Raw genomic sequence first — 243,793 nt, forward strand, 5'->3', positions numbered from 1 at the left:
GGGCTGAACAAACAGTTGGACTGAGTGCTCTAATGCCTGGTGAGGAATGAATTACAGAGACCCATTTGGAGCTTCAGACACTCAATCTAGGCTTTTTGATGTCTTCTACATAAATCTGTAAACATTAAAAGAGAGAAGGGCCAGGAAGAACGAACAGAATAGGTGACCTCAGAAGAAACAAAGACAATCCACAAAAGAGAACTGTTTGAAAGAGAATTGTTTAAAGAACTGTACATATTATACAATTGTACTGAGAATTGTTTAAAAACTCTCATGATAACAGCAGGGATGTGACAGAATATTATATCCATAACAAATAAAAGTAGAAGCTTCTGTGATAGGAAGTATCAGAAATCAAGAAAATGTTCCTCAAAATTAAAAATATTAGTATCAAAATTAAAATTGTGATATGAATTTGGGAAGAAAAATTTGACTAAATTTCCCAAGAGGTAGAATAAAAAGGCACAAATAGAGTATATGATAAACAGCAGTTACGAGATAAAGATAATTCACAAGGTCTGACATCCAGTTAGTTCACTCAAACTGCATTCAGATGCTCAAAGCAGCTGCTTTATTTCTTATAGATAGGCAATTTCATGAACCCTATGCATTCCCCGCCTGGTCAGTTACAGAAACCTATATTTTAGTCCACACCAGTAAATTCAACCCAATGCAATAATTTTTAAGCTTTTTTAGTAAAACTTCACCCTTTTGATTTTCATCCCTTTCCTCTGCTCCTTCAAGATGACAAGCAGTTAGGGGAAAGGAAATTGTGTCATCTGTACTTTAAGGCAATGTGACTGAAGGCAAAATAGAGGCCTTAGATCTGCCAACATTCTCCTCTTGTGCATCTCAACTACTGAGTACCAGCCAGCCCTGCTGATGCTCCCTGGCTAGCATGCCATCAACTCGGTCCTGAAAAGGCCATGAGGAACTCTCTGAGCATCTTCTTTGTGCCCCACCTGGATCTCAGCCATCATAGCTTCTGAACACTGTGGCTTCTCCTGCCAGGGCACCTTACCCCTTGCCACAAAAGGCCAGAGACCACTGACTATCAGCTTAACCAGCTTCTGTTTCTTTTCTGGGAACTCAGGAGTGCTCAGAAAATACACTCTGACTCCTTCCACCTAGCTAGATTGGGCCACTGAATTTACCTTCGTGTTGTAAACCCCCAGACTGGTTCATGAGGCTTGTGGAATACCTTCCTATACTGCCCAAACCAAGGAACAAACATTCCTCTCAATCAATTGAGCACAATGTCTGCACTGCAGTGAAAAGCCCAGGGAGTATAGATCTGGTCACATTTCCCCCTTCAGTCTCCTGTATTCAGCAACCACCCCGTAGGAACAAGAGGAGCAGGTCTGGAATATGTACTCTCTCCGGTCCTCCTTTGCCCTACTTAAGGCATATTATTTTCTATGGTCTTACCCACCAAGTCTGCCCCTTTCGATGTGTTAGAGGGGTAGGTAAAGGAATTTAGGGAGCTTCTGTCTCTCTTAGATATTGCAAGACTTCAAGTCTATCACTTTGCTTTGACCTCAAGTATCTCTTGTAAGTGTCAAAAGCTGAGTATAGACTCTTTGCAATGCTACTCTAAAAATTCTAACCCTATTCTTTAAGGCAAAGTTATGCTTCAAGTTAACCATAGAAAAGTCCATGTACAAAGAATGGCAAAAAAAAAAAAAAAAAGAGAGAATATTAATATATTGTAATATACGCTCTTCTGTTAACATACTGAATTGAGAATTTAACATATCTTCTTGAGCTTTAATGGCTACTTCTGGGAGTATGGCTGTGGCAGTAGGAAGTAACGGGGACAATATAGTTGGAGTTTTTCCTTTGTCTCATAACATGCATCATTTTAGTATTTTAATTAACACTTGTGAACCATGGGGAATTAGAACAATACTCTTGCCCATACTTTGGGTAAGGAATAATATCTCCTTGCCCAACAGCATCACCTCTTTCATACCAGAAAGATATTGATAGCAGTAGAGACTGACAAACAACCTCTGTGCTTAGTGGAATAGTGGTTTCTCAACAGATATCAGGGGAGGCAATGTGATAGCATGTTGAGCAGGCTAACCCCACAAAGCCTCTTTCTGAGCTCACAGAATGTAATATTCTGGCCTCATAAATAGCTAAAGGACAAAGCTCAGATAAGTATTCTCACATTCAAGCTGATCAATACTAGTGCTTCTGTAGTTTCACTTACATCCCACTCTTCCTTCTATACTACTCTTAAAGCCCTGTACTTCCCCTCTCCTCTTCTCTGCCCTTATATCCAAGCTTTTATCATTCCTTACCTTAATCAATGGGCTTTTGCCATTTCATACCTTGTCCTCTAGTCATGTATGGATGTGAGAGTTGGACTATAAGGAAAGCTGAGCGCCGAAGAACTGATGCTTTTGAACTGTGGTGTTGGAGTAGACTCTTGAGAGTCCCTTGGACTGCAAGGAGATCCAACCAGTCCATCTTAAAGGAGATCAGTCCTGAGTGTTCATGGAAGGACTGATGTTGAAGTTGAAACTCCAATACTTTGGCCACCTGATGTGAAGAACTGACTCATTTGAAAAGACCCTGATGCTGGGAAAGATTGAAGGTGGGAGGAGAAGGGGACAACAGATGATGAGATGGTTGGATGGCATGACCAACTCAATGGACATGAGACTGAGTAAACTCTGGGAGTTGGTGATGGACAGGGAGGCCTGGCATGCTGTAATCCATGGGGTCGCAGAGAGTTGGACACGACTCAGCGACTGAACTGAACCTTGTCCTCGGCTCTATACCTGCTACCTTCAATAAATATTTATGACAGTGAATGAATAAATGGATGAATACCTGATTTTGAGTCACTGAAATCTAGTTGGCATCCTCCATGCTCTTTATTATAGATTATTCAATAACTCATAGTTTCATTGAGTTAGACAAGGCTATGGTCCACATGATTAGATTGGTTAGTTTTCTGTAATTGTGGTTTTCAGTCTGTCTGCCCTCTGATGGCACAGAAGGCAATGGCACCCCACTCCAGTACTCTTGCCTGGAAAATCCCATGGACAGAGGACCCTGATGGGCTGCAGTCCATAGGGTCGCTAAGAGTCGGACACAACTGAGTGACTTCACTTTCACTTTTCACTTTCCTGCACTGGAGAAGGAAATGGCAACCCAATCCAGTGTTCTTGCCTGGAGAATCCCAGGGACAGGGGAGCCTGGTGGGCTGCCGTCTATGGAGTCGCACAGAGTCAGACATGACTGAAGCAACTTAGCAGCAGCAGCAGTTATTCAATAAAGAAAAATAATTTAAAATCATTTCTTTGGTACTCTAAATGTTTCCCTATTACAAAGGGAAATTCTACTTGATTCATAAAGTAGCATATTTTAAATCATGTTAGTATATTTTTGAGCCATACACATGGCATTAAAATATTTCCTTAAGTCAGCCAGTCAGTTCAGTCACTCGGTCGTGTCCGACTCTTTGCAAACCCATGGACTGCAGGACACCAGGCTTCCCTGTCCCTCACCAACTCCCAGAGCTTACTCAAACTTATGTCCTTTGAGTCAGTGATGCCATCCAACCATCTCATCCTCTGTTGTCCTCTTCTCCTCCTGCCTTCAATCTTCCCAGCATCAGTGTCTTTTCTAGTGAGTCAGTTCTTCGCATCAGGAGGAGCTTTAGCATCAGTCCTTCCAATGAATATTCAGGACTGTTTTCTTTTAGGATGGACCGGTTGGATCTCCTTGCAGTCCAAGGGACTCTCAAGAGTCTTCTCCAACACCACAGTCCAAAAGCATCAATTTTTCAGCACTCAGCTTTCCTTGTAGTCCAACTCTCACATCCATACATGACTATTGGAAAAACCATAGCTTTGACTAAATGGACCTTTGTGGGCAAAGTAATGTCTCTGTTTTTTAATATTATGTCTAAAAGTGAAAGTGAAGTCACTCAGTCATGTCCGACTCTGTGCGACCCCATGGACTGCCGCCTACCAGGCTCCTCCATCCACAGGATTTTCCAGGCAAGAGTACTGGAGTGGGGTTCCATTGCCTTCTCCAAATATTATGTCTAGGTTGGTCATAACTTTTCTTCCAAGGAGCAAGCATCTTTTGATTTCATGGCCTCACCATCTGCAGTGATTTTGGAGCCCAAAAAAATAAAGTCTGTCACTGTTTCCATTGTTTCCCCATTAAGGACCTAGATGTTTCTGCAAGTTTTTCCTAATTATTTGCTCCCCCAAATATTTCATTTGACCAATTAATATACAATTTGAATAAAGCACAAAAAATAGTGATCTGATTATTTAAATGTTGAGATAAAAAAGCTGTTCATGAAGAATTGTAGGTAGTTTATATAGGCTTTTGGGCTTCCCTGGTAGCTCAGCAGGTAAAGAATCCACCTTTTATGCAGGAACTGCTGCTGCTGCTGCTAAGTCACTTCAGTCATGTTCGACTCTGTGCAACCCCATAGACGTCAGCCCACCAGGCTCCCCCATCCCTGGGATTCTCCAGACAAGAACATTGGAGTGGGTTGCCATCTCCTTCTCCAATGCATGAAAGTGAAAAGTGAAAGTGAATTCACTCAGTCATGTCCGACTCTTCACGACGCCATGGACTGCAGCACACCAGGCTACTCCCAGTTCAATTCATGGGTCAGGAAGTTCCCCTGGAGAAGGGATAGGGTACCTACTCCAGCATTCTTGGGCTTTCTGATGGTTCAGATAGTAAAGAATTTGCCTGCAGTGAGACCTGGGATTGATCCCTGACTTGGGAAGATTCCCCTGGAGGAGGACGTGGCAACTTACTCCAGTATTCTTGCCTGAAGAATCCCCATGGACAGAGGAGCCTGGTGGGCTACAGTCCATGGGGTTGCAAAGTGTTGGACTTGACTGAGCGACTAAGCGCAGCACAGCACATTAGGTTGCTATCTTTTTTTTTTTTTTAAACTTTACATAATTGTATTAGTTTTGCCAAATATCAAAATGAATCCATCACAGGTATACATGTGCTCCCCAGCTATCTTATTTTGAAATAAAAGTGTTCTGAAGTCCTTGCTAAATAATGATGCTTTATAAGAATAGAAAGGAAATAGTTTAAAAGAGAACTAGAAATAACTCAGTAAACTTCTGAATAAAAATACACTTTGAAGGTGGGTTAGAAATTATTCAGCTATCTCTTACCCCTCCCCACAGACACATGATCACACAAGGAATCTCTCTATCTCTCTCACTTTTGTTCTTTCTGTAATTTTTTGAGGTTCATAATTAGAAACTTGAAATTTCTCTGTGACCTTAAAAAGGAATTCTTCCCTAACCAGGAGAAGGGTGGGTTTGGGGAGTTGAGATTATTAGTAATATTAATGAATGAAACATATAGAGATGCTTTCAAAGCTTAATCAGGCTCTAAAATTAGCCCCTAGACTTGCTGGCAAATTACCAAATCACTAAAGTCCTGATTCCAGGACAGAAATATGACCTTATTCTATCATTATTTACAGAAAAGAACATTTCATGCTTTGAAATGCACTGGTGGAACATTTTTCCATACTCTATTTAGTCTCAAAACAATACTTGGCCAAGTGATTTTTTTTTAATCTGCTAGTATGATAGTTCTTATTTTTACAGGCCACTCTAATCATCTTTTTTGCCAGCCTGGGGATTAATGACTGTGTGTGATGTTTAACAGCTATCCCAAACAATCAGGATAGCTGGCAATAACTTCACAGTAATTTAGATGCCTTGAAATCTCTGACTTATGAAACCATCAGCTCATCCAACCCTGACATCATTAAGTAGGACCATTCTTTTTATCTGTAAATTCACTTGGTTCTTTCCAAGCTCTGCCCTTCCAAGTTCTGCATACAACATTGTTTAAAATGTATGAATTATTACATTTACATGGGATATTATGATCAAATAATTAAAAGAACAAGCAGTCTCTTATATCCTACCATTCCCATGACTTACCCATTTTTGAATTAAGTATTGAATCTTTTCACCTTCATTGATTAGGTTTATATGGAACAGTCTCTTCATCAGAGAGGAAAATCTAGTTCAGACAATGACATTTGCTCATCAATATGTGGGTTAAAAAAAATAAGAAAGAAACAATTTGAGCCTTAAAATATAACTAAATAAGCTGAAGCCTAAAATGGTATCACCTAAAAAGTCAGAATACTAATTCTTATTAAAATCCACTATGTTTAAAATTTGAGTTAAATCAGGTACACTCTTGTAATTTCCTGAGCATTTGTCTCAAACACTAATTAGAAAATCTGGAGATAGTACTTGATATTCCTAACATGTCCCAGAAGCCTTTGTGTTCATTCTTTCTATTCCAACCTCTCATTTGGAAGCAATCCAGAATCTCACAATCAGACAAACTTGACCCACCAAGATTCACTTTCTCAGTGTGTATCACTCAGGGAGACCATGGGAACAATTACTTAGTGTATGAGTGAGAGATAGAAAGTAAGAAAAGGTCTTCTATTACAATGACATATAAAACAGTTTTCCATCAAGAGTATATTCAGCTCTTTATAAAACAAAGGTGTTGTTTCTTTGCTTTTGTACACAGATATATCTTTAAACATGCAAGAGAAACCACACAGAATAAGTAACTGGAAATCAATCATGTCAGCATTATGCTCTGCTTATTTCTAAACCATAGGCTGGAATTGAGCTGACCTAAACTTTGATCAATGTCAATATAACCACTGGCAACATGATTTAAAAAAAAAAAAAAAAAGGACTCCAAGAGTAATGAAAATGAAAATATAACCTATGACACTGATTTAAGTTTTGACAGACATTTTTGGTCAGCATAACATATGAGCTCAGAAACGAAGTTCTAGCCATGTACCTTTCAGAAAAGACTTCCTCTGTAAATAAAGTTGTTATAGGAAATGACTAGCAGCATCATACCCTAAGCATCTTGGCCAATAATAAATTGAACATTAATGGAAACTGACTATTCCTTACATGTCCCAATGAGCTAATAGACTAAACATCCAAGGCATCTGGAATTACTTGCCCTGTTATGGGCTGTCAGTTTATCATCTCAGGACCTATTTGATGTGGCTGGTGCTCTTAAAAGCCTCAGTAATTCTGCTGTGGAACTAAAATTCCACCTTGAGTAGCCGCAGGATTTGTTGATCATCAGGACAGGTGGAAAGAGAAGGAGCTTGATGAGGAGGGCTTATCAACCTCCAATAACATGTACACAAAGAAGGGGACCAATGCATTATTTTTAAATTGTGTCTGGCTGGCATGTCAGGATTGATTGAAGAATCCAGCAAGAATGAAAGAGAGTCATGTCTGCATTCAGACATGAAGAGGCAGTTACCCACTCTATTTCTTGTCAAGGCTTAGATCAGTCTCTCATTTTTAGGACAAATAATAATAAAAACCATATAGAAAATGTCAATTCCACCCTGCCACAAACTTTAAAATATAAAATTTATTTTAGCTAATAGCCTTCCTCCCTTGCCTCCTGTACAAAGCCAATCTGATGTGAAAATGTTCTCTCCTAAGTGATGGAATGCGCAGTCATGCACCAGCAAACTCGGTGCAGAATATCAACGTGCCTGTTCTGGAAGAAACCGCTAAGGGGTTAGAGGGAGCACACTGTTGGCAAGAGAGGCACTTTCATGCAGGAGGGCAGGTCCCGCATCTATTTCAGAAGATGGAGGTTTATCTTCCAATGGAGGGCTTTGATGCTATTCATATGCTAACAATATCACCATTTCCTCACAGCACTCAATACACAGGGAATAAAAGACATCATTTGCTGACATGGGGTGCAACACTTTCTGTTCAGCATACTGATCAAAAATCTGCATTCAGCTTCCATGGCGAAGCCACCACATAACCTTTAAATCGTTCTTTGAACACTTTAAGATTCTGGTCAAAATAATTTCCCATTTTAGAGAATAAAATGATGAAACAAAGAACTCTAACTGTATTTTCCCTCCACTCTGAACGTGTAGCTTTAGTGCCCCGAGGGCTCTTTTCATCTTGTCTAAGTGCTGGCATATGATGTGATTGTTAACAGAGCTGGCCACCAGATGAAGTGAATTATCTCAACTGCCAAAGTTCCCACTTTCTTTCCAATTTAAACATCGGTTTAACACAGAAACTGAAGGGTATTATGAAAGCTTTAATATGAACAAATTCAGACATGAGAAAAACAATACTGCAAGGCTTTTGCAAACAGCCAAACAAATACGTAATTTTTTGAACCTGAAGATGAGTCAGAAAAATGAGTGGTGCAGCAGAGCAGACAGAGTATGTGCTTTAGCTGGCAGCAAGGGAGAAGGACCTCTTTGTCTTAAATAAACATGTTTTATAGAACAGGGCATGCTTTTACTTAAGAGAGTGAAATCGTGAGGTCATTAACAAAATACAGCGATCAACAACAAAGACTTCTGATTTAAAATATTTCAAAATGCATATAATCAACCTGGACGATCTGAAATGTTTTCAATAGGCTCCTCTGGATTATTAGGGTCCTTTTCATTAGACAATTTGCCTTTCTCATGGAAATTTTTTCTCCATTTGGATCACTAGCTGGTAACAGAATGTGCCAGCATATGTCCTGAATGGCTCCTTGAAAATGAGACTTCATAGCTAATTTATAACCATAAAATTTGATGCTTTCTCACACAAAATAAAGCTTTTCCTAGTATATGCTTTAAAAATTAAAATATACACACTGAAGTCAAAAAAATATGAATTATCACTAATCTTTAATCTTCTTAAGCTTTCATAATAAAATAGTATTAATATGCAGATTGTATAAATAATTGTATTCACAATTAGGGAAATTTACCCTTATCAAGATATGAGCTTTGAAGAATTGAAATAAGATTTGAAAAGTCATATTTAACTAAGATTTAATAATATACAAGTTAAATACATATGATTTTGCTACTCAAAAATATTCCTAAAAAGTTAATAACATTATTACAGATTTTTCCCTGAAAAATACTACTCCTTAGGGTCAGTTATCTACATAAGTAAATAAAGTTATCCCTTTTACTATACAGAACTGTTCTAATCATCATTTCCATCTTAAAAGTATAACTTGGGAAGGTACAAGACTAGGAAATACATGTGCATTGATTGTACAAAACATTAATTACACTCTATTAAAAGTGCAAAAGGGTATCACCATATAAGGATTGCATGGCTGTTCAATATGGAATGCACATTGAACATTATTGACAAATTCAGAACAACCATATGCAATGTTCAATGGCATTTCCAAATATAAAATACAAATACAGTATGTAATACACAAGAGCATGTTGCATACCAAATGATCAAGCAATTTACTGAAGATTAGCCTTTAAGAAACAAATAACACTACAAATACCATATGTACCTGATAGTGATTTATTTTTTACATTGGCGACATTCATCTGATTGATCTTAAGTTAAAAAGAAGTTTTCACAGAATTCTCTGGCTGAGCACTCTTTGTAATAAATTAAAGGAAAATTATAGAACCAGTTTGCCAAAAAGGACCTTACTACTACTACTACTACTACTACTACTATTACTACTACTATGTCGTTTCAGTCGTGTCTGACTCTGTGTGACCACATAGACGGCAGTCCACCAGGCTCCCCCGTCCCTGGGATTCTCCAGGCTAGAACACTGGAGTGGGTTGCCATTTCCTTCTCCAATGCATGAAAGTGAAAGTGAAGTCGCTCAGTCGTGTCCGACTGTTCGTGACCCCATGGACTGCAGCCCACCAGGCTCCTCCACCCATGGGATTTTTAAGCAAGAGCACTGGAGTGGGGTGCATTGCCTTCTCCCTTAGAGATTATGTAATCTTATTTTTAAATGGAAAAATGGAAACCTCAAAACATCAAGCTGCTTACCCAAAATTACAAAGCCCATTAATGGCAGAGTTCCAGGTCTCCTGGTTCTCAGGCCAGGCCCCAAATGAAAGCTATCCTAATTCATTCATATTTACTCAAAACACGCATATACTTACTTGTAAACCTCTGTAAGCTCACCATGTTGTCCAGTGTATTATATACAGGAACACCCAACTCTGAGTTGTGACAGGGCAACATCATCTATTCCCCGTGTGATTTTCATTGACAATGACTCATTCTTCCCTTGGATTCACTGGGGAGCAGGAGATGATGACCTCAATAGGAAAACAGACATGGCTCCAAGAAAGTCATAACAAAGCCTCAAACTGTTTAATCCTGAAATGGGTTCTGCAGAGAATGCTTTCAAGAGGATGTTCTGTTCTTCCTCCAGAGTGCTTTAGGAAACACCAAACGTGTGCCAAACCTCCCCCCTCACAGCCATCAGTCAGAGCTGTTAGGCAGAGAAAAAGCCTGAAAATTAAAGAAGAATATGTGGCTCCCAACTGCACACTTCAGCAACATGTACTTTCCACCCCACCTCCCTCGACAGCCTAGCTCCTCCAGGCATAGCAGAGAAGAACCTCCCCCAGAGCCCACCACCCATGAAAAGTGTTCAGTCAAATCACTCAAGCGAATTTTCAGATATATACCTCGATATAAACTACCAGCTGTAAGGAGATGTGGTCAGTCACTCAGCATCCACTTTTTTCCCCAACAGAACCCTGGGAACTGTCTTAACACTGAAATGTCAAATACCCAGACAGATTCTTAGTAACAGGGGAAAAAAACAAAAAACAGTGCAACAACTATTTCTTCCTGAACATCATCTTTTCCATTTCCAGGTGAACAACTCCAGCCTACACCATTCCCTCAAAACCAGGATTATAATAGGAATTTGGTGTGATGCAATGGAACACCCTTGAACACTCATGCCAGAAAGCCAACAGTCTAGAAATGGTGAGGAGGAGGGGGAGGGTCAGTGACTGGGGGAAAGTTAATTTTCAAAACATTACCAAAACAGACCATTTTTATGTCAACCACCAAGTATTTCACCTTTTGTGGGCTGCAGAAATTGGAGTCCCCTTATAAGATCTACAACAATACGTGAACAGTGAAATTCCATATGTTCAATCTGGTTTTAGAAAAGGCAGAGGAACCAGAGATCAGATTGCCAACATCCGCTAGATCATCGAAAAAGCAAGAGAGTTCCAGAAAAACATCTATTTCTGCTTTATTGACTATGCCAAAGCCTTTGACTATGTGAATCACAATAAACTGTGGAAAATTCTGAAAGAGATGGGAATACCAGACAACCTGACCTGCCTCTTGAGAAACCTATATGCAGGTCAGGAAGTAACAGTTAGAACTGGACATGGAACAACAGACTGGTTCCAAATAGGAAAAGGAGTATGTCAAGGCTGTGTATTGTCACCCTGCTTATTTAAATTTTATGCAGAGTACATCATGAGAAATGCTGGACTGGAAGAAGCACAAGCTGGAATCAAGATTGTCGGGAGAAATATCAATAACCTCAGATATGCAGATGACACCACCCTTATGGCAGAAAGTGGACAGGAACTAAAAAGCCTCTAGATGAAAGTGAAAGAGGAGAGTGAGAAAGTTGGCTTAAAGCTCAACATTCAGAAAACAAAGATCATGGCATCTGGTCCCATAACTTCATGGGAAATAGATGGGGAAACAGTGGAAACAGGGTCAGACTTTATTTTGGGGGGCTCCAAAATCACTGCAGATGGTGATTGCAGCCATGAAATTAAAAGACGCTTACTCCTTGGGAAGGAAAGTTATGACCAACCTAGATAGCATATTCAAAAGCAGAGACATTACTTTGCCAACAAAGTTCTCTCTAGTCAAGGCTATGGTTTTTCCAGTGGTCATGTATGGATGTGAGAGTTGGACTGTGAAGAAGGCTGAGTGCCAAAGAATTGATGCTTTTGAACTGTGGTGTTGGAGAAGACTCTTGAGAGTCCCTTGGACTGTAAGGAGTTCCAACCAGTCCATCCTAAAGGAGATCAGTCCTGGATGTTCATTGGAAGGACTGATGCTAAAGCTGAAATTGAAATACTTTGGCCACTTCATGCAAAGAGTTGACTCATTGGAAAAGACTCTGATGCTGGGAGGGATTGGGGGAAGGAGAAGGGGACAACAGAGGATGAGATGGCTATATGGCATCACTGACTCGATGGACATGAATTTGAGTGAAGTCCGGGAGTTGGTGATAGACAGGGAGGCCTGGTTGTGCTGTGATTCATGGGGTCACAAAGAGTCAGACACGACTGAGCGACTGAACTGAACTATAAGATTTAAGGGGATTCCCAGGTGGTACTAGTGGTAAAGAATCTGCCTGCCAATGCAGGAGAAGTAAGAGACATGAGTCCAATCCCTGGGTTGGGAAAACCCTCTGAAAGAGGCTACAGCAACCCACTTCAATATTCTTGCCTGGATAATCCCCATGGACAGAGGAGCCTGGCGGGCTACAGTCCATAGGGTCACAAAGAGATGGACATGACTAAAGTGATTTGGTAAAGCATCTGCCTGCAATGCAGGAGACTTGGGTTCGATCCCTAGGTCAGGAAGATCCCCTGGAGAAGGAAATGGCAACCCACTCCAGTTCTCTTGCCTGGAAAATTCCATGGACCGAGGAGCCTTGTAGGCTACAGTCCATGGGGTCGCAAAGAGTCGGACACGACTGAACGACTTCACTCACTCACTCAAAGTGATTTAGCAGGCACACATAAGACTTAGGAGGACTTGTTACTGAGTTTTAAAGTCATTCTACAACCATCAAATTTAATAATTCAATATCTAGCATTGTTCATAAAATTCTGAGCATTGCCACTAACCAGACAGATAAATCTTCGCCCATATTCATCACTCTACTTCCTTTTCAGACTCAGTAAACCCCAACTCTTGTATTGATCCAATTATAGTGGGAATTACTCTGTGTTATTTTAACTTTCAGTAAGACTTATTTTTAAATAGAGTCTATGTAGTACATAGAAATGTCTTTATGAACCAAACTATTTACTATCCATGTTGTCTTTTATTGTCAGTTTCCTTAAAAAAAAAAAATCAATCAATAAAGCTGGGGGTGTAGAGATTATACAACTAAAATATGTACTCACCTTACTCACTACTACAGTGCAATAGCTTCATAAACCAAATTTAATATTACTCATCAGTAATGGCACCCCACTCCGGTACTCTTACCTGGAAAATCCCATGGATGGAGGAGCCTGGTAGGCTGCAGTCCATGGGGTCGCTAAGAGTCGGGCACGACTGAGTGACTTCACTTTCACTTTTCACTTTCATGCATTGGAAAAGGAAACGGCAACCCACTCCAGTATTCTTGCCTGGAGAATCCCAGGGACGGGGGAGCCTGGTGGCCTGCCGTCTATGGGGTCGCACAGAGTCGGACATGACTGAAGCAACTTAGCAGCAGCAGTATCAGTAATGAGACGTGGATCAGCTTAAACAACAATGGCACTATTGAAAGGCATTGCAGTCTAGGCCCAGAGGTTTCACTGACTACTGATAGTTGTTATGTCTCTTTTTGATATTGTATATGGTTAGTCATATTGTGACTTCTTCAAAGTCCATCAGGTAACAGTGAGATTAAAGGTTTGCATTTCACCACTCTGAATACAGCTGGTCAAGCAGTGATAGATGACACCATCCCTGATAGAGTTACTATGTGGAGATAAACATCTGGGTAAAGAGAGGGAATCATACTTTCATTAAAGTGTAGCCACAAATATCTTCATAGTGCATTCTATAGATTAATTTTGATGCCCCTTCAGATTAATGATACTAAGGATTTTCTTGAAGAAATACTGACCTATGATTACTGCACTGGCATGGAGAATTGGCAGTTTAGAAAACTCTGAAATAAGATCCAAGAAGAGAACTGCTGTAGACGAACAATGTCTCCCACCCATCATGTTTATCATCAATCTGTACTATGGTTTGATTGACATCATATTGCCTCGAGATAATTCATTCTGCATATTGTTATAATAATTGAACTTTTATTTCTATAGACTATCATGGGATATAGAGAAGAGAAATCTTAAAATTCAACAAATTTCTTAGCAAAAGAGAAAAACACTAGCTAACCTGGGTGCATTCATGCTAAGTCACTTCAGTCATGTCTGACTCTTTGTGACCCCATGGACAGCAGCCCACCAGGCTCCTCTGTCCATGGGATTCTCCAGGCAAGAATACTGGAGTGGGTTGCCATGTCTTCCTCCAGGGAACCTGGTTGGGCTGTATCTAATTGCCTAGTTCTTTGTTACATGAAGTATGTGTTCAGGGATCAGCACTATGGTCTCCACTGGGAACATGCTAGAAATGCAGAACCTCAGATGTCACGGGGCCTCTTAGAGCAGCAACCATATTTTAACAAGATCCCTGCGGGGGGTGGTTAGATGGACATTAATTTTTGAGAAGCACTACTATAGTTATGTTTATGATGATAGAACCATAGAGAGAATGAAACCCAGTGTATTCCCTGTATATCTTTCCTGTAGCCCACAGAAAATGTCAACTTGCATTTGATATACATTGTATAAAGTCTCAGGGCTAAACAACTAAAGGCCAATGAATCTCCTTGACACAACTTGGAAAACATGTTTTCTCAAATCTTTGAATCATCAAATATTTTGAAACAAAAATTAGAAGGATAAGAATCAACACATCCAATTTCTAGCTCTTTCTTGCCTTCATTTGTGTCCTTGGGTAAATGAGTTTTCATCTCTGTATTCATTCTGTGCTCCACACTGTGGTGGGTTGTTGGGATTTAACACTGGACAAAACAGACATGGTTCCCTTAACTTCAGTTTCCTATGGATAAATGGAAGGGCATTTTAGTCAAAAAAGTCGCAGAGATATATAAAATTTCACGGTGATTTGAAAGAACAGTGAAAGTGAGCAGTTTGCTCAGTGTAGGCCAGGATATATGGTGAATACACTGGGAAGAGAACGTGACATGAGTATGCTTTCTTTAGGGTTTGGTTTCATGCAAAGGTTAGTCATCACAAATGTTGGGAATGGGAATGACATGAGCCCTGATTTTAGAACTACTTCCCTGGCCTCGACTGGAAGAATGGATTTAAGAAAAAAGAGGCTGAATACAGGAATTCTGTTAAAAGGTCATTGAAGTCATCCAGTGATGAGATGATAAGAAACTGAAGTGCTAGGAAAGGCACAGACAGAACAGGCACAATCTCTAAACCAAGAAAAATGAGTGTGTGCCCCAGTGGTGGGGAGGCAGAATGGAGAAATATAGACAAAGCTGCAACTAATTCCAAAGTGTCTAGTTCAGTTCAGTTCAGTTCAGTCGCTCAGTCGTGTCATCCGACTCTTTGCGACCCCATGGACTGCAGCACACCAGGCCTCCCTGTCCATCGCCAACTCCCAGAGTTTACTCAAACCCATGTCCATTGAGTGAGTGATGCCATCCAACCATCACGTCCTCTATTTTCCCCTTCTCCTCCCGCTTTCAACCTTTCCCAGCATCAGGGTCTTCACAAATGAGTCAGTTCTTCGCATCAGGTGGCCAAAGTATTGAAGTTTCAGCTTCAGCATCACTCCTTCCAATGAATATTCAGGACTGATTTCCTTTAGGATGGACTGCTTGGATCTCCTTGCAGTCCAAGGGATTCTCAAGAGTCTTCTCCAACACAACAGTTCAAAAGCATCAGTTCTTCGGCACTCAGCTTTCTTTATAGTCCAACTCTCACATCTATACATGACCACAGGAAAAACCATAGCTTTGACTAGATGGACCTTTGATGGTAAACTAATGTCTCTGCTTTTGAATATGCTATCTAGGTTGGTCATAACTTTTCCTCCAAGGAGCAAGAGTCTTTTAATTTCATGGCTGCAGTCACCATCTGCAGTGATTTTGGAGCCCCCCAAAATAAACTCTCTCACTGTTTCCACTGTTTTCCCATCTATTTGCCATGAAGTGATAGAACTGGATGCCATGATCTTATTTTCTGAATGTTGAGCTTTAAGTCAACTTTTTCACTCTCCTCTTTCACTTTCATCAAGAGGCTTTTTAGTTCTTCTTCGTTTTCTGCCATAAGGGTTCTATCATCTCCATATCTGAGGTTATTGATATTTCTCCCAGCAATCTTGATTCCAGCTTGTGCTTCATTCAGCCCAGCTTTTCTCAGGATATACTCTTCATATAAGTTAAATTAGCAGGGTGAAAATATACAGCCTTGACATACTACTTTTCTGGTTTGGAACCAGTCTGTTGTTCCATGTCCAGTGTTAACTGTTGCTTCCTGATCTGCATACAGATTTCTCAAGAGGCAGGTCAGGTGATCTGATATTCTCATCTCTTTCAGAATTTTCCAGCTTGTTGTGGTCCACGCAGTCAAAGGCTTGGCATAGTCAATAAAGCAGAAGCAGACGTTTTTCTGAAACTCTCTTGCTTTTTTAATGATCCAACAGATGTTGGCAATTTGGTCTGGTTCCTCTGCCTTTTCTAAATCCAGCTTGAACATCTGGAAGTTCTCAGTTTATTCTTGAAGCCTGGCTTGGAGAATTTTGAGCATTACTTTACTAGCGTGTGAGATGAGTGCAATTGTGCAGTAGTTGGAGCATTCTTTGGCATTGCCTTTCTTTGGGATTGGAATGAAAACTGAGCTTTTCCAGTCCTGTGGCCACTGCTGAGTTTTCCAAATTTGCAGGCATATTGAGTACAGCATTTCACAGCATCATCTTTTGGGATTTGAAATAGCTCAACTGGAATTCCATCACCTCCACTAGCTTAGTTCACAGTGATGCTTCCTAAGGCCCCCTTGACTTTGCATTCCAGGATGTCTGGCTCTAGGTGAGTTATCACACCACTGTGATTATCTGGGTCATGAAGATCTTTTTAATATAGTTTTTCTGTGTATTCTTGCCACCTCTCTTAATATCTTCTGCTTCTGTTAGGTCTATACTATTTCTGTCTTTTATTGTGCCCATCTTTACATGAAATATTCCATTGGTATCCCTAATTTTCTTGAAGAGGTCTCTAGTTTTCCCCATTCTATTGTTTTCCTCTATCTCTTTGCATTGATCACTGAGGAAGGCTTTCTTATCTCTCCTTGCTATTCTTTGGAGCTCTGCATTCAAATGGGTATATCTTTCCTTTTCTATTCACAGCTATTTGTAAGACCTTCTCAGACAACCATTTTGCCTTTTTGCATTTCTTTTCCTTGGGGATGGTCTTGATCCCTGCCTCCACTACAATATACAAAGTGTTTAGTAGGGCAGTTGTAAAAAGTGATGAAGCTGTTAACTGGGAATGATACCATAGTGGGAGGAGTGAGTTTGGAACAAGGAAAGAAAAGAGATGATGAGTTTTACTGAGTATGTTTGGTTTAGAGATCTGAGGATATTTAAGTGGAGACCCTGACAGGAAGGAATGAGGATCTGTTCTTTGGACAAGATGACAGATTAAGGGCAAACTAGTCCTCTAGTATCAAAATGGATTTTGCTAACATTTTGAAGGACATAGACATCCAGGAAAAGACTTTTGATGATAGTGTATGTGCACAAACACTTCGGAAATAACATTTAGAAATGCAGTTAGCATGGATTATTTTAATTCTAAAATATCTTTAATCTTTAAAGCAGAGGAGACAGAGGAGAAAAGTCAGAAGTAGAGAGACAGTTTTGACAGCAGTAAGTTACTACTCCACAAACTCCAAAAGAAAAAAATATATATGTTTCATGGACAAAAAGAGGGGTTTATGGAAGGTTTTTGTATATATATAATCAGCTTGACAGAAATCTGTGTTTTTGTAATTTCTACATTTAAGGGGTAATAACTGCAATATGTCTCACCCTTCAAACTTTTTATTAGTGATTAAATATGTTTAGAATGCCCCAAACTCTCATTCCCCAATCAAGTGTCCTATCCGTTAGCTCTCCCTATATTGACTGACATTTGTCTCTATGAATACTAAACATGCATGCACTTCAGTGCATATCAATAACTAAAGGAGAAATGGGAGAGTACTGCAAAGTGAGACTGGACTCTCTTCCCTCTCTGGTCCAGACGTGCACTTCTGCCTCACCGTGTAGCCACAATAGGAGAGCCAAATATTAGAATCTTTTACCTATTTGATGTGGAAATTCAAAGGTAAACCCACTTTAGATAACCTGATGATCTTTCCAGCTGCTCACTGCCTCCTTAGTCACAATCTTCTAATGGACAATTAAAGGTATGGCAAAGACTAGAGCTGTACATTTTTATTTAAAATAAGCACTATAATCAGTAATAGAGAGTGTGCTTGCCTTTGTAAATCAGCTATCTAAATGTGCTTGCCTCTGGTTGAAGCAGCCCTGGACTCCCCACTCTTTAGAGAGTGTAATGCGCTCTCCTAGGACAACAAATCCTGACTTCAAAGACTCGGCAGGAATAAATGACTTAAACGGACTTTGAGAAACATGCCATGTTTTATCTCTTGCTTACCATCATTCGGGGTCTGCTTGGACTCTCAAGTAAGAAATGGGTATGTTGTCACTCACCACAAAGCGTTGAGGGTATTTCTGATGGGTAAACTACAGAGAAGACAGTGCAGTGCAATCTGTCTTTCCCTTTCTCTCTCTCCTTCTCCTCTTTCTCTCTCACTCACTTTCTCTCTCTCTCTCTCTCTCTCTCTCACACACACACACAAACACACAGTAAAGAGGGAAACCACAGGAAATGATGAGTGTACAATGTAAGTCAGAGTTAGCTGCTTTAACCTGCTATTCCTGAGAAGGAGCAGACACAGCGAGGGGAGAGAGAAGACAAGAAGACTGAAAGGGTAACAAACAAGTGTGGTGAAAGCAACTGGGAGCAAAGGAGGAGCACAGCAATACCAGGACCCTGAATTCGGGCCTAGTTCAGAAGCAGGGTCATCGTGGCTTAGTGTAGAAGAAAGGGGCTAGAACCCATTGAGATAAACACTGACAAAATGTGAAATCAAAGTCAGCAATGAAACGTGGAAATCAATTCAGCAGAGTATTTTTCAGTCTGACACAAAGCTAAGCAAAGGAGCCTCCCTCCTCACTCTGCCTGCCTTTGTCTTCCAGTAAACCCTGCAGGCTGATATGATTTCAACAGAGCCCTGGAGAGAGAGGGTGGGGTGAGAATGGACAGTGGAAGGAGGGCGGGCACGCAGAGCTGGTTCCTAACTAGCATTCGGCATTAGTTCCTTACTAATTGCCATACCCCGGGGGGAACCAGCTCAGCCCTCAGCCTCATTTCCTCACTTGTAAAATGGAGATGATTACGGTACATTCATCGTGGATTCATTGTGATATTTTCACAAGATAATGCAAATGATATTCAGTCCATTTTAACTACTCAATCAACAGTAGATATTATTAAATATTGTTAATTATTATTAAAACCATGGAAGTCAGAATCCAAAATAGCTTACATTTAATCTGTGAAAAGGATAGATCCTTAGAATGACCAACTCATTTGATCCTTAGACTGACCTTTCCACAGATGAGAAAGCTGAAGCACAGAGTGGGAAAGCATAATAACAGCTCTAAGAACTTGAGCCTCAAGAAGTTAGATTGAGAATCTTTGCTCTTAAAATTATGCTATATTACCAAAGTGTCCTTGGAAAAAATCTGTTCAACTGTTGCATTTTATAGATGAGAAAACTGAGTCTCACAAAGGTCATATCATTTGTTTTATGCTACACAGCCAGTCAGCCAATCAGCCCATTATAGAATTCTGAGAGCCTATTTCCATTGGAAACAGTCTTCAACCCCAAATGTATAATCCAGAGCCTGCCCTGGAGGTTGAAATGCTTGTTACGTTTCATTCAGTTACTTTCCTCTATAAAAAATGCAATGAATAACATTATTTATTCATATCAGATTCATAGTGGGGAAGGCATCTTTGTAACAAAACTTGATAAATTTGTAACTGTTGATATTTGTTTGTGTGATGAATGTAAAAAAATAGGAAGAGAAGAACAGAATCAACTTGTATTAAGTAATCACTATGCTTGGCACACCACACACCATGAAAACTGACAAGCAACATCTGATCCCACAGATATGCAACAGGTCCTGTGGCCAGAAGGGTCTAATAAGAGTAAGAATATGATTCTTATTTTAGAAGCTATAAATAAAACAAGCATTTGTACTGATGTTGAAGTAGAAATCTGACTATCAGAGCCTTTGGAATTCACTCAATTTGTTGGTATTTGTTGATTTGGTAGGTGATGAAGAACAAGCTTCCTTGGTACCTGGGCAAGTTTCTTCATATGGAACACGCAACCTCAAGCCACAGGAACTCTACCTCAAACTAGCATCCCCTTCCTGGGGTGTTCTCAATGTCAGCAGGAGAACTTGCTGCAGGTCACAACGTAGGCAAAAGGTCAGAGAAAGGAAACAGATTGATAGAAAGAGCTGTATGTCCTAAAACTACCTTTGGACAAACAACACCAAATAAAAGATTGTTCTCTGCTTTAAGTCTCTCCTTCTACTACTACTACTACTAAGTCGCTTCAGTCGTGTCCAACTCTGTGCGACCCCATAGACAGAAGCCCACCAGGCTCCCCTGTCCCTGGGATTCTCCAGGCAAGAACACTGGAGTGGGTTGCCATTTCCTTCTCCAATGCATGAAAGTGAAAAGTGAAAAGTGAAAGGGAAGTCACTCAGTCGTGTCCAACTCTTAGCGACCCCATGGACTGCAACCTACCAAGCTCCTCTGCCCATGTGATTTTCCTTTTTCTATGTCCTTATAAATCAATACCCAGAAGAGCAGTGCTGAACCCTCTAAGATGAAAATAGGATTCCCCAAGACAGAGGCACCAAACTTTAATTTCAGATAGTCAAGCGATACTTCTAAGATGAAGATTCCATGCTCTCTGAACAAGTCTTTGCTGGTGTCTTCATACTCAATAGCCCAATCTCACCATTCATCTGGGTCATAAAAGTATCACAATGTTGTAATACCATTCTTCTTCTTCTTTTTTTTTTTTTTTCATTAAAAAAAAACTTTTTTGAGGTATAGTTAACTTACAACATTGTATTAGTTTCTGGTATATAGCAAAGTGATTCAGATATATATATATTTTTTTCATATTCTTTTCCATCATAAGAAATTGAAAACAGTTCCCATGCAGTAGGTCCTTCTTGTTTATCAATTTTATATATAGTAGTCTGTGTTTGCTAATCCTCAGTTCCTAATGTATCCCTCCCCCTCCCCTTTCCCCTTTGGTAATCATAAATTTTTTTCTACGTCTGAGTCTGTTTCTATTTTGTATATAAGCTCCTTGTATCATATTTTAGATTTCACATATAAGTAATGTTGCTCTGTCTTTTCCATTCACCTGAAGTGGACATTTTCCCTCCACTGAGCTAACCATTAAAGCTTCTAGATTTCAGCTTATAGGTAACAGCAGGGGTAAGGTGGAAGCAAGATTATAGGTATATGATTCACCAGTACGCTAGGTCTCTACCAATACAGAAGCAACCAATAGGGACTTCAGCAAGGATGCCCTGTAAAAAGAACAGGACAGCTCAATGGTATATGTCTTCTGCGCTCTCACACTCTTACACCCTGTGTCTCCTACCATGGATGGCTGTCTGTAGGGTTTCTAAGTGCTGACTCTGCTGAAGCTGGAGACCTCAGCGGGACAAGTGTTATGGAGAGTGATTGATTGAAATTCAGAGCACTTTGCAGAATGATTTGTTTGACATTCCCAGTAGGAAACTCTTGTTTGTTGAACTTATTATTCATTCATGTATTCATGAAAAAAATACAATAAATGCATAATCTCTGCATAGTGCCTCAATGATCACATTGAAATGAGCCCAGAGCTTTGCAGTGCTAAGCAAGGTCTTTAGTTTGCAACAGAAGAGTTTTACATGGCAATATCATTAACTGTGTCTAGAGTTTACATTATGCTTATAAATCAGCCAGGGAAATTTAACCTGCATTGTAATTTAAGGTTATACAGAGAATCAGACATTAAAAATGCATATGCATAATAATAACTCCTTGTATGACTTTTTTTTTTTGGTTTTCTTCCTACTGAGTGATTTAACAATTACCATGTTGAGATGCAACTGAGTCTGTTCAGCTAGTGTTTGTGTTTTGACTTTTTGACAACTAGAATATAGGCCAGGGGAAATGCAGAAAGTATTTCCAACATCCCTGGGTAACTTGGGAAAATGGCTCTTTAAATAAGCTATTAGAGTAAGGGAAAACATGCTACATTATTTGGAAAACAACTCCTGTTAAATGCTGTGCTTTAAAACAACAGCTATTACTAGACTTAAAACAGTGAGGTCAGAGTACTGTAATGGCACATTGTCGGTCTGGACCTTAATGTTGTATTTACCATTGCTACCGTGACTGTCTCTGGCCTTTCCATTGAAAGCAGGGTAGGGAATACAAGAAAGGACCATCAGAGCACAGGGCCGTCCCTTCAGAACTGAGTGTTTCTGCTGATTATCAGAAAACAAAAAGGAATTCAAAAACTATATCATTATTCTCTTGCCCCTAAGTTCCCTGATAAAGATACTTTAATTTTCAAATACCCCTAAGTGAACCATATTAATCTCCCAGCACATTAAAATTTTTTTAATTTACCTGACCTTTCTCCCACTCACATGGTATGAGTCTCCTGGAAACATCGGGACTCATTCTAATTTCAGAATTGAAAGGAGCCAAGACAGCTATCAATCACATAAAAGTGCTTCCAGAAGCTTAGGGTAGCCAGACCCCTGAGGTCATTGGTGACCTTGATAATGGTCCAATATTTTATCCATGACTCTAGAATGTCCGTAGAACTTCTACACTTAAATATCTCACACTAACTACGCATCCAGAGTTGACTCCATCTAGATCCTCACATCCTCCATTAGGCATCTTCACCCAATTCTTTATCATTATTAATTATACCACTCTCCAGTTCTCAAAATCTTTTCCACTTTGTGGTGTTCTCCTTTTTAAAATTTCTCTCCCCCACCACTGAAACCACACACATATATTCTCACATGCATGGTTGTTCAGTCATATGGTCCTCAATAATCATTTGGGGTTTATTATTCCATTTTCAAAATAACTCATCTAAATCAACCTGTGTTATCACCTGACCTTCTGCAACAACACCCCAAGAAGATATTTCTGTCTTCAATATCTGTACATGTCAATATACCCAAAGCTGCTGAAAATAATTTCTTCAGTATATGGTTATACTACATGTCTCTGAAGCTTATAAACATTGTAATGGTTTTCACCTTCTACTGTTTCAACTCAGAAGTTTCTTGCCTAATTTTTAGGATGTTTGTCAAAACTCTTCACTTCTTCCCCTTCTATCTCATTATCCCACATAACCTTCCATTCTTGCCAACATGTTTTGCATGTGACGTCTCTCTCTGCACATAATGCTGTCTTCTTTCCTCAGCCCTTTTATTTTCCTAACCTTCACTAAAAATTTCCACCTACTTTAAAAATAATAAAATGTATTATTTGAAAGAAAAAATAGGCAAAAATTTGGCAAATACACCCAAAAATGTTAAACAAATTTTAAAACATTAGAAGTGAGAAAGGATCATAAATAAGTGGGGAAATTTTCCAAGCAACAAAAGAATTACAGATATAAATATATGAGTACATTTTAAAACCTAGATGAAATGAAAAATATTTAGTAAAATGAAAACTTAAAAAGAAAAGCTAAAAAATTCAAATATATCAGTCCATATGTGTATATATATATATATATATATACACACACACAGAATCAATTTGTTCCATACAGAAACCAATACAACACTGTATATAAACTAAACTTCAGTTAAAAAAAATTTTTAAGATAGTCCATGATATCAAACCCCCTCCACCCCCTAAAAAAAGCGTTTGATACAGATATCTTTTGGTAAACCTAAGACACAATGTATAAATTCAAAGTTTAAAAAATTTTTCAATAACATGTAAAAAAAATTTTAATGTCCTAAATAAATTTGCAAATTACCAGAACTGATATTAAGTCAAAGAAAAAAAGGATTAAAACATTATATGCAAACCTCACTTATGTATGCAAATATAAAACTCCTAATTAAAATATTAGTGGTATTATCCCAAAATGTATTAAATGAATAATATAAAGCAGGATTTTAAATATCAATGTCACTATTAGTAATGAAATTCACTACATCAACGGAATTAAAAACTAGAAAGAGAATTTCCGCTTCTGCAATGAAGGAGTAAACGGTAGCAGACTTGCTGCCCCACTATAAGTAAATAGAAAACGGGATAATTTACAAGAAGCAGCTGTTTTCAGACATTGGGTACCAGGCAGCACATGACTGTGATCCCCAAAGAGAAGGAAATTACTGAGGCAAGTCTTACAGTCATACTGTCTTTCTGGCTGCAGACCTTTAAAAAACAAAAAATCATAGTTCACAGAGCGGGAATCCAAGCAAATCACACTGAGTGGCCCGGCAGTAAAGAATCTGCCTACAATGCAGGACACGTGCGTTCAACTCCTGGGTTGGCAAGATCCCCAGAGGAGGAAATGGCAACTCACTCCAACACTCTTGCCAGGAGAATCCCATGGACAGAGAAGCCTCCAGGCTACAGTTCATGGGGTTGCAAAGAACTGGATATGACTGCACACAGGCACACATGTTACAAAGCCAGGAAGCAAAGAATTATAGGGAATTTTTAATCTAAGCAATCTCCAAGTTCACACAGAGCTGAGAGATATGTATGTTCTGCTAAGTCATAATGAAGAGACCTCACTGATAGCCCAGCGTATTAAGGAAAGATCTCCAAAGGGTTGTTTGAATAGCAGAGTCAAATCAGCTAAATAAAAAGAAAAACATCAGGAAACTTGAAAACATAGAGTTGCTAATTATCCAAACTGAAACACAGATGAAAATTCAGAACTAATTATACACTATTAAAAAAACCCAAAAAACTATGACTTTAAATAAAGTTATAGAATGATTGAAGATGAAACAATGGAAATAAATAAGTCAAAATTTAATCTAAAATAATGCTAGAGTAGTAATATCAGAGAAGGCAGTGGCACCCCAATCCAGTACTCTTGCCTGGAAAATCCCATGGACGGAGGAGCCTGGTAGGCTGCAGTCCATGGGGTCGCTGAGTCGGACAAGACTGAGCGACTTCACTTTGACTTTTCACTTTCTTACATTGGAGAAGGAAATGGCAACCCACTCCAGTGTTCTTGCCTGGAGAATCCCAGGGACGGTGGAGCCTGATGGGCTGCCGTCTATGGGGTTGCACAGAGTCGGACACAACTGAAGCAACTTAGCAGACTTAGCAGTAATATCAGACAAAATAAATTTCCAAGCAAAGGATATTACCAGGAATAAAAAAGATTATTTCAAAAGATAAAGTTGAGGAATCGAGAGGATAACAATCCTAAATTTTATGTCCCCAATAGCAGAGATTAAAAATACATGAAGCAAGCATACATAGAAATGGAAAAAGAAATAGAAAAATCCACAACTATAGACAGAGATCTCAACACCTTTTTCTTAGTAAGTAGATAGAAAAGAGTAAGTAGATAGAAAATCAGTAACGATATAGGATACCTGAAGACTACTATCAATAAACTCAAGCTAACTGATATTTAAGGAAGATACCCCTAATAACAGCAGAATATACACTGTATCCAATTTCACACAGAATACTTATTAAGATAGATCATAATCTAGACTACAAAATGAGTCAATACATTGAAAAGAATTCAAGTCGTACAAATTATGTTTTCTGGCAAGACAGAATTATATTAGAAACTGACAAGAAGAAATCCCCCAATATTTGGAAATGTAATAGCCACATTGCTAAATAATCCATGTGTCAAAGAAGAAATTACACGGGAAACTGAAAAGTACTGATACCTTGAACTGAATGAAAATACAACATATCAAAATGTATATACTGCAACTAAAGCAGTGCTTAAAAAGTAATTGATAGACATAAACTTTTATTAGAAATAAAGTAAGCTAAGTTTCTACTTTAAGAAAATAAAAAAGAATAAATCAAACTCAATATAATCAGGAGAAGGAAATTACAAAGATAAAAGCAAAAATCAATGAATTAGAAAACAGAAAAACTAATAGAGAAAAATGAATGAAACAAAGCACTTTTTCTTTGAGAAAATCAATGAAATTAATAAAACTTTAGCCAGGCTGGTCAGGAAAAAAAAAAAAAAAAACAGCTACCTATAGCAGGGAGAAAGAAGGGACATATCTACTAACATTAGAAAAGTAATAAAGGAATATTATAGATAATTTTAAGTCACTAAATTTGACAACCTAGATAAAAGTGAACAAATTAACTGAAAAACAAAAACTATGAGAGCTTACTCAAAAAGGATAAATAAGTCAAACAGTCCTTTATGTATTTTTTAAATGAATTTGTAGTTAAACATCTCACAAAGAAAATCTCAGGCTCTGGGTGGCTTCACTGATGCAATCTATCAAACTTTTAATGAAGAAATAATATAAATTGCTTGCAAGCTCTTAGAAAATTAAGAGGAGGTAACATTTTCCAACTTGCTCTATGAGTCCAGAAATACACTATTAATAAACCAGATGACAATATTAAAAAAAAAGGACAATCACTGAACAATACCCCTCAATTATATAGAAACAAATTATTAAAAGCTTAATAAGTTGAATTCAGCAATATACAAAAATAATAAGAAAGTATAACCAAGTGAAATGTATCATGGGAACATAGAGTTGCTTTAAGAAAATTTAATTAATCAGTATAGCTCACCATATCAACAAATTAAAAGAGAACAATCATATGATAATCTAAATGCACATAAAGCATTTGACAGAATTCAAAATTCACTCATGATAAAAAAAACTGTATGGAAATTAGGAAGAGAAGGAAACTTCTTTAACTTGATGAAGAGCACCATTTGAAAATATAGAGTTGAATTCACACATAATGGTGAAACAGAGCAATTTGCCCCTAAAAATAAAGGTGTACGTATTTATTAGAGGTCTCAACAAGATAATAAGGCCATAAAATACTATGCATGAATATAATCTGTATTACAAGTAATATACAACAATATAAAATATTTTAATATTCTTACGTTAGAAAAAGCTTTGCTAAGAAAGACATACAGAGAAGGCAATGGCAACCCACTCCAGTACTCTGGCCTGGAAAATCTCATGGACGGAGGAGCCTGGTAGGCTGCAGGCCATGGGGAATCCCAGGGAATGGGGAGCCTGGTGGGCTGCCGTCTATGGGGTGACACAGAGTCAGACATGACTGAAGCGACTTAGGAGCAGCAGCAGCAGCAACAGGCAAGACATAAAGTCTAGAAAATTTAAAAGAAAGATAGATAGCTTTCCCTACTTAATTTTTTTTGTTTATATAATAAAGGGTGTGATCAAATGGACATTTCCATAGACCCTGAGTGAAGATACAAATTGGTACTGTTTAAAGAGTTGTTTGGAGAATTGTCCAAGCCAGGCTTCAGCAATACATGAACCGTGAAATTCCAGATGACCAAGCTGGTTTTAGAAAACGCAGAGGAACCAGAGATCAAATTGCCAACATCTGCTGAATCATCGAAAAAGCAAGAGTTCCAGAAAAACATTTCTTTCTGCTTTATTGACAATGCCAAGGCCTTTGACTGTGTTGATTACAATAAATTGTGGAAAATTCTGAAAGAGATGGGAATACCAGATCACCTGACCTGCCTCTTGAGAAACCTGTATGCAGGTCAAGAAGCAACAGTTAGAACTGGACATGGAACAACAGACCGGTTCCAAATAGGAAAAGAAGTACGTCAAGGCTGTATATTGTCACCCTGCTTAACTTATATGCAGAGTACATCAGGAGAAACTGTGGGCTGGATGAAGCACAAGCTGGAATCAAGATTGCTGGGAGAAATAACAATAACCTCAGATATGCAGATGACACCACCCTTATGGCAGAAAGTGAAGAGGAACTAAAGAGCCTCTTGGTGCAAGTGAAAGAGGAGAGTGAAAAAGTTGGCTCAAAGCTCAACATTCAGAAAATGAAGATCATGGCATCTAGTCCCATCACTTCATGGGAAATAGATGGGGAAACAGTGGAAACAGTGTCAGACTTTATTTTGGGGGGCTCCAAAATCACTGCAGATGGTGACTGCAGCCATGAAATTAAAAGACGCTTACTCCTTGAAAGGAAAGCTATGACCAACCTAGATAGCTTATTAAAAAGCAGAGATATCACTTTATCAACAAAGGTCCATCTAGTCAAGGCTATGGTTTTTCCAGTGTTCATGTATAGATGTGAGAGTTGGACTATAAAGAAAGCTGAGTGCCGAAGAATTGATGCTTTTGAACTGTGGTGTTGGAAAAGACTCTTGAGAGTCCCTTGGACTGCAAGGAGATCCAACCAGTCCATCCTAAAGAAGATTAGTCCTGGGTGTTCATTGGAGGGACTGATGCTGAAGCTGAAACTCCAATACTTTGGCCACCTGATGAGAAGAGCTGACTCATTTGAAAAGACCCTGATGCTAGGAAAGATTGAGGGCAGGAGAAGGGGACGACAGAGGATGTGATGGTTGGATGGCATCACCGACTTAATGGACATGGGTTTGGGTGGACTCTGGGAGTTTGTGATGGACAGGGAGGCTTGGCATGCTGCGGTTCATGGGGTCACAAAGAATAGGACACGACTGAGTGACTGAACTGAAAGAGTTGTTTGGTAGTGTCTACCAACATTTTAAAATGTGTATGCATTTTGACCCAACTACTATACTTCCAGATATCAAAATATAGAAATAGTCTAACATGTACACAATAAGAATTATTGAGGTCAAGTATACCCAAGGATCTACAGTATGAAAACTTTAGATTCAAATCCTACTTCCAACTCTATTAACTCTTGGACTCCGAGTATGATGCCAAATCTCTGAACCTCACTTTCCTCATCTATTAAACAGAGGTAATAACAGGACCTATTTTACAAGTTCATCAAAAATAAAGAATCAAATATTTCATGTGAAAGGTTTAACACATGGTATGGCACAACATAGCTTTCAATTAAAAATTTTGTCTTTGCTCTCTGCTGTATTTCCCAGAAATTAAAACAGGTCCATCGTATCACAGCAGCTTCATAAATACTTGTTGAATGAATTTCACATTAGTACTTCACCAGCAGGCCTCAATTCCTCTGGGAAAGCTCTCTGATGGACCCTGTCATCTCTCTGATGGCCTCTCAGCCCCCCACCCTCCAAGAATGAAACACTTATTACTAACGCGTTGGGAGTGCAGCCAGCAGTCCACTGTGAACCCTTTCAGGAACTGCCTTAAATGAAGAGAGCCAACTGGTCCGGGGACACACCGCGTTCCAGGGCAGTCCACATCAAGTGACGTGTTGACATGAGGACTGAAAAGCCCAGACGCACCATCCTAACTTAGTAGGGCTTTGAGAAGTCATCCTATCTTCAGAGGATCACCTGAGGTGTCCACTGACACAGCATTGCGAATGCTGCCAAATCTTGTCCTGCTAAATCCCACTTCCCTTCCTTCCCTCTCAGGAGTTCATCCCAAGAACATGCCTTAATAAATGCCCTATATGCTAATCTTTGAAATGGCTCTTCAAGGAACCTAATCTGTGACAGTCTCTGAAACCTAAATATAATTTAGCACAAAATCCTCTTTTTTACTGTCCTAGTGTTTTTTTTAATCACAATCTGTGAATAATATTAATAAAAATAAAATAGCAATTTTGTGATTATTTAATATCTCCTTAGTGCAAGCTAAGCACAGAATCTGCTTTTGTTCAAAATGTCATATTTTATTATAGAGTTTTAAAATTTTATTTTTAAAGTATATTAAAATATTATTTATCTTGATTGCATGAATGCTCAGGCACTCAGTCATGTCCAACTCTTTGTGACCCCATGGACTGTAGCCCACCAGGATTCTCTATCCAAGGGATTTTTCAGGCAAGAATACTGGAGTGAGTTGCCATTTCCCCTTCCAGGAGATCTTTCCAATTCAGGGATCGAACCCATCTCTCATGTGTCTCCTCCATTGGCAGGTAGATTCTTACCACTGAGACACCTGGAAAGTTCCTTGTCTTGATTCAGTTCAGTTGCTCAGTCCTGTCCAACTCTTTGTGACCCTATGAACTGCAGCACGCCAGGCCTCCCTGTCATCACCAACTCCCAGAGTTCACTCAGACTCACGTCCATTGAGTCAGTGATGCCATCCAGCCATCTCATCCTCTATTGTCCCCTTCTCTTCCTGCCCCCAATCCCTCCCAGCATCAGAGTCTTTTCCAATGAGTCAAGTCTTCGCACGAGGTGGCCAAAGTATTACAGTTTCAGCTTTAGCATCATTCCTTCCAAAGAAATCCCAGGGCTGATCTCCTTCAGAATGGACTGGTTGGATCTCCTTGCAGTCCATGGGACTCTCAAGAGTCTTCTCCAACACCACAGTTCAAAAGCATCAATTCTCCCGCGCTCAGCTTTCTTCACAGTCCAACTCTCACATCCATACATGACCACTGGAAAAACCATAGCCTTGACTAGATGAACCTTTGTTGGCAAAGTAATGTCTCTGCTTTTGAATATGCTATCTAGGTTGGTCATAACTTTCCTTCCAAGGAGTAAGCATCTTTTAATTTCATGGCTGCAGTCACCATCTGCAGTGATTTTAGAGCCCAAAAAAATAGTCTCTCACTGTTTCCACTGTTTCCCCATCTATTTCCCATGAAGTTATGGGACCAGATGCTATGATCTTCATTTTCTGAATGTTGAGTTTTAAGCCAACATTTTCACTCTCCTCTTTCACTTGCACCAAGAGGCTTTTTAGTTCCTCTTCACTTTCTGCCATAAGGGTGGTGTCATCTGCATATCTGAGGTTCTTGATATTTCTCCCGGCAATCTTGATTCCAGCTTGTGCTTCTTCCAGCCCAGTGTTTCTCATGATGTACTCTGCATATAAGTTGAATAAGCAGGGTGACAATATACAGCCTTGACTTACTCCTTTTCCTATTTGGAACCAGTCTGTTGTTCCATGTCCAGTTCTAACTGTTGCTTCCTGACCTGTATATAGGTTTCTCAAGAGGCAGGTCAGGTGGTCTGGTATTCCCATCTCTTTCAGAATTTTCCACAGTTTATTGTGATCCACACAGTTAAAGGCTTTGGCATAGTCAATAAAGCAGAAATAGATGTTTTTCTTGAACTCTCTTGCTTTTTCGATGATCCAGCAGATGTTGTCCTGATTACTGAGCTTAAATTTTGGGCCTAAGACAAATGGCTCACTCACCTCAGCCTGGTTCCAAATCTGGCAGGAACCATATATTTTTATTATTGTTTATTTTGTGTTTTGTGTTCCTTTTTTCCATACCTAAGATGCTATCTGACATGTAATAATCCAAAAAATATTAGATAAATAAATTAATGAATTAACTGCAAGGATTTTCATCATAGTGCTGGTTGTGATAGAAAAGTATATCAGTAAATGAAAGTTTTGATTATGATACATTCATGCTATGTAAAATTTTTCAAAAGGATAAAACACATGTATACATATGCTAACATGAGAAAATTTCTCTAATACATGTTGACAAGTTAAAAGTCATATTCAGAATAATGTATATGGTATATCATAAAACATAGATGATAGATAAAGAGATGTCTGAATAGACAAATAGTGCATTACATAGTAAATGCTAACAGAAGTTATCTTTGGATAAGTGGAATAGTAAGTTGGAGGAAAGTTATGAGAGAAAATTTATACCCCATACTGTATGTAATTCTGAATTATTTGAACTTTCAGATCACTTGTAATGATAAATTATTTTTTTAAGCTTTTTAGAAAAAAATTTCAAAAAAGTTTACCACCTCCTGAAGCCCTCTTTGATAGAATACTGTTGAATACCACCTCACTGTGAGCCTCCTTAGCCTGGTGCACTGGGCCTCCACTTATCTGCAGGGTGAATTGTAAAGTTCAAGAAACTCACATCTATATATATTCTATCTCACCCACCAGATTGAAAACTCCTTTGAGGATGAAGCTGATACTTCTGTTTCTGATGCCTTTCCAATAAAATATCTCAACAGTATTCTATCCAGAATTGTATCTGACTACCTCAAAAATGTGAGGCCATGTGGGTCTTGTTCACTGTATTTGTATATGGCACACACATTGATGACTATGGGATTTCCCTTTATATACATGCATGAAACTAGAGTGTGTAGGCAGATGAACCAAAATCATAAAAACATTTAGGAGCCATACTTAGACATTCTGCAGGCTACCTTCCCATAGCAGTTTCTAAGCACCAATATTACTTATGCTAAAAGTAATACCATATCATAGGACATAACTTAATGCCAAACTTTAAGAGGAATGCCTCTGACACAACATTCAATCTAACATGTTGTCAAGCAATTTCTATTACCTGTAAAATGTTCCTGAAAGTACTGAATCAGATTAAAGAGATAATAACTAACAACAGATTTCAAAGTGAGGTGTCTGGTACAAAGATTTAATCTTTCTTCATCTAATTCCTGACTCTAGAGATAATTGAACACGTCCCTTGGGATCCTGGAATTCCAATGGGGAGTGGGTAAGTGATGCCAATAGGCATGACTGTGAAGATCTGGAGGAGATAAAGTTCTCAAATGAACTCCGAAGAACCGGGTCCATGGAGGTTCACCATTATGTTTCTCTTTATAAATTTCCTGCAGCTTCTATCTATACTGGATTACATTATAACATATTCAAAGTTGATTTGTGTTTGTGCACAGCCTGAAGTGAATGTACTCCATCATGAGTTTAAATCTCTGGATGTAGAACAATTCAATATGTCAGCCTCACTATAGTATTATCTGCTGACACAGCACTGAATGCAGTGATCAACTGCACTTAGAATTTCACTGTTCTCATGCTTGCATTCAGATTTAGAATCTAGTTTTCTCATCTACAGATTGCAAAACTATTTGGATTCTAAGATCTGGTTAGTAGGATGGGGAGGAGGACAAGTGCATTTAGAAAAAGTAAGTGGATATGGGGGAGGTTTGGGAATCTGACATCTGAAACTGATATATTTTAAAAGCTCTTCTTAACTTCCAGCTAAAACTAATCATCTTCATTTAATGCTCCTATTAAAAATGAATGTGATGTAACTGCAAACTTGTTAAGATTAACCGATACCTAGGAAACAAAACAGAGAAGGCAATGGCACCCCACTCCAGTATTCTTGCCTGGAAAATCCCATGGATGGAGAAGCCTGGTAGGCTGCAGTCCATGGAGTCGCGAAGAGTCGGACACGACTGAGCGACTTGACTTTCACTTTTCACTTTCATGCTTTGGAGAAGGAAATGGCAACCTACTCCAGTGTTCTTGCCTGGAGAATCCCAGGGATGGGGGAGCCTGGTTGGCTGCCGTCTATGGGGTCGCAAAGAGTCGGACACGACTGAAGTGACTTAGCAGCAGCAGCAGGAAACAAAAAGGAGCTTCCCAGGTAGCACTAGTGGTAAAGAACCCACCTGCCAGTGCAGGAGACATAAAAGACACAGGTTCAGTCCCTGGGTTGGGAAGACCCCCTGGAGGAGGGTATAGCAACCCACTCCAGTATTCTTACCTGGAGAAGCCCATGGACAGAGAAGCCTCATGGGCTACAGTCCATAGGGTCGCAGGGTCAGACACGACTAAAGTGACTTAGCACACATGCACACAGGAGATAAGAAACATAGTCACAGTTTTCTGGTTTACAATGAAATAGGAATGCTTCAAATTATTCTTTTTTAAAAGAAAAATTATCACTTGGCACTTACCATTTGTTCATTATCCATCTGTCAATACTTCAGTTGTGCTGTGCTGTGCTTAGTCACTCAGTTGTGTGCAACTCTTTACAACCCCATGGATGTAGCCTATAAGGCTCCTCTGTCCATGGGGATTCTCCAGGCAAGGATACGGGAGTGGGTTGCCATGCCCTGCTCGAGGGGATCTTCCCAACCCAGGGATCGAGCCCAGGTCTCCCACATCGTAGCCAGATTCTTTACTGTCTGAGCCACCAGGGAAGTTACTGAGTAACCTGAGTTACTATTTCTCAAATAACCAGAATTTCTTTGTATATTTTATATTTTTTCCCTGAAGGTCATTGAAAATGCATATGATAAGTCAATACACACATAAAAAGCACAAAGAGATCAAATAACATCTAACATACTATTTAATAACCAACACTGCTTGGGACATTTTAGACCTGATGTCAGCTCAGAGAAATACTGATTCATTTTAATAAGATTCAGTGCACAATCAGGCTGGAAAGACACATGAATCATACCAAAAATAAGCACAATATTAATTAACAAACTGGAGACATTCATATCATCAAACGCAAAGGCTGAAAGGACACATTTTGGATGAATCTGTTTTACAGGAGAATAGTCAGTTACTTAAGGCTAGCGGTCCTAGTTTAAGACTGAGGGCTGTTTCAAGTGTCTTTTCCCCTAGAAAACTTAAAATAACAACTGAGATGTTGAAGGTTTCCACCCACTGGGAAGATAATAAGGTCAATAAACAGACACATAAATAATAATACAGGTGAGAAAATATTTCTGAAAACTTCTTCCTCCCTTCCTTCCTACAGAACCCTTAACTTAAATCCAAGAGAGTAAGGAATGACTTCATCATATCATCAGAAGTGAATTCTAAGTGCAGAGTAGTATGTTTCTTGAATGGCAGTTCTCCCCCTCCACTTACCAAAATCATTCTGGAAGCATGATGAGAATAAGTAAGGGCTTTGGCATCAGAAAAACATATTTCTTTTCTTTTCATCTTCCTATTTTTCAGCCAGTTATTCACTTTTGTTGAGCCTCAGTTTCCTCATCTGTAAAATGGGGACAGTAACACTTTACTTACATTTGAGGATCAAATGAGATGTCTATACAGCAAAGCACATAATATGTTGACCCTGTACATGAGGTTGCTCAGAAGGCTTACTTCTTCCTATTGTTTTCATTTTATATGATTGTGTCTTTTCACAGTGGGGCATACTTTATTCATAACAAGGACACCAGTTCTCTACCATACTGGGAAATCTTCACAGGTACGAAGGGGCATCTCATATTACTACATTAACGAATTATAACTCTGAATTACCAAAGAGATGAACAAAATCATTCACTTAGTGACGATTCAAGTCTCTGAAACCATATTAATATTTATCTCTTCTATTATTAAATAAGTAACTAATTGGGTAGATTGGGTAAAATGTTGAAAGAAAAGAAACTGCTATTAAAGACATATCATTTTGATCAAATGAACTGAGCTTTCATGATTTTTACTTTATTATGATGTATACGAAATACACGTCAGTGATTCAGTGTGAGGTTCCTTAATGTTCTATTTTGGAGAGTATTTTTTTTTTTTTTCAAGTGTCCCTTCCTTACAAAACTCTGACTGATTTAAGCTTGTTGCTTAGAACAAAATACCAGAATGACAGTTAAAATACTGAAACTCTTCATATATTAGGAAGACAATAAATACCAGCAACAAATGTATAAATAATACAACCCAGAAAATATTTCTGAAAATTTCTTACTCTTCCCATTCCCACCGAACCATCAGCTTACTTCCCTGAGGCATTTGAAAGAGTGACCAGGGTATTAAAAGTGAAAGTGTAGCAAGGTAAGCAAAAAAGAGACAGCTGATTCCTCTGGAAGAAAAAAAAAAAGGTGTCAGCACTTAACCAAAATATGTATCCCTACGTATGCACACAAAAGCAAACTTTTACAGGGTTGTTGGCTTTATAAATACTAAAAGAAAGGGGAGAAAGCGTGTAATAACTACAGCCCTCTCATTAAAAACGGTTTGGCAGAGAAAAGATGAGTCTCTGCTAAAATAGCAAATAAGACCTTTTGGGGCCCAACATCCAAAGCCTATCTGACCCGAAGGGTGACAGTATGCCACTTAAAGCGATGTGCTTCCTGCGTAGGAAATGATACGGATGGCAGTACCTGACTGAGTGTAACACTAGTGTAATGGCAGGCTCTGAAGGCTGCTTTATTTGGTAATTGTTTGGGAATAGGTCTCTATACTAGCTACATAATTTCTCACAGGGATGCTATATCATCTGAGGGCTTCAAGTTCTATTCACCTGGAAAATGTAATCTACAATGAGGGGGAAAAGTGTACAACAGCACGACTATGATGTCTCTACAAGGCGAGAATGCCTGCAGTAAAGAACAGCACGCTGATTTAACTGCTGCTGTCAACACTGGCTTCCCGTAGGCCCCAAGGACTAATACACTCTTGCAGGGAAGCAAATTTGGGTCTTACAGACGGGCAAAGCTCCTAGAACTGATTATTCAGTCAAGTCCCCAGGAACTCTTAACACATTTCATATTTTTCAATTTGAAAGAATGGTACTACTTATCTAGAAACCTCCTTTCTCCCAGAAATATAATCCATCAACAAATATATGACATCAGCAAAAAAAAAAAAAAAAAAGGAGAATTAGATGTCTTCTTATTTACTGTTTCCTTTTCAGCATCCCATACACAGATATATGTCTAATAGCCAGCAGCCTGTCTAAAAAAACCTGATTACTTGGCCAGACTATTCTTGCCTGACCCAGTGAACACCTCAGTAAAATGTTGCTCAGTTGAGGTCTCAAACCCTATCAGTTCTGATGACAAGCTTCACTACAGAGTTCATCCCCAGGCATTCTGATTTTAGAAAACTGATTAAAAAAAAAAAAATGTACTAAGAGAGATGGATATAAAAATTCAAGTTATTCAGATGGGATTTAGCTCTGGTTAAAAGTTCTGATGTACTGGTAAATTTACAATTTTCACCATGATATTATCACGTGTGATTTAACACATGTTTTAATGCTATAAATTGTCCTGAAACTCTTAGCCAATGATTCCAACTAGGCCAGAACTAGAAGGAGCCTTAAACAAATTATCACTCTTTGAAACTGATATATATACCTAACTCTACCCATTTCTATAAAAATTTCAAAATTCTGAAGCAGATAAACAAAACTCAAAGATTACACACACCAAGCGAAGTAAATCAGACAGACAAAAACAAATATCATATGGTATCACTTATACATGGAATCTAAAAAAGGATATAAATGAAATTATTCACAAAACAGAAGTAGACTAATAAACATAGAAAATAAACTTATGGGTATCTAGGGGGAAAGGGGGAGAGAGATAAATTAGAAGTTTGAGATTAATAGTTACACACTAGTATATATAAAATAGATGAACAAGGACTATCACAGGAAACTATATTCAATATCTTGCAATAACCTAAAATGGAAAAGAATATGAAACTATATATATATGTATTTGTGAATCATTTTGTTTTTCACATGTAACTAATACAACATTGTAAATCAACTACACTTCAATAAAAAATGAAACATAAAATACTTACACATACAAACTGAAGTGAGAGGAAGTTGATTAATCATAGAACACTAGCCTGGGTCATGGGAAAGCTAGTGTAGCCCAGCTAATTTAGGCAAGCTTCTATCTCATTTTACCTCACACACTCTGCTTCCTTGAAGCTCCAGACACTGTGCCAGGCCCACAGCTACAAGAGTGAATAACACCAACTCCTTGCTCTCAAAGACCTCTCTGTTAGTAACTTTCAATTAAATAGAGATAAAACACAAACCTTTACATAACTCATAAGAAGGGTACTAAGTGAGGAGTATATGAGTAGTAGGGGATGGAGAGACACAGGAAACTGACTCTCCCCCCAGATGACCTTGGACTGGTATAAAGATTTAAAGACATCTCAAGCACAGAGGAATTCACGCATCTCATGTCATGTGATAAGTGAAGGTTCTGGCCCCGGAAAATTGATAAGGGGATCAAGTGATGTCATTTGTTGCAACAGATAAATAGATCACTCATTGATTTAAAACTTGTGAACATTTTAACCCATAACATGATCAGATTTCCTGAGAACAGGATGTGTGTGTATATGTGTGTGTGTGTATGTGTGTGTGTGTAGGTGCTCAGTTGTGTCCAACCGTGTGAACAGGATAATCTATCCCAATCCATCCTCTATACTCGTGTGTGTGTGCTTGCTAAGTTGTTCCAGTCATGTCCAACTCTTTGCAACCCTGTGGACTGTAGCCCACCAGGCTCCTCTATCCGTGGAATTCTCTGGGCAAGAATACAGAATGGATTGCCAGGTCCTTCCCCAAAGGATCTTTGCAACCTAGGGATCGAACCCAAGTATCCTGCGGCTCCTGCACTGCAGGTGGATTCTTTACCACTGAGCCACTGGAGAAGCCCCCTCAACACTATGCGGCCTGTCAAACAGGTGCATTGTCACCATACGTGGTTAAAGCACACTGAGGTGACTCCCTGTATGCCACAGTGGACACGGAGGGTGTACATTTATGTGCACTCAGGGAAATAGAGTGATTCCATTAGCCAACGCCAAAGGCCACCAAGACTGCAACGCTGCAGGCAGTAGACTCTTCATGAGATGCTGATTTCTCAAACATCATGGCAGTAATCTTATAGGGTAGAGACATTCAATGAAAGCAACTCTTTCCAACTGAAGTTGTTGTTCAAGGTATTTATGCCCAAACTTTCTTTTTGACTCTCCTAGATAAATGGTATTATCTGAACTCGTCAGTGCTTTTTGTTTCTCCCCATGATTTTACACCCAAGAGCCATTATCAAATCACAAGAAGCAGAGTGGAAATTCAAAAAACCCTTCAATTCTAGACCTGAATGAAATCCTGAAGGACAATGTCCATGAGAGTTTCCTAAGGATTGTGACTGCTACCATAGAGCACACCCATCGCCCTAAACTTCCCTCCCTACATGCCGATCACTCCCTTCCAAGACAACCCCTATAGCATTATGATTATATTTCTTAAAAAAAAAAAGAAACAGAAAGTAGGAGTAAAAGTCACTTAATACCCAATCAAACAAATTTTATCCTTTCTTTCTCCTCTCCCATTCATACTTAAATGTTACCACATAATATCTATATTTAAAAGTTTATGTAATGGTTCCTCTGGTATCTATTACTGAAGTGAAACAATTTTTTCTTTTAACTAGAAAAGATTCAATTCATGTAGTTATTGTTCTCAAATGAGGTATTATAAAGTCTCTCTGACTCTTCAGAGACATGGGCTACCTCTCAGAAAGAAGACAGGAAAACACTAAAACAGCTTTAAAGCCCCCAGTTAAAGTCCCTTTATTGAGAAATCATGTTTGCTTATGTTCTACACCAGAAATGCCTTTTGAATATTCATTCATTTACCTATAAATTTAAATAGCTACTATGTGCTATTCTACATGCACTGTCCTAGATGTTTAGCATACATCCGTGAACAAAAAAGACCAAGGTCTTTGGCATCATAGATCATACACTCTAGGGACTTCCCTGGTGATCCAGTGGTTAAGACTCTGCACTCCCAATGCAGGGGGCATGGGTTCCATTCCTGGTCAAAGAACTAAGATCCCGCATGCCACACGACATGACCAAAGGAAAAGAAAAATCTAACGTTCTTACAGAATGATACCGGGTTTAGGATAAGAGTGATATTACAAAGAGATAAAAGGACAGACCTGTCAGTAGCGTTTGGGGCCACTGTTCGTCCATTTGCAATAAAATAAAATTAGATCTCTACCTCACACCAGACATAAAAATCAGTAATAGGTAGAAATTTTTTAGAATAAAAGACAGAAGAACATCTGTAGGAACTTAGAAAAGAATTTCATAAAAAGGACATAGAGTAAAATCTACATGGTTATATTTGATTATATAAGTAAAAGCTTTGGCAAACAACAACAACAAAAATGGAGCCACAGTTTGGGAGAAGGCATACAATCAAGAAGCAATTTGTACCCAGGATTCACAGAGCGTTCCAACAAATTGATGGAAAGCAAAGACTGAAAAGTCTAGTTTTAAAAATGGGTAAAGACTATGAGCAGCAATTCATAGAAGAGAAAATCCGGATAGCCAATTAATGGAAAGGTGTTCAGCCCCCAAAGTTACAAGGAAAATGCTCATTAAAATACTGAGATACAATTTTATGCCCATTAAAGTAGCAAATATTAATATTTTAAAGTCAGACAATATCAGGGGTTGATGAAGTAGTGTAGCACTAGGACTTCTCATTCACTGCTGAGGAGAGAGGAGCTTGGTACTCATGCATTATAGAGCAGCTTGGTAATATCTAGGAAACCTAGATTACATGTGTACACAAGGAGACTTGTATGAGAATGACCCTCATATTACTGTGTGCAAAAGGAAAAGCTCAGAAACAAATTCAATGCTCCGTTACAGGGGACTAGAGAGACTGTAGCATATTCAACAATGGAAAACTGCAGCTGTTAAAATGAATACATGGGATTTACATATAATTAGCATGGAGAGTTCTCAGAAACAATGTTGAAAAAAAAAGTTGCAGAAGGAAACACACAAAATAACACAGTTTTAAAATCCACAAATATTTGTTAAACAGTCATGGAGGTTTTGGAGTAGGAAATGGCAACCCACTCCAGTATTCTTGCCTAGAGAATCCTATTGACAGAGGAGCCTGGTGGGCTACAGTCCATGAGATCGCAGAGTCAGACACAACTGAGCGACTGAACATGCACACATACACACACGGAGGTTTAGATTTGTACAAAAATATTTTAAAAACCATCAACATGAAAGACATTAAATTCATGATAGTAGTTATTTCTGGAATGGGGCAAGAGAATAGAGTTAGGGAGTATTCTTAACTCTAATTTTTTTTTAGTATCTTCAGTAAAGATGGCAAAAATCTTATAATTTAATAAACATGAATCTAAGTGTTCACACTAAACTCTATAATTATCTACAAATGTAAAGTATTTTATAATAGTATTATTGATTTTTAAAGCAGAGAAAAAAATAAAATTAGATGAAATTTGTTCCTTTATACCTAATATAAGACAAAAAGAATTTGAGATGGTGGCCTCACATTATTGTCTCTGAAAAAAGAATTTAAAGAATGGAGCCACACTCTTGCCATTTTCCACTTCCCCCCACCCCCACTCCCAAGGTGACACACTCACCTGGTTGTCCCTGCAGTGGTTAACTGCTGGCTGTTAATTACATGCAAAATCCCTTTGCTATTGCCCGCACCACCTAGGATTGTTTGAAACCATGGAGAAGCCCACCTTCAGGAAGAGTCTGGAAGCAGGACAGAAAATACTCAGTATTGCAATCAATAGGGAATAAACTAATAAAATTCACTGATCATTTTCCATCTTTTGATATCTTTTTAGTTTCCACCTCGTAATTAAAAAAAAAAAAAAAGAATCAAAGTGTGGTTTTGTCCAGAGAGAATAGATATCAAATTGTGTTGCTGTTGTTTAGTCATTAAGTCATATCCAACTCTTTGTGACTCCATGGATGGTAGCCCACCAGTCTCCTCTGTCCATAGGAAATTTCCAGGCAAGAATATTGGAGTGGGTTGCCATTTCCTTCTGTAGGGTGTCTTCCCAACCCAGGAATCGAACCCATGTCTCCTGCATTGGCAGGAAGATTCTTTACCACTGAGCCACCATAGACTAGAAATACATAGTAATAATATTAAATCATTATTCCCCCAACTTTTTCCTCACAGCAATGTTCTTAACCCTATCTAAAAGGTTTTTTAAAAACAATGGTCTAATTTATTCAACTGTAATTTCTGTAGTTAATTGCCAGGAGCCAGCGTGAAGAGCTCCGCCCGTGGCAAAGGTCATGAGGAAGGAGGCTTGGCATACGCAAAGGCGGGATCGAGCCTCAGGAGTCCCCCTGGAAATTTTCGAGCATCTACCCCCAAAACCAGAGTCTGCCTACTTTTTGCTTTGTGTTCTCACCTACACCTCTGACTTTACGGGAGGCTGTCCCCCACTACCTCGCTCTAAAAAAAGAGTTAATTTACAGCTCCAGTTAATAATTCCTGGGTGTGACAGTGTTTCAACCTACAAACTCCTTTGGAAGTCCTCTAGCCTGCCTGAATAGGTTTTTCCAGCCACATGTGATTGTTCAGAGCCTCCCAACTGTGAGAGGCACGAGATGTTCTAAACTGTCTAAATACAGATTTCTTTGAGCAGTTAAAAGATTGATTAAAAATTGTATTGGTGAAGGGTTTTTCACTTGTTGGGCCAATGTTTGCTGCTAAGTCTCCATATCTCTTACCTACTGTGTCCCTGGCAGTGTATTGATTGATGTAATTGGTGTATAGAAATGTAAGTAGTAGCTTTAATGTTTGTAATCTTGGACACTTGAGTTAATTCTTTTCTTGATTTAGCCCACCACATCTTTGCCCTATAGGAATGCAACTTTATCTAATGCTTTTGGAGGCTGGCGACTGACTTTAGAATAATCACCTTTAGAAAAAAATAAGTTTCTTAAAATGTTAACAGGCCTCCTGGCCAGAAGATGATGTAAATCACCTAAACTTTTACATATGATAAGTTTGAAAGCCTGACTTCGATTAGGATCAAGGACTGCTGTCCTTGCATGACTCTACCCCTTCCATTATCCTCTATGCACAACTGAAGGTATAAAACTACTTTGGAAAATAAAGTATGCCCTTTTGTTCACCGAAATTTGGTCTCCCCATGTCATTCTTTCTCTCACCTTCTGGCTAAATTTTCCTCTGGGGCGGGGAAGCTCGTCAAGCCTACTAATTTTGCCTGGGCTTCTAAGATCTGACCGGGGAGGCCTTAGTGTCTCCTCTCCTTCGGGAGAACGGGAGGATGCCTGCGGCCTATGTAGGTGATGTAAATTCCTTGCTCTGGAATTTTATTCAGCCTCTTTTCTTCACTGAATTTCTTTGCTGAGCTATCCTTATTTCACCACTCTTTATATCCTTAATTAACGTTTAATTAAGCAGTTGTTTCCTGATCCTCGCCGACGCCGTCCCCGCTTCGAACTCCCTGGATCCACCGACCCCTGCAGTTAATACATTCATGTGTCATCTTGTTTTAGGCACTTCACACTACTTCCTTTGTGAAACGACACCATCCTCACGACAGTGAAAAAGATGGTGACAAGAGGAAATGACATCATCTTTACCTTTAAAGAATTTAGTACAATCTTATTTCCCACATTATACTGATCTCGGCCAATATAATCTAAGGTTTTAAACATAAATTGTTTTATTACACTTTTACATTACAGATCATATCTTTCAAAGATGATTTGTAATGCTCAAGGATTATCTAGACATCTCTATATGTTTAAATTGTATTAATGGATAATATAGTCTTTTTATAGTCAGGCTTCCTCTTTCTTTACTTCTTATTTTTGACTTTTGATCAGTAAGAGCCAAGCTTTCCAAACTTTAATATGCATATCAATCACCTAGGGATCTTGTTAGAATGCAGGTTCTAATTTCCAGAGGTCTGGGGAGGGGCTTGTGATCCTGCATTACTAACAAGCTCCCAGGTGATACGGATGCACTGCCTTTGATCAGCAAGGAGCCCAAGTAAATTTTTCAATGATGTATGGGTAGTATGTTTTCTGTGTCTTAGCATATTTGAGAACGTTTTCCTATTGTCTATACATATGAATAACATTTTCACTAGGAAGAGAATACTTGAAGCACAGACTTTTATCACAAACCTCTTTGATAGATGCTCTATTATCTTCCAGCACTTTGCGCTTCAGGGAGTTCTGAGGCTTACCTTATTTGAGCCCCTTGAAATACAGCAGCAGTTTTTTCCTGCTAGGAAGCTTGCAAGAGATTTTCAATATCATGCAAGTTCAAATTTTCACCACGAAAAAAAAAAAAAAAACTAGATGAATTTGTATTTACATTTAATTTGGTTTAAAAAAAGTGAGCACTTTTAATTAAAACGTAAGTTTTTTAAGCTTATGAAAAAAATTTTCATTTCCGTATGACATTTGCCATATATTTTTATATTTATTTATTGAGAATTCTTATTTTCCTTATGTTGAATCATCACCTTTATTCTTTGTACCTATTTATTTCATCAATTATAGTCAGAGATTTTAAAACCCCACTTTCAATACTGATAGAAAGATAGTAAGGATATAATGATTTGAATACTGTTAACCAACTTTATGTAATTGACATTTATACAATGGAATGTTATGCATTCTTGCTATTAAAAACATTTGAACAATGAAAATAAAAGAACTGTGGCTACACTTGTCAATAACTCTTAGAAATAAGGTTGAGGGAAGGGGAAGGCATTTTATAAACAAATACCTTCACTATAATATTGTTTTTGTAAAAACAAGCAAAACTAAACAATATGTTGCTTAAGGGATATGTATATATGTATATATATTTATATATAGTCAGATCATGAAAAGCAAACAAAAGAGAAATACAACAAAATTCATTATACTGTTTACTTTTTGGAGAAATGAATACACATACATTTAAAGTTCTTGAATGTTCTACTTTTTAAAATAAATAGATCTATTATTTTTATTTCATTATTATCATAATCATAATCAAATATTTACAATTCCAGTCACAGAACCAGATCCTACAGAGGCTCAAAAACAGGTGGAGTTCCCTGTATCCAGGTATCAAGTGAAAACCTCTATAAATCTACTTCTACATAATAGCAGCGAAAACCTAACAAAATTTACTTGAATTCAATAATTTAAAACAATAATAAATTCAGAACTCTAAAATTTAACCCAAGGTTTCAACAATCTTGGAAACCTCTATTAAAGAAATAATGCAAAATCTCAGTAAAAGCAGAGGACTTTGGGCATTTTAACTTGACCTACTCCCCCAACCTCCTTCCCAAGCTCCATCAGAGTGTGCATGCATGCTCAGTGTTGTCTGACTCTTTGTGATCCTGTGGACTGTAGCCTGCCAGACTCTTCTGTCCAGGGAATTTTCCAGGCAAGAATAATGGAGTGGGTTGCCATTTCCTACTCCAGGGGATCTTCCCAACCCAAGTATCGAATTCATGTCTTTTGTGTCTCCTGCACTGGCAGGCAGATTCTTTACCACCACACCACCTGGGGAGCCCCCCTAGCTCCATGGGAGCCTTGAAAACCAGCAATCTTTCAATTAACATCCAACAATAGCCTTACAGAAACAAAAGAAAGCACATTAGGTTTGAAGAGCCTCAAAAAGCCACATCCCCAGAGCATTGACACTATTTGACCTCACAGCAAATTTAAAAAGTGCCAATTTGCTGTGTGTTTTTATTATTTGACCTAATTAGTAGCTCATTCCAAAGGAAAAGACCTATCCTTATAGTGTTTGTCAAAAACAATCAGTGATAACTATTTACCATTACAACTTCCTGAGGCCGTGATACCCCTTTGAGCAAACAAGAACCTGGCCAAAATTTTAAAAAGATCTTAGGAATGAGATGTCTGGTGGTGGGGGGAGGCAGGCACAACAAACTTTGACATATTTCTGAGGATTTAGAAAACCAGAGTAATGTGCAGGACTATGCACATGCCCAGAAAAGACCTATTCATGCACCTATCTCTTACCTCTGGCTGACCTTGAGACCCTCTGCAGGAAATGAAGGCTAAGGTGAGAAATGTGGTTGAATAAGGGTTGATGGTGTGGGCCAACACACACACAACTCCTCAACAAAGAGTGGAAGACTTATTGCTCCAAGTCATTTAAGGAAATCTCTAAGCAGTCATTAACTGACCACTAAGTTAACCAAGCAAAGACTTCAGCAGTTGCATAAAACAGGGAATACATACCTTACAGAATTAGTTTAAGAAAGTTGCAGAACAAACATATAAGCAACAACAACAAAAATACAGAAAGAAAAACCCTTGGGTGGCAGGAGGTGGGGATGGAGATGTGATTTCCAGAGTTATAACATTACGTTATCTAAAATATCCAGGTTTTAACAACAAAAACAAAAATAGCAAGACATGCAGAGAGGCAGGAAAGTATGGCCCATACACAGGAAAAATAGCAGTCATTGGAAACTGATCTGAAGAGGACCAAATGCTGGACTTACTTTATGAAACTTTTCATTTTTATCATCATTAATCATTATAAGTATGTTTAAAACACGGTAATCCCTGTATAAAGAAATGTCAAGAGAATAAGAATATAAACCGAAGACTACTAGGAGAAAATAGTCACAAAAAACATATATGATAAAGGAATATATCTAAAATATACAAAGAACATTTAAAATTCAACAATAAGAAAATGAATATTCCAACTGAGATTAACAGTTGATTTCCACCAGAAAGACCTCAAGTCAGTGGGTTGACATAAATAACATGCTAACAAAAGGATTTAACCAAGAATTCTGTATTCAGAAAAATTATCCTTCAAAAATGAAGGAGAAATTAAGATATTCCCAAATAAACAAAAATTGAAATAATTCATCAACATCAGATATGCCCTACAAGTTAAGTTAAAAGTTAAGTTAAATGAAAAGACACAGGGGAGTACTTGAGTCCAAGTGAAGAAATTTAAAAAAACCAATAATCACATAGATAAATACAAGAAGTACAAATGTATTTTTGTAACATGTTTCCTATCTGATTTATAAGAAAAGTTCATAAAGTAATAATTATTCATAATTATTGAATTGTATTGAACTGTATTGAAGCCTTCACAATATGTGAAGATATAATTTGTTAACCAGTAATCACACAAAGGAACAGGAAGAGAATGAAATTATACTAGAGCAAACGTTTTTGTTCTGCTGAAATTAAGTTGGTACTAACACAAACTAGATTGTTTTTAGTTATGATATTAATGTTAATTCTAGGATAACAACTAAAAAAAAACTCAAAAAATTTAGTAAAAGAAATAGCAAGGTCAGAAATTGCAGAATGGATTTTAAAAATAGGCTCTAACTATATGCAACACACTTCAGACTGAAAGACACAAAAAGTTGAAAGTAAGAGAGTGGAAACAATACCATGCAAACAGGAATCAAAAGAGAACTAGAGTGACGATACTACTATCAGACAAAATATGGCAAAAGTTGTTAACAAAGAACAACATTTATAATGATAAAATGGTCAATCTATCAGTAAAATATAACAATAATAAATGCACACACCTTACAAAAGAAACTCAAACTATGTGAAGCAAAATTGAGAGACTTGAAAAGACAAAGAGCTTAAGAATAATAGTTGAAGATGTCATAACTCACTTTTAAGAACAGGTAAAACAACTGATCAGAATATCAACAAGGCTACCAAGTAATTGAAAAACACTATAAGCCAATTCGGAGAAAGCAATGGCACCCCATTCCAGTACTGTTGCCTGGAAAATCCCATGGGCAGAGGAGCCTGGTGGGCTGCGGTCCATGGGGTCACTAAGAGTCGGACACGACTGAGCGACTTCACTTTCACTTTTCACTTTCATGCATTGGAGAAGGAAATGGCAACCCACTCCAGTGTCCTTGCCTGGAGAATCCCAGGGACGGGGGAGCCTGGTGGGCTGCCGTCTATGGGGTCGCACAGAGTCGGACACAAGTGAAGCGACTTAGCAGCAGCAGCATAAGCCAATTAGACCTAACAGACATTCCTAGACCACTCTACCCAAAAACAGCAGAAAGCACATTCTTCTCAAGTACATGTGGAACATTCTCTAAGATAGATTATGTACTAGGTCATAAAACAAATTTAAATATATTTAAAAGGATTGAAATTATACCAAGTATATCCCCTGATAAAAACAGAATTAAATATATATCAATAGCAGAAGAAAATTGGGGAAATTCACAAATATAGTGAAATGACATACTCCTAAACAACCAATGAATTAAAGAAGAAATCACAACAGTAATCAGAAAATATTTTGAGATGAATTAAAACAAAACTTAACATATCAAAACTTATTGGATACAGCCAAAACAGTTCAGAGAGATAAGTTTTTAACTGTAAATTCCTATATTGAAGAAGAATAACTACATGAATATTTATGAAATATTAATCAATCCTTGGGTTGCTCTTAGTTTTTACTTTATCCTTTGGTTTCCCATCACCCATTTTTCAAGGCAATCAGGCCATTCTGGATTTATCATCTTATCCTTATTAAATCATTTCATTATCACAACCACCCTATTATTATATTATTATAATAGCACAATAATAAGTGCAATTATTGATTCCAATTAACAAGTTATGGAACTGAATCCCAGAGAAGTTGGGTAATTTGCCCAAGGTCACAGAACTTACAACTGATAGGGAATGAAACTCAGAAGTCTGGCATCAGAGATAGGATGAGAGAGTCAGAGAAAGGGCTCAATTACTGGCTACTGAACTTCAAAAACAACATTGAAAATTTTGTACTATATACTAAGAAATGGGAAACATCAGTCCCTGGCCATTTTATATATGGCCGATGAGTTGGGAATTTTTAAATGGTTAAAATTTTTGAAGAAGAATATTTCATAACTATTGAAACTATTGTCAGTTCTTTGCATTTTGTCAGGATAAAAGCTGAATATTCCCATTTGTCATATCATACAGCAGTTTCATGGCTTAGCAAGATAAAATTTTTGCTATTTTTTGAGCTCAAGGCCAAGACTGAAATTTTTCTGATGAGAAGAATTGCCTTCAACTATGATTATTCAATACTGAATGGTTTTAAAATTAGTTTTACTGAAAACTCAATAATGTTTCCAGACTTAAAAGCTTTCCTTCAGATTTCTAGCTCTGGCTGTGACAAGGTAGATGGTATTGGGCTAACCCTCCTGCTGAACATAGTTATGAAAGCTGGACAACATACTTTAAAAACGTTTGAAGGCATATAGAGAAGCCAATGCAGGCAGTGTTTAAGAGGCTTTGTGTTTCTTTAGAAAAGAGAAACACAGGAAGTGAACTCTACAATCACCTTGGCTGTTTTTCCTAAGAACATTTTGAATTTACAGAGCTGGGGAATGAAGGAAACCCAAACAAAAACAGTGGTCGTGCTGGGCTGACAAGGCAGAGGTCCAAATTGGGCAGCCAAAGAGGCTAAAACGTAAAGGCAAAGTCTCAGAGAGCAAGGAACCACAACTCTTCTAAAAATGTGCAAAACAAATTTCTGTTTGGTAGTCAGCTGACAGCTAGGGTCTGTATGCCTAGGATTATAGTACACACACAAAAGCAAACCCACAAAGACAGCAGTTAGGAGACTAGAAGGCTAAGCACAGAAGTGAGCAGCTTCCTGGTTCTGGGGAGACAGGGATTGGACTGCAAGGCCCTAGCTAAGTGAGAAGGACTGGAATTTCTGCGTACTTGGAGAGGAGCACTCAAGGTCAAAGGACTACCCCCTAGGATTAAGGGAAAAAACTTGGGCCCTAACAAAAATGATTTGTTATACTCATCTCTCTGCCAAAAATATTAACCCTCCTTGGTACATTTTTTAGCCCATGGTCTATTTTGGTATGGTCTATTACAATTGTGTGCAGGTAAAAGTTTCACAACTAGCTCTCCAAGTTTTGATTTATAGCATCCGTTTATTTCCACTGTGAACTTATTCCCACCATGGCCAATTTTAAGCTACCAGTATGATATTACTGAACACAGATCTGTAAAGAGATGTGTACAACTGACTCATCAACTGGTGTGAGAAAGCTCGAAGACACCCCAGGAATCATGCAGCCCAAACCCTCCCCTTTACATCTTTAAACTTTATATCTTTACATCTTCATATCTTCAAACTTAAAAAAAAGGAAAGAATAACTTTAAACCCAATTACATGTCATAATTTAGCATTTGTTTTAATATTTGAAAATGCAGACTTATTTGAATAATTATTTGTTTGGGGGGATTTTCTTTTCTATTAAGATCAGACTTATAATAGAGTATTATTCCTGAACATAATTTCTCTTTTGGGGCTGAAGCATGAGTCTCTCTCATTCAAAGACAAACAAAGGTGGCTTAAACACCAATGAATAATTTTTCCATTGATTTGCCTTTAATGAACATTTGTTCATTAAACATAGTTCGATTCAACAAATACTCATGGAGTGTGTACTCAAGGCACTACTCAAGGCACTCTGCAATGTAATGAAAAGTCCCCCATGCCTTCCATTACTCTTATCAAAACAAACATTCAACAGCCTAAAAGAAAATTCTTTGGAAGAGAATATTTCTCAAGATTGAATGGGAGTGGGGAGGGAAGTACCTAAAGCAAAGAGCAGGAACATAAAAGCACACATGATGAGGCTGAAAGATTAGAAAATAAAAGTATGATTCTAAGTCTCCATTGCTTGTCCTTTTAGGGGTATGGGAACTCAGTCTGAAGTTATCCTCACAATGACCCATGATGGAAAGGGACACATTTCCATCCTGCCTCTACGACTTTGGGATCTTATCACCTTTTTTGTGGCTCTACTCCTGGCAGGGAAGAGTCAGCCAAGTTCTTTTGGGCTGTTTACATGTGTCTAAATCACTTGTTTTCTAGCACTTAGGAAAGCATTCTTTTTCTTCCCAAACCCTTATCTTATAATGAATTTACGCTACAACATAGTATCTGTTTGAAGAGGAAAAATCATCTTTGATCCTCTAGAGGTGATGGTTTCACTTCCCTTTGCATCTTGATATATAAAAATATATATTCTAATATTATATTACCTATCCTGTAGAAATGCAATATGATGCTTGCCTTGGCTTATTTGATCCCTTTTGTGCCCCCTTATGCTTAGCTTTTAAATTTAGTTTATCTGACCTAGTAATGCCATCTAGTCAAGGCTATGGTTTTTCCAGTGGTCATGCATGGATGTGAGAGTTGGACTGTGAAGAAAGTTGGGTGCTGAAGAATTGATGCTTTTGAACTGTGGTGCTGGAGAAGATTCTTACAAGTCCCTTGGACTGCAAGGAGATCCAACCAGTCAATCCTAAAGGAGATGAGTCCTGGGTGTTCATTGGAAGGACTGATGCTGAGGCTGAAACTCCAATACTTTGGCTACCTCATGCGAGAGTTGACTCATTAGAAAAGACCCTGATGCTGGGAGGGATTGGGGGCAGGAGGAGAAGGGGAGGACAGAGGACGAGATGGCTGAATGGCATCACCAACTCGATGCACATGAGTTTGGGTTAACTCCAGGAGTTGGTGATGGACAGGGAGGCCTGGCATGCTGCGATTCATGGGGTCGCAAAGAGTCGGACACAACTGAGCAACTGAACTGAACTGAATATAGGAAAGAATGCTATGACTCCAATGGTAAAGAATTTGCCTGCAATGCAAGAGACCGCACTTCAGTCCCCTCAGCAAGGGAAAGGCAATTCACTCCAGTATGCTTGCTTGGAGAATCCCATGGACAGAGGAGCCTGGTGGGCTGCAATTTGTGGAGCTGCAAAAAATCGTACACGACTAAGTGACTAAACACACACGTTCATCAGGATAAACCGAGATAAACTCCTCAGCTTAGTCATCTGATCAGCAACCTTAATTCTATTCACAACTTTAATCTCCCCTTGCCGTGTAACACAACATATTCCCAAATATCAGGGATTAGGACATGCACATTTTAGGAGGGCAATTATTCTGCCTACTGCAGAAGAGGTGGAGATAACAGAGAAAAGTCAAATAGTATGCAGAACAATTTTACAAGTCCACTTGCTCTCAAAAAACACTGGCACATTGTCATTCTAAAACAAAAATACGTAACTTATAATGATCAGTCACTCTATTCCATATGTGTTTAGTTGAGGCTTACTCTCTTTGCAAATGAAATGCACTTAGTAGAGTCTGCATTTCTACACCAGAGAGGTGCTTAATCTATGGACTTTATCTCAGACATTGGTCCAAATGTCTCCAAAGTAGCACAAAAGTCACTCATTTCACAGATTAAAGACTGAGGCCAAAAGAGGTGATATAGTTCACCCACGTTTTCACACTAAGCAAACCAAAGACCAACTTAGACACCAGGTCACTTGACTTCCAATTCAGGACTCTTTTCCTACACAAAGCTACATGCCAGTGACTGAGGGTCCTTGATAACTTTCTTACTGTCAGCATTAGAGAGAAGTTAACTGTAGAACTCATCACTCTAGGAAGTGAAATGAATCTAATCTTTCTAGTGTGATGAAAACTCATCATACTGTCATCTGAATGCTAGGACAACTTCAAATACAATTTACTGCTGCAAGGGGACCAGAACCATAACTTAGTTCCCAACATTCCTCTGGCAGACAATATTGTTTGGCTTACTCCACAGTTATGCCAAATCGTCTCACAAGGAAGAGATTCAAACACACAAATACTCCTTTTTTCCTCTAGTATCCAATGAGAAAAAATAACTCTGCTAAAGAGACAAAAGTTTTTCTGGGCAAGATTGTGTCTTCATGATAAATGAACAGTCAGACCTCGGTTATGTCTTCCTTTTTATTCCTACTCAGAGAACAAGAATGTTTTTGTCTGCTGCTCTGTCTCCATAAGAACAGTACTTGTTCTCACAGAACTAGAAGAGAAAATCTAAAATTTATATGGAATTATAAAAGCCCCAGAACTGGGAAAATTTGGGGGGAAAGAAATCCTGAGGAAAAAGAACAAAGCAGGAGGCATAACCCTCCTTGACTTCACACACTATTACAAAGCTATAGTAACCAAAACAGCATGGTATTGGCCCCCAAACAGGCATATGGATCAATGGAACTGAAAAGTGAGAGTTCAGAAATAAACCCACACATCTACAGTCAATTTATCTTTGACAAAGGAGGCAAGAACATACAACCGAGAAATGACAGTCTTTTCAGCCAGTGGTGTTGAGAATGTTGGACAGCTGCATGTAAATCAATGACGTTGGAACACACCCTCACATCTTATACCAAATGAACTCAAAATGGCTTAAAGACTTAAATATAAGACAAGACATTATAAAACTCCTAGAAAAGTACCTAGGCCAAACATTCTCTGACATATGTTTTCTTAGGTCAGTCTCCCAAGGCAATAAAAATAAAAACAAAAATAAGCAAATGGGACCTAATCAAACTTACAAGCTTTTTCACAGCAAAGAAAACCATATACAAAACAAAAAGACAACTTATGAAATGGGAGAAAATAATTGCAAATGATGAGGCCGACAAGGGTTTAAATTCCAAAATATACAAACAGTTCATACAATTCAATAAGAGAAAAATAAACAACTCAATCATAAAATGGGCAGAGGACCTAAATAGACATTTCTCCAAGGAAGGTATACAGATGGCCAGTAGGCACATGAAAAGATGCTTAACATCACTAATCATTAGAGAAATGCAAACCAAAACCACAGTGAGGTACCACCTCATACCCGTCAGAATGGCTAACATTAAAAAGTCTACAAATAACAAATGCTGGAGGAGGTGTAGAAAAAAGGGAACCTTCCTACACTATTGGTGGGAATGTAAGTTGGTTCAGGAACTATGGAAAATAGTATGGAGGTTCCCAAGAAAGCTAAAAACAGAGTTATCATATGATCCAGGAATCACTCTCCTGGACATATATCCAGACAAAACTCTAATTCAAAAAGATGCATGCACCCCTGTGTGTTCACAGCTGCACTATTTACAATAACAATGACACAGAAACAACTTAAATATCCATCGACAAATGAATGGATAAAGAAGGTATGGTACATATATACAATGGAATACTACTCAGCCATAAGGAAAGAAATAATGCCTTTTGTAGCAACATGGATGTAACTTGAGATTATCATACATTATCTGACTTATCAAGTAAAGTAAGTTAGAAAAAGACAAATATCATATGATACCACTTATACATGAAATCTAAAATATGACACAAATGAACAAATATGAAATGAAATTAAGCAAAAACAGAGTCACATATAAAGAGGAGAGACTTGTGGTTGTAAAAGGGGTGGAGGTGGTGGGAGAGGGATTAACTGGGAGCTTGGGGCTAGTAGTCTAAATTATTAGACTTAGAATGGATGGACAACCAGGTCCTAAGGTGTAGCATGGGGAACTATACTCAATGTCCTTGGATAGACCATAATGAAAAGAAAAGAGTATAAAAAAGAACATATATGAGTGTATACATATATACACACACGTATATATATATATATAATATTGAGTCACTTTGATGTAGAGCAAAAATTAACACAACATTGTGAATCAACCATACTTCAATAAAAAATAAAAGTAAATAAATTAAAACAAACAAAAAACAGTGCCTGGAATATACATAAATATTTGTTGAATAAATAAATATTGTTGAATGATGCCAGGAGTTACAGCAACTACTTGAAACTTGAAGGTAAAAATCAGGAGAATTCCAGAGACATAATCCTAGGTGTTATTAATATCAACAGCTCCTCCCTCCAGACTTGTTATGTGACAGCTTAACTCTACTTGATATTCACTGTGTTGTCAGGTTTTCTGTTATTTGTGGCCAAAAGCATCACTTATCTATAGAGCTGCTTTGTGTACTATGACTTTGCAAATCAGACAAATAAAAAGAGCCTCCTCTCACTTTGGGGGAAAATTTCTAGGGTAGTAGTAACATTTAACATCTTGATAGGAGTGATAATGTTCAGCATCTTGATAGAGATTCAAGCAAGCATTCTTCAAAACTCGGTAGATTTACACTTTTGTTTTTGCATTTAATTGTATCTAAATTTTAACTAAAAGAACAAATAGTGAACTCTGATTAATGAGACGCATGCCAAAGTTTTCATAAGGAACTTTCCTGATATCTGGAATTTACACTAAAATGCAAAAAATAAGATATGAATTGACAGAGGATTGATAGATACATGATAAAGCAAATAGAATGTTTGAGGTAGAACAATGCTCATCCTCAAATATTTTTTAACTTTTCTGTAAATGTTAGAAACATAAGTATTTCCATGTTATAAATACATATGCCAGACACAGAGGAAATGATGACTTTGAAATTTTTATTTATGTGAGATAGAGTAGCTCTCTGGCTATGAGAAGGGGAGATGACTGGAAGACATCTCCTTAAAGTGCATAGCAATCCTAGCACTAATCCACACATAATAAAATTTTCAATGGCACTTTCTTTCAAACTTGACAAAATTAATACTAAATTTCCTTGGAAGAATGAACAGAAAGTAATAGTTCAGAATTAAGAAAAAAAATGAGTAATAAGGAGGAATTTATTCAGCTGCATATTAAAACAAAATAGGAGGATATAAGAAAGCATTTTCCCTGACTGAAATGTAATATGCTCCATTTGGAGAATTATGGTATATATGACACATTTTTTTTTTAACCTCCTGGAAATGCTGGATTAAATCTAACTAACATTCTTTAACAGGGATAGTTGAGATGTGAAAAGAGTAAGGGAAGTCTCCAGAGGCCAAAACTCCAGACTTGAACTAAAAACCACTTGCCAACTCCCCCATCTGACATAGCAGAACACAGTGGACCATGATAAAGTGTGAGAAGAGAGACAGCAAAAGAGGAATTATAAAGACAAATAATTTCATTATATAAGTATTATATCAAATATTTGAAAAACAAGTACAGCTTTATGGCCAAGCATCAGATGATCAGACTTCCTAGGTGACTCAGTGGTTAAAGAATCCGTCTGCCAATGCAAGAACTACAAGAGACATGGGTTCAATCCCTGGATTGGGAAGATCCCCTGGAGGAGGAAATGGCAACACACTCTAGTATTCTTGCCTGGAGAATTCCATGGACAGAGGAGTCTGACAGGCTACAGTCCATAGGGTTACAATGAGTCAGACATGACTGAGCATGCACATACAGGGGTCAGAGGTGCAGAAGATCATCTAAATAAGTAATCTCCAAAATATTTCACATAAGTTTAATCAGGAAAAAAAAATAATTGTTGATCATGACAACTGTGTCTGTTGGGGATCTCCAAGCAAACAGAACAAATAGAATATGTAATATATAGAATACAGAGTTTGGTCAGAAGGGCTTGGCTTGTGCAACTATGGAGGCTGACACGTGATACAATCTGCCAACTAAGAGCTGGAGGCCCAGGAAAGCTGGTAGTGTAACTCCAACCCAACCCCTGAAGCCTGAGAACTGGGAGGCCAACGGTCTCCCAGTCCTGGTCTAAGTCTGCAGACCCAAGAACCAGGAGTACCAATGCCCAAGGTCAGGGTAGGATAGATGTCCCAGCTCCAGCAGAGAGCAAATGGATCCTTTTCCTGCCTCCATGTTCTATTCGGGCCCTAAAAGGCTTGATAATGCCCACCCACATGGGCAAGAGCATCTTCTTACTCAATCTAACAACTCAAATGTTAACCTCCTAGGGGACCACCATCACAGACACACCCAAAAATAATGTTTTGCCAATTATCTGGGCATCCCTTATCCCAGTCAAGTTGACACATATATCCATCACAAATTGTTATACATGCTCATTTATACATTGTGTGCATGCTCAGTCGTGTCCAACTCTTTGCAACTCTATGGACTGTAGCCCGCCAGGCTCCTCTGTTCATGGGATTTTCCAGACAAGAATACTGGAGTGGATTGCCATTTCCTTCTCCAGGGGATCTTCCCAACCCATGGATCGAACTTGTGTGTCCTGTATCTCCTGCATTTATAAGCAGATTCTTTACCACTGAGCCACTTGTGAAGCCCCATTTGTGCTAGTATATTATATATATTATAAAACCATACACAGAAATATATGTTTAAAACATGAGTTTGAGTGTGCATTTGTGTGCATGTGTACACATGTTCTAATATAGATTATCTTGAACACCTCCTAGAGTACTCACCCAGCTTTCTCACTTTGGAAACAAATGGTCTATATGAATCTATATCATATAAATTGAAAACAAGCTTGTTAGAAAGTCCCACGGCCTTCCTCTATCTCCTGGCTCATGACTGAATTCCTAATCTTTCCTTTAGTTTTAGCTTTTAGCATAAATAACTTCCAGGACCCTTCCTGAGAACACACTTAATTACAGAAAGTGGAACAAGAGCATGAAGGCAGCAGTTAACTCAGGGGGGCAATAGATCAATATGGAAGGCAGAGGGGAGGGTCAGAAGTCAGAGGCTTGGATAGCAAACATCCCTCTAAGGGATATGAAGCCATTTACTCAGAAAGAATTCACTGCACGTAATTAATAAAACTGGAATATTCTTCAGCTCTCACAAATTTTGTTTTTAAATGAAATATTTAATGACTAGCCCACTTTCTTATTTCAGACACTGTCTGCATGGGGGGATCTGTGCAGCGGGCTGGTAGGACCAGCTGTCTCCAGCCCTCGTCTCTCACATCCTCCCCACGATGTCAAAGAGAACAGCCCCCAAAAGAAGGAAGAGGTTCTCTGGTGAAGAACTTCTGAGTACTGTGCTTCTTTCACACTAGCTGAATTGAGGACCTGGAATATTTTTAATTCTGGAATTTCCCATGCCTCTAATCCTCCTGAATTAAAAGCAATCCTTTAAAAAAATCTTTGGACCACTTCAAATCTACATTCTTGCAACTGTTTTAGTTATTTTCCACTACTCATTTTATACACTTGAAGGTATACATACTTTAGTTTTGAGAAAATGCCTTAAATAAAACTGAAACTAAAACTCAATAATTTTTCTTAGTTTTTACAGAAAATGAAATTCTAGCTAACTGAATGAGGAAAGGAACTGGGGTGGTATGGGTTTTTATTTAGCTTTTTGTTTGAGAATATATAGAAAACTTGTATTCCTCTTTTTTTTCTGTTCTTTTTTTTTTTAACTTTACAATATTGTACTGGTTTTGCCATATAGCAACATGAATCCGCCACAGGTATACACGTGTTCCCCATCCTGAACCCTCCTCCCTCCTCCCTCCTCCCTCCCCATACCATCCCTCTGAAAGCAGTCTTCTTACCCATTGGCACAGGCCTGACTACAGCTGGACTGAGTGACAAACTCAAAGCTTCCATTCCAATGAATCCACACATCTCTAGACCAAATATAAGCCCATGAGTTATAGTTTTCACTCTCCTTCTTAAGAAAAAACTGCTCAGGAAGCTAAGTTTTGCTTATAAAGGAGAATACATCAAAAGGTTTTTAATTATTTACTTATTTATTTGGTTGGCAAATTTTCCAAAATGGGTTTCATGTTCTTAATCAAAAGATAGCAATCATAATTGGATTTTTCTTGGTAAATTCAGGATAATCATGATGAATATCAGTTTCTGTACTCACTCCAGTCACATGTGTTTTTGAGTTCACATTTACCTTCTTTTTTATTCCTGTTACTTTACTTCCCTACAGCTCTCACACTGGAGGTTTCTTTTGTTATGAAACTCCTTGTAGTCAATGTACTTAACTGCAAGAATTCTCTTATTAACCAGAAATCTGGACCTTCCTAATTGACCACATCTTAGAAAATAGAAGCCTCCTTATTTTAAGTGGTAGTGTAGAGGCCTCACAGGAAAATCTGAAGGATGTTCTTATGAAAAGTACAAGATACATGGAATACTATTCAGTCATAAAAAAGAAAGATGTTGCCATTTGCCTCAAAATGGACGGATTTGGAGAGCATAATGCTAAGTGAATAAGTAAGACAGTTCAGTTCAGTTCAGTCTCTCAGTTGCATATGACTCTTTGTGACCACATGAACTGCAGCACGCCAGGCTTCCCTGTCCTTCACCAGCTCCTGAAGCTTACTCAAACTCATGTCCATTGAGTCAGTAATGCCATCCAACCATCTCATCCTCTGTCATCCCCTTCTCCTCTCGCCTTCAATCTTTCCCAGTGTCAGGGTCTTTTCAAATGAGTCAGTTCTTTGCATCAGGTGGCCAAAGTATTAGATTCTCAGCTTCAACATTAGACCTTCCAATGAATATTCAGGACTTATTTCCTTTAGGATTGACTGGTTGGATCTCCTTGAAGTCCAAGGGACTCTCAAGAGTCTTCTTCAAAAGCATCAGTTCTTCGGTGCTCAGCTTTCTTTATAGTCCAACATCCATACATGACTACTGAAAAAACCACAGCTTTGGCTAGACAGACCTTTGCTGGCAAAGTAATGTCTCTGCTTTTTAATACACTGTCTAGATTTTTCATAGCTTTTCTTCCAAGAAGCAAGCATATTTTAATTTCATGGCTGTAGGCACCATCTGCAGTGATTTTGGAGCCCCCCAAAATAAAGTCTCTCACTGTCTCCATTGTTTCCCCATCTATATGCCATGAAGTGATGGGACCAGATGCCATGATGTTAGTTTTCTGAATGTTGAGTTTTAAGCCAACTGTTTCACTCTCTTCTTTCACTTTCATCAAGAGGCTCTTTAGTTCTTCTTCACTTTCTGCCATAAGGGTGGTGTCATCTGCATATCTGAGGTTATTGATATTTCTCCAAGGAATCTTGATTCCAGCTTGTGCTTCCTCCAGCTCAGCATTTCTCATGATGTACTCTGCATATAAGTTAAATAAGCAGGGTGACAATATACAGCCTTGATGTACTCCTTTTCCTATTTGGAACCAGTCTGTTGTTCCATGTCCAGTTCTAACTGTTGCTTCTTGACCTGCATACAGATATCTCAGGAGTCACGTCAGGTGGTCTGGTATTCCTATCTCTTTCAGAATTTTCCATAGTTTGTTGTCATCCACACAAAGTAAGACAGAAAAAGACTAATGTTGCACAATATCACTTATATGTGCAATCTAAAAACACAACCAATTAGTGAATGTAACAAAAAAGCAGCAGATTTATAAATGTAGAGAACTCTAGTGGTTACCAATAGCAAGAGGGAAGAGGGGAGGAACAATATATGCGTAAGGGATTAAGAGGTACAAACTGCTAGGTATAAAATAAGCTATAAGGATATACTGGACAACACAAGGAATACAGCCAATAATCTATAGTAATATAAATGAAGCAGAACTTTTAAAAATTATATATCGTTATGTTGTACACCCTATAAATTATATAATAATAAAAAATGCAAGGTGCTATTACTCAATTTGGTTATTTATCAAACTCTTGGTTATTTATACCTAGCTTTCAGATGTAATGTCATATGTGAATGTTAAATAAGTAAAATACCACTGAAGGACTAATCCTCAAATACTTGCATAGCAGCCCAGAGCATGTCAGTATTTCAGTAGAAAAAACAAAGCTCCAAGCAAAAATGTCTTTTCCAGATGACACTAAATCCATCAAGGTACTGTAAACTAAATTTCATTGTATGCTAAACAGATCTATTCCAAGTTGGTGATTAACAGATACTCGAAATTCTGATTATGTATTACCCAGACTGCTAGTCTAACCCACAATCTTTTATTTCACTCTATGCTTGCAATTTTATTCCATTAAGAGTTTGTTAGACATGAATACAGTGCCAGAAAGCCAGAATGAGTGCAGGTCAACCCCTAAAATGCAGATTTAAACAAAAGGGACAAAAAGCAACACACACAACTAGGCAGAAATAATCATGTGTCCTTGAAACCAAAGTTTCCTTTCAAAGGTTAAAAAAAATTTTGTTTTGTTTAAATTGCCAAGATCATAACTCCAATTCTTCACTTGTTTTTACTTAGCCAAGTTTGGCTTCAAATTTCATGGTATTGATGTCAAACATGCTAAAGAGACCTAACATAAAATTTAAGCATCAGAAAAGCAATATCACAAGTAAGCAAAAGGGAGCAAAACAAAACCCCAGCAAAAACAAAAAACAAAAAAAAACCTGTTGTACATTCCCAGGATTTCCAGAACACATAATTAGTAAGCAATTAGAAAATCAGAGCATCCCCTCTGTATGGCAGAACTTTTTCCTCTAGATGATTTCCACACATCAAAATAACCCACACGACAAATTAAGACAATAGAACCAGGTTGCTAAATTGTGTAACAGGCAAGAAAGCATCAAGCATCATCTATGTCATTAAGATATGCAAGTTCTTGGGACTGATAATTCTGAACTTTGACAAATGTGTTTTGTTATTTCCATCTCTTTGGTATCGTACTATGTCCCTAACAAAACACCAAAAAAAAAAAAATTCGTATTTATCATTTTTGGAGCCCTAACTTCTGGCACAGAAAAAGCACCTCTTTGTTGTAGGAAAGCAGATGCTGAAGGGTATCTATTTACATAGAGAGTGGGCCTCAGCCTAGGATGGAAGAACTGCCCATTGAAAAACATATATTGTATTTCTAAAAAGGTGTTCCCACATTTTTTAGAACAAACGTATTAATAATTTCAACTCTGTTCTGCATAGTCTTTCATGTTCTTCTTTCATGACCCAGCTCCCTTTCCCACGCTGCAATAATGAATACACTAAATGTAAGAAAACCATATGGGAACAGAGATGAGCAGGATCAAATAGGTCTAAGAAAGCACAATGGCTGCATTTCAGGAGGTTGGATAATTCAGTTACAGAATATTTGCCTCTGCTTCCCTTCTGCAAAGGGAAGCCAGCCACTTTGTGAAGCAAACCAAGTAAGACCTTTCCTCCTCAAAGAGACTGTGCTGGGGGTAAATCTATTACAGAGTTGGAGTTTCAGGGGGGGAAAAGATGCTTTTCCTAAGTGCTAGAAAACTAAGTGATTTATACATATATGAACGACCCAAAAGAAAAAAGAACTTGGTGGACTCATCTCTGACAGACGAGGAGAGCTATATACAACAATACTGTATTAAATTTGTATTGTGATATGGTAACTAGACCCAAATGTGGAGTACAAACCCCTTGCTCCTCAGGGAGGAGGTCTTTTATTATTAAAAGACCCTTCCCTCTTGGCCAGTTGTCAGTCACCATGCCAGGGGGTGGGACTTTTTGGTGATAGCCTGTCCCTGCCCCTTCTATCCATTTCAGTGTATATCTTTTATCCTTTGTTGTGGAGGTGGTTTTCAGGTTCTTATCAGAGGAAATTGTTTCATATGTAGTTTTATGTGTATTATGTCCACACGAAGAGGTGAGTTCAGGGTTTTCCCATGCCATTATCTTACTTTAGTTCCTAGGTGTAAACTTTGACTCTTTGACCTACTGTATTAGCTAGAATTTACTGAATGCTTTCCATATACCCAAAACTGCCCTAATTAACAAACTATAATTCAAAAAGATACATGCACTCCTATGTTCATTTGCAATCCCATGGACTGCAGCACGCCAGGCCTCCCTGTCCATCACCAACTCCCTCAAACTCATGTCCATTGAGTCCGTGATGCCATCCAACCATCTCATCCTCTCATCCCCTTCTCCTCCTGCCTTCAATCTTTCTCAGCATCAGGTTCTTCTCAAATGAGTCAGTTCTTCACATCAGGTGGCCAAAGTATTGGAGTTTCCACTTTAGCATCAATCCTTACAATGAAGATTCAGGACTGATTTCCTTTACGATGGACTGGTCGGATCTCCTTGCAGTCCAAGGGACTCTCAAGAGTCTTCTCCAGCACCACCATTCAAAAGCATCAATTCTTCAGCGCTCCTCTTTCTTTATAGTCCAACTCTCACATCCATACATGACTCCTGGAAAAACCATAGCTTTGACTAGATGGACCTTTGTTAGTAAAGTAATGTCTCTGCTTTTTAATATGCTATCTAGGTTGGCCATAACTTTTCTTCCAAGGAGCAAGTGTCTTTTAATTTCATGGCTGTAGATACCATCGGCAGTGATTTTGGAGCCCAAAACAATAAAGTCTCTCACCGTTTTCATTGTTTCCCTATTTATTTGCCATGAAGTGATGGGACCAAATGCCATGATCTTCGTTTTTGGAATGTTGAGTTTTAAGCCAACTTTTTCACTCCTTTCATTTTCATCAAGAGGCTCTTTAGTTCTTCTTCACTTTCTGCCATAAGGTTTCTGTCGTCTGCATCTCTGAGGTTATTGATATTTCTCCCAGCAATCTTGATTCTAGCTTGTGCTTCATCCAGCCCAGTGTTTCTCATGATGTACTCTGCATATAAATTAAATAAGCAGGGTGAAAATATACAGCCTTGAGGTACTCCTTTTCCTATTTGGAACCAGTCTGTTGTTCCATGTCCACTTCTAACTGTTGCTTCCTGACCTGCATACAAATTTCTCAAGAGGCAGATCAGGTGGTCTGGTATTCCCATCTCTTTCAGAATTTTCCGCAGTTTATTGTGATCCACACAGTCAAAGGCTTTGGCATAGTCAATAAAGCAGAAATAGAGGTTTTTCTGGAACTCTCTTGCTTTTTTGATGATCCAGCTGATGTTGGCAATTTGATCTCTGGTTCCTCTGCCTTTTCTAAAACCAGCTTGAACATCTGGAAGTTCATGGTTCATGTGCTGTTGACGCCTGGCTTGGAGAATTTTAAGCATTACTTTACTAGCCTGTGAGATAAGTGCAATTGTGCAGTAGTTTGAGCATTCTTTGGCATTGCCTTTCTTAGGGATTGGAATGAAAGCTGACCTTTTCCAGTGCTGTGGCCACCACCGAGTTTTCCAAATTTGCTTGCATATTGAGTACAGCACTTTCACAGCATTATCTTTTAGGACTCGAAATAGCTCAACTGGAATTTCATCACCTCCACTAGCTTTGTTCATAGTGATGCTTCCTAAGGCCCACTTGACTTTGCATTCCAAGATGTCTGGCTCTAGGTTAGTGATCACACCATTGTGTTTATCTGGGTCATGAAGATCTTTTTTGTACAGTTCTTCTGTGTTTTCTTGTCACCTCTTCTTAATATCTTCTGCTTCTGTTAAGTCTATACCATTTCTGTCCTTTATCGAGCCCATCTTTGCATGAAATATTCCCTTGGTATCTCTAATTTTCTTGAAGAGTTCTCTAGTCTTTCCCATTCTATTGTTTTCCTCTATTTCTTTGTACTGATCACTGAGAAAGGCTTTCTTATCACTCCTTGCTATTCTTTGGAACTCTGCATTCAAATGGGTATATCTTTCTTTTTCTCCTTTGCCTTTCACTTTTCTTCTTTTCATAGCTGTTTGTAAGGCCCTCTCAGACAACCATTTTGCCTTTTTGCATTTCTTGTCCTTGAAGATGGGCTTGATCCCTGCCTCCTCTACAGTGTCACAAACCTCTGTCCATAGTTCTTCAGGAACTCTGTCTATCAGATCTAATCTAATAGTCAAGGCATGGAAACAACCTAAATGTCCACTGACACAAGAATGGATAAAGAAGATGTAGTCCATATACAATGGATTATTTCTCAGCCATATAAAACAAAGAAACAATCTCATTTTCAGCAACATGCCTGGACCTAAAGATTATCATACTAAGTGAGCTGAGTCAGAAGGAGAAAGACAAATACTTTATGATGTCACTTATGTGTGGAATATAAAATAGGACACAAATGAACCTATCTATGAAACAGAAATATTCTCGCAGAAATAAAGAACAGACTGGTGGTTGCCAAGGGAGAGGGGTTGGGAGGGGAATGGAGCAGGAGGTCGGGGTTAGCAAGTGAAGCTTTTATGCATAGAATGGAGAAACAACAAGGTGGTACTGTATAGCGCACAGCATTATATTCAACATTCTACGATAAACCATAATGGAAAATAATATTTACAAAGAGTACACAATATTATAACTGAATCACTTTGCTGTACAAAAGAAATTAATACAACATTGCAAATCAACTATATTTCAATTTTTTAAAACCTGTCTAATTAAACAAAACAAACATTATTTCATTTAATATCGGTGTAGTCTAAGTATCTTCATTTTACAGGTAACACAAACTAAATCTCACAAATATGATACAGCCATATCTAAAGCCACATAGCGTTTCACAAATTACCACCAATGAAGAATCAGCTACTTCAAGTGATTTCTTCCTTCCTCACCCATTTGGCAGTATGATACCACACAGAGAAGATTGCTATATGCATTATGCGTGGGAAGGAAAGAAGAAAATTCATCTCAGCAGAGCTGAGATTTTTCTTTCCATAACTAGAGTTTGCTTTCCTTGCCTTTTTCTTAACAGTATTTCCAACTTTGTGGCCAGAGACACGGTACAGGAAAAAAAGAAAAAATCCATGTGTGTGAACCTGGATGAAGTGGTAGTTTCTTTAATTAGACATGTCTCATATCTACTTCCTAGACTAGCTCATTATGTGGCTAATTCACATGAAAAGGAGTGGCTATCAGATATTCTTCAATTCCCAGTCCTGAAGCAAGAATTATATAATCAATATACACATTATTTAAAAAATTCTAACATGATGTGATCTGGGTGTGCCATAAAGCTTAATATAAAAGAACTTAATTTTCCTACCATCTCTTGGGACTAGGCCTGGATTCATTGTTTTTCAATGTTCTCCCTTAGAATCCACTCAATCATTTCTATTCCTTCACAGTTCTGAAAACCTTTGCCCACAGCACTTGAATCAGATCACACAGGTTTATAGAAGATACCCGATGCTGGATAAACCCTGCCCAGCCCTGTCATGGAAATTTCATTCTCTGGCTCTTTGACCAACAAGCCATCTCTGAAGCTGAGAAGGCAGGACTGGGTGCCAGCCATCATCTATGAGTCAGAGAGTTAGACTGGCCCAGGCACAACAGGGAGCCCAGAAACCAAGCTACCTCCAGCCAAGCAGCGTCTAATTTCAGTTTGACTGCCCTGCTGAGAGTTTTTAGGGCAAGACTTGCCATGGAACAGGTTCTAGATGGTTGTCTCCATAACTTCTGTGGCCATTGTCAGACTGACGAGCTAGGAATTTTCTCCCAGACAACCAAAAACATATTTCACTCCAACTTATACATTATTTCTGCATTCAAAAACAAAACAAAACAAAACCCACAGGAATTCCTTAGCATGTCTTACTTGCTTTTGTTTACTCTCAATCAGTTCAGTTCAGTTCAGTCGCTCAGTCGTGTCAGACTTTTTGTGACCACATGAGCTGCAGCACACCAGGTCTCCCTGTCCAACATCAACTCTCGAAGCCCACCCAGACTCATGTCCATTGAGTTGGTGATGCCATCCAACCATTTCATCCTCTCTCATCCCCTTCTCCTCCTGCCCCCAATCTTTCCCAGCATCAGGGTCTTTTCAAATGAGTCAGCTCTTCGCATCAGGTGGCTAAAGTACTGGAGTTTCAGCTTCAGCATCAGTCCTTCCAATGAACATCCAGGACTGATCTCCTTTAGGATGGACTAGTTGGATCTCCTTGAAGTCCAAAGGACTCTCAAGAGTCTTTTGCAACACCACAGTTCAAAAGCATCAATTCTTCGGTGCTCAGCTTTCTTTATAGTCCAACTCTCACATCCATACATGACCACTGGAAAAACCATAACCTTGACTAGATGGACTTTGGTTGGCAAAGTAATGTCTCTGCTTTTTAATATGCTGTCTAAGTAGGTCATAATTTTCCTCCCAAGGAGTAAGCGTCTTTTAATTTCATGGCTGCAATCACCATCTGCAGTGATTTTGGAGCCCAAAAAAATTAAGTCTGTAATTGTTTCCCCATCTATTTGCCATGAGGTGATGGGACCAGATGCCATGATCTTAGTTTTCTGAATGTTGAGCTTTAAGCCAACTTTTTCACTCTCCTCTTTCACTTTCATCAAGAGGCTTTTTAGTTCCTCTTCCCTTTCTGCCATAAGGGTGGTGTCATCTGCATATCTGAAGTTATTGATATTTCTCCCGGCAATCTTGATTCCAGCTTGTGCTTCTTCCAGCCCAGCATTTCTCATGACGTACTCTGCATATAAGTTAAACAAGCCGGGTGACAATATACAGCCTTGAAGTACTCCTTTTCCTATTTGGAACCAGTCTATTGTTCCATGTCCAGTTCTAACTTGCTTCCTGACCTGCATACAGGTTTCTCAAGAGGCAGGTCAGGTGGTCTGGTATTCCCATCTCTTTCAGAATTTTCCACAGTTTATTGTGATCCACACAGTCAAAGGCTTTGGCATAGTCAATAAAGCAGAAATAGATGTTTTTCTGGAACTCTCTCACTTTTTCAATGATCCAGAGAATGTTGGCAATTTGATCTAGAGCCTGAAATACAGGAATTATTGACTAAATGCTTATTGAATGGATGAATGATAGAAATAATCAGAAAAGCAAAGATGACTATGTAAAAACAGGTTTGATTCATGATACTGGATGCTTGGGGCTGGTGCACTGGGACGACCCAGAGGGATGGTATGGGGAGGGAGGAGGGAGGAGGGTTCAGGATGCAGAACACATGTATACCTGTGGCGGATTCATGTTGATATATGGCAAAACCAATATAATATTGTAAAGTTAAAAAAAAAAAAACCTCAAAAAAAAATTTTTAAACAGCTCTTCTTCAACCTGACATCACTGTCTAGATGCCAAGGAAAGACTGCCAGAAGGTCTTAAACTTTAGGCACTTAATAATCACCTGGGCATCTTGTTATAATAAACAACCTTTATTCACTAGGTATGTCATTGAGCCTGAGTTTTGGTATGTCTGAAAATCTCCCAGGTAATCCTATTGACTGAAACCACATTTTGAGTAGCAATTTCCTAGTCAGCATCAACTAATTGGTCTTGCCATCACTAGAATCTTGGTGAGCTTCAAGGGTCAGGCAAACTTATCCATGGTTAATAAAATAACATGTGTGTCTTGGTACACAATAAGCAATCAATTCTAAAAATTCAAATCATAATTTCATCAGAAAGATAATAAATTAGATTTATATAAGGCACAGGGAAATTTACCTAAAGAAAACTTACATCAAAAATCTTCCCATTCCCATACTGCAGAATGAATTTCAGAATTTTCTATCAGGTGAAGTTAGTGTGGTCAGCTTTGAACCATAGCTTACATTCACCAGCCAAATCTTCAGCTATAATATGTCTTCAGATCAAAGTATAATTCTTCCAAATTTCTTTATGAACTTCATTCTCATGAAAAATGGAAAAAACAGTGAAAAGTTGATCACTATTCCAGAAGTTTTGTTATTCAGTAACAAAACATTTGTTACTGATTTTTAAAGGGGAATAAGAAAGTAGAGAGCAAAATCAAACTTATATTGAGTAAAGTGACAGATGAAGTTGACTGTGGTATTTTACAAACTAAAGCCTTTGAGACCAAATGGAAAAGACAACATATCCCCATTGATAATTTAAAAGTGTGATTTTGGAAGAAGATATTCATTTGCTTACAGTGAGGACTTATATTGGTATACACTGCTTCTACAAATTAAATAATTACTCAAAAGTCTCTATGTAGAGTTTCTTTACAACCAATATTTAAAATAGTGGGTATGCTTAACTAAGAGCTAGCATGCAAAGTAGAATCTTAATAGGAAGGACTTAGAAAGTAAACACATAAACTGGAACGCAAAGAACTGAATTGGCTGGACTCCAAATTCATGACACAGCCATTCAACTATCCATGCAGGGTTCCTGTTTTGCTTTATTTTCCCTCTAATCTTCAATCTCCATTTCTAATCCATTCCTCCAACTGTAAGAAATTACTCTTATTACATTTAGCACCTTTCCTAATAACACAGGTATATTTGAAAAGTGGTACTGTTTTGTTGTGTCTTTATGTTTTAAATTTGCCAGCTATACCATGTTAGAGGTCTTCTGTTATCTTACATTTTCCTCTCAACACCATGTTTGAAAGATTTCTCCACATAGCTCTGTCTTTAATTTGTTACCCCTGTGAATATCACAGCATTTCTCCCATCTGCTCCCCTAGAGATAGATTGGAGAAGGCAATGGCAACCCACTCCAGTACTCTTGCCTGGGAAATCCCATGGACGGAGGAGCCTGGTAGGCTGTAGTCCATGGGGTCACGAAGAGTCGGACACTTACTGAATGACTTCACTTTCACTTTCATGCACTGGAGAAGGAAATGGCAACCCACTCCAGTGTTCTTGCCTGGAGAAACCCAGGGACGGCGGAGCCTGGTGAGCTGCCATCTGTGGGGTCGTACAGAGTCGGACACGACTAAAGCGACTTAGCAGCAGCAGCAGAGATAGATACCTGTGTTTTCGACAATGCCCTGTTCTACAAATCATTTGCAAGTAATCAAGCTTATATATGCCTCCTTAGAAACTAAAAGTTCCACAGGAGTGTAGTGGATGGGTCCTGGGATCTACACACATGAAATTAAACTAAGTATCTCCAGACTATTTTCCAGAGTAGTTGTTAGAATCTATAGTCTCTGCTTTAACCATTGTTCTGTTAAGTTTCTTCTTCTTCTTCTTCTTTTTTTTTTTTTTTTGATCGCTTAGATCTTTTTTTTTTTTTTTTTAAACTTTACAATATTGTATTAGTTTTGCCATTTACTAAATATTCTAGATATCCCTTCTCAGTTTTTGAGTTCTCAGATTAACTTCTCTCAGCCCATTCTCTGTCAGTTGACTTTACTGATGGTTCCCTTCATTGAACAGAAATTTACAAATTTTTATGTAGTCAAATTTCCAAAAGTTATTCTTTCCTGAACTATTTGTAGCAGATATGATTCCCCTATTTTTTCCCAGCTAAAGGAACACAAACATTGTAGCACACATAAATCTCTGATTTCAAGGAAAATTCAGACTCTCTCTCTAGCCCTAGAAGATGAATCTGACTGATTCAATCCAGTCATAGGAATTGCACTTCCTCTACCAGTGATTTCCTTAGATATCAGATATGACACAGTTCTGGACAAAGAAACAAAATAGGGCACATGCTTGGAGTTTCCCTTCCTCTTACATAAGTATCTTCACTTAGGGAAAGCCTTGCCCACTCCTCTTCCTTTCCTTGCTCTAAGTGATAGCATGAGATAACTACCATGTAGCGAAAAAGGCACACTAAAGACAGGAGAGAAGAAAAAAAGTTACAAAAAAGCTAGGTTCCAGGTGGCATCACAAAGCACTTGGATTAATCCTATCAGATTTAAGCACTGTAATTTTTGTTGTGTGACAAAAGTAAACCACTATTTCTTTAATCAGGGCCGAGATTTTTTGTGACTTGAAACTTTATTTATCCTATATTATACATTCTTGGAGAAGGCAATGGCAACCCACTCCAGTACTCTTGCCTGGAAAAACCCATGGGCGGAGGAGCCTGGTAGGCTGCAATACATGGGGTTGCGAAGAGTCGGACACGACTGAGCGATTTCACTTTCACTTTTCACTTTCATGCATTGGAGAAGGAAATGGCAACCCACTCCAGTCTTCTTGCCTGGAGAATCACAGGGACAGGGGAGCCTGGTGGGCTGCCGTCTATGGGGTCGCACAGAGTCGGACACGACTAAAGTGACTTAGCATACATTCTCAGTCTGATATGAGGCTTCCCAGAAGTAGACCCAAAGATAAGGATTCAAGATGTAAAAATACTATAAAAAATACTAGCAAAGTACAAAGATATTTGAAAAGGATAATATGTCAAGATCAAATCTGGTTTGTTCTAGTAATAGAAGGCTGATTTAACATCTGAAAATCAATGTAATTAACTACATCAAAAGATTAACTTTGAAAAATCATATGATCATCTCAGTAGATGAAGAAAAGTGATTTTATAAAATTAAGCATCTATTCATGATAAAAATTGCTACTATACTATAAATAAATAGGCACAGCTTATTGTGTAAAAGGTATCTATGAATCCTACTGAAAAAATTATACTGAATGGTAAAATAATGAAAACTTTAAATCCAAGAATAAGGACAAAATATGAATGTCTGCTGTTACCAATTCTAATAACACTGTACTAGATATTGCAATAAGGTAAGGCAAGAAAAAAATAAGAAAAAGATTGGAAGAAAAAAACAAAACTTATTTTCCAGGTAGTATAATAAGTATGTAAAAAGTCCAAACAATTCTACAGATAAACTATTAGAACTAATACATGAATTCCAAATAATCACAACTTTTAAAATCTATTTCATGTCTAAATATGGATAAGAAACAGAATTTAAATTTAAAAATTTAAATTTAAAAAATATTTATAAGATTTTTAAAACACCCACCAGCTTGGAAAATATCTAATGAGAACTATGTAGAAACCACAAAATATTACTAAGAGAAATTAAATAAAGAGCTAAATAAACAGTGAGATGTAGTATTTTCACATATTGGGAGTTCAAATTATAAGGATGTTAGTTTTCATGCATTATCTCAAGATTCAAGGAAATTCCAAACAAAATTTCAGCAGGTGTGTGTGTGTGCATGTGTAATCTATGTGTACACATGGAAACAAGCTAACTTGAATACTATATGGAAATTTAAAAGATTAATAATAACTCCGACTTCATTAAAAAAAATTGGAAAACTTACACTACTGGATATGCTACTCTAATTAAGACACTGATGTATTAAACAATAACAGAATCAAGAATAAGAATAATTGAGAGCAGAGCAGAAAGTCTGATACCCTCTTTCCCCTCAGGGAGACACTAACCCAACAACAATACAGGAACCAATTCCCTTTGTGAGAGACCAAGAAGCCAATTAATCAGATCAGATCAGCCGCTCAGTCGTGTGCGACTTTTTGCGATCCCATGAATCGCAGCACGCCAGGCCTCCCTGTCCATCACCAACTCCCGGAGTTCACTCAGACTCACGTCCATCGAGTCAGTGATGCCATCCAGCCATCTCATCCTCTGTCGTCCCCTTCTCCAATGAGTCAACTCTTCACATGAGGTGGCCAAAGTACTGGAGTTTCAGCTTTAGCATCATTCCTTCCAAAGAAATCCCAGGGCTGATCTCCTTCAGAATGGACTGGTTGGATCTCCTTGCAGTCCAAGGGACTCTCAAGAGTCTTCTCCAACACCACAGTTCAAAAGCATCAGTTCTTCAGCACTCAGCTTTATAGTCCAGCTCTCACATCCATACAGGACTACTGGAAAAACCATAGCCTTAACTAGACGGACCTTTGTTGGCAAAGTAATGTCTCTGCTTTTTAATATGCTGTCTAGGTTGGTCATAACTTTTCTTCCAAGGAGCAAGCGTCTTTTAATTTCATGGCTGCAGTCACCATCTGTAGTGATTTTGGAGCCCAGAAAAATAAAGTCTGACACTGTTTCCACTGTTTCCCCATCTATTTCCCATGAAGTGGTGGGACCGGATGCCATGATCTTCGTTTTCTGAGTGTTGAGTTTTAAGCCAACTTTTTCACTCTCCTCTTTCACTTTCATCAAGAGGCTTTTGAGTTCCTCTTCACTTTCTGCCATAAGGGTGGTGTCATCTGCATATCTGAGGTTATTGATATTTCTCCCAGCAATCTTGATTCCAGTTTGTGTTTCTTCCAGTCCAGCGTTTCTCATGATGTACTCTGCATATAAGTTAAATAAACAGGGTGACAATACACAGACTTGATGAACTCCTTTTCCTATTTGGAACCAGTCTATTGTTCCATGTCCAGTTCTAACTGTTGCTTCCTGACCTGCATACAAATTTCTCAAGAGGCAGATCAGGTGGTCTCTTGTTCCCATCTCTTTCAGAATTTTCCATAGTTTATTGTGATCCACACAGTCAAAGGCTTTGGCATAGTCAATAAAGCAGAAATAGATGTTTTTCTGGAACTCTCTTGCTTTTTCTATGATCCAGTGGATGTTGGCAATTTGATCTCTGGTTCCTCTGCCTTTTCTAAAACCAGCTTGAACATCAGGAAGTTCAAGGTTCACCTATTGCTGAAGCCTGGCTTGGAGAATTTTGAGCATTACTTTACTAGTGTGTGAGATGAGTGCAATTGTGAGGTAGTTTGAGCATTCTTTGGCATTGCCTTTCTTTGGGATTGGAATGAAAACTGACCTTTTCCAGTCCTCTGGCCACTGCTGAGTTTTCCAAATTTGCTGGCATATTGAGTGCAGCACTTTCACAGCATCATCTTTCAGGATGTGGAATAGCTCAACTGGAATTCCATCACCTCCACTAGCTTTGTGTGTAGTGATGCTTTCTAAGGCCCACTTGACTTCACATTCCAGGATGTCTGGCTCTAGGTCAGTGATCACACCATCGTGATTATCTGGGTTATGAAGATCTTTTTTGTACAGTTCTCCTGTGTATTCTTGCCATCTCTTCTTAATATCTTCTGCTTCTGTTAGGTCCATACCATTTCTCTCCTTTATCAAGCTCATCTTTGCATGAAATGTTCCTTTGGTATCTCTGATTTTCTTGAAGAGATCCCTAGTCTTTCCCATTCTGTTGTTTTCCTCTATTTCTTTGCATTGATCGCTGAAGAAGGCTTTCTTATTTCTTCTTGCTATTCTTTGGAACTCTGCATTCAGATGTTTATATCTTTCCTTTTCTCCTTTGCTTTTTGCTTCTCTTCTTTTCACAGCTATTTGTAAGGCCTCCCAGGACAGCCATTTTGCTTTTCTGCATTTCTTTTCTATGGGAATGGTCTTGATCCCTGTCTCCTGTACAATGTCACGAACCTCATTCCATAGTTCATCAGGCACTCTATCTATCAGATCTAGGCCCTTAAATCTATTTCTCACTTCCACTGTATAATCATAAGGGATTTGATTTGGGTCATACCTGAATGGTCTAGAGGTTTTCCCTACTTTCTTCAATTTAAGTCTGAATTTGGCAATAAGGTGTTCATGGTCTGAGCCACAGTCAGCTCCTGGTCTTGTTTTTGCTGACTGTATAGAGCTTCTCCATCTTTGGCTGCAAAGAATATAATCAATCTGATTTCGGTGTTGACCATCTGGTGATGTCCATGCATAGAGTCTTCTCTTGTGTTGTTGGAAGAGGATGTTTGTTATGACCAGTGCATTTTCTTGGCAAAACTCTATTAGTCTTTGCCCTGCTTCATTCCGTATTCCAATAGACTTCTATAATTAATAGACTTCTATACAGCAGGAAAGGGGCTTCCCTGGTGGCTCAGAGGTTAAAACGTCTGCCTGCAATGTGGGAGACCCAGGTTGAATCCCTGGGTCGGGAAGATCCCCTGGAGAAGGAAATGGCAACCCACTCCAGTATTCTTGCCTGGAGAATCCCATGGACAGATGAGCCTGGTAGGCTACACTCCACAGGGTCACAAAGAGTCAGACATGACTTCACTTTCACACAGCAGGCAAGCTCAAAGAGGGAAGGAAAACTCATGGCACTCACCATAATTCTTCCCCCTGGTCAACATGACACAATCAGAAGATTCCCAGATCTCAGCTTCTCCTTGGTGAGAGAAAGAGAAGACTGAAACATATGTCTCACATTTAGACTTTGGGTGAGGGGGCTACCTGAAAGACTGGTTTCTTGCCTTAATCTAAGCACTGTTAAGAAAGAGCACCAGACTGGAAGTCAGTGAGAATAAAGGCACTGTTTTGAGGCACTCACTCCCCATAGACCATTCCCCAGCTCAGTGGATCATGCAAGGGGTGGGGGGGAGGGGGGGGGAACAATTCCTGACTTCTCCCTGGAGAGAGAGAGAGTTGGAACATACATCCAGCATTCCATCTTTTCTGTGGGCTGCCTGAGGACTGGTATCTCTCTCCTGCCTCAGAGCACTGATGGGACATGATATACTCTAGATCTCTAGATGCCTGGGGTTTGCTGAACAATACAAGAGAGCTGGGCAGCACACTGCTGCTCCAAAGTACCTGCAGAACAGCAGAAAGAGAGAGGCTGATACAGCTGCACACCTCTCCCTCCAGGGAAGGAGAGAGGAGCATGTGCCCCAAGACTCTTACTGAGAACTGAAAGAGAAAAAAAAAAAAAAAAAAAAACTGCCAAACAAGAATACTACATCCTGCAAAACTGTGCTTTCCAAATGGAGGATAAACAAAGCTGAGGGAATTCATCATCACTGGGCTTGTCTTACAAGAAATGCAATTTCTTTTCATTTATTCATCTAAGGTAAATTTGTACCTATACACAGTAAAAAGAAAATCACATAGGAAAAAAATAATTTTCATGACATTATTCATAAAATTTGAATAAAAAATAAGAAGTTGATAAAGAGTAGGATGGGTAAATCATAGTTTATATGATAGTATACTGGTGAAGGTTAAATAGGAGAGTGAAAAACTTGGCTTAAAATTCAATATTCAAAAAACTAAGATCATAGTAACCAGTCCCATCACTTCATGGCAAATAGATGGGGGAAAAATGGAAACAGTGACTTTATTTTATTGAGCTCCAAAATCACTGCAGACAGTGACTGCAGCCATGAAATTAAAAGATGCTTGCTCCTTGGAATAAAAGCTATGACAAACCTTGACAGTCTATTAAAAATCAGAGATATTACTTTGCCAAAAAAAGTCTGTATAGTCAAAGCTATGATTTTTACAGTAGTCATGTACAGATGTGAGAGTTGGACCATAAAGAAGATTGAGATGCTTTCAAATTGTGGTGCTGGAGAAGACTCTTGAGAGTCCCTTGGACTGCAAGGAGATCAAACTAGTCAATCCTAAAGGAAATCAGTCCTGGATATTCATTGGAAGGACTGATGCTGAAGCTGAAGCTCCAATACTTTGGTCACCTGATGCAAAGAGTCAACTCATTGGAAAAGACCCTGATGCTGGGGAAGATTGAGGGCAGGAAGAGAAGGGGGTGACAGAGGATAAGATGGTTGGATGGCATCATCAACTCAACAGACATGAGTTTGCGCAAACTCTGGGAGATAGTGAAGGACAGGAAAGCTGGGCGTGCTGCAGTTCATGGGGTGGCAAGGAGTCAGACACAACTGATCAAATGAACAACATGATAGTATATTACATAGCAACAGAACTGAGCTTATTATTCTTACATGCACCATCGTGGATGAATCTTATAAATGTAATGTTGATTTACAATAGCCTGACACAAAAGAATGATTTCTGTATGATTCTGTTTTCATAAAATTCAAAACAGACAAAACTAATCTACAGTGCTTAAACTTAGTCATTACCTTTGGAAACGTGACAGGAAGTAGTGAAAGAAAGGGGCACAAAGGGAATTTCTGGTGTCAGGTCATATCCTAGCTTTAATCTGAGTTGTAGTTATGTAGGTGGGTTCATTTTGTGATAAGTCATCAAGATATATGGAGAAGGCAATGGCACCCCAGTCCAGTACTCTTGCCTGGAAAATCCCATGGACAGAGAAGCCTGGTAGGCTGCAGTCCATGGGATCGCTAAGAGTCAGACACGATTGAGCGACTTCACTTTCACTTTCATGCATTGGAGAATGAGATGGCAACCCACTCCAGTGTTCTTGCCTGGAGAATCCCAGGGATGGCGGAGCCTGGTGGGCTGCCGTCTATGGGGTTGCACAGAGTCGGACACGACTGAAGCGACTTAGCAGCAGCAGTAGCATCAAGATATAAATTTATGATTTGTAAATTTTCCTACGTCAAGAAAAAGGAATACACTAAAAGGTATTCCTGCCACTACTGACTCTGATCCACTGAGCACCCATATCTACAATTCAACCCAGAATAATCACATTTTTCTATTTGGCTCCCTCTGCATTGTTGTTTTATGTTTTTTAATTAAGCTTTTTAAATGTAATTTTAGGGCTTTTCCCTCATAGCTCTGTTGGTAAAGAATCCGCCTGCAATGCAGGAGACCCCAGTTCGGTTTTGGGTCAGAAGATCCACTGGAGAAGGGATAGGCTACCCACTCCAGTATTCTTGGGCTTCCCTTGTGACTCAGCTGGTAAAGATTCCACCTGCCATGCAGAAGACGTGGGTTCGATCCCTGGGTTGGGAAGATCCCCTGGAGAAGGCAAAGGCTACCCACTCCAGTATTCTGGCCTGGCCTAATTTTAGATTAACATGCAGTTATAAGAAATAATATAGAAACATCCAGTTTTCCCCAATGGTAACATTTTGTAAAATTATAGCAATATAGTAACCAGGATACTGACACTGATACAGTCAAGATACAGAACAGTTTCATCATCACAAAGATCCCTCATGTTGACTTCAATAATCATATCTACTTCCCTGCTGTCCCAATGCCTGGCAACTGCTAATCTAGTCTTCATTTCCATAATTTTGTCATTTTAAGAGTGTTATATAAGTGGAATCATATAGTATGCAACCTATTGAGATGGGTTTTTTTAGCCGAGCATGCAAAGTGAAACTGAAAATGTTAGTCGCTCAGTCATGCCTGACTCTTTTCAATCCCATAAACTGTAGCCCGTCAGGCTCCTCTGTCCATGGAATTCTCCATGTGAGAATACTGGAGTGGGTTGCCATTTCCTTCTCCAGGGGAACTTCCTGAGCCAGGGATCGAACCCTGGTCTTCTGCATTGCAGGCAAACGCAGGAAATACATCCAGGTTGTAGTATATTACCAGGTCTTTCCTTTTTACTGAAGAGTAGTATTTCTTGGTATGGATATTCCACAATTTGCTCAACCTATTGTTTCCAGTTTGGGGCTATTACAAATAAAACTACTATAAACATTTGTGTACAGATTTTTATGTGAACATAAGTCTTCATTTATCTGGTTTAAGGGTCTAGGAGTATAACTGTTATATCACATGGTAGTTGCATATTTAGTTTTTTTAAAGAAACTGTCAAAACTACTTTCCAGAGTGGTTGTACCAGCTTACATTTCCATCATCAGTGTATGATTGATCCAGTTTCTCTGTATTCTCCTCAGGATTTGCTGCTGTCACAATTTTTTATTTTATCCATTCTGATAGGTGTATACTGATATTATCATGTGGTTTTAGTTTGAATCCCTCCGTTGTCTACTGATGTTGAACATCTTTTCAAGTGCTTAATTTGACATTTGTTTATCTTCAATGAAATGTCTATGCCTTTCGTCGTTGTACTAACTGGATTGTTTGGATCTTTTTTACGGTTGAATTCTGAGAGTTCTTTATATATCCTAGATACTAGTCTTTTGTCTAATGTGTGGCTACTCCTTTGTCAGAAACATGTGTTTTTTCCCATTCTTGAAAATGTCTTTTTATCTTCTTAACAGGTTCTTTCAGAGAGCAAAAATTTTTTAATTTTGATAAAGTCCAATATAGCAATTTTCCCTTTTGTACATTGCTCTTTGGTGTCAAACCTATGAACATTTGCCTAGTATCAGGTCCTAAAGTTTTCTATGTTTTCTTGTAAAAGTTTATAGTTTTATGTCTTATGCTTAAGCTTGTGATTCATTTTAACCTTTATAAAGTATGGGGCTTAGGTTGAAGGTTTTTTTTTAACCTATGGATGTCCAATTGTCCCAGGACTATTTGATGAAAATTCTATCTTAATTCTGTTGTTTTTGCAGATTTGTCAAAACTCAGGCATGTTTGTGGGTATTTCTATGTTCTCTATTCTGTTCCAATGTCTATGTCTATCCCACCACCATTACCACATAGATATTATTATTTTAGTTATCAGTCAGTTCAGTTCAGTCATGAGTCATATCTGACTCTTTGCAACCCCAGGGACTGCAGCACACCAGGCCTCTTTGTCCATCACCAACTCCCAAAGTTTACTCAAACTCACGTCCATTGAGTTAGTGATGCCATCTAACCATCTCAGCCTCTGTTGTCTCCTTCTCCTCTAGCCTTCAATCGTTCCCAGCATCAGGGTCTTTTCAAAGGTCTCAGCTCTTCATATCAAGTGGCCAAAGTATTGGAGTTTCAGCTTCAATATGAGTCCTTCCGAAGAATGTTCAGGGCTGATTTCCTTTAGTGTGGACTGGATGCATCTCCTTGCAGTTCAATGGGACTCTCAAGAGTCTTATCCAACACCACAGCTCAAAGCATCAATTCTTCAGCGCTCAGCTTTCTTTATAGTCCAACTCTCACATCCATACATGACTACTGGGAAAACCTTAGTCTTGACTAGATAGACTTTTGTTGGCAAAGTAATGTCTCTGCTTTTTAATATGCTGTCTAGGTTGGTCATAACTTCTCTTCCAAGGAGTCTTTTTATATCATGGCTGCAGTCACCATCTGCAGTGATTTTGGAGCCCAAAAAAATAAAGTCTGACACTATTTCCACTGTTTCCCCATCTGTTTCCCATGAAGTGATGGGACCAGATGCCATGATCCATTTTCTGAATGTTGAGCCTTAAGACAACTTTTTCACTCTCCTCTTTCACCTTCATCAAGAGGCTCTTTAGTTCTTCTTCGCTTTCTGCCATAAGGGTTCTGTCATCTACATATCTGAGTTTATTGATATTTCTCCCAGCAATCTTGATTCTAGCTTGTGCTTCATCCAGCCCAGCATTTCTCATGATGTACTCTGCAAATACGCTAAATAATCAGGGTGACAGTATGCAGCCTTGACGTACTTCTTTTCCTATTTGGAACCAGTCTGTTGTTCTATGTCCACTTCTAACTGTTACTTCCTGACCTGAATACAGGTTTCTCAAGAGGCAGGTCAGGTGGTCTGGTATTCCCATCTCTTTCACAATTTTCCATAATTTACTGTGATCCACACAGTCTAAGGCTTTGGCATAGTCAATAAAGTAGAAATAGATGTTTTCTGGAACTCTCTTGCTTTTTCGATGATCCAGCAGATGTTGGCAACTTGGTCTATGGTTCCTCTGCCTTTTCTAAAACCAGCTTGAACATCTGGAAGTTCACAGTTCATGCACTGTTGAAGCCTGGCTTGGAGAATTTTGCATATTACTTTACTAGCTTGTGAGATAAGTGCAATTGTGCAGTAGTTGGAGCACTCTTTGGCATTGCCTTTCTTTGGGATTAGAATGAAACTGACCTTTTCCAGTCCTGTGGCCACTGCTGAGTTTTCCAAATTTGCTGGCATATTGAGTACAGCACTTTCACAGCATCATCTTCTAGCACTCAAAATAGCTTAACTGGAATTCCATCACCTCCACTAGCTTTGTTCGTAGTGATGCTTCCTAAGGCCCACTTGACTTCACATTCCAGGACATCTGGATCTAGGTGAGTGATCACACCATCGTGATTGTCTGGGTCATGCAGATCTTTTTTGTACAGTTCTTCTGTGTATTCTTACCACCTCTTCTTAATATCTTCTGCTTCTGTTAGGTCCATGCCATTTCTGTCCTTTATTGAGCCCATCTTTGCATGAAATGTTCCCTTGGTATCTCTAATTTTCTTGAAGAAATCGCCAGGCTTTCCCATTCTATTGTTTTCCTCTATTTCTTCGCACTGATCTCTGAGGAAGGCTTTCATCTCTCCTTGCTATTCTTTGGAACTCTGCATTCAAATGCTTATATCTTTTCTTTTCTCCTTTGTTTTTTGGTTCTCGTCTTTTCACAGCTATTTGTAAGGCCTCCTCACAGAGACATTTTGCTTTTTTGCATTTCTTCTTCTTGGGGATGGTCTTGCTCCCTGTCTCCTGATCAATGTCACAAACCTCCATCCATAGTTCATCAGGCACTCTGTCTATCAGATCTAGTCCCTTAAATCTATTTCTCACTTCCACTGTATAATTGTTAGGGATTTGATTTAGGTCATACCTGAATGGTCTAGTGGATTTCCCTGCTTTCTTCTATTTAAGTCTGAATTTGGCAATAAGGAGTTCATGATCAGAGCAACAGTCAGCTCCTGGTCTTGTTTTTGCTGACTGTATAGAGCCTCTTCATCTTTGGCTGCAAAGAATATAAACAATCTGAATTCAGTGTTAACCATCTGGTAATGTCCATGTATAGAGTCTTCTCTTGTGTTGTTGGAAAAGGGTGTTCGCTATGACCAGTGCATTCTCTTAGCAGAACTCTATTAGCCTTTGCCCTGCTTCATTCTGTACTATAAGGCCAAATTTGCCTGTTACTCCAGGTGTTTCTTGACTTCCTACTTTTGCATTCCAGTCCCCTATAATGAAAAGGACATCTTTTTTGGGTGTTAGTTCTAGATGGTCTTGTAGGTTTTCATAGAACCATTCAACGTCAGCTTCTTCAGCATTACTGGTCAGGGCATAGACTTGGATTACTGTGCTGTTGAATGGTTCGCCTTGGAAATGAACAGAGATCATTCTGTCATTTTTGAGACTGCGTCCAAGTACTGCATTTCAGACCCTTTTGTTGACTATGATGGCTACTCCATTTCTTCTAAGGGATTCTTGCCCACTGTAGTAGATATAATGGTCATCTGAGTTAAATTAACTCATTCCAGTCCATTTTAGTTCACTGATTCCTAAAATGTTGAGGTTCACTCTTATCATCTCCTGTTTGACCACTTCCAATTTGCCTTGATTCAGGGACCTAACATTCCAGGTTTCTATGCAATATTGCTCTTTACAACATTGGACCTTGCGTCCACCACCAGTCACATCTCCAAGTGGGTGTTGTTTTTGCTTTGGCTCCGTCTCTTCACTCTTTCTGGAGTTGTTTCTTCACCGCTATCCAGTAGCATATTGGACACCTACCGACCTGGGGAGTTCATCTTTCAGTGTCCTATCTTTTGCCTTTTCATACTGTTCATGGGGTTCTCAAGGCAGAAATATTTATTTTAGTTAAAAATAACTCTTCAAATAGGAAAGACAGACTCCCTCTCACTTTAGTCTTCTTTTTTCAAAATAGATCTAGCTAATCTAGTTCTTTTTTCTTTCCATGTAAATTTTGGATAATATTGTCTGTGTCTATAAAAGATATTGCTTGGATATATATTAAGCCTTTCATCAATTTGTGAGAATTGATATTTTTATTATGTTGAGGCTTATAATGCATGAATGCTGCTGCTGCTGCTGCTGCTAAGACACTTCAGTTGTACCTGATTCTGTGCAACCCATAGATGGCAGCCCACCAGGCTCTTCTATCCATAGGATTCTCCAGGCAAGAGTACTAGAGTGGGTTGCCATTGCCTTCTCCAATAATGTATGAATAGATATTTCTATTTCTGTACATGTTCTTTCTTTCATCAGCATTGTATACTTTTCAACATACAAGTCTTGCACAAGTTTTGTTAGATCTATAATATAGTATTTCATTATTTTTATGTGATTATAAATGATAGTTCAATTTCAGTGTCCATGTGTTCATTGCTAGTATATAAACATATAATTGATTTTTATGTTTATCTTGTATCTTGCAACATTGCTGAACTCAGCTGTTAGAACTTCTCATGTTATATTTGTTTAATCTCACATTTTCTTCTCATTTTTTGACAGTTAAGTGCTTAAGAATCTAAAATATGCTACTTTTATAGTATAAGTTTCACATGAATTATATCTGAACCTTTTGAGGGTTAAATTTTCCTGACCACTGATTCTTACATATGCATGATTATTTCCATGTGTGTTTTATATTCTGGAGGTTACGATGTCTTTACTGACACATTATTAGCAGAAATTCAACATACCCTTGTGTGCAGTTTATGTGATATTACATTTTCTTCTGAAGCACTCAGGGATAGTATTATCTTAGGACTGATTTTTATGTCAATTAAAAATGTATAGCTGCATTGGGGCATACTCACAAATTAAGAATTAAATGAGAAGAATTTTTTCTACTATGAAAAAAAGTTTTTGCTCTATGCTGATGAGATAACAAAGGACTGGGAAAATGCCAGAATTTTTCTGCTCCATTTTGCACACAGCATATAGTCCCTTGAAGGTTTAATATCAGCATCTCTGAGTTCAAATTTCCCACCAATGATAGCCTGTTTTGTTTGACTACCAAGCCCCTTGGTCAGTAAAACTAGTATCCAGTCTCTAAAACAACCACAATGTCAACTCAGATTTATTTCTTTGGAGTTCAATAGCCCTATGACCCTCCATTTTGAATCATTACTGATTTCCTTTACTTATTTAAAGTTTAGTGGTGCAATCGAGGTGATTTATTATACTTTTTCTGCCATAAGGGTGGTGTCATCTGCATATCTGAGATTATTGATATTTCTCCCGGCAATCTTGATTCCAGCTTGTGCTTCTTCCAGCCCAGCATTTCTCATGATGTACTCTGCATGTAAGTTAAATAAGCCGGGTGACAATATGCAGCCTTGACGTACTCCTTTTCCTATTTGGAACAAGTCTGTTGTCCCATGTCCAGTTCTAACTGTTGCTTCCTGACCTGCATACAGGTTTCTCAAGAGGCAGGTCAGGTGGTCTGGTATTCCCATCTCTTTCACAATTTTCCACAGTTTATTGTGATCCACACAGTCAAAGGCTTTGGCATAGTCAATAAAGCAGAAATAAATGTTTTCCTGGAACTCTCTTGCTTTTAAGATGACCCAGCTGATGTTAGCAATTTGATCTCTGGTTCCTCTGCCTTTTCTAAAACCAGTGTGAACATCTAGAAGTTCACGGTTCATGTATTGCTGAAGCCTGGCTTGGAGAATTTTGAGCATTACTTTACTAGCGTGTGAGATGAGTGCGATTGTGCGGTAGTTTGAGCATTCTTTGGCATTGCTTTTCTTTGGGATTGGAATGAAAACTGACCTTTTCCAGTCCTCTGGCCACTGCTGAGTTTTCCAAATTTGCTGGCATACTGAGTGCAGGACTTTCACAGCAGCATCTTTCAGTATTTGAAATAGCTCAACTGGAATTCCATCACCTCCACTAGCTTTGTTCATAGTGATGCTTTCTAAGGCCCACTTGACTTCACGTTCCAGGACATCTGGCTCTAGGTCAGTGATCACACCATCGTGATTGTCTGGGTCATGAAGATCTTTTTTGATGACACCACCCTTATGGCACAAAGTGAAGATGCACTAAAAAGCCTCTTGATGAAAGTGAAAGAGGAGAGTGAAAAAGCTGGCTTAAAGCTCAACATTCAGAAAACGAAGATCATGGCATCTGGTCCCATAACTTCATGGGAAATAGATGGGGAAACAGTGGAAACAGTGTCAGACTTTATTTTTGGGGGCTCCAAAATCACTGCAGATGGTGATTGCAGCCATGAAATTAAAAGACGCTTACTCCTTGGAAGGAAAGTTATGGCCAACCTAGATGGTGTATTAAAAAGCAGAGACATTACTTTGCCAACAAAGGTCCGTCTAATCAAGGCTATGGTTTTTTCAGTGGTCATGTATAGATGTGAGAGTTGGACTGTGAAGAAAGCTGAGCGCTGAAGAATTGATGCTTTTGAACTGTGGTGTTGGAGAAGACTCTTGAGAGTCCCTTGGTTTGCAAGGAGATCCAACCAGTCCATCCTAAAGGCGATCAGTCCTGGGTGTTCACTGGAAGGACTGATGCTGAAGCTGAAACTCCAATACTTTGGCCACCTCATGAGAAAAGTTGACTCATTGGAAAAGGGATTGAGAGCAGGAGGAGAAGGGGATGACAGAGGATGAGATGGCTGGATGGCATCACCAACTCGATGGACATGAGTTTGGGTAAACTCCAGGAGTTGGTGATGGACAGGGAGGACTGGCATGCTGCGATTCATGGGGTCGCAAACAGTCGGACACCTAAGCAACTGAACTGAACTGATTATACTTTTTCCAGCATTTTGGTATATTATGTAGTATGAATGTTTTAATTCTACTTAGATATACATAGTAATATCAGCTATTACTTCATTATTATTAGACTTTAATATTTTACTTAGATTCTATTATTTAGGCTCATACATGAAATAGGCTTATAATTTTATATCTTATACTTTGTAACCAAGGTGATAGCACCTTCTAAATAAGTTGGGTGGATTTAATATTTTTTTAATTTCTAGAACAATCTGTATAATATAGAGAGATTCTACTACTTAAATTTTTGGTAAATTCTCCTATAAAATATTCTGGGTCTGAGACTTTACTGGTATGAGGTCTTTGATCACCAGGGCTGTATTTTTTTTTTGGTCAGTAATTATTGGCCCACTCATGGTCTTCCTTTTCCTCATACAAATTTTGGCATTTCAGAAGTCATCCATTTCATCTATGCTTTAAATCATTTGCATATATTCCTTTCTAATATTTTTATTAATTTTTAAACCCTTTGCTACCAGTCGTGATATGGAAGTTTTTTTCTGTATTTTGTCTTCTCTCTCGTCTAGTCTCTATCAGTGCTGGTAGAGGTTTATTTGTCATAAAGCATTTAAACCAGCTTTTAATTTTGTTCTTTATTTAATAAATTTAGATACAAAATAATAAAATTAATGTCTTTCAGACACATTGGTTTGGAGAAGGCAATGGCACTCCACTCCAGTACTCTTGCCTGGAAAATCCCATGGGCAGAGGACCCTGGTGGGCCGCAGTCCATGGGGTGGCTAAGAGTCGGACACTACTGAGCGACTTCACTTTCACTTTTCACTTTCAAGTATTGGAGAAGGAAATGGCAACCCACTCCAGTATTCTTGCCTGGAGAATCCCAGGGACGGGGGAGCCTGGTGGGCTGCCGCCTCTGGGGTTGCACAGAGTCAGACACGACTGAAGTGACTTAGCAGACACATTGGTTATAAAGATACTTTCTATAGCTATAAATTCAAAATGCTACATGCTAAGTCGCTTCTGCCATGTCCAACTCTTTGTGACCCCACAGCCTGTAGCTTGCCAGGCTCATCTGTCCATGGGATTCTCCAGGCATGAGTTTTGGAGTGGGTTGCCATTTCCTTCTCCAATAAATTCAAAATATAAAGTGAATCAAAAATTTATTTACATTTAGACAGTGCTCAAAATCAATGATTTCTTTCTTATTACAACCAGTATTTTCACTTGTCTAGCCTTCTTGCACTAATCACCAGAATCTGATCATCCATATGACCCATTGCCACGATGAACAATCCACTGGAACACTCAAAGCATGTGAATTGCTCAGGCAACAGCTTTATTCCAGCAGTTAGCAGATCAGGACAAACAGCATTTTCCATAATATAAACCACGCTTCCTAAGCAAAAACAAAAGTCATATCCACTTCTGTTGATAAAAATGTATGCTGTGGGAGAAGGCCCTGTACTCACTTTTTTTTTTAAAAAAAGGTAGAAAGCAAGGTGAATTCTTTCTGAATTTTTCCACAAGGGAAATGAAACTAAGAAGCACAGGATTTTAAAATTAAAAGTGACCAGAGAAGTCAAACCATTCATCACCCTCATTCTGCAGGTGAAGAAGTCATGGCCTAGAGAATTGACACATATTAATACTGGATGACACACAAAAACCAGAACTCAGTCAGATCAGTGACTACAACCTGATAACAAAATGAATATTTTTCCCTTACTACAACTTACCAGGAAAGAAGCAAAATTCCAGGAATGAGAAACTTGAGAATGATGAAAGGAGGATGGAAAATGGGAAGTGCAAGATGGAAAACTCTTAGGGAAGAGTCCTACTAAAATTAAAGAGGAATTTTAACAAGGACAGACAAATTTGAGAACACTAAATTCCCACTTGATAATAAATGAGAACTGACTTTTTTATTCATGTCACTTCTATAAATCAAAGCCAAAGGGCCCATTTGTATTTTGTTACTCAAATTGGTATTACCGTTCTCATTGTTCAAACACTGACTGAATATTTACCTGCAAGTTATCTTTGCAGTTATGAAGGACGTGGCACAAGAAGAAAGGCAAACAGAAAGCAAGCATCAATGTTTCTTTTATTAGGAAATGCTAAGTTGTGCCAGTGTTTCTTTGTCACATTTGCAATCTAGGAGGGAGAGGGAAAAAACATATTGCAATTTAAACTCAGAGCCTGATTATCAATGACCTTTAAACTCTGAAACCAGTGTTACTGCCCACATGGTAAATGCAATTATGAAATTTGATTTCCTATATGTTGTAGGCAATGAAACGTTTTAATTGACACTGATATATATTTGTAATAAGTTCTGTATAAATTAAAAATCAATGCCAATTTCAACTCCCTGGGTAATTTTTTATTGAATATGCAAAGATTTCATGGGGGCTGGACATTTGCAAATAGCAAAACAACAAAAAACAAATTTGACACAGAACTCAACTATTCTAAACCCAGAAATGGTATCTGGCTACAGGGCTTACCAAAACCATTAAGCAAACTTGCCAAACCTAAGTTTGCCTCATAGTTTCGGGAGATTCCCACAATGTTATAGCAGGTAGGAGCCCTCAATTGCTTCACTATTTCTCCACTCACCGTCAGACTAAACCAGCAGCACAACCTGATTCCTTCTCTTTGCTGAAACCCTTCTATTCTGCTTTAACTGAGACACTGCTGAATGTAATGGAGCTGCCTTCATTGTAGTCAGGCTGGGTACCTGTATTCAGAGACCACACACTGTCTGAGATGCGTCATGCCTAAAACACTGACCCAAGTTCCTGTGACCAGGGTTTGATGGAACTACACTAACCAGAAAACTCAGCATGCATGGAACACGTTTGAACATGCATTCATCCATGCAAGAACACCCACACATATGCGTGCACAGGTGCTCATCAAGTAACTGGTAAGAGGGCTGCAGATGAGATTGTTCTGACTTCCAGCTGGCATTTCTGGGCAGGCAGTTCTCAGCACCTTCTGGCACCAGTGAGGGTGACAGCATTGTGCTGGGCTCTCAGGGCTTCAGAGCACAAAGTGAAAACAAGGCTCTCCTGAAAGGCAACCAGCCCCTCTCTAGTGCAACCACTCAAGCGCTTCCTTCCTTTCTCAACTTTTGGCTAGAAGTGAACAGCACATTACATACAGCAAAGCTTGCAGACTGGGAGAGCTGTCAGGGCTATTGTTTTCTTTCTCTTTTCCACATTGATTTCATCTGAGACTGAACATCACAGCAATTATGCCTGTCAGCTCTAGACCTTAACTTCCTATACGATTTTGAAAATGTCCCTGTTAACATAAGGCCATCTGGAGATGGGTCCTCTTTATGAATTCCCATATGTATGCAATCAGACCCAGTGGGTGACTACAGTGGTATCATTTAAATGTTCTTTTTCCAGGGGTCCAAACCAGGTAGCATATCTCATAATGATAAATCTGAAAATGAGGATTATGTGCTTATGTTAAAAAGAAAAGGCATATAAGTGAACTGTGTAGCAATAGAAACTGTGTCTGACTAGGTTGTGAAAACCTGTACAAGACTAATGTATGACCTAATTTCTATAACATTTTTATATTTATTTGTGATATATATACATATTTATGACTATAACACTCAATAAAGGCATAGTAAGATATAGGTTTTTATTTACTTTTCACATATCTATATTTTATAAGCTTTCTTCAGTAATTTTGCATTATTTTTACTATAGAATCTTCTTTTAATTTTAAGCTAGCATGAGATGAGCTACAGGAAGTATGTATAAGGAACATAAGTCTCCTTTTATAGACGCAGAATATCCAAGCATATATAAACAGAAGGAAATGTACAATTGTATGTAAGTAAACATACATAGAGCTCAGAAAATAGAGTTAAGCTTGTGAAAGTAGCAGAGCTGGAACTGCCTCCCCAGAATATTTATATGCACCCACAAAGATATTTATATAAACTCGCCATCCATCCACAACTTCCCAAGTTACTTTTTTGTCATTTTTGCAGTCCTGATGGCTCAGCAGAGTCCCTTTACAATACTGAGTACCCTATCCTAACTCTGACATATAAATTCAGATGGCAAGGAATCATCATATGGGGAATCTTCTCTGGTAAAAGCTCGAAAAACAAAATGCCTATCAAACTTTTCCAAATGCCATGATTTTTTAAGAGAAACAAGGAACCAAGAGAAAACAGGCAATGGTTAAAACAAAACAAAAAAATACTATTTTCTTCTTTCAAGTCAAAAGCGCTAAATCGTAACTGCCTTGTAAATCTCTATCAATTTGTGCTCCATGTAAATCTCAAACGGGAATTCTCTTAGAAAACCTTCCCTAGAAAGTACTTACCAGGATGTTTATATAGTCATTACTAGTAGGTTTTTCTCGGCAGGAAAAAAGTCACGGTTGCAGTTCCAATCTTTAGAGGATACAAAAATGTATTTCAGGAGGCAGTAAGCCTTTTCACTAAAAAAAAAAAAAAAAAAAAAGACTTCAGTTCTAACCATAATTATATTCTCACAAAGAAATTGAGAAATGGGATTTTTCTTTATTGGTAGATCAATGGCTTTATCCAAGCAACAGTTCATGAATAAATCTCTTTTTAAAGATCTAAAATGTGACACAAGCTCATTATTAGAAAATATTCAAATAACTAAGCAGATAGCTTTAAGGGGGAAAAAACTGTATTCTGAACCAGAGCTGCATCCTCAATGATGTATCTTTTTTTTAACTATTGGGAAAATACATTTTTGGTTAGACTAAAGTGTATCCTCTTCAAGATCACTTTCCCTACATATTCCAACTGTAACAAAATAATGCAACACTAATCTGTAAGACTTTTTTCAGTAATAGATGTTTTTCTTCAGTAAATCAATGCAAAGGCTAATTGGGGTGGAAGGTGACTATCTCTCTTGGTTATAAATACATTTGCATTGCTATCAATCTTTTCCACTACCAATGTTAAACGAGGCTGAACAACCTAGGGGAGGGAAAAAAAAAAAAGTTCAATGTTAACATGTAGTAAATGCTGCCATCAAGTGGCCAAATAGAGAGTTGCTCTAACAAAAATAAAGTCAGCTAAATTACTAACACAATGTTTAAAACCTGGATCCAATCTTATTTCGAGTTTGACAAGTATTTTTATCATAAAGAGGGGTTTTATAGTAAAAGTGAAGGTCGTTTAGTCGTGTCCGACTCTTTGCGATCCCATGGACTATATATACAGTCCATGGAATTCTTCAGGCCAGAATATTGGAGTGGGTAGCCTTTCCCTCAGAGAAGGCGATGGCACCCCACTACTCTTGCCTGGAAAATCCCAGGGACAGGGGAGCCTGGTGGGCTGCCATCTATGGGGTCACACAGAGTCGGACACGACTGAAGCAACTTAGCAGCAGCAGCAGCCTTTCCTTTCTCCAGGGGAATCTTCCCGACCCAGGAATCGAACCCAGGTATCCTACATTGCAGGCAGATTCTTTACCAGCTGAGCCACAAGGGAAGCCATTTATAATAAAGAAGTACTTTAAAACTACTACCTGAGGGCCAAAAGTGGCCCATGGTCTGTTTCTGTATGGCCCACAAGCTAAAACTGTGGCCTGCAAAAATCTGAGGAAAAAAAAAAAAAAAGATTACAATACCCCCTGTAAGTGAACATTCTTTAGTTCTGGGTACATTATTACTAAATCATATATCCTTAACCCAAAGCCCATCTATGATGATACGCTGGTGACATTGAACTTGAACTATTTAATGTTAAAAGTCACTGAACTCTATTTTCTCATATTTAAAAATGTTTTATCTAAAAATCTTAGCACCTTATATGTGCAAGCTTTGTTTTAATAATTCACACTGTCCATTGCTTAAAATTAACTTTGAAGTAGATACGTCTGAGTCATGAGAAATAGCTTCCCTAGCACAGAGCATGAAACTTTCACATATTAGGCTATGGAAAGCACAAATTTTTAACTTATTAAAGATTGGTCCCCAGATCTGTAAGAGTAATTATTTGGTGTTGTTTAGTCTCTAAGTTGTATCTGACTCTTTGCAACCCCAGGACTGTAGCCGCCAGGTTTCTCTGTCCATGGGATTTCCCAGGCAAGAATACTGGAGTGGGTTGTATAATGTCAACTGATTTCCATTTTGCATGGCAGAGAATAAAAGTATAGTACAAAGATGAGAATTTTTTAAAATGTATAGTTTTTTTAATCAACAGATGTTAATGATGTGCATGAGAAGCTACTTTTTCTTTCATTTCCATAATGGTAGATGTGAAAACACTGGGCCCAAGTTAGGATGTTTATTCTCACATTTTAAGTGAGGCAGGTAATTAAACAGCTTATCATTGCTCAAAAAACAAACACATTTTAAATATACATTTAATAATCAATAGAATTTTGCAAATGGCAGCTGATGAGGTTTTCAAAGTTCTGTGAAAACTAAGATATAAAGTATTCCTTAGAATATTTTTCTTTGCCTAATTTAATGTGTCAAATAAATGAGTTCATCTAAAAAAAAAAAAAAGAATATGGTCAACAGATGACCCACAACAGGATCATGTAAAATGCTTATTTAAAAAATCAGATTCTTAGATCTGATCTTGGACCTATTGAGTAAGAATTTCAAGGGAGAGACTGAATTTGACTCTTTAACAAAACTCATAGGTAAATTCTATGACCTTAAAGTTTAAGAACCTCTTCACTTTAGTAAATGAGAAACAAAAGTAAACTCATTTTCTTAAGATCACACAGCTAGGATTAGAATCCGAAATAGAAGACTGCCTTCCTGGTCTCCAGGCTAAAATTCATTATCCTATACTATATAAACTGGAAAAAGCTTTCCCATTTCAAGTCTCAGAATCCTTGTACTATGATTGGGAGCTATTAACAACAAACAGAAGAGTCATTTCTTATGTTAAACCTTATGGTCTTTAATAAGCAAAAAATACAAGGTGCTATATTATTATAAATAAGATATATTAATATTAATCACCATTAAAACTAATAATAGCTGACTTCTTATAAAGGCAACAGTGTAAAACCGTTCCTTTCTTAACCATTAAACATTAAACCATTAAACGAAAATAGGGTGAAGAAACATAAATCAAAAAATGAACCATAATGTTTACCCAAATAGAGGAAAAATATTAATAACTCCTTCTATAACTATATGCCAGTTACAATGCAACTTTGCCACCTCTTGAAACTGGATTGGTCTTCTGACTTGCTTCGAGTAATGGAATGCAGCAGAAATGTTGCTATGAGACTTTCTAGCCTCTGCCATGAGAGGTCTTGCAGCTTCCTGCCTTTTGGAACCCTGAGATCACCATGCTATGAAGATAGCCAGGATGAAACCACATGGAAAGAGAGACCAAAATATCCCAGTTGTCTCAGCCATTGCAAAATGAGTCACCAGCTGACTGAAGCCATGTAAATAAACCCAGGTGAGATCAGCAGAACTGCCTGATCAACCAACAGAGCTAGGAGAAGTAACACATTGTAGTTGATTTAAGTCACCAAGTTTTGAGGTGCTTTGTTCCATAACGAAAGATAACTAATACACTTAGAAACCACCACAACCATAAACCACAACAAATGAAGAAGCAACCACAGTGCTAAACCGCAATGGCTGCCAAGTACAGTAAAAACAACACAAAGACAGGGGAAAACTCCACAAGAGACAGAAGCCACTTCAGGCCCTGAGCACAGTGAGGCGTTCGCCACTGTAGGCGGGATCTGCCAAGACAAACAGAGTCCTTCTTCACTTGAACAGCCACCTGGGTTTCATGCAGGAGCTGTGGAGCTCTCAGTAAACCTCACTTTATACCGTGGCAGATATTGCCAAGCTGAATATGAAAGCATTCAGACATGTCATCTTTCCATAAGAGTTGCTGTGAGTGAAACGTGGTTGTAGAGAAATTATCAGTGGAAGTAGCCCTGCAGAGAATTAGGGAAAAAAGGAAGAAAGGAAGGGGAGAGAAGGGAGAGAGAGAGAGAGAAAGCTAGAGAGAAAAATGAGGGGAGGGGAAGGGAAGGGGACGGGAGGGGAGGGAAGAGAAGGAAGGAGGGGGAAAAAAGACAGAAAGAAAGAAAGAATGAGCTTATGGCTTCACTAGGTGCCAGAAAGACTGCTAGGTTACACAGAATTTGGTTTACTATATACTTAGAATGCTCATGGAAATATGTTCAAAATCCTTGGTCTAAAATCCAAACTTCCTGCTGCAGTCTAACTCTCCTCTATACTATCAAACATCAAACAGCTGATTCATATACATATTAGAGGTAAAAAATAGGAAAAAAAATCAGCTGGGACATATATAAAAATAGTACTAGAAGACTAAGGAAAAGAATATGACAAGCAGAAGGCAGATAAAAATTTCTTAAGACTATAACACAAATCAGGCCAAAAATTATGAAAAATATAGTATTCTTTAAATAAAAATCATTTCAAAAATCACAACCCCTCTGAAACAAGAATCCAGATAAGACATAGTAGGCCTCAAGAGAAAAGATCAGAAAACAAATGTAAAGGGCTGAGTCAACGTCCAAAAAAAGAAGAGGGAAAAATAAAACTCTACAACAATGAAGTTTACGTTAAAGCTCTCAGAAGGAAAAAACAAACCGTTTCCAAAAGCACAAAAATATAGAACAATGACATTTAAGTATCTGAAAGAACAGTACTGTTATGGAGCTAAAGAAGAGGCAACATGCACACAGCTGACGTTCCTAAAGAAGAAATATAACAATAAATATCCAAATATAAAACAAAAGAACATTTCTTTGAAGTAAAGGAAAAATCAAGCATATAGGTAAAATGAGTTCATTGTGTACAGGTAAAACGAGTACACTGTGTACCAGAAAAAGTTGCTTTAGAATGATCAGCACTTAACCTGAGAAACTCTCTGGAGTTTAATGACAGAGCTTTGTGTGTGTGTGTGTGTTGGGGGGAAGGGGGGGAAGGGGGGTGGAGGGGTGGGTAGTAAGGGGAAGAAAGAATCAATTCCCCTATTTAAAAAAAAAAAACGACTGACCTCAGACTTAAAAAAAAAAAAAAAAATTACTGTAGGAGGCAATAAAGCAACATTTACCAAGTCCTTGGGAAAGGAAAATATAAACCAAGAATGTTCAATCTGAACAAGTTATCAAGTATAAAGGTCATTGACAGATAATATCAAACATGCAAAAACTCAGAAGCATAGCTTCTTTGAGCCCTTCTTTAAAACAACTACTGTAGTATGATATCCCATAAACTTAGAATTAAGTGGAAAAATCACTATAAAGACACTATTCACCTGTGAGAATAAGTGGAACAAAATATAAATGTTACAGACCATAACAATTTAAAAGATAATAACATAATCTACCTCTGGTGATACGAGAAGGAGAGGAAGTAGAATAAAGATAAAGCATACTCCTATCTACATTGCCTAGACGTCAAATAAGATTCTTCAATCTTATAGAGATAATATTACATCATGACTAGTATATAAACACAAGGAAAAAGATAAACATCTCAGATATTCAGTAAATAAAAATGATTAAAAACTAAAAGTATATCATAAAAAGCAACAGGTTTAAAACAAAAATTGTTGTCAAAACACTAAATGCAAAGGAGCAAAAAAACCTTCCATACTTATCTAAAGCCCTCAGATTAGATTAAAAAGACAAAATTATCTGCTATATAACAGAGTGATTCTGAAAGTCTTGAAAAAGATTAGGCAAAAATAAACCAATAGGCAAACATCTGAAATTGCTGGTTAAGGCTGAGCCAGCCCACACTTCCCTGTAAAGACAAGAGGTTTTAGTCTTCTCTCAACCATGATGAGGGCAATGAAGCCCATTCCTGCCTGCAGGAGGTACACTATCTAAAATGAAAAACCAAAATTCCACAAATAATTACAATAAAGCATAACCCAATCTCAAGATACCTTGCTGTCTCATTCAACATTTATTGAATAACATCGACAATTATCTAAAACCTTTTAGGTATTTGTATTAGTAAGTATTTTTAAACTGAGAGTTTAGATGGGTCTATTCTAAATTTTTTAAAGATAGCTCCTTTTAATAGCTATGTTTTAGAGTTGCTTTTACAAAAACAGTGCTTCCCCTTTTTCCTGTACTTGTGGTTTTATAACAATCTTTCATTTCACTGGCACATGGGCCAAAAGAGAGCAGAGAAAAATGCAGTTTATCTAAAAGATGATGATGTAGCACATCAAGTTTGATTTTCTTTCTTTCATGTAGGAATAACTTTCACAATATGCTTCTGATGCATCTTTCCAATGAACTAAAATGATTTAACAGCCCTGGAAAGCTGTATCAGAGTCCTCTAGGAAATGATACCCCAATTTTATTCTGAGCAGCTTAGAAGAACTATAATATTCAGAGAAACTATTAATATTAGCTGTTCCTGACACTAAGAGAATTGCGGGACAGAAACAGCTATTCCACTCTCCACCAACTGTGGAGCTGACGAGTAGAGATGACAATCTGTGCCATAACTTAGAGCCAGAACAGGAAGCTACTAGGATGCAAGCAAGGAAAATTTTCACGGGGAGGCAGCAAGTTCAGAAGCAACCATGATTATCACAGGGCTGGATGTACTGGTGAAGAAAGAAATCCTGGGCAGAAAATATGACATACCAATATGCACTGTAAATGCCCAAAGATCTCAGTTGATTTAAATAAATAAACAGATATTAAAGTTACAGATACCTGATTGTGAGCTCTTAAAATTATTTCTAGTTAACCTATACCATTTGAAAGTGGGTTCACTTTTAACCTTTTCACTAAACTGGATCAAAAGGTTTGGGATGAGTGCTTCAGCCAATGAAACAAGGATCAATCCCCAAGAAAACTACTTTCTCAGGTTCTTCTAATAAAATCATTATACAGTATTCACACGACTTTTCTGAGCTGATTAATCATATCTAAACAAACTTTAAAAATGCTTCTCCTGGGTGTTTTCATGTGTGAGACTAGCTGGAAACATGGCACCAATGGCTGTCTCAAGAACAACTGAAGTGGTGCTCTACAGAGAAAAGTGGCTGCAGAGAGAGTAAGGCAGAGAGTAAGCAGGCTTTCCCTGGTGGCTCTGATGGTAAAGAATCTGCCTGCAATGCAGGAGACCCAGGTTCAAACCCTGGATCAGGAAGATCCAGGGGCATCCGTGGGGCAGGAAGATTCCCCTGGAGAAGGGAATGGCTACCCACTCCAGTATTCTTGCCTGGAAAATCCCATGAACAGAGGAGCCTAGTGGGTTACAGTCCATGGGGGTCACAAAGAGTCAGACATGACTGAATGACTAAGGCAGAGACAGGAAAGAACAAAAAGCTTAATACTAGATTAACAGCTTATTTTCCTTATAGTCTAGATGTGCATGGGGCCAACAATTTACTTTTAAGCCATTAACTCTCTTAGCAGAATCACCTACTTGAGAAATTACTTATACCTTAACTTCTTGCAGCTTATCAGACAAAAATGGTAAAGCTAGTCACATTTCACAGAGATTTCAGAACCTCCCTGCCCTCAGGAAGGAGTTAAGAGGTTTTTGTTTTTAAATCCTAAGGAAAGTGGCCAAAAGTGATCATAATGAAAACTTAACCATACTTAACAAGCTCCAGACTTCTCACACATGCTCTCATGTAATCTTCAAGACAACCCAGAAAGACAGACAACCCAGAAAGATAGGTGGGCCCATTTCTCAATGTTTTATAGAAGAAACAGGCCCAAAGATTAAATAACTTCTGTAGTCCCACAGCTACAACTGCAAACTTTTGACAAACCGCAACTCTTTCAAGATCTCCCTCAATTCCTCCCCTCCCTCTAATTGGATGGAGTGGAGTCAGCTAGGCTCCCTCAAGACTTCAGCGTTCCCTTAACACTCTAAAATGTAACTAGCCTATGTGCTTGATCGCCATGCCTACCCTCCCAAAACAGCATTGACGGCAGTAATTATGCTTCACTGATCTCCACATCTCTAGAAGAGCGACATAGTGGGGTTCAATAAATGCCTGATAAATTTAAGGATCAGGTAAGTAAGTATAAAATTGCCCAAGGGCAGAGGTGATCTTTGAGGGCTCATCCACCAGTCCAGGCGTGGTATTAGGGATCTTCTGGTCCTACTACAAGTTCTTATGGCCCCGGCCAGTCTTCTTACTGGGGAATGAGCCTAGATAGTATACTTCAAATCCAGGAATCAGGCAGAGATTTATACATATTGTTGTTGTTGTTCAGTTATGTCCGACTCTTTGTGACCCCATGGACTGCAGCACACCAGCCTTCCTTGTACTTCACCATCTCTAGGAGCTTGCTCTAACTCATGTCTATTGAGTGAGTGATGCCATCCAACCATCTCATCCTCTGTTGTCCCCTTCTCTTCCTGCCTTCAGTCTTTCCCAGCATCAGGGTCTTTTTAATGAGTCAATTCTTCACATCAGGTGGCCAAAGCATTGGAGCTTCAGCTTCAGCATCCATTCTTCCAATTAATATTCGGGATTGATTTCCTTCAGGATTGTCTGGTTTGATCTCCTTGCAGTTCAGTATGTGTGTATATATATAAGTGTGTGTGTGCTAAGTCACTTCACTCGTGTCCAACTCTTTGTGACTCTATGGACTGTAGCCCGCCATGCTCCTTTGTCCACAGGATTCTCCAAGAAAGAATACTGGAGTGGGTAGCCATGCCCTCCTCCAGGGAATCTTCTCGACCCAGGGATCGAACCTACATCTCCTGTAGCTCCTGTACTGCAAGCAGATTCTTTACCACTGAGCCACTGAGGAAGAACACACACACACACATACATCATATATTTATATTTCTATATCTGATTCTTACCTTCAGTTGTTTTTAGCTAATACTGTGGCTGAGTACAAAATTACATAAATTTGTCCTCCTAAACTATCCCATAATAATCCTCCATGTTTATCTAAGGGAAAATACACCATTTCTAGATAAAGTACTTACACTATTCTTTTGACAACCTACCTTGTTGATAATGTTTCCAGTCATTAATTTCAGACTCAGGAAGAGGGAACTCAGCCATTTTTCATAGTCCTGCAAAAATCATCCACATTCTGCTGAATCAAACACAGGATAATACTGTAAGATGCACTCAGCTGAAACCCATCACCTCAGCCACCATACGTTACTAACCATTAAAACAAAATGGGAATCAGTTTTTCCACCCAATAGTTTACCTAAATCTCTCTCTTAGGCAAGTTTGACCTTTACAATACAACTTTCATTTTGCTGTAAGCTCTTACATTTATATTACTGCTTAACATGCACTCTTCATAGAAATCTGCCCGAACAATTTCTAACTGTATTTATTCATGCTGAGCATTCTGCTTAACTACTTGCCTAAAATGCAATACAGTTACCAGAGAAACAGTATTTCCTGTTATTTCAGGATGGTGAAGGTCAGACCAGTTTCATTCAAAGGGAAATGAAATGTTTTGTGTCTCTAGGCTGTGTAGTATAATTTCAACGTGCTTTCTTGCTGTTTCTGGTAGAGCCTTCGACTGTTCTTCATTTTACTGTGATCACCACTGTTATCCCTGCCCTCTCATGCCTTTTTAACTGAGTGAGGTTACTTCTAACATTCTACCACCTATAGAAATTGTGTAACATGCACGGCATTGAAAATTTAACTTAAAGGCAGCCTGTCTTTGTGACCAGAAGGCAAGAATTATATTCATTAGGTGCTTCTGCAAAATTCTTTAATCAAGTAATTAATCCTCTGGATAAAGTAATTTATTTCATTCTCTATACTATTTTGAAGAGTCAGATGATCTCACAGAGATTGCCTATTTTAGCATTTTATTCATCTGGCACACAGAAGTGACATAATCCCATCCCTGGTTCAAGTGGCTGCTTTCCAGTGGAGCCTTACAGCATAGTGGCTAAATGTTGGGCTTTGGAGTTAGAAGGATCTGGATGTGAAACTTTGTTCTACCAAACATAGGCGGGTTCCCTAACTTCCTCTGCTCTGCATTCAACAAACTGGGGGCCACTGTTCTATTATCACTACTTGTTTACGGAACTGCTGCAAAATGAGTCTAGGTACAACGGCAGAATTTGCAAGTATATTCTTCATTGAAAATGCAGTGTGTACTGAAATCATTCCAGGACCCCCACAATACAGCTGTCAATGTGTCAAACTGATGGTCAAAGCAATGACCAGGCAATATGTCAAAGTGTAGGCTCACATGGGTGAACAAAGTAAAACGCAAAAAGAATAGAGCAAGTTTAAATGAAGCTGGGGATGAGTATCAACGTTAGGGGAGTTCAGCCTTGTGGGTAAGGCACAACAAAAAGTAAAATCCTGGTGATATTCAAAGACAGACATTTAAGTGGCCTTATGACCATTCATTGATTTTCAACCACGACTGCAATAATTCAGTATGTTAGAGGTGAGTGGGCAGGAAGGAGGTGGGATTGTAGCTTTAACTCTTTGAGAATCTCACATACATCACAGTTTACAATTTTTCTATATATCAATTCATTACTGATGGACATGTATGTCTGTCACACATGAGAATATTCTCCAATACATGTTTCGTAAATGTAGTGGGTTGAATGACAGCCCCCAAAATATATATCCATGTAGAACCTTTGAATATGGCTTTATTTGACAAAAGGGGGATGTCTTCAAAGATGTATTTAAGGACTTCAAGATGAGATCATCCTGATTAACCAAATGGGCTCTAAATCCAATGACAGTGTCCTTGTTATGGACAGAAAAGGAGAAGAGAGAGGCATAGAATAGGCCATGTGAATATAGAGGAATAACAACAGGGCCCCAGATGAGTAGCCAGGTTTGTAGCCTGGCCTGGCCCTTGTCCTAGAAGGGAATCAAAGCATTCATTCATTCAGCAGCTGTTTTATATAGGGCCAGGATCTGATGGGTATGGTCCAATCATAAAATATAAGCTGGGTAGTAGGAAGGTACTTTTGCAATTTGTCAGCACCTGAACACCTCGGGCTTATCCTTGATCTGTGGACAGCACTGCTAATTCCAGGTCTTACCAACCAATGGATCTGGGGCTACTAACATCTTACCTTGTTCAGGATTGTCTCAGGAATCAAGGAAGTACAGATTATTAGGAGAATACCAGTGGCTATCACTGTGAAAGTCAGTGCCTGGAGAAACAAGGCAATACTTCTTCCCTCTTCAATTTCTTCACCCTTCAGGCAGCTGCCACTCACGCTTCTCTGGCACTTTTCTATGTCCTTCAAAACATGATGAAAATAAATTTGGACTCTGGGGTTTCTAACTTCAAGCGTCACCATGTCATTAACTCAGTATCTTCTTTCTAGAAGGTGACTGACAGTGAGAGAGCAATGCTTAGTCCAGAGGAATGGCTTTCTCATATGACTGTTGTCAAGATGTCTAGTTAACGTGGCAAAGCCTAGGCTCTCTTCTTTGATACAAAGACAAAATGACAAGGTGAATAAAAATGGGAAATATTAAATATAAATGGAAATACAAAATACAAATGTGTATATGTATGTAGCCACAATGTGGAACCATACTTTAAGAAGCCTGCCAAGTACAATGAGTATTAGATCTCACTGAGAAAGCTGAGAGCGGATTATTCACATCTCCAGATGACAGGAAGAGCACCAGATGAGAAGTGAAAGCAAGAAGTCATAATTCACAAAGGCAAGACCTGGGTACATGGCAGAGCACTTCCAAGTCCCTATAGCTATCTGATCAGCAACTGTGGCAAAGGAGATGGAACCACGTAAGGGAAAACTGACATGGGGGAAAAAAAATTCACCTGTTGGGTAAGAAATGAGAAGAGAAACGGAGCTCTTGGCAAGGTAAGAACTAAACACTACATCAGTACATTAAAAAAATCCTGAAACAGGAATTTTGAACGTGACCCAATATGAAGTTCTACTAGATGACAGCAAAATCCAACCTACAGATGAGGTTTTTCCTTAATTTACAAAGCCTACAAAAACAATTAATCCATTCGCTCTTAAAGCACTTCCACTATACTTTATCTTAAGGAAAAAAAAAAAGCTGGTCCACTGAAATAAGGCTTTCCAAGTCTATTCTTCTCATTGCTGACTCTGTTTTCATACTGTTGATTTGTTTTTCTCTCCCATTTGTTTTTGAGCTCTACCAGTTCACTATTCATTTCTCTGCTTCATTTTTCCTATGTACTTTTTCATCTCTTTTCAATGCTCTTATTTCAAAGGGCCATATCTTCTGTTATTGTGACAAATGACTCAGCTTTCCCTCCCCCCTTTTTAAAAAGTCTTAGTTGACTCATTGGAAAAGACTCTGATGCTGGGAGGGATTGGGGGCAGGAAGAGAAGGGGATGATAGAGGATGAAATGGCTGGATGGCATCACCGACTCGATGGACGTCAGTTTGAGTTAACTCTGGGAGTTGGTGATGGACATGGAGGCCTGGCGTGCTGCAATTCATGGGATCGCAAAGAGGCGGACACAACTGAGCGACTGAACTGAACTGACTGAATTCTAATACAAATAATAAAAAGAAATAAACCAGCATAAAATACGTAAGAATATACCCCAAGGGAACAAAAAGAACCAAAATATATAAAGAAATACTTGAAGAAAAAATTTAAGATAATCAAAAACTACATCAGAAAAACTGTACCACAAAACATACAAAGAAAGTAGATAAAGGTCATAAGAAGCTTTTACATAAAACTAATGAAATAAACAGAAAAATAAAATCATGATTTAAATGAATTAAACATTCAGTTCAGTTACTCACTCATGTCCAACTCTTTGCAAGCCCATGAATCACAACATGCCAGGCATCCCTGTCCATCACCAACTCCTGGAGTTCACCCAAACTCATGTGCATCGAGTTGGTGATGCCATCCAGCCATCTCATCCTCTGTTGTCCCCTTTTCCTCCTGCCCCCAATCCCTCCCAGGATCAGGGTCTTTTCCAATGAGTCAGCTCTTCGCATCAGGTGGCCAAGGTATTGGAGTTTAAGCCTCAGCATTAGTCCTTCCAATGAACACCCAGGACTGGTCTCCTTTAGGATGGACTGTTTGGATCTCCTTGCAGTCCAAGGGACTCGCAAGAGTCTTCTGCAGCACCACAATTCAAAAGCATCAATTCTTCAGTGCTCAGCTTTCTTCACAGTCCAACTCTCACATCCATACATGACCACTGGAAAAGCCATAGTTTATAAACATCAAAAAAGGGGGCACCGATACTACTGAAAACAAGGTTGTGAATATGCAGAACAACATTGATAAAACTGAGCAACATAAAATGAAAAAGAGAAAATACCTCAAAAATAGTAGGAAAAAATGAAAGACTATGACAGATTAAAGCTCCAAAATAGGTGTAATTGATGTTGCTGTAAAAGGACATGGAACAAATGAGACAGAAGTTTGCTAAAAGATGTTATAGGAAAAAGCTTTCCTGAAATAAAATATTAAAAAGGTAAACTTCCCCCTCTAAAACTTATATTGAACAGTCAACCATGAGATTTCAAAGATGGACTTAGAAGATACTATGGGCACCCAAGCCAAAAAATCAATCAAGTCATTAGGGATGGGGTACATAATAAACTGAGTTCACTTTCCATGAGAAACTTTCATTGCCAAGTATCAGTGAAGAAAGTCTAGAGGGTTCCAGAGTCAAAAGGATGATGTAGAAATTTTATTTCTATCCAGATACTTTCCACAAATAAAGAAAAATAATCTCAAACATGAGGGAATGCAAGAAGAATCAGAAAAATAATAGTTGATTCCACTCAAATATTAGAGCCATGGAAATTATGAAAAACTAGGATTGGATGAAAGAATAGAATATGAATATTGTAAATAATAAATATGCTGAAAAAAATCTAATAAATATTGAGAATAATAAAGGAAATGTAAGCACACTGATTTTCTAATTTTCTAAGAGAGATTATCACTGGATATTATTTAAAGCTGATAAATCAAGCTTATAAATGGAGACAATCTGATTTTAGAATATAAATAGAAACACATAAAGACATACAAAAATAATACAACCATGTAAATAAAGTAATATGCATACCCTGTTATTACATAAGGGAAACAATGATTTTAAGTCTCTGTAAATCAATCCATAAATTAAGTTGAGGGCCCGGGGTGTGGAGGGTGGACTATTACAGGATTTCTTTTTAAGCTAAAAATAATAATAATAAATTTTAAGGACTAGGCCAAAAAGTAAACACGCAAATATAGCTGACCAACCTCTGATCTTAATATAAAAGCTATGGTAATTTAAAAAGATGAATAGGTTAGCTTATTGACAGAATAAAGTCTAAATATATATATGGAATACATACATATATAAAATTTAGTATATGTTAACTATATATTTTGGAGTAGTGCAGACAGATTTATTAATCAACAAAGAGATTTTGGGAAAACTAGCAGCTATCTGGAAATGTAAAAAGGAGATCCTCACCTTACTCCTATTAAAATAAATTCCAAGCAGATCAAAAGTTTTTAAAAGTTGTAAATACATATTGTTTTTGATCAAGCAATTCCAATTCAAGGGATATGTCCAATTTATATATTTGCCAATAAGTAATGAAAGTGTGAAAGTCAAAGTGTTAGTCGCGTCTGACTGGGTTCAACTCTTTGCTGAACCCATGGACGGGTAGCTCACCAGGCTCCTCTGTCCATGGGATTCTCCACGTAAGAATACTGGAGTGGGTTGGAGGACACTCCAGGGGATCTTCCTGACCCAGGGATTGAGCCTGAGTCTCCTGTATTGCAGGCAGATTTTATTACCTTCAGAGCCACCAGGGAAGACCTTAATACAGAATACTTGTGCTAATATAGAATAATTTCTAAGATCTATTTTTAAATAGAGAAGCAAGGGACAAAACAGAGTGCCCAGTATGTTTATACTTACATAGAATTATATTGTATGATATATATTTGTGTGTGTATATATATATATATATATATATATACATATACATACTTTAGATATATAAATTTAACATTTATATATACTCTTGAGAAACCTAAATGCAGGTCAGGAAGCAAGAGTTAGAACTGGACATGGAACAACAGACTGGTTCCAAATAGGAAAAGGAGTTCGTCAAGGCTGTATATTGTCACCCTGCTTATTTAACTTCTATGCAGAGTACATCATGACAAACGCTGGGCTGGAAGAAGCACAAGCTGGAATCAAGATTGCCGGGAGAAATGTCAATAACCTCAGATACGCAGATGACACCACCCTTATGGCAGAAAGTGAAGAGGAACTAAAAAGCCTCTTGATGAGAGTGAAAAAGTTGGCTTAAAGCTCAACATTCAGAAAACAAAGATCATGGTAACTGGTCCCGTCACTTCATGGGAAATAGATGGGGAAACAGTGTAAACAGTGTCAGACTTTATTTTGGGAGGCTCCAAAATCATGCAGATGGTGACTGCAGCCATGAAATTAAAAGACACTTACTCCTTGGAAGCAAAGTTATGACCAACCTAGAAAGCATATTCAAAAGCAGAGACATTACTTTGACAACAAAGGTCCGTCTAGTCAAGGCTATGGTTTTTCCAGTGGTCATGTATGGATGTGAGAGTTGGACTGTGAAGAAAGCTGAGCACTGAAGAATTGATGCTTTTGAACTATGGTACTGGAGAAGACTCTTGAGAGTCCCTTGGACTGCAAGGAGATCCAACCAGTCCATTCTGAAGGAGATCAGCCCTGGGATTTCTTTGGAAGGAATGATGCTAAGCTGAAACTCCAGTACTTTGGCCACCTCATGCAAAGAGTTGACTCATTGGAAAAGATTCTGATGCTGGGAGGGATTGGGGGCAGGAGGAGAAGGGGACGACAGAGGATGAGATGGCTGGATGGCATCACGGACTCGATGGATGTGAGTTTGAGTGAACTCCGGGAGTTGGTGATGGACAGGGAGGCCTGGCGTGCTGCAATTCATGGGGTCACAAAGATTCAGACACGACTGAGCAACTGAACTGAACTGATATTTATATTATTTATTAGTTTACACATGCATAGAACATTTCTAGACAATATTTTCAATAAACTTAACAGTTGCTTCTGAGGAGGAGGGATCGATGAATTGCTTATCTGGCAATAGAAGGAGACTTTCCTTTCCTTGCATAACCATTCTATATTATTTGGATTTCTATCATTGACATGTATTACTCTTTGTATTAATAAAAAGATACTTTAAAGCTCCAGGTAGCAGAGAAGTCAGAGAAGCTGTGCACAGAACTGTACTTCCCAGGACCCAGGCATGTCAGTAATAATAGACCTATTGCTCAAGCTACAGGTAACATTGCTACAAGTTAAAAAGTGATTGATTAATTATAAAAGATGCACAGAGTCAGAATAATATTACACTGCTGTAGGATATCATTTATTCAAAGAGTTAATTCTAGAATCAATGATCTAATATCTTTATACCAGGCTGTAAAGATAGAAAAGTTATATTCATTACATATGTTCCAGAAAAACAAAATACAGTTTAATAAATTTTTTAATTACTTCAATATTATATCTGGTCTCCTTTATTGGAGGGCAAAGGCTCTGATTTCAAGGCATAATTAGAATAAACTGTGGAAACTATATAGTGATGTTCGAGGACCACAGAAACAAAAGTCAGAATAATTCTTTTCCGAGCCAGTTTAATATAAAAATTTATTTTCCTAACAAATTTACACTTGCTTCATGGAAAAAGATCTCAGTAAGAAGGCAGAGCTTTGGCATATTCTTGATAACTCCTTAAGTTTCAGCACTCCAAACGTGTACTTGTACCCGTAATTTCACGTGAACTTTATTTGGGCCACAAAGAAATTAAGGCTCGCAGTGTAGCTCACCTGAGAATGACATATTCATTCACTCATGCTTTTTTGTTCTGAAAACATTTTGCCATTGAAGAGTACATTTTTAAGGTATACGATGATGGTACATTTGACCTGTGAAAGGTAAATAAAGCAGTTAAGGGTGTCATTGTAATTTAGATGTAGTTACTCCATCAAGAAGGTTCCTGAAAAACCTCTCACAAGTAAACGACCTGTCATTTCATAACTGGACTTTCAGTTTAATTTACTATCCTTGTAAAATGGGGAGAAGAGTCAATAGCTTCAGAAAAAGCATTTAGTATACAGATTCTAGGGGTTAGATGCTATAAAATCAACCGAAATTAAAAAGCATTTGACTAAATAGTGCTAGGTCTACTATATAATGTTACTTAAAAGATTAATATGTATACTGTATTTTTAGTTATATAATAGAGAACACAAGTACATTATAATTGTAAAAGAAACAGATTAGGGTAATTATTGGAGTCTAATAACCACTTGATGTTTTGTTAAGTCATCTCAACCTTCCTGTTGATGCAAAAAATATATTTTCTGATATTTCCTGTTTAACAGACTTCTGTCAATCAACATTTTTCTTGCCCCCCACTTTCCCTGACGAAGTCCCACTTTATCTTCTCCCTACATAAATTAGAACACTTCTTTTTCACTAGGCTTCAACAATAAAACCAAATAAAAAAGTTATTTCTTGAGTAGTATTTATTTGTAAAACCCTATACTAGGCTCTGTAAAACACCACCATCTTTTAAAATAGCCTCAAGTCTCCTAATGAAAGGATACTAGGGAAAATCTACCTCATTCCTATTAAGATGATTCTTGTCATCTGAGCACTTAAGCACCTATCAGATTCACTCACCTGGTAGAGCTGGAATTAAAACATACACATGGACAGGTAAAACAGCCAAGAACAACAAATTAGATTTAACAAAGTGGTCCTTAGCCTTAAGTAACCAGAGGTTATAAACAATAAGAGAACCATTTTATTCTTCAAAATCCTTAAGAGACTGAGGAGACACCAGGAAAAGAGGAATCATGAATGAGACATGAACTAAAAACAGGAAGATGTTTTATAAGCTAATGTAATGAAGAAAAACCCCCTCTCTCACCATCAAACATAGACCATTAGGAATTAGGCAAGTACACTTCAATGGAAGAGATGAAGTATTTTCAATAGATGTTAATCTTAGAAGACATCTGCACACCAGTAAGAAAGAATGTCTTATATAAAACAAACACCACAAATAAACAGAAGCCTCAATTAATTGAGTCAGGAGGACAGAAGAGGGAGCTCTTGGACCCTGCAACAGTAGCAGAGCCCAACTGGAAGGAAAAAAAGACTCCTTTCCTAGCAAGAGATCTCTAGTCTTTCCCATTCTATTCTTTTCCTCTATTTCTTTGCACTGATCACTGAGGAAGACTTTCTTATCTCTCCTTGCTATTCTTTGGAACTTGGCATTCAAATGGGTATATCTTTCCTATCCTCCTTTGCTTTTTGCTTCTCTTTTTTGCAGCTATTTGTAAGGCCTCCTCAGACGGCCATTTTGCTTTTTTGCATTTCTTCTTCTTGGGGATGGTCTTGCTCCCTGTCTCCTGAACAATATCACCTCTGTCTATAGTTCATCAGGCGCTCTATCAGATCTACTCCCTTAAATCTATTCGTCACTTCCACTGTATAAGTGTTAGGGATTTGATTTAGATCATATCTGAATGGTCTAGTGGTTTTCCCTACTTTCTTCAATTTAAGTCTGAATTTGGCAATAACAAGTTCATGATCTGAGGTCAGCTCCCGGTCTTGTTTTTGCTGACTGTATAGAGTGTCTCCATCTTTGGCTGCAAAGAATATAATCAATCTGATTTCAGTGTTGACCATCTGTAGTGATGTCCATGTGTAGAGTCTTCTCTTGTGTTGTTGGAAGAGGGTGTTTGCTATGACTAGTGCATTCTCTTGGCAAATTTTATTAGCCTTTGACCTGCTTCATTCTGTACTCCAAGGCCAAATCTGACTGTTATTTCAGGTGTTTCTTGACTTCCTACTTTTGCATTCCAGTCCCCAGTGATGAAAAGGACATCTTTATTGGGTGTTAGTTCTAGAAGGTCTTGTAGGTCTTCATAGAACCATTCAACTTCAGCTTCTTCAGCATTACTGGTCAGGGCATAGACTTGGATTACCGTGATGTTGAATGGTTTGCCTTGGAAACGAACAGAGATCATTCTGTTGTTTTTGAGACTGCATCAAAGTACTGCATTATGGACTCTTTTGTTGACTATGATGGCTACTCCATTTCTTCTAAGGGATTCTTGCCCACAGTAGTAGGTATAATGGTCATCTGAGTTAAATTCATCCATTCCAGTCCATTTTAGTTCGCTGATTCCTAAAATGTTGAGGTTCACTCTTACCATTTCCTGTTTGACCACTCCCAATTTGCCTTGATTCATGGACCTAACATTCCAGGTTCCTATGCAATATTGCTCTTTACAGCATCAGATCTTGCTTCCATCACCAGTCATATGCACAACTGGGTATTGTTTTTGCTTTGGCTCAGTCTCTTCATTCTTTCTGGAGTTGTTTCTCCACTGATCTCCAGTAGCATTGGGCACGTAACAACCCTGGGGAGTTCATCTTTCGGGGTCTGATCTTTTTGCCTTTTCACACTGTTCATGGGGTTCTCAAAGCAAGAATACTGAAGTGGTTTGCAATTCCCTTCTCAACTGGACCACATTTTGTCAAGAAAATTAGAGATACCAAGGGAAAATTTCATGCAAAGATAGACACAATAAAGGACACAGATGGTATGGACCTAACAGAAGCAGAAGGTATTAAGAAGAGGCAGCAAGAATACACAGAAAAACTGTACAAAGAAGATCTTCACAATCCAATCATGATGGCGTGATCACACCTAGAGCCAGATATCCTGGAATGTGAAGACAAGTGGCCCTTAGCAAGCATCACTATGAACAGAGATAGTGGGATGATGGAATCCAGTTGAGCTATTTCAAATCCTAAAAGATGATGCTGTGAAAGTGCTGCACTCAATATGCCAGCAAATTTGGAAAACTCAGCAGTGGCCACAGGACTGGAAAAGGTCAGTTTTCATTCCAATCCCTAAGAAAGGCAATGCCAAAGAATGCTCAAACTACCGCACAATTGCACTCATCTCACACACCAGTAAAGTAATGCTCAAAATTCTCCAAGCCAGGCTTCAGCAATAGGTGAACCTTGAACTTCCTGATGTCCAAGCTGGTTTTAGAAAAGGCAGAGGAACCAGAGATCAAATTGCCAACATCCGCTGGATCATCAAAACAGCAAGAGAGTTCCAGAAAAACATCTACTTCTGCTTTATTGACTATGCCAAAGCCTTTGACTGTGTGGATCACAATAAACTGTGGAAAATTCTAAAAGAGATGGGAATACCAGACCACCTGACCTGCCTCTTGAGAAACCTGTATGCAGGTCAGGAAGCAACAGTTAGAACTGGACATGGAACAACAGACTGGTTCCAAATAGGGAAAGGAGTTCGTCAAGGTTGTATATTGTTACCATGTTTATTTAACTTGTACTCAGTACATCATGAGAAATGCTAGGCTGGATGAAGCACAAGCTGGAATCAAGATTGCTGGAAGAAATATCAATAACCTCAGATATGCAGATGACACGACCCTTACAGCAGAAAGTGAAGAAGAACTAAAGAGCCTCTTGATGAAAGTGCAAGAGGAGAGTAAAAAAGTTGGCTTAAAGCTCAACATTCAGAAAACTAAGATCATGGTATCGGGTCCCATCACTTTATGGCAAAAAGATGGAGAAACAGTGGAAACAGTGGCAGATTTTATTTTGGGGGGCTCCAAAATCACTGCAGATGGTGACTGCAGCCATGAAATTAAAAGATGCTTACTTCTTGGAAGATAAGTTATGACCAACCTAGATAGCATATTTAAAAGCAGAAACATTACTTTGCCAACAAAGATCCATCTAGTGAAGGCTATGTTTTTTCCAGAAGTCATGTATGGATGTGAAAAGCTGGACTCTAAAGAAAACTGAGCACCGAAGAATTGATGCTTTTGAACTGTGATGTTGGGAAGACTCTTGAGAGTCCCTTGGACTGCAAGGAGATTCAACCAGTGCATCCTAAAGGAAATCAGTCCTGAATACTCATTGGAAGGACTGATGTTGAAGCTGAAACTCCAATACTTTGGCCACCTGATGCGAAGAGCTGACTCATTTGAAAAGACCCTGATGCTGGGAAAGACTGAAGGCGGGAGGAGAAGGGGATGACAAAGGATGAGATGATTGGATGGCATCACCAACTCAATGAACATGAATTTGAGTAAGCTCCAGGAGTTGGTGAAGGACAAGGAAGCCTGGCATGCTGCAGTCCATGGGGTCACAAAGAGTTGGACACAACTGTGCGACTGAACGGAACTTCCTTGCTGGAACTCAGCCAATAAAAAGCCATGGACTCTGTTTACTACAGTCCTCTCAACTTCCTCTTCCTCTCAGTAAGAGCACTCTCTTTCCCTTGCCCTGTTGGGACTTGCCGGTGGATCGCTATGGTCTTAGCTCTGTAGCTCAGTCACGTCCAACTCTCTGTCCATGGAATTCTCCAGGCAAGAATACATGAGTGGGTTGCCATTTCCTTCACCAGGGGATCCTCCTGACCCAGGGATTGAATCCAAATCTCCTCCACGGGGAGGCGAATCCTTTACTACTGAGCCACCTGTAACCAACCCCAAATAGCAATTTTCTGCTCATCTCAAAGAAGTGGCAGTTTGATTTTTTTAGGTCAACATTTTCGTGACTTTATGGGGACCATCAAAGACTCCCAGCGGCTCCAGGGCTAGTGAACAGGTGCGACATCCACACTGTCCCCTCACCTAAAAGGCTTGCCTTGTCAACCCTGGAGTTTAAAGGCACATCTTTCTCCTGGATCCGAACTTATTCCCACTTTGCATCTGAAGCTCTTCAGGCTTTATTTGGGTCTACTTTAAGGTTTTGTCATTTCTGGTTAAGGCCCTGCTCTGTATGCGAGTGTTCATGTGGCACTCAAGTGTGAGTTTGAGATCAGATTATTTCAACTGAAACTGGCCAAGAAGCATTCAGTCCTTTCCTTCAACAACAGAGGTGTTTCAGTGAAATTTCACCATTTTTCAGTCTTTACCCTGTTCCTTTGGAATAGGGGCTATTCTATGGGAACTGACTGAGAATGCTGTAGTCTGGCTTCTCTGGGACCAAACTGTTCCCTTCAAAATGGCTCGTATTAAGCCTGCAAGTTGAGTTGTTTGAACTGTTTAAGGTCTTTGAGCTGTAAGTTTAACTGCTTAAAAATTATTCTTTTACTCTGGAGAAAAATCTCTGAGAAACGAGATTTCAGTTATCTAAAATTTGAGGGTGCCCCCCACCACCAAGATTCCCTGACAGCTCAGATGGTAAAACGTCTGCCTGCAATGTGGGAAAACCAGGTTTGATCCCTGGGTGGGGAAGATCCCCTGGAGAAGGAAATGGCAACCTACTCCAATATTCTTGCCTAGAAAATCCCATGGATGGAGGAGCCTGGCAGGCTACACACCATGGGGTAGCAAAGAGTCTGACAGGACTGAGCGACTTCTCTTTCACTTTCCCCTTCCCCCACCACAAGGGACTGCAGCTGACTTCTAAATGCCTTGACCAAAAATAGTGCCATTGCTCCTTCTAAATCTTAGATCCAGCCTTTTTGTAACTCTTAACCCTTTGAGACAGTCAGAGGATGCCCAAGGCACTTGCCTCTTGCCTCTTTTGACCGGCAATTGACAAAAGGAAACACCATCTGATATTGTAAAGATCTTACTGTTCTATTAACATTAAAAATAACCATGTCTTGGTACTTCTCTGGTAGTCCAATGGTTACAACTCCATGCTTCTACTGCAGGGGCTCAGGTTTGAACCCTTGCTGGGGAACTAAGATCCCCCATGCCACACAGCATGGCCAAAAACAAAGAAACAAGACTGGTAGAACAGTCTTTCACAGTGCACTCTTAGGAGACTTAAGCATCACACCTTGCAACCTAGAGGTTTTCTCTACTGAAAATGGCATAGCCAGAGAGACTCTCTTCAACCTTATTGGTACTGCTAACCAACAGTGGTTAAGATATATCCATCTGAATGCAGAGTTCCAAAGAACAGCAAGAGATAAGAAAGCCTTCCTCAGTGATCAATGCAAAGATCAATACAAAGAAATAGAGGAAAACAGTAGGATGGGAAAGACTGGAGATCTCTTTCAAAAAATTAGAGATACCAATGGACTATTTCATGCAAAGATTGGTACAATAAAGGACAGAAATGGTATGGACATAACAAAAGCAGAGGATATCAAGAAGAGGTGGCAAGAATACACAGAAGAACTATACAAAAAAGATCTTAATGACCCAGATAACCACAATGGTGTGATCACTCACCTAGAGCCAGACATCCCGGAATGCAAAGTCAAGTGGGCATTAGGAAGCATCACTAAGAACAAAGATAGTGGAATGATGGAATTCCAGTTGAGCTATTTCAAATCCTAAAAGATGATGCCGTGAGAGTGCTGCACTCAATATGCCAGTAAATTAGGAAAACTCAGCAGTGGCCACAGGACTGGAAAGGTCAGCTGTCATTCCAATCCCAAAGAAAGGCAATGCCAAAGAATGCTCAAACTAACCTCACAATTGCACTCATTCAAGGCACTGGCACCCCACTCCAGTACCCTTGCCTGGAAAATCCCATGGACAGAGGAGCCTGGTAGGCTGCACTCCATGGGGTCACTAAGAGTCGGACATGACTGAGCTACTTCACTTTCACTTTTCACTTTCATGCATTGGAGTAGGAAATGGCAACCCACTCCAGTGTTCTCGCCCGGAGAATCCCAGGGACGGTGGAACCGGTGGGCTGCCATGTATGAGGTCACACAGAGTCGGACATGACTGAAGTGACTTAGCAGCAGCAGCACATGCTAGCAAAGTAATGCTCAAAATTCTCCAAGCAAGGCTTCAACAATACGTGAACCAAGAACTCCCAGATGTTCAAGATGGATTTAGAAAAGGCAGAGTAACCAGAGATCAAATTGCCAACATCTGTTGGATCATAGAAAAAGCAAGAGACCCAGAAAAAACATTTATTTCTGCTTCATTCACTATGCTAAAGCCACAGTTCACAACAAATTGTGGAAAATTCTTAAAAGAGATGGGAATACTGGACCACCTGACCTGCCTCCTGAGAAATTTGTATGCAGGTCAAGAAGCAACAGTTAGAACAAGACATGAAACAACGGATGGTTCCAAATTGGGAAAGGAAAATGTCAAGGCTGTATATTGTCACCAAGCTTATTTAACTTATATGCAGAGAACATCATGTGAAATGCTGGGCTGAATGAAGCATAAGCTGGAATCAAGATTGTCGGGAGAAATACCAATAACCTCAGATATGCAGATGACACCACCCTTATGGCAGAAAGTGAAGGGGAACTAAAAAGCCTCTTGATGTAAGTGAAAGAGGAGAATGAAAAAGCTGGGTTAAAACTCAACATTCAAAAAACGAAGATCATGGCACTCAGTCCAATCACTTCACGGCAAATAGATGAGGAAAAAATGGAAACATTGAGAAACTTTATTTTCTTGGGCTCCAAAATCACTGCATATGGTGATGCAGCCATGAAATTAAAAGACGCTTGCTCCTTGGAAGAAAAGCTATGACCAACCTAGGCAGCATATTAAAAAGCAGAGACATCACTGTGTCAACAAAGGTCCGTCTAGTCAAGGCTATGGTTTTGCCATTAGTCATGTACGGATGTGAGAGTTGGACCACAAAGAAGGCTGAGCATTGAAAAATTGATGCTTTTGAACTGTGGTGTTGGAGAAGACTCTTGAGAGTCCCCTGGAGTGCAAGAAGATCAAACCAGTTAATCCTGAAGGCAGTCCTAAATATCCATTGGAAGGACTGATGCTGAAGCTGAAATTCCAATTACTTTGGCCACCTGATGTGAAAAACTGACTCACTGGAAAAGACCCTGATGCCAGGAAAGATTGAAGGCAGAAGAAGGGGACGACAGAGGATAAGACGGTTGGATGGCATCACCGACTAGATAGACATGAGTTTGAGCAAGTTCCAGGAGTTTGTGATGGACAGAGAAGCCTGGTGTGCTGCAGTTCATGGGGTCACAAAAAGTCGGACACGACTTAGCAACTGAACTAAACCAAAGCTGGTACTACCAATTTCCAGGGGATAGACTCTTGGATTCATGTGATACACCTAAAGTAAGCACCAAAATCGACTGGACCTACACATCATTTGGTAACCTGAAAGTAACGATTTCCTGGAATCAAAGCAGATAGTAACCGATGAGATGGCTTTCTCAACATATCCAGATGGGGCTGATGATGATGATGACATAACACATCAAATGATCTCCAATGTCCATGACCTTGATAATATATGAACTTCACATAAAAGAGTCTGAGAGTTTTCATGCTTACTCTTCATTATTACTTAAATGTGGCCTTATTAGTTTCCCAATATGACCACTGCTCTTCCATAAGAGACACTATGGACAGAAAGGTCCATCCTGGCACTGAAGGACAACAAGCCTCTAACACTGGAAAACCTGACTCTTACTCATGATGCTTTCAGGTTGAGGTCTTCATCAAAAGGGAAAAATGTAAAGAAATTAATAAACAGAAATCTCATTCAAATACAGTCAAGACACCAGCAGGCAAAGCCCTCATGCCCTGCAACGACAGCAGAGTCCAAGAAAAAGAAGACAGACTCCTTCCCTGGCAAGGACTCAGCCAGTGAAAAGCACTGGACTCTGCTGTTTTGTAGCCACCCGCCTTCATTCTCCCCTGTATAAAACTGCTCTGTTTCCCTTGCTGAGTGGGAACTTGCAGATGGTTCACTATGACAATAGAGCCCAAACTGTGATTCTCTGCTGATTCTAAATAACGTCATTTTTGCTGGAGAACTACCTAGTAGTTTATTTGTTTTAGGTTAACACCTAGGGAAAAATGGCTTCCTGCCTGGCCACCGTAGATGGCTCAACAGCAACAAGACACAGATGAATTTCAACAATTAGAGATCCACATGTAAGATTAATTTGGACCTTCACACCACATATGAAAATGAAATCAAAATGGATAAAAGACCTAAATGTAAGAGATACTACTGTAAAACTTTTAGAAAGAAACACAGGTGAAAATCTTCTTCATCTTGAGTTAGGCAATGGTTTAGTAAAAGCACAGGCAACAAAAGAAAAAAATTAACATCAAAATTAAAAATTTTTCTGCATTAAGGACATTATAAACAAAATAAAATACAACCCGGAATGGGAGAAAATATTACAAATATAAAACTGATAAGGGTCTAGTCTCCAGAATACAAAAAAATTCCTACAAGTCAAAAGAGAAATGACTCAAAAATAAGCAAATAACTCAAACATACATGTCTCTAATATATATACAAATGGTCAATAAACACATGAAAAGATGCTCAACACCATTAGTCATTAGATAAATTCAAACCAAAACCACAATGAAATACCACTTCATACCCACTAGGATGGCTATACTTAAAAAATATTCTGAAAAATGAAAAGTAACAAGTGTTGACAAGGATATGGAAAATACGGAATCTTCCTAAGTTTCTGTTGGTGGGAAATGAAAAAAGTATGACTGCTGTGGAAAAGTTTGGCTGGCAGTTCCACAAAATGTTAAACATAGTTACTATGTAATGCTGAAATTCTGAGAAATTTGAGAGCTTAACTACACAAAAGTGTGTACACCAGTGTTAATAGCATCACTGTTCATTATAGACAAAAGGCAGAAACAACCCAATGTTCCTTAATTGAAGAATGGATAAACAAAAATGGTACCTACATGTGACAGAGTTCACAACCTACATGTTCAGCCTAAAAAAGGAAGAAGTACTCTTACATGATACAAGTAGGATAAACCTTGAAAACATGAAGCTAAGAGAAGCCAGTTTCAAAAGGCCACATATTATGTAGTTGCATTTATCTTTTAAATTTATTTGTAATTGAAAGATAATCACTTTACAATATTGTGTGGCTTTCTGCCACACATCAACATGAATCAGCCATAGGTTTACATATGTAATTGCATTTAAACATTCATTATAGGCAAATCAGTAGAGACTGAAAGTAGATTAGGGGTTGCCAGAGGCTGGGGTCTTGAGGGGGAAGGTAAATGACTAATGGGACAGGATTTCTTTGGGAGTGATGAAAATGTTCTAGAATTAGGCAGTGATATTATTTGCATGACGTAATTAATGGCACTGAATAACTGTACATAGTTAAAATAATAAATTTTTATGGGAATTTGATCTCAGTGTTAGACAGAAGACAGACAGACAACTGTGCTTACACATAATGCAAATCCACAAGAGTTAGCTTATTTTGAGGTTTCTTTTAAAATTAGAGAATAATATTTCTTCAATGATGAAATGCCTACTAGGAAGAACACTTACAGACTAGCAATTGAGAATGTTGCTGATTTACATTCATATTCTTTTTGGCCTCTAAACTTTAGTTAGTATTACACACAATTTATTTACTGTAGGTATACTGTGAAAGCACAAAGGATGGAAATAAATAAATAAAATCTAATTTTTGCCACTAGAGAAATTTCCTACGTGTATTGATATCTAGACATATGTGCAAATATAACTTGCCTATTTGTGTTGAAATCATTGTAAAGATTCAGACCTTTGCTGGTTAAAACTTTGTTTTCCTCTGAAATAAAATTTATATTTTATATTTTTAAGCAATCTGTCTTGGGAAAACTTTGTCCTTTGTATATAACACTCTATGTAAATATATAAAGGTTATAATTTACAGTCTACATGTATCTGAAAGTAAAATGTTGAGCTGCATTAATACTGAATTTTTAGATGTTGAGCTAACCAGATTTCCATATCTATACCAAGAAAAACGTAGTATGATTAACATGAAGCACTCATAAAATGTCAGCTAAGTGCATAATACAACTTACATTACCAAGGGCTCTTTAAAAGAGCAACTTGCTTATGAAACACTTCTTATATAAAAAGGTCTTTTAAAAGGTCTTTATTGTAACAGCAGGTGAAAGATTTCTTTCATTTTTAACTACTATATTACTATTCAATAATTTCTATGTCATTATACATTGCCTAAAGACAAACTGAAGGTCATATAACAAAATTAAGTTTGAAGTAATTATGCTTGCTCTTTTCTTCAGAAATACATGTTTTTCTGGAACATTCTTCCTTTTTTGACGATCCAGCAGGTGTTGGCAATTTGATTGCTGGTTCCTCTGCCTTTTCTAAAACCAGCTGGAACATCTGGAAGTTCATGGTTCAAGTATTGTTGAAGCCTGGCTTGGAAAAACTTAGAAAACTAAGATCATGGCATCTGGTCCCATCACTTCATGGCAAATAGATGGGAAAACAGTGGAAACAGTGGCAGACTTCATTTTGTGGGGCTCCAAAATGACTGCAGATGGTGATTGCAGCCATGAAATTAAAAGACGCTTGCTCCTTGGAAGAAAAGTTATGACCAACCTAGACAGCATATTAAAAAGCAGAGACATTACTTTGCCAACAAAGGTCCGTCTAGTTAAGGCTATGGTTTTTCCAGTAGTCCTGTATGGATGTGAGAGCTGGACTATAAAGCTGAGTGCTGAAGAACTGATGCTTTTGAACTGTGGTGTTGGAGAAGACTCTTGAGAGTCCCTTGGACTGCAAGGAAAGCCAACTAGTCCATCCTAAAGGAGATCAGTCCTGAGTGTTCATTGGAAGGACTGATGTTAAAACTGAAACTCCAATACTTTGGCCACCTGATGCAAAGAGCTGACTCATTTGAAAAGACCCTGATGCTGGGAAAGATTGAGGGCAGGAGGAAAAGGGGATGACAGAGGATGAGATGGTTGGATGGCATCACCAACTCAATGGATATGAGTTTGAGTGAACTCCGGGAGTTGGTGATGGACAGGGAGGCCTGGCATGCTGCAGTCTATGGAGTCGCAGAGAGTCAGATACCACTGAGCGACTGAACTGAATTGAACTGTTCTTCAGGACCACCCCCAGTGTCTAGATGGCTCCATTTTCTTCCAGATAAAAAGCAACCCACAGGCAGTCTCCTTCCAGGTTCACTTTCATCTCAATTCAACATTGATGCTATAGACAATCACTTGAATGATTTTCTCACCTGCCTCACACATATCACCTCTTGAAACCCCATGGACTACAGCCCACCAGGCTCCTCTGTCCATGGGATTCGCCAGGCAAGAACACTGAAATGGATAGCCATTCCCTTTTCCAAGGATCTTCCCAACCCAGGGACTGAACCCAGGTCTCCCACATTGCAGGCAGAGTCTACCATCTGAGCCACTAGGGAAGCCTATATCATCTCTACAAAGCCCAGTTAGCCCTTTCTCCTTTCCACTTTCCTTTCTCTTTGGGATCCTAGCTCATTTCCCCCAGGGATTTCCTTTCTTCCACATCATTCTCTCCAGTAGCTATGACCTCATCTTCACTGAGAGTATTTCCCCAGCAAACAAACCCATTCAAGCTGTTCCAATCGTAAAAACACAAGCAAAACATCCACTTATTCCTCTTTTTTTCTCTCAGCAAGGCTTCGTCAGACAGGAACCTGTTTCCAAAGTTTCTGTTTTTTCATCTTTTCACTCATTTCATTGATTTTAAATTTTCATTTGCAAAATATTTGAAAAAACCTAAAACAAAATTCATTCACAGTCTGATCACTTTTAAAGAAAAAATATTTAATAAACAAAAGTTTCCCTTCTTTGTCCAGCCCAGTCTTTGTCAGGGGGCTCCTAGAAAACTTGGCCAAGATTTCTTGGCCTTTGGCCAAATGGCCATCCTTCCTTCCTCTGGGATAAAAAATGAGCCATCTCCTGGATAACAGTGCTGCATAAAACATGTTCTTTTGTTCCCAGGAGTAATTTATATAGCCTATAACCAGGGGAGGAAACAACCACAAGCAATCATTTTTAATCATTTTGTCTTTCTCTGTGGCATGAGAACTTTTGAATATTTCTATTAGAGAAGAGAGAAAATCTACTTCTCAATGCCCTGTGAAAGGTAAAATTGAGCTTGAGTATCATCATTTTGTTGATGTTCTTTGGTGTATGAAAAATGAAGCAGTGACCAGATTACATCATGGAGCTTAAACAAAGATATTTCTCTCGTTTGGCTGTTTTCACTCTTTAAGCTTTTTGAATAATTCAAGGAAAGAAGCTACATCAGCAGAGAATTGAGAATCTAGTAGGGATAGTATCTAGCAACCACGTTGTATTAGAGAAGGCAATGGCACCCCACTCCAGTGGGGATTTTCTTGCCTGGAAAATCCCATGGACAGAGGAGCCTGGTAGGCTGCAGTCCATGGGGTCACACAGAGTCGGATACAACTGAAGCGACTTAGCAGCAGCAGCAAAAGGGCATTTCTGACTGAATCTGTCCCTTGGTATTCTGAACTTTTCACTCTCTGTCTTACAAGAACCTATTAACTACCTTGCGACCTGGTCAAGAGAAGGATTTTAGCCCATAATTCCCCTAAATATCACACCACCTGACTTCTAACAGTTTTTTACTTTTCCTTAGATCTGAACATACTTATCCATGGATGCTCACAAAACAAGACTAAACAAAAATTGTCTTTCAAATGCAGTAAATATCATACAGCTTTTACCATCACAGTCCTGGACCTCAAAGCAAAATATATAGAGGCAAGACCTGTAAGGGTCAAGCAGTGATCATGTTACACAATGATTCAGCCACTGGAATACTACAGGATAATACTGTAACTCTTCTTTCTCACCAAGAGAAATGGGAAAAATGTCGAGATGTCTCGCCAAGAGAAAGGGGAAAAATAGAATAACTGGATGAGGGAGCACGATCAATGAAGGGGGGTTTGTTTGTGTCAAAACCCCCTTGACTGTATTTGCTCTCTGAGTCAAGAATGTAACAGGAGACTGGACGAGTGTTGGCCCAGGTCTGTGGAGGCAGGCCAGTCAGGAGCTGAAAAACTGAGAGGAGTCAGAGGAAATGGTCTAGGTGGTGAGTGACACGGCCTCACCCCACACAAGTGAGCAGGAAGTACATTACTCCCACGTGTCTGGACGAGGGGAGAACCAGAAACACCTGACGAACAGTACTAAGGTACGGTACCCCGGAAGAGAATACTTTAAAGGGACATCTCAGTACCCAACTCTCAGAAGTTTACCTACCTTCAGGACTTCCCTGGTGGTCCAGTGGCTAAGACACCATGCTCCCAGTGCAGGGGACTGCAGTTCAATCCCTGGTCAAGGGACTAGATCCCACATGCCACAACTAAAAAGACCCTGCATGCCACAATAAAGATCAAAGATTCCGAGTGCTGCAACTAAGACCCAGTGTAGTGAAATAAATATTTGTTTTTAAAGTCACCACCTTCAAGGACAATTTAGAGCAGTTGTTTCAAAGTAATGCATCCCAAACTTGGTGATATATGAGAATTATTAGAGGAGTCCTTTAAGAACTCCTTAAAGAACTTCTTAACTCCTCTAATTAACTCTTTTCCTTCATCAGAAGCACTAGGAGTAGAGAGCCCAAGGGTTTTCTTTCAAAAAATGTACTATCTATAAGTGACTGTTACACTCAGCAAGGTGTGGAAACCTCTACTTTAGACATCACAATGTCGTCCAAATCCATTATTTCATTTGACCATCACGTCCTTGTAAAGATGTCAAAGGCTAACACAATCACTTTCACAAAAACTAGGGAGTTAGTTTTCTTGAACAGTTCCTGTATTAGTCAGTTCAGGCTGCTATAACAAAATACCATGAACAGGATGGCTTAAACAATAAACATTTATTTCTCACAGTTTTAGAAGCTGAGATGTCCAAGATCAAGGTACCAACAAATTCAGTTCCTGGTGAGAGTTCTCTTTCTGGCTTGAAAATAGCTGCCTTCTCACTGTGTCCTCAATGGCGCAGGGAGAGGGAGAGCTTTACAGAGGAGAGAGATAACACAAACAGAGTAATAGAGAAGAATGTAATACATAAACTATTTACAATGGTGCAGCAGGATTTAGGGAAACCAAAAGGGCTGATGAAATACCTGCAGTGTGGTCACTGGAGCAAGGCACTTTTGCCCAGCTATTGTCCCCAAGTGTAACGTTGGCATCAATTTGCCCAGTTTCATAAGACTGTGGTGAGGCTGCTGTTGACTTGCTCATTTTTGGAACCAGAGTCACTGGTGTGATGTTACTGATTCATTTTCAGAGCTTTTGAATTAATTGGAAGTTATCTTGATTCCCAGTGGTTACTTGTTCACAACTTGGGACTTTGACTGAAGAACAGCCTTTACCTTTCTTGAATATGAAAAATAAGCACTTTCAATTCTCAGTGCTCCCTTTTGGTCTTCTACCAGCCAAACCTGTAGAGGAGACCACAAGAGATTATCCAGATGTTAATTTTTCAAGGTAGGATTTTCAGCTGGTGCTTCCATTTAAGCAACTTAAGCACCAATTACTGTGGAGAAAAAAATAGCTCTAATTGCCAAATCTTTATAATTATATACATTTATCTATGTGTATAAATATATACACACACACACACACACAATTTATCATATTAAATTTTTTTAAAAAGTTGACTGTAGAACTATTTAGGACATCCTGACAAAGTTAATATGGAATTCAGCATAAAATACAAGGTATAAGAAGGAAGTGATTTTGTTGCCAATATGATTTTTAAATGATTTGAATTTCCAAGGCACAATTTAAAATGGGTAGAATGTTATCTCATGAGATATTGGTATGAACATATATGACTCATTAAAGAGATTTTTTTAACTGAATGAGGATAAGGGTGAAAAAATCAGATGAGAAACAAGAAACTGACTGTTATATACATTGTCAGGTTGGAAATGGTCAAGTGATTCACTCCAGAAGAGAACTTCAGAAGTGTCAGACAACACCCAGCTGTCTTCACACTAACATACAGACACAAGCTATAAGCAAGGCTTAGGCAACAAAAGGGCACACAAATGAGGAGAGGCGTAGGGAAGTATCCTGGACTGACAGCACTGGTACTTGGACACCAAACATAAAATGCACTGTAGAAAATATTACGGAAAGAGAGGAAAAAACCGGGATACAATTATGAAAATACACTACAGAATGCCAGGCCAGAAAATCAGATTTAAGCATGCAACCACTGACTGAAACAAGGTGCTATTAAAAAAAAAAAGTTGTTAAATACATGAACTTTAAAAGCCCAGAATTGGGAAACATACGGTCATGATAGCTTCAATTGTCTAAAAATCCTATTTTACCAAAACCAGAGCATCTGATGATTCTTTATACGCCAAAAAAAAAACTAGTCTTCCAGGAAATCAGGTATTCATGCTTAGTCCTGTCAGACTGAGACTCCGTGAGCTGTAGCTTGCCAGACTCCTCTGTCCATAGAATTCTCCAGGCAAGAATACTGGAGTAGGTTGCGGTTTTGTACTCTAGGGGATCTTCCCAATCCAGGGATTGAACCCATGTCTTCTGTGTCTCCTGCAATGCAGGCAGATTCTTTACCCCCTGAGCCATCTGGGAAACCTTCCAGGAAATAGAGGAAATGGCAAATATTGAAACTACTACGCTGGACTGCCAAAATGACCAACAGGAAGTAACTAATTGATAAAGAGGAAGGTTTGGGAACCTTGAGAGAATGTGATCATTTCAAGGCTGGTGATAACTAGTGAAGAGAACTCAGACTGTTGATTCCAGTTCTGCAATCAAAACTGACTCTATAAGGGGAGGGGGAAGGAGCAAGCTTGCAAAAAAATGTCTCTTCTGACAAGCTAAACTCTTAAAAGAATGGAAGTCAAGTATGCATAGCTAATGAATATAAGAAATGGTAAAATCTTTAACCTCCCTCTCCCAATTAGCTGACAATTTCTTAAAAGAAAAAACAAAGCTCAAGTCAATAAATAGGGTTTTATAAACTATGTGTAGAGACAAATGTAAGGAAATGGTTACGAGGATAATATAAGACTTAGCTTTTTTAGAGTTTCTTTTTTTTTTTAAATCAAGAATAATCTTCAGCCTAGAAAATTAAGTGGGTGATAAGGGGGTTAAAGTAAGAAGGAAATGAGGTCCATCATAGGCACAAACAAGTCTCCAAACCCAGACAAAATTCATCCTGAGAGACTTTGCAGATGGTAAATGGAGCAAGGCAAAAAGACTAGATTGGAAATGAAATTTCTATTAAAAGAAAAAAAAAAAAAAAGAGTAGACTATACAGCTACAGATTGGTCAATAATGTAGATTCCAAATAAGACTAGACTGAATTAGTCAAAAGTTTATAGTATTAGAAACAGTGATCTTTGAAGTAAACATGGATTCATTAGGAAAAGACATTACAAACTAAATCCAGTTCCTTTTTCAGATGGAATAATGAGAATGGGAGGGCAAAGAAATGGACTAAATGGTTCATTTCACCTAGATTTCAGAAAAACATAAATAGCTCACAGTAGCCAAATGGCAGAGGATTGTCACACATTAGACAGCCCACCTAGGCATCATGTCTTAGGTTAGTGGACTGATACTGAGCTTACAGCAAGCAGGAATACGTGACACAGGGCTTTGTCCTTGCCTCTGTTGTTTGTTATTTTTACCATTAAAGGTACAGAATTAATGATTTTTAACTTATCAACGCTGTTATGAGTCAAAGTAGCCAATTGTACAACGTGATAAAATCAGGGTACAAATATTTTTAAACAGATAGGAACGACAGCTTCAATCTAAGACACAGTTTAATCAATACCAGACCAAAGTCTTGTCTCAAAAAGCAGAAGCACACACTCTGCTTGAGAAATAAAGGTGCTGCTCAGTTTTCAAATATGGTTTATCATGAGAGTAATGGTAGATGGCAGCCTGCATGGAGAGCTCTTATAGATATTACTGCGAAACTTCAGAGACGTGCTGCAAAGAAAGCATTACTCCAATCTGAGGTGAGGAAACTGATGCTAAGAAGTAACCTGCCACGGTTCTCACAAGGCAAGTGAAAAAGTTGCAAATCTTCATGCTCTTTCTAAGACCATACACTGCTTCAACACCTAAGCTCAAACAGGACACTGAATGATCTCATTTATAATTCCCAAATGTACTATGGAGCATTTTCTTTATCATAATCCTTCAGGTTATTTCAAAATGACCCCTCCTTTTATTGTGTCACTCAATTAGGTTAAAAAAATAAAATTAACTTCAAACATCCAAATCTTTCCAGTGTGGTCCAGAATAGAAGTTGGCAAGTCATGGTCTGCAAGCCAGATCCAGTCCAACTCCTGCTTTCATTTGGCCCATGAACTAAGAATGGTATTTGCATTTTTTAAATGGTTGAAAAAAATCCAAAGAATACTTCATGATACATAAAAACTATATAAAATTCCAATTTCAGTACCCATAAATAAAACTTTTATTGGAACACAGCCATGCTCATTCATTGACATGTTGTCTATGGCTGCTTTCAAGCTACGAAGGCAAAGCTGTGACAGAGACCATATGTGGTGCTCACTACTTTACATTGCTGCTCAACACACTACGAATCTCAGGGACACAGTGACCATTCGACAGCATTTCAAGTGCTACACATAGTGTCATACAAACATTTTATTACTTTTATTACTAATGCAGGTTAATCATATTTCAAAAAGTAAAGCGAAGTTTGACTGTTGTGCTTTTTAAGGCACGGTGGAATGTGGATTATTTTGTTATAAAATTATAATAGCAAAGCACCATGTTTATTAGGCAGTGACACTTCAGTTGTGTTAAAAGAATACAATTTATTTTCACATTACCAGACCAAGCACTCATCACAATATTCCCAACTCACAGGAAAGCAACAGTAAGAACAATTAAAACTTTAAAGCAGAGTATCTTATCACAATAGAATTTATTCAAACACACAAAAAATGAGAATGAAGGTGCAACCAAAGTTACTTTCCAAGTGGCTCATTTGTTAGCCAAGCAAAGAAAGTTCTTCAGTGACAGTGAGTTAAAGTTAATTAAACTGTGTTTGACTGCAGCAGCTACAAAGTGTGTCCAGAGAAGATAAACACGTTGAAGACCACTAGTTTTTGTGCAAGGACAATTGCTTGAAGACACCAACTGTCAACTAAAAAACAAGGCAAATGATTTGGCTTTTCATGAGTCAATACATGTTACCAATACTGCCTAGTTGTTGATTACAAGAGAAGTCAGTATGGAGCTTAAAGTAACTCAGGAATTGGCCTCTGTGAATAGACTCCGTGCAACAACTCCAATAAGATAATTTTTTTTAAGAGAGAAGACTTTTAAAGAACTTGAGAAAACATCAGTGCTAACTGAAGTGGTGTCTGCAAAGATGTGTTGTAACTTAATGGTGGTAAGGGCATATGGAGTAGAAAATGGTTTACTGGGCAAATTTACAAAGCTTGTGAAAGTATAAAATGTTTAAAATCAATCTTTATGCATTACATGATTCATCAGCAGGTATTCTGGGGGAACTATTTGAATCTGTCATGGTACTGAACTAGTTAAGTCAGTGGTGAATTTCATTTACTCTTGCAGTTTTAACTATCATTACTTCCAGTAAGTTTTTGCTAGGAATGGAAACTGAATATCCTGACTTGCCCAGCTACACAGCAGTTTGATATTTGTAGGAAAGTTTTATTGCAATTTTTTTTTTAGCTCAGAACCAACACTGAATTTTCTCTGAATAGGTATCATTTTTACCTATTATTAATGAAAACTGAATAGATTTGAAAATTAGGTTTGCAGCAGATTTGACGTTTCTTAGTAAATCAACTTAAAAATTGTAAGGCAAAACAGCACTTATATGTGAAATTTACACTGCAACAAAATCATTATGACAAAACTAATCTTATTTAAATCACAAGTAATGTCAATCCACTTCCTATGCTGTCAAGTTAAAACAAGAAGCAAGATATCCATTCCTACACAATTTGCAGTGGGTATGTTTTTCAAACTCAACTGCTGTTTCAGCTACATTTTTGGATCCACTTAACTGTACAAATGAGGAGCATCCATCTAATCTTCAATACAAAGTAATTAATCTGCAATGTAATGTTATGTCCATGGCAAATATCAAGGGCAGAATCTAAGAAAATTGTATAAAACACCCTCCTAATGGTGAATACACTGTAATTAAATCATACGTATGGACTGATACAGTATTTGGTAATATCTATCTGAAGACATTTTCAAAGATGAAATATATAAAATCACATTACAGATCAGCATAACAGACGATCAATTTCAAACTCCTAAGTGAAATATTATCCTCTCAAAATATCTCAATTCTTATCAGTAGACCTGTATTACAAAAAAATTGTACTCAAGTATTCATATGTATTTTGAACTTCCTCAATACAAAACTACTGGAAATTTGTTTTCTCATTATGCAAGTATATAAAAACTTCAATTTTGCCTTTGGTCCCATAAAACCAAAGTTTGTCAACCCCACTCTAGAGCAGTGCAGGACTGTTTTTCATATTAAGTCAAGTCACAGTATGGTAAACATTCCTGTGAACAACTGTTCCTTCTAAAACCATTTTCATATCCCAGCAGTATTACCTGATAATACTTGTATATGTAGTCCTTTCTTTGGTTATGATCCATGTATTCCTATGAAGTAAATTTCCTAAGAAAATAATGTGGGTCCATATTAGAGATGGGCAGAGAAGAAACTCATCATCCCAAACATCAGCAAAACTTTATAATTCCATTTACTTTTTCTCTAGAAAGATCAGCTTTTCACTCTACTAATCCAATGGTAATCACAAAAACCTTTAAAAACTAAACAAAAACACATCAAATATGGTACTTATGATGTTCATTTTTACCTAAGTCCAAAACATTTTTCAAATGTGTATTAGTGATTTTCAATAATATATTCAGACTAATATGTCTCAGTAATACAAACGTTTTCTAATTTAAAGCAATTATTTTTCCCTTTACACTCTATTTTGTTTTTCTCACCATAACAGCAAATATCTAGATTTTGCCTGCACTGAATCCATTCACTTTCCTTCTGATAACAATACCCTCATTTTCTTTTGGGAACACCCCTTCTACCTCATTTCTCAGTCCAATGTGTCCTGTGAAGATGGGAGAACAACATTTCCTGGGCCACAGTGGCTCTGGGGTGGGCATGTGAATCAATGAAGGAATAAATGTCAGGATTCTGTTAAAACTGTTGAGAGAAACTGTCCTTTGTTGAGGTTATGAAGTAGGCAGTAGTCTAAAGTTGTTGCGTGGTCATTTTACCATCACACACAAAAAATCCCCTTGACAACGAAAACAGAAGAGTAGGAAGCAAAACTGAGAAATACAAAGTCAGATTCCTAAACTTTACACCAGGATCAAGCATGTCCAAAGCCACTCCTATGAATGTATGAATGGACTTTTCAAATGCAATGATGTGCATGCCTACTGCTGAAGCCAAGTTAGGTTTCTAGCACTTGCAAAGCCAAGGGTACTGACTAATGCAACTATATAATCATTCAGGTCAAACTCTAATCTTAGGTCATTTATTTCTAGATAGGGCCTTTTAACCCATGCTTAACCTATGCTATGTTTGATCTCCAGATCTTCTTACTGTTTCTGAATGGTGGTTCTTAGTGGACACATACAGACTTAAGACTGCTGCTTTGACTTACCTTACCTTTGCCATCTTTCAGTAAGCACAGCAGCATCTTGTAAAACCCCCTAGAGTGAACAGCACAATGATGAACTGTGAGATACTGCCACAGATATGTGCTCTGCATCTGCAATGATCTTAAAGACATTCATTTCAAACTGGAGCAATAATACTTCATTTCTGGAAACATAATAGTATGACTTCATTTTTTAAAAGGGATGAAATGATACAGTTTATTTCCTTTGTTTATTAATGGCATTAGTTCTAATTAATTGCTCTATTAAAGAGTTCGGAGAAATAAAAAATTTGTTTAAACTTTCATTAAAGAAAGCTTGGATACACCCAGCTACATACTGCTTACAATAGAGTTCCAACAAAGCAAAACAAAAATCAAAAACACAAAAGAACGTTCCTTCAGCTCTGCTTTTCACATATACTAAATTTATTCACATAAACTGAATTTTAAAAATTTCTATCTTCAGTTAGTGAGTGGCATTATTTTACCCATGATCAGAGGAAAGGGGAAAGAGCAAGTTTAAAAAAACTACCTTTATTTTTTATTTCTTTTTCAGTTACATACTTTTAAACAGGGATGTGTTTCATTATTCAGACATTCAGGCAATGTTGACTTCATTAGTGTTGACAGAAAAGAAGCATAAAAATGCAAAACATCGTTGGCTTAACCTGAACATACCTGCATTACCTATTATTGACCAGTTTGTGTCGCCAAAAGACTTATTCCTTGGCATTAAAATGGAGCACTTAAAAATATTGCTAAAAAGCAAATGTCTACACACTGGTCTTTGCAGCAAATAAGGGTATTTATACTTTTAAAATATTTTAAGTCCATAATTGGATTAATATACACACCTTCTTATGTATAAGGAGTTCAGATCATATAAACACTGTACAGTCCAAAAACCCTACTGAGAATAAAACTAAACAGGCTTATGATAAGAAATACAGATATCGCATGTATTTACAAATATCATAGACACACAAATTTGGTCAAATACTGTAAAGAAAGAAGTGGTTTCACATTATAATGGCTAAAACATCCATCTACCTTGCTCAAAGCAAACAAAAATAAAAACTCAGTATGTAACTCCTGTAGTTTAAGACATCATGACAGTATACAAATATAAAATGGAAACTGTTGACCAAATTATACAGTATATGTTTTCTAGGCTGAGTGTAGATCTTTAAAATCAAGAACTTATAAAGATCATTTATAGGATTCCAAGCGATGATGACAAACAACATCCTGATCTGCACTATTCATATGGGTGCCTAATTCATCAAAAACAACACACTGAACTTTTGGCTAATAAGAAAATAAATTACAAAGTACAAGCAAATTTCTGGAAATGCAATAAGGAAGTCAAAAATGTAGATTTATTTAATTACACATTTTAAATGTTACCTTGAAACAATAAAAATAAATAAGCTTGCCCAGAGGCACGCACTTAAGAGACAAAAAGAAGGGGCTGCATTGAAGGAGTAGGTAACAATTTCATAAACGAAAGGTGAATATGAGATCTGAACAACACAATTATCTTTCTAGCCAGTCTTTTTATCTTAACTCTCCTTGAAAATTCTGGCTAGGAAAATGTGACAAAAGTATAACCTGTGTCTGTATGGCTTAAAACAAAACATTCTTGAAAAATGGAATGGGTTTCCTATTTTTTTAAAACAGAACCGTTTCTTTGTTCATATGCAGGCACTTCAAAAGACTATGGGGACAAAGCACCTGACCCATCCTTTCCAAAATAGTCTTCAATCATCAAAATTATACTAAAAAGCAGGAAAATTCCAGAGAACCAGCAAAGTTGAATACAAGAGACTAATGTGAGCAGATGGCAATAGGGGGACCCCGGTTTTATTGCTGGGGGGTGCCCTTCTTTTTAATCAAAGAGCAACTAATTAATAAACAGACACCATTGCGTGGCACATCCAAAGTTTTCTGCTTAAGGAGAATGTAGTCGTTCAGCAGCAGGTTTCAGTGGGATCTCCTTCAACCTCATATGATGCGGTGAGATTCACATTTATTCCTTCTCCTAGTGTATTTCTCCAAAAACTCCATCATATCTCATTTCTCAAAGTATTCATTTCTTGCTGTCTAACATACATCATTATCTGGAAGCATAAAGTTACATTACACAAATAGTTCGCATTTTTAAAAAATAAGCGCTTTTGCCACTTCGGCAACACTGTACTTCACATAGTGGTGCAACAAAAGCAGAGCTCGTATTAACCACGCTATTTTATGATTCATTTTACCAACTACCATCGGCTGAACCCATAGAGCTTTTTCCTCAGTACCTCTGGGCAGTGACTGTACCTTGATTTCACAGAGAGAATGTTAACGTGATTCATGAATAGCAGTACCATCGGTAACAGTGAAATCAATGCAGATGTCACACAGATAATGAACTTCTCAAGGGATAACTTCTTTTAAATATCTGGGCAACTGTTTTCTCTGTTGCTTTATCCGCCGGGGAGAAAATTCCTGTTTGATTATGCTCTTACAGAAGTTATAAAAGAAAACCAGGTTAGGTATGTAACTGGTTGACATTTCAGATACTGTACTGCTTTCTATAACTGGAGGAGAGCTTCTTAAAAATGTTCTATAGAACTGTGTAAGTCATCAATACCACCTCATTGGTCCATTCCATTCACTGATGGGCAAAGCACTCATGTTTTGACAAAACTTTAAAGCTTCCATAAAAGTTAAATTAGAAAAAAAAAAAAAAAATGACTGTAAGACAACCACAAAATGAAGTATGAAAGTATGACATTTTCGTTTCTAAGAGTGAGTCTTTGAAAATATATGTGGTCACTACAGAGATGATTTTAATCACGAGACAGCAGGTGAACACGTAAGTAACTCCCCATGATCTGTCCGTGTCCAGAGTCATTTGTGGCGCTGTATGGTTTTCCTTTTCCTTCGTTTGAAAAAACAGCAGCACCTGCAGATGGAGAGAAATACTTCTTTTATTATAAAAATACTAGGGTATTGCAAAATAAGGTTGAACTCTATTGCGTTAATGTAAGTGATCATAAAAGCCATAGGCTGGTGCAACAAACAGTGAACACACCAATGAAGCATATATATTAGTGAGATAATGGCAAGTACTACTATCATTTCATCAATGTGCCTTTTTAGAATAGCAAGACATTCTATGCAATATTAAAAGGAGCCACTAAACTGAAAAGGCTCTGCACCAAGACTAATTAAAAAGCCATAAAGCTCTGAACCCCAAACTGACCCACCACATCCTATTTTAGATACTAATTTCTGCCAATTGTATGCTGTATATAAAGTTGATCTTATGTAATCTTTCTCTTTTTTCCTGATTGTGGAATATGATTGTGGAAGCCAATGTTAGAACAGCAATAATGAGCCTAATATTGGGGATTTTATTTTCATTAAGAATTAGATTTCAAAAATGAAGAGAGAAATTCCCAAAATACTCTTCAACAAACATTCTCCATCATGTTTACAAAGTAGAAGAGAGAAAAAAATACATTAACTAGAATAAAAACGCTAATATTGGCATTTTTAATTCTTTAGGGGTTAAAGAAGGTCAAGCTTATCATGTTACCTTAATTAAGGTAAAAATTATGCTCAACATTTAAAACAACATAATCAAGGTGATTCAGTTTCATAATAAAAAACTGATTCCATTTTTGAATTCTGTTAAAGAAATATCTGGTTTTCATGCCTAGATGAACAAAATCTAGATATGATCCCTGACGGTACTAGTTTTTCCCACAGTGAATTCTCCTAATTATGAGAAGAGGCATCACATGCAGAGATATGCTGAGGCTGGTATGAAATGAGAGTCAAACGAGAATCACTGATTACCAACTAACAAAACAAACGCACACATATATTCCAAAACTCTATCGTTCCTTCAGATAAAGGTCTGGCTTTCTCCCCCTTCCATACTTAGAGTCAATCTATCAAAATACCAAGATGACAGGTGCCACATACACAGAGGCTCTTTTCTTTGCCCCACTGAAGTCCTTATACCAAGATACTCATTTAATTCTTACCAGCCCACCTTCCGCAAAGGATATTAACTGAAACATTTTCAAGCTAAGCATGAAAGAGACCATGTAGCTTCAGGAGTCCTATCCAGCAAAAGATCATTGCAGATGAAATAATGGCTAGGTATCTTTTATATAGTTCTGTGAAATAAATGCAAACAAAGCCCCACACTGTCCAGTTAAATTACACACTCTCTCAGCTCACATTATGTTTAGAAAAAATAATTTCAACGTTTACTGTGATTTATGCCATGATTAAGAAATCACTATGGAGCATTCAAAACCAATTTTTTAAATTGCATTCAAATAGCACATAACGACTAGACTAGGGAATGAAACTAATTTAAAACTGTATATATCAGCTGATAAAGATTCAACTAGAAATATGTGTTGTTATCAGTCTTTATGAGTTTTATTATTATTGAGATAACTACCAGACAGAATGGAAATAAATTACTCAATCAAGGGTCTTAAAAAGAGACACTACTGTAAAAGAAGACTTCAGGCACAATACATTTAGAAGAGAAAGTCAAATTTTTCTGTTAGCTACCTAATACTTTCTCAAATATGTTACATATATTTTCTAAAATAAAAAAGCAAAGCAAAAAACTACTAGGAATACTTATGGTTGATTCATGTTGATGTTTGGCAGAAACCAACACAATACTGAAAAGCAATTATCCTTCAATTAAAAATAAATAAATTTAATCATAAGAAAACTACTAGGAGATAAAAAATCATTATTCTAAAAAGAACTCTTCAATTAAAGACTTCGAAAGTCTTTAATAGAAAGACTTCAATTAAAGAGTTAGAAAATGTCCATATTGTAAACAGCAAATGTTAAAAAATCAGTATTTAAAAGAAACAGACCAAATATTTAGAAGATTAAATAATATGATCATAGGTCAATGGAAATTTATTGTTTAATATGAAGTTTTATTAACAATGTTCACTATTTTTAATAAGGTTGTCTTTTCAAATTCCCAAGTATGTCCTTCTAAAAAAGTTTTCTACTAAAAAAGTGTTGAAAGGTTTACATAATAAGCCTTTTAGAAAGGGGGCTTTCATAGATGTTTTGATAAACAAGTTCAAGGCTCAGATTTTCCACACTTGTATCAGCAATTCGCACTGTCTGACTTATTTATTTTTTTACCATTATTAACCTGCTTTCAGTTCTGAGAGTTGAATTCTTCCTATTTCCTAGGTAATCTTTCTTTCTATTGTGTAAGTATTGTTGAACACAGAAAACTATTGTAAGCATTATATAAGATTAAATAAGATCTTCAAATGCATGATAACTGTAGAGACCTTTTAAAATCAAAGCAATCTAAAAAAAGACACCCAATTTTTAAAAGTAAATCCCACTAGAGTACACCCTTGAAATACATTTGCCCAAGTACAGCTGGCAATGCTATTAAACCGACGACCACCAGAGGACAGCATTGCTTTATCCGATATGAATGCATCCACATACAGAGAACGTAGATGTTCTCAAAATATGATATATTTACAGAAGAAGAAATTGATATTAAGCTTCCAGCTGATTTCTTAAAAGTCACTACCAAAACAGCTGATTTATAGTCCTAGTGATTAATAAATCAGGACTCATCTCAATTGTCCTCAGAACTCAGTCTAAAACACTTTTAGCATAAGACCACTCTGACACGATTGTTTAATTTTCCTCTCAGTATATAGTACTAATCTTAATTTATTTTATTTATTTGCTTATTATCTACCTCCACATTCCCCTTCATGGATCATAGCCTTATCATGGAGAAAGGGCTTGTGAAAAGTTCTGACAAAACATACATTGTCTGTGGTCTACTTTCTGGAGGAGGAATTACAAACCACTCCAGTGTTTTTGCTGCAAAAACACCATGAACAGTAGGAAAAGGCAAACATATATGATCCTGGAAGATGAGCCCCCCAGGTCTGGAAGTGTCCAACATGCTACTGAGGAAGAGTGGTGGACAATTACTAATACCTCTCAAAACAATGAAGTGCCTGGTCCAAAGTGGAAAGGACACTCCGCTGTGAATGTGTCTGCTGGGGACAGTAAAGTCCGATGCTGTAAAGAATTCTTCATAGGAACCTGACACATTAGGTCCATGAATCGAGGTAAACTGGACGTGGTCAAGCAGGAGATGGCAAGAGTGCACATCAACATCTTAGGAATCCGTGAACTAAAATGTATGGGAATGGGCAAATTTAATTCAGATGACCACTATACCTACTACTGTGGGCAAGAACCCCTTAGAAGAAATGGAGCAGCCCACACAATCAACACAAGAGTTCAAAAGGCAGTACTTGGATGCAATCTCAGAAGCAACAGAATGATTTCAGCTCATTTCCAAGGCAAACCATTCAACAAGTAATCCAAGTCTAAAGAAGGGAAGCGAAAAGCAAAGGAGAAAAGGAAAGATATAAACATCTGAATGCAGAGTTCCAAAGAATAGCAAGAAGAAATAAGAAAGCCTTCTTCAGCAATCAATGCAAAGAAATAGAGGAAAACAACAGAATGGGAAAGACTAGGGATCTCTTCAAGAAAATCAGAGATACCAAAGGAACATTTCATGCAAAGATGAGCTCAATAAAGGACAGAAATGGTATGGACCTAACAGAAGCAGAAGATATTAAGAAGAGATGGCAAGAATACACAGAAGAACTACACAAAAAAGATCTTCACGGCCCAGATAATCACGATGGTGTGATCACTGACCTAGAGCCAGACATCGTGGAATGTGAAGTCAAGTGGGCCTTAGAAAGCATCACTATGAACAAAGCTAGTGGAGGTGATGGAATTCCAGTTGAGCTATTCCAAATCCTGAAAGATGATGCTGTGAAAGTGCTGCACTCAATATGCCAGCAAATTTGGAAAACTCAGCAGTGGCCAGAGGACTGGAAAAGGTCAGTTTTCATTCCAATCCCAAAGAAAGGCAATGCCAAAGAATGCTCAAACTACCACACAATTGCACTCATCTCACACGCTAGTAAAGTAATGCTCAAAATTCTCCAAGCCAGGCTTCAGCAATACGTGAACTGTGAACTTCCTGATGTTCAAGCTGGTTTTAGAAAAGGCAGAGGAACCAGAGATCAAATTGCCAACATCCGCTGGATCATAGAAAAAGCAAGAGAGTTCCAGAAAAACATCTACTTCTGCTTTATTGACTATGTCAAAGCCTTTGACTGTGTGGATCACAATAAATTGTGGAAAATTCTGAAAGAGATGGGAATACCAGACCACCTGATCTGCCTCTTGAGAAATTTGTATGCAGGTCAGGAAGCAACAGTTAGGACTGGACATGGAACAACAGACTGGTTCCAAATAGGAAAAGGAGTTCGTCAAGGCTGTATATTTAACTTATATGCAGAGTACATCATGAGAAATGCTGGACTGGAAGAAACACAAACTGGAATCAAGATTGCTGGGAGAAATAGCAATAACCTCAGATATGCAGATGACAACCACCTTATGGCAGAAAGTGAAGAGGAACTCAAAAGCCTCTTGATGAAAGTGAAAGTGGAGAGTGAAAATGTTGGCTTAAAGCTCAACATTCAGAAAACGAAGATTACGGCATTCGGTCCCACCACTTCATGGGAAATAGATGGGGAAACAGTGTCAGACTTTATTTTTCTGGGCTCCAAAATCACTACAGATGGTGACTGCAGCCATGAAATTAAAAGACGCTTACTCCTTGGAAGGAAAGTTATGACCAACCTAGATAGCGTATTCAAAAGCAGAGACATTACTTTGCCAACAAAGGTCCGTCTAGTCCAGGCTAGGGTTTTTCCTGTGGTCATGTACGGATGTGAGAGTTGGACTGTGAAGGCGGCTGAGCGCCGAAGAATTGATGCTTTTGAACTGTGGTGTTGGAGAAGACTCTTTAGCGTCCCTTGGACTGCAAGGAGATCCAACCAGTCCATTCTGAAGGAGATCAGCCCTGGGATTTCTTTGGAAGGAAGGATGCTAAAGCTGAAACCCCAGTATTTTGGCCACCTCATGCGAAGTGTTGACTCACTGGAAAAGACTCTGATGCTGGGAGGGATTGGGGGCAGGAGGAGAAGGGGGGGGCAGGAGGAGAAGGGGACGACAGAGGATGAGATGGCTGGATTGCATCACTGACTCGATGGATGTGAGTCAGTGAACTCTGGGAGTTGGTGATGGACAGGGAGGCCTGGCGTGCTGCGATTCATGGGGTTCCAAAGAGTCAGACACAACTGAGCAACTGATCTGATCTGATCTGATCTGATGCCTCAATCATCAATGCTGAAGAAGCTGAAGCTGAAAGGTTCTACGAGAACCTCCAAGACCTTCTAGTATTAACACCAAAAAGGATGTCATTTCGTCACCAGGGATTGGAATGCAAAAGTAGGAATTCAAGAGATACCTGGAGTAACAAGCAAGTTTGGCCCTGAAGTACAAAATCAAACAGGGTAAAGGCTAACAGAGTTCTGTCAAGAGAACACACTGGTCATAACAAACACTCTCTTCCAACAACACAAGAGATGACTCTACACATGGACATCACCAAATGGTCAATATCAAAATCAGACTGATTGTTATTCTTTGCAGCTGAAGATAGAGAAGCTCTATTCAGTCAGCAAAAACAAGACCAGGAGCTGACTGTGGCTCAGATCATGAGCTCCTTATGGCAAAATTCAAGCTTAATTGAAGAAAGTAGGGAAAACCACTAGGCCATTCAGATATGACCTAAATCAAATCTCTTATGATTATACAGTGGAAGTGACAAATAAATTCAAGGGATTAGATCTGGTAGACAGAGTACCTGAAGAATTATGGATGGAGGTTTGTAACACAGTATAGGAGGAAGTAACCAAAACCATCCCAAAGAAATGCAAGAAGGCAAAGAGACTGTCTGAGGAGGCTTTATTGAGGAATGTCTGAGGAAATGTCTGAGGAAAGAAGAGAAGCAAAAGGTAAGGGAAAGAAAGGGAAAGATACCCAAATGAATGCAGAATTCCAGAGAATAACAAGGAGAGGTAAAAAAGGCCTCCTGAAATGAACAAGGCAAAGAAATAGAGAAAAACAATAGAATGGGAAAAACTGGAAATCTCATCAAGAAAATTGGAGATATAAAGGAAACACTTCATGCCAAGGATGGGCACAATAAAGGACAGAAATGGCAAGGACCTAACAGAAGCAGAAAAGATTAAGAAGAGGAGGCAAGAAGACAAAGAAGAAGTATACAAAAAAAGGTCTTAATGACCAGATAACCACAAAGGTGTGGTCACTCACCTAGAACCATACATCCTACAGTGTGAAGTCAACTGGACCTTAGGAATCATTATTACAAACCAAGCTAGTGGAGGTGATGGAATCCCAGCTGAGCTATTTCAAATCCTAAAAGATGATGCTGTGAAAGCGCTGCATTCACTATGCCTGCAAATTTGGAAAACTCAGAAGTGGCCATAAGACTAGAAAAGGTCACTTTTCATTCCAATCCCAAAGAAGGGCAATGTCAAAGAATGTTCAAACTACCGGACAATTGTGCTAATTTCACACGCTAGTAAGATAATGCTTAAAATCCTTCAAGCTAGGCTTCAGCAGTATGTGAACAGAGAACTCGGAAATATACAAGCTGGGTTTAGAAAAGGCAGAGTAACCAGAGATCAAATTGTCAACATTTGTTGGATCATAGAAAAAGCAAGAGATTTCTAAAAAAAACCTCTACTTCTGTTACACTAAAGCCTTTAACTGTATACATCACACAAACTGTGGAAAATTCTTAAAGAGATGAGAACACCAGACCACCTTACCTGTCTCCTGAGAAATCTGATTACGGGACAAGAAGCAATAATTAGAAATGGACATGGAACGATAGACTGGTTCACAACTGGGATAAGAGTACCTCAAGACTGTACACTGTCACCTTGCTAATTCAACTTATATGCAGAGTACATCTTGGGAAATGCTGGACTGGATGAATCACAAGCAGGAATCAAGACTGCCAGGAGAAATGACAACAGCCTCAGATACATAGATGACACCACTCTAAAGGCAGACAATGAAGAGAAACTAAGAAGCCTCTTCATGACGGTGAAAGAGGAGAGTGAAAAAGCTGCCTTAAAACTCAACATTAAAAAAGTTAAGATCATGGCATCTGGTCCCATCACTTCAAGGCAAATAGATGGGGGGAAAGTGGAAACAGTGACAGATTTTATTTTCTTGGGCTCCAAAATCACTGCAGACAGTGACTGCAACCACAAAATTAAAAGATGCTTGCTCCTTGGAAGGAAAGCTATGACAAACCTAGACCGCATGTGGTTTTTCCAGTAGTCATGTAAGGATATAACAGTTGGACCATAAAGAAGGCTGAGTACTGAAGAACTGATGCTTTCGAATTGTGGTACTACAGAAGATGCTTAAGAGTCCCTTGGACAGCAAGGAGAACAAACCAGTCAATCTTTAAGGTAATCAACCTGAATATTCATTGGAAGGATGGATGCTAACGCTCCAGTACTTTGGCCACCTGATGTGAAAAGCCGACTCACTGGAAAAGAACCTGATGCTGGGAAAGACTGAAGGCAAAAGGAGAAGAGGGTGGCAGAGGATGAGATGTTTAGATAGTATCACCAACTCAATGGACATGAATTTGAGTAACTCCAGGAGATAGTGAAGAACAGAAGAGCCTGCTGTGCTGCAGTCAATGGGGTTTCAAAGAGCTGGAGATGACTTGGTGACTGAATAACAAAAACCTTAAATTTCCCAAGGTCCTGATCATGATACATTCCACAAATGGACACAAAGTTGGTACTTTTAATTTAATATCTACTGAATAAATCAAATTTTTGCCTCATAAATGGAGCTAACTTCTAAATTAAGAACCTGGTCAAAATCCTAAACCATGTTTTAAAGCCAAAGCTCTTAGCCTTAGGTCACAAACTCTAGTGAAATATTACAAAATATAGATCTCAGTGCCCATGGAAACTTTTCTGGAAATAAATGGTCAATAAAGGAATTAAATTAATAAAGGAATCTGAATCGCAAGAAGCACTGCTTTCCAGATTCAACTACCAGGCCAACTTCCTACATCTCCATTTCCAATGAGGACTTGTCCTGGATGCAAGGAGCTGAGCGCTAGAGACACCGAGTGGACACCATGTCATCAATTTACATGAGAGCAGGCCAAATGCATAAAATGAAACCATATAATTTTAACTTGGTACAGCTAAAGGGGGGGGTATAGAGGGTAGTTATCGGAAATAATAATTGTAATGATAGCAAAGATTCCAGGAATTAGCACATATAGAAATTTTCACAGATGATATGACCAAGTTATTCTATCAATAAGTCCAATTATTTGGTCTTAGAATATAACTTATATTTTCAAAAATTTTCAAAGACATTTTTTCTCCTGTTGTTCAGTGACTACATTTTCTTATCCATTCATTCATACCTCATATGCAATCTCATATGCATACCTCATACCTCAATCTCCTCAGATCGAGACTGACAACTACCCTGGGAAAAGATTTAGGCTGTGCAGACAATTAAATCATGTTCCTGTCAATGATTCTATTTTTCTCAGCTCTTTCTTGATTATCCCTTGTACGGTTCCAGTGAGCCAAAATGTTCTCAAAAGTCAAAGTCACGCTTCTGACCAGATCATTCAGAAGGCTAGCCTAGAATCTTTGAAGCAACAACGCTACTCTTAAATCCTTTGGGAATAAACATTAAGTTCTATTTCTGATGAACACTGTTGCTTCACATACTGTTTACATAGGAAATAAGAAATGATAATGGATCAAAGTCCTAAACTCTGTAGAAAACATAGGTGGAAACAACCAAGATTTTGCTACTGACATCACACCACCATTTCCCCATTACTGACTGCCTTTTTCTTCTTGTAAAACATGGCTTGTCTTCCTGGATCTCTGTCAAAAACTTTCTTCTCAAAAGTCTACCCAGAAACTGAAGCACATTCCTCCGTCTGGATCTGAAGTGCTTATCTGCCCCTGTAACTCACTGGCTCGTCAGTATCCAGTTGAGGGACTGTTGGTACCTGCCAGACCCTCTGCACTTAGGACCCCAGAACCTAGCCTATCCTCCGCTGGTTGAAGAGGATATAGGAGGTATCTTTCATGACATCTGAACTTTAATTCACTGCCAAAGGATTTTTTTCCCCTTAAAACTTATACTTGAAATGTAATTTCATTTCTCTAGCTTTCTCAATGATAAAAATGAGAAACTATTTGGTTAGACAAGTGGGGTTTAGATCAGAGAGCAAGATCATGTATGTAGCCACTCTAACAAAGCAACTGCACCTTCACTTTCTTCCTTTCCATCCCCACGCAGCAAGTATCACAAACCTGAAATGACTTTCACAATTTGCCCACCCTCTCATGCTGGTTTAGTTTATACCTTCAACTGCCTCCATCACTGCTAAGAGCCTTTTAACTGACTTTCATGGAAGACTCACCTCTCTCCAATCTGCCATCCAAACTTCCCTCATCATAAATATGGCCATGCCCTTTCTTCTTAAATCTCAGCAATGGTTCTCCACTGTCCTAAGGCATCAGTTTTAAAAATTTGGTCCCAATGTATTTCTACTCTCCTCTCACTCTCATCCTACATTAGGCTTCCTTTCCCAGACAGCCTGTATCTTAGAAGGAAGGAAGGAAAAGAGGGCAGGAAGGAGGGAAGGGAGATTTCCTGAAGCCCAGGAAGTGACATAAGCCTCAAAACTGGCACCAAAATAATTTTCTTAAGGTTCAATCTGATTATACCATTTCTTGGCTTAAAACCCACAGTGTGCTTTCTTGGGCTAAGAAAGATAATGTCCAATTTTTTTTTTTTTTTAAACCTTGTTACTAAAACCTTTTGAGATTAGACACTCAGCCTGTCTCAGTTCCCATTAATATAATCATACTCTACTTGCACGGGTCACTACTCACACTTACCCATTCTTTCCTTGCTTCACGTTGTTACGCAATCTCTTCTCTCTGACCCCCATTCCCCTTTTCAAATCACATTCATCTCTGAACTTCAGCAAATGTATCCTTACCCACAAAGATCTCTATGATCTTCAGCTGGAAATGCACACCCAGTCTCTGAACTCCATAGTGTTAACCCTATAACACCTTGTTTTATATCGGTGATTCTCAATCCTGGTTATTCCTGAAAATCAGCTTAAAAGCATTTTAAAAATACTGGTAACCAGACCCCACCACTACTGAGAATGCACAGCCTAAGTACTGGCATATTTTTAAAACTGCCCCGATGATTGTGATATCAAGCCAGGTTTGAGAATCACTCTACATGAAAGTCTCTGGTGTACTTACTACTTTCTCTAATGGAACAACAGGGTCCTGACTTAGCTTCATAATCATCGTATCACCATACACACAACAACTATTCAGTAAATGACAGAAAATGGGGGGTGGGGAGATGGCGCAGAGAAACAGAGAAACAAAGGAAAAAAGATGAATTCATAATATTTCAAAACTCAGTAACTAAACTTGAAGCCTTAGTCTCCTAAATTCCTGGAAGAAATGATGAGGCTGCTGTCATTTCGATCACCTGTTTAAAAAAAGTCTCCACTACAGTTAAAAAAAGGGGGGGGGGAGGCAAAATCTCATTACTATTGAAGGAGCCACTTTGTCTTGGGGGAAGAGATTATTTTCCATCATTTGGAAATCATACATTTACATAAACTTGAGATTCTAAAATATTTGTTGTAGAATACATTTCAGTTTATGAGATGGGGTAAGAAAGACCTCTGCCAATCACAGGTAAGAAGAAAAGAAGGAAGTAGCAAACAGATTCTGAAAAAGAATTCTAGGCCAGTCCCTAGCTACCCAGAAAATTGTGGAAAAGAGAAGAGAAGCATTAGCCCCAACTTTGGAAAAGAAATTATGCTCACATTTCTTAATCACAGACTAAGAGGGTATAAGGAATACAATAATAAGGCTGTAGGAACATTAAAATAACCTTGATCAAAGACAGGACAAAATGTTGTGTGTTTAAAAAGAATTTCCAACTAATGAACAGTTTGGGAAGTTCTGAGAATTTCTGTAACCCATATGGAATAAAAAAGCTACACTGAACTCATGGACTGCTATCAATTTTTCTAAAGAAACTGCTGTATTCAGATATAATTCACATACCATTAAATTCACCTTTTTAAAACATATAATACAATTTTTTTTTAATATAGTCAAGGGATTTTTCAGCTCTCACCGCTATCTAAGTTCAAAACACTGTCTGCACTCCATAAAGAAACCACATAACCTATCAGCAGTCACTCCTCTATTCCTCTTCTCTGTTCCAGGCCTTCACTATTTTCTGTCTCTGTATATTTGCTAATTCTGGACATTTTACATAAATGGACCTTATAATGTATAGCCTTTTATGTCTGGTTTATGTCACATTGCATCATGTTTTCAATTTTATTTTTTTATATTGTCAACTTATAGTACATTGCATAGATACACTACATTATGCAGTCAATCATTTAGTAATAATTTATTGAGGCTTTGCGGATCTTACCAAAAAAAAGGCCTGGTTTTTAAGAAATCCTGATAGCTCAGTTGGTAAAGAATCCACCTGCAATGCAGGAGACCCTGGTTGTTCAATTCCTGGGTCAGGAAGATCCCCTGGAGAAGGGATAGGCTACTCACTCCAGTATTCTTGTGCTTCCTTTGCGGCTCAGCTGGTGAAGAGCCTGCAATGTGGGAGACCTGGGTTTGATCCCTGAGTTGGGAAGATCTCCTGGAGAAGGCAAAGGCTGCCCACTCCGGTATTCTGGCCTGGAGAATTCCAAGGACTGTATAGCCCATGGGCTCGCAGAGTTGGACACAGCTGAGCAACTTTCACTTTCACTTCAAGAAGTTTTAAAAGGTGGGAGATAGATAAAGAGAATAACATATCAATGACAGACTTAAGAAACTAATGGAACACAGAATTCAGAATGGAAAATGAGGCTGGGAAAGACAGACCAGAGCAACCATGAAGGGCCTGGTGCCATGCCAAGTGATCTGGACTTGCTGCTCTATGCAAAAGAGAACCTCCCTTCAGAAAGAGTCTCCCACCCCTCCCCACCACTTCCTTTTTTCTTATCTTCCAACACCTACAGATAGAAACTCAAACCATAAACATACACACTCACACCCATCTCAACTAAATAAATTACTACCCATTCTTCAAAGCCCCCTCCACAAAGCATTCTCTGACCATCCTGTCAAACAACTCTAACAGGACCTTTTTCACAATATTTATCATACACTGATAAATGGTAATACAGCTGCAATTATCCCTGCTGAAGAGTGAGCTTCATAAAAGCAAGGATAGTATCATTAGTTCTGAAATCCAAGCAGTGTAAACGCTGAATGAACACATGGAAAAAATGCAATAGATTTGGCAGAAAGTAGATCTCTAGGAGGATGAGAACACACAATGGCCGGTTTCGGTGACGAATCTGGGTGTGGAAGTAAAAATAGAGAATGTTGATGGAAGAAGCACAAGCCTGGCAAGATGAACGAGGTCACTGGCAGCGAGTAGAGAAACAGAAGGGGTGATAATGGCAAGTGAGTACCTGCCACGCCATGTGCCAGACAAAATACCAGCGCTTTAGTACATTTAATTTTTTCAACAGCCCACGAGGTAGATATTATTGGCCTCATTTTACAGGAAAAGAAACAAGCTTGAAGAAGGAAACAAACAGTGGCAGAAGTAGGTTTCTACAACTTATGTTTCTTTGCAAAGGCCATGTGCGTTACTATCTGCCTTACGTCATCCCCTTTTATAATTGTGCTTGGGATTGCACCAGCACATGTAACTGTTTTTTACTTTTGACATAAAAATACAGAAGTATGTAGCTGACTGATTATATCCTGAAATCCACCAAAACTAAGTCACAGTGGCTATGAATAAATTCCACAGTCAAACTGGTTAAAAGGAACACTTGCTCATTACTCTCTTAAACAGAAATATCCACAAAAGTTTCCTCATCTTGCAGTCAATAAATGAACATTGTCTTAAAAATTATATAAGGTTCCTTTTAGACATGAGTAGAATGTTACACAATTTACTAATCTAAACCACTTTCGTTATTTACCCCAAGGCTTGGGGTAAATTTGTCCTAAAATCGAAGGAAGCATTTTAAACACAGCGTTATAACTAAAGGCAAGTGTCAATAAATAGTTTAAATTCAGTATTACTGCAACAGATAAGAATATTATTTTTCATAATATCTGTATTTAGCAGTTACTATTTAGATGAGGATTTTTCATAACACTCTCTTACTATAGTTTATCATGAAATTTAATAATGCATAGTATGTGTATTTAACGGCAATATAATTAGCAAGTGAAGTACTGGTTTAGTGATGTTATTGCTAGGTGTATTTAACAACTACAAATAGGAAAAAAAGTTTGACTCAAAAACTTGCCTCTTTTAAAAGCAAATAATGCATTGTGTTACAAAACAAATGCACAAGCACAAGCAAGACTGGTGTATCATCTACTCAATAAAAAGTGCCCCCAAATGTTTCATCTGTGTCACTTGAAACAAAAAAGCTGCAGCAGGCAAAAGAGCTCCTCAATTATTTCTTGCTTTTCAGAGTTAATGTAAATGATATTAAAGACTTTTGTATGACTTTTACCAATTATAATTTCTATGTTGAAAAGTTTGTTTTTAAAGACACAAACTGGTGCTAAATCTTTGAGATTATAGTCAACGGAGCTATTTCTGCCTGCCTACACTTGAGAACTCACCACATGTTCAACACTTTCTGGCAGCTAAACACAAAAAAAATAGAAGGAAAAAGAGAGAGAGAGATATCATCAGAAACTGCCCACACTGAAATTATCACATTGTTTTCATGCTTAATTTTTTTCCAAGCAGAATTATAATTTTAACAACAAACAACTAATTTAAAACTAGTATTAATACATGCAGTATACCACAAAATTAATATTTTTATGTTTACAGAAAAAAATATGCCTCTAAAGTATAGTAGTAATTTTCATGCACCAACATTCCTAAAACTAATAAGCTAAAAACATGCTGTTAACTCTAAATAAGAATCTGAGCACAGTTCTTAAATAACTATTTTTATATTATTAAAACATTTACTGAAATAGCACTATTTAAAACTTAGTGGTTAAAACAATTAAATATACCAATTTGTTTTGCATGCACCTACTCCTTGAAAAAAATTTCCTTAAATAATTGCACATGACTGTAAGTCTCAAACATGCACAGTTTAAGGGAAAAAGTGACTAAATCAAGCAAAACCAATACATACTTGGTTTCATCCATCACCTCTACTTCTGTAGGGGCTGTGATGGGTGCATTTGAACGTCCTGCAGTAGGGTCATCTGTGTTTAATTCTCCATTTGTAGAACTTACAACCTGCAAAAGAGAAAAAAAAAAAATATATATATATATATACACACACACACAAAAAAAGTAATAAGTTATACAATGATAAACATAAAGTATTTAAATTAGAAAGTTAATATGAAGACCACAAAACAATTAGTATGTAGTTGTTCATAACTAAATATACTAACAGGTCTACATTAAAGATAAAGTCATTCAACACTTGCTTTTCAACTTACTTCCTGGTCATCTTGAAATTTCTGTCCTGTCTGCTATCCTCTGGTTTTTAAGGCTAATGCAATCAGTTCCCTTTTGGGTACCCAGCTCCTTTGGTACTCTGCTACATCATGAATTATTTGCTTTGGAAACTTTAATACTGTCCTTCCAACAGACCCTCCGTTTCATTCGGTAATCACGCTCAGGTCTCACCCTCATTTGTCCATTCATTCACCCAGTTTTTCAAGCCCTAAATCTAGGCATCACTGTGATTCCTCTCTTTGACATAAACCATCAGCAGATTATGTTAAATCCTCCCTGACACAAACCCCAAACCTAACTGGGTCCTCCCCACTCTTAAGACTACTAAAACCAAGAGATAATGGTCCAAAGCACTCTTGAATGAAGTAGAGCAAAAACTGATCAACTGGTCAGCTTTTATTTGTATCTACCGCCCATTAATGGATTGTCCACACAACCACCAAGATGTTCCTTTAAGATGTAAATTAGGCAACACATAACTCTCTGCTTAAAACTCTTATAATGTCAACTTTATGGTTTCATTTGAAATAAAGATCTATATTCTTTACTCCAATTTACAAAGCCCCACAAGATCTCAATCCTGTCTACCCCTTTGATCTCATAGCACTTTCCCTTTCTTCACTAGCCTCCATCCAACATCAAGCTTATTTCCACCTAAGGCCTTGGCATTATCTTTTCTTACTCCCTGGAATTCTCTTCTTGCTTAGTGGCTATTTTCTCGTCTTTCAGATTCTCAGAGAATAGGATTTTTTTTCAACATATAATCTAGAACTTTTGTGCAGAAACACTCTTATATGTTATACTTCATTTGTAATTCTTTGTATAGCATTTATCAATATTGATGTTTTTCTGATTGACTGATTGATCAGTTTCTTAACACCCACCCCAAATTCTATTAAAATTAAGCTCCATAACAGCAAGAGCCTTCTGTTATTTCCTGAGAGATCTCCTCACCTCAATGTGGCACAAAAAAGGCACTCAATAAATATTTGTTGGAATAAATGAATATATGCATGCATATATGAAAGCTTGAAGCAAGATAAAAATCATAACACTCCCAAATTCTCTTGGTCCAACAAAGTCTCTCTACTGTCCTATCTCTTGTTTTCCTCTAAACTTAATAAAAAACAATCATCTTAATTTACCATTTATATTTTTATAAAATTCCCCATTTATTCCTTAACTCCTCCCAATCTATACTCTGACCCTATATCAGAACTCAAATTGAGGTTTTTCTTGAAGGTTACCAATAGTTCCTAAAAGGTATGTTAGTAGTCTTTGCTCAGTCTTCATTTGCCTGTACATCTCTCTATCACTTGGCACCAGCTAATGACTTTGAAGTGAGACAGAGCTAGATACAAAACCTAGTTCTACCACTTACCACTTATGTGACTCTGGGAAGACACCTTACCTTGCTAAACCTCAGTATTCTCAACTATGAAATTGGAAACAGAAGTTATCTGTTTAATAAGGTTGATATGAATAGGAAATAAAGTTAATATATAAAATACAGTGACTGGCATATAGTAAGAGTTCAACAAATGGTGGCCATCATTATTACCATCAGTCTAACCTAAACAATGGCTTCAACTATTACCTTTACAAAAAGGATTCCCCAAGCCTAACTGCTCACCTACATGGTTAGTTAGCTAGATCAAGTTTGGCACCTTGTTATTTCTAAAACCACATTTATCATATTCCTTCTTAAATCTGTTACGTTTCCTATAGTCCCTACTTTTACTAAAGCCCTACCCACTTCCCAGACCTCCAGGCTCAAAAATCTCAAAATCATTTTTGATGCTTTCTCTACATGATCTCTTTATGATGTAACAAAAGTCTAAGTATCAGAGCTGACAGGTGACTAGTAGACTTAACACTTCCATTTACAGAGGCCGGTTTCTAAAACTTAAATTCCAGGCTTCCGTGGTGGCTCAGTGGTAAAGAATCCACCTGCCAAAGCAGGAGATATGGGTCCAGTCCTTGATCCCAGGAAACTCCCACATGCTGTTGAGCAACTAATCCCATGCGCCACAACTATTCAGTTTGTGCTCTAGAGCCTGCGAGCTGCGACTATTGAGCCCGTGTGCTGCAACCACTGTTGTACCCGTGTACAACAAAGACCCAGCACAGCCAAAAACATTAGATAAAATTATACATAAAAAGTTTAAGTTCTAAAAGACAACATTACGCCAAGCACCGTTCTAGGAACTTGGAATACCACAGTAAACAATGCAGAAAAACATCTCTGTCCTTGTAGACTTAATAGTCAGTGTAGGGAAATAGGCCCTCTCCCTGCAGCTCAAGCTAGATAACCAGAAATCAATCAATGTGTCTAGACTAGGTCATGATTTATACAAGTTCAATTTCCTATAGCCTATATGGAACAAGTACTTAAGAAATGAGCACTGCATTTGTTCCTTCAGCTGAAAACACAAAGCTGCCTTGATCCTCTTTAGAGGCAATTCAATGGGAGGAATATTCCTAAGTCACCCTCTCAGCTTCTGGGGCACCTGCTTCCTCCTTTCTGTCATACTTTGAGCTCTGTGGTACTGTGCCAATTTTCTCTCTTTCTGAAAATGTGAAAAGATACTTATTTGTTCTAATTACTGAATATAATTGGCTTCTTTATTTTTAAAATGTCAGAGCCTCTACCTTGAACTGGAAAGAAGCTAAAAAGCAGAATTCTTATCCCATACTTTTCTATTCTCCATCACTTTTAACTAGCAGAGTGCCTTGCATGTAGTAGATAACTAACAGTTCAATGAACTATTTCCATTTTTATTTCCTTAACATGATAGTCAACAGGTTTCTTCCCCATCCCTTTTTGTTCAATGGCCCTACATAGTTGGAAGGACACTCCTTACCCCATCAACTTATAGGCAGTTCCTCTGATGTGTCTTCCCTTTCTTAAGCAGCATAAATGAAAATTTGAAACTCTAGTACTCTAAATTTCCAGCAACAGTACCTATACATGCATTATAATTATATAATCTGATTTACTTCACTTCATATAATTTCATCACAAAGTTATATCAGACTTCAATAAATTTTATTTTAGTGAAATGCTTCAAATTTCATTCTACATGGTTGATCAGAACCGGATTAAAAAGAAGTTAACATCTGACTTTATAAAAATTTTAATGTAATTTTTCCTGGGCTCCCCAGATTCCCTAACCCTCTGAGTAAAAGCCAATAGCCCAGGGCCAGAACACAATCAATGTGGTAACAGAGTTCTGTTAAGCTGACCCACTTAACAGCAACAACCTAAGAGTGAATCAGGCATTAAAAGTGTTTCCACTTAAGGAAACGAGTGGTCTTTTCTAAACAGATTTTACAAGAAGAAACAAAGACATGATATTATAAACTGTGTCAATATCTTCTTGGAAACCAAAGGCAATGGATCAAACAAAAATTATTTTTGTAAGCCAAATTTTGAGAAATGATTCCACTTAAGTGACTTTTCTAGAATAATTCAAACTAGAACATAAGAATCTCTGCAATATTAGTGTTTATCAGGCTAGTTTCTTCAGAGGATGAGATGGTTGGATGGCATCACCAACTCAATGCACATGAGTTTGAGCAAACACCAGGAGATAGTGGAGGATAGAGCCTGGCGTGCTGCAGTCCATGGGGTTGCAAAGAGTCAGACATGACAGAGCGACTGAACAACAAATCTAAAAATCACAAATGCTTTGAGGTTTGACATTTCAAAAGAAAATACAGCTATTTTATAGGATTTTTGTTGTTGCTGTTCTTGTTCTTAAAGAAATTTTCACTGTTATTCCCACTTGATAAGAAACTTAGTGTAATTCTCATTTTAAGAGGTTTAAAAAAAAAGTAACTAGGTTACCGTTTTACTCTCACAATATCAGAGTTAAATGGGAGGCAGTGGGCAAAAAGCCTGTAGCTAAGCGAGGGCGAAAAATAATGGTTCATTTAACGCCTGCCTGCCCCGTCTAATTCCAAAGAAATCATTATCATAGACGAGTACAAAGACAACATGTCTTTGTACTGAAGGATGTTAAAATGCCAATTAATTTACTTTCCGTATAGAATGAATTCAAATTCGTTATACTACTATCTTCCTAATTTCTATTTGAAGTTTTGTGAGCATGTTATCAAATGCTCAGTAGAGGCACACTATATTAATGAATTAAATCATCTAATCAAAAAAATATATTAGAAATACTAAAAAAACATATATTTCACTTAAGACACTCAGCTTTTTCTAGAGGCATCTATAAGAAAGCACACTAGTAAAAGAGATACAGTTAAAAGGTTCAACATGACTGTATGAAACCAGCTTTCTAACATATTCTAAAAGCTACAGAAATATAATTAATATTCCAACTGATGACCCAAAGGCCCAGTGATTTTCTCAGTGACTTTCACCAAAGAAAAACCAAAATGGATTCTCTATTCAATCTCTGAGTGATCTAATATTCACTTAGACTAATAGATTCTTTTGAGTACTCCAGTCTTGCAAGATGTTACTGCAAATGACACTGGAAAAGTGTTAAATTCCTTAACATGAGATATCTGTTTGTCTTTCATTTCCTGGTGACTCAGACAATAAAGAATCTGCGTGCAATGCAGTAGACCCGGGATCAATCCCTGGGTCAGGAAGATCCCCTAGAGAAGGGAATGGCAGCCCACTTCAGTATTCTTGCCTGGAGAATTCCATGGACAGAGGAGATTGGCAGGCTATAGTCAATGGGGTCGCAAAGAGTCACACATGACTGAGCGACTTCACTTTCAATGTTCAGACTACCAGCCCTTTGCTGCAAAACTCCTATATATCATATCCTAGCTCTCCCCCTCCCCTTCTCGGAGCACTTCTTAGAGTTACTTAAGATACTGCCTTCAGGCTTGACATCCTGAAAATTCCCACTCAATAAAACATAACTCTCAACTTTTAGATTGCGAATATATTTTTTAGTCAACAAAATCCCAACCATTCAAAAAGTCTCCCTGCCTCTTGTTTTGGGTAGAGCAAGCTCAGTTTACACTATATTCTCTTCCCTACTATATATAGTAGCTATTAAAATCTTTCTTTACTGCCAGAAAAGAAAAAAAAAGAGTATCAAAACAAATGTGTAATGCTGATTTATCCCAATTGTAACTAAACAAGGGATTTCCTAAACTAAACTAAAAAAAAAAAAAAAGAGGAACTGGAAATTATTTATGTAATAAAGGCATGTAACTTCTCTCATTCCACAAACCTCTCTTTTCCAGACTTTAGTACCCCCCAAAAAAATAAAAGAGATGACTCTTGTAGTTACTCAATTTTTTTTTCCTTGTTAGGACCTCAGTATTTTCAAAGATTTGACAAAGAAAACTAAACTTGGTTATCTGAAATGTTTTGAAAAGGCCTGCATTAACAATTAGCATAAAGGAGAACTGACTCAGATATGACATCTATTACTCCTCTGACTTTTAACCACATATGTTTTATCATTTCAAGATATGTTTGTCTGATTCTTTTTCTGTTACCATCACCTGTATCTGCATTTCTGAAGTGATAATAACTAAAATATCAGACTGCTTATTATAACAATTAATATTATTGTTTCATTTCATCAACAGTGCCTGGCTGTAAAACATATCTGCACCACTTGCAATTCTGCCCTTTCTCCCCAGTGTCACACGGTTCCTTACATGAAAAAAGAAAGGCTGGACAAGCAAAAGAGCTTTCCAACAGTCAGAAAGTATGCCACACCAAGTAAAACAGTTCTCTGAGTAGTTAACACCTGTCTTCTTCCCTCTGCTTGCCATGACCTCTCAGCGTTTACAGATCAGATGTTTAGTTAACATAGAGCTCGATGTTACAGTGAAAAGTTCAACACAGTGGCATTAGAGACTAGTACTATCTGCTGCCAGTGGTACATTTTAAAACCCCATTTTGGAAATTCTGATTTGCCAGGTGGAAACCTACCAAAAAGGGTTACTGACCCCTCCCCTTCCCTCAACCCTCATACCCAATTAAATTGTATCTTCTATCTTTCAAGTCCTTTTGTTTCTCTTTATCTCCACTACCCATCATCACTCCTCAACTGTGGACTTTTGAGAGTTGTGGCCCTGCCTTAGACTTGTCTCCCTTCCATTTGGTCTCAAAAGTATCTCTGTAAATGCTAATCTAATCAAGTTACTTCTAATTCTCTTTATGCCTACCCAATACCCTTAGACCAAAACCCAAATTTAATAACAAAACTTTCAGGTCCTTCACAATTCCCCTCCTGTCTGCCTGTCAGTCTCATTTCTCAATACATAATAGCTTGACAGAACTGCATTTAATTCCTCAGTCTGTCACTCTCTCCTCCACAATCTTACACACACTTTTCTCTGCCTGGTACACTCCTCTCTTAACCCCTTCCTTCTACCTTCTTCAAATGCTAAGTCCTACTGATTCTTCACTTTGAAAACATGTGAAAAAATAAGAGTATAAATAATATTTTTTTCAGGAAACTTTAACTTGCTAAATCCAAGTTAGATGCTTTTCCTACATATTCTCATAGTACCCTGTACTTCCTCCGCTTATCATACCACCTGCTTATTAGCTCTTTCCATTAACTGAAAGCTCCATAGGGACAGACACCATATCTGTTATTCTTTCCTTTATTCAAAGAACCTACTAGCACAGTGCCAAACACGTGGTAAACATTTATATATATTTGCTGAATAATGAAGAGCCAAGAAACGGAAAATGGTAGGTCTAGGCTTCTCAACCATATTTATTACCAGTGATTCTCAGAGGAGCAGGGGGGGACACACTTGTACCCCTAGGAAATTTTCCAAATCACATACAAGCCAAGAACAGATTGAAAATACAGACTTCACGATATCTGAATACTATTCTCAATCTCTTAAGTGGGGAAAGTTTATCAAATAGATAGCATTATCTTTCTGATGAGTAAGTTAACTGAAGAGACAGAATAAAATTAGATAAATCCCATTTCACAATGCATTCTTTTGGCTACATCTCTATACTTCACTTTTCAGAGATGGATAAAAATACTAGTCAAGCTTCTTAATTTGCCAAAGCAATAGACAATTCTACTATTTAGTACTTCTTTGTCCCAGACTCTATACTAAATACTTTTTTTAAAAGTTCTCACAAAACCATGAATAAAGCTATCATTAATATCCCCATGTTATGATGAATAATCTAAGGCACGAAATTTGAAATTATGCAGCTAACCACAATTAAATCAACTTGGTAACCTATATACCTGACCTATAATATATATATAATAATTCTGAAAAGATAAGGAGTTCAAATACAGACTCCAAGGGGCATATATGAAATAGTGAGTGAGGATTTTTCTGTAGGTCGAAAAGGCAAGAGGTGTTCGTATACCAAATAGCAATCTATCTATTTTGTAAATGTATTTCCTGAAAACTATTTGATGATACGCCCTTGGTATTTATTGAGGAAAACTTTTTAATTGCCGTGTAAGATCTTTGTTGCTCAGTCGTGTCCGACTCTTTGCGACCCCATGGACAGTCCATGGAATTCTCCAGGCCAGAATACTGGAGTGGGTAGCTGTTCCCTTCTCCAGGGGATCGTCCCAACCCAGGGATCAAACCCAGGTCTCCCACACCCTGCAAAGCCAGTGACTGAAACTTTGTCCGACAGGTGGTTCAACAACCACGGAACAAAGAACCTCAATGCAAATTCTTCTCATACTTGTGTATTAGTAAAGTGATCTTTCTATCTTCCCTTTATCAAATAATGAGAAAAAAACACACTGCTTTCCCTTCTTCTTTCATTCAAAGTAAAATATAGCATTCAATTATTGGAATAATCATATTAGCTCAGATTAAGATACCTTTACTTCCTCTCACTATTATTAATTTTTAAACTATTACTTCATCAGTCCAATTATGCCAGTGTCATAACTTTTCAAATTTTAAATTATACATAAATTCAACATTTTTGGATGGAGCAAGATTCACGCATGATCTTACTACGCTGCTAGCAAATTTTTCATGACAGTAAAACTACCTTAATGTTCATCATATCAAGTTAATTCAGGAAGTAACTGAAAACCAGTGTAAAAATTTTTACTCACTTATGTATTTACCCAAATAGTAAAGTGATCACTTACTAAATATTAGAATGAAGTCAGATGCAATCTTTATAAGGCAGAAAAGTTTTAAAGAAATAAGAAATAAGCAGATTTAAAATATATCTTTGAGAATATGTGAAAAAATAGAATAAAATACTGGAATGATTAGCCAACAATGAAACTCATTCACCCTTTGACAGTCCAAAGAAATTCCATGAGCCATCTTTAGGAATTCCACAAAGTGAAAAAAAAAAAAAAACTACTGATAAATTTGTGGCATTGGTACAAATCTTAATTGTTATAGATTTCCCTGAACCCTGAGCAAGACACGTTATAAAAACATACAACACTTAGAAACACGTAAATGTATACAGATACATACACAATTCAGCTTGTGTTTATGCAAATTAAACATAATTTCCTCAATTAACTTTTCCAATGATATGAATTTAGATCACAAAAAAGTTTTACCTCTCAGGCTCCCTTGCCTCTGAATCCCTCACTCCAAAATTTGACAGCACTATTCAAATTCTTCTGTTAATACATGACTGAAAGTTCCACAGACTACAAAATTCTATAAAAGTTGGTTTCACAATTTAAACTGTCTCTAAAATCTAACTGTGGGAAAAACATGATAACTCATAAGATTTAATTAAGAATTGGCTTTTTAAGAGTTCAAATCAAGACAGAATAAAATCCAAGCATAGATTCAGATTAATATATATGAAGAAAAAATATAAATTTGGTAAAATATAACAGAATATTGTTCAAGTTGAAGTATGTGGAGAAAAAAATTTAAAAATAGGTTTTACACTGAAATGGACTGAGGAAACATTTCTCATCTCAATTACTTTAAGCCAGCATTCAGATTATCTAAACTGACATTTTTAAAAGAAATAAGAGACTCAGTAATCTTTTCCTATTTTTATAATATATATATAAAAGATTAAAATTTAGGGGGGCATTTAAGGGAAGAATATAGTAGCTATCTGTAAATGTATAGAAAAGGGGGGAAAAGGAACACATCAAAAAAATAAGGGACAACTTTAAATTTTTCTTAATATCCAGAAAATAGAGGGAAATGTTTTATAAATATCTGTCTTTGAAATTATTTTCTCCATGTTATACTTTATCCAAATAAAACAAAATATGTCATTGTAAAACTGGGGTCATATTTATTTGACCAATTAATCAGAAAATACATTCTAAGGACTGAGAATGAAAATGTTAGATAACTGCTTAACTAAGTTTAAAGGAAGCAAAGTAATGAAAGGATAAGGTATAAAAATGTTCTATTACTTAAAGCATTAAAAAAGACTGAGCTCATTACTGGACAATCAAGTTTAACAGACAGTTCAAGTAATACATTTTATTTTTCTAATCTGTTCTGAGTACAACTTACTTAAATAATGTTGCATGTGCTTGCAAAAATGAACAAAGGCAAAATCTTAGTATCCCTTAGGTGGTCTTGCTAGACCATGTTAATTTTTCTCTTTTGGTTAAATTCAAAGGAATAGAATTATGGAGAGTTCAGCAACAAGTCTTTCATTAGGATAAGAAATCATGCCATGAGTTCCAAAAAGGGTTAGTTGTATAAATCTGGGAAATAATCACTCATGCAAAAATCAGAAAATACCTGTACCGAGCCACCATGTCTGTCTGCTGCAAGGTGAGCTCTCAAATGATGGGGATTTGCCTGCTGGGAGTCCCAAGCTGCCCTGTGGTCTGTCGACTGCCATTTATTTAATGCATGTGGCATGCATGGAAGAAGAAAAACCCAAAATGTTAAACATCGCATCCTTATAATATAGAAAACAAATGTATAAAAGGAAATTTTAAAAACCCTTACTATTCTGAGTCACAGATGCAATTATCTTTGCATAGTGAATGTGGAGAAATTTCAATGAAAACGCTACAATTATGTAATGATCAACCACAAAAATAAAATAGCACCACAGAATTTTAGAAGTGAAAGGACTTTAGATATCATAGACTCCACTTTCTAATTTTATAAATAAAGTTAACAAAAACTAGAGAGGTAAAAATGACATGGTCAAGAACACACTCCATAAACCATGAAATGTTCTAAAAAGCCATTCACTATATCTTCTTACAATAGAGGTCCCCACTGGTTTTCTGATAAGAAACTACTTCCAGTAACATTTAAAAAAAAAAAAAGACATTACTTAAGCAGCCACACTTAAGGTCTCAGAAAACTTAAAAATTTTTCTCTTCTTGCTTAGTACCCTGTTTCTGACTGTGAGGATAATACAAGAAAACAGAAAAGTTCCTTGAAAAATAAGAACTGCTATACAGAATACCAAGAGGATATGACAAAAAAACTTTTTAAGTGACAATCTTTCATATATGAATCCCTTTGTTTCCTTCATCTATTTTTTTCATCTGGTTCAAATTAAGAGACCTATTTCCATGAAACAGGCCGATAATTCTTAAAGATTTTAGATGACCTGGCAAGCCTGTATGGCAATAACCACAAACTATATAATAATCTACTAAAAGAATTGAGTAACGGCTTAATAGGGAGCAATTTCTGCGTTTCAGGAAAATGTGGACAGTACTAACATGGGGGAAGGCATACAATATTTAAGTTTCTATCACATGTTTGGTTCTGCACTGGCTGCTTTATATGTGTTATCTCATTTTTGAGACATAAAGTATTATCCTCATTTTACTGATGAAGACATTAAGACATTAAATACTTCTCTCACATCACTGAAGTAGCAAATAGTATACCTGGGATTCAAACTGAGAGCCTACTATTTTCCCAACATTACTACCAGGCTCATTACCACAATTACATTATGTTCTAAAGACTTCAGGGCTCTTTTCTTTCTTTTTCAACTAAAGTCACGAAAATCTGGCCACAAAGTGTCAAGTACACCAGGCTATATGCAGACTAAGAATATCAGTGGCCAGAGAAACCCTTTAGGAGAAGAGATGTTAAAATCAAGTAGACACAAAGAATACATGTTTTGGCACTAAGCTTCCTGAATTAAATTGTACAATACAAAACTACATACTCTGTGGCATAAAATATGTCATCAAAACAATTACGACAATTCTAATGTCCCTTTATTAAATCCTCCAAATTTATCACCAGAATTCAGCTGACTTTTAGGTTAAAGTGAAATAAATTAGATGAGACCATGGGACAGCAGGCAACATTTGGGAATCGTGGACCTTTTAAGAAGACACCAAAAGCTATGCAACCTCTCCTCAAAATAAACATTTGCATCCACCCAACATTTCCTGTAAAATTTCAGGATCCCCTGAACTTCAACCATTGACTCTAAGATAAAACTGTTTATCTGGGGATATTACAAAGGTTTCAGACTTTTAAAGAATTAACTTTTCGTCTTTTGGGATTATGAACTGTGGGTTTATCACACAACTTAAGCTGTTTACTGCAGCACAGATAGTTAAGAAATTTTTTTCTAGATATATAATGTTTCTATCATGATAAGAATCTACATATCTAGGTTGAAAATTCAATAAGCTATTGTAAAGGATTTCCTGGAAAAAAAAAAAATTGATTCCCTACATTTATTCCAAGAAGGACTACATCAACGAAATATGGTTCCCACCCTCAGTGAACTAGCAATGACCTAGCAAGACATATCTGAAACAGGTAGAAAGTTAAAACTTTAAAATATTTAAATTTATTTCAAGAAAAATTTAATTCAACAATAAAAGAAGTTTCATTTATTACAATACCTAATAGCTCAAGTAGAGATCCTCACAGAACATGAATTACTGGTCTTGTTCCACATACGTTTGAAAAATTAACTGATTTAAAAAACACATACTCCAAGTCTTCACTTCTCCCATTTCTTTCTATTTACAGCATCTTATCAGAGTACTCAAGCTATCAATGTCTTTTAATTTATACTGGAAGTAATTTATATATAAGACCCTTTACTGCCCAGTTTTTCTAAGGCAAAATTATAAAACTAATCTTTTTTAAATTGTCTATACTTTAAAGCATAAAATTATAAATACTTCCTAAATGTAGCATTTTATTTGACTACGATATTTAGTAAGTTGTGTTTCTTCTTTGATGTCATTTTTTTAACCCTCACCTCAACCCTGATGGAATACAAAATAGACAGCACACTACCCCTCTCCAAAAAGGGTTATAACCGAAAATTCTAAAGATACCGTTTAATTCAAGGTAACAGCAAAAATTCTGTCAAAAATGGATTCAGTAAGGTTTCTTTATATAAAAAAGACGAGTGAAAATGTTGCTCAAAAATTTAACAGCTTCCAATTTATCTTACCCAGAAAATACAACTCTTCAATGAATCTTCTATATCTTGTCTTGAACCTGCTCTCTGCTCCAAACCAACTGCTTATTTCTCCTCAGACATATTCCACATTTTTAAACTTTTGCCTTATTTTTTTAATGCTCTCTCCAAAATTCTTATTCCTTAGCCTGCCTTTAAAAATTCCATTCATTTTTCACGCTCATCTCAAAAACCACCTTTGCATATAGATCCTACATATTCCAATGATCCTCTATGGCACTTTATTAATGTATCTCCCATGGTACAGTTTATTCTGCATTGTTATGTAGTTATTTGTGAATTTGTTGTAATAATGATAACAGGAACACCAGCCACAAGAGTTGAGACTTAATGAATGCTTACTATATGCTAGTAAGAATTAACATGCATTATTTCTTTTATAGATGAGAACTGAGGCTTTGAGTGAATGAGTAACCTGCCATATCCAGGTCTGATTGATTCCAGAGGTTCAGTGAGCTCTTAGCCACTCATTACAAAGTCATTTCTCACAGGTTGTATGTTTTTCCTTACTTCTGCATTTCTGCAATGTGGAGAGCAGTAGCTTTCAAATAACAGAACTCAGTAAATAATTTATTACACTAAACTGGACTAAAGTTAGAAAGAACAGCTACTATTACAATTCATTCCAACAGGGTATCCAAATACTTCCATTCTAACAGAACAATATTCTCAAAGTTTATACTAACACCACTAATCAGGATTTGTGATTAAACAATTTTAATGTGACCATTAGGGGAAATAGCCTATGCATTGAAAATATGTGCATTTTTATCCTTAATATGTCTGTATATGGTCTGTTTTCTAGAAGAAAAGGATATGTATTTCAATCATTCAATATGTATATATAAGTATGTATACACATATGTGCAAAGACATGCACAAATTATAAAGCTTAATCTGGGCATGATAAAACACCAAATACATTTATAAACAGTGAGAAGGTAACACAGAAATAAATCAAGACAGTTCATATCTAAAAGGACAGCAAACCTGATTTTTGGATTGTATCTTATCTCTGTGGGGATGTGCTTCTCTGTTTGATGACAGAGCAGGATCTTGCTGAACTGCACCCACTGGAGTAGGCTGCGACACAATAACAATTAGCATCAATGCATTCTATTTCAGAAGTCTTATTTAAAATTATTTAGCACCTTAAAATAATAAAAAAATAATAAAAGATACTATTACATAAAGCCTTAATTAAGAAAAGGTATCTTCCCTAAAATAAGTTGTTAAATATACCAAATTAAAGCAAAGAAATTATAACTACTATTTAAAGTAGCTTCAAAATATTTCAATAGTTTATCAAGTATTTATTTTTATATCAACAAAAGACCTTTTAATGTTACCATTACGTTTTAGGTTAATTCTTATAAAAAAACAAAATGTATTTGTTTATCTCTCTCATTTCCAAAGCCAATATATAAACAGAAAAAATTATGTTATGAAAATTAAGGGAATAATTTTTTAAATAAGCTAATAAAATTGGTTACTGTCAATATTTTAACTCAGAAGAGACTTTTATAAAATTTAAACTATCAAATATAATTCATAAACTATCAAATATAATTCAAAGTTTCATAATAAATGCATTAATCAAAGTTTATTCAGGTTTGCATTTTAGATACAATATGTATTCAAATCACTTTGGAGCTAAGAAAAATACAGATTAAACATTTAAGTAAGTCAATTGTTCAAAAGTACTTGAACCTGAGAGCTTGGTAGTTCCAAATATGGACAAAATTTGGTATCAGTGAACTGAAATTAAAGTAAATTTTGTAAGGCATTTTTATTTATTTAAAAAGAAGACTAGTGAGAATAAATATTTGATTTTTTTAAAATCATCTCTTCAAAGAAAGAACTTAATGTTGTGTTCATTTAAGTAATGACACTCATCCCACAGTTATGATCAAGACAAATTTTTTGGGCAGTTTTTATGTTAAAAAAACCTAAACTTGCTCTGATACGTAAGTATCAGTCTATTGCAAAATAAGCTAAAACTGCTAGAATAATTAAAGTATACTCTAAAATTACAAATATCTTGAGCAATGACTAAAGAAAAAACTAGCTGATCTTTTAAAGTAGTCACTAGAATACTATATTTTTAAAAAGTATATTTGATATTAAGAACTAAATCAAAAGCAAAACATTCAAAATAACCCATTACTCTAAAAAGCAGACTCCAAATTCTCCCTTTTTACAAAACACAAAGAATGAATCCTTTAAAATTATTTATTCTCAATACTAAAATGTATATGGAACCACAAAAGACCCTAACAATCTTGAGAAAAAAGAACAAATCTGGAGGTATAACACTCCCTGACTTCAGACTATACTACAAACCTGCAGTAATCAAATCAGTACAGTACTGGCTTAACGACAGACATATGTCAACAGAAAAGACAGCTCAGAAATAAACCCACATATGTATGATCAATTAACCTAATTAATCTATAACAGAGGAAGCAAGAATATACAAATAACAAAAGACAGTCTCTTCAATAAGTGGTGCTGAAAAACTGGACAGCTGTGTGTAAAAGAATGAGATCAGAACATATTCTAACACCATATACAAAAACACACTCAAAACAGATTAAAGACCTTTATTATGAAACCACAAAATTCCTGGAAGAAAGCATAAGTGAACACTCTGACTTAAATTGTAGCAATATTTTTTTGGATCTGTCTCTTACGGTAGAAGAAACAAAAGCAAAAATAAACAAATGGGACCTAATTAAACTTTAAAGCTTTGACACAGCAAAGAAAACCATCAACAAAATGAAAAGACAACCTACTGAATATATCTGCAAATGATATGACTGAAAAGAGGTTAATATTCAAAATTTATGAACAGCTCATACAGTACCAAAAAAACAAACAACAAATAAGCAGATCTGAATAGTTTTCCAAAGAAAACACACAGATGGCTAAGAGATGCATGAAAAAATGTTCAACATTACTAATCATCAGAGAAATTAAAATCAAAACCATAATGAGACATCATTTCACACTTGTCAGAATGGCCATTATTAAAAAGACATGAAATAACAATTGTTGGTGAGGATATGGATAAAACGGAACCCTTGTGCACTATTGGTGGAAATTTAAATGAGTACAGCCACTATGGTAAACATTATGAAGATTCCTCAAAACACCAGAAGTATAACTACCATATGATCCAGCATTACACCGCTGGGTACATATTCTAAGAAAATGAAAAAAGTAATTCAAAAGGTTTATACACCTCAATGTTCAAAACAGCATTATATACAACAGCCAAGATATAGAAGCAACCTAAGTGCCCAGCAGCAGATGAATGGACAAAGAAGATATGGAGAGGAGCTTCCCTGGTCACTCAGTGGTAAAGAATCCACCTGCTAATGCAGGAGACATGGGTTCAGTCCCTGATTCAGAAGATCGCACATGCCTTGGGGCAATTAAACCTGAGTGCTACAACTACTCTAGAGCCCACGTGCTACAACAACTGAAGCCCGCAAGCCCGAGAGCCAAGGAAAACCACTGCAATGAGAAGCCAGCACACTGCAGCTAGAGATAGCCCCTGTTCTCTGCAACTAGAGAAAAGCCTGCACAGCAATGAAGACCCAGAACAGCCAAAAGTAAAAAGATTAAAAAAAAATTTTTTTTTTAAAGAAAAGTTAAGGAAGAACTATGGACGGAGGTTTGGGACACTGTATAGGAGGCAGGGATCAAGACCATCCCCAAGAAAAAGAGATGCAAAAGGTAAAATGGTTGGCTGAGGAGCCTTACGAATAGTTGTGAAAAGAAGAGAAGAGAAAGGCAAAGAACAAAAGTAAAGATATACCCATTTGAATGCAGAGTTCCAAAGAATAGCAAGGAGAGATAAGAAAGCCTTCCTCAGTCATCAATGCAAAGAAAGAGAGGAAAACAATAGAAGGGAAAAGACTAGAGACCTCTTCAAGAAACTCAGAGATACCAAGGGAACATTTCATGCAAACATGGGCACAATAAAGGACAGAAATGGTATGGACCTAACAGAAGCAGAAGATATTAAGAAGAGGTGGCAAGAATACACAGAAATACTATACAAAAAAAATCTTCACGTCCCAGATAACCACAATGGTGTGATCACTCACCTAGAGCCAGATATCCTGGAATGTGAAGACAAGTGGGCCTTAGGAAGCATCACTACAAACAAAGCTAGTGGAGGTGATGGAATTCCAGTTAAGCTATTTCAAATCCTAAAAGATGAAGCTGTGAAAGTGCTGCACTCAATATGCCAGCAAATTTGGAAAACTCAGCAGTGGCCACAGGACTGGAAAAGGTCAGTTTTCATTCCAATCCCAAAGAAAGGCAATGCCAAAGAATGCTCCAACTACTGCATAATTGAACTCATCTCACACGCTAGTAAAGTACTGCTCAAAATTCTCCAAGCCAGGCTTCAACAATATGTGAACCATAAACTTCCAGATGTTCAACTGGATTTAGAAAAGGCAGAGGAATCAGAGATCAAATTGCCAAAATCCATTGGATCATCGAAAAAGCAAGAGAGTTCCAGAAAAACATCTACTTCTGTTTTATTGACTAAGCCAAAGCCTTTGATTGTGTGGATCACAACAAACTGGAAAATTCCAAAAGAGAGGGGAATACCAGATCACCTGACCTGCCTCTTGAGAAACCTATATGCAGGTCAGGAAGCAACAGTTAGAACTGGACATGTAACAACAGACTGGTTCCAAATTGGGAAAGGAGTACGTCAGGCTGTATACTGTCACCCTACTTATTTAACTTATATGCAGAGTACATCATGAGAAACGCTGGGCTGGATGATGTACAAGCTGGAATCAAGATTGCCGGGAGAAATATCAGTAACCTCAGATATGCAGATGATACCACCCTTATGGCAGAAAGTGAAGAATAACTAAAAAGCCTCTTGATGAAAGTGAAAGAGGAGAGTGAAAAAGTTGGCTTAAAACTTAACTTCAGAAAACTAAGATCATGGCATCTGGTCCCATCACTTCATGACAAACAGATGGGAAACAGTGGAAACTGTGAGAGACTTTCTTTTTGGGGGCTCCAAAATCACTGCAGATGGTGAATGCAGCCATGAAATTAAAAGACGCTTACTCCTTGGAAGAAAAGTTATGACCAACCTAGACAGCATATTCAAAAGCAGAGACATGAGTTTGCCAACAAAGGTCCATTTAGTCAAAGCTATAGTTTTTCTAGTAGTCATGTATGGATGTGAGAGTTGGACCATAAAGAAAGCTGAGCACCGAACAACTGATGCTTTTGAACTGTGGTGTTGGAGAAGACTCTTGTGAGTCCCTTGGACTATAAGGAGATCCAACCAGTCCACCCTAAAGGAAATCAGCCCTAAATGTTCATTGGAAGGACTGATGCTGAAGCTGAAACTCCAATACTTCGGTCACCTGATACAAAGAACCGACTCATGTGAAAAGACCCTGAGGCTGGGAAAGATTGAAGTTGGGAGGAGAAAGGGATGACAGAGGATGAGATGGTTGGATGGCATCACCAACTCAACGGACGTAAGTCTGAGTAAACTCTGAGAGTTGGTGATGGACAGGGAAGCCTGGCATGCTGCAGTCCGTGGGGTCGCAAAGAGTTGGACATGACTGAGTGACTGAACTAGACTATACGATAAAATATTACTCAGCCATAAAAAGAATGGAATTCTGCCATTTGCAACAATGTGACTGGAACTATAGAGAATTATGCTTAGGAGAAATATACTCTTGTTATCATTATTATGTGGAGTCTTAAAAATAAAACACACAAATGAATATAACAAAAAAGGAACAGACTTAAAAATATGGAGAACAATCTTGTGGTTACCAGTGAGGAGAAAAAACAGAGGAGGGGCAAGACAAGAGTAGGGGATTAGGAGACACAAACTGCCATCTATGAAATAAATTAGTAAAAAGGATATACTGTACAGCACAGAAAAATATAGATATTATTCTGTAATAACTTAAAATGGAGTATAATCTATAAAAATTTTAAATCACTATGATGTTCACCTAAAACTCATACTGTAAATCAACTATATTTCAAAATAAAAAATTATTTGTTCTCAACTCTTTTCAAATAGAGGATCTCTACTATGAAAAAGGAAGCTAAGTACTACAAATAATCTTTTGTTTTTCTTATACAGCCTGGAGTACTCACCAACTGTTTACCAATCCAGTCATATTCATAATCAAACATATATCCTTTTCGATCAAACAAGTCAGTAAAAAGTTTTCTTAGGTAGTCATAATCTGGTTTTTCAAAAAAATCTAGCCTTCTTACATAACGAAGATATGTTGCCATTTCTTCTAGAAAGAAAATAAAAATTACTCTGATTAAACTTTTCTATATACATTTTAATAAAATTATAAATATCTAAAAGGACAAGTATTATAAGAACACATGAAAAAGTAGCAAGATTCTACTATCAGTGAAAATATTATGAACTTAATAACAATAAAATTAAAAGGGTGAAAAGAAGGGAGGAAAGGAAGTAGAGACAAAAGAAAAACCTGAGATTTAACAAGTATTATTTTTGTTTCATTTCATGAGAAAAGGCTGAAATTTTTTAAAAATAATATTTTTAATAGAAACCTTGGCTAGTACTGAAGGTTGAAATAGAAATTTCAACAATGCATAATTATTTAATCACAAAACACCATACTCAGCTCATACTGTTAATACTGATGGGAGCTGATTTATATAGGAAAGCATTTGCACTAGTTTGCTGGATGTCCTTTAGAATCTGCGACACAAACTAACTGCCTAAAAGAGGATTCAAATACTTAACGTAGGCTAAATGGTATTCTACCCAAAGGATCTAGCAACATTGCCATTTGATATTGGAATACATTCTTAAATAAGTATGGTTATACATCATTTTAATGCACATTTCTCACTATTTTTTTGCTAATGACTAATTACTTGCTTTTTATTATATACATATTTTAGACTACAGAAATTATGTTAGACAAAAAGCCAATTTAAGTGATTTTCTTATTTAAATTCAAAATGGGTCGTAAGCAGCGGAGACATCTTGCAACATCAACAACACATTTGGCGTTGGAAATACAAAAACATACACTGTGGTGGTGGTTCAAGAAGTTTTGCAAAGGAGACAAGAACCTTGAAGATGAGGAGCCCAGTGACCGGCCATTAGAAGGTTGACAACAACCAATTGAGAGCATCATCAAAGCTAATCCTCTTACAACTTACACGACAAATTGCCAAAAAACATCACCGTCGACCATTCTACAGTCATTCAGCATTTGAAGCAAATTGGAAAGCTGAAAAAGCTCAATAAGTGGGTGTCTCATGAGCCAACCGCAAGTCAAAAAAAATCACTGTTTTGAAGTGCTGTCTTCTCTTCTTCTACAACAACAAACCATTTCTCGATCAAATTGTGACATGCAATGAAAAGTGGATTTTATATGACCACCAGAGACAACCAGCTCAGTGGCTGGACTGTGAAGAAGCTTCAAAGCACTTCTCAAAGCCAAATTTGCACCAAAAAGAGCTGTCACTGGTTGGTGGTCTGATGCTGGCTGGTCCATTACACCATAGCTTTCTGAACCCTGGCAAAACCACTACATCTGAGAAGTATTCTCAACAAATGGATGTACTGAAAACTGAAATGCCTGCAGCCCAATGGCCCAATTCTTCTCCATGACAATGCCTGACTACACATCATACAAAAAACGCTTCAATGGGTCAACAAACTGGGCTAAGAAGTTTTGCCTCATCTGCTATATTCACCTGACCTCTCGCCAACTGATAACCACTTCTTTAAGCATCTCGATGACTTTTTGCAGGGAAAATGCTTCCACAATCAGCAGGAGGCAGAAAATGCTTTCCAAGACTTCATCGAATCTGGAAGCACGTATTTTTATGCTGCTGCTGCTGCTGCTAAGTCGCTTCAGTCGTGTCTGACTCTGTGCGACCCCAGAGACAGCACCCACCAGGCTCCCCTGTCCCTGGGATTCAGGAATAAACAAACTTCTCTCTAGTGGGCAAAACTGTGTTGTCTTGGTCTTGTTCCTATTTTGTCCTGGTTGTCTTGTAATGGTTCCTATTTTGATTAAAAGAGCCTGGTTATAATGATTTAAATTCACAGTCTGAAATCACAACTACTTTTGCAGCAACCTACTTTGGCCACCTCATGCGAAGAGTTGACTCACTGAAAAAGACTCTGATGCTGGGAGGGATTGGGGGCAGGAGGAGAAGGGGACAGAGGATGAGATGGCTGGATGGCATCACCAACTCGATGGACATGAGTTTGAGTAAACTCCAGGAGTTGGTAATGGACAGGGAGGCCTGACGTGCTGAGATTCATGGGGTCGCAAAGAATTGGACACGACTGAGCAACTGAACTGAACTGAACTGAATATAAGCTCCATCTTCTACCTTCAAGTTTGGTTCTCATTTACTGTTACTGCATAAATCACAACCCCCTTCATGGATCACAGCCTTGTCACGGTGAAGAGGCTTGCGTAACTCAATGAAGCTGTGAACCATGCCATGCTGGGCCACCCAAGACAGATGGGTCACAGTGAAGAGTTCTCACAAAACGTGATCCAATGGAAAAGGAAATTGCAACCCACTCCAGTATTCTTGCCTGGAGAATCCCATAAACTATATGAAAAGGGAAAGATACATGATGCCAGAAGATGACCCTTCCAAGTCTGAAGGTGCCCAATATGCTACTGGGGAAGAGCGGAGGGCAATTACTAATAGCTCCAGAAAGAATGAAGCAGCTGGGCCAAAGTGGAAAATGATGCTCAGTTACGGTTGTGTCTGCTGGTGAAAGTAAAGTAGATGCTATAAAGAACAATACTGTAGCTAGCACACTGAAGCAACCTAGATGTCCATCGGCAGACAAATGGATAAGGAAGTTGTGGTACATATACACAATGGAATATTACTCAGCTATGAAAAAGGACACATTTGAGTCAATCCTAATGAAGTGGATAAAACTGGAGCCTATTATATAGGGTGAAGTAAGTCAGATGTTAATGCATATATATGCAGTATGTTAATGCATATATATGAAATTTAGAAAGATGGCAATGACTACCCTATATGCAAGACAGCAAAAGAGACACAGGTGTAAAGAAAAACTTTTGGACTCTGTGGGAGAAGGCAAGGGTGGGACAATTTGAGAGAATAGCATTGAAACATGTATATTACCATATGTAAAACAGATGACCAGTTCAAGTTCGATACATAAAGCAGGGCACTCAAAGCTGGTGCTCTGGGACAACCCAGAGAGATGGGGTGCAGGGGGAGGTGGGGCAGAGGATTCAGGAAGGAGGGACACATGTACACCCATGGCTGATTCATGTCAATGTATGGCAAAAACCACCACAATATTATAAAGTAATTAGCCTCCAATTAAATAAATTAAAAAAAAAAAAATAGAGACCAATATTGCATAGGAACCTGGAATGTTAGGTCCATGAATCAAGGTAAACTGGACATGGTCAAGGAGATGGCAAGAGTGAATATCAACATTTTAGGAATCAGTGAACTAAAATGGACAAGATTTGGGTGAATTTAATTCAGATGGCCATTATATCAACTATATGGGCAAGAATCCCTTAGAAGAAATGAAGCAGTCCTCATAGTCAACAAACAGTCCAAAATGCAGTACCTGGGTACAATCTCAAAAATGACAGAATGATCTTGGTTTATTTCCAAGGCAAACCATTCAACATCTCATTAATTAAGTGTATACTCCAACCACTGATACTGAAGAAGCTGAAGCTGACTGGTTCTATGAAGACCAATAACACCTTCTAGAACTAACACCAAAAACAGATGTCCTTTTCATAATTAGGCTGTGTGTATGTGTGCTCAGTCATGTCTGACTCTTTGCAAGTCTACCCCAAGGACTGAGCCTGCCAGGCTCCTCTGTCCATGGGATTTCTCAGGCAAGAATACTGGAGTGGGTTGCCATTTCCTTCTCCAGGGGATCTTCCCAACCCAGGGATCGAACCCACATCTCTCGAGTCTACTACATTGGCAGCTGGGTTCTTTACCACTAGCACCACTTGGAAAGCCCTTCATAATCTTGGGGACTGGAATGCAAAAGGAAAAAGTCAAGAGTTATCCACAACAATACACAAGTATCCACAATAATACACAAGTTTGGCCTTGGAATACAAAATGAAGCAGGGGAAAGGTTAAAAGAATTTTGTCAAGGGAACATATTAGTCATAGCAAACACCTTTTCCAACACAAGAGACGATTCTATACATGGACATCACCAAATGATCAACAGCAAAATCAGACTGATTATATTCTCTGCAGCTGAAGATAGAGAAGCTCTAAACAGGTAGCAAAAACAAGACCTGGAGCTGACTGTGGCTCAGATCATGAGCTTCTTACTGCAAAATTCAGGCTTAAATTGAAGAAAGTAGGGGAAACCACTATACCTAAAACAAATCCCTTATGATTATACAGTGGAGACGAAGAACAGATTCAAGGGATTAGATTTACTAGAGAGAGTGCCTGAAGAACTATGGATTGAGGTGTATAACACTGTACAGGAGGCAGTGAATGAAACCATCCCAAAGAAAAAAAATGCAAGGAAGCAAAGTGGTTGTCTGAGGAGGATTAGGAAGCTAAGGAAAGCAGAGAACTAAAAGGCAAGGGATAAAGGGAAAGATATACCCAACTGAATGCTAGCAAGGCTATGCTCAAAATCTTTCAAGCAAGGCTTCAGAAGTATGTGAACCAAGAACTTCCAGAAGTACAAGCTGGGTTTAGAAAAGGCAGAGGAACCAGAAATCAAATTGCCAACACTTGCTGGATCATGGAGAAAGCAAGGGACTCCCAGAAAAGCATCTACTTCTGCGTTAGCCTTTGCCTGTGCAGATCACAACAAACTGTGGAAAATTCTTAAAGAGATGGGAATACCAGACCACCTTAACCTGTCTCCTGAGAAAACTGAATGTGGGTCAAGAAGCAACAGTTAGAACTGGACATGAAACACTGGACTGGTTCAAAATTGAGAAAGGAGGATGACAAGGCTGTATACTGTCACCCTGCTTATTTAAATTCTATGCAGAGTACATTATGCAAATGCTAAGCTGAATGAATCACAAGCTGGAATCAAGACTGCCAGGAGAAATATCAACAACCTCAGATATGTAGATAATACCACTCTAACAGCACAAAGTGAAGAGGAACTAAAGAGTCTATTGACGAGGGTCCAAGATCAGAGTGAAAAAGCTCTCTTAAAACACAACATTCAAAAAAATAACATCATGGCATCCAGTTGCATCACTTCCTGTCAAATAGAAGGGGAAAAAGTAGAAGCAGTGACAGATTTTATTTTCTTGGGCTCCAGAATTACTGTGGACAGTGTCTGCAGCCATGAAATTAAAAGACACTTGCTCCTTGGAAGGAAACCTATAACAAACCTAGGAGCATATTAAAAAGAAGAGACATCACTTTGCTGACAAAAGGTCTATACAGTCAAAGCTATGGTTTTTCCAGTAGTTGTGTACAGATATGAGAGTTGGACCATAAAGAAGGCTAAGTGCCAAAGAACTGATACTTTCAAACTGTGGCAGTGGTGAAGACTTTTGAGAGTCCCGTGGATTGCAAGAAGACCTAATCAATCAATTCTAAAGGAAATCAACCCTGTTTATTCACTGGACCTAAAGCCCTGTATTTGGCTAACAGATTTGCAAAGAGCCGACTCACTGGAAAAGACCGAGATGCTGGGAAACATTGAAGGCAAAAGGAAAAGGGGGCCACAGAGGATGCAATGGTTGGCAAGCATCACTGACACAACGGACGTGAATTTGAACAAACTCCAGGAGATAGTGGGAAACAGGGGAGCTTGGTATGCTACAGTCCAATGGGTCGCAAAGAGTCGGACATGACTTAGGGACTGAACAACAACAAAATATTCTAACAGGTATTTTAACACATTACAGACACATTACTCTTATCCGTTAATTAATTTAGAAATCTTAAGTAAATTTTTGTTGATTGATTTCATGTGAGTTGCCAAAAAACTACATGAGAACAAAACTATCTTCAGGAAATAAAAAATCAGCCTAAAAGCAGTAAGGTTAGCAGATTTTGCTGTACTTGGAAAACTAGACTACATCATATATCACATACCTCCTTTGAGATTGATACTGAGTTTCAAATGACTAAAACTGGATACCAAAACTTTACAGTTGGTATTTCTGAGCAAATATTTCAACTTATTGAAAGTATGCTGTTGAAGAAAATACTATTTTAGCTGGTACTGGCCAACACTATAAGAAGGATTTTTTTCCATTACTATCATCTTACAAAGCAAACACATAAATTGCCCCTGTGGTCTGTGTATCAAATGCTGACATCTTTTAAACCATATTTTTTAAGCATGAAAAAAGTACTTATAAACTTAAGTAATGACAATTAACACTTACAGTTTTCTGTGTATAATAAGCACATGTATCAGTACAGCATTATTCATTACCTGGAAAATTTTCACATAACACTTCTATTGGTGTGGCTCGTTTTGTATCTCCAATTTTCTGATACCTCTCCTTTAATGTGTCAGCCTAAAATAGAAAGTAAAAACTCTTGAAAAGTAATTTTAAAATTAAATACTTGGAAGAAAGTATCTTAATAAATTAATAACTTATTAAACTCAATAAAGAAACACAAAAACAATTACCTTTAAACCTTGCCAAGGAAGACTGCCTCTCAGAAAATACATGAACATGTGACCTAACGCTTCTAAGTCATCTCTTCTACTTTGTTCTGAAATATAAGAGAAACATAAATTTAATGTTCCTTTCCCAGTAAAGGATGGAAGAATGGAAAAATGATTCTTTCCTTACATGTAAATTAATTCCTGATAATTCCTCAAAGTCCAGCATATAAAATACAAATCTAATCATGCCTAAACAATAATGGTTTTACAGTAAAATTATCATGCATTTAAAAAATATGACACTATGATTTCTTTACATGCTACTGGAGATTTCTTTCTTTCCCTAAATATTAATATCTATTCCTACAAATAAGGTAAGGAGGAACGGGTTCCATGATGAAAAACAGAGTCACTGTGTACTACAGCTCCATTTTACAAGATATACAATATAACATATTAAAAATTTTGAAAATACCTAGAACTAACAACGTTTAACTTTCTTTAGTCCTCCATTTCCTAAACTTAAATGAGCACAAAAATTCCATCCCACATACCATACTCTCCATTACTATTAAATACCATTAATACATTGCAAAATATATTTTTAAAAGCACTTGCGTTTGACACATTCCAATGGTAGTAACTCCTCCGGCAGCACCAAAAATATGCTACCAGAACAAATTGCCATTTTCAAGTTTCTATTGTTCTAGTAACAAAAGGTTGTATAGCATATAACTGAATGATATAATAACAGACCAAGACTCAGAGAGGTACTTACAAATATTTGCTGAGTAAATTTTTTTTTTTCAATTTGTCACTTGACCTAAATGCTTAATTTTTGTTAGTATTTTAAAATAATACAAAAATTCTAAAAGTAAGAGGAGATAATAATAGTTTAATAAGAGGATGTTCATGTGCAAGATGTTTCATCCAAATGAACACTAAGACTATCCAAGCAGTACTAAATGTTTTAGGAAAAGCAAACCTTTCAAAGGACAGATCTGAACTAGAGTGAAAGGGTCAAAAATGTTTTAATTTTTACTACGCAACCTTAGAATATTCTGTAATTCTCTTCTGAAACACTTGTTACAGTTTTAATAAATATGTTTGTGCTTTTATTTAATCAACATCTATCCTCTCACCTGACATTATCACAGGAGAACAGAGGTCTCTGGCTCAATAGCCTCAGGGCCTAGTGCCCCAGGGCTGCCACAAAACAGGCAATCAAGGCATACTACTTAAATATATAAGTGACTATTTAAAAATATACTAGATTTGTCCCTATTAATACTAGATTATATCTCTTTTCTATAAATATAAGGAAATATCTAGAAGAATAGGCATCAAATCATTAGTAATCAGGGGTAGGAAACTGCAGGACCAGATAGGATATTTCAATAGCTCACTTCATAATTTCAAAAATGTGATATAATGGGAATTTTTCCTTATATTTCATATTTTAACAATGTAAGCATATTTTATTTTTAAAAAAGCAAGCTTTCAAAATAAGTAATATAGACTTTAAATTCTTCTAAAACCCATTAATGAAAGCAGGATATGAATAACATGAAAAAAGTCCAGTAATGACTTTTTAAACTAAAATTTCACTTTATTAGACCCGAGGAGTCTTAAAGAATGAGAAGTCAAGGAAAGAAAAAAATATTATTTCTGAAGTCCCCTGAGAATCAGAATCACCTCTGAAGCTCTTAAGAATGTCAGATGAGCACACCTAATGCTGGATGTTGATTCTCTGGGGACGACACAGAGTAGAAGAATGTATACTTAAAGTTTAGCAGATGATTCTGAAGTATAACCAGATTTGATAAGCACTAAAAACAAACTTCTTTTACTCAAGTCTAATTTTACATATAATAAAATACACTTATTAAAGGGTACAGTTTGATAAATATTGACAACACATACATATAAGTACTACTACAATCAAGAAGTATTTCCAACACTCCAAAAGATTCCCTTTCACGCCTTGCCTGCTATTCTCCCCCTCCCCTGGCCTCAACCAGGCACATGTTTTCTGTTACACTACAGTAGACTTGATTTTTTATAGAGTTTCACATGCATAGGATCATACAGTATGAACCGTTGTGTCCAGATTCTTCTGCTTTACTCCTGTTGCTGTAAGCATTAATTAGTACCTCAATACTTTTTATTGCCAACATCATTTATCTATTCGGCTACTGACATACCTTTGAGGAACTTCCAGTTTTGAGTTATTGTAAATAAGGCTGTTAGGATCATTCTTGCACAAGTCTTTGTGCGGACAAATGTTTTCATTTCTCTCACATATCCAGGAGTGGGATTACTCCGTTATATGGCAAGTGTAGGTTTGACTTTATAAGAAACGTATATGCTATTTTCCAAAGGGTTTGTCCCATTTTATGTTTCCATGAGCAATACATGAGACTTCAAGTTGCTCCAGAACCTATCATTTAGTATGTATCTTTCAAATTTAGCTACGCTAATGGCCATGAAGTATTACCTCACTGTGATTTGAGTTTCACTGGTGACAACATTTTGAACATTGTTTAATGTTGTTACTGGTCATTCACATCTTTTTGTGACATGTTGTGACACGACTGAACGACTTCACTTTCACTTTTCACTTTCCTGCATTGGAGAAGGAAACGGCAACCCACTCCAGTGTTCTTGCCTGGAGAATTCCAGGGATGGGGTCGCACGGAGTCGAACGCGACTGAAGTGACTTAGCAGCAGCAGCACCAGTGACACTGTACCCATGTTTTAAAAAATTATATTATTTGTCTTATAATAAATCTTAAAGAGTTGTTTGTGTATTTTGGATGTAAGTCATTTTCAGATACAAGCTTTGCAAATACTTCCTCCCACACCGTAGCATATTTTTTTCATTTGCTTAACAGTATCCTTCAAAGAACAGCAGTTTATATTTAGATGAAACCAAATTTATTGGACGTCCTTGTTGTTGTTTTATTGTTTATGCTTTTTTGTCTCAGCTAGAACATCTTTGACTCCCCTAAGGTCACAAAGATTTTCTATCTTTCCTTTAAGAAATACTATAGTTTTGGCTCTAACATTTAAATCTATGAATCATTTGAAGTCTTTTTCTCCTGTTTTCTTTTGTTGTAAGGGTTTAGATTCATTTTTTTCAATACTGATGCCTAGTTATTCTCACAAAGTTTCTTGAGAAGGCTGTCTTTTCCCCTTGGGTATCTTTTGCACTATCCTCAAAAATCAATCGGAGAAGGCAATGGCACCCCACTCTAGTACTCTTGCCTGGAAAATCCCATGGACGGAGGAGCCTGGTAGGCTGCAGTCCATGGGGTTACAAAGAGTCAGACACGACTGAGCGCCTTCACTTTCACTTTTCACTTTCATGCATTGGAGAAGGAAATGGCAACCCACTCCAGTGTTCTTGCCTGGAGAATCCCAGGGACGGGGGAGCCTGGTGGGCTGCCGCCTATAGGGTCGCACAGAGTCGGACATGACTGAAGCGACTTAGCAGCAGACTTGGCAGCAAAAATCAATTAAGCATCCATGTATGGGTCTATTTCAGAACTGTATTATGATTCAATTATCTATGTCTATACCAACACCACCCAAAATAAGTAAAAGAAAGGAAAAAAATAATGATAAATTAGAAAACCAATAATGACAAAATGGACAATCAGTAGAGAAAAATATTGAAATCAAAAGCTGGTTATTTGAAAAGTTCAATAAAATTAATCCTCTCATTAGGATAAAGGAAAGAACACAAATTACTATTATCTGGGGGCATCAGGACAGATCCTACAGACAGTAAAAGGATGATAAAGGAATGTTACAAACTAACATTAAGCCAATACATTCAACAACTTAGATGAAATGGACAAGTATTTGAAAGCTATAAATTACCAAAATTACCTCAAGAAGAAGACAACTTTATATTAGTTAAACAAAATGTAATTTATAATCTCCAAATATAACTATGGGCCCAGAAATGATCTAGTAAATTCTATTAAACATTTAAGGAACAATACCATTTCTACACAAACTCTTTCAGAAAACAGAAGAGAAGGAAACCCCTCCCAACTTGATTCACTACCCTGTTACCAAAGCCAGACAAAGGCATTACAAGCAAAGAAAACTACAGGAAATATCTCTCATTAACACAGATGTAAAATCCTTAAAAAGAAAGTAAACCATGATGAAGTAGGGGTCATCCTATGACTTGAAGTTTGGTTTAACTTTCAAAAATCAATTGATATAATTCTCCAAAATTAAAAGAAGATATGAATCATAAGAACATCTCAAAAAATATAGAAAAAGTATTTGAGAAAAGCTAACATGCATTTATGATTAAAAAAAAAACACCTCTCAAATAAAAAGAGAAGGAAACTTCTTCACATTGCAAAAGGACTTCTATGAAAAAAACAAAAATTCTTATGTAAGTAAAAGGCATCCCTAAGATCCAGAACAAAGCAAGGATGTTCACTCACATTTTCTATTCAATATTGTACTAGAAGTTCCTGTCAGTACAACAAAAGAGAAAAAATTAAAAGATATTCAGATTGTAACTGACGAAGTGAAACTATTTTTCTTTGCAGACAATATGACTGCATATGTAGAAAATCCGAATCCTAATCCACAAAAAAAAAAAAAAAGTGTTAGGACTAGTAAATGAGTTTTAGCAAGGATATATGATACAAGGTCAGTATATAAAAATTAATTGTATTCCTATTCTAGAAATGAACAATTGGAAAATGAATGTGAACAGTAATAAAATTTCCAATAGCATCAGAAAATATGAAATGTGGGGATCAATTTATCAAAATACAAGCAATACCTTGTAGTACTGATTGTAGTAATTATAGTATATGGTTTTCAAGACTAAATGCTAAATGTATATAAATACAGTGGGCCCACCATATTCATGGGTTCTGCCTCTGTGGATTCAACCAACTATGGACTGAAATATCTGTAAAAAATAATTCCAGAAAGTTCCAAAAAGCAAAACTTGAACTTGCCAAGGGTTGGCAACTATTACAAAGTATTTACATTGTATTAGTTATTATAAATAATCAAGAGATGATTTAAAGTATATGGGAGAATGTGTGTAGGTTATATGCAAATACTATGCAATTTTATATTAAGGGCTGAGCATCCTTGGGTTTTGGCATTCTCAGGGTCCTGGAACCAATTTGTGGATACCAAGGGACAAGTATACTGAGCCCTACAGTAGGATTTTTATTAAGGAGAAGAACTGGTCATAAAGGCAATTCTCCACTGAATTCAATCCAAGAGGAGGTTTAGTTATCACAGTGAGAAGAAGTCAAGATCATAAGGCGATCTTGCCTACATGCTTATCTCACAGAACAGTCTTATAACCTACAGAGTATTTAAAAATTCAAACCATAAATAGGAGCTATTAAAATAAGCCTATTACCAAAACTTGGTCTGAAATATTTCTTCCTCTGATAATTCCTTTCTGTTTTATCACCAACTGACAAATTTGAAAATAAATTTCACTGTGCAGTAACAGAAGTCATGAAGAGGGCTTTCTTTTTGAAACACAGTAACTAAAGAATACCTCCTCTGGTCTTTAACAGTTGAGTTAGATGAAAAAAAATCTCCCAAAGGTAATTTGGCCCGTATTAAATCTTGTTCACAATCTTTAAATTAGTTCACTACAAAGGATCATTTGAAAATGTATGTTTTTGTCAAAGGCAGAATCTTTACTATAGGAACTCTTGCTTTGAGCAATTAAAACATTAAAAAGTGACAATTTTCTTTACAATAGAATAACTATAACATTGTTATTTTAACAACTTATTGGCCAGAGACATTATTAATATTAATACATCTTTTGTAACCTGAACATTATTGACCAGAGAGTTTCAATATTCACTTAACTAACAAATCACTGGCCACAGCTGTTAGTTTCTGCAAAAATCTCCCAGTGAATAATGTGTTAAATAGGTTCTCCAATAAATTTAAAGGTTATGTAAAGAGTCAAATTAAAATTCTGCTCTTCAGGAATATATGTATCACATAAAGTAACACAACCAACACATACTACAAGCCCAGTGTGTGTCAGTGCTTCATACAGATGATCTTTTAAAACTACAGCTATACTCAAAGTGTCAGTTATCCCCCAATAAAGAAATTAAGGCTCAGAATGATTGTGACTAGCTCAAACCTATGCAGAATTTCAGATCATGTGTCTGTACTTTTTTTCATTTCAGAAAACAAGGTTGCTGCTGCTAAATCGCTTCAGTCGTGTCCGACTCTGTGCGACCCCATAGACGGCAGCCCACCAGGCTCCCCCGTCCCTGAGATTCTCAAGGCAAGAACATTGGAGTGGGTTGCCATTTCCTTCTCCAATGCATGAAAGTGAAAAGTGAAAGTGAAGTCGCTCAGTCGTGTCCGACTCTTAGTGACCCCATGGACTGCAGCCTACCAGGCTCCTCCGCCCATGGGATTTTCCAGGCAAGAGTACTAGAGTGGGGTGCCATTGCCTTCTCCGAGAAAACAAGGTGGAGTCAATCAATTAATTAAACGCTTATTACAAATCTCTACAATGCTTTTCTATTTAAAAATTCTACTCATGCAACTCAACATTATTTTCCTCTTTTTAAAACTGACTTATTACCTAGCATTGTTTCCACTGCCACTGAATTTCTATTCAATTTTCAACAGAAAAATACCACCCCAAAATATCAAAAGTCCCACTAAAAGGTAGGAAACCCTCTAATATATCCACGTATATTTTTAAAAGTAAATTTATTACTGCATTTCCCTGCAAAAATAAAAAACGAGGCTAAAAACATGTTAGTTAAACTAAATACAAGCATGACAAGAGAGCTGAACAACAAAAATTCTCACCAAAGAAAGTTTATCCTTTATATGTAACCAAAATATAAAAACAAAAATCACTACAAGCAAATAAAGTTTCACTTTATATTTCCTTCTAAAAGGATCAAAGTTATTTTTCCTTGGCATCTCATAAAAAAAAAAAAAAAAACTCTTTCACAAGATTCACTGAGCTTATTCACATTTTTCAAAATCACATAACTGAGTTTCTTAGAAATGAAAACACAAACTCAAAAGAAAAAGGATAAGCATAATTATGCAAGACAATTCTCAGCAACAACCCACTAATCCAAATACCTTATCTAGAAATATCAAAAACTCAGAAAGAAAAAATATGTTTTCTGAGCAATGGAACTCAAAATATGCATAAATCTGATTCCTCAAAAAGTCCTCTTAAAAATCTAGTTATCTTAATTTAGATATAATTCCAATGAGTTTGGCTATCAGGTTACAAGAAGCAAAACAAAAGATGAGAAAGTGCTGCCAGCAGTAGCTGTACTATACACAGTAACAAAAAGTAATCAAAAATATAGTTGATGGGATAAAAATCTGTTTAAAAAAAAAACACTGCTTCAAGACCTACTGCATGGTAGTGGCTAAGGAACAGACAAATAGATCAATGAACAGAATAGAGAGCCCAGGAATAGACTCTCATTAACAGTCAACTGACCTTCAACAAAGAAGCAAAGGCAATACAACGGAGCAAAGACAAGTCTTTTTAACAAATGGTGCTAAGACAGCTGAACATTCATATGTAGAAAAATGAATCTAGACACAGAACTTACACTGTTCACTATTCAAATTAACTAAAATAGATAAGAGACCTAAACATGAAACACAAAGTTACAAAGTTCTTAGAAGATAACACAGGAGAAAATCTAGATGACCTTGGGTTTGGTGATGAGTTTTAAGATGTAATACTATAAGCACAATACATGAAAGAAATAACTGATAAACTGGACTTCATTAAAATTAAAACTTCTGCTCTACAAAAAATACCATCAAGAGAATAAAAAGATAAGCCATAGACTGGGAGAAAATATTTGCAAAAGACACATCTCATAAAAAACTGTTATCCAAAAGAGACAAACAACCCTTAAAATTCAACAATAAGAAAATAACCACATTGATTAAAATGGGCCAAAGACCTTAACAGACACCTCACCAAAGAAGATACACAGATGACAAATAAGCATATGAAAAGATGCTCCACATCACATGGCATCAGGAAATGCAAATTAAAACAACATAACACTACAGACCTATTTGGTATAAATCCAGAACACTAACAATATCAAATGCTAGTGAGAATGCAGAGCAATAAGAATTCTCATTCATTGGTAGCTGGAATACAAAATGGTAGTGACTTTGGAAGACAATTTGGGGGTTTCTTACAAAACTAAACATACTCAAACCACATGTTGAAGCAACTGAGCTTTTTTATATTTACACAAAGGAGCTGAAAACCTTATGTCATACAAAAACTACACAAGGATGTGTACAGCAGTTTTAGTCATAATTGCTAAAACTTGAAAGCAATGAAGAGGTCCTTCAGTAGATGAATGGATAAATAATCTGTGTTATCTCCAATGGAAAATTATTCAATACTAAGTGAAATGAGTTATCAAGCCAAGAAAAAACATGAAGGAAATGTAACTACGTATTACTAAGTGAAAGAAGCCAATCTGAAAAGGTTACATACTGTATGATTCCAACTATATGGAATCTGGAAAAAGCAGAACTATGGAGACAAGAAAAAGACCAGTGGTTGTCAGGGGCTGGAGAGAGGAAGGGATTAAGTGAAGCATAGAGGATGCTTAGAAAGTGAAACTAACGTCTAGGATACTACAGGTAGATACATGTCATTATAAATTTGTCCAAACCCACATAATACACAACACCAAGAGTGAACCCCAAAGTAAACTACAGACTCTTGGCAATAACGATGCATCCGTGTGGATTCATCGACTATCAAAAACGTACCACTTTGGTGTGATCGTATTACAGTGAGCACATGCGGGGACAGGGTAAAAAGGAAACCTCTGTACTTTGTGCCTAATTTTGCTATGAATTTAAAACTGCTCTAAAAATTAATGTTATTTTTTAAAAATACAGAACTATTTAAATGCACTTTTTCTAAACTTATTTAAATATACATCCTAACACTCTCCAAGTGGCCTTGAGGGTATCACTTTAGAACAATAATCATAAAAAAATTATGACACTGAAATATCAAGAAAACACCAATTAGGTTTATTATACTTTGTTTCAAAAAGCAAGGAATTGTGCAGTATAAACTGTTAAAATGTAACTGAAAAATGAAAACGCGAGCTTTTAAACTGTTAAAAAGCTGTTTGGAGAGGCTTCAGGAGTAGGTCTCAGGATTTGGGGCAATTAGCTGGAAATTATATGCATCACATCACAGAATGAAAAAATTATGATTTTTATAACACCATAATTCTGTGATTGCTTCTCTCCCATTCTGAGCACTTTCCACTGAGGGAATTAAAATACCATTCTTCTTTGGAACACAGATTCTTCTTAACAATTACAAAGCAACTGGCAACTTATTCCTCAAATCCTAGTCTTTTTACTCATGAATACTCAATAACAGTTAAAAATAAAAGACAAGTGTATTTCAAGACACTTGCTAACGAGAAATACATAGTATTTACTTAATTTCAAATGACTCCAATAAGACAAAAAAGAAAAAAAGTAATCCAAAGAAAGATTATAAAATGAGGCTCAAAGCACTTGAGAAAAAAAAAGTCTTTAAAAACTATTAAAAAGAAGATACTTGATGAGATGCAATTAAAAATAATTCAACCTGATAGTACTAAAGAATGCGTCCATTAAGGCAAACCAAAGAAATCAACATTTGTCACATGCAGCTTCATTGAGATTTCATCTTGATCAGTGACTGCCGCAAGTACAAGAAAAATATTATACAAATGAATCACTATATCTTCCTTCTAGACATAAATCTTCTAATTAAGATCAATAGACATACATACACCACAGAAATAAAGATACTAAATTCTATAATGTGATCTTAACACTATTCCTCCATATTATATTAAGGGACAACTTTTTCCCTTAGTTGGGAAGGTCACTTTTTCACTGTCCTTAATCTCTTCCTGATTCCTCACAAAGCCAAGTGCTCTAAACTCAAAACACCACTAACTATTGCCTGTTCACAGCCTCTCAAACATATAGAATGCTTTAACTCTAGCACTCAAACTCACTCTACATTAGCTCATTCTTAATTTTAAAAAAAGGAACTCATATAACCTGTCAAACAAATTTTCTATTTTTACCATCCATTCCAAAATTCTACATCAAAACTGAGAATAAGAGCTTTTACAAATGAGAGAAAGGAAGGTTTAAAGCTTTTGTTCTTTGCAGAACTTGCCAAATAAATAATTTTGTGTTTGCTTCCTGAAAGAAGAGTAAAAAAGAGATTATTACAATAGTTAAATGCCATTTCCCAAGCTCTGAAGGCTTTTCTAACAAGGAAAAACATATCAGACCACTTTGCCATTTCTACAAATAGAATCCTGTTACATTTACCATTGTTCAGATAAAGAACACCAGGCCAGAAGGAAGTCATGACTTCATGTCTCATAATAAAGCGAACCTTTGTTAGTTGTTATAAAATAGTCTTAACAACTACCATGAAATGAAAATTTCTCAGACACTGTTCATATAAACATAGATGTGCCTGGTTTTAACAGAAGACACAACCCTGAAAGCTGTGTATCTACCCAAGCATGTTTTAAAATCTATCAGGAAAAGTCTGTTATTAAAAGGCACTCACACAAATACCACCTGAAATATAAATACTACTGACTTTAAAAAAAAGGCAAAGTGCTCGCTTCGGCAGCACATATACTAAAAAAAAAAAACGGCAAAAACCTGAAAAAAAAAAATATCAAGAGTCTACTATCAGGTAAGCTGTCAGGGAAGATGCCATGTGCTATTTCGGCTGAGAGGCAGAAGCAGGGAACAACCGTAGATAGCAGACAGGTCTGGAGAGAATGGTTAAAGAAGAAGCTAAGACCTAAGCTAGAGGTTGGATTAGATGACTTCTAAGGCTCTAGACAAATTGTGATTGTATTTTAAGGAACATTGAGCAGTGATAGTGGATAAATACTGATCAATTTACATTCCTGTCTCTCCTCTCTGTGAGTAACATGGTAGATGTAAAATCTAAAAGCAGAAACTTAAGTTAAACCTGACCAAGGTTTAAGACTTAAGAATAAACTATTGTAAACACAACCTAGAACCAATTTTCTTCAGAAACACACAAAAGTAATCCAATGGGAAAGAATATCATAAAAAGAATACCTCAAGCCTATCTCACACCACACAAAAAATGAATTCTAGGTGGCATACAAAATATTCTCATTATTAAAGGGCAAAGATTCCTTAGGATTTAAAAACTAGTAATCAGAAAAAATTGATAAATTAGACTTCATAAGTATTTACAACTTTTGTTCATCAATTGTCAACACTAGGAAAATGAATAGACAAGCCACAGATTAGAAGAAAATGTTCACAGGGCATACATTTGCCAAAAGACTCACATCCGGAATATATAAAAAACTCCTAAAAGTAAACAATGAAACAATGTGCACACCACAAAAGAAGATATGCAAATGGTCAATAAGCACATGAAAAGTGCTCACAACCATTAGTCACAGTAAAATAACATAGCACGACAGATATTCACTAGAATGGCTAGGATGGAAAAGACAGACAATACCAAATGTTGTCAAGAAGGTGAAACAAACAGAACTCCCACTTGCTGCTGGTAGAAATCAAAACAGACACACCTACACATATTTCCTAGTTTTATTATTTGTGTATGTTTATTATTCAATAAAAGGACCCAGGGCTGCTTAGAAAATGTATCTAGGCTAGAGTAGAAAAGCTATAACATGAGCCTGGAACAACATACTGCATAAGAAAGGAAAGAAGTTTTCCAAGAGTCATGAGAACATGCCAAAGGAACAGCAGAGCCAGCATGACAGAGCAACCAGTAGCCAAATATGGGACAATCTGCACTTCAAAATAAATGATGATATAAATAATGATAGTAATGGACTATAATGCATCCAATTATATCAGAATCCATGAGTCCATGCTTATATAAGTTAACAAACAAGGGAAGAAGGGACAGCTTTTGCCTATGTTAGAATGTAAACTAGAATACATAAGGAATCAGAAAGGAGTCAGAAAATAATCTAGTGGGTATAAATTTGATGAGAAACAAACCTATTTACAAAATCTCAAAACTCACCTTAGAAAATGTTTTCTGAATACAAAGGAAAAATAAGAAACTGTTAAGTGGAGAAACTTAGAAGTCACTAGCCGAGGCAAGTGATCAAAGCCACTTGGAACCAAGGTGACATCATGTCCCTTCTGACGTGATGCACTGAGATCATATCACTTCTATGATATGTGTGCTTAAACTGCATACCCAAATATAATCATGAAGAAATATGAGACAGCCTCAAATACAGGACATTTTACAAGACAGCCTGCACTCCAAAAAATATCAAGGTCATGAACCATAAAGAAAGGCAAGGAACTGGCCCAGATGAAGAGAGACTAAAGAGATTAACGACAAAAAGATGAAATATGTGATCCTGAACTGGAACTTGAACCAAGGCGAGAAAAAGCTGTAAGAAATTCTGTGCAGTTGGTATTATTTTATCCTTTATACAAATAAGGGACGTTCTTTAAAAGGTTAAATAATAGTACAAAGTAAACAGTTACCTCTAAGATACGTATTCTCAGTATTCAATGTATTGGGCAGGTTGCTATCTCCCTGGCTAGCTGTATCAGAGAGCTAAAGTCTCAATCCATAATCTTTATACACATTAAATTCAGTTAAAATTAAGTATTTTTTGACATTCTTTTAACAGAAATAACCAAATGGATCACCCTAAGTGTATCAAAGTTGAATATTTTAAGTTACCAAAAAAGAAAGATACAGTGAATATAAGGATATCTGTCATCCATTTATTTTAAACAAGTTACTTTAAAAGACTTATCAAATACAAATGAAAGTACACTCTAGATGAGATAAATAAAAATTACAATAGAAGCAACTGTAACCTGCAAAAACTGAACCATAATAAGAGATAAAAACTCACACTGTCAGCATACTGAGTTCAAACATCCATACTTACAAAAGGTACACATACCTTTCCCTAAATGTGTGTTTATGCTCATATATCTAGCTGTTCCTGTAAGGCTCTTGTGTTCTCTGTATGGTATGTGTTTCTTTGTTTCTGGATCAATATATTCCTTTGCCAAACCAAAATCTATAATATGAATAACTTGCTGGGTTTTGTTTCCCGGCCGGCCTATTAAGAAGTTCTCAGGTTTTACATCTCTGTATATCAAGTTCTTTGAATGGACATATTCCATGCGAGAAATCTTGATGCAAAAAAGAAAAAAAAAAAAAAAGATAAATTTTATTTTAGGCTTGACTAGCATAAAATAGGATGAGCGCAGCAAGACAATTTTCACAATGAAAACAATGTAAAGAAGGAAAAAAAAAAAAAACCAAATTGTTTTATCCCCTTAAAAGCAACATGCTATCACTCCATAGTTTCTCAAAAAGATGTTCAATTATGATTAAAAATCTCTGCTTTTTCTATTTTGGGCACTTATAAATGGAAGTGCTTGAATTTTATGAATTCCTTTCATATCAGGAAGACTGATTTGATCAAAACTTTCAGATGATGCCACCTTATACAATCAAACAGATTTACCAATACAAAATCTTAAAAATATAAACAGATATATTCGGAAAACTGCAATTTATTTTTCCTTTTCAGGTCAATAATGGAAAACCTTTTACAATTACACTAAAGAAACTTAGAGAGTCCAACTGTTAAAAACAGCTAACAGAGTACCCTTCGGTCATATTTTTCTTTTTCATAACTTGTTTACTTTTCTTACGTATTAAACATTTAAAAAGATATCGAAACTAGAAAACTTTGGAATACAACTCTAATAATAATATAATACATTTTTATTCCTTGCTTTACAGTTACTCAATATTCATTGTATAAACTGTCACAAAATAAAACATTACAGATAAGTAAATAAAAGTGCTTCATTCAGTAATAATCATGGTCACAAGACAACGTAAGTGAACACAGTCACTCAAGCCATTTTAGTTTGTTAACAAATTTTGGGTCATATATATATATATATATATAAAACATTCTGTGACCTACACTTTTCATTAACAATGTGTTATGAGCATTTTTCAGGTCATGAAATATTCTTTTAATAAACACTTTTTAATGACTATATATTATCTTATTGTTATTAATAATTTACTCAACTAACTTATTTCTGTGCATCTGGGTTGTTTCCCACTTTATTATGGACATCTCTGGACAAAAAGCTTTAAGTACACCTGAATACTTCTACAGGGTAAATCTGCAGAAGTGAAAAAAACCAACAGATAAAAACAATTCTAAGACTTCTGCAAAATATACTTATTAATAACATTTGTTTAGAAACTTCCTTAAAAATTACCAAGTTACTTCCCCACAGGCTCCCTGAAATTTAAATGATGTCTAAGACTCCCTCATTAGTTTGCTTCTTTTCCTAGGCCATTTTACATTAATTTACTGAGATTAAAAACATGTGTTTCTGAGGGTTCTCTTCTCTAAGTATTCATTTTTCCCCCCCGATATGGTAGACCTTTTTTTAGTTTTATTGAGAAATCTCCATACTGTTTTCCACAGTGGCTATACCAATTTACATTACTACCATCAATGTTTGAGGATTCTCTTTTCTCTGTATCGTCACCTATGTTTGCTATTTTCATTCTTTTTTAATTTATTGTTTTACTGAAGGATAATTGCTTTACAGAATTTTGTTCTTTTCTGTCAAACCTCAACATGAATCAGCCATAGGTATACATATATCTCCTCCCTTTTGAAGCTCCCTAAGCATTCATTTTTGACATGAAAAGAGTGCTGGAAACAACTTAATTCTCAAACTAAGCATCTGATCTTAAAGCAGTAAGATACTAATTTTTTCATACAAAAAATTATATCTGAATCAGTTATTTTAAGCTACTTTCATCCTAACAAGACAATGATATGAAAAGTAGACATATTTTTTATTAGGTTGAATGCTGTGGATGACAATGTTGCAGAACTTTTAACTTTTAATGTAACTTAGTAACCAAACGGAACCATACAATTGTTCAAGCAGCTTCAAAACATCCTGCTTTACTTACCAGTTGGATAGCTATCATGAGAACCGTTTTAAGAGAAAATGTTCTGTCACACAAATCAAACAAATCTTCCAAACTAGGTCCCAGTAGTTCCAGCACCATAGCGTTGTATTTACCACAAGGGCCAAAATAGTAAACTTGAGGTATACCATCTAGGGGAAAGAAGAAGGACTTTAATAACTTCCTCATCTTAAATATCAAACTTTGTTTCCTAGAAAATCAATACACAATTTTTTAAACATTCTGTAGTTTTAAGAACTGTAGCAGGCATTTTACTTTTTCTGTACAAACTTTTCTTGACCCAGCCTCCTCCCTCGTGAACCACAGGGAGCCGGGGTCCACCTCTGCTCCACCTGCACCGCTGAACTACATTATAAACACCGCTTCACTGCTGGTCTCCACTTCACCACAGAAAGGAGCTGTGCATTTGAGCCTTATTATTTCCAGGGCCTACAGAAATGCCTGGCACACAGGAAAGCTCTTATTTGTACTGAAAAAAAGGAGCCACTGCACTCTTTGATAACCTTGTGGTAGGCATAATGTTAAGATCAACCCCAAGATTCCCATCCTCTGGTATACACATCCCTCTGGTGTATAATCCTTCTCCTCCAATTGTGGGCAAGATTCCCAGATTTTCCTCTAATCATTAGGCTGTATTATATGGCAAAGGTAACATAGTTAAGGCCCGTGTCACTGGAGTTTAACATCAAAAGGGAGATTATTCCGATGTGCCTGACCTAATCAGGCAAGACATTTAAAAAAGCCATTCTAGAAGTCAGAAATATTCAAAAGCAGCAGAGCAGTTCTGTTAACGTTAAAAAAAAACTACCATGTTGCACAAGATGGCCACATGCCAGAGAATGGTGGGCAGGCTCTAGGAACTGAGAGCTTCATCCCACAGCCCTGAAAAAGTCAATTTTGAAAATACCAATGAACCTGTAAGAGGACTCTGAGCCTCAGAAAAGACTGCAGTCCAGGCTTACACCTTGATCTAAACCTAAGAAAGACTCTCAAAAAGGGACAAAGCTAAACTATGCCTGTACTCCATAGAAACTGGGAGAAGACAATAAAGTCTAATATCACTAATTACTAAATAATTCATTATGAAAGAACACAAAATAATACAAACTCCAAATATAAAGCCTACATGCACAGAAATCAAATGTACTTTACTTTTACTTTTTCATGTATTTTTTTTAATTTGTTTGTTTTTAACTGGAGGATAACTGCTTTACAATATTGTACTGGTTTCTGCCATACATCAACATGAATCAGATACAGATATACATTATGTCCTTTCCCTCTTGAACCTCTCTCATATACTTCATTTTTAGAACTAAGACTCCCAAAAAATTAACATATAATAGGTGATCATTTTATTTTAATACTGCATCTATCTATTTGTTTTGAGGAAATGAACAACTTCCATCTTAAATGCCTCAGTTTTACTTACAAGTGTTTTCTGTTTTGTGTAATGACTTTGGAAGGGAAAAATCTTTCTAAAATATACTAAAACCTTCCCCCATTCTTTTAAAATAAAGAGCATGAGGAATGCAATTTCACTCTTACTGTTTATTCTATCATTTTGCATAGTTAGTACTGCATGGCAAAATAAAACACTGGACTGGAAGCCAAGATAATTAGGCTCTTAGTCTGTCTTAATACTAACTATTCAATCTCTCAAGTAGACTTCAGTTTATCTATAATATCAATAGTTTAGAAAAGACCAATTTTTCCTGAAATGTGAACAAACGTAAGGGAGGTGTTAGGACAGCTGAAGATAGGAAGGTAACAAAATATAGTCATGATAGGCACAGAGGAAGGAGACACAGTCAAACTTCATACATGGTCCCCTCCTCAAAAACAGAGATTCTCATACACTCCCATGGGTAAAGATACACTCCCATACATACGCATACACTATGTGTATGTATCATCACCCTGCACCACACACCAGACACACACACACATTTTCCCCTGCCAAAAGAATCATTATAGCATGAGCTAAGGTTGGTTGAATGGGAGGATGTGGAACCACAGACACAGAGGATCCAAAACATGTATGTGGAGGGCCAACCATGAGTTACATGTGGATTTTTCACTGTGCAGAGGGTCACTGTCCCTAACTCCTGTTTTTCAAGTGTCAGTTCAACACTGCTTAATTCCAAAGAGCTCCAAAAATGAAGCTCATGGTTAATAAGAATAGAAGTAAGGCTATACAACTTTGAATATTAGGGAGAGCATGAGAAATACTTTAGTCAGTTATAGTTAATACTTGGATTAAATAAATGTGGCCTAAATCTTTTTCCAATTCAAGTTTTTCTTTGTCGTCCCTGAATCGTTTTTGTTGTTGTTGTTATTAAAAGTTTCAAGTGTGAAGCATTATAATTTGACATCTGTACAGGCATTCCTTGTTTTGTTGCACTTCACCAGTATTTTTTTTTTTTTTTTTATTACAAATTGGAAGTTTGTGGCATCCCTACAAAGAGCAAGTCTTTGGCGCCCTTTCTCTAACAGCATCTGCTCACTTCATGTCTTTGTGTCACATTTGGACAATTTTCACAGTATTTCTGACTTTTCCGAATGGGAGCTTCCCTTGTAGCTCAGTTCGTAAAGAATCTGCCTGTAATGCAGGAGACCCAGGTTCGATTCCTAGATCGGGAAGATCTCCTAGAGAAGCAAATGGCAACCCACTCCAGTATTCTCTCCTGGAGAATCTCATGGACGGAGGAGCCTGGCAGGCTACAGTCCATGGGGTCACAAGAGTCAGACACGACTTAGCAATTAAACCACCACCTTAGCATGAGTTCTTACTAGAGTCACTCATACCATATTTGAGTTATATCTACCCATATGATGTGTAAAAAAGACAAAAGGCTCAGAAATAGTGGATAAGAGACTCATTAATGTTTATTCTAACTCTGACATACGGCTTTTACTATGCTATATACATTAACAGCCTAGTGATACAATTAAGATTTATCAATAGCTCTTAGTTACTAACTTTTAAAAAATATTTCTATGATGTTTTCTCCTGCCTCTGTGCCACTGAAAAGTATTTTTATGTTCTTAATCTAGCAATCTCTAATAACCCATTTCCTGTTGCTTCTAGCCATAAAGATGCTCAATGAACTCAGGAGGAGAATGGATTAAGATAGAGACAGAAATATAGGAAAGTACCAAATAAATTATAACTGAATTAAAAACATATATATACTAGAGGAGTTCAGTGGTAGACTGGATGTGGTCAAAGACTGAATCAGTGAACTGCAAGACAAAACAGCTGAACTTATCTAGACCGAGAAGCAAAATGAATCAAAAAACGTGGAATTAACTTAAGAAACCACTGAGACAGCATAAAGCAAAATAACATTTGCATTACATAGATCCCAGAAGGAGAGAGAGAAAAAGGGCCCGAAAAATCATCTGAAGAAATATAGCTAAAAATTTCTCTAATCTGTGGAAGGAAACAAGACATCCAGGTCCAGGAATTCCAGAGAGTTCCAATAAAGATTAACTCTAACAAACATACACCAAGACATGTCATAATTAAAATGATATAAGTTAAGGATAAAGAGAGAGTCCTAAAAACAAGAGAAAACCAACTTATTACCTACAAAGTAAATCCCATAAAATAATCAGATTTTTCAGTAGAAACTTTACAGGCCAAGAGTAAGTGGCATAACGTATTCAGAGTGCTACAAAGGAAAAAACTTTCAACCAAAAATTCTCCATCTAGCAAGTATATCATTCAGAATTGAAGAAAGGATAAAGAGTTTCCCAGATAAACACAAGCTTAAAGAGGTTCATCACAACTAAACTGGCCCTATTAAGAAATATTGAAGAGGTTTCTTAAACTGAAAAGAAAAAGAACTAATTAATAATAAGAAAACATACACAAGTAAAAAATATTATTGGAAAAGAGGTAGTGTATCAATCACCTATAAAGCAAACATGATAGTTTAAAGACAAAAAGTAGCAAATTTAAATTAAATTCCAATAACAACGGCTGCATTAAGAGACAATATATGTCATTAAAAGCATAAAACATTGAGAAAAACCTTATTTTGTTAGATAAAGCTTTGGAATTTAAGATGCTACCAGTTTAAAACAGGCTACTACTTATATAAACAGTTCTATGTGAATCTCATAACCACCACTGGGAAAAAAACTTGTAGTAAATACACAGAAGAAAATGGAAAGAAATGTAAATATAACACTGAAGAAAACTACCAAAACACAAAGAAAGAGGAAAAGAGAAGAAAGGAACAGAGAGGAACTACAAAACCACGAGGAAAAAATTAACAAACTGACAGTAAGTACGTATTTATCAAGAACTACTTCAAATGTATATGGACTAGAACAGCCAATTAAAAGACACTGAGGGACTGTTTGAATTTAAAGAGGAAAATAAAAAAAGACCTATCTACATGCTGTCTACACAAGACGCACTTCAGGAGGAAGGATACACACAGTCTGAAAGTGAAGAAATTGAAAAAATTTCAATGCAGACATAAATGAAAAGAAAGTTGGACTAGCTACACTCATATCCCCTGGAGAAGGAAATGGCAACCCACTCCAGTATTTTTGCCTGGAGAATCTCATGGACAGAGGAGCCTGGTAGGCAACAGTCCATGGGGTCTCAAAGAGTCGGACACGACTGAGCGACTTCACTCACTCTTCACTCACACTCATATCAGAGAAAGAAGATTTTAAAACAAAGACTATAAAAGACAAAGAAGAGCAAACATAACGATAAAGATGTCAATCCAGGAAAAAGGTAAAACATTTATAAATGTATATGCATCTAGTAGAGGAGGACTAAGATATACAACTCAAATATTAACAAACCTAAAGGAGAAATTGAAAGCAAACAATAATAGCAGAGGACTTTACCACCCTACTTACATCAATGGATAGATCATCCAGAAAAAAATAATCAGAAAGAAAACAAATTTAAATCATGCATTAGATTCCATGGATTTAATATATAGAGTATTCCATCCAAAAACACCAAAATATACATTCTTTTCAAGTGCACACAAAACATTCTCCAAGACAGATCAGATATTAGGTCACAAAGTCTCAGAATAAATTCAGAAAAGCTGATATCATATCAAGCATATTCTCCAACCACAATTCTATGAAACTAAATATCAACCACAAAGCACAAAATCATAGAAATTAATAAACAACATGTACAAAACAACCAATAGGTCAATGAAGAAATGAAAAAATACCTAGAAACAAGTGAAAGCAGAGTAACAACATACCAAAATCCATGGGATGCAGCAAAAGCAGTTCAAAGAAGAAAGTCCATAGCAATACAGGCCTACCTCAAGAAGCAAGAAAAATCCAAAATAAATAATATAACTTTACACCTAAAGGAAACAAAAAGAATAAATGAAGCTCAAAATTAGAAGAAGGAAATAATAAAGATATGAGGGGAAATAAATGAAAGACATTTAAAAAACAATAGAAAAGATAATGAAACAAGAGCTAGTTCTTTAAACAGATAAAATTGGCAAATCCTTGGTTAGACTAATCTTAAAAAAAAGAGGACTCAAACAAAATCAAACTGTAAGAGGAGAAATTACAAATGATACAACAGAAATACAAAAAATTATGAAACCACTATGAACCAATATTCAATATCAATAAATTAGACAACTTAGAAAAGAATGAAGAATTCCTAGAAACATACAAGCTCCCAAGACTGAATCATGAAGAAACAGAAAATATGAATAGAATAACTACTAGTAAGGAGACGGAAAGATTAATCAAAAAGCTCCCAGCAAACTCAAGTCTAGGATCAGATGGCTTTCATCAATAAATTATTCAAAACATTCAAAAAGATTTAATACCAACTCTTCTCAAATTCTTCCCAAAAATTGAAGAGGAAGAAAACCTTCCAAACACATCTCATGAAGACACCATTACTCTGATACCAAAACCAAACAATGACCCCCATTAAAAAAATAAGAGGCCAATATCCTTGATAAGGGCTCCCCCGGTGGCACAGTGGTAAAGAATCCACCTGCCAATGCAGGAGCCACAGGAGACTTGGGTTTGATCCCTGGGTCAGGAAGACCCTTTGGAGTAAGAAACGGCAACCCACTCCAGTATTCTTGCCTGGAAAATTCAATGGACAGAGGAGCCTGACGAACTACAGTCCATGGGGTCACAAAGAGTTGGACACACTCAGCGACTGAGCACACACATCCCTGATGAACAAAGCTGCAAAAATCCTCAACATTAGCAAACCAAATCCAGTAATACATTAAAAGAATCATCCATCATGATCAAGTGGGATTAATTTCAGGGATGCAAGAACATTTAACATCTGCAAGTCAATCAACATGATATATTATATTAACAAAATGAAGGATAAAAACACATGATTATCTCAACAGACTCAGAAAAAGCATTTGACAAAATTCAATTTATGAATTTGAAAAATTCATTTATGATAAAAAAAATGGGCAGAGGATCTGAATAGGTATTTTTCTAAAGACACAGTAAGAGGCACATGAAAAGATGTTCAACATCACTAATTATGAGGGAAATGCAACCAAAACCACAATGAAAGATCACCTCACACCTGTCAGAATGGCTATTATCAACAAGAAAAAAAATAACAAATGCTGGAGAGGATGTGGATAAAGGGAACCCTTGTACACTATTGGTGGGACTGAAAATTGATGCAGTCATATGGGAAATAGCATTGAGATTCCTCAAAAACTTAAGAACAGAACTACCATCTGACCCAGCTATTTTCACGTCTAGGTATTATCCAAAGAACACAACACAATGTGAAAAGACACAAGAACCCCTAAATACTGCAGCATTATTTACAATGGCCAAGAAACAGAAATAACCTAAGTGTTCATGGATGCATGAATGGATAAAGAAGATGTGGTACACATACATGAAGGCATACTACTCCACCACAAAAAAAGAATGAAATCCTGCCATTTGTGACAACATGGATGGACACTGAAAGTTTTATGCTAAGTGAAATAAGTTAAGCAAACAAGACAAATACCACAAAAAGTTACTCATGTGTGGGATCTAAAAAAAAACAAAATGAATGAATACACAAAATAAATAAAAAAACAAACTCAGTTCTAACAAACTCATTAGAATCAAATTCTAACCTAATGTAGAAATTAGATTAGTGTTACCAGAGGGAAAGGGAGTTGGGGGAATGAGTGAAATGGGTAAGGGGAGTCAGCTGTACAGTGATGGACGGTAAATAGAAATGTGGTGACGATCACTTTGTAGTGTGTACAGGCATACTTAGGACATATTCTGGGTTCAGTTCCAGACCACTGCAATAACGGGAAAATCAAAATAAATGTAAACAGAATTTTTTGGTTTCATGGTGCATATAGAAGTTATATTTACACTATACTGAAGTCTATTAAGTATGCTGTAGCATTATGTCTAAAAACACAATGTACATCAGATCAGATCAGATCAGTCGCTCAGTCGTGTCCAACTCTTTGCGACCCCATGAATCATAGCACGCCAGGCCTCCCTGTCCATCACCAAGTCCCGGAGTTCACTCAGACTCACATCCATTGAGTCAGTGATGCCATCCAGCCATCTCATCCTCTGTCGTCCCCTTCTCCTCCTGCCCCCAATCCCTCCCAGCATCAGGGTCTTTTCTAATGAATCAACTCTTCGCATGAGGTGGCCAAAGTACTGGAGTTTCAGCTTCAGCATCATTCCTTCCAAAGAAATCCCAGGGCCGATCCCCGTCAGAATGGACTGGTTGGATCTCCTTGAAGTCCAAGGGACTCTCAAGAGTCTTCTCCAACACCACAGTTCAAAAGCATCAATTCTACAGCTTAAAAACCCTTTATGGGTAAAAAATGCTAACCATCATCTGACCCTTCAGCAAGCTGTGACAGTAACATCAAAGATCACTGTACATAGTTCACCAGAACAAACATAATAATAATGGAAAACTCTAATGGTGGTGGTTTAGTCGGTCAGTCAGGTCCGACTCTTGAGACCCCCATTGACTGTAGCCTGCCAGGCTTCTCTGTCCATGAGATTCTCCAGGAAAGAATACTGAGTGGGCTGCTATTTCCTTCTCCAGGGGATCTTCCTGACACAGGAATCGAACCCAGGTCTCCTGCATTACAGGCAGATTTTTCACCAACTGAGCTACAAGGAAACTCCCATTCAGAAAAGTCAGAAATACTGTGAAAATTGTCCAAATGTGACACAAAGACATGAAGTGAGCAGATGCTGTTAGAGAAAGGGTGCCAAGGACTTGCTCTTTGTAGGGATGCCACAAACTTCCAATTTGTAATTAAAAAAAAAAAAAAATACTGGTGAAGCACAACAAAACAAGGAATGCCTGTACAGATGTCAAATTATAATGCTTCACACTTGAAACTTTTAATAACAACAACAACAAAAAAAAAAGATTCAGGGATGACAAAGAAAAACTTGAATTGGAAAAAGATTTAGGCCACATTTATTTAATCCAAGTATTAACTGTAACTGAGTAAGTATATCTCAAACACTGTCCCTAATATTCAAAGTTATATAGCCTTACTTCTATTCTTATTAACCATGAGCTTCATTTTGGAGCTCCTTGGAATTAAGCAAAGTAGAACTGACCCTTGAAAAACACAGGAGTTAGGGGCACTGACCCCACTGCACAAAAACCCACATATAACTCATAGTCGGCCCTCCATATACATGTTTTGGATCCTCTGTGTCTGTGGTTCCACATCCTCACATTCAACCAACCTTACATCATGTAGTACTGTAGTGAAAGTGTTAGTCATTCAGTCTTGTCTGACTCTTTGTGACCCCATGGGCTACAGCCTGTCAGGCTCCTCCGTCCATGGAGTTCTCCAGGCAGTAATACTGGAGTGGGTAGCCATTCCCTTCTCCAGGGGTCTTCCAGACCCAGGCATGTAACCTGGGTCTCTTGCATTGCAGGCAGATTCTTTACTGTCTGAGCCACCAGGGAAGCCCACCTGGGAAGCAGTACTTACTATTGAAAAAAATCCATGTATAGGTGGACCCACACTGTTCAAGGGTCAACTGTATAGTGTTCAGACTCTGTCATCATATAATTTTGCCTTCCTCTCCCTTCCCGCCATACCTCCCATTCTAAGGCCCAGATTTACTCTGTCTTGCCATTTTGTTCTAAGGCTGCATTTCAAAGTTTTCTACCCTAGTTCTGCTATCCAAATCACCAACTTTTCTTTTTTTCCCAACCTTTAAGTCTCCCCTCTTCAAACGTGTCTATTAAGCATAACTCAAAATTCTTAACTATTCACATAAAATTTCTGAATTGAAAAGACGTATACGTAAGTGAATTCATATAAGCCAACTCATTGTTGGCAGTTGTACATGTACATTCAAGCAAGGTATACACGTAATATATCTGGCTTTCTAAAATAATACTGAGAAAGAGATCAATAAAGGAACAAGTAAGAACTGCTTCCATTTTCTTCAAAACTTCCTTCCTTTAATGGTTTCAAAGAGTCTCAAAAATATTTATCTCTACCTTATCCAGATGGCTAAATTCCATAAAGAGCATTACATTTCATTGAGTAAATTAAATATTTAGTCTCCAATATGAATAGAAATACCTCAGCTTTACCATTCAACATAATTTTACCTTAAAATGACTCAGCACAGATCTCTGGTGAAAAAAAAAAAATGATCTAACTCTAAATAACTCTTTGAAATACATATTGCTTCATGAGTCAATGAATGCAAAAACTTCTTACATAACTACTAATGTAATAGATAATGTATTTCAACACAAATTCTGTCATTGAAGTACAGGATCAGAGTTAGATATCTTTTTAAAATCAAGAGTACAAAGCAAGCACTGTAAAAACCAAACTAAAATTCCATTTCCCAGGTCATGGCTGGGCAGTTTTCTAACAATGAGCAAACAAATCAAACTGCTATGAATTAGGAAGAGCTGCAACTAATAAACAAGGGATAGGGAGTACCCGAAACAAGCACCAAACAAAACAACACAACCACAGCAATATGAATATGATACGCAAGACCAGAAGGAGAGGCGAGGCACAGGAGGGCAAGAAAAGAGAGACTCTGGGGAGATGGTTGAGAACAGAGAGTAATGAGGCTTTAAGTTACTAGCTGTGTCTCTTGATCAAAGTTTTTTGGCTACTAAAAAGCATGAACACGATCCAACTCAATGGGCAAAAGCAAGCTTTTGTATTTGTTTTTGTATCCAGTGAACTTTCAACTATATAACTTAAGAGTCTACCCAATTTCAATTGTTCTAAATGCATTTTTGATACTACTACAAAAAGTCATTGATTGTGGGCTGACAAGTTACTCTGATAACTTCTAACATCACTAATTTTCAGTGATGCTTATTAGCATCCCCAACACTGGAGACAAGTATATTTTTTCCCAAGAAACGCTCAAGAATGGGTAAGAATACAAAATTCACACACTACATGAAAGTACAATTGTACCATCTCTCTCCCAAAATAAATTTACCACTTCATTTTATATTTCAGCATTTCACTTATGTGATAAAACACCATCAATTAAGCCACAAAATAACATATGGAGATCCTACACTCTTGATACTGCTTGGTACTTCAGTTCCTTATAGGTGGGCAACGGTTAAGCATGTTATTGAAAGAATCATTGTCATGATGTTGCTTTCCATTTTCAGGTCCACTATTGTTCATGTACGAAGGATTAGAACAGAAGTAGTGGTAAAGAACCCATCTGCCAATGCAGGAGACATAAGAGACATGGGTTCGATCCCTGGGTCGGGAAGATCCCCTGGAGGAGGACATGGCAACCCACTCCAGTATTTCTGCCTGGAGAATCCCCATGGACAGAGGAGCCTGGAGGGCTACAGTCCACAGGGTTGCACAGAGTCAGACATGACTGAAGCAACTTAGAATGCATGCACATCAATATTAACATTCTTATCACGAAGTTTAAACTCTACAGATCTGATCAAAAAAAACTGAAATCTGATTAGAAAAACTAACTATAGAATTAGCACATAGGTTATGTTCTTTTCCAAGGAAATTTTTTGCTTTCAGGCATTCTTAACTTTTAGCACAAATGCTTATACTCCTAGCTCAGCAGTTCTCAACACATGGTCCCCAGCATCCAATCTTCCTTCTTCTGGTAACACCTCAGTTTCCCATGAGACACGGGAATATCTCCCTATTCCCAGCCCCTGGATTTCAGGTAGTATCTGAGATGAGCGCAAGATGCAAGTCTGGGTGATCAAATTCACAGTGATTAAATCACTAGATACGAAATAAGTATGATTCAGTCCTAGAACTTTTATTTTTTTGGTGCTATAACTTTTCTCCCCAAAGTTTAAACTTTTACCCAATTAACAACGCTGTGGTAATTTCAGGTGAACAGTGAAGGGACTCAGTCATATGCATATATGCATCCATTCTCTCCCAAACCCCCATCCATCCAGGTTGGCACATAACACCGAGCAGAGTTCCATGTGCTATATAGTAGGTCTTTGTTGGTTATCCATTTTAAATACAGCAGCATGCACATGACCTTCCTAAAATCCCTAACTATCCCTCCCTCCCCACTTCAGCAAACCCTTACAATTCAGTTCTAGAACTTTTGCTGAAATTTTTAGTTAAGAGATACTTTTATAAGTGCTAAGCTAGGCTGTTGGTAAGCTTCTCTGTCATTTCATAAGAAGGGCCAGAGAACAAAGCTTACGCATTTGCTTACACACAGAGGGACACACACAAACAGCATACAGACAAATTAAAGAATGTCTCTGGTGACAGTATTGCAATGTCTTATAAACAAGTCTTTTCCCTGAATTTACAGTACGTGGTCAATAAACTACTTTTTTCCCCCCACTTAGCTTCTTAGGGCTTTCTGTCACTTACTGCTGCTGCTAAGTCACTTCAGTCATGTCCAACTCCGTGTGACCCCCATAGACAGCAGCCCACCAGGATCCCCCGTCCCTGGGATTCTCCAGGCAAGAACACTGGAGTGGGTTGCCATTTCCTTCTCCAATGCATGAAAGTGAAAGTGAAGTCGCTCAGTTGTATCTGACTCCTAGCAACCCCATGGAAGGCAGCCTACCAGGCTCCCCCATCCATGGGATTCTCCAGGCAAGAGTACTGGAGTGGGGTCACTTACTAGTCCTAACTAATATGTATAGTTTCACATATAATTAATTGTATCCCCTTATCATTTAAATCTCAATTGTCAGTGATAATTTTGATAAGTCCTGGAGGACTGTCTGTATCAGACTCAAACACGCACTATAGAAAGATTATAATGATAAAACCATTATTACAAAATGTCAACTTAGTGTCCCCACAATGATGACTCATTTGGAAAGCATGCTCTAAGGAAAAAGAAAAGAATGCAAAATTGATAATGTATTAAGAAATGTACAGCTCTACCAAGCAGAAGGTAAACATGAGCTTACAAAAAGACACATGAAAAAATTCCATTCTATTGAACCTGGGAAAACAAAATACCCTTACTTGGTAAGACACTGTACATATAAAAATCATTACAGTTAGTAGAACAGAAATGAAAAGTGGAGCTGAGAGAAACGTTAACATAAAGTAAATACAACGTAAAATAGGAAATTTTCTCGTTAGTTTTTTTCCAATGGAACAAAATATCCATTCTCACTTAGAGTTTATGTAAAACTATACTGGTATTAATTTCTTACAGCCACAGTAATTACTACACATTTGTGGCTTAAAATAACAGAAATTTATTTTCTCACAGTTCTGGAGGCCAAAAAATTTGAAATCAGTTTCAACAGGCTGAATCAAAAAGGTTCTACGGGACAATCCTACACCAGGATTTCAAGATTCCTTGGCTTATTGGCCATATCACTCCAATCTTGGCCTCAGTAGCCACTAGGCCTTCTCTTCCGTTACGTAAATCGTTCCTCTGACTCTCTTTTCCTGTGCATTTGGGGCCACCCAGATAACCCATGTGCTGTAGTCCAGGGGGTCGCAAAGAGTCCGACACAACTGAACAACTGAACTGAAGTGAGATAACCCAAAATAATCTTTAATCTCAAGATCCTTAACTTACTCATACCGGCAAAGTCTTTGCTATAAGGTCACATTTATAGATTCTAGGGCCTGTGATATGGATATCTTTTAAGGGGCCATTTTTCAGCCTACTATTATGTCCTAAGTCATTTCAGTAACTATCAGTTCAGTTCACTTCAGTTCAGTCGCTTAGTCATGTCCGACTGTGCGATCCCCATGAATCGCAGCACGCCAGGCCTCCCTGTCCATCACCAACTCCGGGAGTTCACTCAAACTCATGTCCATCAAGTCAGTGATGCCATCCAGCCATCTCATCCTCTGTTGTCCCCTTCTCCACCTGCCCCCAATCCCTCCCAGCATCAGAGTCTTTTCCAATGAGTCAACTCTTCGCATGAGGTGGCCAAAGTACTGGAGTTTCAGCTGTAGCATCATTCCTTCCAAAGAAATCCCAGAACTGATCTCCTTCTATCACCAAAAAGGCTGAGTCTGGAAACTATATGAACTTTATATTCCCCAATTAAATTTTTTCACAATGTTCTCTATTTCTATTGGTACCAACACAAAAAGCTCTAAAAATGGCATATTTAAAATAAAAAGGAAGACTCTAGTAAGAAAATAACCTACTAAGCATAGCCTTAAGAAGTATTACTTTTAACTAAATTTAACATAGTATTCCTTGAAACTTAGAGTTACTATCATGACAATTCATTTTATTACAAATTTAAAAATTAATATAAGACTTTACCTCCAGATCCTAACTGCTTGTAGAATCTGTATTCCAAATGTAGCTGTGGTGCTCTGGATTTCATGGGCTCCTGTTTAAAAAAAAAAAAGCAACAATAAAAAATATACAAGTTATTAAAGTGTCACTAGGCCCCAGTTATTATGAATGTTACAAATCTTGATGTCAGCTCTTATATAGTGTAACACTCTATTAGGTATCCTTGTCTCCCTAAGGTTAAATCCAGATAATAATCAACTTTAAGTACAATGTAAAATAAATTAATGCCATAAACATATACAAGGTTAAGTGGCTATTACACAAGCATTAGGGAAGTCTATGTTTGACTCTTTGACCCTGAAGAAAAGTATACTGTTAACATTCTTGACTAAGGCAATGATGGTCCTGATTCTACTTCTGTTCCCAGGAATTACTGTGCCCTGTACATTATATATTTCTGATGGAAAGGTTCTGAGTTAAAGTGACATTACAGAAAAGTAAAAAAGAACAACGATGGAAATGGGAAAATTTTGACAGTAGCAACAACACATTTTTAAAAATTTTAGGTGGAGTACAGCTTACAGTAAAACACACAATTTCTAAATATTAGGCTCATAAGAGGAACTAAAAAGCCTCTTGATGAAAGTGAAAGGGGAGAGTGAAAAAGTTGGCTTAAAGCTCAACATTCAGAAAACGAAGATCATGGCATCCGATCCCATCACTTAATGAGAAATAGATGGGGAAACAGTGGAAACAGTGTCAGACTTTATTTTTCTGGGCTTCAAAATCACTGCAGATGGTGACTGCAGCCATGAAATTAAAAGACGCTTACTCCTTGGAAGGAAAGTTATGACCAACCTAGATAGCATATTCAAAAGCAGAGACATTACTTTGCCAACAAAAGTTCGTCTAGTCAAGGCTATGGTTTTTCCAGTGGTCATGTATGGATGTGAGAGTTGGACTGTGAAGAAGGCTGAGTGCCGAAGAATTGATGCTTTTGAACTGTGGTGTTGGAGAAGACTCTTGAGAGTCCCTTGGACTGCAAGGAGATCCAACCAGTCCATTCCGAAGGAAATCAGCCCTGGGATTTCTTTGGAAGGAATGATGCTAAGCTGAAACTCCAGTACTTTGGCCACCTCATGCGAAGACTTGACTCATTGGAAAAGACTCTGATGCTGGGAGGGATTGAGGGCAGGAGGAGAAGGGGACGACAGAGGATGAGATGGCTGGATGGCATCACTGACTCGATGGACGTGAGTCTGAGTGAACTCAGGGAGTTGGTGATGGACAGGGAGGCCTGGCGTGCTGCGATTCATGGGGTCACAAAGAGTCAGACATGACTGAGCAACTGAACTGAATTGAACTGAACTGAGTTTTGTAAACTGCAACCACTAGCTCAAAAAGCCTTTAGCGCTTTTCTATCACCCTTCTCTCAGACTTCTATCATCTTTTGATTTGTTTTGTCTGTTGTTGGATTTCATGCAGATGAGATTGTATGATATATGTCTTATATGTATGTATCTGACTTTTCATTCAACATGTTTTTGAGATTTATACCTACACAGACAAACACACACACACTCACAGAACATAAACAGAAGCAAAGTAGATTTAAGATATAAATGTGTAGGAAACAAAACTATAAGAGAGCAATAACACAGGAAAACTGAACAAGATCCAACAGGAAAGTATATAACAAGCTAACAAAATTTAAACAAAACCAACAAAACTTCAAGAAGTACAAAAAAACAAAAATAACCAAAATTTAAAACCAATCCGTCAACACACTAACACAACAGCAAAAAGAATTTGGAAACTGGGAGACAGAAAAATACCTAAAGAATGAGAAAATTTTGTAGAATGCATCTACATAAATTATACAAAATGCATTATGCAGGAAGAAAAACAGAAAACACAGAAAAAAGATTAAAGAGCTGGACAATACAATGAGGACTAATATGCATTTGATAAGGAAAAGAGAAAGAAAAGTGAGCAGAGGCAACAACTGAAGAAATAAATGCGAGAACTGATGAAAGACAACAAACCAGAGAGTCAAGAGGAATGTGAATCCCAGAGTAACTAAAAAGAAATTTATACTTGACATATCATAATGAAAGAGCCAACGACAAAGACTTCAAATAAGGAAGCTGTAAAATCCCAGTGGAACAGTTATAATCATAAAGATTATTATAAGAGAAAACAATCAACTTAGTTCTTGAGAGGCAGGATGGCAGGGTAAAGGCAGAGGCTGGGTGTGAATCAGAAATTCACTACTTGCTAGACTTACTTAATCTTTTTGTACTTTTCAGTTCCCTTGTTTACAAAAGACACATAAAATATTTTCTCATTTTATTTCTATACACATATATATGACTTAAAACAGCCCCTTCCATACAGTGGAATTCCTTAGTTAACTATATTAAAGTATATAACCATAAGATACAATAAAAAGATACCCAAGTAGACAATCACAAGTAAAATACATAATTCACTCAATCACTAATATTCCCTAGGTAAAAACAGAAACCCAGATCTATCTACTCTCTAATTTAGCAGAGTCACTTTAGCTTGATTCCAATACTTTACTAGCACTAAAATTTTATTGTGCCACCATACAAGAAAAGTCACCTCACCATAGGATGAATTTTTCATTATTCATGAATGACAGGTTATTATGTAACTATAAACAAGGTGCATAATAACCTGTCATTTGTTGTATGGCAGGAGGCAGGAGGAGAAGGGGGTGATAGAGGATGAATGGTTGGATGGCATCACCAACTCAGTGGACACGAGTCTGAGCAAGCTTCGGGAGTTGGTGATGGACAGGGAAGCCTGGCATGCTACAGTCCATGGAGTCGCAAAGAGTCATGATTGAGCGACTGAACTGAACTGAACAAACAAGATATGAGAGTGGTGGCTGAGATCAAGTTAACAAATTAACCTGAAGCAAACTATCAATAGGAACCAGGGTAACATTAAATAAGTGTGTAAACCTTTATATGGGATATATAACAAAACTGAAATTAGTCACTAAAGTCTGCTCTCTGAATGAACACCACTGTCATCAAATAACGACTTTGTACCAAGGTACAAAAATAAGAGAGTACTGAAGGTATACAGATACAACATTTTTCAAGTGGTTACTTTTAAGGCAGGTTCTGAACAAAATCATGAGGTTTTGTATAAACAGAGACAATAGATACAAACAGACAAACATATAAGATAGAAAAAATATATAAGGACATTTTATATATATGTATATACATATAATACACATATAAATACATAAATACACACACATGAAAATATTTAGGAAACTAAATACCAACCATGGCTTAACAGTTTATATGAAAAATTTTTTATCTTGCCAATACACCTTTGGATGAATCTGAGGCAAGTATAACTCTATACCATACTTCAACCTCAAAATGCCACATATAGATATAAAAATACTCCCAGTTCTCCCAAAGAATATTGAATAACAACATTATTATATGTAGTTCTGATCACTGTGGTTTAATAAGGGACAAATCAAGGCAGAAAAATAATGTCAAAAAACAAAAGAAGAAAAAAAAAAAAAATAAGGGGACTTCCCCGTTGGCTCAGTGGTGAAGAATCCACCTGCCAATGCAGGGGACGTGGGTTCGATCCCTTGTCTGGGAAGATCCCACATACTGTGGAGCAACTAAGCCCACGCACCGCAACAAAAAGGCTGTGCTCTGGAGCCTGGGAACCACAACTCCTGAGCCCACACCCCACAGCTACTTAAGCCTGCTCGTCTAGAGCTCATGCTCTGCAACAAGAGAAGCTACCACGACGAGAAGCCCACGCACCACAACAAAGAGCAGTCCCTGCTCACAGCAACTAGAGAATGCCTTCGCATAGCAACAAAGACTCAGTTTAGCCAAAAGTAAATTAATAAATAAATTTAGGTTCCAGAATAAAAAGAAAACCAAACTTAACATTTAAAAAAAAATACGGGAACAGTGATACAGCATGAAAGTAAACTAAAACAAGTGACTTGTATGTGTATACACAGGAAGGCTAACAGATGACACAGGACATGTTTAGTAAGGTAGCAAAGACGTCAACAGGGTAAACAAGTTTCAAATCTGAAAATAACTGGAGCTAAGGGTCACCAGTTAATGACTGAAACTGACAAGTAAAGGTGAGCCTAGCGTGGCTCATATTTTGACATAAAGATTTATTTGCCCTAACCTCAGTTAAGTATTATTCACATGCTCCCGTGAGTGGAACTACTCATTACAAGCCATCAATAACAAAGAATATAGGAACTGCCATCCTAGTGTGCCATGTCCACTCCCAACACCATTCAATGTCTGTATCTCAGACCACTGGCCTAGACCATGGGAAAAGAAAAGTCAGCAATGCCCGTTCCTTGCATCCTGGCCTCCCTATTGTGATTCACACAAACTAACTCCTCTTGTCCTGACTACACACTCATGAGGAAACCTTGCAAATTTCTTTTTGTAATTTTAACTTAATATTCTATGTAGATCAGCCTACAGAAAGAAAACATGATTTATACTGTTGTGGGCATTCTGGACCCATAATAATAAAATACCTTCACTGTAAGTTAGAAATTAACTCTTCTGACTTACACCTGAGAACTTGACTAAGTGAATTGATGGATACTGTGAATCTAGTTCTGATTAACAGCGACAATTTTAATGAGACAACCTAACCAGATTTTCTGTCATAAAAATCAAGGACCAGAACTAAACCTAGGTGAACTCATGCCAGGTAAATGCCAGTCCCAACTCACATGTCAGTGAGCCCATCTCAGTAGCACCACAACCCTTACTGCACATTTTTATTTTCCAGTAAAAATAGACAGCATTTGTTCCAGTGAAACTTGGTTTATACTCACAAAGATACTTAAACTGTGCTTTTTAACTTAAAGCACAGTTTTCTATCTTATCCCCAAAGTTTTGTTTTTCAATTTCTCCAACTTGCCTCTTGCTTGAATAGGCTCTTCTGTAGTCACATTACCCTAATAACAGAGGTTATATTGGCACAAAGAAGATCAAGACTGGCAGGCAGGCTGGGAAAACCAAATAAGCCATGCTCAACCTCAGGGAAACCTGGCTGGCAAACCAAATAGTAAAGCTGCACCAGAACAAAGTTATATGTCATAAAAATTCCCAGATCCCAACTATACAAAAAAAAAAAAAGCTGCCTTACAGATGTCATACCAAGCTTCTTTAGGACTTCAAATCAGTCCCTTGGGAGTTTGCTTTCCTGGCTAACCTCCACCCATATCAAGAATTTCTGAATCCCTGAAGGTCAAGCAAGACCCGGTTTTACCAAACATAAAACACAAACAGAAAAGATTTTGGAAGCTACCTGGAAATACATTTCCAAGTAATGTAATCCTAAACACTAAAGACACTTTTGTCCAAATGCTTGAATCAGAAAGAAAAACCTTGCATTCTAACTTCCAGCATATTAAAAAGGCCAGTACATCAGCTTCCTCAAATTTGAAGCAGTACCAAATTTTAAGAATTCAGTTCTATAATGCTGCCACAGTAAAAGAATTAAGTTGTTATAACACAGAAAGACACAGATATCTTATACATTACCATACACTTGAGGGCACGATAATGCTAGAAGCTTAATAACAAAAGATCAGTTATGCCTCATACTTTCCAAATAAACGCTCAAGTTACAAATGATATGGAAAAAACTAGTGAAAATGCAACTTAATCATTAAAGAAATAACAAGAAAATGATTGAAGAAAAATAAGAAACATGAACTTACCAATTTAATGGCCACATATTCATTTGTATACAAATTTTTCCCTTGAAAAAGAAAGAAAAATGTCAGATTCTACCAAAAGTGAATTTTTAAAGATATATTATGTAAAACTGCTCTGGAGGGATAGGAGAAGCACAGAATACATTTAAATAAATTATAGATTTTTGCTTCCAACTACTTAGCAGAAACCTCAATAACAGGGATATATTTAAATTTATGATCAACTCAGTAACATTTAGTATTTCACCTGGACTCAGAGAAAAAAGTAAGACTAAGAAATACTTTAGCCTATAAAAAAAAAAATAGAAAAACTCTTTATTTTGTTAGAACACTGTGTACCACTTAGGAAGTAATCAATAGGCAAACACACTACGTTTCAAAACCAGAACGGTATATTGAAACAAGACTACACAATTCCTTTTTCAATCACCACCTCATTTTAAATCCTTTGTTATTATCGGATGTGATCTTAATAGGGCTCTTACATAATCTAGTAAATATACAGAAAAATCCAGAATACATTTAAAATAAAACAAAATTTTAGAAATACTATTCAATAACTGGCTTTGACAAACTAGTTATTTACTTTGAGGGGAAGAAGTGTTATTAGCAACTTACCTTAAAACCAAATTAAATTCCAGTTATTTTAAGAGTTAGATATAAGCCATAAAACAAGAAAAAATATTTATCAGGCCAGTATATAGAAGCCTTTTGAGCATTTAAAAAAAAAAAAAAATGGAAAAAGATTAAGAGATCAGAAGATTTTATACCGATTTGATAGCTTAAAACACTTTAAACTTTTTTAAGTTTAAACCTACACAAAGAACAGATAGAAGACAAATCAGAATAAAGATTTAACATAATTAATATGTAAAGAATCCAAGTAAATTACACTAATCATTTGCACCAGCAAGTTGAAAATAATCTAGAAAATTCCACAGGGTCAGTATCTGTAGTTCAAGTAAAACACTATGGAGAATTAAGTATGTAAAGATAATGTGATACATAAATTCATGTGCTTCTTTACAAGTATAGCTAAAAAGATAAAAAATATAACAATATTTGATTTCTGAAGAAAGACAGAACAATGACAGTTGTTGTGTTTAACTATGATAGTAAATGGCCCTGGTTACACTGAGTACTGAATAAAATAGGTAATCATCAACTTTCACACATGCAATTTTTTCCAACATAATACTCCTAACTTCATTTTATTCAATGAATGGCAGGAAAACTTCTAGACAAAATTTCAGTCTTGGATATGTTGCCACAGTGAGCAGTATTTTCACCATAAGACTCTTTGCCACAAGCAATTTCATAGCCCAGCTAACGGCCCATAAGGCAATTTTGCCATAAAAAACAAGGAAAATAAAATTTTAAGTAAACATTAAATAGGACACAAAGACACATGAAAAACTAGTAAAAAAAAATCTTTTAAAGACTTTATTGTGAAAAATGAAAATATAAAAAACATTTAAAATTTGTGAAGATTCATGATAATAATGGTATATCTGAGAAAAGGTGATACTTCCTTTGTCAAAGTCAAACATTAAGGATTCAGGATCTCATACTGGACCTAAATTCTCTATGATATAAGAAAAATTTTGCACTAAGTCTCTCCAGATTTCCCTGGAAATAAAATGAATAATCGAGGGACACTCCTATTGATTATCAATACATGTAACCTATATAAAGAAAGTGAAGTCCCTCAGTTGTCTCCGACTCTTTGCAACCCCATGGACTGTAGCCTCCCAGGCTCCTCCATCCATGGGATTTTCCAGGCAAGAGCACTGGAGTGGGTTGCCATGTCCTCCTCCAGGTGCAACCTATACAACTGGTAATAAATCACTGCACTGCATTTAAATGTTCCAACACATGACCACTCCTTATATTTCACCAAATTCACTAAGCTAGATGCTGTACCAAATACAAAAACTCTGTCTCCATCATGTTCTCCACTATCAAACAGCAAAAATTTTGACCATTTTTAAGAAACTTACACTCATCAGGAATCATGTAACCATTTCTTTTGCGAGGGACACGAAGAGCTTGATTGTTCTTTAGCCTCCAATTTCTAATTGCATGATAAACCTGGTAAAGATGTCATTAGAGAACAAGCAATTGTATCTAAATTAGCCAAAGTTGTTGTTGTTCAGTGACTAAGTCGTGTCCAACTTTTGCAACCCCATGGACTGCAGCACATCAGGTTTCCATGTCCTTCACTATCTCCCAGAGTTTGCTGAAATTCATGTCCATTGAGTCAGTGACGCTATCTAACCATCTGATCCTCAGCCGCCCTCTTCTCCTCTTGCCCTCAATCTTTCCCAGCATCAGGGCCTTTTCCAATGAGTCAGCTCTTCACATCAGGTGGCCAAAGTATTGGAGTTTTGGTTTCAACATCAGTCCTTCCAAGGAATATTCAGGGTTGATTTCCTTTAGGATTGACTAGTATGATCTCCTTGCTGTCCAAGGGACTCTCAAGAGTCTTCTCCAGCACCACAGTTCAAAAGCATCAATTCTTCAGCACTCAGCCTTCTTTATGGTCCAACTCTCATTTCCATGCTTTGATCATATGGACTTTTGTTGGCAAAGTGATATCTCTGCTTTTAAATACACGGTCTAGGTTTCTCACAGCTTTCCTTCCAAGGAGCAAGCATCTTTTAATTTAATGGCTATAGCACTGTCCACAGTGATTCTGGAGCTCAAGAAAAGAAAATGTGTCACTGCTTCCACTTTTTCCCTTCTATTTACCATGAAGTGATGGGACTGTAAAAATAACTAAATCATTTTGCTGTACACCTGAAACTAACACAGCATTGTAAATAAACTAGAATCCAATATAAAATGAAAAAAAAATGAAAGCACTGCATCCGTGGAGAAATGAAACCAAACTGTCAACCATTCAAGATCAAAACTGTCAACCAGGTTTTTTTTTTATCTTCTAGAGCACTGAAACCAAACTGTCAACCAGTTATCTTACCCTTGAGGGCAAAACTGCCTTACGGTCAATGAGCTGCATGACCAAACAGCAAGACTACTTTTGACAAAGAATGTCATGGCAAAAATAGTTACAACCACTGCCAACTGTACAGCAGTGTTTGTTCATATAAATATTATAAAGCTCTTCTGAGTTTTGTTCTTGTTTTATAAAAATGAGTGGGGGGAAAAATGTTCATTCTAATGCTAAATAGCATAAGTCTCATAAACCTATTACATTGATCACAAAGACAGAGATTAATAGGAGTACCTAAGTGGTGTAAGCCAAGCTGTAGTCAAAGTACTCACTGAGCCCATAAATTAAAAATCATTTTAGAAAACATACCATTTTTTAGCCAATTAGTTCAGCATTTAGATGTGACCATATATATTTTAAGAATACATGATGTATAAAATTGGCTTAGTGAATACTTTAATGATACAATTAAAAATTTAAATCTTGAGGAACATTTAAATCCTGAGTGTCTAACAAAAGAAAAATTTTTAACTTAAAAATGGAATTTATATTTCATCAAGACATTATCATCTTCTCAGAATTTTGTACTGTATATGATATTTATTCATAACCACATAGGTAAAAAATATTTATAGGACAAAAAGTTAGTTTAAACACAGATTCCATACAATGAAAATAAAATACTTCTAAAAATATTGTTCTTGTTTTCATTTACATGGTCAAATGTTTACTTTTAAGTCACAGAAGAAAGAACTAAATCCTAAAAGCATTTTCTTTTTTTGAATATTAGTGATTTCACTAAACTTTGAAGGTTATAAAAATGAGCCATGATTGAATATTACTAATGCATTTTTGTCACTTTGCATAGTTCAGTTCAGTTCACTCAGTTGGGTCCAACCCTTTGCTACCCCATGGACTGCAGTACACCAGGCTTCCCTGTCCCTCACCAACTCCTGGAGTTTACTCAAATTCATGTCCATTGAGTCAGTGATGCCATCCAACCATCTCATCCTCTGTTGTCCCCTCCTCCTCCCACCTTCAATCTTTCCCAGCATCGGAGTCTTTTCAAATGAGTCAGTTCTTCGCATCAGATGGCCAAAGTATTGGAGTTTCAGCTTCAGCATCAGTCCTTCCAATGCATTATGGACTGATTTCCTTTAGAATGGACTGGTTGGACCTCCCTGCAGTCCAAGGGACTCTCAAGAGTCTTCTCCAACACCACAGTTCAAAAGCATCAGTTCTTCGGCACTCATCTTTCTTTATAGTCCAACTCTCACATCCATGCATTTCTGAAAAAACCATAGGTTTGACTAGATGGACCTCTGTTGGCAAAGTAATGTCTCTGCTTTTGAATATCCTGTCTAGGTTGGTCATAACTTTTCTTCCAAGGAGCAAGCATCTTTTAATTTCATTGCCGCAATCACCATCTACAGTGATTTTGGAGCCCCAAAAAATGAAGTCTGTCACTGTTTCCCTTGTTTCCCCATCTATTTGCCATGAAGTGATGGGACCAGATGCCATGATCTTAGTTTTCTGCATGTTGAGTTTTAAGCCAACTTTTTCACTCTCCTCTTTCACTTTCACTAAGAAGCTCTTTAGTTCTTCTTTGCTTTCTGCCATAAGGGTGGTGTCATCCACATATCTGAGGTTACTGATACTACTCCCAGCAATCCTGATTCCAGCTTGTGCTTCATCCAGTCCAGCATTTCTCAGGATGTACTCTGCACAGATGAACAAGCAGGGTGACAATATACAGCCTTGATATATCAGTACTCCTTTCCTATTTGGAACCAGTCTCTTGTTCCATGTCCAATTCTAACTGTTGCTTCTTGACCTGCACACAGATTTCTCAGGAGGCAAGTCCAGTGGTCTAGTATTCCCATCTCTTTCAGAATTTTCCAGTTTGCTGTGATCCACACAGTCAAAGGCTTTGGCGTAGTCAATAAAGCAGAAGTAGACTTTTTTTGCAACTCTTTTGCTTTTTCAATGATCCACTTTGTATAGGCATGCCGTTAAATAATCGGCTTTTCAATCCACATTTGGTATATATATGAACAAACTAACAATGTATGTTCAATGCACAAAGTATATGTTTGTGGGTACAGTACAAGCAAGAGAGAGAAGTGTGTGTATGAAGGAAATCCAAATAAGAAAAGGCTCCAAGTAAACTGGTTCCAGTTCACTGAAGTTTTAATCCAATTTCAAAAGATGTTTCCAATAGTACTTTGAGCCATACTGAACTTGAAAAGATGGGTTTACCAATATTGGGATATTTGAATAGTCATTATTATAAAACTATGTTCTACAGAAACTCCATATATGGTTATATCAGGGACAACTAATCAACTGAAATATCCCTGTTCACCTTCCTTAGTAAAAGAACAGCCTAAAATAGTTGCCCAGCTAGACTACATTTCTAGCCTCTCTTTCAACTTGGTGCAGACGTGTGATTTTAAGTTCTAGATATGAGTCAACACAAGGTATGTCACTGCCCACTTGCGAGAATGAACGTATTATCTTCTGGCCCTTTTCTTCTTGCTGGCTGGGTGTCTGGGAGACAGCAACAACGGGAGTAAACAACTCACACACTGAGACTGAAGCCACATACTGAGGGTGCAGAGATACCCTGACAGCCCTTGGTGCTGCTCTTCCGGCCTGTGTCATGTGAAAAAGAAAGAAACTACTTTGCCTAACACTGCTGTATGCTAGGGTCTCTTTCTTATAGCATCATAGCCTACTCCTTTGTTACATATTCAGAAAAATTTTAAGCTTCAGCAAATAAATATAGAAAAATCAATAAACATAAAAAAGATGAATCCACCCAAATCTGTATATTTACTTGATACATATGGTTAAGACCTGAAGAATTTTCAACAAAACAATTCTTAAACAAAAATAAAAAGTTATAAAAACTTCCATGTCTACTTAATTATATCAAAATTTATAATATCTTACTTCAGATATGTTAATTCATAAAACAATGTATAACACCCTTGTTCTGTTCTTTCACGTGATGGTCAGTCAGGCATAGCTACAAGAGGAGACACAGAAGAAACACCATGTTTTGGTCAAGCGGTAGAAGACAGGAGCAAGGGAAGAGCTTTGGCCAAGATCTTTGGTATTTCTGCAGGAAAAGCAAGATAGGGGAGAGTAAACAGCTTAGGAGTGACTAGTTTGAATAACTCTTAACCTTCAGGGCAGTTTCTCTGTCTTGTGCTTTGCCACGGGATGCCTTCAGGAAGACTGCCTCCTGGAATGCATGGGCCAGAGAGAGGAGGGAGGTATGGCTCTAAATTGGTTAGTTTGCAGATCAAAGGCATGCTCTCAATTTTTTTTTTTATCTTGAAGAACTGGCTATCCTGTAGAGGAGCAGTCTTTCCATAGAGTGAAAGGATTTGAGGTTTTTTGGTTTCTTTTTATTATTAAAGCAATGTTATATTAGCTGGTTTGTATTCCACACTTCTAGAATACATCCGCAGTCAGAGGTCTATATGGTTGACCAGAAAGGTTTTTCTTCAGATGTTAAAGCCTCATAATACATAGGAAAATAAAAAATGTATACAATATAACCCCACATTTTAGCTAGCTTTGTTCTGTCTCATTCTGTACCTGTTAAAAACATTTCTGGGGGTTTTGGTTAATTGTCTAAGCTAGGAATATATCCAACTTGCTGGATACAAGCCTTACCACCAATACAAGGATAAAATAAAACCAAAAATATCAATTCATCATTTTACAATTAAAAATACAGATTAAAATGATAGTAAACACATTTACTTAAACTTAATTTTAGATTTTTTAAAAAGATTAACTATTTTCTTCTTAATCTCAAGGCAAATTTTTTATGTTCGGCTTTCTTTTTTTAGTGTGTGTGTGTCTGTTAGCCACTCAGTCGTGTCCAACTCTTTGCAACCCCATGAACTACAGTCTGCCAGGCTCTTCTGTCCATGGAATTCTCCAGGCAAAAATACTGGAGTGTGTTGCCATTTCCTTCTTTCTTTAGCAATCCTCTATAAAAGTACTTTCAACAGAGGGTAATAGTGTCTCTCCTTGGGGCTTTTAGAAATGGGAGTAGGGGCTGGAGGGAAAGAACCTAGGGCTGCATGTGGAGATGCAACTCCTGTTCAGTGTCCAAGAGGTCTGAAGTTCTAAATACCACACAATGCATGGGACAGTCTAACAAACAAGCAGACAAAAACAAAACACTGTCCAGCCCAAGATCCTAATAGCATCTTTTTTGACAATCACTTACCTATAACATATATACTCTGTATTCTTTCTTACTCAATACTAATCACAAAAAATTTAGTGCCAGAAATCAATGTCTATTAACATGGTTTTAAAGAAGGCAGTTTAAGAATTCAAACCAGCTTTTAACATTAGCATGTTTATCCAGATTAAATAAACATGTTTATTCACATTTATCATAGAAAAAACTGACACTTTCTGTACAGAGAGATCACCTGGAACCTTTTTAAAAGGGAATAAAACCTCCCTTTATTTAGTAGTCTACTAAGAAAAAAAATGACTAAAATAATTATGCAAATGGACATGTTACATATATAGTAAGTACTGAAACAGTAACATGTATAGATAAAACATTTAAATAAAATCTACAAAAATATACAATAAAAACACACAGGTAGATTAGATATAGATAGATAAATAGAAAGATGATAAAGGATGGATGGATGGACAGACTAGTAAGTCATCTTACCCTATTCCTGTTTATTCACAGACTGCAAAAGAATGGGGGTATTTTGCTGTTTTTTTCAGTATACAGCATGTTAGTTTCAGTTTATAGGAGTAATACAGTTTTCTCATATGCCCTGGCTAAAATGTTCCACTAGATTCTTTTGTGTATATACACACATATACCCACACACACACATATACATGCATACACACACAGATGTGTGTGTATATATATATATATATAGTTATTTTGAAATAAATTATATGAAATCAATTCTGAATAATAAATGCCAAAATACTTTAGTACTATAGTCATATACAAAGAGAGTGACAAAGTACAAATATATATGTCATAATATACAGCTAGAAAACTAATTTATATTAAATTTAAATATACATACAACATGCTATAATCTTAATTAAGAACAAATATCTTGATACCCTTTAAAGGAGTAGAACAATCACTGCTTTCCTGAAACAGGCAAGGATAATGTTGGTTCTTTTATATTGCTATCTAAATTTAATCTTCACAATAATTCAGGAAGCAGAAATAATTCCATTTTAAAGTTGACAAATTTGAAGCCCCATGTGGTTAAATGACTTATGCGTTCCATAATGGCAGAGACAATTTTTATATTTTTCCAGTGTATCATCAGTGTCTAATCATGCTTCATACATAATACTGTAGACATGTGATAAATTTTTAATGGATGGATGGGTGTAATTCAAGGTCAGACAAGTAAATAATCTGCTTTTTAATGCCAAAATCAAAACAGTTTAAGAATTTCAAAGTATCATTACAATATCTTTTAAAAAATAAAATATAAAACATTCACCCTTTCAAATATTTGAGTCCCTACTAAAATGCAGAAGAGTCTATCAGACACATCATATGTATTTTAAAATATGTCATTACCTTTTATTGGATTGCTTCATTCAAAGATTTAATGTACACTAACTACATAAAACAATAATGAAATGAAGGAGTAACTAAAAATTAGAATGTTTTTGGCCCAGATGGTAAAGAATCTGCCTACAATGCAAGAGACCTGGATTCGATCCCTGGATTAGAAAGATTCCATGGAGAAGTGAATGGCAACCCACTCTAGTATTCTTGCCTGGAGAACTCCATGGTCAGAGGAGCCTGGTGGGCTACAGTCCATGGGGGTCTCAAAGAGTCTGATACTCTTTGAGACTAAAACTTCACTTTCTTTCAAAGTGTTTTACAAGATGATAAAGAGAAGTAGCTGAGTAGATGAACATACAATTACATATATTTTTATAACACCAAGGTTAAATCTAATGAAAATTGCGAAGCTAAGTTTTTTCTTTTTATTTAAAGAAGTTTACACTCATGCTGGTGCATTAACCAGCTAGCCCTCAAAGAACCTCAATACTGACTCCCATAAAACCGTGCTGTCCTCCTTCTTGTTTCTCTTCAATGAAGATAGCCACATCTTCATTGCACTAGGAGAGTTTAAAAGGCCATCATTAAATTGATGGGTTACATTTGTCAAGAAACCTTCCCTGAGTTTCAAATGTCTTAAACGTAGAGTTAGGAGGTTAAAGTAGATCAATGTTTCCCAAACTTACCTGATTATAAGAATAAAGTGAATCAGTATTTTGTGTCCCTTGGTAAGAATATAGATTTCTAAACCACTCTGGACATACATGGGGGAAGAGGGGAATAAATTATAACATTGCAAACTGCACTGATTTCTGACGTAGTTTGAGGATATTACCTTAACTTTAAGCCATACAGTTACTAAATGTTTTCTAATCAGAAAAGGTAGTAAGCAGTTACTAAAGTAACCAGTTACTAAATGTTTTCTAATCAGAAAAGGTAGCCTAAATATCATTCCTAAAGAGTATACTGCAAAGACTCCCCTGGTATCTCTTTCAGCCTGCTAGGGCTTTTTCATTTACTTTCTTTTTTCTCTTAATCTGGATGGCTAATCTCAAGAAAACAGACACTGTTATACTAAGTAATGACCCCAAAATGAAAATACAAGTACACAGAAATTCTTAGTATCTGTGTTGTTTAAAATTACCACAACAATGAAACAACAAGTAACTAACTAAATCATTTCATTAAAAAGTACCCTTCATTTAAAAAAAATGCTCCCATTATTATGGAATAAACAAAATAGTCTTACCTAATCGTAGTTCTCCAAAATTCCCACATCCAATTTTTTTTCCAACTCTAAAGTTAGGTCCAACCATTAAAACTCCAGAGGATGAAGAACCAGTTCCTCGAGTGTTATGTCCCAGCCGACCACTAGGTCGTGCCATTCTATCATCTGATTTGTCCTTGTCTTTCTTTTTATTTTCCATATCAAGTTTGCGGTACTCCACTTTGAATTCTTTAATCAAGACAAGCACACTGAAATAGGGTATTGTGAGAACTGGTACATCACTAGGTAACTGTACCAGGTGGGTGATGTTAACATTCAAATTGCAGTAGGTAGTCAATGAACTGGCGCGTGTTCATCCCATTCGTAAAATTTTTCTCAGCTGTCTTTTCAGCAAAACATGTCTTCAGAATTATTTTTCAATGATGTGAGCTGATATTGACAGAGAGCTAAAATATTAAGAAAAGAAAATTAGTCAACTTACAGAGAACTAAAAACCATGTTTCGGAAATTAATAACGTAACAAAAGTTCAGGCAATGGACTTATTAGTTAATGCCCACTGAAATAAAACCTCAGCAGACTCTTAATCATTCCCCTTTATTCCTATACTTCAACACCAAAGTGATCACAAAAACAAAACCAAACGAAATCAGTGATTTTGCTTACTTTTTAAAGAATAAATAAAAATAACAAAAATGTATTGAGTATTTCATAAGCCAATATACATTCACCAGCTTAGACCTTCCAGCTTAGAATCATTCCAATTAAAAACAAAAAATTCAAAGAATTCAAGTAAGTCAATACAGGAATATCAATTTAAAAGCAAGAAAAGAGAATACAGTTTGCAAATTAGTAAAAGAGTTTAATATCTTTCACATGTTCATACATTTAATAATTTTCAAGGGCTTTTCAAGTATACATTCTTATTTGATCTTCATTTATTCAAACATTTATTACTTGTAACTACATAGGGAATGGAGCAATCATAACAAGGTTTGAAATAAATAGTACATTTCTGATTAATTTTAGCAACCCACCAAATATGCAATTATTCCTAACACCCAATCTATTTATAAAGTTTCTTATTACATTCTGCCATGATCTTAATATTGCAGATGAAATATAAGCACCCATTTGGTAAAACTAAAATTTAATGAGTTTTACATATACTGTTTACTTTCTACGATAGGGTAACTAATATTGAACTTCCCCCCTTGCTGTAAATAATTATGAATATGGACAAATATTTTCAGGCATTGAATAACAGGTAGAGTAAACTGCCATTTCTGAGAAAATAGAAACACAGAAGGTGAATTCCACCTTCACTCAAGATCTCCAGCTAGGGACAGTTTTCTGACTACAGCACAGGGAAGTGGAGACTCAGGCAGTGCCCAGTGATCACAAATCAGAGTCTGGGGTATTTCAGGCAGTGCCCAATGATCACAGCTCAGAGTTTGGGGTGTTGAAGCTAGTGGAATTTGCAGGCAGTACTGAAGGTGAGGGAGCTGTCCAGTTTGCAGGGTAGGAGGTGACAGGGCTGAAACAAGGCTAGCAGACAAACTACTCTGGGGTTAAATAAAGAATGGAGATACCAAAGGCTGTAGAGTGCCAGGATATCTTAAAGTTCCTACCTAGTCATGGTGGAGGAACTTCATTAATATCCCAGAATTCAGTTGAGATACCAGAAAGACCAAGTCTTAACAGTAAGGATCATACTGTAAAGTAAGGACTATTTAGAATAACCCACCTAAAGCTAAAACCAAGCCTAGAGAGGATTAAGAATATCTCCAACTACACTAACTGCATTCCAGAATGAAACTTGACATAATTAAAAAGACAGAAGGGAAAACAAAAACAAAAACAGACTTTCAACAACGCTGAATTCATAATGTCCGGCATACAGTTAGAAATTACCAGACAAGAAAAATCAGTAAATGTGACATGCAGTCAGAAATAAAGCTACCAAAGGAAACAGACACCAAGATGACCCTGACACTGAAATTAGAAGACAGGACTTCAAAACTACTAAGTAGCTATTAAAGTTCTACTACCTTAAAGAAAGAGAATGGAGCAGAAAAAATATTTGAAGAAATAATGATGGAAAATTTCCCAAATTCACTGAAAAACATTAACCTACAAAATGGGGAAACTCAGCAACTCCATGAAGAATCAATACAAAGAAAATTAAACCTAGGTACATCAAAGTGCAAAAACCCAAAAATTAAAGGAAAGTCTTGAAAGCAGACAGAGGAAAACTCCACAACACACAGGTGAACTTTATCATCAGAAATAACGGAGACGGAAAAGAAAACGGGAGAACATGTTCAAAGCAATGGAAGGAGGAAAAGAAGTCTTAACCAAGAACATGACACCCAATAAAATTAGTCTTTAAAACTGAAAATGAAAGAAAGTCATTTTCGGATGAAGGAAGCTAAGAATAGTCACCAGCACACTTCCACAAGAAAAACTTTTTAAATAATCCATTATGCTTAATTAAATCACATGATACCAGACAGAAATGTGAAACTTTAAGAAGAAATGAGGAACCCTAGAAATGGGAAATGCATGGGTATTCATTTCCTCAAAAGATAAATTACTTGTTAAAGCACAAATAATTTCTTAGTGTCATTTATAAGATACGGGAAAGTAGAATAAATATATGATAACAGAAATGGCAGGGGCAGCAAGCAAATGCAATTATATTAAGATTCTTATATTTGTTAAGAATGAAGTAGTTAAAAATTAATTTTAAATGGCAGGGCAGACAGTAAATGGAACTACGTTGTTTTTTAAGATTCTTGTATTTGTTAAGAATGAGTGGTTCAATATTCATTTTAAGCAGCCCATGACAAATTAAAAATGCATATTGTAATACCCAGACCAAACACTAAAAATTAACTGCAGTAGAAACAGCTAAAAAGTTAATATAAGAAATAAAGTAGGATGATAAACATTTGATTAAAACAAGAGAAATAAACGAGATATGAGACAAAAAGGAAAACACCAAGAGAATAGACTTAAAAACACACATATAATGAAAATGGACCACATTCTCCCCATAAAAAGCAAAGACTTAAAAAAAGAAAAAAACCAAGATCCAACTATACATTGTCTCTAAGAAACAACTTTACATTCAAAGACGCAGACAAACTGAAAGTGAAATAACAGAAAGATATACTACTCAAACATCCTCAGATTTGCAGACGACACCACCCTTATGGCAGAAAGCGAACAAGAACTAAAGAGCCTCTTGATGAAGGTGAAAGAGAAGAGTGAAAAAGCCAGCTTAAAATTCAACATTCAAAAAACTAAGATCATGGCATCCTGTCCCATTACTTCATGGCAAATAGATGGGAAAACAATGGATACAGTGACAGACTTGACCTTCTTGGACTCCAAATCACTGCAGATGGTGACTGCAGCCATGAAATTAAAAGACTCTTGCTCCTTGGAAGAAAAGCTATGACCAACCTAGACAGCAATATTAAAAAGCAGAGCTGTTACTTTGCCAACTAAGGTCCATATAGTCAAAGCTGTAGTTTTTCCAGTAGTCGTGTATGAATGTGCAAGTTGGGCCATAAAGAAGGCTGAGTGCTGAAGAATTGATGCTTTTGAACTGTGGTGTTGGAGAAGACTCTTGAGAGTCCCTTGGTCTGCAAAGAGATCAAACCAATCAATCCTAAAGGAAATCAATTCTGAATATTCATTGGAAGGACTGATGCTGAAGCTGAAGTGCCAATACTTTTGGCTACCTGATGCGAAGAGCCGACTCATTAGAAAAGACCTTGATGCTGGGAAAGACTGAAGGCAGGAGGAGAAGGGGACGACAGAGGACGAGATGGGTGGATGGCATCATCGACTCAATGGACTAGTTTGAGCTAGCTCCGGGAGACAGTGAAGGATAAGGAAGCCTGGTGTGCTGCAGTCCACGGGGTCGCAAACAGTCGCACATGACCGAGCGACTGAACAACGACAATGCAAACATCAAGTATAATAAGCCTTAGAGGCTATAATGTTATCATACAAAGTAAACATCGAAACAAGGGAGAATCTCCAAAGATACAGAGATCCATTTCATAATAACAGAAATAACTCAACAGAAAAATTTGAAAAATCATTAAAATGACATATAAATGAGCAAAATAAGGGAAAGACTTTAAAAAACAAGGATTAGTTTGAAATAACTGTTTGAAAAAGACAATCATAGTTGAAATGTTAACACTGTTGTTTCACTGTTGTTTGATTGAGTAGAAGACAAAAATAACAGTATGTATATTAAAACAGTAGACCTAAATATCATCAACTACCCTGAACTGACATTTATAAAATACAATAGCCCAAAACTGAAGAATAATATTTCCTTTCAAAAAATGTTCATCAAGAAAGATCATATGCTATCATTATTTGTCTCAAGTAACTACAAAATTAAAGTATACTCTCTGATCTCGTATTTCTCATATTAGAAATGTTAAGATTTAATATTTGAAATAAATTCAGCAAATTAACAGGAAAAAAAAGAAAGTATCTCAACAGACAATAAAATGCATTTGACAAAATTCAACCCGTTAATGTTTAAAACCTCTCAGTAATCCAGAAAGAGAATCAAACGTCAACCTAATAAAAGAGTTTTTCCTTAAAAAAAAAAAAAAGATAGCCAACATCATACTTATATGGTAAAACACTGAACTCTTAATCAAGACTAAGAGAAAACAAAAGAATGTTTGCTCTCAGATCTTCCATTCAACACACTGTACAGAAGAACTAGCCTGTACAATAAGTTAAGAAAGATGCAAAAGGCATGAAAAGTGAAGAGGAAAAGGCTAAACCACTGTTATTCAGAGACATTATAATTGTGTGTGCAGAAAACCTTATAGGGAGACACCATCAAGAGAGCAACATAGGTCAGTTAGCACAAGACACCACTGAAACAAATCCCCAGAACCCAGGGCTGAGGCCAAAGCACCCTCCTGAACCAGAGAGACAGAGAAGGGCAAGAGGAGTGGCTATACTCTGACCACACTGGGCCTCCCCCAAGGCTGGCACAGCATCACACCCACAGGGCCCTCAAGCCTATGGTTTCCCCAGCGGGAAAATGAGAGTCCAAGGTGGACCTCCAGCTTCCTGGGAGGCCCACTCTGGTCTTGCCTCACCGTGATTACTGTGGGAATCATTAGGGAAAAAAAAGAAAAACCTCAATAGAACAATAGTAAAGATATGCAATCAGTAATCAAAAACCTCCCAAGAAAGAAAAGTCCAGGAAAGAATGAGGAACAATTAGAACTCTCAATTCCTAATGGGAATATAAAATAGTACAACTTTGATTCTAAGGAAGTTTGATAGTTTATTCTAAGTAAAATATACACCTATCTGATGTCCTAACAATACCACTCTTAGGTAGTTACTCAAGAGAAATTAAAACATATATTTAGAGAAAGACTTGTACACATGTATTTAGAGCAGCCTAAATCAGTAACAGCCAAAACTAAAAACAATCCTAATATCTACTAACAGGAGAACAGGTATTCAAACTGATATATTCATTCAGTGGAATATTACTCAGTAAATAAAAAGGAAAGAACTGTTGATACATGTAACCATATGGATGAATCTCTCAGATATGAGATTGAGGTAAGTCAGGCACAAATGAGTAAGTATCATACAATTCTCATCAAATGAAGTTCTAGAATCAGCAAAAATAAGTTGTGGTGATAGAAAGCAGATCAGTTGTTGCCAAGAGTGGTTGAAAGCTTGGAAAGTGGCATAAGGGAACTTTACCAGAGAAAGGAATATTCTCTACTGTGCTTGGGAGGGGATTATACAAGTGTATACATGTATAAAAATTCATCAAACTAAAAATCTATGTGTTGTATTATATGTAGATAATACTTCAAAACATTATTTTTAGAAATAACCCACTCCAAAAATAATGCTACATCTCAAAGTTCATATGTTTTCTCTACTATAACTTTATCCCAAAACTCATGTGAAAACACTACAGCTTTTTAAGGTTAATGAACATGTAAGTATTTTAGAAGGTTTTCTTTAAAAGAGCCCTTTCAGGGGACTTTCCTAGCAGTCCAGTGGTTAAAAGACTCCACCATTCCAACACATGGGGGTGTGGGTTCAATACTTAGTTGGGGAACTAAGATCCCACATGCCACAAAGTGTAACCAACAACAGCAACCAAAACAAAAAGGGCCCTTCTACATTTTTTTCTATTTAGAAGAAAGTAATTTCCTTCCCATTTGCAATTTTTCATGCTATTTTCAATATATACCTTTTCATTTACCAAATATCCAAAAGACATTCTACATGTTGTAAGAATTCAAATACAAAGTAAAAATATCCTTGGGATGCCCATACGTCTTGTCCTTCATCCCACTTGCTCTCCTCAGATGTAAACATTACTTTCAGTTTGTTTTATATGATCCAACTCTTTTTTGTAATTCCTGTGCATGGATATGTTTATGTATAGCAATACTTGCAGGTCTGTTTGTTTGTTTTACAGAATAGGTCAGGGTACAGCCTCTGATGAACTAAAACTTCCTCCCAAAAGAAAGAGCATTTGAAAGCATGTCATCCACTGAAAAACTTTTGCCTTTTCCCTTTCATAACCCTCCACTCACATGGACCCTGGAGGATCAAGGGCCAGCTTAATGAATGGCTGAGGAGGCAGTAGGAAAAGTCAAGAGACGGCCCCAAATTCCTTCCCCAGAAGAAATTTCAAGAGACAGGAAGAAGTGATCGAATAGCTTAAAACTGTACTTGAAAATGGAACAAGTATTAACACCCCAAAATAACTCTTGACAAACTGAACTTATTCCTATTAATATATGGTAAGAATCAATGGAAACCGGCCACTTATATCATTTATGAGTGGGGAAAAGGAAATAATCAAAGTATACAATTTAGTGGTTAGTGAGAAACGAAGCTGTTTCCTATTTTACTCCATCCTTTTCACCACATTCAAGAAACTGCTCACAAACCTGTCTTACTAGATTTCTTTAGTCTTTTAATATAGTTAACAAATAGAATTTTTGATTAAATATTTTTTTATTAAGGATCCTAAAGAGTGCTAGTATTTTCCCTATTGTTGCACCTATCAAACAGTATTAGTATAGACAAGTCTGTCTATAGTCATGGTCAGCAAACTCCAGCCTGCAGGCTAAATCCAGGCTCTTGTCCACTATACACAGTCTACAGACTAAGAATGGTCTTTACGTATTTACATGTTTGGAGAAGAAACAGTATTTTGTGACACATGAAAATTATATGAAATTCAAATGCTGGTGTTCATAAACAAACTTTCATTAATAATCATCCATGCTAAGTCACTTATGCATTGTTAAAGCTGCTTCACGCTACAAGACAACAGTTGTGAGACCGTGTGGGGCACTCTTATCATTTCACAGTGCTGCCAGAAAACCACAAACTGCAGTGATTTTCATGCTTCTAAGGCATAGTGGAGTGTGGATTATGTATTTCAAATCAGATGGCAAAGTGCTGTGTTTATTATGTAATGACAGTAAAGAATATAATATACTTGGACATGACCAAAAGTACTAGTTTTCTGTTACTGTGGAACAAACTACCAAAAACTTAGCAGCTTATAGCAATACATTTATTAGTCCAGAGTTTCTGTGGATTAGAACTCTGGGCACGACTCAGCTGAGGCATTTGCTCAGGGTTTCACAGACTTCATCAAAAGATCAGTTAGATGACATTCTTATCTGGAGGTGAAAATGGGAAAGAATCTTCTTCCAAGTTCCTTCAGATTGTGGACAGAACTCACACCCTTGCAGTGTATAACTGATGGTGTGATGGTGTCAGCTTCTTGCTGGCTCTCAGAGGCCACCCTCGGGTCCTAAAATGGTGTCGACAGTTCCCAGCAGCTACCAACAGTTCCTTGCCACACAGGCTTCTCTAAAATGGCCACTTCTTCACACCCCTAAGAAGAACCTCTAGCTCCAGTCTTTGAAGAATAAGTCTTAAATGCAGCAACGTAACCTTCTTTCACACCCAAGTCCCAATCTTTGTACCATGCTCCAATAAATCAGTTCTCCCAGGTCTTGGAATCCCTACTAGCTGCTTCCAAACCTCTTTGATGTTGCCTGCCTGGCTATGTACTAGAAAAAGCATTGTATTAAAAAAAAAAAAAAAAAAAGTCATCTTCGAGTCTCAACTAGTTGTAAAGCCTTAGGCAAGGCCTAATCTGTCTAAGCTTATTTTAATAATTATAAAATAGGAGGATTAGATTAAGAGACTTCTGAGGCTATTCTTACATTATACACATTATTATAATTGTCTGCTGTATTTGATGACAAGGACTCATTATGTAACCTGGTGATCTCTGAACCTAGCATACTGTCAGGCACCTAGGACAGTCAATAGCTACTACAGATTAAGAAATGAGTTTTTTTCTATCTCTAAACATTTTCAGGTTTTGGTGGTATGATTCGTACCTAGAGCATTCCCAGTTACATATCACTACACCCCCCAGCATCAGTCTCTCCATTCACCTGATGCACTCGCTGAACCTCACCAACGAGTATGCTACAAGCACTGCCAAGAATTTCCTGTATGTGATAGCATTCCCTTGCCTGAATTACTCTTCTAATCTGGTCTATGTTTGTGCCTTTGGTGCTGATTCGTTCTACACCAAAGAAAAATCAGTTTTGAAAATTAAAGATATCCTTTTAGCTACAGTTGATAACTGGTACATCAGAAGTCACAAATCCAAATGGCCACAGAGGTACCATAAAGAGAGTGAATCAAATAGAGTGTGAGACAATAAGTAGTACTGGGGGCTACAGCAATCTGGAAAGCAAATACTCCAATTAGAGGCGGCTACCACTCAGCTGTAAACAACTGCCACCATTCAGGACCATCAGATGTCCAAATTTTTCAAGAAAAATCCAGAAACCTGGATTTTACATAAAATCTCTCCAGTTGCCATTTGCTAAGCACTTAATTTGCTACATATTTTAAACAGATCAGCTCATCAGTTCCCACAATTATACTATTTCAATCCCTATTTTTACCAATAAAGAAAACTAAAACATAGAGCAATTGTACAACCTGACCAGCATCATCAAGTTAATAAATGGTATAGTGAGAACATGATCACAAGGAGTCAGATTCCTGAGTTCACATTCTTATCCACTTAAACTCTGATGGTGTTTCCACTAATTCTCTGGCCTCCCAAAGTCTAAAATGTGTCTGCCTTTCTGTCTGGATCGGCAGGTACAGTCTGTCCCTTCCTGCCAGCCTGTACTGTCTCTACAGTACCTCAATGTTGTCAGATCCTAATTTGAGCCAAGGTGGCATTTTAAAGAAACCCCTGCCAAAAGACTAGTTCTTCAGTACAATGTAGAATGGAAGATCTGAGAACAAACTTCCTTGTGTTTTTTCCAAGTCTTGATTAAGAGTTCATTGTTTTACTCTTTAAGTATGATATTGGCTGTGGTTCCCTGAGTGCCTACCCTATGTGAAACATGCTGGTCAATAAGCCCCATCTGTGTAGACAGATTCAAGAGGCTGATACAGAAAAAGACAGCAGAGCAAACAGAATGGCAAAGAAAACCCAAACCATCTGCCCAGAAATAGTAACCTAATCACTCCTTCACAAATATGAACTGACAGAATCACTAATTCATGAAGAAAAGTAACAACAGGATAGAAAAATGCCCCCCAAAAAGCAAATTTTTTAAAATACAGGGAGGTACACCATTCAGAAAAAAGAAAACATTAAAAAAAAAAAAAAAAAAAAGATCCTCAGTGACTTTTGAGAAGGACAATAATAAACACTGAGTTAAGAAAATAATGCCATACTATACAGAATAACCAAAGTAGGAAAACAATCATATTATGTGAAAGAAAAATAAAAAGAAACAAAAAATAAAGGAACAGAGACAGAAAGAAGCAATTCAATACCTCTGACTTCCAACTAATAAGATAAATTAGCATTAAGGACAGAGGAAATTAAGAAAAAGAAATTTTTCCTGAGCTACAGCAAAAAGGGCCCTGGGGGCTCATCAAGGAAGAAAACTAGAGAATTCCCTGGCGGTCCAGTGGTTAGGAATCCATGCTTCCACTGCAGCAGACACAGCTTCAGTGGCTGTTTGGGGAAGACGATCTCACATACTGCAGATGCGGCAAAGAAAAACAAAGAAAACCTAACACAGGCATTCCACTGTAAGTTCTAAGAGTGTAAGCAAGGTTAATTGATTTTCAGCTTTTAGAATCAATTTTATCCCCCCCAAATAAGATGTTATTGATGAAAATGTAAATTTTTCCAGGGTTAAAGTAACACTGCAATTGATAGACACTCAGCTGTTAAGGCGGAGTAGAAGTAGTAGAGGGAAGGACAGGGATATGAACACTTGCAACTTAGTAAGCACAGATTAAAGAGATAATGTAAAATTGCTACAACAAACCTACATAGCATATTTAAAAGCAGAAACATTACTTTGCCAACAAAGGTTCGTCTAGTCAAGGCTATGGTTTTTCCTGTGGTCATGTATGGATGTGAGGGTTGGACTGTGAAGAAGGCTGAGGGCCGAAGAATTGATGCTTTTGAACTGTGGTGTTGGAGAAGACTCTTGAGAGTCCCTTGGACTGCAAGGAGATCCAACCAGTCCATTCTGAAGAGATCAGCCCTGGGATTTCTTTGGAAGGAATGATGCTAAAGCTAAAACTCCAGTACTCTGGCCACCTCATGCGAAGAGTTGACTCACTGGAAAAGACTGATGCTGGGAGGGATTGGGGGCAAGAGGAGAAGGGGATGACAGAGGATGAGATGGCTGGATGGCATCACTGACTCGATGGACGTGAGTCTGAGTGAACTCCAGGAGTTGGTGATGGACAGGGAGGCCTGGCGTGCTGTGATTCATGGGGTTGCGTAGAGTCGAACATGACTGAGCGACTGATCTGATCTGATCTCTGATGATTCTATCATAATTCTCAGCATACTAACTTATTTAAATATCTATATTAAAAAGACAGAATTTATCTAAGGGATATATTTTCAAATTATCCTTGAGAACAGATTAATAATCAATTGCTTTTCTTTCATAAACAATTATAATTTTCATGGAGTATCATTCACTAATAAAGATAAAAAATGAGCTGCTAAATACAGAAAACATTAGATATAATCTGATTATATGAGTGAAAATGTAGGTCACAGGCATACTTCTAATTTGATGATCACTGATGAATCTTCAAAACAGAAAACAGAAAATCAGATTCTCTAACCTGCATGGCCCAATAATTTAGGACATTACAGAGCCAACTGACCTCCTTTAAGTTGCAAATAGATAAATCAAAGTAATCTGAGAACATATTAGTATAGTATGTTCTACTTCATAAAAAGCCATACAGCTAGCTAAAGCTTTCCAGTAAACATTAATGATCAGTTCTAAATTGTTTAAAATAATTATTAGTACTCTACCTATCTTCCCTTGGACTGCAAGGAGATCCAACCAGTCCATCCTAAAGAAGATCAGTCCTGGGTGTTCACTGAAGAACTGATGCTGAAGCTGAGACTCCAAAACTTTGGCCACCTGACTCGAAGAACTGACTTATGTGAAAAGACCCTGATGCTGGGAAAGATCGAGGGTAGGAGGAGAAGGGGACGACAGAGGATGCGATGGTTGGATAGAATCACCAACTCAATGGACATGAGTTTGGGTGAACTCCAGGAGTTGGTGATGGACAGGGGAGCCTGATGTGCTGCAGTTCATGGGGTTGCAAAGCGTCGGACACGACTGAGCGAATGAACTGAAACTATCTTCCAAAATAGGTTGTAATCAATATAGAATTTCCATGTACCTATAATTTTAAATATTAAAAGTATCTATAGGTATCTTTTCACATGCTGTTATTCAATATTCTTTGCAAATAAAAAAATCACATGCAATAGAAATTTTTAATTAATTTTTTCACAAGTTAGTTGTCATAGCATTGATTTCTCACTGCTTTATCTTAAATTTTAAAATCCATACATAAAATGAGCCATTCAGTGTTTTAAATGCCCAATGCAGTCTCTATAAAAAATGACACTACTACAAGTCTCCAAGCTTCTCCAAAATCTAAATGAGTAAGGATATTCGTGATGTGATGGCTAGCCGTTACATCACATGCTTCTGTTAGCAGCAAGTGTCCCAGTTACTGGTTTCTGGCATGAGCTCAACTGTGGTTGTCTAAGAAAAGACTAAACACTTATTTTTGAAAGCTAAATCATTAACTGTAATGACAAAAATGGAAATCAATTCTCTAATTACATACCACAGAAACTTATTTTATCTCAGAAATGTTTAGTAACTATCATCTACAACACTTTAGATTTTCAAAACCTGATTTCAGCGATGTCCCTTGTATATTTCTGTTAAGAGCCAGAAAATTCTAGCCTTTAAAATTTATCATCAGTTTTATTAGACAACAGTGTTCCCCAAACTGTGGATAATGACCCATTGCTGGGTGTTTAAACAAATGGGTCTTAAGCAACAGTTTTTTAAATAAAATAGTATCAAAGAAAGAAAGAAAATAGAGTACTCAAATGTAGTAAGAATAGTTTTGTTTAATGAGATTTTGTTTTGGCTCCTTATATGAATATATACATATCACTAGGATACAATGCAAAATATATTTCTCTAAGTTGTGGTAAATATTTTTCTATGCGCTGTAGTCAAAAATATTTCTAAATTTGAAAGCTACTGCATAATACATAATAGCAAAGGAGTAGCAAAACATACTATATTCAGTTATAACTAAGTCAATTTTATGGGAACTTGTATTAAAATCTCAACTTTCATAAAATATGTAAGTATTACTGAAAGTCTAATTAAGTAAATTTTCTAATTATCCACATCTAATTGTTCTCTAGGTAACTAGGATATGACCATTTCATAGGCCCTCAAAATGTCTTCTGAGGACATGTGCCTCCTCTTGAATTTCACAGTTGAACTTATACTCCCGTTGGTAACATCCCTTATCACTGCTAGTGAGTCTCCATGTTTGAAAGAGGAGGGGGGCGGGGCTCGGGCGGAACGCCCCCGCGGGGGCCGGCCTCCCGCCCCCCACTCCGGCCCCCTCCGCGTCCCGGCCGCGCGGGGGTCCACAGACCCCGGGGTGGGGGTAAAAAAAATAAAAAAATAAAAAAAAAAGAAAGAGGAGGGAATGTTTAATTTGAAAACTAAACCCTTTAACCCCTCCAGCCCCTTAAGCACTTATAAACACATCCAATCACGCTCATCTCCTGTACGATGGAAATCAAAAATCAAGTAGACATCATATTAAATTTATACTAAGAGCAGGTCATCTCACTATCTCTAAGCATAGACTTGACTACAAATCTCAATCACAGGAATGATGTTAAACTCCAAGCCATCAATGAAAAAATCATGTTCCATTTGGGGGCACTTACTCTCATCCAACAAATACTTGTTGAGTATTTACCCTATTGTTGCTGTTGTTTAGTCACTAAGTTGTGTCCAACTCTTTGAGATCCCATGGACTGCAGCCCACCAGGCTACTCATAATTTATATGATCATCTCTTTTCCAAATAAAGGAAAGAAAAAGGTATCAGAGGACAGGCAGGCCATGTATGGCTCTGAGATACTACAAGCAAGCGGAATAACACCTCACAAGTCAAAGATCATTGATACTGTAATTTCAGCTCTCCAAGACATAGCTATGAGTCAGAAGAAAAAACAAAAAAATTCACCAAAGGAGGTCACAAAATGCATATTCTGTTCACTTAATAAGAGCCCCTGAACTCCATTTTAACATAATTCTAACAAGTTTACACTAGAAATCAAACTGGAAAATTTGAGGTGACTTATAAAAACATGACAGAGAACAGGAAGAAGGCAACCTTATACAACTTCAATAAATTCTGGCATCTACGCATGACAGCACAGTTTGTAATTGATGTTTAGAATGAGAACTGGGCATCAGCAAGATCTGAATATGCTTAGAAAACACTGAGAAAAACAGTACTACTGTGTAAAGTTTACCATTTAAAACAATGTTAATAAAATATTTAACTATAAATACAAACTTCTAATTCATCTAACAGGTTGTTCCCTAATAATACCAGATAAATGAGAAAACACTTCAGGAAAGTCAGCAGCTATTTCATGCATGGTTCCCATAACAAAGTTATATTCTTTCTTAACTACAGTGCTTGTTTCCTAATTTATAAAAATGTTATTAAAAACAACAGTTTAATGTAGGCAAAGGCCTCAGATTTAAAACAGTCATTCAAGGGTATTAGCATTTGAAAATTCCAATTATGAAGTTAATATTGTCAACCCTCATTGCAGAAAGGGCTTATCAGTATAGTTAGTGTCGGCTGCTTACTTGTGTCTGACTGTAGACCGCCAGGCTCCTCTGTCCATGGAATTCTCCAAGGAAGAATACTGAAGTGGGTAACCATTTCCTTCTCCAGGGGACGTTCCCAATCCAGTAATCAAACCCAGGTCTCTCCTGCACTGTAGGCAGATTCTTTACTGTCTGAGCTACAAGGGAAGTTCCTAACTAGTATAATCGACAGTAAATCATAAATAAGCTGACTTCTACAAAACTGTGGAATGGAACATGTAACAGGTGACAGAAACTGGCTGAAAGGACAACCACTTCTCCGTGAGAAGGATTTTCTTCTGCCTAGTTCAAACCAAAAGAATCCGTCCCCAAAGTAGTGCTATAAACCTGAAGACAGAGACAGAATTGATCCAAAGGCACCTTAATCCCCAATATGAACACCAGGGTTAAGGCCTAGATTTTTGCTTTTTGTTTTGCTTTTTTTTTTTTTTACAAAGATCAGGGCTGCATGATCTTAGCAAGAAAAAATAGTTCCAAACCATACGGAAGATTGCATTCACTGAAAAGTGAGACTCCCCAAAATCACTATCTCTAACAGATCTACAACTATAAAAATATCATGTTCAGAATTAAATGTTATTGTCAAGATATTCTGGTATACAATCAAACCAACAAATTACTAGAGTAACTCAATACAGCCAATTTAAATTTTAGGAACTGATTATTAGTGGAACTCTCCTACATTACTGGTGGGAATACAAAATGCTTTAGAAAATAGTTTGACAGCTTGCTATAAAGTTAAACATACACTTGCCATCTGTGTGTGTTAGTTGCTCAGTCGTGTCTGACTCTTTAAGACCCCATGGACTGTAGCTTGCCAGGCTCCTCGGTCCATGGGATTTTCCAGGCAAGAATATTGGAGTGGATTGCCACTTTCTTCTTCAGGGGGTCTTCCCAACCCGGGGATTGAACCCAGGTCTCCCACATTGCAGCAGACTCTTTACCGTCTGAGCCACCAGGAAAGCCATACTTGCCATATGACCTAACAATTCCCCTAGAAAGCTACCCAAGAGAAATAAAAACTTAGATTCACACACAAAAACAAAACCACATACAAAGTTTTGTGGCAGCTGTATCCATGATCACAAAAACTAGAAACAAGTACTTCAACTGGTGAATGGATAAATATGCTCAAGTATATCCATTATGATGGATTATTGCTTAGCAGCAAATAGAAACCACTGATACACACTACAACATGGATGAAACTCAAATGCATTCTGCACTGTGGAAGAGAGATTTAGAAGGCTACACACCACATGATTCCATTTACATGGTATTTGGCAAAAGTATAGAAAGAGAGCAGTGGTTGTTGGGGCTAGAGTGGGAGAAGGGCTTAAGTACAAATGGGCAGCATGAGAGAATACTCTAGGGTGATAAAACTGCTTTCTAATTTGCCTGTGATGGGGAGTGAAGTTTGCTGTGTGAACTTAAAAGAGAGAGAAAAACTTTAATATAAAAAATATCTTAAAATCATAATTAACTGAAATGCTCAAAAAAATAGAATATTTCCTTTAAATTGTCCAGCCAGCCCATGAATGCTTTTCATTTCAAAAATCTTTCTATAATGTATCTCTCTACTCTTAAGCCTGAGAAAGTCAGTCAGAGGGTTGGTTTATTACTTTATTTAAACTAGGCCCAATTTACTTGTTTGAAGTTTGTCTTATACAACTGTGATGATGCAAACTAAACTGGTCTGGGATGAGTATGGTGCCTCAGGAGGGATTTAATTAATGAAGGTTCTTCCATGTTAAAATTCTCCCTACAAAAAAAAAAAAAATTCTCCCTAATAAAAGATGAAATGATTAATCTATTCAACAAAGAAGCAATCATTAGAGGCCTATTACATACCAAACACAGGAAATACAAATGGCAAATAAAACCATCACAATCCCTGACATCACATAGCTTAGACAAACCATACACAAGGTTAAATCTGTCCTCCAGGAGAATCGCAGTGCTTTCAGGGGACACAGCAGGTGCACCATAACTAAGCACGCTGTGTGTGCTTAGCCCCTTGGTCGGGTCGACTCTTTGAAACCCCATGGACTGTAGCCCGCCAGGCTCCTCCGTCCATGGGATGGGATTGCCCAGGCAAGAATACTAGAGTGGGTTGCCATTTCCTTCTCCAGGGGAGCTTCCCAACCCAGGGATTGAAACTGCATCTCCCACACTGCAGGCAGATTCCTTACCAGTGAGCCACCATGGAAGAGGTCTAAATTTCCCATTAAGATTTACACCTTAAGGTGTCTAGTGTCATGGCAAACACAAAAAGACATGGACCACAGTGCTCACCATTACCCTTCAGTATCTAAGGATGGAAAGAAAGCAAAGATTATACACACAGAACACTATGCATGCACAGCAGTGCAATAATCACTCCCCTATAGAAAGGTCCTCGTTAGGGAAAGAGAATGTGCACATTTACTTCTGTCACCTTTTCAGCAAACAAATTTCTGTATTTTTCTGATACAGAATACCGTAAGTATAAACTTCTCTGGCTGAGGAATATTATTTTAAAGGGAAGGGGGCAGGGAAGTAATCAAGAAAAAAAGAAACAGGATGGAGGGGGGGGAGAGAAGCCAGAGTAGGTATGAAGATTTTTGCAGTGAACTCTTAAAAACAAATTAAGGAAGTTTAAGGAAACTAAAACAGAGGCACTGCAACCACACCCCTTCTACTTTCTGTTATGAAAAAGGAAGCCAAGATACAAAAAAAAAAAAAAAGATGGGTGCCTGCAGGTGCTGTGGCATGAAATTACCATGAGTTACAGAGGTAAACTTACATAATGCCAAGGACCAAAGAGAGTGTGATGAATGCTCAGCTATGCTGAAGTTACCCGAAACATTGTCCATCTCAAGCATCCTAATTACACAACGCTTCTGGGACCACAATGGGCCCCACAAGACTCGGTTGTCGAAAAACCAGAAAAGCTTTCAACAACTGCTAAAAAAATAAACCCAGATTAAAACAAAGTGCCTCTTGGTATCCACATACTTACAACTGTAAAAAGCAAGAGAAGTCTACCAGGATCTTACTCAAACTCCATCTCAGAGGAGTAAGATACTGAGTAGTTCCTATCCTAAGCAAATGACAGAAGCAAATCAATGCCGTTTCACAGTTCCTTTTCCAAAGTTCTTGCAGCTAATCATTCTGGAACTCAGAATTTCAGGGCATTTTTGACAGGTGATACAGTGTGTAAACACTATGTACTTTGAAATACCCACAGAGAAAGCAGAATGGCACAGAGAAGTCTGAGACAGCACTGTGACTAAACATTTACTATTTCTGCAGTGAAACCCACAGTCACGTGAAATAAAAGACAGTTAACAAGATTTGGGAATAAAACCAATTTGTGTCATATATACCAAAAAAATTTGTTTTTGTTTTCAGGGCATTTGGGATGTCAAAACTATTGATAAGAAATTGTGGTCCTGTTGAAGAGTACCCATTAATCCATTACTAATTATATGTGCAAGATATAACTGGTAACCTCTTTATCATGGCTTTTACTGTAGTATATTGATGAACTCAAAATAATTCTAAAAGTCTCCCAATGGTTCACACACAATATCTCCTCTACACTCTGCTGTGCTGTGCTTAGACACTCAGTTGTGTTCGACTCTTTGCAACCCCGTGAACCATAGCCCACCAGGCTCTTCTGTCATGGGGACTCTCCAGGCAGAAATACTGGAGTGGGTTGCCATGCTGTCCTCCAGGAGATCTTCCCAACCCAGGGATCCAACTCAGGTCTCCTGCATTACAGGCAGATTCTTTACCAGCTGAGCTCCCAAGGAAGCCCCCTACACTGTACCCACTCTTAAATTTCTCTACCACAAATTCTCCTATCAGGGCAGTTTACAAATATCTAACCATTGACATTGATAGAAAAAAATGCCACATCCAAATTTGCCACTATGAAAAAAATGTTCATTGAATGGAATTTAATGTATTAAACTCACAAAATGGCTTGCTCTCATTCTGTCATAAGAAAAATGCTATAACCAGTAACAGTGTTCCTGACCTAGGGAGGAGCAGTAAATGAGTCACCTTGGAACCTGATTTCCCATAAATGACAAGATACAATAACCATAAAACCCTAGTATCATAGTGTACTTACAAGTATACATTTACTGACTATATCTGATATAAGTAATATACTACATACACAATATACTATAACTGAAGTACTAAACTATCTCCACCAACGGGAAAAACAGAAACAATACCTCATCAACAATGGTAAAAAAGAGTAAAGCAGAAGTACAATTACACTAAAATACCATTAAGGCTCCTTCCATGCTTATGTTCCATGAAAAATACAACTCAACAATATTGCAAATATGATAAATATAACCCAAAACTAATCAAATTTTGATGAGTAACATTCTTACACTAACTTTAAAGACAGGATTGCTTTTATCACTTAGGTTTCTTAAGATTTTGAGAGGAATAAGGACACTACACGTAATGACCAAGGGTTCAATCCAAAAAAGAAGATGTAACAATTATAAATATATACCCAACATAGGCTTCCCACGTGGCTTAGTGAGTAAAGAACCCGCCTGCCGGCGCAGAAGACGCAGGAGATTTGGGTTTGATCCCTGGTCAGGAAGATTCCTGGCGGAGGGCATGGGAACTCACTCCAGTATTCTTGCCTGGATAATCCCATGGACAGAGGAGCCTGGCGGGCTACAGTCGACAGGGTAGCAAAGAGCTGGACACGACTGAAGCGACTGAGCATACACGCACACATGCACCCAACAAAGGAGCAGCTCAATATGTGAGGCAAATACTAACAACAATAAAGAGAGAAAGTGATGGTAACAATAACAGTGGGGGACTTTAATACCCACTTTCACCAATGGACAGATCATCCAGCAAAAAATCAGTAAGGAAACACACTTATATGACACTTTAGAAGAGTTGGACTTAATTGATATTTAAAGAGCATTTCATCCAAAAGCAGCAGACTACACATTCTTTCCAAGTACACATGGAACATTCTCCAGGTGCCTTAATTTAATCTGATAAATTTCCTTTAACAAATTTTCCAAATGTCAAAACTCCACTAATTGTGGTGCCATACTATTCAAAAGATGCTAATGAACAAGCAATACAGTAGCCTAAGGATTCTGAGTGTGAAACCCTAAAGAGAACTCACTTCACTAACCTGTTCCTCTTGCATATATTTTCTATGCATTTCTTTCTTATCTTTACACCTCCATCCCTGATTAAAAAGACAATCTGAAAGTAAAAGGAAGTCATTTTTTCAAAAAGAGCTAAGAGATACACATAAAAAATGAAATGAGTCATTTTTAACCCTGAAGTACATTGGAATCACCTGTAGAAATCCTAAAATAGATCAACACCCTGGCCCCATAGCCAGATTCAACAGCATGGGTAGAATCCCAATATCTGTCATTTTTTGAAACTCCACAGAAAATGTTAATGTGAAGTCAGGGCTGAGAACCACTGGAACAAGCTGCCTTCTCTACAACCTCTTTCTCTCATCTACTCATAAGTATTAGCACTCCCAGCCCTATAGCAAGGACTGAAAGCACCATCTTTAAAATTGCCCAATTTTGTTCTCTTCTTTATTCTGTCACAGAAAAAAAAAATTATTAATTTTCAGTTGGGAGATTTTTTAAAAAGTGAATATAGTAAAATTTATTTTAACTTATTTGATGTTCTCATTCCCAGTGCTCAGAACTTTATTGTTCAGTCAGCCTTCAAAAAACAACTTTCATTAGTAGAGTATTTAGATTAACAGAATATAAACACACAACACGTATTTCAATAATCAACTTTCAACAGACTATCAGAAAATACTCAAAAAAATAAGTTTCAAGGGCTGATTACATTGCTATTTTAACTACCCTAATATTTTCAGAATCTTAAATATATTAAGAAATACTATCAATAATATGTCCTGACATTCATATGACAGAAAACAAATTCAGTAAATAGTCTACCATTTTTTAAAAATGAAAACTGGCATTACATGATTCCACATCTTTAAGATTTACACTTTGGGAGGTGGGAGGGTGGGCGGTGCGGAAATGTTAATATTGTTTTCAGATCCCTGGAACAAAAGAATATAAAATACTGTTTCATAAAAATATACATCTACAAATACCAGTTTCTTTTTCAAATGTCTCACCAACTATTGATACCTACTAGTTTCACCTCCAAAACAATGCTAGGTTATTTTTACATGCCCAACTAGGATTGTATGAAAAGGCTTCATAGTCATATATATATTGAAATATCAGGCATTTTCTCTTCCTGTAACATTACCTACTATATTCGCCTGAAAGTATTCATTGCAATAAGTATTTCACAGAAATAGAAAATAAACATGACACAGACTGGGTGTAAGGGGAAAAATAAATTTTCACTTCCCTTTTTATTAAAGGAAATTCTGACTGTAACTTTGACTCCAATATATCATACTCTGATACCCTGCCAAGTATACCACCTGAAGTCAAAAACTAAACAAGTTTAAAATAGATAACACAATTAATAATTACAAAAATTCAGAAGTCTACTACTTTTATAAAATGTTCTTATACCATATGGTATCATACAGCTAATTTCAACTTAAAATTTTAAGAAACATAATTTTAACAAGCCCAGTTTTTTAAATAAAGGCTATTACAATGCAACAGTGCATTCAGTGCATACTCTATTCAAGGTAATTTACAATGAAAGTGGACTATGGTAAATTCTAGGTTGGAGAAAACATCCCATCCCCAAATTTTATTTTCTTCCCTCAAATGAAAAACTCAGTATTTTTTTCTGATGGTCAAATAATGCACAATCATAGCTGAAAACCCAAACGATACAGAAAAGTATAAAAAGTGTAAAAATAAAAATCATCCCAAATCTATTTATAAATGTCATTAACATCCTTCCAGGGGATGGATGGATTTACTCTGTATGTTTACAACAACAATGCAGGGATTAGAATTACCATAATTAATGTGTACTAATTATGTATTTATACATACATGTATTTCCATATATGTCCCCATAAACACACACACACACACACAATTTCTTTCTTTTACACATACAATAAAGAAATCTTTAAGATAACTTTCTTGAAACTAAAAATACAAGAACTGTTCCAAGCACTCAGTCTGCTTCTGCCTTTCCATTTCAGCAGGCCAGGTTTGAGGTTACTTTGTGTGGGGAGGCGGGGGGAGGGAGGGGAAATCCAAGTGTGCTGTTTTTGTGGGCTGCTTGAGGGAAGATTAAAAGATTTGTCTGTTTGCTTGTTTTATTTAAACACATATGCACACAAACACACACATACATATACACTTCAACTCTGCCTAAAATTTTCCAAACCCTGAGAACTTTAAAGGTTCTTGGCTGACTGCTTTATATAACTAGCCCATGGTCCTGAGCAAAATTGCAAAATACACAAATTTTTTCACAGCCTCTCCCCTTTTGGTTAGAAAGAGAATCAACCTATCAACCTATCAATGAGGATAGGAGGGTTCTATTAACCAGGTACGTGACAAGCATTTCAACCTTCCACAATTCAGTTATAAAAGTCTGTGATTCTCCTCTGGCCCTATAATTTTCAGGGGGGCGGCAGAGGGTGGGTGGCTGTAGTCAGGATAATATAACACCCATCTTTCCCTCCTACTTCAAAGAGATTCGTTGACTCAAAATAAACCAACCATTTCTGACTGATAAATTCCCATTTCCTCAAGGCATCTTACTCTCCTCCAGGTGTCACAAAGAAGTCTGATAAAATCAAAGATGTCGGGCAAGTTTTGTCCAGGAAGGAGGGCAACAACACACCAAAAAATTTAAATAAGTTTAGAGGTACAAGTTTTTAAAGTTAAAATAGCCCTATGAAAGTTAAAATAGCTTTTTTCCATGAAAAAAGTAATAATCAATTTTACTGACTCGAAAGTCAGTAAGAAACTAGCAGTGTTTTCAGCTCCTAAAATATTCATACCTGAGCATATTTAAGACAGTCACATAGAAACAGCTTTCTAATCTTTGATCTGTTACATTTGCACAACACTTTAAAGTTCAAAGTGCATTTGTATGCATTATTTATTTTCATCCTTTAAACAAGTAGATGTGGTGGTCACTATTGATTGCCTCTATAACATCCATTTCCCCCATATTCTTCCTTCCCACAGTTTTTTAGAACATCCTCCCTCCACCATGTAACTCAGGGAAATGTGACCCCATCCCCAACTGCAGGGACTATATCCTGAATAGTAGAAACTCACTACAGTAACCCTGTTCCCCGTGTCATAACTGGTTTAGAAGTGTATGTGATCTAATTCCGGTCAATAAAACATGAAGAGGGACTTCCCTGGTGGTATGGTGGATAAGAATCTGCCTGCCAATGCAGGGGACACCGGTTCTATCCACAGTCCAGGAACATCCCACATCCCGAGGAGCAACTAAGACGGCCGGTGCGCCACAACTACTGAGCCTGCGCTCTAGAGCCCGAGAGCTGCAACTACCGAAGACCACGCACTTAGACCCGGTGCTCAGCCACAAGAGAAGCCAGAGCAATGAGAAGCCCACGCACTTAGACCCGGTGCTCAGCCACAAGAGAAGCCAGAGCAATGAGAAGCCCACGCACTTAGACCCGGTGCTCAGCCACAAGAGAAGCCAGAGCAATGAGAAGCCCACGCACCGCAATGAAGAGTAGCCCCTGCTCACCTCAACTAGAGAAAGCCCATGCGAGCAACAAAGACCCAACACAGCCAAAAGAAACAAAAACTTAAGGGGAAAAAAAAAAAACAGGAAGGCGAAAGTATGCAGGTAGGCTTGTGCAAAAGATGTCCTGGCCAACGCACCAGGATCCTGCTACCAGTAGCAGGAAGAACCCATACACAGGGGAAAGCAGAGGCAAGTCAATTACACAGGAGCTAGCCAACACTGAAAAACTAGCCCTGCCTTCATACTTCAGTGTTCCATTTCAGAAGCTACTGCATTTCTGGTGTTGTAATGTGTGACACCAAGATAAATAGTATACCCCATCTACCTTTCCTTCTCCAACTTGGACCTTCTTCTCCTACACCTGCGTGCCTTCCTCTCCACTTGGGCTGAGTTAGACAGGAAAGGCGAGTAGTTACCATAAGCTGTTAAACCAGCACGCTTTGCACCAAGCTCAACAGCTCCTGGTATACATCAAGGGGATGGCATTTCCTCTTCCAAAGGACAATTTCCTCTACCAACTCACTCCTGCAGTCCCCACTCAGGTTGAGGAGATGGTGGAATTACAAATGGCTCTATCCATCCCTGACACTGTGTAACAGCTGAAAGAGAACACAGAAAATCAGATGAGGGACTGTATCAGGAAACAAGTGGATATCATGTGACTGGATAATTGAACAATTCATCCTAAAATATGAATGGCTGTATGCTCAGGAAGACCAGTATTTCTCTCTTTTTTAAAAGAGGATGCTGTTAAGTAAATCTCTATGAGTATAAAAGAGGTGTTATTTCAGAAGTAGATACCTCTTTAATATATTATTGTTAACATACAGTTCATAAGTGAATTTTAAAAGGGAATCACAAAAAATCTACATACTTTAAACAGTTTAATGCCACCAACACTAAAACAATCACAAAACAGTCTTTAAATGCAGGTTGCCAAGGCCTTTCCTTCAAGCATAAGTCTACAGATTGTAGTCCTACTTTATTTTTCTTGCAAAAACCACACCCATAGTACATCACCTGTGATTTCCAGCTTCTGTCTCTTAAACATGGAAAGACAGCTCACAACACTGAAAAGCAATTTTGCTGAAGAATCTTACTGTGAAATCTAAGATCTTTAGGGTTTTTTCCCCTAATCATTTAAGTTATTTCACCTAAAACTATTTTAACTATAATTGACTTCAACCACTCAATTACTCAACTGCTTTTCAAAGCAGCCACTGGGTCTCAAGATAAACACCTTTTTGCCTTCACAGTTCACTGAATAATGTTTCATTAAACTATGTAATTACAACAAGACGTACAACTGCCATTAACTTGTATTCCCATCAGTTGCTGTATACCTTGTATACCTACCAAGAATCATTTGTCTTTGTAACAATTTGTTGGGTACAAAGATAAATGATTCTTGGTAGGTATACAAGGTATACAGCAACTGATGGGAATAAAAGTTCAAGAAACTAGAGGGTAGTCTACTGCCTTTTAATGTAGCATGGACATCAAACAGTAAATGAATGGAGAATACAACAATCTTCTGAGTGGGTTAGAGAGGCGAGTTCAGAGATTCTCCTGTAACAGGCTATCCCTAATAGTCTTTGCTGATTCTACACACCAATCAACCCTCTGACAACTCATATACATCAGCAACTTCTACATTTATGAGAAGACTTTCACAGTGCCTACTGTGTGCCAGGCATCACATCCTGGCACTTCATACGAGTTTTCTCAATCCTGATGAAAAATATAATGGCAGAGAAACTATCCGCACTCTTTTCAGCTAACGAAAGCAGTTCAGCACCTAATCAGCTAAATATATGTAATAAATTTGAATACAGTTAAAAGTCTGACAACTCACTGAAGAAAAAAAACGTTAGAAACTTGTGTTTAAGAAAGAGGGCATCTATCATGAGATTTTTACCTAATTACAGTAAAAGCTGTAAAAAAAAAAAAGTGGATATGGTATAGTCATTGGATATAACAGTTATAGATTTTCATCAAATTAAATTATAACTATGTGATATGTCATTAGTAAAGAAAATGATCAAAATGTGTCTTATCTACCAAATACACAAATACTTCACGTTCAGAACTAAGATGATAAGGGATAAGAAGGAGAGACTATAACCAGTCACTTAATATGGTTAAAGAACAAATCACTATGCATCTTTCTTACATCCCATAATAGAAAGGAACCCAAACATTCACAGTTCCTAAATCTCAACTTTGAGAAGGGAGCTGGAAAGACCATGGCTAACAGCAGTCTCCACTGTCTCTAAAACTTACCCATCTCCACGTTTCTGTCTCATTCCATGTTTCCTGACTAGTTCAGAGGCTCTCCAAAGTCACTTTACATTAATAGATAATACACACTTGATCTCTACATATTAATAATCCCATGTATGGTTCTTTCCTATAGATTATCACAAAAACGATACTCTGCAGTAGCTTAAGTTACTAGAACCATATCTTCTGCTCCTAGAGACTCTACGATTAGAAAACTACAGATATCCCCAAACCACCATTTCCAAAGAAATTACATCTTAGAAAAACAACACCCAAACACATATTAAAAACATTACTCAGTACCGCTAAATGCCAACTGCATAAGAGAAGACAAAAAGGAAGATGATAGAAGATTAGGGAAGATATCACTGGTCTAACACTGCAAAGTCAGAAAAAAAAAATGATTTAAATATGCCCTCTGCTACTCCCAAGATACACCTTAAACAGGATGCTTAAATTCTAGAAGACCGTTTCCTACTGTCGAAAGCAAGCGGTATACCACCTAACTCATAGAGCTGTCTTATAACAGTATCATTTAAGGTCCACAGACAAAGTGAGCATTTAATAAAGTGTAACAGGTACTGCTATTATTGGGAGATTTGAGATACAAATTCAGTTATAAAGTTAAGTCCTTGTTGAACACTAAGAAGGGAACAGTTAGTAAGAACTATCAATCTCCCCTGCAACATGACTAGATGATTAAACACTGGTGTCGTAAGGGTGATATTTTTTAAGTACCCCTTTGATAATGATTAAATTGGGGGTTAAATTTTTTTAGAGTTGTTGATACTTAAGATGACTAAAAACCTTGTACATATTGATCCAGAACTGTGGAATTTTCTCATGTTGTCATCTTACTATTACAGCCAATTCTCGTCCTATATAGATTCCTCACATTTCACTTCATCCATAGCAAATCTCACCTTAAAATGTATTAATGTAAAATGTATTATCCAAAGACCTGTATTTTGTTGGTTATTATTTTCAAATTCCCTCTATTTAGTCTGTTATATTCTTTTAGCAAGCTCTTGGAAACTAAACCACTTGTTCCATTCTGAAAAAATATGAACCAAAAACCCATGCCAGAATGACGGTCTATTATCAGCATGAAGGGGATACAGAGGAGACCCAGAGAAGAAATGCAAAGATTCCCATTTCTTTCCAAGTCACATGTTTAAAAATCTAGCTTTATTTCATATAACCAACTGCCAGATTACCACACACTCATATCCAAAAGCAAGTAAAGAAATACAACAAAGCCATGTATAAACTGTTTCATATACTCTTCTGGCTCTCCTCTATTAGCATGAAGGATAACAAATTGACTATTCTGTTATACTTTGTTTCCTTTAAACTTACTAGCCTTATTTTTGGAGAAGGCAATGGCACCCCACTCCAGTACTGTTGCCTGGAAAATCCCATGGATGGAGGAGCCTGGTAGGCTGCAGTCCATGGGGTCGCACAGAGTCGGATACGACTGAAGCGACTTAGCAGCAGCAGCAGCCTTATTTTCATAGGTATTCCCTATCACCTTAGAATCTATACACTAGGATCTTCATATGGTGAACTGACTCATTTTTAAATACAAGGCATTCTAGATGTCCATGGACTGATCACCACCTAATTTTATAGCTTCATTTCCCATAAAGACTTCCTGGCACAGAGCCTTGCCTCCAGTTCAACAGGCCCCACCATACCAAACCAACATGTCCGTGCTCAACTGCTCCCTTCACCTACAAAAATACCGCCGCTACACACACTGAACCATTTTGACAATTAAAATATTTTAAGGCCTAAATGGAGTATTACCAGCTTTAAACTCATTTGTAATTCCCAGTCAAAAATTAGTCTCTCTGTCTCACACACACATACACCATCACCACCACCCCCACATTTCCGTACATCTCTAATAAGCCCCACAGGAGTCCTGTGTTGCAATTATTTCTGTGCATGTCTGCTTCTCCCTTAAAGGTAACTAACTGGATCTAATTCCTCTTCATGTGTCAACCCACTCTTTCATCCTCAACACACAGTAAAAGTCCCTTGCACAAAGTAAAGTTTCAGTCTGAACTAAACTATTCCTTTGTTTGAATCCTAGTTCTTTTATTTGAAGGAATAAATGCATTTCATGTGCTGAAGATTTTGTTAATAGTTAATGCTTGCAAATCTAACAATGAAAATGTCAATAATTATATAATTCATTAATTTTTAGGTTAACGACCTCTTGGTCAATGAGCACACTAAATCATAGTTAAAAAAAAAAAAATCATTTTCCAAGATTCCCCCAAAAGTCTCATACACATCAACATTAAAGTTAAACTTTCTGTTCCCCATTCTAAGAAGAACTACTTATACCTGAGGCATATCCAGAAAAGGAAGCTCCCTGAATACCAAAGTGTCTATACACTCTGCTCTGAATCTATACAAAAGCTACGCAATTTATTTTATTACATCTTTCTTCCAATTCCCATAAATATGATTTTCATGTTTTGTACAAAATATATGGTTAATGTATATAAAATATGACTATAATCTTAGCTCAGAATATAGTTAGACCAAAAGTTTGAAGTTTGGGAATAATTATAAAATACACTAAGTACATCTCTCCACTTCCCTCCCCCCCCAAAAGTTACTAAGAATGTCACAAACCAGATTTGATTTTTGGTGGGAAATGTTTTCTTAAACTGGGCTCACATCTTGCAACTTTTATGATACTTTTCTTTCACAATTTGCTTATTTATAGGGAAAGCAAATATTCTTCAAAAACATACACATGCCTTTACTAGATATTTTTAATTTTAAAAAGTATTCTAAGTCAGATATAGCTTAACCTCTTTTACTATCTGTGTGGGCCAATGTCAATTCCTATCACAAGAAGTAACTGCAAACGTAAAAGAAATTAAGTACTGACTTTTTCTTAACTTACTAAAAATCAGTAGGTTTTTAAGTGTCCAATTAAAGTCGATGTTCTAAAACCAAAGGTTAAAAAAGGGTCACTTGCTGACCAGCCTAGGCACTCATTACAACAGAGTTAAAACTAATTCGCACAATGGCAGCAACAGTAGCCATCTCCCACACACACTCTCTCCCACCCATTAACTTTTCCTCCTTCCCTGGGAGAACTGGAACCATCCTAACACAGGCCTAACTACCCCCACCCCAGAAGCAAACACACATCTCCATCACCACCCCGCAGAAAAGAAACGTGGGGGCTGTGGACCAAGAGAGCCGACGCTTCTGTGTGTCACTTCCCCTAGCAAGTGGGATAAACAAACAAACCAGCACCCTAACAGTAACCATCAGAGTAATTTTGTTCCCCCGACTAATGCCTTGGGTAAGTTTTGAGCAAAGTCAAAAGCTCCAACAAATAGGTAAATCCCTGCCCCCCACCCCAAACCTGGAAACAAATACCCTATCGGGAAGTTTCTCCCCGAAATGAATGCTAGCCCCTGATCCCTCCCTCCAGCCGACCGATAGCTCCCACCCTCTTGCCTAAAATGCCTACTCCAAAGAGAATTGTCTGGACAAAATCGAGGAGCGCTGGGGGGCTGCACTCCCGACCTCTCAACCCTCCTCGCAAAAGCCCCTGCCTTTTCCCACCTCGCCCACATCCCCGCGGTCCCCACTCGCGCCGCACCACTCGGGCAACTTCTGCGGCCAGCCCGGCCCGCCGCCCGCGGCCCCCTCCCTGCCCAGCGAGCCCGCGGCGCCCTCGACCCCCGGCCGCGGCCCCCTCCGGTCCCGCGCCTCCGCGCCCCAGCCCGGGTCCTCTTCGCCCACCCCTTCCCGAGGCCCCCGCTGGCGGCGCCGCCCCCGCCGCACCCTACCCCACCCCACTCAGCCCCGGACCCCAGCCCGCCCAGCCCCACCCGGGCAGGAGGGCGCCGCGGCCGCGCCGAGGCTGCCGGCGGGCCGGGGCCGCCCAGCCAGGCGCCAACGCACAGGGGGCTTTACCTCAGAGGCGCGGCCGCCAGCGGCGGGTCGGTCCCGGGCGCGGGCGGCGCCCCCCGGTCCGTCAGTCAGTGGCGGCGGGGGCAGCGGCGGCGGCACATTGCACCCGCCGGCGGCCGGAGGAGGAAAGCGAGCCACGCAGGGAGGGAGCGAGCGAGGTAGAGGGGGAAGGAACGAGCGAGGGAGGTAACGCAGCTCGGCTCGGACTCGGTCCCCTCACTACTGCCGGTGCGTCCTACCGCCGCCTGTGGCCGGAGAGTCGCCGCCCGGGCCGCTGCTGTCGCCACCGATGCAGCCGGCAATGAATGCACAGCGGCGCCTCCTCGCTTATCCGGAGGTCAAACATCCTTCTGCCTCGGGCATCCGGATCGGCGCCGGACCCGGAAGTGAACGCTTGGGGAAAAAAAAAATAAAAAAGGGAAGCGTCTCTCCAGCGGCGGCCGCCCCTTGAGCTGCCCGCATCAGCGAAAAGAGCCGAGTACAGCCGAAGGTTACACCGACTTGCTCAGATTGGTCGGCTTGCCGACCGGAAGAAAAGCAGATTGTTCATTGGCTGGAAAGGCCTATAAAAGTCAAGCCACGCCCCCTCCCTACCTCCGCACCCGTGGTGCGTGTAGAGATCGTGGAGTAATTGTGGTTACGCGCCTGTTTCCCTGGGTGAGGCCTTGGGAGAAGAGGCTTGGGTAGGTCTGTGGCGAGAACTGGGAGAAAATCGCTCATGGTTTAGAGGAGGAATGAAAAGTCCCCCTCTGCATGAATGAGCAGAGAGCCTAAGGACGCCATTGTGCCAAGTCAGGTTGCCGAGGCTTTGCTGAGTGTGAGGAGCACACCCCTCCAGGTGCCAAAGAATTTGAAAGCCTGGGCTCAGGGAATGACATCACTGGATTGACGTTTTCCCCCACTTTTTTGTAACTCCA

The 243,793-nt window shown here is 37.5% G+C and overlaps 2 protein-coding genes and 1 long non-coding RNA gene across 26 annotated transcripts; all 3 read right to left on the bottom strand.

Moving 5' to 3' along the window:
• Positions 1-85,949: 85,949 nt before the first annotated feature.
• Positions 85,950-100,202, bottom strand: LOC147368979 (uncharacterized). 2 transcript variants are annotated; one of them, XR_015167047.1, is made up of 4 exons: positions 98,928-99,058; positions 96,852-96,940; positions 88,224-88,340; positions 85,950-86,018 (listed from the first exon to the last, which is right to left on the bottom strand). XR_015167047.1 is itself a non-coding variant. In XM_086410641.1 (4 exons), exons 1-3 carry the CDS (start codon positions 99,156-99,158, stop codon positions 88,338-88,340), a joined length of 303 nt encoding a protein of 100 aa, XP_086266767.1. In that variant the 5' UTR covers positions 99,159-100,202; the 3' UTR covers positions 85,950-86,018; positions 88,224-88,337. The 2 variants fall into 2 exon arrangements, 1 of the variants encoding a protein (XP_086266767.1); XM_086410641.1 differs by having other exon boundaries at positions 96,852-96,920; positions 98,928-100,202.
• A 19,346-nt stretch (positions 100,203-119,548) lies between these two features.
• On the bottom strand, positions 119,549-125,960 carry LOC147368980 (uncharacterized). The gene is made up of 3 exons (XR_015167048.1): positions 125,326-125,960; positions 119,817-120,134; positions 119,549-119,704 (listed from the first exon to the last, which is right to left on the bottom strand). It is a non-coding gene; the product is annotated as an uncharacterized LOC147368980 (long non-coding RNA).
• Positions 125,961-126,925: 965 nt separating this feature from the next.
• Positions 126,926-243,344, bottom strand: CSNK1G3 (casein kinase 1 gamma 3). 23 transcript variants are annotated; one of them, XM_086410625.1, is made up of 14 exons: positions 243,116-243,344; positions 213,577-214,001; positions 203,776-203,816; positions 198,018-198,087; positions 184,230-184,378; positions 182,167-182,401; positions 169,133-169,218; positions 168,932-169,016; positions 162,610-162,755; positions 157,432-157,524; positions 153,753-153,848; positions 143,713-143,819; positions 143,180-143,203; positions 126,926-129,360 (listed from the first exon to the last, which is right to left on the bottom strand). In XM_086410625.1, the coding sequence occupies exons 2-14, from the start codon at positions 213,752-213,754 to the stop codon at positions 129,306-129,308; spliced, it is 1,365 nt and encodes a 454-aa protein (XP_086266751.1). In that variant the 5' UTR covers positions 213,755-214,001; positions 243,116-243,344; the 3' UTR covers positions 126,926-129,305. The 23 variants fall into 23 exon arrangements, 20 of the variants coding, with proteins under 20 accessions (XP_086266751.1, XP_086266746.1, XP_086266754.1 ...); XM_086410620.1 differs by having other exon boundaries at positions 162,610-162,758; XM_086410628.1 differs by having other exon boundaries at positions 153,759-153,848; positions 242,880-243,258.
• Positions 243,345-243,793: the final 449 nt, after the last annotated feature.

Source organism: Bos grunniens, chromosome 7 (assembly GCF_055505025.1).
Source record: "Bos grunniens cultivar Pamir isolate PY7600 chromosome 7, Bosgru_T2T1.0, whole genome shotgun sequence".
In the NCBI taxonomy this organism is placed as follows: domain Eukaryota; kingdom Metazoa; phylum Chordata; class Mammalia; order Artiodactyla; family Bovidae; genus Bos; species Bos grunniens.

Coding starts and splice junctions, on each gene's coding strand:
- LOC147368979 (XM_086410641.1), bottom strand. CDS start 99,158: ATGGTGACGCTTGAAGTTAGAAACCCCAGAGTCCAAATTTATTTTCAT. Junction 96,921..98,927: donor CTGAGACAATCCTGAACAAG/GTAAGATGTTAG, acceptor TGATTTTTGCAG/GACTATGAAAAATGGCTGAG.
- CSNK1G3 (XM_086410620.1), bottom strand. CDS start 213,754: ATGGAAAATAAAAAGAAAGACAAGGACAAATCAGATGATAGAATGGCA. Junction 182,402..184,229: donor TCATGATAGCTATCCAACTG/GTAAGTAAAGCA, acceptor TTTTGCATCAAG/ATTTCTCGCATGGAATATGT. Junction 129,361..143,179: donor CAGAAAGTGTTGAACATGTG/GTGAGTTCTCAA, acceptor CTCCATCTGCAG/GTGCTGCTGTTTTTTCAAAC.